Source organism: Ursus americanus, chromosome 24 (genome assembly GCF_024610735.1).
Source record: "Ursus americanus isolate L20-20 chromosome 24, mUrsAme1.1.p, whole genome shotgun sequence".
NCBI classification, from domain to species: domain Eukaryota; kingdom Metazoa; phylum Chordata; class Mammalia; order Carnivora; family Ursidae; genus Ursus; species Ursus americanus.
The window spans coordinates 22843806-23132163 of NC_142150.1; the positions used below are offsets into that span (position 1 = coordinate 22843806).

The 288358-nt window shown below is 39.4% G+C and overlaps 1 protein-coding gene across 1 annotated transcript; it reads right to left on the reverse strand.

Moving 5' to 3' along the window:
• Positions 1-87877: 87877 nt before the first annotated feature.
• LOC148107858 (peptidyl-prolyl cis-trans isomerase A-like) lies at positions 87878-215909 on the reverse strand. Its single transcript, XM_087855266.1, is given in 5 exon segments — positions 87878-88189; positions 88191-88462; positions 91671-91777; positions 92557-92685; positions 215809-215909. Coding segments are annotated over 5 exon segments (921 nt in total).
• Positions 215910-288358: the final 72449 nt, after the last annotated feature.

Below are 288358 nucleotides of genomic sequence, written 5' to 3' on the forward strand. Positions count from 1 at the left end.
GCCTTGTCATGATGTGTGTCCTGCTATATTGTGATTGCTCTCTTACTTATACATGTTCCCTTTTTACCATAAACGTGGTGAGTGCGAAGACTGTAAGATATCTGTGTATATCAGTTCCACAGCTCCAGGGTATCCTGTAGTGGATGCTCAATGAATGAATGAGGAATGAATGAATGAATGGATACATAGTAGTATAAAATAAGAATTAGTATTTGTTGTGATTCGGGTGTGGCATTACAGAATTCAATGGACAGAAACACTCAACTCTATTTCTGTAAAGCAAAGAAAGAAAAATTATTGAAGGAAAAAAATCATTAAGCATTGAAATAAAAAGCCATTTTCCTTGACAGTTGATCAGAAGGTCCAAATATGCTGAACTCTGCATCCCCACCATCCCCCTGCATTTCTGAGTATGTCTGCTAACTACAGTTTGTTTATTTGTTTGTTTTCTGTGAGTAAATATGATTGGGTCTCTGATGTTTACCCCTTCAACCTCAGAGACTTTATCACTGAATTTGAATCTTTGCATGACCTTTCTCCTGTTTATCTAATACAGTTTTCTCCATTTTCACAAGATGAATGGCATGGTAAAAGCCCTTAATATAGAATCTGAGGATTTCAGATGGCATGAGACTCTTTCTTAAAAATACTGAGAAAAATAGTTGAGTACTACAGATTCATGGAGCTGGATGGGAAATCCAGTGCTCTGGCTCCCTCCCCGCCCCTCCTGCTGCTGGACACTTCTGTTTTCACACATTGGCAGAGGTGTAATGGAAAATGCATGGATCTCTGGAATAAAAAGCTATGTGTCTAAATCTTAACTCATCCACGGAAAATTACTTAATCCATTTGATGTTCAGTTTCCTCACTGGTGAAAGTGAGATGATAAAGTTTACTTCAGAGGTTAATTATGAGGATGACCAAGGTCACACAATTAGGAGGTCTTGTCCATGTAGGGGTCTTGATTATAAGTAATAGAAACAACTTCTGGGTGATTAAAGCAACAGGGAATTTATTGGAAGGACATGGGAGGATTCAAAATTGATGAGGGACTTGAGGGGTGAGTTCAGGATGAGCAAGAATTGAAGGATTTCTGGAGAGCAAGAAACAGAACCCTTTATCTAGAATTGACTAGGTAATACATAGCCTCTACTATAACAAATGCTCTGTAAGCATTCCTTTTGCCCTTACAGCACTCTTTCAAGATTCAGAGTCCCAGGAGAGAGTGTCTTATTGTCTGCATTTAAGTAATGTGCCCTTTTTCTGGCCAAGGAAAGATCTACAAGAAGAGACCTAGGCAGTGGAAAGCAGATATCTGGATTTACAAAAAATATAAATGGTGGTGATGGTGGGATAATTCCTTATAAGGAAATTAAAACTCCAGAAAGGGGATGAATGTTGGATAACCACAACACAACAAATACTGAATTAACTCCTTGTCTGTGCTATATCAATTAGGATATTTTCAGTGGAATATACCAGAAAACCTGACTCAAACTGTACTAAACAGTAGAGATGTTCTACGTCCTCATAACTGAAAACTACAAAAGTGTACCTGCTTCAATTGAGATTAGATTCAGTAATTCACTGATTGTCACCAAGGATTTGGTTTCATTAGGTCTTGCTACTCTGACTTCTAAGAGCCATTTCATCCTACAGCAGGCTCCCAGGGCTATTCCAAGGTAGCTTCCAGCAGTGTCTAGAATTTCATGTTTGCTATTTCACACCCGGTAGCAGAGACCCACCTTTGCTGGAACATTTCCCACCATAGTAGATAATAATTGTAATAGACTTGGATCCCATTTCAAGTGATCGATACCAGTGTTATCACTTGTCCTGTTATATATTCTTCTTTTGCCTTTACAATCACCACTGCTATGACCACCACTTACACCATTTCTGGGCTGAGAACTTTATGTGTGTTTTCATATTTAATCATGACCAATGACTGCCTCCAGTAAAAGTCTGATATTACATTGTTAAACACCTGCCGGTACCTTTTTATGTGTCTCTGTCCTCTGCTAAAATTGTCAGCTAGTTGAGGACAGCACTTAGTCTTCCTCCTCTTCATATCCCCAGGCTTCAGTGCAATTTTATTTCCCGGAGCTAAGTCTCCTCAGGTAAAATAAAGAAACAGAGCTGAATGACCTCTAAGGAAAACATTTAGCTTCAGACGTTTTGTATCAATTTCGGGTGAGTCTTACAGTAACTGTCACATTGTCTTTTTGGCATATTGAGAGTTTATACTGATGGAAATTATTGTTGATACTATAATAAGACAACAACATTAGCCTTTATCTTTTTTCATGGCTGTTTCAGCAGCACCCAGAATATAGCTTAGCATATAGTAGGTGCCCTAATAAATATTCATTGATGACAAGAAAGAACTACTTATTACTGAGAACCTTTGGTGTTATCCTGCGTAGGGGCTTTACATACATTACCTCATTAATCCTCACAAGAACTCCAAAAGACAGGCATTATCCTACCCACTTGAGAGATCATGAAACGCGGACTAGTGAGGCTTTAGGAAACTGCCCAAATTTTCACAACCAACAACAGGCAGAACCAAGATTCAGGCTTAGTTTGGACTAGCTCTGAAGCCCGTGTTCTTTCTACAGTAGCTGCCTACTTGTAGCATTTTATCTCCCTGATAATCTCCAAATTGCAGTGTAGCTGACTTCCTCATGGGGTTTCAGATCTGTACCATTTTTGTACCAGAGGTGGGAGTAGGGAGAAGCTTTGGGGAGAAGGAAATAGGAGATAATAACTGTCACCCTAAAGGTCCCATTGTAAAATAAAGAGATTAAAAAAAAAAAGATGGAGATATCCGTAAAGATAACAAAGATTTAATCCAGCTCAACAACTATAAAAATCTCCTCAATGTTACTGTCTTGCAAGAAATAACTCAGATTCTCCCAGAAAAAATGAAGCCCGTATTTCTTCTGCATGTGAGAAGAGACCAAACAGACAGTTGTTGATATTCCTTATGAGCAAGCTAACAGCTTTGATACCCTTTCCTTTTTATCTCCTCTCCCATTATCCACAAGTCCGATCAGAACCAGAGCACTGGGGATATCTTTTTTATTTTTTTTCCCTTTTACGATACTGTTGTTATCACATAGTTTATGGTTCCCCTTGTATCTGCCATGCAAGCTGGCATAATTCAGCTGCTGCATTACTTTTATTCATCTAAGGCGTTTCACATTTGCTGAGAGTTCTCCACAATGGAACAGTTTTGAAAGAAAAGAAATTAATTGAAAAAGTTTTACTTTTTAAAAAAAATGTGGCAACAAGAAAAATTTAAATTACACATGGGGCTACATTATATTTTTGTTGGACATCCCTGGCCTGGACCCTGACTCGGCAGCATTCTTGGACCTACCACCTGCAACAGATCATATATTGTTTCTTAAAGATGCAAAAGCCCCCGGTTTCTCTGCCTCTGTGCCTTTGCTCGTGCTATTCCATTTTGGCTGCCCAGATTGTGCCTCTTACCCACACAAGGAAATCCCGCCCCTCCTTAAGGCCTAGCTCAAATACGATCACCTTTGGAAGTATTTTTTAATCCCCCCTCTTCAGACTTCCCATGGCACTTTATTGATAGCTCCAGTTTGGAACCTTTATTTTAGGGCTAACCACCCCCTGGCATCTACGCTGATGCTGTCGTATTTTTTGTCCATGGCAGACATTGCTAATCTATCATAGCAACTCCTATGGAACCTGATCTTTGTATGAGCATTCTCAGTACAGCACTCTGGGCAGCAGCCACCGAAGGATCAGAGTAGAGACATGGTTTGAAATGCTGAAGCGTGTTAATAGGCTGGATCCCCCAGAGGTATAATATTAATTATATGAAGATATCCTCTTCAAGCAGAATTCTCAGGGAGGGATCCAGTATCATCGCTCTCGAGAGAAAATGGCTGTAAGGGATCATATATTTGCATATTTTTTTCTCTCTTCTGTTATTCTAAGTGACTTTTACAATAAGCTTGCTGTATTCTGCATCTTTCCTTAGGTGTTTCCACAAGCCTGCTGATAATATAAAATTGAGGTAACCTGACTCCCTCTAAGCAGATTGGTTGCTGAGGAGTCTGCGGAGAACTGTTTTGGGATGTCCTGAGCAATGGAGTACCTCCTGATGATGTGGGACTTGGGTAGTACAAACACAGACCTCTCTTTGTCACTTTGTGATGAAAGGTGTCGAGGCAATGGGGAGGGCTAGAGTCCTGAGAAGACTAGAGAAGGGAGAAACGTTTTATGAAAGCTCCTTTTTTCTTTTCTTTTAAAGATTTTATTTACTTATTATATTTTCATTTATTCCTTCATTTATTTATTTAGAGGACACATGACTTGCAGGAGGGACAGAGGGAGAAGGAGAGAGAGAATCCCAAGCAGACTCAGTGCTGAGCGTGGAGCCCAACGTGGGGCTCAATCTCACGACCCTGAGATCATGACCCGAGCTGATACCGAGAGTCAGACACCCAACTGACTGAGCCACCCAGGTGCCCATGAAAGCTCCTTTTTACAACAGTTTTGGGCATTGCTTATTTCTTCCTGTGGAGTATTATGTGGTTAACATAATTTTCCAAGATTTTTTAGCTAACGATCGACTGTTATCCTTCTGGGAGTTTAAGGTACTATAGATGCTGAGTGTCACTACCCAGTAACAGAAGCCTATTTATGACTAATTCTTATTTATGCTAATCACTTTTACAATATAGGAAACTCATGGGGGCAAAGACTATATATGTCAGCAATTACAGGTGTTTTATTTTGTTCTTTCATCTGTGTGTGTGTGAGAGAGAGAGAGAGGGAGAAAAAGAAAAGAGGAGGAAGAAGAAGAAGGAGGAGAAGCAGAAGTTGAAAGAGGAGGAGGGAAAGGTGGAGGAAGAGTGAGATTTTAGATTAGCGACAGATAAAGGCAGAGAAATTCTAGGTGCTTTGGCTGAATACCACCACCAAGACCCTCAATGCAGATGACGACATTACACAATTTGTTTTTTTTTTTTTTTTTTGAGTTTGCCCTTTTTATTTTTATTTTTTTTAATAATTTTTTTTATTATTTTATGTTAGTCACCATACAGTACATCCCTAGTTTTTGATGTAAAGTTCCATGATTCATTACTTGCGTATAACACCCAGTGCACCATGCAATACGTGCCCTCCTTAATACCCTCACCAGCCTATCCCAATCCCGCAACCCCCTCTCCTCTGAAGCCCTCAGTTTGTTTCCCAGAGTCCATAGTCTCTTGTGGTTCATTCCCCCTTCTGTATACCCCCCCTTCCTTCTCCTACCGATCTTCCTACTTCTTATGTTCCATAAATGAGTGAAACCATATGATAATTGTCTTTCTCTGCTTGACTGATTTCGCTTAGCATTATCTCCTCCAGTTCCATCATGTTGCAGCAAATGTTGAGAAATCGTTCTTTTTGATGGCTGAGTAATATTCCATTATGTATGTGGACCACATCTTCTTAATCCAGTCATCTGTTGAAGGGCATCTCAGCTCCTTCCACGATTTAGCTTTTGTGGACAATGCTGCTATGAACATTGGGGTGCATATGGCCCTACTGGGTATTTACCCCAAAGATACAGACGTAGTGAAGACATTACACAATTTGATTTCCAGGAATGTAAAATCTAGTTGGTGCAGTGAGATAAATGCAAGACAGATTACCAAAGAATTACATAACAGGGTGATACAACAACAGAATGGATGCGCTAGCAAACAGTTGTGTTGCCAAACATGTTATGCAGACACTGTGTGTGGTGGTTCATCAAAGAGTTCTCTGAAGCTGGGGCGCCTGGGTGGCGCAGTCGTTAAAGCGTCTGCCTTCGGCTCAGGGCGTGATCCTGGCCATCCGGGATCGAGTCCCACATCAGGCTCTTCCGCTGTGAGCCTGCTTCTTCCTCTCCCACTTCCCCTGCTGTGTTCCCTCTCTCGCTGGCTGTCTCTCTGTCACATAAATAAATAAAATCTTTAAAAAAAAAAAAAAAAAAAAAAGAGTTCTCTGAAGCTTAACCAGTATTTTCCAGGTGGCTGGATGAGAGTGGACAGCACTGAGAAAGTGAAATAGAGAGAGAGAGCTCTATCGTAAGGGAGTCCTGACACTGATTTTCTTAAGACAGAGACATTGGGGTATCTAGCCAGGGAACTTAAGGGTTGGAGGGGTCTGGACACAACTCAGTCACGTTTTCCCAATCACAGGGAGAAACGAAGTTACCAAATACCAGAGTAGCTGATCCTTGGACGGAAGTTCTGACTGGTGGATTTGCTGATCCCAGGCAGCCTCATTGCCATGTTGTGACATACTTTATGTTTTCTTCCCATTGAGGCCGCTGGAGGCTAGCCATGTCTTTCTCCCAGACCCTAGCCCTGCGGTTTTGGAGATGGACACTTGTTCTCCCTGGATCATCTCCAGGCACTCCAGGGCCTACTGGTATTCATTCTGGATGTCTCATGCCCTGGCAAGTAGTCACTTCATCCATCAACAGAAGCAGGGATAGCAGAGCATCCTGAGGGTTCGTCCTTACAGTGTCTGTGTTAGTATTTGCTGGAGTTCACACTGTAGTCTGGCTGTGCACTTTAGTGAGGATGATCCAGACCCAAAGTGGATAGCACTCAAGGGGATGATGATGAATCCCTCCAGCACCGTTTCCACCTCTGCCCCCACCCATGTGTCCTAGTAGCCTTGGAGTCAGAGGGTCTGATTGATTTTTGGCAGCAACCGTGAGGATCCTTGTGTCGATGCAGCTGGCGAATCCAACTTGGCTTCGAGATCTGACAGCCTGATTCCCACCATTATTCTTCTCTATCCTGGACCCAGGAGGTACCTCTTTGTTGACTAAATTCAGGCCAGAGGCAGGGATCAGGTGACATTTCTCTTTCACGGTGGAAAACCCTTTATCTTTGACAAAATACCTGTGTTTGCCAGAGCCTTAGGCATTAAGATGAACCCTAGTTTATTCTCACCAGCCTTGAAAAGGAGGACAGCCTCTCTCATCCTGGAAGTTTCCATGACACCAGCACTTCTGCCAACATTTTTCCTTACATACAATCACTAGTGGTGTTTTATAAAATGGTGATGACTACTAATAAGAGTCTTTTATTCTGACATAACACTTTATACTTTTCAAAGCACTGATACATATATTATCGTATTTGATTCTTATGTTTTTAAATATATAGTTGTTATTCTTTTCTCACCTTCAAAGCCAAAACACTTTCACACATATAGCATATCAATGTCTCAGAATTCTTAAGCTTTCATCACATTCCTTTTGCCTTTTCCATATTCCTCTCATCTGTGTAGTACTCAATCCTTTGGTTGGCTGTTTTTTTTAAATGAATTATACATTTTCTTGTTCCCCAAATGATTTAAGTATCTTAACAACTTCAATGCATGGGAAGCAAGGTAAAAATAAATACAGAAAGTCCAACCCCTGCCCCCCACCCCAAAACCAGTTGAAAAGAACTAGGTAAGGCTATAGTTCCTTAGACTTTGAAAATACTTCTCTTTGGACAGAGTGATTGCCCCAGACTCAGTAGAGAAGGAAAGAGAGCAACCTAAGAAGCAAGATAAGCTGTTAAAAACACAGCTGAGTTTTCCTGAAGGAATAGGGAAATAAAAGAGGAAAGTAGACCAGAGGCTATCCTAATTCTGCGAGTAAAGATGTGACATGTGAAAATATTCCTGCTGTCATTGAAATGGTTATTCATGGTTTAGGCTTTTGAAAAGAATGATGGCAGAGGTTTGGTTCTCACTGAGCCCTTAGGGGTACAGGCTTCTAGAACCATCTGTGATGGCTTTGGTTCAGGAATCTGTTGAAGGGGATTCTCCAGCAGAAAAATAATGTGGAGATGAGGATACAGGTTTCATGGCCTCAAACAATCCCAAAGCCTTTGGGATAGGACAAAAAGCATCTGTTTTCAAGGCTAACTCACTTGACAGAGCTCTCTCTCAATTAGCACAGAGGTGCTTGGGACCTAGGCCTCAAAGAGGAAATATAAATGAAGAGGACTCATATCTACTGAATAAGACAGTGAGCATCTCTGATGGAAAATCTGGTGTTTGGGACTGATACCATTACACATCTTCAGACTTTACACAAAGATATGAATATCTCAAATGTTATTCTCTGAGAGAACATCATCCCCCCTTGTGTGGTCGACCAAAGGATTATAGTCAACATCTTAATGTGTGGTTTCTCATACTTGAGTGTAGGGTCAAATGTAGAAATCAAAATGACAATAGACTACCTGGCATCCCAATGAGGTTGAAACCAAAGGATCATCTCTATCCTTTCTCCTTCCCTGAGACACCCCTGAGACTCTGTTCTGGTCTTTGTCAATGGTAGCATGAGATTAGATTCCTCCAAGTATTGGTTTGGGGAATGTCAGTTTGCAACTGTGCTAGGGGCTGGGGTTGACTTGTGTTCTATTTAATGTGGGAGTATAATTTGGACTCATGAGAATTTGAGATTGAGTAGATTCAATTTCAGAAGTTCTTACGGATACCATTCCATTGGAAGGTATCAGGCAACATTTGTTGAAGGAATTGCAGCTATTTTGAGACACTTCTGGATGAGATTAACAGAAGTTCGGGCTTTAAAGTCTTTGGCCTTTAGAATTACTATGGATTTTAATTTACAAGAAATGAAGATTTTCATTTTTTAATTTAAATTTATTCCTTTAAATTTGGTAATGGACAGAGGTCGTAATTGACCTTTTGTTTGTTGATATTCCTGATATTGGAGGGTCTTTATAGTGCCTCTTGATTTCTCTAGGACATTCAAGGAGCTATTTTGAATAGAGTAACTGCATAATTTGGGATGAGAATTTAATTTAGGGTGAGGCATAGCCTTGTATTTAATTTAATTGTGATATTACTCAGCTATTGCTGTAATAATGTATATCAAACTAAACTCAAGACTCAGTGACTTGCAACAATAAGCATTTATTTCTTTTCTTCGTGGGCCTGCAGGTCTGCTGGGACATTTCTACTTTGGGCTGCTGATTGGGTAGATTTTGTTCCAGGTTGAATTTGGGTCCATTCCACGTGTTGGCGTAGTCTGCCCGAAGGAAGCAACTGCCATAGTCTCATGATCAATGGCAGGTGCTAAAGAGGGAGAACGAAACAATTTGTTAAGGCTTTAGTTCAGAACTAGACACTGCTATCCTGTCCACATTCCTTGGCCAAATCCAGTGTCAGTGGAGTGGAACAATACACATCGCTCACTGTTGGGCTCTGCAAGGTCTAATAACAAGAGGCTGTGAAGAATCGAGAATAATGGTCTAATTTACCACAGTAATATTATTGTTTTGTTGCACTTTTTTCTTTCACTTTTTATCCATTCAGAAGTACGGTCAAGAGAGTACCCAGCTTCCGTCAGAAATCTTCCATGGTATTCATGAGGACTTACCCTAAAGTTACTGAATTAGAATCTCCTTGGATGGACTTCAGGAACTTGTATTTCTTGTGATCTTGGTAGATTCTTTCAACGTACTGCTAGATTTTAGTAATTAATCCCCATAACTCAGGAACTCTGCTTCTATTCAATAATGGGGTTAGTCTACTTAATTTATCAGCTGTTTTTTAAAAGTACTAACTGGCCAAAAAACATTTTTTAATTTTGTGTTTGGGATTAGCTCTACCTACATTAGACCTCTCGTAGTTCTTTAATTTTCTGCCTTGTCCATGTTGTTCCCACTCCAGAAAACCTTTCAACCAAGCATTCCTGCTTAAATTCTGCTCCAGCCCAAACCCTATATATCTCAAGGTTCATGTCAAAGGCTACTTTTTCAATTCACGGTTTCTCACTGTGTCTTCCTGTATTAACTATCAGGTCCTGCTTTTTATTAAAGGTAATTGTATATAGATTTCAACTTCCAGATTAAAAGCATCTTGGTGGCAAGAGCATGCCTCATTTATCTTTGTGTCCTTTTCGAGTTCCTTGTATGTTACCTTTTCTCGTTTTCAAAACTTACCTGTGGTTCCCTTTGACTGCTATCCCCCCTGTGACTGTTTTCCTCACCAGCTCCCCATCCACCTTCTCTCTCTTTGATCTTGCTGATTTTAAGCCCCTGTAGGTGGTGTCTTTAGGGGTGTGAGCCATCCTTCTTCTGTTATCCCTCTGTGCCTACACACCCTCACTGGCTCTTTGATTTTCACTATTCCAGCTCCAATTTTGCCATTTTTGTCTCTTCTGGTTCTTCACTTCACTAAGTATATTGCAGCAGGGGATATAGATTTTTCTCTTTGAAGCCTCTGGCTTTAGTCTTCCCTTGAGAGCTTTCTCTATATTATTTTGAAAAACATGTTGTGCTGTTCTCTACTCTTTGGAAAAGGGGGAGGCCTTCCCGCTTCAGTTTTGATCATTGGTTTTAATCATATTTAAAAGTGTCTTCCTAATGCAACTGGAGAATTTGCTTATTGTATCTACATTTGTGCTAAATTCTCCAGCTCTTGAGCAGTTAATCCTTGCTATTTCCTTGGTGTGACCTGATGGGGGTTCTCTTTCACTTTGCATTTTGCTGCTTCGTTCTTGCACATCAATCTTAGTGATCTGGAAGAGCCTGTTCTTCTTTTGGTAAGTACAGTAGGGACTGTTAGGAATATGTCTTGTCTTCTGTAGTGTGAGCTCTAGATATTTGATTTTCCAAGATCACTTTTGGATCACTTCTGGCTTTGTCACTTTGCACTAAAATAGAGTTTATAATCCCTTCCCCAAACAACAGTTCTTGTTGTCCATGGGGAAAGCATCATTCCTTTAAATATATTTTATTTCTTTCCAGTTTTGCATAAAGATATGTTTAGGTGGGCACAGGTTTCCCCAAATTTGATGTGATTGGTCTTTTGAACAAGACAAATGACGATGTAACACAACTACATTTTTTTAAATGATTTTTTTGTGTCTCCCATAGTCCCTTTGAAATATATTCAGTGTGGGAAAGCTTCCTTGCCTCCTTATGCCTTTGACTTTTACCCCTCTTAGGTAATAGAAGGTTCTCAGCTTGCGTAAGTTTCAAACAAGACTTGAACACAGAAATTAGAATGTCAACTGGAAGATGTTAAATAAGGAAGAGTTTATGTCAAGTTCTCTGCCTCTTTACATTGGGGGCTGCCTCAGGCTGACAGCGGGCAGGGGGTATGGTTGGCATCTTTTCTGTGTTTCCACCTTGTACTTCTTCTTTCTCCTAAGCTTGCTCGCTAGCTGCTGACTCCTCCTAAAGTCAGAGTGGTGAGAGAGAAGCATGGAAAAAGGATAGGAAAGGTGGTCCTTGGACGAGTACCTCTTAAGCTGGTTTCTCACTTATTGGTGTGGTGGCTGCTTTGAGTTGATTCTTTCTGTAGGGCAATAGTGCAGTTCGTTTCAGAGATTCTCATCCTGGGGACCTTGCTCCATGGCTGTTTTGGCTGAGGAGCATACATTTCCCACTCCATATGGGGGTCCTTCTGCAGTCCTTAGAAATCCAGCATTTACTGCCAGCTTTTCAGTGGTTCCTCTGCCCTTCTGGGCAGCCCTCTTGGACGAAAACAAAGGCGACCTCAAACTGGTGTTCTCCTATGAGTGGTGCCATCTGGTCATGCCGGCCAGTCGAGTCCACCACCCATATCACTGCAGGCTGCTTCACTTTCTCAGACCTGAGTCAGGTACAGCCCTCTGCTTCCAACCTCAGAGATCACATCAAGCCCCTAGCTACTGATTGCATGGTCAGTTCAAGTGTGTGATAAAATTTCTCTTTAATCACTGGTTTTCTGAGAACAAGAACACTGATTTGTAAGGATTGTAGATCTCCATGGTGTCCGTACTCTCTCCTGGGCCAATATCAAACTACCAATGTGATAGCATTGAGCAGAGGTAGGAAGAGATGCTAACAGTTGGTTTACGCGAGCCTGTGAGAGCTGACTCCAGCACACCCCTGGCTTAGCAGTCTCAGCAGAGAGAATACACTGTACGAAAGCCCCGCTTCTTCTGTTGTTTTGTAAGGTGGTTTAGTACCAGTTTTGCTCATCTCTCCCTTTGGGAGCAGGCTTTGAGCATTTCCTTTATAAAGTCACAGCAGTCACTGAGGTAGTTCCCTCTCCGTACAAACACCCACAGATGAATAAACAGACAAGAAAACAAACTGGTCTTTTCCTTAAGGTGGCTTCTGCGTCCCCTCCAGAGGTTTAGAGATGGCTTTCGATTTCAAAGTGGCACTCTGTTCTTTTCCTTTTGGGTTCTGTCCCACATGGCATCTTGCATATCTTATCTTCCACTTACCAAATCCTGGCTTGCCATTCATCTCTGCTCCAAACCCTTGACAGTCTGAGCAATGAATGGGTTAGCTTACCCTCAGTCAACTCCATGATGGAAAAAGAAAAAACAAGAGGTCCTGTAGAGATGAGAGCCTTGCAGCTCTCCTCAGGTATGAGGTCAGCGAACACCCTTTATATCCTCCACTGAGTAAAGCTGCTGTTTTTGGATATCTTCTTGAAATAATATTAAACCAAACAAGCAGGTCAGCATACATAGAGAGTCATGGACTTGGCGATATCATCAGAAACATGGGGAATTATAGTGGGTGGTTCTTCAACTATGTAAGACCGACAGTTCTTACTCTCAGGAAAGTATGCTTTTTTTCCACCCCTGAAAGCAGACAGAATGTCAAACACAAGTTGTAATTGGGCTGTATGATTTACATACAGATTAGTCCATTATTAGTCTAAGTGTGAATCTTGACTCGGCAAGGTGATATTTATCATCCAATTGCTTTGCTCGCATAATCCAAGTGACTTTGTAACTTTAATTGTATTGCATGTTCTGAAAATATTGCCCATGATTACACCCTGTTTGAAAAATAATTAGGTGGTAATTAGCATTACAAGTTTCTTTTAAAAATACTATCATTAGAGAGATTTCTAAATGAATTACCTGGCACTGGGGACTAGGTTTTCTTGGCATCAACACCTTTCTCCACAGAAGGGGCAGTGATGTTCAAAGGCATTCTTAGGGAGAGCCTGTATTAGTTTGAAATTGCTACTGTAACAGATAACCACACATTTAGTGGCTTAAAACAACACAGATTTATTACCCACTGTTTCTGTAGGAGAGAAGTCTGGCGGACCTGACTGGATCTCTGTTTAGACTCCAGAGGCCAAAATGAAGGTTAGCAGCCTGTATTCCTTTCTGGACATGCTAAGAGATAAGCCTGTTTACTGGCTCATTCAGGTTGTTGGCAGAATTCAGTTCCTTTCAGTTGTAGGACTGAGCTCCCTGTTTGCTCACTGGCAGTCAGCTGAAGTCCATTCCAAGATTTTTGAGGACTCCCGCATACCTTGCTTCATGCATCCTGCATCTTCTAACTACCAGTGGCAGGTTGAGCCCTTCTAATGCTTTGGATCCCTCTTGCCTTTTCTTCTAGAGCATTCCTTTGACTTCAGCTGCAAAGGTTCCTCCACTTTTAAGTGCTCATGTGATTAGATAGAGCTCACCTAAATAATCCAGGATAAGCTCCCTATTTCAAGTTCTTCAACCATAATGACATTAGTAAAGTCCCTTTTGCCACATAGGGTAATGTACACAGGTTCCGGGGATTCGGACATGGACTTCTTGTGGGAGGGGTGCATTGTCAGCCTCCCACAGAGCCAGAGACGCACAGGTGTTTCATTGAGCCTATTACTGCTTCTCAGAGATGGTAGTAGTATAATAGTAATCTCTCGCTTTTGGGTGAGGGTACCCACCAATACCTTTTGGAGTATTGACTCACTCCATCAGAAAAAGGAGGACAACTGAATGCTTTGATGTCTAGGATATATCAAGATGCTACAATAAACAGAGGAAAGCTAATTTCTATTAAGTAACTTGTTGATATTTTTGGGAGAGGGTGTGTCATAATGAGCTGTTGATTTTTAAAATATTGGCTTATATGTTGATTGCACATTTATTTATTGAAGAAATTATGAAGAAATACGTAATTGCATGTTGTGTATCTCTTGCTGGTCAAACGTTAAGTCCATGAAAACAAAGACAATGCCTGTCTCATTCACAGTCGTATCCATAGAGCCAGGAAGAGGGCCTAGCATGGAGTTGCTCAGTGATCACTTGATACATATTTATTGCTACTGATCTAGCAACCCCCTTGATAGCACTTGGCAGTGCTTGAGAGTTCAGCAGTGAAAAAGACAGACCTGGTCCCTGACTGCCTGATCTTAGACATTAAACAATTAATTATAAATGGGGACAAAACAGAAAATCTTAAAAGTAGGATACATACCCCTTAATCATTCTGTTTTAACTTAAAGGATACAATTGTCCATTAATATTTTGATGTAGGGTCAAGACATTTTCTTTGAATAAAGTTGGCTGAGTGAGTTCTACAGCTTCCTTCTTAACATAAACCATACCCCAAATGCATCTTCTGTAATTTGAGTTTTTTCTTCTCTAAAATGGAGTGAGGACTCAAGATCAGGGGTTGGCAAGCCGTGGCCCAAGCCAAATCCGGCTTACCATCTGTTTTCATGTGGCCTCAAGCTACGAATCTTTTTTAGTTTTTTTTGAATGGTTGAAAAAATTGAAGAATAATGTTTTGTAATATGTAAAAATGATATGGAATGCAAATTTCAGTGTTCATAAATATACTTTTATGGAGCATAGCTACAATCAGTCATGTAGCTATTGCCCATGACTGATTTCGTGCTATAGCGACAGAGTAGAATAGTTGTGACAGAGACCATATATATCGCTTGCAAAGTCTAAAATGTTTTTTTCTGGCTCTTTAGAGGAGAAGTTTGCTGACCACTGCTCAGGATAGGTGAAAAGTAAATTGAGTGCAGAAGATTTTTAGTAGATTCCTCCCCCAATTATTTTCTTGGTGATTTGTGTATATGGAGAGGGCGTGTTCATGGGGGGGCACCAGTAAGATAGGATTTTACCTATCAATAACTTTTTGATGATTTTTCTTTATCAAAGTTTTCCAAACATTCAATTTATTTTTCATAGGAATAGCTTCTTTTTTTATTTAATTAATTTTATCAATATACTCTATTCTTAATTAAATTATGCAATGATGCTAACAGGTACACACTGCCATAAACCAGTTTGGAGGTATATATGTATATCAAAGCGCCATGATGGGCACTTTAAATATCTTAAAATTGTGTATGTCAATTATACCTCAATAAAGCTGAAATTAAAAAAAAACCCCAAACTCTTAGAATTAAAAGAAAATCATTTTGGAGATGAACACAGCTGACTCCTGGTGACTGCTCATCTCTAATGATGGGGCAGCAGCGAGCACTGTCCTGGAGCGGAGTCTGCTAGCTTTCAGTTACAGACGTAGTGAGGTCTTCTGTCTCTACATTTTATGGAGCAATGGAGAGGTCTGCTTAATAAGCAGGCAGGTCAAGTGGAGGTCATCGATGAGGTCTTCTGCCACATGTAAGATTTGGCCCAAATTAAACATAAGTTTGCATATTATAACTAAAACCATGCTTTGTAGATGGCATGTAGGTATTCCTCACTCAAGGTAACTTGCATCTAGAATTTTGAAGTTTTAACATTATTAATGTGTGGAAGTATTTCATGTTACAGAACCTCACATCTTTAAGGGAGTTTCTTGCTAGAGTTCTCAGAACTCTGATTTGACTTTCATAGAAATCCTGTCTTCTAGCCAGTACCAAAGTGAAATACTTTACCCCACTCTGTGCAGAATGCAGTCAATAATCGTAGTTGTTTTCAGTGTTTTCCTCAGAATAGTCCCCCTGTAATCTCCTAATTCATCAGGGAGTAGACATAAAATCTCCTTAGATTTTTTTTAAATATGCTCAGTCATATACTTCTGTGCTTCCTTAAATCAGTATTCTTTCTCCTGAATATTAATTTTAATTTATTGAAATGAGGACAATCACTGCAAAGTGTAACGGAGAATTAAAAGGTAACATTTCAGCCAGAAACAGGTGTTAAAAATAGCATTGCTGTAGATTTGATATCACTTTCAGTTTAGAAACTTTGTCTTTGCATATTTCAATGGCTCCTTTAGCCCTGAAACGTCACCACTTCAATGAACAACTGGCCCATTTTTATGTTTTAAGGCCCTGGGATTCCAGAGGCAAAAGCAACCTCTATCCATCTTTTCTAATTTGCTTCAGTAGGTGCAATATGAAAAAAGCAGAGCATTAAGGAAGGATCTTTTCTTTCTTTTTCCTTTCCCTCTCAGGAGCTGAGTTAAAATGGAATACAGTCATTAAAAGGTTATCTAGTGTAACAAGCTCCCTGCCAAAGGCAGAGCAGAGGCTCTATTCCTCTGTGAGTTGTTTTATGAAGTAGCTCATGGCTGACAATCAGTGAACTAAATCCTTCGACAAGGAGAGATTTACAAGGACTTGTCTACAGAGATGAAGTGTTTCTACGGACTTGAGCAGAGCTGGGACCAGGGATTAGCAACCCTGCACATAAATACAGCTTGTGGCTTCAGGATTCTGCAGCTGGGAGCTTTCGATAGCCACTCTGTAAATATGCCTATGGAATTGAGTTCTAAATACCACTGAGTTCAAAATACTGACCGTGCTGCATACAGGATTCAGGTCTATGGATGGGTTAAAAACATATTCTCCAGACACACATTCCAACACTGGGGTTCATTTTTCTGATCTCTTGGGAAGCTACACTGTTTAAACCTGTACCCCCTGTCACTAAGGAAGGCACTATCCAATTTAAGTTTTCATCCCAATTTCCTTTCTTCTGGCTCCCAACTATATATTGTCCTTTGTAGTAGTTGTCTCTTGGTAAGTAAGTTTGTTAGGTGTTAGGAGTGGTGATAACCCCACATGGTGCAGTGTGCCTATGGACGTTGCCTATGGTCTGAATGTTTGTGTCCCCCCAAGTTCGTATATTGAAGTTCTACCCCCAGTGTCCCGGTGTTAGGGGGTGGGGACTTTGCAAGGTGCTCAAGTCGGGAGAGTGAAGCCCTCATGAATAAAATTAGTGTTCTTCTGAGAGAGCACACAGAGCTCCCTAGCTCTCTGCCACATGAGGATATAGCGAGAAATTGCAGCCAGCAAGAGGGCCCTCACCTGACCATGCTGGCGCCCTGATCTTGAGCTTCTAGCCTCCAGAACTGTGAGGAGTAAATTTCTATTGTTTATAGGCTTCCCAGTCTATGGTGTCTGTTCTAGCAGCCCAGATGAACTAAGACTACTTCAATTACACATTCTTGTCTTGGCTCTGAATATTCAAGGGTTAATTTTGTTAGGTCCGAGGGAGAGAATTGATGATCAGAGATGAATTGTACTGGGGACTTACATGCATATGACAAGACAGCTTGAAGGGGTATTAGGGCCATCTCTGTTGTTTTTTAGATGACAAGACTAAGACCTACAGAGGGTGAATGATTTGCCCATGGCCACAGGAATAGTCTAGTCCAGTATGGGGGCTAGAACCTTCACACTATAATAGACGATACTGCTTATATGGTATCTGGACGTAGTAGGTAGAAGCATATGCTTTGGAATCAGATTTTCTGGGCTTAAATTGCATCTCTGTACTAGCTGTACAATCATGGGGAATGTGTTTAACTTTTCTGTGCCTCAGTGTCCTCAACTGCAAATGGAGACAAAGGGACTACTCCATGGGGCTGGTTTGTTTATTGAATTAGTAAAGTTATGTAAATCGCATGGAAGAACAATGCCTGGGAAATAGTAAACACTCATGAAATGTTAGCTGGTGCTACCATTACTATCACTGCTACCCTACTACTATACTACAGTATGTGACCGACTTCCCCCAACTCAATGCGATCTTAATTTTAAGAAAGACTTAAAGAGAAGAAATATACTCAGTTAAGCAATTGGATCCGAACACTACATACGCATATGTGTATATGTATGCGTATGTGTATTATCTAGATGTTTGAATCTACTGTGTTTATTATTTGTGAAAAACTATTAAATAAGATCATCCAATTTGTCCCTGAACTAAGTAGGAACTGATTCACATCTCATCACTCTCAAGGTGCCGATCTGCATGTATCACTAATCCATTTTGAATTTGCATGTGATCTTGTGGGGTGCACATCATGATATGTATTGCTGGGGCATGGTCTGGGGAAGCCTCTTGTTTTCAGTACATTGAGACACAGAGCAGACCGAGTTTTCATTTTGTCTATGTGTAGTAGGCATGCAACACGAACTTACAAATATTAGTTACTCTCAATGTTTTATCTTGGGAAGAGTATGAAACTGGTTGAATGAATCCGCTACTGTGCTGATTCAGTGTCCGCTGGCATAATGAATTCAAAGATGAGATCCAGTAAAGAGAAGGCCGATGGTTTATCCCAGTCTTCCTTAGTTCTAAAGACCTCATGTTTCTGCAAAAAGTATCTATTGAGAGTAGCTCTGTTAATGATCACAAAAAACTTGAAGCAACCTAATGAGCATTGAGAAAAAAAAATGGAAAAACAAATTGCGTGTATTTATACAGCAAGATATTATGTAGCAGTAAAAATGAATGAACTACAGCAATATGCAACCATTTAAATGTGTCTTGGTAGCATAATGATGAGTAAAACCACAAATTCCAGAAGTCAGGTATGGTGTGCTTTTTTAATGTTTAAAAACAAACCTAAACAATGTATTATTTAAGAATGTGTATATGGTAAAACTCTCCTTATACCTATATGTACATTTATATATTCATTTCTAAGTGATAAATAATTGAATAAATAAAAATAAAAGAAGACCATGCATTGCCCAGTGACAATATTATATCATGATTAACCCAAGGCTATGTACCTGAGGTCCAAGGGAAGAAAAAAAAAATATTTTCAAAAAGAATGATCTCATAGAGCCACTGTTTTGCGAGAAGGAAGACTCTAGGGTGCTGTGTGTGCTGAGCAAAAACCACAGAGTGTGAGCCAGGAGTGGGAAACTGTTATTTAAAAGTCCTTAAATGTTTTTTGTTTTATTTGATAACATCTGTCCTCTGTAGCCTTTTCTGCTCTGTGATTTCCTGCAAAGACATTGCTATTTGTATTTGAGTCCACGGGGTAAGGCTATGAGATAGCCTTTGTAGGACTTTGTTGAAAAGAAAGAAAGCCTGGGCACATGTCCGTTCCTTCCAGTCCTGCTGAAGCCCAGAGTGTGAAAAAAGGGAAAAGATTCTGAGGCTCATCCTTCAGATTCATGGAAAAAAGCCCAGTTAATCCTTTCTTCTACCCCTGGCTCTTCTTTCATGTCTGCTGTTTGTTTCCTTTGCTCTGGTGAGTGAGGAGGGATGGGGCCTAGAGCCTGGGATGGGCCAAGAGAAGAGGCACAACTCAGCCCCCTGAGCCACCTGACAGCAGCAGGACATATTTGAAGCCATGTCTGGGCTTCTCTTCTTCTTAAATGCCTGGCCTTTGTGGACCTGAAGTCTGAATAATAACCAGGAACAAACTTGCATATCATAAAGTGCAAGGGTGAACTTACAGGAAAGAGCTGGAGCTCAGACGTGTTTTCTCTTTGTCCTTATCTCTTCTGATGACAAGAAAGGCATACTTGTGAGATAAGCTTGGCGCTGTGAGCTGCTTCTGATGTTTTGACTTGGAACGTTCCAACTTGCAAAACCTTGTTCTTTGGGTCTGATGTGGAGAAATTTGAACGAATTACCCCTACCTCTGTGCAATGTTGAGTGAAAATACCCTCCCCAGGGCTTAGAGGAAAATGAAGCCAGTGCCCCTCAGACTTTTCTGCCAGAGTCCCTTTAGCAGCAAAGGACAGAGAACTTGTACCTCCAGAGGTCTGGCAGCATAAGCCAAAGGGGTTGTTAGCAGTTCTACAGTTTTGGGAAGCATTATGTTTTATTTTAGCTAATGAAAGCTTGCCTTCCACTTCATTATACACCTTTTTTTTTTTTTTTGGATGAAGTGTAATTGGCACACAGTTTCAGAGGTACAACATAGGGACTGGACAAGTGTATACAGTGTACTCTGCTCAGCACGAGTGTGGCCACCACCTGTCTTCCTACATCACTGTGCCATATCCCTCATCCATATGACTCATTCATTTCCTGTCAGCCTGCGTCGTGCACTCCCCTTCGCCCGTTTTGCCCATCTCCTTAACCCTCTACCTGTGGTTTAATAGAAAAACATTTTTTCCTACCAAATTTTTCAAAGAAAAACAAAGCTGCTTCTTATTCCTCCTTGGGTTATTCTGTGACTGCTGGTGTTTCTGGAATGCATCACTACTATCTCCAGGAGGAGGCATACTTCAGTTTGAAAAGTACACGGAGACTGTATCAGAAAGTGGCGATACGTCTTTCTTTCTTTCTTTCTTTCTTTCTTTCTTTCTTTCTTTCTTTCTTTCTTTCTTTCTCTCTTTCTCTCTTTCTCTCTTTCTCTCTCTCTCTCTCTCTCTCTCTCTCTCTCTCTCTTTTTTTTTCTTCGGATGCCTGGTGGTTTCACAAAGATAATTTTTTAAAGTTAAATTGATTAACTCAATTTAAATTGATTAATTCCTCAATAATTATTTGACTAATCTCAAGATCAAACCATAGATGTGTAACTGGTGGCTAATTATTACTTTGTTGTATGGATGAGATACAAAACAAACTAAATACTATTGTAATGTGTAGAAGTTCTTAGTATATGATACATTTTTGGATGTAGCCTTAAATTCATTTTTTTTTGAATTTAGAGAAGTATAAATAAATAAAACACACATAAGCATGAAAGGAACAATTACAATAATGCTATATGACAAGGATTTATTTGACTGAATTAATAATCTAAGAGCCTTACTAAAATTGATAGTCTGCTTTCCTTCCACATTTCTTCCCATTTTTTTTTCCTCTTCATCATTAGAATTATCTAAAAAAGCAGTTATACCACATTCTATTTGTATGGAGCTCCTAAATTTGTATAACCAGCTGTCACCTCTCTTCTGAGCCCCAGAGTAGCATATTCCATTTAAATATCTTTACGATGTTTAAGAAATGTCTCGAATTTAATATGGTAAATGCAGAACTCTGTTTCCCATTTCAGTAAATGGCACTACAAATTCCCAGGTACCAAAGCCTCAGACCAGATAGGCTTTCTTTCTGGACAATATCCTGGTTTGTACTTTTTGTCTGCCCATCCCTTCTCATTCCCCCAGGAGCCGGAGTAAATTTATGAGTGTAAATCACATTATGTCACAGGCTTGCTCAAAGCCCTCCTGTGGTGTCCATTCCATTGCACTCTGTGATTTCCTTATTATTCAGACAGTTCTGTGGGATCCATTCATGTCCTAGTGAGAAACGTTGACATAATAAGGTTGGAAATGTCATTTTAAAACATTTACTCTTGTCTTTGTCCAGTGGTGTCTTTCTTGGTTCTTTCTACCTAGCCAAGTCCTGCTTATCCTCCATTCAGTAAACAGAAAGCATCTTGAGCACTAGACTTTATCTTGGTGGTGATATTTAATAGAGGTTATCCAGCCACTCTTTGGCTTAACACCATATGAGCTCTAATTCAGGCTCTGTTGCTTGCTAATTTTGTGACCCCAAATCTTCAGATCTCAGTGTTCTTATCGGTTAAATGGATGTAATAACAGTATGTACTTCCAAGGATTGTTAGAAGGATTAAACAATGTAGTGCCTAATAAGCCCCCAGCCTAGAATGTAGCATTTGACGAGTCTTCAAAGCAGCCAGCTATTATTCTTTTCTGTCTTTGTGCTTCTGGTACCTAAGCACAGACCTGGCATCGTAGTCATCTAAAAATGTTGGCTAAATGAATCCAGAGGCCATGTCATCTTCTAGATCTTTAACAGATTTGAAGTAGTTTTATCCCTGTCATCAATTTCCTGAAGAATAAACTGAAATCAAGAATTGTCCCTCTTGCTTCCCCTAACATTTGTCATACATAGCCTAACCAAACCCAGTTTCAGCCCTAGAGCTATTTGGCAGAATTTCCAACATATATGGATTCTTTCAACCTTAAATTATTGCAAACATGAAATGTGTATTGTTGAGAGAACCTCTGCTTTCCGCTTAGATTTTAAATTGTCAAGTTCTTATTTATGGGATAATGATGACACCCTTTCTAAAAGCTGATCTTTTTTGTCTCAGGCCAAATTATCCACTATCAGTCTCTCTCCTGGGCATCTGCCTCTTGATCCTAGCAGTTCTGTTATCTTGTTTGCTGTGTTGATGGAAACATATCATTTTTCAATACTGCCTTTAAGCTGAGACATTCAAAGATTTGCATAGATTTTAGGAGTCAGGAGGATATATGCCATCTGCTGCCTTCTTTTGGATTTGGTGCTGCTGAAGGGGAAGCCCAGCACGTTTTCTGTTTGCCAATTAGAAGGGAAGTAATGGGGGACTCTTCGGAAACAAATGAAGTGATCATTTCATGGGCATATGTTGTTCACACAGAGAATCTCCATCTTTTATGTTATCAGTTTTTAGTATCGGGTTTGAATAAAGCAGAGATACTGATGTGGCACTAATCTGGTCAGAAGGAAGTATGATTTTGTTATCTAAGGTGCTCACCTAAAAAAAGACAAAAAAGCGTAGGGAACTTAAGTGAATCAACAGTGAATCCTCTGTAGTACAGAACCCTGTGTTTTTAACCTTTTTTTTTGTTTATCAGTCCATGTGCTGTTTCCGTATGTGGAGTTCTTTTTCTTTACAGTCACAGGCTCTGTGGGAAGATAGCTTCTTTTTTTAGTTGGATGATGGAAGGAGAGTTTGTCAAGCGTTAGAAGAATGATACTGGGTATCATTTTTTTTTTTTTAAGTGGGGAGGTGCTGAGGGAGAGGGCGAGAGAGAGAATCTTAAGCAGGCTCCACGCCCAGTGCAGAGCCTGACATGGGGCTGGATCTCACAACCCTGAGATCATGACCTGAGCCAAAATCAAGAGGCAGGCACTTAACTGATTGAGCCACCCAAGCGCCCCACTGGGTAACCAAGTTTTTAAAAATGTGAATAGTGACATCAGGTAAACTGGGATATATCCACCCTTGATCTTCCCAGAATCATATCCCAGATTAATGAACTCATTTACCTGTGAGGGTAAGAGGAAGTGAATTCATCAGAAGCCCTCTTAACTGAGTTCTCCTCACTCTGCTCCCCATGTGAATTGAGCTATTTCTCCACGAAACATATCTGACCTACCACATGCTGCTCATTCCTGGGTAGTGGGCCGTTTGCTAGACCCCCTCACACCTACTGCCCCTGGATTGAGTGGTGTGTTTACCAGGACTCAGTTGTGCTTCTTCCACACCTGTATCTGCCATTGTACTTGTGTTGTATTACGAAATTTAAGGTCATGGAAACCAAAAGTATGATTTTTAGGAAAGGGGTTATTGTTTCTGTGGAAAACAAGCTGCATGATTTGAAAACCATTGATAAAATGAGTTGATAAGAAGAAAATTGCTGTTGAATTAAATGTCCGACCACTTTAAAGAATTAGAAACATAATAAAAATTAGGAGAATGTCATGCTTGATTCCTTTGCAAATGTCTTCAATCAGAGCTTTATTTCAAAGAAATCACACTGTAAGTCTTAGATGATCCCTATGATGATGTGTTGTTCAAGAAAGAAGTTCTCTAATCTATGCGTCCATCTATCTAAAGGAGCACATTGACCCTGAATAGAAGATTGGAGAATGAATGTACATCTATATGTTAAAATAAAAAGTCAAAAGTGTGTATGCATATTTTGGGGGTTTATTTTTCCCTACTTTTCCAAATAATTGACTGTCTTTAGGCACCAACCAGCCAGATAAGAGGGTTTTTACTCGTAAACCCCATGGGATTGAAGGTGGAAATGTAACAAAGAGAGATGTGAGTTGTCCAGGGTCTTGTGACTTTCCTTCCCAAGGCCTCAGTTTCCTTCTCTGAAATGAAACTGTTGGACTGAACAAACCTCTAAGTTCTTTCTCCTTCTTATATTTTATGTTTCTTCATTTCAAATTGGCAAAAGTAATGACCTTTGCTATTTTGTTGCCTGTTGGATGGCTCTGCCATTTCCTGTACTTGTATCAGCTATACTTTTTTGAACATTATAGTGACCCTAAACGTTTATTTGATTTTCATCATGATCTCTTGTTAAACATTCCCAGAGATACTTGTCTGGAGGAAAAATGCAGATTTGGTTCAGTTTGGCTTATACCCATATTGGAGCATCTTACTGTCTTGCTTGAGATCCTCCAAGAGGTCACCCATAAATACAGGGCCTTGTCCACGTTCCTTAGCATGCATCTGAATTCATCCATCATCACATGCCTGTAAGTAGTACCCATGCCTGACTCTGCACTTCTGTTACTACTGAATTGACTGTTTTATGCCTCTAAGACTTTGCTCATATTGTTTCCTCTGTCTAGAATGCTTGTCCTCTCTTTTTTAACAGGTGAACTCCTTCATGTCCTTAAAGACTCAGTTCTGGTGCTTCCTCCTTCAGGGAGCCTTTACCTGATTCCCCCAGGCCAGGCAGTTGCTCCTTGGAGATCTAAATCTCCTTCCACCATTTTAATATTCTGTTTCTTCCACTAAGCCGTAAGGTCCTTGAAGAAAAGCACAATGTCTTTTTTATGTTTGGCCCAGCACTTGCAGTTTCTAGCATGAGGAAGTGGGTCAAAAATGTTGGATCAAATGTGTTGTTGAGAACGTGGAAATTTGGAACTGGAGATAAAGAAAATATCCAGACCACCTAGCTCAAGACCTTCATTTTATGCATGAAGAAACTGAGGCCCAGAGCAGTTCACAACTTTGTCTGGTGTCTGTTATCAGCACCGGAAGCTACAATTTGTCCTGCTGTGTCTTGGCATTAGCCTCCCTCCATGGGATTCCCCAAACTCAAGAGCTTCTGGCTCACAAATTTACAGGAAAATTTATTTATTGAACAAGACATTAAAAACTGGCATCATGGAGAGGGTGTTGGAATGTTTTTATCCCAGCTCAGATTTCAAAAATGAATAGAGGTGGAGGCCTAGTCAAATAAGCCTTCCCTCAGTTATCTAAATGGGCATCCTTCTGTCTCCATCTCATAGTAGCTACCACAGCCATTACTGAGAGAGACTTCTTGATGTTGCTCTTCAGGGTCTCACTCTGGAGGCTTGAATCTTGGTGATATATGGCCAGTTATCACTTGAATGCCTTCATCTGGATCAAAACTGCTGATATTGATGACCAGGTAACCTCAAGGTTACATCAAAATCGAGGATTCTAACTTTGACTCTCTAACTATACCCCAATCCTAAATGGAAAGTTGTAAAATGTTTTAGTAGAAGGGAAGGCAGGATGTTACTGAGCAGAGGATTAATCATTAGAAAGGCAGTGCTCAAAAGGAAATTAAAGAGGGAGAAGAATGATGGGCAAGGCAAGTTTTAAAAACCCAGGCCTTAAAGGTATGTGTCACTTAAGCTTAGTGCCCATAAAGTTAGAGAAAATTTATTATCCAGACTGGGACACTTGTGAGAATGGAAAAGAGGACTGTTAGTAGTGACACAAACATAAACCAGACTGCCCTGGTGAAATCAGGATATATGATTACCCTAAATAAAGTTCACCTCCATCTTTCTCTGGTTTCATGGCTTCAAGAACATTCTCCCAGACAAGACAAGCTCAGCAGTTGGGCCGAGGTTGTCAGATGAGCTTCTGATCTACTTTAGGCCTTTTCCCACTTCAGCCCGGTCCTGATGTTCTACTTCTGTAGGTCTCCACTTCCTGGCTGCCCATGGCTTCATTCTTGCACTTGTTCCACGGTTTCTGACCCCAGTGATTTTCAGACTAGTTTTGGGGTAATTCTACATTTTAGGTCTTTTATAAGTGCCTGATTTACATTTAAGTTTTGGAAAATATGTTTTAAACTCATCATTACTTAACCATCACAGCCAAGGAAAGACTGGGAAGAGGAAACATTCAGATTAAAATGGTGCTTTTATTTTTAAAATTTTTTTAAAATTTAAGTTTTAGGTAGTTAACAGGCAGTGCAACATTGGTTTCTGGAGTAGAATTCAGTGACTCATCACTTACATACAATATCCATTGCTCCTCACAAGTGCCCTCCTTCATACCCATCACGCATCTAGCCCATCCCCCACCCACCTCCCTCCATCAACCCTCAGTTTGTTCTCTGTCGTTAAGAGTCTTATGGTTTGTTTCCCTCTCTCCTTTTTTTCCTTTTCCCCCTTCCCTTATGTTCATCTGTTTTCCTTCTTAAATTGTACATACGAGTGAGATCATATGGTATTTGTCTCTCTGACTTTTTTCAGCGTAATATGCTCTAGCTCCATCCATGTCATTGGAAATGACAAGATTTCACTCTTTTTGATGGCTGAGTAATATTCCATTGTGTATTATATATTAAAATGGTGCTGTTTTAAATCACTACATTTTGGAGTAACTTGTGCAGCAACAGATGACTAACATGCTGTCCCCTCCATAAGGCCAATTTCAGTCACAGCCTTGGTCCTTTTTCTTTTAGCTGGGGGTGGTGGACAAGTTACCAAGATTGCATAGTTAAGGGCACTATGACTGAAATTTGGTCTTCTTACTCTTAGATCCAGGTTCACTTCTGTATCTCATTACTTACGGGCAGAACTCTGATAGTTTCAGAGAACCCTTGCTCAAATATTTGAACTAATTCAAAACTACTGATTAGAGACAAAACAAAATAAACTTTGGCTTTTCTCTTCTTGCCATGTACCGCCTATATCTGAGTCAGAGGACAGTTTAAGATTTTTAATTCTTTAGTGAAATACTAGTGATGCTGTCTACATTGAGGAACTTATGCATTTCCTTTCAGTGAGCAGCACAGGGCACCTGCGTGGAAGGACCTCAGTGTGAATGTGACTGTTACACTTTGCTCCACCAGAGTCCTGCTGAGAAAATTGGTATTCCAATATCAGAGACAGTTGAACTGTTTGTTTTGCCAGATTTTCTAGGGTTTATCATGGTATCAAAGCACACCATGAGTTAGCTACCTACTGGAATTTGTTACTCTGATTTTGTGTAGAAATTCCTTGATGAAACTACAATTTGAAATTATTCCCTAAACTTTGAAATGAGGAATGGTCATGAATAGAACTACCTCTATTAACTTTTGTGAAATTGTTGTCAGCGGCGCCATCAGTTTGTTTTTCAGTGTTCTTTCCTTATGATAAATTCTTTTCCGTTCAAAGGCAGGAAATTGATATATTTCCCTAGTGAACTGGGCACATATCCTTTTAATAAACAATAAGAAATTTGTAACATATTTTTGCTTTGCCTGCTAGGAAGCACAGCCATTTTGTGATTGGTTATATAGTAGCTATCTTTTTGTTTGCTGCTATGTTTCTTTTTGGAACTATATTTTATTACTTGGAATTTATTTAATTAATTTTCTTTTAATCTTTTTTTTTTTGGTGGTTGCTTAATTTCTTTCAGTAGTTCTGTGGTTCTGTTGTTTTTATGTTTCTATATTTTAAACTGCGCCATTTTTGGAAGTAAGTGGCAAAATGCTATTTCTTAAGGGTTTGAGAAAAGGTTTTTGCTAAATTAAACGGAATATTTATTTCATTTTTTTTCACCTGTATCGTGAAAACTTAGTTACAGGAGATTGAAATAGTTTCCTTTGATAACTTTAGAATAAAATAGGTAGGTATACCTTATTTGTCTTCATCCATGTTGTTGAATAAAATTTTGCAGCTGGGACCAGGGCCTGGGATCCTGGTTCTGCCAAGCAGAACTGGAGTGGGAAGTGAGCAAAGTAAGACAGGGGCAGCATGAGGGAATCCAGCTTGCGCACGGAGCCCTGGTGGGCATGGTGGTTTCTGGAGGGGAGCAGGATGGGGCCACATGTGCCGCTCTGGGCACTCTTGCTGCTAAGTGGGGTCTGAGTGGTGTTTTTAGTGGAGAAGCCCCGTTCTGTGGTTGGCATTGTTCCTGCTTGAGGAGCTCCTCAGTCTGTGCCTCTTACCCTCTCCCTCTCAGTTATTCTATGAAGTGCCCAGTACCCTTTAACAAATGCTGTTTTATTTCTTACTTAACCTGTCACAACAGATTTTATATTGTGTAGTTAAGAAGTTAAGAAGCTTGACCAACACAGGCTTGTCAACCTCATGTCTCAGGGGCTAGTCAAATAACAAAAGTGACTGACGCGGGTCAGTGTAAGCATCAGGGAGCAGGGGTGCAGGTGGGCAGAGGAAAGTGCATGCCTTCCTATAAAGGCATTCAAGTCCAATTTTTAAAAACATTCTCGTCACCAAAACAAACTTGGTTGCATCTGCTCCCTGCATTTGGCTCATGGGGCTACCAGTGTGTGACCCTCAGATTGAATGGAGTGGAGATTATGTTATTTATATAATTCCTTACTCATCTTCTTTTGAACTTTGTGTTTTTCCACCTCTGTATTTTGCCCTCATAGCAACATGACCTGTGATTCTGTGGATACTCTGGAGTTTCTCAGAGATTAGCTTGCACTGATTTTCCTTGTGGTGAGGTCAGTCATGATCCCAAGTAAGAAGAAAAGAATCATCTCCTATGTTGTTGACCAATGACAGCAACTCTTTTCTCTGGAAAATCCTTGTCTCTATGTCCTAGAGAAGGGGCTCCCTGGAAAACTCTGTGTCCTAAGTGTAATTTAATGTCCCAAATAGTTCCTGACTTGCAACTTCTTTTAAGACACAAAACTGGAAATCGAGCTAACATTTCTAATCCTAAGATACAGCAGAAATGGGGGTTCTGTTGCAAGGATTTGCCTGAAACTGCATCTGAAAGAATGATTACCAGGGGATCATGTGGGCCAGTTTTTGGAGTGACAGGTGTCTGGGATGATGCTCAGGAAAACTGTCATCTGTTTCATCGCTGTCCTCAAGGGCAGGTTAGCTTTCGTCCTTTGAAGAGGAAGATTCAGCACCTAATAGTCTTCTCTGTGTTTCATCCAGAGAGATGCAGTGCTTTAAGCCAACATTTTATTTGTGGTTTGAGAACCGTATTTGGATTGCATTCTGTCTTGTGATTCATATGTACATAGCGTCCTTCCTTCTCATTGGAACGCTGCATCTACCAGCCTCATTATCTCTAATAGACCTTTTAGCTCTCTCAGGGTTATGTGGTTTCAAAGTATTACAAACTCATTCATGTCACTCTAATTTAAACACGCTATTGTTGTTATTACTGCATCTGTTTTATGAACTACCCCTTTGGCTTCCTTTTTTACATATTGTGTGAATGAGAAGTGGAAGATAACATTCCAATCAACTTTGGAGCTAAAAAGTCTGGGTAATTGCATTTGACAAATGTTAAAACCTCAGATCTCAAATACTTGCAACGCTTTCCTTCCTGACACGGAAACATCGTGGTGCTAATGAAAAGTTTCTACCGCAGGCCCTTGAACGTGGTCCAAATAGTCGTCGTCAGGCATAAACCATTCAGATTTCTTGGTATTTCTTTATATTTTAACTCAAGTCAGGCATCCATTTTTTTCGGGATGACAAAGATATATTTGTTCTAGACATAAGTCCTGGAATCTTTGAAAAAAGGCAAAAACAAGGCGGGGGATAGAGGGAGTGTGGGAATAAAATGAGTTGATAATGGTTGTGTGTATAGGAAAGTCAATCTATGTGGTTGATTTTCTTTAGCTCCCACAGACACAAGAGGAAAGCTGACCACCAGGGGTATCATTCTTGAACAGGGAAAGTGTTGCTTTAAAGCTATGGATTCTCAGGGCTGGGAGGAGGTTGGAAATGGTCTCGTCCAGTCTCCTTGATTGGCAGGCGGAGCAATGTGGTTGAGAAAATCACAGCAACCTGCCTGGGAAGGGTGTGGTTGTGAGGTAGGAGAAAGCTGATAGAGATTCTCCATGAGAATAGAACTTGTAGCTTCTTGGAAGAGAATAACAAAGAAGTGAAAGTAAGTACCTTTAGCGGGGGACATTAATCACCAGCGGCAGAAATGTAGTAGAATTATGTTTTTTGAAGTATCTCCTGACTTAATTTTTTTCCGTCCCTCCCTCCCTTCCTTCTATCCTTCCTTCCTTCCCTCCCTCCTCCCTGCTTTCCAGCCTCCCTCCCTCCATTCCTTCCTTCTTTTCCTTCTTTTGTTATTCTTGTGTTTACCCCCTGCAGCACCTTTACCATTAATTATAAGGCATGATTTTCAGCTGGGGTAATTTTTCCCCCAGGGCACATTTGGCAATATCTGAAGATTTTCTGTTGTTACAACTGGGGAGATTGCTATTGGCATCCAGTGGGTAAAGACTAGGGATGCTGCCATGCATAGGACACCCCTGACTCTGCCCAAATGAAAGAATTTCTGATCTAAAATGTCAATAATATTGAGATTGAGAAATCCTATCTAAGCTGATGCTTATTGGAAAAGGTAAGAGGCTAGGGGATCCTTGGAGGGAAGAAGTTATGCTATGAGCACTTATCAGTGTCTCTGATGGAGAGTACGTCACTGCGCAGGACATTCAGCTACATTTCTGAATCCACCAGGGCCCCAGTAGGAGACATATGCAACTCTCAAATGCCATATGAGACAAGTTTAATAAAGGACCTATTTACAAAGCTGGGAGCAGGGTTAACAGAAATAAATAAGGGATGGAAAAGTGTCTTGGAGACCACAGTGATCTGAAGTAGGGAAGAAGAGGGGTGGTTATTGGGACCCACTGATACCTCTAGCTATAGGAAGGGTCTTTAGTAGAGAGAGGAGTCCCTGCCAACCTGTAGCCCTGTAGCGGGGAAACCAGGGATTACACACCCTGATCTTGGTCTCTTCGTGTCCTCTGATCGCTTGCTGATAATTCCTGTTAGCTCAACTGGAAATCAGAAGGCAAGAGAGCTTAGTTAACAGAGTCCATAGAGGTTAGCCTGCTGAAACACAGACGGGGTAGAGACAGAGTCTGTAGGGGGAAATGGAGAATAACCAAAACAGCTATGTTTGTGGATTTTCTTCGGGTTTGATAATATGGAATCTGGGCTTTACTACGCATAATATGTGTGACCTTGAACAGGTTACTTAACTTTTCTGTAAATTAGTTTCCTCTTCCGTATTTTGTTCCACCTTATGTAGTTGTTGTGAGGATGAGGGGTGATAATGCCTGTGAAGTACTCATTATTGTACCAGGCATATAATAAGTGCTCAGCCAATGTTAGTGGTTAATTTTCCTGGTGATTTGTTCTACAGCAGGACAGATAGCAGGGGCTGTGATTTGAGGATGTTGTAAAACAGAATTTATTCTCCATATTCAGGAGTATGCCTTGCTAGGGGAATCCTGAACATGAGTAGGAGAATTGGTTAAACTCTCCATTATTGTACCATTGATTTCACACTTAGTTAATTTTGCATGTAAGCCTGCTACCATCATCTTTAGAGGATGACATTGAGAATTGCCCTCTTAAGAAAAATTAGTCACAATTAAAGCAACACTGGCATTGTCCAGTTGTAAATTAAGTGACTAATTTTAGGCTCTCAAAGCTTTCTAATGTTCAGATTGGATTGGGTGGCTTAAACACATAACCGGGCCCTTTGCTTAATTTAGAAACAAAAACTGGTCTGTATTGTTGTTTGGTGAATGGATGCTTTGGTGTCTTCCTGCATCTCCCCTGCATCCTCTCAGGATGGAGGCACCTATTTCTTTATTTCTTACGAATCTAGAACCTGGAAAATCCATGGTCACGTGCAGCAGATTTGCTGTGTGGTGAGGACTTCCTGGTTCATAGACTCTCCCTTCTTGCGGTGTCCTTACACAGAGGAAAAAGCAAAGGAGCTCTTTGGGGTCTCTTTTATAAGAACACTAATCCCATTAATGAGGCTCCACCCTCATGACCTAATCACTTTCCAGAAGCCCCATCTCCCAATACCATTGCGCTGGACGTTAGGACTGCAACATACAAATTTTGGTGGTGCACAAACATTCAGACTGTGGCGGGTTCCCACCAAAGAACCGCCATTCTAAAGACCAATTTGACGTGGAATTGTTATTATGGACTTACGTATTCCCATTAACCAGTGCGGAGGCAGTAAAGCTCCATTTTGTACACTGCACAGTGAATCCTTGAGTTTGTGCCGGATTTTATAGTGTTAACGTGTGCTTAGAGCCCCTTAGGCAGAAATGTCCACCAGAATGAGGCACAAGATGACAGTAGTGCCCTTGCCTCATGGCCTCGTGTGACTCATTAAGGCTCTTACTCTATGTTAACATTGCTTTAGGAGCGTTGCTTTGGCATATTCTGTTATGATGAAGAGAAAATGTAGCTCCATTAGCAAAGTCTACCTGAAGAAATAGCAGCGCCGTGGTAGCTTGCAGATGTCCGAGGCATTGGGTTGACTTTGCCCAGCCAGGGACACGCTTCAGTTTTGCCAGCTGGTTGCAGCAGGTGTGACAGCAATGGCGTTGCCCACAGCACATGCTTTAGAGTGTGAGCCATGAGCTCTCCTTTTAATGGCACTAACTTGATTGTACTCATGGCTTTTATGAAGATCTGCCAGGCTTTCAGGGCAGGTTCTGTTCATGTGCAAGTAACCCAGTAATGCTTTCTCATATGGCTAAAAGCTGGTCAGACTCTGATTTTTCCACCACGGCACCTGTGCCTCAATTCAAGCTCCTGCATCATAATTAAGTTACATCATCCAGTTTTTAAATTTAAGGCCTACAGCTGCAACTAAGTTAGGAGACATTGTGGGAGACACTGTGGCAAAGTCTTACTGATAGGGATATTTTCCTGGGGGCATACACTTCAAAAGGAAATTCTTCTGTGGAGCCCTACCAGGATAGAGTCTCAGTGGGTTGGCCTAAGATTAAATGAGCAAAGGAATTGAAAACACAAACTAAACCATAAAAGGTTAAGGGTAGTGTTAAAATAAGCCAAGTGCAAATATCCTCATCCAGTGAGTGAAGAGTGAGCCCTGCCCGTTAGGCTGATGTTTCACACCTCTTAGGATAGGAAGCAAATATACCACCTCAATTCTGGATTAAGGCATCCTTAATGAAAAGGAGGGATCAGGGCAGTATTTCTAAAACACTTAGGGCTTTTTTTTTTTCCTTTCCAGTTTTGCTTTCAATTAGTATGTTGGCCTCCTTTAAATTTTTGGTAAGACATGCACAGTCATCCACATTTTAGAGAGGATATATATAAAATGTTTACTTTGAAATGGGCAACTGGTTCTGACTGGCATCATTTTCGAAAGAAATATTTACAAAAAAGTTTGTGATGGGAAAAGAATACAATTGAATTCCAAGTATACAGGACCCAAGCAAACTTGAATTGTCCCCATGGCTCTCAGAGGGAGAGATGCTTTCATACCCATGGAGGGTTTGATGAGTCAATTGAAGTGTATACACTGTGACTAATATGGTCTGTTGGACCAGGGCACAGATGGGTGTTTCAGTCAGTAGAAAAGACACATTCCTATGCAGAGTGAAAAGACTCACAGGAGAACTATATAGTGGTTGAAAAGTTAAATATTCATCTAAATCTGAACGTGATACAACTGGCATAAAAAAGATGAAGAAATGCATCATAGGCATACCTGAAATGAAATGTAAATATTCAGACTCTGAGAGTCACATTTAAGGACTGTCTGGTCATGGTTGACCCAAGGAGACAGGGAGGGGTGTGGTCTGTTATGAGAGCTGATCCTCAGGCAGAATCAGGGCTTGACCTGGACAAGTTTCAGGGGTTTATCTGAAGTTCCATCTGGGGACAAAGTGCCATGTCTAAAGGGAGCACGATAATCATTGTTGGTAGTGTAGGCAAACAGTGAACGGTGAGCAGAAAAAGATAGTAGGGGCTCCAGGGAGATTTAATGAGGCCTTAACAGGAGGGTGGACCCTAGAGATGGTGAATTCAAGGTTGGGTGCTACTTGGAAGTCTAGAAAGACAGTTGCATCGAAAAGGCTGATCAGGACTCCTGTCACAGGGCAAGGCTTCCCAGGCAGACTCCAGTATGTTGGAGAGTACAAGCAAGTGCAAGTTAGAGTCCCAGTTTTGGAAGATATCTTGGAGAACCATGCAAAGTTTAAAAATAGAGACACTACACCAGAATATAAGGCTCGAATCCAGATAGAAAATAAACTGTGATTGGATGGTGGGGACATAATCACTCCCAAGATCATCAGGAGTCTATTTCTCACATACTCAGGCACCCTTTGAGCAAAGTTTCCATAGATATACTTGCTATTGATAGCAGCAGGCTGTCCTAACAACCAGCTGATTCCAGCAGAAAGGCTTATCTAGTGGTTCTTAAGTCACCAACTCGGTAATATAAGCAGATATAATCTGATTTTTACTATATAATTCACTCTTTAATCTTTTCCATTAGTCCTTGGGATGCCTGGAGACTCATTTACTTTGCATCTGTTTTCATTATTCTTGCAAGTAGTGAATCACTTTGCTCCATGAACGGCAGATTCTCTTTCAAAATCAGATCAATATGTCTAACGGGTTTTCAGAATGGTTACTTATGATCCATGCGCATTATTTATCACACATTGCCTGTGTGCACTTTTTTCTTGAAATACTTTTTAAAAGGCAACACTCTAGGTATGCATGTAGATAATATGCATGGCGATCAGAAGATTAGTAATTTAGAAATTAATTATTAAATTGTATTGAAATTAAAAGAAACTCTTCTTCCTTCTCATCCCTTATGATATTCTCTTATTGTTTTAAATGATAATGCTTTAAAATAGATCAGTGATAACAGAAATGAAGATAAGTCTATATACTTCTGTATTATTTAAAGATAGGTAATACTTGTGAGCAGAAATATATACATTTATACATGGCAGAGATCATAGACATGAAAACGGAAGTTAGAGATCATACAGGAAAGGCGAAGGTTAATGACCTTGTGACCTAAATTTGTGCATGAGCTTCCTGGCTGTCAAGTCAAAAAGGGGAAGATATCGCTCTCTGTGATGAAAGCTTGCAGGAAGACTTTTCCTGGCACTGAAATTGAGATTGTATAGTGTGATGGTTAAAATGGTGGGTTTTGGACTCAGTAGAAGTCATTTTGAATTCTAGCTCTCTCACTTATTAGTGTGGATCCCTGAGTTGATGATTTCAACTTCCTGAGCCTTAGAGTCTTCATCAGGAAAGTGGATACAGCAATACCTATTCCTTAAGGTGACTGAGAAACTGGAAATAGGAAATGCATATGAAGGGCCTACGGTAGCACATACCGCATGGTAACTGCTTAATAACTGTTAGTCAAAAGTTCACAACACATGGGAATGATCCAAACCATTAAATTCTCCTTCAGGCAAGATACTAGTTGAGAAAATGGGAAAAGCCACAGTATTTATAAAACAATGTGAAAACTTCATAAACACAAGGAGTATAATTTTTTCTCCCTGAAGTTTTGTAAAGGTAAGATGAATCCAAAGTGGGTGTTCAAGGCTGATGATAATTAGTAACTGTTGCTAGTTTCTCTTTGTATACTTGTTTCAACACTCTATAGAGGTGAAAATATTCGCTATATCCCGCTTATTGACGAAGACTCCTATTCTGAGGTCAACACTTGAGCTTACCCATTACTTACGAAGGCTATACTGACAAATGTTTACAGCTGAGTAGTTTAAAAAAAAATGTTTATCAGCTCCAAGTTAGAAGTTGGAGGCATGCTTAGTGTTTGGGAAGCTCTAAGACTTCCTCTCCTTGCCTTGGATGGACTAAAGCCTCGAACGGTGTGCTTTTTGTGTATGTGGCTATAAATATTGTGTTGTGTTGTTGATGTCATCTCAGCATCACCACTACCCCCTTGTACAGTCTGTGCTGGATTGTAGAGAATCCAGGAACGGCGTTTCCAGACTCCTTTTCCTTCATGGTTCTGCTACTCCTTTGACTTTAATCCCCCTGGCTGAAATTTAAGCTGATGTTATTTAAGGCTGGCCTCTGGTGAGAAAGACTAGCCTTTTGATAAGAACCATCTCCCCACTGATTCTCTTGGGCTCACTTTTGCCTTTTTTGTCCTCTTGGTTGCTGCCCTGTGGATTTTCCTAGTGCTAGGGGAAGAGTCTTGCTAGTGCTCACCAGCCTTACAATCTGCTCTCTGTATAAAAGCTTTCTTTCCTGACTCATTTTCAGTCTCGGACTAACTAGGTGATGAGGGTAGCGGCGATGTGGTGGTGGTGGAGACTTTTCAGCGGAGTTGGCCAAAGCCAGCTAGCCACCCTTTACTTTTACCTATTCCTTGCTAGGGTGTTGTACCTTAAACCTAAAGAGATGCTCTCAAATTATGAGTCAGTCCAGCACCTGAGTGAAGACTTCCATTCATTCAGAAAATATTTATCAGTGTGCGTGTGGTCCGTGAACTCTGCGAGGCCCTGGGGAGAGGGATGGGTTGATTACAAGGTGAAAGAGCCACATCCCCGCCCTTAGGTTGTGTGAAGTCTGGTGGAGGAGATTGGTCAGCAGATCAGTGTGGCAGGTGCTGTGATGGAGGGAAGCAGAGAGGGCTGCGAGGCCCATGCGGGGCGCCCAGCCCCGGGCTAACTTAGCATCAGAATCAGGGAGACTTGCATTTGAAATTGGGTTCTGTCCCTAGTAACAGTGTGATTTTTGAGAACATTTTTGAACCTTATTTTTTTTATCCACAGTAACTAGAAATGTAATTCCTATCTGTGCCATTGTATTGAGCATTACATGAGACAATTTGTACAAAATGTTTACTGTAGTGATTGCTCCCAGTAGTCAATAAATGGTTATTTTGTTATTATTATTTCCTTAGACTGGCCACTTCTGTGGTCTCTGCCTTCTGATTTGATACTCCTCCGCCCCCACTTTCCTTGCTGGTATACATTAACAACTGTGGGCCCAGTATTCACAAGAATAGTGCCAGAGGCTCAATGACACCCAGGACACCACCCCTTTGTGCTGTCACATTTGTTGCCTTGCTTTTCCTATTTTGTTTTATAAAATTATGTCAAGCATTGTTGCTTACATGGCTTCCCTTGCTTGGGATTCTCTTCCCAGTCTTCTCCATCTACTTAAATCCTCTGTGCCTTTAAGTTTTCCTTAGGAAGCCTCTTTTTCTTGCCATAGTCCTCAGCAGCCACCCCCTCCTGGGGCTCCCATGGTAGCCCCTGTCAGCATATTCAGCTGATCCCACCACTTGGCAACCACTTTATCACAATTTCCCACTTTCTTCTAATCCTGTGAAGGGACTTTGCCTTATACATGTTCTGTATTCCCTCCATGCTTTGCAAAGAGTATGTAGTTAATAAATAGTTGTTGCTTGAGGGAGAAAATCCTACATACCTTCTGCCTCATTTTGTCCTGTGTCAGTTGGGAATAATTTTGGCTGCAAGCATCACTCCCTTAACAGTGGATTGACTCAAAGAACACTTGTTTACCAAACAAGAAGCCTGGAGGGAGGCAGTCCTACTGTTCATTCCTTGGCTCCATGATGTCAGGTGTTGAGTTGGCACCTCTCAATTCCTTTGGCTTATCATATTTCTCATGCTTACAAGATTTCTTCTGCGGCCCTAGAAACCTCTTCTGTATGCAGCTGTGTCCAGAGGAAAAAGCAGGAGGGTACCTGCATATCTGTGTGTGTGTTATACACATACATGTACACACACACACACACACACACACACACACAGAAATTGAGATCTCATTGAGGGTCATTCTCCTTTCTTTTATCAGGGATGAAAAAAGCTATCTCAGAAATCCTCTTATGTCTGTTGGCAAGAATGGGCTCCATGGAACATTTAGCAGCAAGAGACACTAGAAATACAAGTGCCTGCCTTTTTCTGTTTCTATGGTAGGAGGAAGGCAAGGGGTAAGGCTGTTGATGGTGGCTTTAGGTGGCTAAATGCTAGTGTCTTCCATGTGCCCTTGGCATAGAGTTGGCATAAATTAGTACCGCTGACATTGTGACACACTGGGGAAGAGCTCAGGGGAAGAAGCACTTGGGAGGAAAACCAGAGAGCTTTTGAGAATAGAACATGCAGCAGACTTCATCCTTCGGGGGGAAGCTTAGAAATGTTAAGACTAAGGGAAATAAGATGGCACGGAGGGAATGCAGGATTGAGGAGAGGGACTAGTTCTGGGAGAATCATGAAGGCAGAGGGTTGGTATGAGTTTGGGAGTGTGGATCATGGTCAGAATCATTTCAAGCCAGATATAGGACAAGGGTAGTTGCTTTGGGAGTGTGGGGCTGGTGTGGGTAAAATGTTCCCATGACTATTCCCTTTGTTTTGTTTTTACAAAAACTGATCCTGAGATAAGGATTTGGGTGCAAATAGTTTCTTTGAGGAGTGATCTCAGGAGACTGGGAAAGTAGTGAGAAGGGAGGGGCAAAACCCATAAAGGGGATATTCATGAGCATATTACCACTGGAGCCAGTGGGGCTCAGTCCCCTGTGGATCCTCTAAGAGACCATGTAGCAAACACCCCAGAATTGTCCCACCTACAAAGTAAGGAAATTGGAAGATTTATCCACAAATTTCCATTCTCGCTCATGGGGGCCAGTGCTGTAGGCATGATCTCCTTCTGGCCTATCTTACCACATAGAGCTGAACATGGTCCCACGGCCAGGGAATTCCTATTGCGGTGAGTCACAGAGGTCATTGGCAGGTATGTGAACTGATCACAGGTGGGATCTGGGATACATTGAAATAATACGAGCACAGGGCACCAATATCTTTGGCCACAAGGAGCATCCTCCTTGAAGGAGGATGGACAAATCCCCAGCTCTGTGGGAGTTTTGCTGATCTGAAAGAATTCAAGAGAGGGGGTTCGACAGCCTCTCTATTGCAGGCACAGAACAGACACTTCAGTACCACCCAAGGGTGGAGGGAAGTACAATCAGTTACTGTCTCCTGAATGGCGTTTTTTTTTTTTTTTTTTAATTTAAATTCAATTTAGTTAACATAGTGTATTATCAGTTTCAGGGGTAGAATTTGATGTGTCATCAGTTGCATGTAACACATCAAGTGCCCTCCTTAATGCCCATCACCTTATCACCCCTTCCCCCCACTCACCTCCCCTCCCCTCCCCTCCCCTCCAGCAACCCTCAGTTTGTTTCCTATAGTTAAGAATGGCACTCTGAATGGATAGTGCAGTCTGTAGACACCTGTGGGTACATCTGGAACAGCTGGGTGGACTTAGAATGGAATGAGTTGCAAAAATCTCCTTGACGTTTGTGCATCCAAACTTGAAGAGTGGTACAGGACATGGATGCATTGCTGGCCTGCCCATAGTCCCCTCTTAGTGAAACGAGCAAGCCCAGAGTCCTGCTTAAGGCATGATTTATGAGACCAGGGTGGGTGAAAACCCATACTTGGGTCAGCCACCCGTGGCATGAGCTAGTATGAAAAAAAGGAGGAACAATCAGATACTCTTCTGAAAATTTAAACTTGAAACTTGGAAAATCTTCTAGTTTAAGCCAGTTTCTGCTAGGATTGAACTGAAGTGGAAAGAGAGACCTAATAATCCATGTATGTTTATTTTCCAGTAAATGAACACCCTTCATTTTTAAGGTATAATCTCCGTGAGTCTCTGTTGCTTGTAACTAAAAGAGTGTAACACAAAACATGTAAGTGTGGATTCATTTTCCATTTAAATAGTTGATTAAGGACGTATTGGCTTCTTTACCTTGAAATATCTTGATACTTTTTTTTTAAACCAGAGGGATAAAAGAGATCAACTGATTTGAGTTAATGGCATTATAAAGTGAAAATAGTTTTTTTTTTCCCCCCTCTTTCTCTCCCCTAAGAATATTCAAGATTCATTTGTTCTCTTCTTGAACTCTTAGAAACAGCTCCATCCACTCACCCCACCTCTGTTTTCAGTCTCTATAAGTATCAAGGCTCTGTGTTTTATGTAAATTCTTTTAGGTTGCTATTTCTTGAGTTTTTCCAGGGCAGTCGTAATTTCAAGTATTTTGTCCTCTTGTTTCCATATACTATCAATGTCCCAGAAATGCCAATATTTTGACATTTAAACTACATCTCTCAGACAGCTTAATTCCCAGAAGTGGAAAAAGTCCTTTGCTAGACTTCGTGTCCTGATTTTTGGTCTGGAAAATAAGGTCATCATAGCCTTATTAAGGTCAGGTCTTGAAATTTGCAAGTTGTCATGACTTCTCCTTGAGCAAGTACCGCCCATACAGCCTTCGTCATCAAAGTGCCATATTATATGGGATAAGATGTGCATTAGAATTTATTTATTATTATTATTTATTATTTTCATTCTCCCTTGGGATACTTATTTCTGGGGGTCAGCACACCCGATGAAATCTTCACTGAAGGAGAAGGTGCAATGTGGACATTAGTCCCATGTAGCCAGTTGCCTCACCCCAGCAAGGACTGGTTGGGAGGAGAAAGCTGACTTAAGAATGATACACCATTTTAAGGACTTGTAAACACAATTTTACTTCTTCCAAAAGCTTTTTGTGTTTGCTTTCTGTGGTTCTTGGAGACAGAATAATTACTCTTATTTAACCAAATGGTCAGAAGAAAAATGTACTTTGTACATTGCTTCCTGTGATTGCTGTGACCCGATGAAATTCACTGTATCTGTCAAAATATCATGTTCTAATTGACTTTCTCCCCCATTGACTCCAAGGTTCATAAAGGCAATGCAGTGCTTGTCTAGTTCATGGTCATCCTGCATGTCTGGATTGGTACTGATTCATGGTGGGTGATAAATATAGATGCAAAATGCATGCATGAATATGTTCTTAGTGTGTTAGCACTCCCAGGAGTGCTCTGGATGAATGTAACTGTTGGATGGTACGTAGGAGACCCTTGGTCTCTTGCTGTTTTTAAAGAGTTTCTGGCAGATGATGGCCAGTTAAACCAAATTTATGGTCACAACTATCTTGCTGCCATAATGATTCTCTTTCAGATTTTCCTATAATCAGGATAAATGTTTTCTTGTGGGCTAAAGTTGGTAGTCTAAAAGAACCATAAGTAAATTAAGTAAATAATTAGAATTATCAGATTTCTTTAGTCATTTGAAACAATGGTTTGTTTGGCCCTTTTCTTACCAATTAGTGTCCCGAATGCTTGTTAAGAGATACTGATGTATATGTGGGTTCCACATTTTATTCATTTTGCTTTGGATTGTGGGATCTAATCTTTAAGAGGGGAATGATGACTCCATTTTCACTCAGTTGGCTAACAGAATGCTGAAATGATAAATTAGAAACTAATCATCCAGAGAGATTCCGTATGATGATGACTATAAAAAATAATGGCTATCTTATTGAGAGATAAATATGTGTCTGACACCATGATAAACTTCGTACTCGTAATAACTAATTTAGCTCTTGCACAACTGCGTTACAGATGAGGAAAAGGAGGCACAGGCTGGTTAAGTAATTTGCCCAAGGTCACATACAGAACTAGTAGATGGAGAAGTAGAGCTTGATGTGCTACAAAATATGGGGATATATTATGAATCAGAAGAATTAGTTGTGTTGCATTCCCAGGTAGGGGGACCCTGACAGGTTCAGGGATGGGGAGTTGTTACTTCAAGAAAATTCACTTACTATAAGATGCAAGTTGTATGAACTTCAAGATGGCAGTACACTTGGCTGTGGGTTTTCTATGATTTGGTTTTTAAATTAGATTGATAATTAAAGGCGGAGTGAACCTTTGGAGAGAAAAAAAGAATCAAGACATCCGTGTAAGCATCAAATTCAGCCCAGTAGGAATATGGGAAAAACCAGGAAGCAATGGCAGTTATAAACCCTTCATCACCTTCTCCTCTACGCAGTTACTTTCCCCCTTGGTTCTGTCACTTTTCTAAAGACATTCCCATGGGACTGTAGCTTACCTAAAAAGGACGGGTGGATTTGTTCCCAAGGTTGAAGCTCCTGGTCAGTGCAGCCTCAGTATTTATGTGAGAATCACACCTCTGCCAGGGAGCCTGCATGGTTTTTTTAATGTGCTTCTACCTTAGCTTTTCTCAAGCTGTGCCTTAGAACATTCGTTACAAGATATGGGAATGGGTGTTAGGTTCCAAAAGGGGTTTCTACGGTCAAATAAATTTGAGAAATTTAGGTCTAACGAAAGTAAACTCATTTTCTGACCCAGGGCTCAGGGTTCTGAAGTAGTTTGTGAACGCCCACAAGGAGCATGAAGTAGGTAGCATCTCTCAAACTTATTGATGGCTTTTTTTCCCCCCTAAAGAATCTTATTGGACTTAGTGGTCCCTAGAACAAACACGCTTTTGGTGATGTTTTTCTTTCTACGTTGCGGAAAGAAATATATTTATAAGCATCAGAATGCGTATAAGAGAGAAGAGAACTCAAATAGTTCCTAAGGCAGCGTGGTCTCGTGGAAAGAGATGGAAGCCCAGAGATGTTAGGGTTTGGTTTTGATTCTGTCGTTAATTAGATGTGCAGTAACGAATGGAAACATGAACATTCTACATCTTAGTTGTCCTGTTTAAAAAATGAAAGATGCAACAGGGTAGTGGTGGGCAAGTAGGGGAGAGGGGTTGGGAAGAGATAGGGGAATGTACTTGGTTCCAAAAGGAAACATAGTATCAAGTGGCTAATGATCATCATTTTGTCCAGTTCATTCACTGGTTCATTCATTCATGTATTGCATGATGATTTTTTTGTGCTTACTGTGCACTGGGGACAGAGGGATGAACAAGCAAGTTTGCTGCCCTCTCCTACCTCTTCATCTGGGCATGGGGAAATGGAAAATAAATAAGGAAACAAACTAATAAACACATGACAACAAGCTGTGAAAAGTAAAAAGAAACGAACTGGGTATAGTGATGGAGGCTAATAGAACTGATTCTGGTTTCCTAGGATGTAAGGATATATTCTCCAAAAACCCAGAGGGGAGCAGGCTTCCTATTGGCCCCTGATGGGGGGGGATGACTGATCTCTCTTACCCTCACATAAACCTTCGCGGGGCTTCCTATTATGGCTTTAAAACAATGAAGCATTTCATTGGTGAGTCATAGAGTAAAAATGCGAAGCTGTGATTGTAATATATTTCTGATAACTTCCTGCCCAGATGTGCTATGAAATATTTCCAATTCCAGCAAATGTCCTGACACTGCATTACTATTCCCATTTAGGTGGAGTGGAGGAGTCCCCGTGCTGGGTGCCAAAGAATTTGTGTCTCAGCTCTGCCACTGACACACTAAGCCATCTGGGCAATTCACTCGACCTTTCTCGGCTCTATGTTTCCTCTTTTGAAAAATGAGGGAATAGGATATCTTGTGTCAGAAGCCGTCTAGCTCTTAAACGTCTAAGTCTTGCTTCACTCTTTGTCTTTGGCATTTTGGATCTGATCCTGAGGCCGTATCCTTTTCTCCCAGACCGTCGTTTGTGATTTACCTCATTCCAGCAAGTTTATAAGCTTCAAGGAACCGGCAACTCTCAGGCTCCTATATCACACAAATAGGAACATTAAGAAGTCATCCCCCATGCCGGCCATTTGAGGGCTGTGAAGGGCTAATTTAATACTGGAAAATTTAGGTAACTTCAGAATTGGAGGTGCCCATTTACTCACTGTCATGGGTCAGGCAGCTCAAGTTAATATCCACACTAATTGAACACATGAATCAGAGAAAATGATGATTGGTCACAAGCATGTGTGTGCTTAAAAAAGTGGGAATAATGAAAAACTAACACAAGACAAATTGAGCTGTAAGAATTTGGTAAATGGAAATTTCTGCCCAGAAAAAGAGTAACAAATATATTGAGGAGCCTTGAAGGTCCCTAGCGAGCTTCTCATTTTTCCCTGGCTGGGCTCTTTTTCTTTCCAGGTGTAATTCAATATCATAAATAAAATTGTCTCTGCTGGAAAGGCTCCGAAGGCCTAGGGAGAAAGGAAAAGCTGCTGGATAGACCTAGTTGGAATGAAAAGATGACACTGCCTCCTAGGAATTCTTTATTTTTAGACCCTGGTGCGCACACATACGTGCACACATACGTGTGTTTGTGTGTGTGCATGCGTACACACGTGTGCGCTGCTGTGCAAATCGCTCTGCCTGGCTCTACACTGCTGGCAGGTCATCTGAGGCCTCCAGCTCAGAGTCCTGGTCTCCTGGTGGGTTGTTACCATGCTTTGTCTTTAATGGGAAAGATGTGGTGGACATGGAGAGGTACTGCCCAGATCCCCTTTCAGCAAAGGACTTAACCTCCTCTGTGTTGGGAGTGTTACCTTCAACATCCTTCAGCTTCAGCACTACTGTGCCTTGCTACGGAGGGGACCCAAGGTCAGTGCCTTCACTCAAGCCCAGTCCCTTTACCCAGGATGGCCCACATCCAGTGAATGTTTGAGGCAGGGAACAATGTCCTGGCTTTCTCCTCTCATCTTGGGGCAGCTCTGAAGGGCATTCTGGCTCCTGGTCACCCTGAGGGTCAGGAATGCATTAGAGGGGTAGCCTGACTTCTCCCTCTGCTCAATCCTGCTTCCACCCTCCCTTTTTTTTTTTTTTTTTTTTTTTTTTACTGGTGTTGATCCCATGGCACTCTTTAATAAACATCTGCAAGCTAATCTCCGATTTAGAGTCCTTTCCTGGGATACCTGACCTGCAACAGAAGACAATATTTATGAAATGCAAATCAGATCATGTTATTTTCTTGCTTAAAGGGTCCCCGGGATGAAGTCCAAACTTGTTAGCAGGGTTTAGAGGTCCTTTATGAACTGGGGTTTATGAGGGGCTCTCCTTCTCAGCTCCATCTCCCATCGCTGCCAGACTTGTACCCTGGATTCCACTTTGTGGTTCCTTGAATGCCCCAGTCTCATGCTGAGACTTTATAAATTATATATATATATATATATATATATATATATATTGGCCTTAATCTTACTTTCCTTGTTTCCTTGGCAAATTTCTGTCTTCTGTCTACAGTGATGATTGTTCACCTTCATTGACCCTCGTCATGTGCGAGGAACTGTGAAAAGTGCTTTTTGTGTATCACCCACCCAATCCCCAGGCATTTGTGGGGTAGGTACCGTCCTCGTTCCAGTTTTACTGATGAGGAAATAGAAGCACAGAGAGTTTAAGAAACCTGACGCAAAGTCATGGCACTGGTAAGTGACGTGGCCAGGACGCAGGCGGAGTGTGCCCTTCTCTCGTGTGCTGGCCCGCCTGGTGCACACCTTGAGGTGAGGGGCTTTCTGTTAGCTATGTCCTGGGGCTGGCGCCTAGTAGACCATCAGAGTGATTGCTGAGCGGATGAACACACGTCAGGATTGCTTCCCCTAGTCTTAGTCACATGGAATGAAGGAGGGGCGCCTCTTTCTTACATGGGTGTCTCTTACTGAGGGACATGGCGGAGAAGGGTGGCCTGCAGTGCAGTTACTGCTTCTGTGCCCATCTTTGGCAGCTTCCCGTTAGTCTGTTTTGGCTAAGGCTTTGGCAGTGACCTTTTCCTCCTCAGACGTCCTTTGCTGCATCTGAGACTGGCACCTGCTCAGAGCTGTCGGCGGAGAGCAGCTTATCAGCGTCTGTGCTGGATCCTCTGTTGTGATTCTAGAGTAGGGAGGTCTGGTTATCCATTCTGCTTTGTTATATTCTGATTCTGGGCTTTTAATCCTCCATTTCTTAATTGCACAACAGAGGCAATCATAATTCACAGGCTTTTTAAGAGAATTAAATGAGTTAGGGTGGGTATCAAAGTTCTAAACACCAACAAGTATTACTTATTGTTAGGATGGTTTGCTTAAGTTCATTTTTCAGTTCCTTCCCAGCCTCATCCCGGGCAAAATCCTCAATCCCACTCTATCCCCCTCACTCTTCCTTTCCATTCGCAAGCCGCTTCTCATGGTGCTCCAGTTTCCTTCTCTCACCAACTACCAGCATAATTCATCCCCAACACATCTGTTCTCTATGGTAAGAGTCAAGGCTCTGATCAGGTGTCTACTCTGGACACTGACTACCTGGATTCTTACATCTTCCAGGAATGAAAAAATATCAGAATTTGAAAATACCAGCCAGATGAAGATATTAGAGTTGTGGAGTATCTTGTTTAAGGTCCCAGAGTAAGCCAAGAGTCCCAAATCCATTTCCATGGCCTCCTAGTCGAGACTCTTCCCTGTTCCTTTGGGTCTTATCCTCAGACTTGATTTGCATTTTATGCATTAAAGGGCCATGGAGGAGCTTACGTATTGCTTCCTCAAGCGGCTTTCCCTGGTTCTGCAGGTGGCTCAGGCGGTCCTTTTACACGTTCCTGAGCATTCCACACCTCCCCTTAGTAGCACTTACATCATTTTAAGGATCTGCTGGATGGCTGTTGTCCTTAATATGCTCTAAGTTCTGTGAGTGCAGGCACTGGCTTTGTCCCGTTTCACTGTGTATCCCATGTGCCTAGTAACTTGCTGTCATATACAAAGTAGTCAGTAATATTTCTGAGAATATGGTAAGTAGCCAATAAGTATTTGTCCAACTGAAGTGTGTGTACTCTATTATAATTTTTCTTGTGTCTCTCTAGCTGCGCCCATCAGGAAGAGCAAGACATGGGGCTATTTATGTCCTCAGGCTCCAACAGTCTTCTTCTCTCCTTCCCTTTGGGGCATGAAGATTCCATTTTCTCAGGTACATTCCCAGTTCAGTCCCTGAACTATTTCCTGCATATCCCCCTTGTCCATTATTATCCGAGCCAGTAAGTGAAGGAAAGGAAGTTGGCCATCAAATGGCTCTGCAGTTTCCTTTCAATCTTGAGCTTTTATGATTCTTGTCATTCATTCATTCTCAACAATTATTTATTGAGAATCTCCCATGTTCCAGGCACCATACTAGGTGCTAGTGATACATTGGTGAACAGAACAAAAACCAACCCGTGCCTCGTGGAGTTTACATTTTATTGGGGGGGGGGATATGACAGTATACATTCACATAAATGACTGTGGTGTGTGCTATGGAGGTAAACAAAGTGTGGCAGAGGATGAGGGTTCTAGGAAAATGGGGTGTTTTAACTTATAACATTGGGTGTCCTAAGTTTTTTATGGAGATCTCAAGTGACCCAGATCTGCCTTAAGCACATCCAAGACCAGGGAAGGATGAAAATCCTACTCACATCTTCCCTGCACCCCCTGCATAACCTTTGCTGTTTGCTCGAAAGGCATTTATTTCCATTTGAGCTGATCTGAGGCTTCAGAATTGGAAAAAACTGAGGATGAGGCATTAATTTCTAGGGAAAACACCGCCAAAGGCTAATCTGGTGTCAGAGTGATTTATATGTTTCACCGACAGGTAAAAGTTCAGGAGTCCCAGGGACTTCAGTCACCTTAATACCATTAGAGCTATAAATACCCTTTAAAGACATAGACTGTTGGTATTGAAATATCAGCCAAATGATCTATAAAGGCTGTGGAAATGTACCACTTCCCTTGAGAAGTGACTCTGCACATAGCCTTCTGAGCCCGTGGAGGCTTCTAGAGCTGTTCCTCTTATTCACACTGCACATTATCTACCAGGATCCTCCACAGTACCCTTGGTCATCTTGGAGGGAGGACAGACACTTCTAAAACCATTATTTAGGAGGACGAGGAGGGCTATGCTTTGGGTACCTTCATTAATTTTCATTATTTGCTTCTGCATTTATTTTTTCCTGTGAAAAAGCCATTAATGTGGTGTCAAGATCCATTTGTTCCAGCCGTTTTCCTTATTGTGTTAATTCTGCATACCATTAGGATCAATTTCTTCTAATAGGTTCCATGGGTCTTTTGACAGGACATAGGCTTTTGTTCAAGGGGAAACTCACAAAAGCAACCAAGCTGGCCAGCATCACGCAACACCCCAGCTCCTGGGCTTGTTACGTCTTTATATGTCCTGTGCTGCACTTTGGGGATTCATAAATCTGAGATGATGGAACACAATCCAGGAACATACATTCTTTAAGGGTAGTGCTGCATTGTTCTAATTTTTGAATCCCTAGTGTCTAGACCTATGCTCAGGGTTTGAAATGAATCATTTAAAATGATATACACATGTGGAAATGCGGTATAACCTATGCTCTGCCTATTTTCAGGGTTAGGCATGCCTGGGAATCAGGGATCTGGGGTGGCAAGGTGAGGGTAAGAGGGTGGAAAATAGGGCAGCTAATGGAGGTCTGTTTGTATGAGGAGCATCTGGGGTGAGAACTTAAAAGAAAGAATACCTGTGCATGATGAACTTGACTCATTTATACAGTTTTGGCCATTAGTGTATATATGTGTGTGGGGGTGTGATTATGAGCCGAATGTGGTGCTGGTCCCTCAGATCTGTGCCCAGAGCAGTCTTATGGACCTGTAGCTCAGCTGGGGGGAGAGAGAAAAACCTGCAAACAATTTACATTAATGCTCTCTCTACTTGATATTATGCTTAATGGGAGGGTTCTGGCAGGACTGATTTTCCTATCTCAGTATGCCACACAGCACTTCTCAGTTTTGGCTGTTCCAGAGTATGAGTGATGACGTCAGCTGGGAGACTAGTACCCGGGAGGAGACAGAAGCAGCAGTAGGGTGGCAGTGTGGCCAGAAAAATCTGCATGGTGCTGACTGGATATGCACGTGTACTTATAAATGGACCCCGAGACATGCTCATGAGGTTTGGTGGTCTTTGCCAGAGGCCAAGGCGCTCTGCATTATCAGATGAGGACAAGGATGGAAACATTTTATTGTTACTGTTAATGTAATGTTGCTTGGACCCACAGTCTGTGGAAGCGTGTGTGTGTGTGTGTGTGTGTGTACATTACACCAACTCAAGCACACTCAATTAGGACTCCAGATATCCTTGGAGATTGGAGGCTCTTTCTCAGCTTCTCTGGTGCATATTTGACATATAGCTGGGGAAGCATGTCTGGGTGACTTTCCAGTTGGTTTCCCAGGGGGAAGAAAACAGCTCAGAGTACTTGTTAGTCCAAAGGTTTGAATGCACTAGAGGCAAGATAATTAAGGATCTCCAGGAGAGCACAGAGAAGAGTAATTGAGAGAAGCCAAGTGAAAAATAATGGGGGGGAAGAAAGGGAAATGAAGGGCCATAACTCACAAAGAGTTTGGCTGGTCGTTGTTTAGATGATAGAAGGGCCGGTTTGAAAGCTAGAAAGGATGGGATGAGTTGTAGGCAAAGGAAGTTGCATTTGAACATTTGTCAGGATGTCTAAACTGAGGGATCCATTAAACTGGGGGCACAAAAAGTGAGGCATCTGACTCCTTAGGAATGAACATTCTCCAGGAGGGTGAGCAGAGATTATCAGGCTGAACATCTGGTTAAGAAAACACCTTTCTGGGGGCGCCTGGGTGGCACAGCGGTTAAGCGTCTGCCTTCGGCTCAGGGCGTGATCCCGGCGTTACGGGATCGAGCCCCACATCAGGCTCCTCTGCTGTGAGCCTGCTTCTTCCTCTCCCACTCCCCCTGCTTGTGTTCCCTCTCTCGCTGGCTGTCTGTATCTCTGTCGAATAAATAAATAAAATCTTTAAAAAAAAAAAAAAAAAAAAGAAAACACCTTTCTGGTCCCCAGTGCTTCTAATCCTGAGTCAGAATGAGGCTAGCTTTGGAAGACAGAATGATCCCTTGAAGCCAAGACTTCCGTCCTGCTGTGCCAGTGCTATCCAGAGATGGGAGCAGTTAAAGACAGAGGTGGAACGGAGCCAGGAGATTGATATTCTTTGGCCAGGCGACGTGGCTGAGGACAGGCAGTCCACAGGGGGTCTCTTTGTTAAGTACTCCACTTCCCTTCTTGTCAGGAGCGGCTTGTAGCTCAGGGGAGTCCAGAAGGTTTCTCCTGCTTGTTCCTTCAACTTGAAGGTGTAGACAGACAGAAAGGAAATGCAATTTACTAGAAACTCAAAACTGCTCCTGGATGAGTGACAGTTCTATATTAGGACAATACCTTTCTGAAGTTGAATCACTGACATTGAGACTTCCCCATTCAGTCCAAGCCGGGCCTGTGTTAGATAATAAAAATGAATCTAAGAGAAACTGCATGATGACTCCTTGTCATTAGAATAGCTGTCATGTGCTACTCAGCACTGTCTGGATGTCCATGAATAGGATTCCTGCCTGTTACCCTTCCTTTGGCATTACGCCACGGGCATTGTGGCCAGCCATCCTGGTTTGTCGGAGACTGAGGGGTTTCCCCGGTTGTGGGCATTCAGTGCTAAAGCCAAAAGAGGCCTTGGCCAATCGGGACGATTAATCACAGTTGCATGGGAGAGCCATGTTAGCGACGCCCTATGCTGAGCTGGTTTATTTCATGCATCTCCTCTACCACCTCCGACACAGACTCTGTTTGCTTTTGCTTCCATTTTATCAGTGAGCGGAGCCAGGCAAAAAGAGGCTAGCTAACTTGCCCAGCAAAACGTTAATGTCAGTTATCTTTGGATAATGAGATTTCAAGTGAACTTTGCTGTTTTTCTCTGTTCTACATAGTGTTTGAATTTATTAAATGAGAACACATTATGTAATAATAATAATAAACTCAATAAGCCTGTTTTCCTTGTGGAAAAGTAACTAATTTACCAAAGTCATGTGTTTAATGAGCTGACTCTGGAACCCTGCTCTAATGGATTCCTAAGCCCCAGCTCTTTACCACCACGCAGGCAGGTCTGGCTTAGAGGAGAGACTCCCTTATATATAAGGTCCTTCTTGTTCTTTCGGAAGTTTCCATCCTCACTCCCTACCGACTTAGAACCATCCTATGCTGAATTCTCTATAATGAAGAATGTTGTAAAGAGTTTTCATTGTTTAAATGCTGCTCAGCTGGGCCGAGGCTTCTCTTTTGTGATGAGCAAATCTTTTCAGCTTTGTGATTGCAGATATGAAAATCTTATTCGTAACATATTTAATTAGCACCCTGGGGCAAATACTGATAAAGGTCTTCCGTTTCTCATGAATATGGGAGAGTAAATTGGAAGCCCAGTGGAGGGCTCTTAAATTTCTCTATTTTGTCACCAGGGCCGTCCGTCCCCTGCTGTCTGGAGCATCTGTCCACTTCGCACTGCTGCCTCAGAGAGGAAGTGTGATGAGGAGGGGTCGGCCAACTGACCCCACCGATGGGGGAGAAGGGGGAGGAGGCTTTGAGCCCAGCCAGACTGCGGGCCTCAAAATTATTTAGAAAAGTACATGCTTTTCTGTACAGTCCAGTCTGCCTTGAATGTTCCAAATTAATGGGATTCATGCTCATTCTAAAGCAAATTTCTTTGTTTGCTGTTTCTCTTCTTTAAGCCTGAAACATGTAAGAAAGGACTGTAAGTTTCCTTGAAGTACTTCTTCCATTTTGTCTTGTACTTATTCATGATTTGGTGGAAGACACTTCATATAGTGATGAGGCTTCGGAATCAGACTTCCTACATTGGAATGACAGCTCGCACCCCCCCCCCCCCCGTTAGCTGTGTGATGTGGGGTAATTCACTTCACCCCTCCAAGTGTGAATGATTTTATCTATAAATGGATAGCAATCATACCTACCTCATCAGATTGTTGGGGAGAGTAAGTAATATATGCATACAGCTTGCTGCAGAGTAAATGCTGACACCTGTATCAGGCAGGATTTAGCCAGGATGGGCTAAGATCAGGGGCAGGTTTGATCCCACAGGCACGGGCTGAAGAGGGGATGCATGGCTCTCAGGAAGGGAGCATGACAAGCAGGCTGGAAGTTCATGGATGTGTGTGTGTGTGTGTGTGTGTGTGTGTGTGTGTGTGTTTAAGATTTTATTTTTTTGAGAGAACGAGCAAGTGAGATAGCACAAACAGGGGGAAGGGCAGAGGGAGAGGGAGAAGCAGGCTCCCCGCTGAGGTGGGAGCCCGACCCAAGGCTTGATCCCAGGACCCTGAGATCATGACCTGTGAGCTGAAGGCAGATGCTTAACCGACTGAGCCACCCAGGCGCCCCTCACAGGTGTGTTCTGAAGCTATTGTCCTACAGGCAGGATTTCTTCTCTCTCTAGGGCAAGTCTAAGTCCTGCTTTCCGTTCTCCTGACTGAGATAGCCAGGCTCACTCAGGATACCCTCCCTTACTTAGTGTCAACTGATCAGGGACTTTAATCACACCTGCAAAATCCCTTCGCAGCAGCACCTCTATGAAGTTTTGGTTGAATAACTGAGGACTGTAGCCTGGTCAAGGAGACACATTATGAGGCTGTCACCAAAATGTTAGCTGCTTTTACCTATATTAGTTTTTCAGGCCTGCTGTCACAAATCACCACAAACGTGGGTGGCTTAAAACAACAGGAATATATTCTTTCCCTGTTGTGGAGACAGTATCATTGGGCTGAAATCAAGGTGTCAGGAGGGCCGTGCTCCCTCTAGAGGCTCCTCACCTTTTCCAGGTTTGGTGACGGCTGGCATTCCTTTGTCTTGTGACAGTATTGGTCCAATCTCTGGCTCCATGGTCACATTTGCTTTTTTTCTCCTCTAAGGGCATCAGATCTCCCTCCGCTTTTCTCTTATAAGAACACTTGTGATTATGTTTAGGGCCCACCCAAATAATACAGGATAATCTCCCCAACTTAAGATACTTTAATTATATCTTCAAAGGAACTGTTTTTCCGTATACGTTAACATCTACTGGTTCCAAGGATTAGGACTTGATATCTTTGTGGATTATTACCCAGTCTATGACACGACACCAACCCCATATTTTTTAGAGGCTCGCTTTGTGCCAGGGACTTGGCCAAACCATGGGGAATACTAAAAGAGAATAGTTACAGTCTGTATTAGAGAAATGGAACCATAAATACATAAAATAAGAAAGCGGCTCATGTGATTATGGATTATGGGTCTGAAAAGTCCCACAACCCGGCATCTGTAAGTTGGAAACCCAGGAAAGCCGGTGTGGTAGTCCCAGTCCAAATGCAAAGGCCCAAGAACTAGGGGGAACTGATGGTGTTAGTTCTGGTTCAGATCTGGGGGCCCGCGAAGACCAGTGTCCCAGCTCAACAGGCAGGCAGAAAGTGAATTCTTCCTTCCTCCACCTTTTTGTTCAATTTGTGCTCCCAGCAGATTGAATGATGCTCACCCACACTGAGAAGGGCGATCAGCTTTTCTGAGTCCACCAATTCAGATGCGACTCTTATCCATATACACCTTTCCGTTCTCAGAAATAATATTTAGCCAAATATCTGGGTATCTGTGGCCCAGTCAAGTTGACACAGAGAATTAACCATCACATCGTCCTGCTTTAAAGAAGCGAGCCAGCTGGTAACAGAGAGTCTTCAGGCATGTGAATGGAGTAGCCATGATACAAAGAGGAGAGTCAGAGTGCCTCAGGATGGTTATCTGAAATGTGTTGCAGGATTTTCGAGGAGGGAAGAGATCACTCTTGATTGTGAAGATCTGAGAGGCTTCATGGAGGAGGGAGCATTTGAATGGGGCCTGAAAGGATACGATTGTCAAGGCAGTCAGTCTCAAACTTGAGCATGAATGAGGATTACTGAAACACAGATCACTGGGCCCCACCTCCAGAGTTTTATATCAGTAGCTCTGGAGTAGGGCCCGAGAATGTGCAGTTTTAGCAAGTTCCCAGGTGATGCTAATGCGGCAGGTCCAGGGACCCTGCTTTGAGAACCACTATTCTAGACGTGTAAAGATGCTGGTGGAAAAGGAGAGTCTTCTTTCCCCCCTCAAATTATTTTTGGTCACAATGTAGATATCATTTCCTGAGAGACACTCCTCCTTTAAGATATGAAGGTATTTTTCATTTTTGCCCTGCTGTTTTCTTTCATATTACTTACTATCACCCTTACAGGTGGTTTTTACCTCTCTTGCTAGAACATAAGATCTGGGGGGTAGAAACTTTGTCTCTTCTGTTCCCAGCACTTAGAACAGTGCTTAGCACATAATAAGTGCTCCATAAATAAATACTTGTTCAGTGAAAGAATGAATGATCTCCCAGGTTCCACAAAGTTGAAAGTTCTTCAACTCCTCTGACTTTGTCTCTACAATACTAAACCAGTTACTTCATCCTGAGAACAATTATTTAAATAGAATTAAATTGGTCAACTTGGCTATTTGAGAGGAGTTTCATTTTTTTCGACAACATATTCTGGTTGACACACATTCTGCAGAACTGAAGATAATTCGGAATTTCCTTAAGCAGTGGAGAAATGCCTATAAAGTAATTAGGATGGTTTAAATTCATTTAATTCTTAATATTTCCATTTTTGAATAAATATTTCATGCATTGCTCTTCTGAGAGTCAAAGAGCCATGAAATCTCAGCAATAATATGTGTATAAAATTTCTTTTTTTCCCTGCAGTAGCACATTTTGAAAGATATCTCAACAGGTTTTGACAAGTAGAACAGGAAAATATTATTTTAATTTCCCTGGGTCAATTATTAGAATTACTGAAAAATATACTTAAATCACACTTTATCAGTGTGATCCACTCTGAGGAGGAGGATAGGTGAGAAAGAATTGGACTGGTTTATCATAATTAAGTTTGTGCCCAAAATGCCAAAACAAATCAAATGCATTGGCTACATCTGTCTTGTGGCTGCTGGATACAGTCCTGGAAACGCGGGGTGGGGGGTCAAAGCTGTGTAAATGTGACTTGCTACTATAAAGCAGGTGGTAAAATCTAAAGAAAATTATCAGCAAAGTGGCATTTTATGAGCTATGCTCCTAAAATTTTCCTTCAGAAACAGATGTCATATAATAAACACTAATGAAAACTTTGTGTGGAAGGACATTTTGAATAATTAGGAATTCATTTTAGTCATGCGGTCTGATGACACTGTAGGGCTCTAACCTAGTTCTCTTCTCTCCCGGCAGAGCTAGAGAGGTAGGAACGGGGGGCAGGTCAGGAGCCAGCACGTTCTAAGTGGAATGGTACAGTGAGTGATGAGCCCATCCTGATTTGCTTGGGACTTTCCCAGTTTTAGCGCTGATGGTCTTGCATTCTGGAAGACCCCTTTGGACTAGGCAAACCTGGACAACTGGTCACCCGAGGAATAGGCTAGCTCCCTTACTTGGTAACGACGCCCAATTACTAGGGGCAATAAACAGGTTGAATGGCCATTTCCCTGCATTGATAAAGAAGTGATTCCTGCATGGGGTGGCTCAATCTCTAATGGGCTTTAGAGGCCAACTGACTGCAATCATCTTATTCCAAAACAAATAAACCCTGACTTAAAGAAGCTAAGTGACAAATTATGTTTCTATGAAATAGTATTTACTTGAGTGATTTCCTATTTTATTTTAACTTTAAAACAAAGATGGGTGAACGCATGCATTTTTCATTCTTTCGGTTGACAGTCTTCATTTTTTAAGATCATCAGTATTTGACAAATAAGTCACCCCTGCCAAAAATGTATAGTTCATTGTTGTTAAAATCTCCTAATCTTGTATCAAGACCTTTTTCCCTTTTTTTTTGGTAAAACAGAGCTATTTTAAGTCTTTGTGTGTGTGTGTGTGTGTGTGTGTGTGTGTGTATGAATGAGAGAAATACTGCTTGATAGTTTTTTTTTCTTTCTCCCAGATTTTACCATTTATTAGCCCTGCTATTGATCCTCATTTGAAGCAAAGGTTAAACACCTTTTGTTCAGGAGGACATTTAACCTGTGGCTTGTTTGTCTGTTCTCCCTAGGGGCTGTGGATGATGTGTGGGCACGGAGGAATCTCAAACCAGCCTCACAGCCACAACCACAGTATTGTGTGGGAGGTTTTCTACGGGGGAAGGAGAGGCAGCCAGCACGGAGGGAGGAATGAGGTTCACTTCCTCTTCTTCCTGCTATCCTTGCTAATGGCAAATAAGCAACCAGATTTTTAGCTTAAATCTTGCATCTGTTCCAGAAAGGATGAAACAGTTCCTTGGACAGTCAATGTGCATACGTGAAGGGAGTGTAAACTGCTTACCTGATATTAATCTTCCCCTCACTCTTTGCTTACAGATTCCTAATTTAGTTTGAAGCAGAAATACGAGTAGTTCAAAACACCCCATTTCGAAGCCTCTCTTACACATTGGCTGGCCCTGCAGTACGGTTCTGACCCAGTGAAGTACAGGCAGAGGAGCCCTTTGCTTTCCTATTACTCCTTCTCCCCACTGAAAAGAGGCTGTAATGCCTGGAGGTGCGGCAGCTGTAGTGTGACCAGGAGATAACACACGTGATGAAAAGGCCAAGGAAGTGTCATAGCATTCGTCCTGGCATTGTTAAGCTGCTGAACGAAGACGTGCTTCCAGAATTTTTGTTAAATGCAATGTTGTGGTTAAGCTTGTTAGCAGCTACTGTGGTAAGGTTTTCTGTTTCTTGCAAGTAATTTCTTCCTAACTGACCCAAGATAGCATGATACGGCAGAGAGAATACTATAGCAGGAAGCCAGAAAAGTGTGTTCAAGGCTGCTTTTTCTGCTTTCCCCCCACCCCTTGGAAACTTTTGTTAAGTTATCCCCTTTAAATCAAGTTCTCAGTCCCCTCTTCTTGTGGCGTGGCACACAGTAGGACCTCTATAGATATAGTCAAATTTGGAAATAGTATAAAGAGTTACCTCACTGTTCTAATGCAGATGGAGGAGCTAGATGATCTCTGAGGTCTGGTGTTTTGTTTTTTAAGATTTTATTTATTTATTTGACAGCGCAAGCAGGCAGAGCAACAGGCAGAGGGAGAAGCAGGCTCCCTGCTGAGCAGAGAGCCTGACGCAGGACTCAATCCCAGGACCCTGGGATCATGACCCGACCTGACCTGAATCACCGAGGTACTCCTCTGAGGTCTGTTTTAGGTCGAAGAGGTTTAATCCAGTTCCAAGTCATTTCTGAAGAGAATTTGCTATTTCAGAGAATTTGCTATGTATATGTGTTGTACGTGTGTGCATGTGTGATGTTTAGAATTAAAAGGTAAAATGCTTACTTTTAAAAAAAAAGATTTATCTATTTTAGAGAGAGAGAGAAAGCGAAAGCGCGCGTGCGCTCCTGAGCAGGGGGAGATGCAGGGAGAGAGGGCGACAAGCAGACTCCCCGCTGAGCAAGGAGCCTGATGGGGGTCTCAAACCCAGGACCGTGAGATCATGACCTGAGCCGAAATCAAGAGTCAGATGCTTGACTGAATCACCCTGGCACCCGTAACTTTAAAAAAATGCATATATGTGTATATTAACACATATACAAGCCTATGACAGACAATAGTAATAGTGAGGGTTTTTTTTTGTTTGTTTGTTTAGAACAGAGCTGATTTTCCTGCTGCTGCTTTTTGCCTTTCTCTGGCAAAGATGCTTGTCTTCTCTGGCTGTTCTGGGTTCCGTTACAGCGGTGCTTTTCTATATTCTGCCTTTCGACCCAAGACTTGTGTTAAAATTGATTAACGCTGTGGAATTGCCTGAGCTTCATGGAGATCTAGGATTATTGCCACTTAAGGAAGGAGGGGCTGTGCTGTGTGACCAAGATAGACAAGTCTATAGCAGAATCTGTTCAATTTTTATCTTGTGATTGGATCCTGGTTCCTCAATCCCTGTGCCCCGGGGCACCATGGGGCTGAAATGCAACGAATTAGAATGCCTGGGCTTCATGTGGGATGTCACAGCTGTTGCCTAGACAGAGATGCAGGCAGGGCTTTGTGACTCCTGAGAGGTCATAAAGCATCCATGCCAGGGATGTCCTTGATGTCTTCGAGGACTCCAGGCCTCTGTTCAGTGTAATTGAATCCAGCCAGTGGAAGTTCTAAAGAAGGACAGCCTCTTCCTCTATATTGATGGGCCGTTAAGGAAAGCAAGCTGCCAATCAAGATAATTATCCATGCACTGCCAATAACTGAGTAGAGCTTTGAAGATATATGTCAGTGTAGTTGCTTGTAATAGATGAGAAAAACCCACGTTGATTGCCGTAGTTGCTCATACTGAGAAACAAACCGACACAGGTTGTTTCAGTCTGGTCATCCCTACCAAACCTGCTCATAAACTGTTCCTTCTCTCACCTCGTCCATCCCTGCCTCACCCTTCACTTCCTATCAGGCCCATTTAATAAATTTTTCAGGCGGCATCGGGGCTACCTCTTCCTTTGCTCCCCCCTCATGGGCTCGCTTCAAAGCTTGTTTATCTCTGAGTTCTTCTTTGGAGTTTCAGGTGGGACTTCTTGCAGTTAGTATCTAAAGGCAATGTCACTGGGGGGCTAGGACAGTTACTCTAGAGTCATCTTTGCCCTCTTGATGAGACTCAATGAAAACAGAGGTGTGCAAAGAATCTGTATAATATTCTCTCCCATTATTGTACCTCTAGTTAGGGCCAGCACAAGAGAACTTAGAATTCAGGTCAGTGCAGCTCAGCCTTTTTCTTTTTTTCTCCAGTGATGCATCTTTGTCTAAATGAGTTTAAATGTCAAGTGTGCACACCTTTAAAACTAAGCGATTATCAAGGTATGATCAATGTGTTACAGCACCAAGCTTTATCAGACTTTTCCATTATTTTTAATGTTTTCTTTGTGTTTTAGGTCGTTCTATTACGCATATTTCAAGAATGCTGGGCCTTAGCCTCTGTGAATCAAGTACATTTTATTATCCTAGAAGGCAATATCAACGAGGAGTTAAAAGCACAGGCTTAAAAAAATTATACATGCCCTACTTCAATGCCTGGTTCTGCCGCTTTCTAGTTGTCTGGTTTAGAGGAAGATACATAGTCCATCTGAAACATAATTTTAAAATGGGGAAAATAAGGGCACCTGGCTGGCTTAGTGGGTAGAGCACGAGACTCTTGATCTCAGGGTTGTGAGTTTGAGCCCCAGGTTGGGTGTAGAGATTACTTAAAAAAAAAAAAAAATCTTTAAAAAAAGAGCAAAATAGTTGCTATCTCCTGGGATAGTTGCTATAAGTTAAAATAAGATAAGTAGGAATGACAGTTTACACAGGCTTTGACATAGAGTAAGAATTTTATAAATGGTGGGTGTGTTGTGTGTGTATGTGTGTGTATGGGCTCCCTGACACCATAGAATCTGGAAATAAATTGGAGTCTAGGTTACATGATCATACATCTACACAGCCTCATTAGCACTTTACAATTATATTTATTTTTAGTTATCTGAAAGTATGTATATATCTGTGTTTATTTTAATGTCAGTGTGACTATGTGTATGGGAACATTATTTCTATTTGGCATCTAGTAGGAAGTTGCTAAGTGGGATCAATTTCCAACTTTTCTTTAAGTTGTCCGTTTTCATCTTTTCTAGTCCGTCTTTTACAACAAACTAGTTTCATTTTTTTCAAAGCATCAGTGTGCTCTATGCTCAAACCTTCATTAACTGCATAGACCCTGCAGAGTAAGCCCTGCCTCCACGGCATGGCACACTTCCAGTTTGGCCCCAACTCATGATTCGAGTCTCAACTCCTTCCATCTAGCTGTCTGCACTAGTTCTGTGCCCTGACTTAGCCCTCTGTAGTCCTCAAACACATCTTACTATTTAATATCTCCATGCCTTTGCAAGAACTGTTTCATCCAGCCTCCGTCTTTTTTTTTTTTATTATTATTTCTTTATTTATATGAGAGAGAGTGTGAGCATGAGTGGGGGGAGGGGCGCAGAGAGAGAGAATCTCAAGCAGACGTCCTGCTGAGAGTGGTGTCCAACAGGCGGCTTGGTCTCATGACCCTGAGATCATGACCTGAGCTGAAACCAAGAGTTAGATGCTCAGCTGACTGAGCCTGTCTCTATCTTGGATTTGGGAAACTTTAATCCTTCTTGAGATGTACCTAAAAATGTCATTCCTTTCCCCTACAACTCACCCCCTCCAGGTTCTTATTTCTGTACCTTTATAATAGTCTCTATTTTGTTGGATTGTAACGATTTGTTACTAGAATTTCTCCTCCTCTAGTTTGAACTTATATATCTCCAACACCTAACACAGATCCAGGAACATGTAAGGATTCCAGAACATACTTCTGCTGAATGTTGGAATGAGTGTGTGTAAGCATAAAACACTGAACATGATGTTTACATTAAAATAAAAACAAGCAACAATTTTTTTTGTATTTAACAGATAATAAATAGGCATAATTCACTTTTACCATATTATTAAATAAATATTTTTACATTTACTTTAAAATGTATCTTGTAGACCTTGGTAGTAGTGTCAGTAGGACTTGATGCAAGATGAAATATCTAGGCTGCCTGATACGGTCCCCATTAGTCACATGTGGCTGAAGCACTTGGAGTGGCCATAGTGGTTGAGGAACTGAATTGTTAATCTTATTTAGTCGTATGTGGTTAATGCATGTCGTATGGGACAGTGAAGGTTTGTAGTATTTAGTGAAAAATTCTCAGAGTTCAAGTATAGGTTCAAGGGTTATTTTAAGGAGTCCGAGATTCAGAAGTAAATTGATATCAACCTGAGGCACCTGAAAGACAAAACGATATTCATTTGAGTTTACTAATTAATCATTTTTATTTATGTGAAATGTTAACTCACTTTTAGAAATTAATCTCTTATGCTAAGCTTCATTAAATACGATATAATAGGGACCAAATTAGGGAAGCAATATTTGCTTTCATTCCAGTAGAATTAACCTCTTTTTCTCCCTCAGGATTGGTTAAAAAATCTTTGGCTTCTAAGCTCATGCTAATAGGTAATTACTTTTAGTTCTACAGAGAGCAACAGCAAACAGGTAAATTCTAGTACCTGAAGGGTACTGTCTAATACTACGGAACTCCAAGGTGCAATTTATTAAAGCTTGGACTCAGTGTAATCTTTTATTCCATTGGGATACCATTTGAGCCCGTGAAGCAATAATTTCCTAAATTGCACCCTTGTGGCCTAAATGTTAATTCAACTTCCAGAGACTTCTAGTCAAGAAATAGGTTTTACACTATGAAATCTGGGTCTGCTAATTTTATTTCCTTTAAACCTCTAGATTAAGAAATCACAGCTTTCAAAATGAAACCACAGATTAATAGATGGAGGAGGAGTCAACCTTGAATCAAAGGACTGAATTGCATACTTGTAAAATTTTTTCAGATGCTAAGAATTGTTTGACTCAGTTTCTAGGAACCTTGAAGCAAAGTTTTGTGGTTAATTTTGGCATTACCTATCTCAGGAGGCTAGTTATATCTACTTCTTTACTCATTTTAATTTCATTGGTCTACTTTTTTATTGCCTTGTTTTACAATTTGCTTGGTTTTGTAAGCTATATCTGTTAGTGGCAAATTTCCCCTCTCCACACTCAGACGTGCTTAGAAAATGCATTTCTTTTCTGACTTTATTGACTAATAATATCCCATATGAGCCCCACATTTTGGGTGGGATAAAGGCAATTTATTTAGTCTAATCCAGAAAATTTAATAGTCTCTTTACATAAAGGTAGATTTGAGGTTTCCTTTACTTTTTTTTTTTTTTTTTTTTTTTAAGTTTTAGCTATGGTCCAGTGTAGACTATCCACTGGGCTTTGGCCAGTGGAAGGACTCTGTTCATCCTGTTGTGTTTCTCAGCCAGATCTCAGGGCCACTAGGAAGTGTCTTTGGCTTTGGGATGGTAAGCATTGACCTTTGTCAGGGGTCAGGACAGGACTGATCTGGAAATATGGGACTTTTCTCCTTTTCCATTCTTCTGTTAACTTCTTTGACTCTCTCTCCCCACCACAACATGCAGATTTTGCTTGTGAATTTTAGGGAACAGACAGCAGCTTTACCAAGATAAATGAACTTTGTTAATGAAGGAAAATAAAACGAAGCCCCTACTGTGTTGGTATCAGCCTCAGCTTGGGTTGAGGAGAAGGAAGCTTGACAAATTATTGCAGATCTGAAGCCCAACAAGAGAAAATGATCATTAAAGAAAGCTTTTATCTGAGATGCTTTACTCCTGGGAATTAGACTGGCATGAAATCAGAACAGGTAGCCTCAGTAATGCCCAAATTTGTGAATGCCACTAAAGCATATACTTCTCATGTTATTCTCACCTGTTAAGTGGGAGTACCTGACAGAATCATTTCTGCTGCTGAATGAGATCGTGTTGTGTAGAAAAATCACATCACATCCGCATGTGTGACTCAAACGTGTGCCTCGGCAGCACCACAGATCACTGCGTAGTATTCGTGAGTACAGGGATTGCAGTGATGCTTGTTAAATCCACGAATGCCAAGAATTGGATGCATTTAAAGGACTTTGTATCATATCCTTTTTTTTTTTTTTTTTTTTAGTACTAGTTTTGGGTGTCCGACATAGTGATCTGGCATTCGTGCATTCTGAAATGATCACCACGGTGGGCCTCGTTACCATCTGTCACCACACAAAGTTACTATAGTGTTATTGACTATATCCTTTTATGCTGTATTTTACCTCCCCATGACTTATCTACTTTATAACTGGAAGTTTGTGCCTCTTCATCCTTTTCATCTATTTTGCTCATCCCCGCAGCCCATCCCCGCGGCAGCCACTGGTTCTCTATATTTAAGTCTTTTTCCTGCAGTATATTCTTTTGTAAAGCAAGCAGTTCTATCATTTAATAGGCAGTTCCTGGACTGTTTTTGTTTGTGGGTTTAGGTAAGCTACTGCATTTCAGTTTTCCTAGAAATTGAGGCCTGTCTTCATTTTGCCTTTCGCAGGTGCAGTGAGTATGGATGGGCTGTATTCTGCAGGGTTTGAGGAAACACTGGTGTTTTCAGAGAAACCTTGCTCTTACCAGGTTTGTTTCAGTAGGAGAGCAAACTCAGTTTAGCATATCTTTGTTGGTTTGGCAATAGATGAAAAAAGTGATTGTGGGAAATGGTCTATCAGATTGGTGCTGGTCTGATGTGTCCTCCCAGCTAGCTTTGCTAAGCAATAATGAGCAGGGTGCAAAAAGAAAGTTATCCTGAGGTGCAGTGTATGGTTACTTTAGAATAATATCATCATCTGCATTCAGTCTCGGGCAAATCAAACCCTAGAGCAAAAATTACATTCTGATTTTCTGAACAGCCCTCCTACGCTTTTCCATGTGTCCTCTTCTCTGTGATTAACTGTAGAGTCTGTTCTGCCCGTCTTCAGGTCATTTCCTGAATTAGTTACACTGATGTGTCTGTTATCTTGACGCACCCACGGGACAGGGTGAGCTCAGCATCCTAGTGCTCTGCCATCTTTTCAGAACTCAGCCCATTCCCTTTTGTTTCAGGGGGGCTTATTTTGTTTATTTGTCTTTCTTTTATATGATAGGGGCAGTGCAGAGACATTTCTTTCTTTCATTTTAAAAATTATTATTTTTTAATTGAAGTATCATTGACAGACAATGTTAATTAGTTTCAGACATAGAGTGATTTCATGACTCTATTTGCAGAGAACATTCTTAAATGGCTTTGTGTTGTGTGATGCTTCACAAATTCATCGAGCAGCAACTGGCTTTCAGGCATAGTTCTAAGCACTAGAAATTTTAAGATGAAAAAACACAGTCCCTTACTTCGGGGTGCTCATGGTGTACTCTGAAAGTGAGCCTGATCCATAATAGGCGGTCAGTAAGTGTTTGTTGAGGAAGAGAAGAAAAAGAGGCAAGAAAGCCATCTATCATCACTGACTTTTTAGAATATGGTCTCTTGGGTTAGACTGAATGGCTTTAAATCTGGCTCTCACACTAGCTGTTTACTGAACTTTGTCTCTGTTTTCTCATTATAAAATAGAATATTAGATTTGAATGACATAGTGTATAAAAGTGCTGTATCCCTTGTCTGGCACGTAGGCTCTCCATAAATAGATGACAATGATTTATTGGGTGGAGGCATGTGCAGAATGCTATGGGAACACAGAAGAGGGTCATTCTACTCAGACCAGTTCATGGGAGGGTGGGAGGGACGGGCCATTTAAGGGTGTGTGAAGGGCCGTCCTCTGGACAGCCTGAGCTACACTGAACTTATAGGGAAATGCATAATAGTGATTGAATAAAAACAGATTTGACCTTTAAGAACTGGAAGATGGTACAAGTGTTCTTAAGCTCAGTTAGAGATGTCATCGGTAATGTGACATTATTCTAAGAATTTCAGGGCAAGTATTACTTTCTGTGACAATAATTGATTGAAATAGTTTACCATGTGCTAGCTCTGGGCTCAGTGTTTTTGGAAGGCATGTCTGATATCTGTAAGTAAGAAGGATAAACAACTAAAAAACCCATTGAGCAATGTATCAATTTTTCATCAGCACCTGTACTTCTAACATGGTATTAAATGCAGAGTCTGTTTGCCTCTATCTATACTGACCTCGGTTTATTGGGGAACAAATACCCTCAGCAGTCAAGTGTTAGGGGGCCAGATGGAGGGAATTCTATTTTCTGTAATCACATGTGGAGTTCTGCTGTGGATTTTACTTTTAGACACTGGGATAGAAATTGTTATTTCTACGTATTTCTGGGCAGAATACTCATATTTCTTGATATCTCATTTGCCAGCTACCAAACAAAGTAGGTTTTTTTTTTTAAAGAATAAATACTTTTATAGTTTTATCTCATAGGTTTTGGTAGTCAAATATGGGTAATTATTATTTTAGCCCAAGCACAGAGTGCTATCTAGCCACATTAGTATATGTCCTACTAGAATTGATACTCAAACTCTTTAACTCAGTGTAGTTTGATTTTGTTTTTATAATATAATATATGCATACATACATCAATATTTGTAATATATGTAGGTATACATATAATCAGAGAAAAATTACCCAAAGGTGTTAACAGTAGATCACCCAAGAGCTGTGGCTAGGTAGATGGGCTTTCATTTTCATGATTTATATGCTTTTTAATTAATCAGAGCAGTCAAGGTAGGCTATCTACTGTAACAAATAGACTGAATAGAGTTGGTGGCTCAAAGAACATAGAAGTTTGTTTTTCCTTTGTGTAACCATCTAAGGCAGCTCTTAGACACCGGGAAGGATAGAAGGGAGCTTTACTTTGCACAGTCATTCAGCTGTCTATTTAACATGAAGCTTACAAGGTTTCCTGGTTCTGATATTCTATCCAATCCTCTGAACATTGACAGCTGAGTGGCAGAAGTGAAATAAATATAGAAGATTATTCATTGGAGGTATGGTGCTGGTATACGTGTGTGATGAGCTAGGCCTGGAACATGGCACTTTTGCTCAGAATTTGCTAGAACTCAGTCCTATGACCACATGTAATTGGAAGGAAGGCTGGGAAAGAGAATCTATCTGTGTTCGCAGATGGAGGAGGAGAACGAAGATTTTGGTGAATAGCTAGAAGTTCCTCCCATAGTCAGGCTCTCTGGTCACCAGATATCCAGGTTCTCCCTTCTATTTACATAGAGAACACACTAATGCTTTTCCTTAAGGGAGATGATTCTGAGTTTCATCTAAATGCTGTAGAAGATTCAAAGGCAAGGGTCCCAGGGTGATGCACCTGGTTCATATTCAGATATGGTTCCTAATGGTCTGGTGGCTTGTGTGTTAGGAAGACAAGTCCTCTTCTCCTTCTTTCAGTAACACACAGACACACACACACACACCATACAATAATGGGGCTGGGACCAGATAACTACAGTAATGACTCCCATTTAAGAAGGAGAAGAATGGGAGTCAGATAGCAATCATTGGTTCAAGGCAGCAATGAAACCTGCTGCGTAAGCATTGTGAAGGCCCCATTTCCAGCAGCAGCGGAAGTTCCTTAAATAAATCCTGATTCTGCCATGTTGGAGGAACTCCCTTGTCTACTGATTGACCCCCAGCCCCTGCCCTGAGTGCATCTTCCTTGTTCATTATCCTCCACGGCCATATGTGAAGTGAGCACAAAGGACGGGCCTTCCTCAGGGGCAGCACAGCATTCTCAGCTGGCTTTCTGCCTGTGCCAAGATGGAGTGTGAGAGTTCTTTTAAGGCTTGAATAGTCAGAAGCTTGCTGTTGTTGTTGTTGTTGTTTAGGGATAGGTTTCTGTGGTGCCATCATTTCCTCAAATAGTTATCTGGCTTCTGATCTATTTGCTTCTGGTCATTTCCATAGGAGAGAATGTCATCCCCAGAATTCTTTCCTGAGCCAAAATACAAAAGGCTTATCTGTTTCTTCACTTCCCTAACCCAGCACTTCTCTCCCTCAACTTAATGGTGGCTCTCTGGCAGCCATTTGAAACTAAAAGCTTAGGTGGATAGGAAACAGCCTTAATATGATTTTCCACACTGCTAAATACCTCTGTTTAACTAATACGGACCCTTTAAGACCTATTATTAGTCTTATTTCCTGTTGCTTGTGGTTTGGAAGCAGTTCTGCAAAGTCTGATTTTCTAGGTTTTCTTCATTCTCTTTGATTTCTGCTTGCAAATCAACCACTTCTTTCTTGAGCTCATCTCTTTCTTGTAAATCCTTTCTAAATACAGCGAATAATAGGCTCTGAAGTCAGTCTGCCTGGGCTGGACTCTTGGCAAGAGGGGATACTTTGGACAGGGATGCCATTATGGAGTTCATTGTATTATACTTGGCATGTTGCTGTATGTCTGGCTCCTAACGGGAGGGGGACTTATTCAATAATCTATTCATCAAATATTGAACACCATTTGTGTGCTAAGAGTGGTCTAGGCATGGGGAGATACAGCAATGAGCAAAATAGACAGAAGTTCCTGTCCCCACAGAGCTTGCATTCTAGGGGGGATCACAGATAATAAACAAAAGAAATAAGCAAATATATAGTATTTAGGTGGTGATTAAAACAACAAAGAAAAAGAAAGCACGGGAAGAGGGTAGGATCAGAGGAGGATGGAGGTAAAGGCCTCAGTAAGTAGAGAGGAGGAAGTAAGAGAGGATGCCATGCCAATATCAGGCAGAACAGCATTCAAGGAAAAGGGAACAGTTAGTGCAAAGACTCTGAGGGGGATGTTCTTGGTGTGTTCTGAAAATCGCAGAAGCCAGTGTGTCTGACACAGAATGAGAACTAGGTAAAGGAGTAAAGGACAAGGTCAGAGATCATGGTAGGGGCCATATGATGTGCAAATGTTGACTTTTACCCTGGGCGAGATGGGGAGTCATTGGAACATATTGAGATGATGGCTGCTGGGTTGAGTATTGAATGAAGGGACATGAGGGCAGACTTGGAGTGACCTGTCAGGAGGCTATAGGCAAAGCTTGATCAACGTGGCATGAAGGAGGTAGTGAGAAATGGTTGAATTCTGGTTATATTTTGAAGGTAGAGTCAGTGATTACTTTCTAATGGAGTAGATGTATAGTTTGAGAGAAGGAGAGGCAGGGTGAGGGACTGGTAGTTTCTGGAAAGATACAACCGGCATAAACTGATAATGGGGAATACAGTGGCTAGTGTGGTTTTTAGGGAGAGGATGAGGAACTCGTTTAGCACTGTGTTGAGTCTGAGCCTGTTAAATTTGAGTGTGTTAGATATTTGGGGGAAAATAAGAAGAAGTTGGATATTGGATAAGTAAGCTTGGATTTCAGAGTCAAGTATGTGCTGGAGATGTAAATTTGGATAGGTAGCTATGTCAGGAAATCTGGGTAGATGCGCAATTGCAGAGTGCATGAGCTTAGGCTCTGAACCAGTCTGCGTGGGCTGGACTTTTGGCAAATAATCTAACATCTTACATAGATAAGGGCCTGGTTCTAGGGAGTGCTAAAAATGTTAGTTATTATTATTGTTATTCCTGTTTTATTATGAATTGCTTTTTGTTGGTATAGTTGTTGATGGCTTTCCTATATTGTTTTACTCAGTTGTCATAAGAAACATGTAAGGTAGATATTATTATTTTCCTTAACAGAAATGAGGAAGGCAAGGCACACAGAGGATAAATCACTTGCCCAAGGAGACCCAGGCCTGTTTGACCCCAAATATTGGGCAGTTAATCATTTTTTTATAAATAGTAAATTCTAGTCTCATCTGTAGGTCAAGATAGGAGATTAGAATCATTAGTTCATATAAATAGCCAAGCTAGAAATTCAGTGACTTTAAACTCAATCCTGTGAACAAAGCAGCAGGACAATTTGAAATATCAATGTGACATTCTGTTCCACAGTAAATTAATAAGATGTGACTGAAGGCCTTTCTTGTCATGGCTGTAACAATCAGAAGCCATACTTCTTTCCCCTCTAATGTCAGGCTACGACAATAGACAATCAGTAGGGACATCCTTCAGATATCAGCTAAGTCTCTTTCATACACAAAGGTGACATATTAGTTTTATCCAAATTTATTCATTTCTGTTGGAGGAAGTGTGGCTTTAAACACTATTGTGGGATGTCATGAGCCATGTAAAAACAGAGTTGGTTTCCTAGGATTAATTTGGTATTGATAGAAAACACTTTAATTCTCTCTACTCTTCTTGTTGCTAAGAGGTCAGCCAGGTGTTTTGAGTGCCTTTGAGGCATGGGCCAAAAGCTGTGATGTCTCAGGAAGTAATTAAGCAATCTGATAAAAATCTATTGGGTCACCTGGTGATTACTCCACATATTTTGGAATCCTTTCATTTTGGCCATTTCTTTAGTAAAGATTCTTGGTTTGCCAGTCTTGACCACGGCTTTGGGCACCTTCTCCATATGATCTCTGTGCCACTTCCTGAATCCCCTCTAGATCATCCTGAGAACTGTGTCCCATGGATAATGGTCAGTTCCCTACTTGCTATATTCTGGAACTTATCTAGTAACTGGTACTTTAATAACTAATACTCCATTTTCCCAAGTTGGCTAAGGAGGGAGAACCTCCCTATGGATGAGACTGGTTAGTCTTGTTGCCATAACTCATATTAAGGGAAATGAGAGGGCTCTCAGCTGAGATTACAGATTTCTAAGCCTGGCAAGTACCCCTAGGATTTAACAGTATGGAGCCTTCTGTACTCAAGCTGAAGGTTTAATATTTTCTTTTCTTGGGAGATGAGATTGAGGGGGACATCTTTAATCCAGGTATGTGTGTGGAGTCAGGTCTTCAAGCACATGGACATTTGAAAGACCAGATCTCAGGTCACCTGGGTGTCTCAGTCAGTTAAGCATCCCAATTCTTGATCTCAGCTCAGGTCATGATCTCAGGGTCGTGAGTTCAAGCCCCATATAGGGCTCTACTCTGGGTGTGGAGCCTACTTAAAAAAAGAAAGAAAGGAAGGAAGAAAGACTAGATCTCACTTAAACATGACATGGAAACTACTCACTGTTCAGGTCAGAAACCTAGACCTCACCCATCTGTATTTCTTTGTTTGCCTCATCACCCACATTCCAACTACCAGCCATTCTTGCTAGGTCTACCTCCAGCATCTATCCATTATCTGTTTACTTTTCACCATCTCCCCTCCTGCCACCCTGGTCTATGTCTCCAGATCTTGCAACCTGCAGTCTTGTGATAGCCTCCAAAGAGGTATACGTAGTTCTTCTCTTGTGCTCCCACAGGTCATTCTTTACAGAGTAGTTAAATAAATTTGTAAATCATAAACCAGGTCATTTGACTCCTCTGCTCTGAAAACACTGGCTTCTCACAAGGCCCCGTATGACCTGGTCCCAGGTCTGTCTAACTGACCTCACCTAGTACCACTCCCTCCTTGGTCGCCATATTGAGCCACAGGACTTTGTTCTGCTTACTGAACAGAACAAGTTTGGTGTAACCTCAGGGCCTTTGTACTTGTTGTTTTGTCTATCAAGGAAGTTTTTTGCGATGATCTTCCTAGGCAGGCTCCTTTTAGTAAAAATCTTTGTTGAAAGATTATTTCCTCAGGGAGTCCTATTTACTCCACCTAAAGTAGCTCTCTCCTGTCCTTCCATTATGTGTGTTCATACAACAAATATTTATTGAAAGTCTCCTATATTTCAAGTGCTGTCTGAGACACTGGCAATAGAGTACTGAACAACACCGATAGAAGTTCCTGCTTTCATGTGTCTTACAGTCAGATGTCCCACCTGGCTACTTGATTTTCTTCATTGCACTTACATCTGTCTGGATTATTTATCGGTTTTCTTGTTTTAGTCTTTCTACCTCAATCCTAGAAATATAGGGAAGAGTAAATTGTTTTTGTCCTTCCAGGATCCCTGAGGTGATCAATCTCAGGAAGGCTAAAATTAGAAAGATTTGGAGACATCAGGGATCGAAGTCGGCACAGTTGGCTGACCTCCCTTGCTGTGGACATTTTTGAACACAGAGTTCAAGAGTGGTACTTGTCAAAGACAGTTCACAGATGGCATCATTAATGCACATTGGAAACAGTAGTGCCTGTATCCCATCATCTGGTGGCGGTAAGTTTTGCTTCATTGCCTAGAAACTGTAGACACCGTCTTTGTCTAGATTTTGGTTTGCATGTAAGAATGACAGAGTCATTCAGAGTTCACTAAAACGCAGTTTGCAGTCATTGAGATTCCTCAGGAATTCAAAATCACTTAGTAATTCAGGAATTATGCTCTAGAGATTTTGATTATTAGAGTTAAGCTGGGACTGCATTTTTAAAAAAGCATTCCAGATGCTGCATTTTGTAAAATACTTTGTAGAGTGTATTCTGATGCTATAGGCCCTGATTTTGGCCTTTAGGGTCTGGGGTGCCAGAGAATCTGCAACTGCAGGATCTTCTGAATTTAGGTGACTCTATATCCAGGTTTTGGATAGTCCTGGTATATACCTGTTTTCCTGTCTCATTATTCATAGTGACACCTTTCACTGTCAAAAGTGTCCCAATTTGGGTGATGTATTATACGGTGACTCTATATGGATGGTATCTCACCCAAGAAACTGCTATACACAGCTTCCTCGTTAGGGATAAAAAGATAGTCTTATATGAAAGGGATGGAGTGGGAATCTACCTCCTGGCCCAGAGCTTCTGCTATGGAAATTTTTAATCATACCTGAAGTATAATAAAGTCATCCCTCAGATTTTAGGAGTTCTTTTTTCTCTTTCCTCCTCATTACCAGTCCTCTGACAGACTTGACATGGAAATGCATTTCTTTGTCTAGACCTGTGCTGTCCAGTATTGCCGACAATGGTAACATGTGGCTATTTAAATTTTAATTCAAATTAATAAAAATCAAATCAAATAAAAAATTCAGTTTTATTGGTCTCACTAGTCACAAATCAATGGCTAGTGGCTGCTATGTTGGCCCATGAATTATAGAACGTTCCATCATTGTAAAAAGTTTCTATTAGACCGTGCTGGTCTAGGTTGTGTTTCCATAGTTTTTGCCTACCTAGACCTGTGTCCAGCACTTTTCCAAGTTATTACTTGAGAACAGTCAGAAAATTAAAAATGATGTTGTTGGAAATTGTTTTAGAGATTGTCTAACCCAATCTCTTCATATAATTGATGCGTGAACAGGTTCAGGGAGATTAGGTGACTGGCCAAGATTACTTGGCTAGATCTTAGACAAAGTTAGCTGGACTGGGTATTCAAACCAGTTACGTAATCTTAACTAATTGCTACCTGTCAAATTGTCCATCTGCGAAATGGGAACCATTACAATAGCCCTTCCTCAGAGTGACAATGAAGTAACCTTGCAGCATATGTAGATGCCAGCTGCAGAGCAAGTACTGTCTTGTGTCATTAAATCATACACTGGCTTTGCCAAGACACTATGAACTATTTAGTGTAATTCACCATGAATATGATAGGGAAATTGATTCAAAAACAAGCTAAATTAAAATAGCTGTCAGTATGATTAGGTCCAAAGATGAATTATGCACACATTCTATTTTGCTGTCAAAATAGGTTCTCCTAATGAGATGTTTCCCACTTCAGATGGTCTTGTAAAATGGTTAGTGCTTTGGAGGCTTTGAAGAGCCCTTAAGTGGTGCTGTTTGTAGCACTTCATACTTATTTGACATCTTCAAAGGAAACCGTTAACCCTGTCCCACTCTGTCCATTTGGCCTGGTTAGACTAACACCCTGGCCCTCTTCAAAACAAAGAGCATCTAGTTCAACACTGCTTCCCTTTGTGGAATAGCCTCTCCGCGCAGTGGTAGCTTCACGGCTCTGGGAGAGTGCTCTGACAAATGCGTATAGTGCCCGAAAGAAGATGCACAGAGCCCTTGTTTGACATGGGGAGGACTTCTTCAGTGGAATGCATGAAGAGGGGTGCTGGAGCAAATGTGTATGGGGAGGGAAGAAAAATGAGTGGGTTCCGGATATGAACTCTAAGCTCTCTCATTATTTAGTCAACAAATGTAGATGGGTATTTTGGGAGACTTGTGAGCATAATTTTTAAAATCTGAAATGTGACAGAACTATCATGGGATAGCCCCCAAAGCATAGCATTTCAAGTCAGAAGTCTTTAGTAAGATTCTCTGGTGACAAATGTGTATGATGGGCAAGTCATTCTTCCTCTCTCAGCCTCAGTCTCTTATCTGGGGAAGAATATTCCTGCTCTTCCTTTGCATAGGATTATTGGAAGGATTTGGTGAGAAATGCATGTGAAAATACCTGTTGATTGCAATGCCATATGTAGAAACAAGTGGAATTTTTTCTGATTATTATTACTATTAATATTAATAGTTGAGACATGGGTGGAACTAGAGTATTATGCTAAACAAAATAAGTCAATCAGAGAAAGACAATTATCATATGATTTCACTCATAATATGGATCATAGGGGAAGGGAAGGAAAAATAAAATAAGATGGAATCAGAGAGGGAGACAAACCATAAGAGACTCTTAACTATGGGAAACAAACCAAAGGTTGCTGAAGGGGAGGTGGGTGGGAGGTTGGGGTAACTGGGTGATGGGCATTAAGGAGGGCACGTGATGTAATGATCACTGTAATAAGACTGATCAATCACTGAACTCTACCTCTGAAACTAATACACTATGTTAATTAATTGAATTTAAATAAAATAAAATTTAAAAAAACCAAATACATCTAATAAAGTATAAAATCATGGACTAGAAAAAAATGTTAATAGTTGAATATACCTTCATTATTTACATCTCAGGTGCCTAGAACCACACTTGAATTTCTTGAGGTTGTAGCATAACCTATTAGAACTAAGCAAGAAAAATGAAATGTCTTAGTATGTTGAGAACCTTGATATCTAGACCTTCTTTATCTTTTTTCTTCTTTTGGTCCTAAATATGGCTTAATTTTTGCACCCTCACGAGGGAAGCAATGATTTAATGCCTCTGAAAAATAAGGCATTACTTATTTTAAGACACTCAAACATGATTGGCTAGGGAATCTGGGAGCTCCTTAGATTGTCAGATGAGAGCTCAGGATTTCTTCATTGGAAAATGACCCAAGTGAAAGCTCACTTTAAATAAGAGCCGGCCTTTCAAAAAAGGCTATAGACATAGGGGTGATTTTTGATAAATTACGTAGGCAAACGCAGGGATCACTCTGTGGGTATAAGAAGCACTTTATTTTTCTAACTTTTTTGAAAGTCCTGGCTTGCCTTTCGCCCTGAGATTTCATAGGGTATTCCACAGTGTAATGGTCTCCAGAATCATGTTGTATGATTGCCCTGTTGGGATCTTGCATGGGGTGAGGTGGCCAGTGGAAACTGAAATCCAAGCTCTTCTCCTGTAGCGCTATGTTCACCTAGAGGGGGATGGCCTTTTTAATTTTACACAAAGGCATCTTATGGCACAGTGGAGCCAGTGGAAGGTCAAATCCTTAACAAAGGAGGAAATGATATAAATTCACTTTTATCAGCCAGAAGTGGGTAAATCACGAAAGCAGGCATAGAAAAGGAATGTAAAAGACCATATTGGGTTAAATATGGAGGTCTGAACACATGTGTTCATACCTACTTTCTCCTTAAACTCCACTTAGAAAATACCTACATCAAAACTATAAATATTATGTAATATAAATATAAATGTAAGTATAGATGTAGATATATTTTCACTCATGTATTGTGTACCTGCTATGCACTGAGCAGCGTACTTGCTTACAGAACCATGTAAGATAATTATTTTTGTGCCTTTATATAGGTGAGGAAACTGAGGCTCAGAGAGATGAAATGAATAGTCTCTGGTTAAATAACAGGGAGGCGGGATTCTCACCTAGTTGTTTGCTTCCAGAGCCCCCCCCCCAACTCTATCTACTGTATTATTCTGCTTTCTTTGTACAGTTTACAAAATGCATTTGGTTTTATTTTCTTATGTGATACTCCCCACATCCTGTTAGGTAGACTGGCAAGTATCAATATCCCTAGCGCTTAGATAGATCCTCTGAATGATGCAGTGACTTGCCCAAGGTCAAACAGCTTGGGTGAATGTCTGAGTCTTATGTATACACTTACCCTGCTACTGAAACTGTCAAACACCAAAATAGATGGGAAGTATTGCTGAAAGCTACCAACATTCTGCCAAAAAAAAAAAAAAAAAAAAAAAAAAACATGATTCCGCATGCAGCAGAGACTCCTGTCCAGCCAGCACTCCTTGCGTGATGAAATACACCATGAAATTTGTCCCGTAGGTTTTGAGGCAGTCTCAGTAGTCTTGTACTGCTGTGTCACAGAATGGCATTTCATGTGGCTTTCTGAAAAACCAGATGAGGGCAAAGGGCAAAAAGCATCTGATGGGGATAAAGAGACCGGAGATTTAAAACACATGCTGAGGTCCCTGAAAAATGCTGGGGTTAGGAATTTCAGGGTGCAGAAGGAATGTCAGAATCGTGGCACAAAATCTCTCAGCTGGCCTGTTGAGAGAAAGTTACTTCTACCCAGCTGTGTAAACAGCCATATGGGAAATGTCAGAAAAAATGAAATTCTTTTTTGGAGGGGGGCCATTAAAAAAGATAATAGTAATAACAAAATTAGAAATGCATTAGCTTTGTTGTACAAGGTCTGTCACAGCATCCCTCCTTGGCACCAGAGCAATCTCTTATGCACATGGGGGTAGAGCATTTGACAGGTTTATGATCTTCCCCATAAAACAGTTATTGCGTCTTGATTCCTGTACCATTTATCACCCAGTTCATAAATTGATCGACAAATCCTGTAATATCAAATGTCGGTTCTGATCAGCCCTTCGGTCTTTTTAATATTTATACGATTTTCTTTGCTAGAGCTCAGTGCAGCTTTTTCCGGGTGTTGGGGGCTGGAGGGGTGTGGGGTGAGGGGGCTCAGAAAAACCTGTGACGATGGACTGGCAGATATAGAGGCCACTGAGCAAAACAACTGGGTTATACCTGACAGATGCACGTAACAAAAGTAACGCTGTTACTGTTTTGGTTCTGACAGCTTCCCTGGAGAAGACACTGAGTGCTATCTGAGCGCCATGCCAAAAGTGTTTCCGTGGTGATGTGTGGATTGAGTGGACTTTGAACTTGTGCTCATTAAGGGCAAAAAAGAAGTTTATAAAAGCTCTTAGCTTGTGTCGACTTCAGGGTAACCAGATTGCCATGTACTTCACATCACGACGCACAAAACCATACAAGGCGTGTGTTAAGAGTCAGGCCAGGGGAAGTTCTCAGGGACATTTGATTTAAAATCGTTTGAAGCCAAAGATTTGAAATTATGTTGCAGATGTTGGTTTTCTGTACCGTGCGTGTGTTCTGTCATTCATTCATTCATTCATTCATCCTTTCATACAGAAACTTTTCCGATACATTTGTAATTCGAGGGAGCCCATAGTATTAGTATTAGTTTGTTGCGACAAATAAACGTCACTTGACAGGCACACACCAGTATGCAATAGTCAGTATCCTCCCTGCTCAGAGTAACAGAAAGTACAGTCTTTCCTCTGACAATGTTCTCATGACGGATACCAGAAGCCTGGGGTGTTAAGTGGTTACAGATGGTGAGCCTTGGCTCTGTCCTTCTCTTCAAAGGCCTGCTCTTCACTGGTACTTCATGAAAGGCTGTCTCCCGCGTGGTCTGGTGCATAAGGATTGAGTGGAAGCTGACTTGTGACATAGCGGAGAAGGAGTTTAGGGGGGGAAAACGGTCCTGCATATCGCTTAGATATAGGTGCCCCATGCCAAACTGACTCAGCGCAACAGTAGTTTCTCCAGCCAGGTTTTTTAATTAGCTCAGCACATTGCCTGAGGGCTCTAAGTGCATATGTTGCTAGACTACACAGTTTGGGATTAGCCTTTTGGCAAATCCAGAAGCAATGTCATCCCTCATACTTATAGTGATTTTTATCTAAGGAATCTCTTTAGAGCTTTCCTGCCAATAGGCCTTGCTCTTGATCGGGGACACCCTATAACTTCCCCCAAATATTTTGATGTTTCAAAACATTGAACCTTGAATAGGATTCAAGGCTGTTTTTTGCTCTTACGCAAATTTCACACCCCTCTCTCCTTTAAAGTATTTAAATACTTTAAATTTCTTTCAGTTTGGATGGGGGAAGGGTAAAAGCTCTATCTATCAGCAGACCTAGAGTCTGTTCTCAAAATAAAGGACAGAGGATAGTAAAATAAATCCTGCTTCACACATAGGCACCTGTCTATGTCTGTTGTGTGCTAGACATTCTATGAGGGCTCAGGGGTTTAAATTAAATAAAGTTTTATTGGAACACAGCCACACCCATTCATTTACTATTACTTATGGCTGCCTTTGCCCTACAGTGACAATGTGGAGTAGTTGAGACAGAGGCCATCTGTTCTACAAAGCCTAAAATATTTACCGTTTGGCCCTTTACAGAAAAAACAAAAAACAAAAAAACAAAAAACTTACGGACCCTTGAGTAAAGATTGGGCATTCAGAAAGAAAAGCATGCTATTTCTGTTCTTGAGGGGAAAACAAAGTCATAAGAGTGAAAAATGGGGCTAAGTACCCTGAGTGCTGGTAGTAGAGAATGGGAATGTTAGCTCTTCTGAGATACCTAAGGATCGTTCCCCACCCAAGGAGGTCATATTTAACCTGGATCTTAAATTGGATTGCTTTCAATATGTGGGAAAAAAGTGAAGGGGAGGGGAGAGAGCATTTCAGGCTGTGGGAATAGCTCCGACAAAGGCATGAATACTCACAGTGTTCTAGGGGAAACTCAGGGCAGCTGGAATGTAGATGGGGAGGGCAACACACCTGGATGGAGGCTGCAGGTGTGTTTTTAGTGCACCTGGTCTGGGTCTAGAAGAGAGCCTTGTAGGCCACCCCTGGGCTCTGGGCCAGTGGAGGAGGGGTGGCAGCAGAGAAGTGACAAGATAGGATATATCCTTCGGAAAGATTGTGACTTCGGCTGGATAGGAAGGGGGCAAGAGCAGAGCTGAGGGGGACATTGAAAGGCTTACTTAAAAAATACACATCCTCTCTTGAGCAGCTACAGCCCAATTTCCTCCTTCAAATAAGTTCTCTGTCTCTATTATACTGACATCATGTCCTGGTTGTAAAGATTCCCATCCCAGTATTGTTTGGGTTGTAAAGACTCCCATACGTAAGCGTTGCTCAAAGCCTGAGCTCTCAAGCACTGTTTTAATGGATCTATTGAAATATCTCAGCAAAAAGATCTTCTCCATGAAACTGTCATCTTTTTTTGCAAGACATGTTGCATGAATTCCCATTTTATATTTATTTAATTTGCTTTGATTATGATTACGTACACCTTTGCCTACCACCATGCCAGGCACAGAGTAGGTGCCCCATTTCTATTGACGCATGGAAGAATGGCGGAGTGCAGCTGAGCATGGTAGACTAGGGAGCCAGAGGGAGTGAGGGAGGACTCAGGAGACATTGGTAAGTGTGTCCCAATAGGTAGCTGGCCCCCTGGGAGAGAGTCAAGAGAGGCGTCCAGGTCACACCTTTCTTAGTTCTCTTCCTTGAGTAACCCCCTCCACCAAAACAGGCACTAAGGAAAGTCAGCTTAACTACGTGGGAATAACTAAAAGTCCCTTTCGGTATGACTGATGGATTCAAATTGGACTCAGTTTCTTTCTCTCTTTATCGTGGAAAATCTGCATCTTGTTTTTTGTGTTATCACCAGATTTCTCACGTTCCCGTGGGTGGACATCTACATGGTAGGCTGTTGTGCTGAGGTTGTGGTCGGACGGATGCAACTGGAAGGTTGTGCAATTGAAGGGTATGGATTTCAAGGAGCAGACTTAGCTTTGGTTATTACATACCATGTGGTCATCCAGTAGGTAGAACACAGAAGCACTTTTATATTAGATGGTAAATAACTGCTGCTTCTCTCATGTGTGCCACCTGGCACCCGGCCTGCCCTTTCTGCTCATCCCTGGAACTTCTTGGGTATTCCTTCATGCTGTCTTCTACAGGGTTAATGCCTGGCAGAGAGGACATCCCTGGATGCTGCGCCGGTGTTCTGTTTGGTTGGTATCAGAGCCACTCTGCACATCCGGTAAAGTTCTCACTCAGAGCGCTCCCATAAAGCCTCTCAGGACCACAGAACTTTACATCTTTTTTCACCCATTACACTGTCTCAGCTCCAGCTCTGGGGTGAGTACTACTGGGGCCTGCCTGGCTCCTGTCCCCTGGTTCCTGTCCCTTGGCTTCTACTGCTGCATTTCCTTTATACTAGATCAAGCTTGGACCTTGGTAGGGGAGGTCGACTCCACACACCACCTGTGCTGGATCCCAGGTGTGGCAGTGGTCCACTGCAGTGACGCGTGCCCTGCCCTGGAGTCACCGCTGTGTTTTTGCTTGCAGGGACTGCGACATCTATGGGATTTTTGGACCTGAGGGACTTGGAGAGACAGGAAGAATGGGGGCAGGGGAGGGTGACAGAAATAGTGGACATTGCAGCAATGGCCAGACACTGCAGGCTTCCTTGCACGTTGGACACCCCCCGAGATAAGAGGGAGGTGGGGATGACTGGAGTCATGGGGGGGATGAATCGCATTTCCATTTAATTACCTAACTCTTTGAAAATCCTTGGAACACCCACCCATCGTGGGTACCAAATACATTCATTTTAATAAATGTGAGAGCTAATGTTCACATGGGGCTTCTCTCCCAGGTATCATGTGCAGTGACTTATTTGAGTCCTGTAATAACCACCACAACCTCATTTTACAGATGAGGAAACTAGAGATATTTATAACAAGTGTAGTCTAGTCAGGATTCAAGCACACAAGCTGGAAGGCTTAGATTTGACCTAATTAACTATGACAAGCCACCAAATGATTTCTGTTGTGACTTAGTTGATTATAGAGTCATTGAGTACAGAAAATATTTAGACATTATTATAAGAACTAGCAAAAAAATTGGAATGTAATTGCTGTTACTTGAGCAGAAGCTGAGAGACGATTCAGCACCATAAATAACACATTGCTATTGGTAAGAGAAGTTCACAATTAAGACTAAAAATGACCCAAAGATTATCAATTTAGAAGAGTTTGCTTATGGGCTTTCTGTCGAATTGTGACTCAGACAGGGGCTCAGGCTAGTGTCAGCTAGTGACAGCTCTGCCTAACAAAGGATAACACCAATAATTTATAATATCGGGGGAAAATACTAATCAGGTGAACAACAGTTGTTACAACTTACTTGACTTGGTAACTGGTTCCATAAATAAATAAATAAATAGTTTAGTTAGAGACAAAATTGGGACAGAGGTTTTCATTTTTGGATTATATATTTATTTCTCTACACAGGTTGTTAGATATGTTAAATGTAACTTGATATTGTAGTTACATAGTGAAATAAATCGAATAGGGAGACTGATGGATGTGAAAAATGCATCATAAACTGTAACATGCCCATAAATTGTAATGGGAAGCATTAATGTATTATTTTACGCGTGTACATATATTTTTAAAAAGCAAGACTGAAAGGGGTTAGAAGTATGCTCTTGATTTAGCGCTGGGGCTGGGAGTCAATACTTCTTCCCTATAAAATAATTGAATATATGTGGTAGCTCAATTGTGTGTAGAAATGCACTTCAATTAAGGTGGTATAACAGCGATAATACGGATGCATTTTGAAGTCATAGAGAACTGGGATTTATTTACCTCAAGTCTAATTTTTGCAAACCTGACAATTTCTGAGCCTGTTTTCATTCTTGTAAAATGTGGGTAAAACTTCTACAACCCTAAGAATTAGGAATATAATACTCCTATCAGTGCCCTCAATATTTTGATAAATACTATGAATTTATTTCTGACATCTTCCATTTCTCCTTTATGCTCTCAAGAATTTGGTCTCTGGTTCTTTGTTTATTTTAAATTATTACCCTAAATGCAGGGAAATTCTGTTTTAAATTAAAACTCATTTTTTAAAAAATTACAAAATCTGCAATCATACAGAAAACTTGGGAGGCACAGAGCGATGAAGAAGAAAATAAGCACTTATTTCTTTCATCCCTAGAGAGAATCATTATTAATTTTCCCAGTCTTTTTATGCATAAATATACCTTCTTAAGAAATATTCCATATTCTGTCTTGTAACCTGCTCTTTGCCCCTGAATTTATAGTGAACATTTTCCTTCTGCCATTAAATACGCTACAACATTTAAATGGCTATATACTGTGTGAATATAAAAGCCAAGGACTTTTTGACTTGCAAACCAAATCTCCAATTACTTTTGGCTTTGTTTTGTTGTGTTTTGGTGCGTGGGTGGGAGAAGGTACGAATTGTTTTTAAGGTATGTTTCTCATATTTGTTTTCCCTAATCATGGTTCACTAGTTTGAAGGATGTGACTCAATCCATACCTTGTGCATGACAATGACAGGATTTAGTAGCATAACCCTCTCAGGGAATTCATTGCCTGCCAACACCTAGAACCACAAGATTTACTGATGCTAGAGAATTTGCTATCCCCAGGAGTCACATGAAAGGCATAGAGTTACTGTCTGTCTTTCAGTTATTCAGTGCAGGAGTGCCTGCCTTCCACTCTGCACCAGCCACTTCTGGTTGCCTGAAATATGCAAACCAGCAAGTGACAAATGCTTTTCGGAAAGGTACAATTGCATTCAAATTGAAAATGGAGGAAGTTGATCAAAGAAGAAAGAAAGAAAGGCATTAAAAATTAATCATCCCAGGGCCATAAAATCAGTTGTAAACCCTTAGCAATAAAAAATTAAATGAAGAAGTTAATGTTTTAAGCAGAGATTTAAATTTTCCAGGGGGGATCTTGACAGCTGCAACCGATCGGGGAGCTGGCAAGATTTACAGGGGAAGCCCAAGCATCTCATCCCACCAGGGGCTCCAGAACGCATAAAACAGCCATCAAATAAAACATCATTTATATTATTTAGTATCATTGTGAAAAACCTTGGCCATAAAAAGAAATGGCACTTTTGACTGACCGAGAATACTGTTCTATTCAGGACAGATTAAAATGGCAAAAAGTGCAGGAATGCTAAAAAAACACATCAGTGCTGCAGAAAACCCAGAGGAAATATTACAGAAATATACTATATTAGGGACTTGTACGACTCCAAGTAATAATGTTTATCTATCTGTCTTTCTAGTTCAAATACCAAAGCCTATGCCTGTACCTGGAATAATCATTTATTGGCGGGTTGTCTTGGGGTGGGTTTAATGAATGGTCAGGTCTTCGGACTCCAAGTGGAGAGTTGAACCAGACTGATTACAGTTTCTGAGCAAAGTTGGCACATATTTTAGGATTTTCCTGTAAAAATTGGGCCCGGACTGATCTAGGTATAAAGACAATATAAGATCGTGGTTAAGAGAACTGCTTTTGGCAGCAAAGAGATCCCTCCTTGAATCTTGGCTGTGCCACTTGCAGCGAAACTTTGGGGAAATTGCTTTTCTTTTTCAAGCTTTACTTTCTCCATCTCTAAAATGGGCACGGAGGGGTGCCCGGGTGGCTCAGTCGTTAAGCGTCTGCCTTCTGCTCGGGGCGTGATCCCGGAGTCCTGGGATTGAGCCCCACATCAGGCTCCTCTGCTGGGAGCCTGCTTCTTCCTCTCCCACTCCCCCTGCCTGTGTTCCCTCTCTCGCTGGCTGTCTCTCTCCCTCTGTCAAATAAATAAATAAAATCTTTAAAAAAATAAAATGAAAAAATAAAATGGGCACGGAAATAATGGTATTCACAGGGTGGTGGTTATGAGAATTTAGTATTAGATATTAAGCATTTAGCATAAGTCTGGACACTTAGTAAATCTTTGGTAAATGGCAGCTTCTTACACTATTTTCTTGCTAGATAATCACTGGGAGGTCAGATAGATGTGTGCGAATGATCGGAAGACAGCCTGGATGGCTTGTCATACCACAGCCTTGGAACTCTGGGTGAGTGCTGTCTTACCACGTGTAGCTATTCTCGTCCCTTCCTGTAGATTCCCAAAGATTTTAGGGGTCTCTTCATGGCATTTTTGGTTCCTTGTTGCCCAGCGTAGAGGGTCTGTCGGTGTGGGGTATGATGTTTGCACCTTCCAGCTTGTCTCCAGGTTCTGGCCAGCTTTAGGGGACAAAGTATTCACCAGGATAATCTGAGAAGGGCCTTCTTCCAGCTCAACTTCCCTGGGTTTACCCGCAGAAATATGTTATTAATGCTTAGCAACTCTAGGAGGGAATGTTCCAGCTGTTGAGAGGAATTAACACTTATTTAGCTATTTTTTTCAAGCTCATTAAAGTTTATGGTGCTCTTGTTTATGCACTTTCTGTGCTGTACTGTCAATCTTTGGTTACAGGAAGCAGTTGGGATGTGGAAGGATGGGGACTTCCTATTACTGGTATGTCAGATGAAAATCATTAAGCAATCTTTTGCAATTATTATAGTCTTTTTATTCCCAGTGTTCTTTCAAATGAATTAAGTCCAATTGCTTTTTCTATAGGAAGCTGGTGCTTGGCACAGGCACAAGATTTGCCCTGGTCTTGCATTCTTCCCTCAGTCTTCTGACTTTAATATCACTCTCGTCCACTCAGTTACTCAAACCAGAACCCCAACTTGGCATTTCATACTCTTCCTGCAAACACGTGGTCAGCGAATGCTCTCAATTCTGATTTCTGAAATACATCTATCTTCCTTTACTGCTACCACTGCCTTAGGTTGCCTGCGTCTCGCGATGCATTTTAACCGCCTCTGTGCTGGTCTCCCTTTGTTCAGTCTTGACTCCCTCTAGCCAGTCATTTCCAAGACAGTCACAATCTTCTTTATAAAGGCAAATGTGATCGTGTCACTTCTTTGCCTAAAAACCATTCAGTGAGTCCAGTTAGGCGCCTGTTCGGTGTACTTCCCCCTGCTTCTGTCTTTCTTGTCACTGGCCTGGGTGAGAATCATACAGAATCCCCTGTGGCTCTCTAATTGGTCAGACTTTTTCATGCCTTCATTTCCTCTACCTGAAATGTGTCCCTTCCCGCTCTCTTCTGTTGAGACCTCATGGAGATAGCTCGTATGATACTTTTTCTAGGACCCATTCAGTGACTTTATCCTCCTGCCTTTCCCCTCATCATCACTCAATCATTCTGTGTTTCCAAAATAATGAATATGTTCTGAGATTACAGCATTTATGGACTGCACTGTGCTGATTACAAGCCTATTTATCCCACTATACTCTGGATTCTTTGAACATAAGCATGGTGTCTCTTTGTGTTTAGTAGTTGCTAAATGATAATCTTTGAATAACTGGCTGGCTGGCTGGCTGGCTAAGTGAATGGGTACCCCTGTTAATCTTCTGACTCCCTGCTGCTCTGTGCTCTCTGGAATCCTCCACTGAAATCTCAAATCTGGGCCTGTTTTCAAAGCCTGCCCCCTTATCATTCATAACTTTTTCCTCCCTCACTAAAATCCCTCCTTTTTCTCTGCACTGATTTTAACAGCTGCTAAGAGAAAAACATTTGAACATAAACCATTTTATTCTAAATTGTGAATGACTCACTATCTCCACATGTTCTGTTTTAAACATTAATTCTTATGCCTACTTTTAGTTTTAAAACGAAGGTATAAATTCCTAGGTGAGATTTCAACAAAGATACTAGGCCAAAGGATATAGCTTTGCTCTTTCAGGTTACCCTTTTACTCTGAGTACATAGGCCAGCCTGGTTTCACAAAAGAAGAGCTTCCCTTTTATAAAATCAAGGGATAATATTGTTATTATAACAACAATAATAATACCGTCTCAGGAGTGCTTGCCCCTTGTCTGCTACGTTAAATCCTTTCTGTACATCTCATTTAGTCCTCAAGGATCGCCCTGAAAGATAGGCGTCATTTTTCCCATATTGTAGTTGAGGAAACAGATACGGACAAGTGGAGAAGTCGAGTGATTTTTTGCCTCAAGTCACACAATCAGCAAGTGGAAAGCTGGGATTTGAACCGAAGCTTTCCAGAGCCACTCAGCCTGTACCTCCCCCAAGCCTCCACGCTGGGCAAATACAGTAACTTCTCAGAGAAACAGATTCCGACAGATTGAAGGGAACAGACTGAGGAAGCGGGGACTCAAGGAAGGGATGGGTACGATCTGTGGATTCTAGAAGGAATGGTAATAATGATCAATAGTGATGAACATTTCTGGCATACCAAGCACTATTAAAAAAAAACTCTTCAAGTAAAACATGAAGAGAAAAAAATGGAACTAGAAAAGTTAAACTCTGAAAGTAACTTGCTCAGGTTGTTCAGTTAATAAATAATGAAGAGGGGATTTAATAAGAGTTCCAACAACGAACACTCTTATTTTATCATTTGATTGAAAAAACCCCTGAGGCTCAGGTAGTGTTCATTTTAATAAGGGCCTTGATATTTATATATTTTGTCTCTGTCATTAGAGCCACCAGGCTAAGCAGTCTGCGGTTTCGAGGGTCTTTTTACTTTGGGCTCTGCGGTCTACATTGCTATTCCCCTGATCTTTCAGAGGTGTTTATATTTCTTTTTAGAAGAGAAATTCTAAGTGCTAATTCAATAGATGGCCTGTAAGTGAGACACTGGGACCTGTTGATGTACATTTGTTCCAGTTCTCTAAACATCCTTTTATTGGTCTTGATAGACGGCTAATTCCTCACCGGCTCCATTACTTCTAACTCATACAAATGCCTTTTCTTTCTTTTCAGGGTTGCGATAGCTTTAAGGAGTGAGGTCAATATTTCAAAGGCAGAATTAATTTAGTATGCCTCCTCTCTCATTAGGAAGCTCATTTTCTCCTGAGCCTCTCTTTCTCAGCATATCTGCAAAGCCTTCTCAGTCTCCCCTAATTCCTTCTGTGAGCACTAGCTTACTTTTCTTCCCTCCCTCCCTCCCTCCCTCCCTCCCTCCCTCCCTCCCTCCTTTCCTTTCCTTTCCTTTCCTTTCCTTTCCTTTCCTTCCTTCCCTCTCGCCCTCCCTCCCTCCCTCCCTCCCTCCTTTCCTTTCCTTTCCTTTCCTTTCCTTTCCTTTCCTTTCCTTTCCTTTCCTTTCCTTTCCTTCCTTCCCTCTCGCCCTCCCTCCCTCCCTCCCTTCTTCTCTCCCTCCCTCCCTTCCGCCCTCCTCCCTTCCTTCTTTAAGCTTGTATTCTCATTCCTTAACATTTTTTAACCTGACAAATGGCATAAATTCTTTCCACAATTTTTATTCTATCTTCAGTGGCGGTTTATTTCTTTGCAGGGAACTGTGGATCAGAACTCCCGTGGTTCCAGCTGCCTGGCCTGGTGGGAATGTCCACAGGGTGAGCTCTAGCCCAAGTTACAGTATGGTGCGACAGCAATGCCTGCTATAAGCACAGGGGAGAAGGGACTAGCTGGCAAGTTGAACAGCTTATTTTTAAAAAACAGAGTTAAAAATTTTAACGATAATAAAATACGCCTGACCTAAGAATTGGCACTGTAACCATTTTTAACTGTGCAGTTCAGCAGTGTTAAGTACATTAACTGCTGTATAAGCAATCTCCAGAACTCTTGTCATCTTGTAAAACCGAAACTCTATACCCATGAAACGACAACTCCCATTACCCCTCCCCCAGTCCCTGGAAACCACCAGTACTTTCAGTCTCTGTGAATTTGACTACTTTAGGTACCTCGTGTAAGTAGAATTCTACAGTATTTGCCTTTTGTGACTGGTTTATTTTTTTTATTTTTTTATTTTTTTTGTAAAGATTTTATTTATTTATTAGACAGAGATAGAGACAGCCAGCGAGAGAGGGAACACAAGCAGGGGAGTGGGAGAGGAAGAAGCAGGCTCATAGCGGAGGAGCCTGACGTGGGGCTCGATCCCAGAACGCCGGGATCACGCCCTGAGCCGAAGGCAGACGCTTAACCGCTGTGCCACCCAGGCGCCCCTTGTGACTGGTTTATTTACCTTATCACAATGTCCTCAAGATTCACCCTTGTAGTATGTGTCAGAATTTCCTTTCTTTTTTAAGACTGAATAATATTTGTGTGTGTGTGTGTGTGTGTATACACTCAGAAGTGTAATTCCTGGATCATATGGTAATTCTATTTTTAATTTTTTGAGGAATTGCCGTACTGTTTTCCACAGTGACTGCACCATTTTACATTCCCACCAATGCACAAGAGTTGTGATTTCTCCACATCCTCACCAACACTTGTCATTTTGTTTTGTTTTGTTTTTGATACTAACCATCCTAATGGGTGTGAGGTTGAATAGCTTGCTTTTAAGAAGGTTGGGAGAAATTGAAGTTGAATCTGTTACAAGAATTTCTCCCTGAGGTGTCAGTCTGAGGGAGGAAAGTTAGTATATAACACCGAACAACAGTTCTTGGCTTCAGGTGGGAAAACTGGTCTGGGATCAAGGGATTCTGTTACAATATACGGAGATGAATTCAGGACTCAATATTGAAGGAAGGGGCTGAGAGAATCCTGTGAAAAGGTTGATCTCACCCAAACACTGTTTAAATTCACAGTGAGATCTCAGTGCCCAGACCCAAAATGCGCATGCAGAAATCTAAGTAAGCAAGTTGGGGCTTCAGTGGGGAGGCTGCCACCAGATGGTTCTGACAGACACTAGGGGTTGTGTTCACTTTCCATTTCAAATTAAGTATTGGAAAACTAAGTTCAGTTACAATAAGCTGGTTTGGTAGGAGCTGAGTTGTGTTTCTTGAACCAAGGACAAGTTTTCCCCTGATGTGGGAAGGAGGATCACTGCAGTGTTGGTTCCACCTGTAAAAGCCAAAATTCAGTGCTCCCCTGGTCTCTGGGTCCAGCTGACCTACAGATTAAATCCTCAGGTGTGAGGGAAGCATGGAATTATGGAAATTTAGTGAGAAAGAACATATCTCAATAAAAAATGAAAGGTTGAGAGGACTGAATGAATGGCACAAGATTGATCCCACTAGGTCAAAGTACATGACTCGAGGTTACACACAATATTCTAGCTTGTTTTGTTTTGTTTTTTTAAGATATATTTATTTATTTATTTGACAGAGAGACAGCCAGAGAGAGAGGGAACACAGCAGGGGAGTGGGAGAGGAAGATGCAGGCTCCCAGCGGAGGAGCCCGATGTGGGACTCGATCCCGGAACGCCGGGATCACGCCCTGAGCCGAAGGCAGACGCTTAACGACTGAGCCACCTAGGCGCCCCATGTTCTAGCTTGTTAAGGGGGATTTGAGAAGAGAAAATAGAGTGTGATGACATAATTTTTCTGATGGGGACGATTTGTAGATCTTTGTAGGTCTTTTATCTTTTCCTCTTGGCACAATTAGCTCCGCAGAGGCAAAAAGCTAATAAATGCCTATTTAAGGTCAGCTAGTCATATTCTAGGTAATATACACGTGTCAGTGCTCTTAATATGATCCTCAGAGCAACTCTAGCAGGACTGTCTGATTATTCCCATTTAGTAGATGAAGAATCAGAGGTTCACAAAAGTTCAATAGATTTTTCAAGAATTCAAAGTTAAATGATGAGACCAGGATGTGATTCAAGGGTTATATTGGCTATCTTATGCCAAAGCCAGGGTCCCTTATAGCAAACCACCACTTCTAAATTATGCTGATTAGAATATGCACTGTAGATGCAATGTGGGTCACATATTATTCTCACTCTGACCTTGACTTATTCTTCTTCTCACCCTGACCTGACTTCACTGTAACATACCTGGTTTTTGCTTCCAACTCCCTTGGCTTTGCTGCAATGCCAGTGTTTTAATGGAATGACCTTCACTCATGTCATAGGAATGGTTTCTGAGTTACTGTCTCTCATGTTGATAATTAAACCCTCCTTCCCCCTCAGTCCTTGGAGAAACAGTCTCATTAAATCCATTCTGAGGAATATGACTTATTAACTCTTACCATGTAGTTACCCATTTTGTTTATTTATTTATTTTGTTATTGCTGTTTAGTTTTTATGTCATAATCGTAAACTTAACTCTGCAATCCAGCTAGACTTGGAGGGGAGTAAGGAATATATGGAACCCACAGAACTGCAGCAAGAGCTCAAAGATTACAGGATATCTCAAGCAATGGGGGTGAAAAGGTGCTCTCCTGAGCTACAGAAGGAATGGGCTGATAGTTAAGATAGAACACAAGTCAAATTTATAGATTTGTCCACAGTTTGTGATGGTGATCTTCTTGCTGGTCTTGCTATTCCTGGACCCAGAGTGCTTCATGGCTTCTGCAGTATTCATGCCCTCTTTGACCTTGCTGAAGACCACATGCTTGGCATCTAACCACTCAGTCACGGCAGTGCAGATGAAAAGCTGGGAACAATTTGTGTTGGGTCCAGCGTTTGCCATGGACAAGATGCCAGGATCCATGTGCTTCAGGATGATATTCTCATCCTCAGATTTCTCCCCATAGATGGGTGGACTTGCCACCAGTGCCATTATGGCATGTGAAGTCACCATCCTGGCACAAAATTCCCTGAATAATCCTGTGAAAGCAGAACCATTTATAACCAAATCCTTTCTCCCCAGTGCTCAGGGCATGAGAGTTTTCTACTGTCTTTGGAACTTTGTAAACAGCTTGAAGGAGACCTTGGCCAAAGGGCTTGTCAGCCACAGTGATGTCAAAGAACACGGTGGGGTTGACCACGGCTGTGTGGCATGGGGCAGCTCTTGGGCAGGTTGCAAGGCCTATAGGTACCCATTTTCATCCTCATAACAACCTACAGGGCCAGGCGCCAATATCCCCATTTTGGGGATGAGGCAGTAGAGATGCAGAGGTTAAGAATCTGCCCAAGGTTGGGGTGCCTGGATTGGTGAGCACCCAGCTCAGTCAGTTCAGTATCCGACTCTTGATTCTGGCTCAGGTCATGATCTCAGAGTCCTAGGATTGAGCCCCACATCAGGCTCCACGCTGAGTGTGCAGCCTGCTTAAGATTCTCTCTCTCCCTCTCCCTTTGCTCCTCCCTGCTCTTCCTCTTTAAAAAAAAAAAAAAAAAGAATTTGCCCAAGGTCACTCTACTAGGTGGTGGAGACAAGAACTGAGGCAGGAATGCCACTCAGTGCCACATGTTTTGAGCCTGGAGTTTCTATTTTTGCACCATGAAGCGCTTCATTACATTTTTTGATTAAAGGGTCAGTTGAGTGGATTTTTATTCAATAACCTCTTTACTTGATCCCCAGTTTATAGATTAAGCAGTTGAGGATAAGAGCAGTCACATGGAAATGGAGAGGTGGAGCTGGGGTTTGTGTCTAGGTTTAATTGTCCTCAATCCCTCATGTTGTGCCAGACAGGGAACCTTGGGTCTGAAGTATCTCCATTCAAGACCTTATTAAAATACATTAATTACTGAATTCTTCCATTTAGCCCGGGAAACCTCTGGGCAGGTCTAAATTCTGGTCTTTGGTTCAGACACTCTCCCTGCTCCCCTCCATGGTAACTCTCGGCTCTGGAGAAGAGGGTACAATTAGTGATAAGAAGGTGTATGGATTTCATATATTGTAACCTGTGGCAGTATCTAGTAGATATGAGCAGGCTTTTGTGTCCAATCTAGGTTTGAAGCCAACTTTCTTGTTCAGCCTCATTTGTTAAACGTCCGTCTCATAGTTGTGCTGAGAGGATTGTGTAAAGTGATGTGTGCAAAGTGCATAGCATGATGTTGGACATGAAGAAAGGGCTCAGTGCACCACAGCGAGAATGAGAACTACTCTTTTCTTGACTTGGGCTGAGAGGTGTGGTTTTCTTGAACAGGAGACACTGCACAGCAGGACTAAGTTGCACTTAATTCACGGCCGTGATGTTTGTCTTCTTTGGCCATAAGTGTTTATAAATCCACAAGGGGGCGATATGAATACTCATGGGTTTATCTGAAACCATCACTGACTCTTCCCAAACGTGTTTCTTTCCCTTGCCCTTTTTGTATTCTCTTTCTTGCCTTTTCCTCTCTGTCTTTCAAAGGATGCACATAATTTTAACGCTCAGCGGAATAAACCAGATGTGGGGAAAGAAGTGGGACAGAAATGCATTTAACTAGCATGTCAGATAAATGGAAGAGAGCAATAAGGAGATATGACTGATTTCCTTCTTTGCTTTTTTGAACAGTGTTTTAAAACATATCTCTATAAAATTTCAAAAACCAAAATCTGGGAATAGACAAAACCCCCCACAAACCATGACCTTACCATCCTAGTGCATTTTATTCAGCCCCTAAAGTCTTTTCCCCTACGCACTTATTTGAAATGCGGTTGTAAGATGGAGGATAAATATCTTTGTACTTTTTCTCTCAACATGTTGCTGCAAAGCAATAGAAGGACATGGATAAAACTTAAATGAATACCTCTAAGTGAAAGAAGCTAATCTGGAAAGGCGACATACTTCATGATTCCAACTCTGTGATGTTCTGGGAAAGACAAAACTATGGAGGCAGTAAAATAATCAGTGGTTACCTGTGGCTTGGGGATAGGGAGAGAGGAATGAGTTGTTGAAGCGCAGAAGGTTTACAGGGCAGAGGAATTACTCTATGTCATATTCTAATGGATACATGACATTATACATTTGTCAAGACCCATAGAACTGTACTATACCAAGAATGAACGCTAATGTATACTATGTCATTTAGTTAATAATAATGTATCAATATTAGGTCATCAGTTGTGTCAAATGCACAACAGGAAGGCAGATGTTGCTAGTAGGGGAAACTGTATGGGGAAGGGTGGTATATGGGAACTTTCTGTACCTTCTGCTCAATATTGCCGTAAACCTAAAACTGCTCTAAAAGCAAAGACTATAAAAAATAGATATAGTAGAATTTAAAATTTTGAACATCTGTTGTGTCCTTCAAAATAGTCTCCTCAGATGTTATGTGTATGTTTTAATGATTCTGTCTTTGCTAAAAAACATATTGTAACTCCTCGTCAAAAACTGTCTACAGAGATTAGGTGGGTGAGCAAGATGGAGATAACATTTTTAAATTACATTTGTGTAATCATCAGAAGATTGGGAGGAAATGTGACCTTTTCTCACCTGACTCACAAATTGGATTTGAAGGTCTCTTCTGTAGAACAAACGCATCCTGGTGGGAGTATGTGTGTAGCCTCCCCAGGGATCTCTTTGAAAGAGAGTAGTGCCTCTTTGGATCATGAGGGTCTTGCAAGAGAGAAAAGAAAATGAAAGCATTGTATTCATGTCTTGATTTTTCTCTTCCATGGGACAGTGGATGTTGGTGACATGTGACTACCAAATCAAAGTGGACCTAGACCTTTAACCGAATCCTAGTTCCACCTTTTGCCAACCGTAGAATCCTGGGCAAGTTTGAACCCTTGTTTGTTTTTCCTTAAAATGGGGACTATTATCTTGGGTAGTTTATGTGGAATTTAATGGAGAATGCACACTCTGTCCCTGGAATGTGCTACTCCATACTGCTCAATCATGGTAAAAATTACTACAAATATTGTTTTTACCAAGAGAGCATCTGAGTTTAATATTCTGTTGTGAGGCTGGTATTAAAAAACTAAAGTTGGGGTGCTTGGGTGGTTCAGTCTGTTGGGTGGCCGACTCTTGATTTCAGTTCAGGTCATGGTCTCAGGGTCCTGGGATCAAGCCCTGCCTAGGGGAGTCGGTTTGAGGATTCTGCCTCTCCTCTCCCTCTGCCCCTCCCCCTGGTCTCTCTCTCTCTCAAATAAATAAATAAACAATAAAAAACTAGAGTTAGATTTATAGAAAGAGAAATACTTCACATCAGGAAATTTGCATGTCAGTAAGTTATCACCTGACATGTTAATAGTATCTGTTATTTTTAAAATCCATTTTCTTTTTTGTAGCAGTTAAGGTACAAAATTTATGACCTACTTTTTAAGAATTTGAGCTTATAAAAGTTTACATAATGTCACTTTTGCTTACCAGCATTCTGATACACTTCACGTGTGAAAGGAGCTTGTATGTTGAAGCTAGTGTGTTGAGAATCGCCATAACCGGCAGCCCACCTTAGCAATGCTGAGATCTGTAACCTGGAGCAGCCACGAAGGTGTTACATGCATGTGATTTGTCAACTGTGTCACAGTGAAGGAGAGACTGAGAATTGCTGCTTTGGCTTAGTCCATGTGCCAGCTTGTTATTCCTATTACCCTTCAAAGTCAGACTCAGCTGCTACTACAATTCCTGGGGGCAGCATCTGGAGTCCAGTTTGTTTTTCCAGAGAGTATAATTTTGACTTAACATATACATTTGCAAGCAAATGTTAATATATTGAAGAGGACTGATGAAGTATTCTGCTAATTGCTGAACCCCTTGGTTGGTATTTTAGGAATAAATAGAAAAAATATCCAAATCAAACTTAGGAAAGGATAGAAATTAATTTTAGTAACAATATAATGCCAGTTCCAAGCCTAGCTCTTACAACTAACCATCAAGTTAATTTAATTCCTCAAACCCCATTGCTCCAGCAAAATGTTGTTTAAATCAATTCTTTCTTTCATTAGGCTGCCTAAGAGCACCGTGGAGTGATGAGAAATTACTGAGATGGCATTCATGTTTCAAAAGCCCCTCAGTTTCACTTCATTTTCCATCCTGACATGGGACTAATGTTCTGCATTTGCATGCTAAAATAGTATTTTTAATTGTAAAAGTGGTGTTGTTAAATTACCTTCAAATGAGTTTATTTTAAACGGTTCATTAAAGTTTTTGAAATCATTCCCTGCATGATTGCATCTCTTCTCCTCTTTGATGTATTACAGCTCTCACCAAAAACACTGGCACTGAGAGAAAAACCTTTTCCTGCAAGGCTCACAGCTCCTGATCTGGCCAGTTTTGAAGTGAGAGCTGCAAAAGCCACATGCTATTGCAGAGTGGCTGAGGGCACCGTCTCAGCGCCTCGGCTGAGAGGCTCGGGGGAGCGGTCAAGGCAGGTGGCTGTGTTCTGCAATAATGAAAGGTCAAAGCCACAGAGGTTTCAAAAGGCTTGTGTCAATTCAGAAGATGAAAAGCAGCTCCCTCTGGATAGCTAGTTTGGTTCTGAGATTTAAATACATCTCATGGATTCTGTGTGTTCTCTCTCATTTTAATGTTTCTCCCCCCCCACAGCACGCACCTCCCCCCCCACCAGCTGCCATTCCACTTTTCCTCTTCATTATTTCTCCTGTCTCTGTGTCTTCTAAGACAGTTGCCCTTTCTTATCTTAAGCCTCAACAATTACTTTCTTGTTTTGCTTCTTTTACAAATAGCATGATTTTCCTGAGATTGTCATTTGTATGTTTATGAGAGTTCCTTTATTATATTATTCACTTATAGTAGATTTAGGGGAATATGAAGTTGCAGTGTGTTGACGGAGTAGATTTGAGTGTGATTTTTTTTTTTTTTTTTTAGTTATTGTTACGAAATCCTAATCTTCCATTCAGAACCACTACTTTCTGTGATGGTAGAAGCACCCATCAGAAATCACTGAGCAGTGGGGCGCGTGGGTGGCTCAGTCAGTTGAGCATCTGACTCTTGATTTTGGCTCAGGTCATGATCCCAGGGTCGTGAGATCGGGCCCTTGCATGGGTCTCTGTGCTCAGTGCCGAGTCCGCTTGAGATTTTTCCTCCCCTCTCCCTCTGCCTCTACCCACTGTTCTCTGTCTCTCTCCCTCTCTTTAAAATAAATAAAATCTTTGTGGCTCAGTCGGTTAAGCAAGTGTCTGCCTTCGGCTGAGGTCATGATCCCAGGGTCCTGGAATGGAGCCCCTGTGTCAGGCTCCCTGCTCAGTGGGTAGTCTGCTTTTCCCTTTGCCTCTGCCTCCTTGTGTTCTCTCTCTTGCTCGCTCACTCAAATAAATAAATAATAAAAAATTAAAAAAATAAAATAAATAAAAGCTTAAAAAAAAAACAACACTGAGCTACAAGGTTACCCCTGAAGTAGATAATGTGGAGAAAAAGTGTTGAGCGGAGAGCCAGCTGTGTTATACGCTATGGTACGTAATGTCAGCACTTTATAACTTACTGATCAGTGGATGGTCTTGAAAGTGTCTCATATCTCATATGAAGGTATCTCATATTACTTGTTAAATAAAATCCAAACTCTTTGTAATGACCCAAACCATCCTAACCTTGAGTAGAAGCAGCATTTACATTTCTATTTGGACAGAATTCCAGTTTTCCCCCTTAACATCTGTTACTGAAAATGCTGTCTTTCCAGTGACGTTTAAAACACCACAGTACTATTACGCATTAACAATTTGTTCTAAAACTTTTCAAATAATGATAATAGCCCAATTATCCAATTATCGATTGCTGGAGCCAATGCCAAGAACAGAACTCCTGTTTCCTCAAGCCGCAATTCCTAGACCTTCCTTGCCCTTTAATCTGGCCTGCATTAACTTTTCCTTGAACTTGCAGCTCTCACAGTGCATCAACATGCATTTATTGAGCACCTACTATGTGTAAGACACTGTAATAGGAACTGTGAAGAAAACAAAATAATAAAAATGGGGAGGAGATGGAAGCTAATCATCATTTTCTCCATGCCAGTTACTGTGCTTATGTATTTTCACTTGTATTATCTCATGACAGCCTTCTAGGATAGGTAAGATCGTCCTCATTTTAAAGACAAGGAGGCTGTAGATTCTAGTTTTAGCACTCAAGAGATTTACAATCTAGTAGCGAAATAGGGTATACACACATGATAAAAAAATATAAAGTAATACATAATGCATATGAAATGAGTATTTCCAATGTAACTACTACAGTTGTTGAAAAGAGAGGTCATAAATTTGGGTTGGGCTAAGTGGGAACATCTTTGATATTCTGGTGGGGAATGCTATAAGCATTTTTGGAGTGCCCCCATAGTACTTTTCAAAGATTTCATAGTCAGTGGGTAGGGACTGATATGTAAACAGGAGCATCAAGGAGGGAGTGACTCTGTGACTTGGTATGGGTTTTAAATGAAAGGGGAAATGTAATGTGTTGGCCATAGCTCTTTGAGACTCCATGACTTATTTGAATAGTTTTTACATTTTTCTTCATTTCTGGTAGTACTTTGTTCACTTCATAAAAGTCATGAAAACATAGAAGAGCTTACATTTTTTATGTTTCTCCTCCTGTAAACTCTTGTTTTTACTCTAACTTTGGATTAAAACAATCTATTTCATTTTCCAGGATTCAGGGTAGTTGGTTTTTACAAATTCCAGTTTGGCCAATGACATCAGTATATTCAGGATTTCAAATTGACTTCCATATTACTTCTCCCAGCTGTTTTTTCATGTGAATATTTTTAGTATTGACAAAAACAGTATAGGCTAAAAATTGATACTTGAGTCTTGACTTAGAAGCTGGTTTGGACAATGAAAACTTGGGATGTTAGTTCAAACTATAGTAGGAAAGGATTCCATTGCTTCATTGGAGTGAAGTCTTTTGTTGAAACTATTCATTGAAATAATACAATAAATCAGCCCCAGGTTCCACACAGTCCAGTATTTTGTTACTGACCAAGGAGTATACTGAAGAAAATCTTATCTGTTTCCTGTGATGTTAAAGGTTAGGATTTTTCTCTGAATATTTCCAATTTCCTCAAAAACTTGTTGATAGTGCTACCAAATAGAACTTTAGCCACATCCCTTAGGAAGCTCTATTTATGTTACATGGCATAAGGAGCTTTGTAGATGTAATTAAGATTACTAGTCATCTGACCTTAATATAGCAATTTATCTTAGATTATCCTGGTGAGCCAAATGAAATCACGTGAGACCTTGGAAAGAGACATATTTCCTAGGAGGCTAGCAGAAGGGGAAGTCAGAGATTTGAAATATAAGGGTTCAGGAAGCTGTTGTTGCCTTGAAGCTGAAGGCGCCCATGTGTCAAGGCACTGAAAGGAACCGAAGTCTGTCCGAGACCTGGATGAGCTTCCTTAGGGCCCAGCTTAGTGGACACCTTGCTTTCAGCCTTGTGAGGTCCTGCGCTGAGGACCCAGCTGAACCACAGTGTCCAGACTTCTGTCCCACAGAACTCTGAGATAATAAATAGATGTTATTTACGTTATTTGTGATTTACCATTAACTTGATGGTAATTAGTTAATGCAGCAGTGGAAAACTAATATATTCAGCAAGGCCTGAAAGGCATGCATAATCTGGCCCTAACCTCCCTCTCCAGCTTCATCTTCCTTTACTTTTCTTACTGCCACACCCACTACTTTTTAGCCACGCTGACTGCAGTGTGTTGAATTGTAGTATCCAAAAGATATCTCCACATCGTAGCCACCAGTACCCATGAATATGACCTGATTTGGGAAAAAGGTCTTTACAGATCTGATTAAGGATCTCAAGATGAGGTCATACCTGGGTAAGCAGGTAGGCCCCAAATCTAACGACAAATGTCCTTATAAGAGACAGAAGAGAAGACTATGTGAAGATAGGAGCAACAATTGGCATTACTTTGTCCCAAGCCAAGGAAACATCTAGAACCTCTAGAAAGAACAATAGGCAAGGATGGTGTCTCCTGTCCAGCCTCCTAAGGGAACATAGTCCTGCCAGCACCTTGATTTATGACTTCTGGCTTCCAGAACTGTGAGAGAATAAGTTTCTGTTGATTTAAGCCACCTGCATTGGGGCAATTTGTTACAGCAGCTTTAAGAAACCAACACACTGACTTTTCAGGTTCCTAAGCGTGTTGCAACCCTTCCTTTCTCTGGGCCTTCTCAGCATTTTTGGGATTCGTGTGTTTCTCCGTGTAGTTCTCTCCCCAGCTCTTTCCATTTGCCTGGCTGACTTCTTCTCATGCTCAGATGAAAGTTCCTTAGAAAGGCTATTCCTGACCACCCTCCTCCACCACTCTGCTAATAGCTTAGGCTTCCCTGTTACATACTCTTTGTAGCAACATATTCTTTCCTGTACTTATTTGCATAATTATTTGTTCCTTTTTTCCCCCTTTCCACTAGACTTAAGAAGACAGTCCTCATTTTTTTTAAACATTTTTTTTTTTTAAGATTTTATTTATTTGAGAGAGACAGCACGAGTGGGATGAGGGGCAGAGGGAGAAGCAGACTCCCTGCTCAGCCTGATGTGGGGCTTGATCTGAGACTCTGGGATCACAGCCTGAGCCAAATGCAAATGCTTAACGGACTGAACCACCCAGGCACTCTGGACAGTCCTCATTTCTGTATTGCTCACCCAAGTACAACACCTGTCACAGAGCGGGTGGGCTATAAATATTTGTTGAATGAATAAATGAATATTCCTTCTGGCTCATTCTCTGGGAATATCAAAGGGATCAGTCCCCTGCAAAGATCAATGGAAAAGAAATTTAAACGTTTCTCTTCCTGACACCAAACTTTAATGCTATTTCCCAAAGTGCCAACCTTCTTTTCATATTCAAGCTAAAGCAATGATAGGAACCTAAAATGGGAACTGTTGAAGAAAAGCAGAGAATAGTTAAGACTCAGAGCTTCTGTTTCTAACCTTCTCTTTAAATACCTTTCTGATTTGTTTCCAAAGAGCAGCAGCCGAGGGGAGGAGTGTGACGCCTGATGCCCACATAATTGTTTATTTCTGAGCAGACAGCCTGTGCTGTAAACGTCAAGGTTTTTTTTTCCTTTTTATTTGTTTCCCCCTTTTGTTTAAGTCAAAGTAATTATGTTTGCATTAGATTAAGCACTGACTTGTTCTTGTGCAAAAACAATGGAGATTTGTTTTTCCTCCCCATCTCGCATTCACTGTGTCATTCTGACAGTAGCGCTGAGGAGTGAAGCCACAGTCATATTGCAGACTTGGAGCTGTGTCCTGAGAGACATTTGCTTGCCCTTTGCAGAAAGGGAAGGGGGCAGGTAGGAAGGGAAATTGAAAAAGATGAGACTGGGGTTATTAGCAAAGTAAAACATATTGTAGGAATGCTTTCAGTTTTGCTTTCATGGGAGGTTTCATGATGAGCTAAGTTCTTTCAAGAGTCACTTAATGCAGCACAAAAGTAATTAAATCCTTTGTGGCTCCAGTCATTCCCTGTCTGCTTATTGTGTCTTTTATGGCCATTGGGCTTCCGGGGTTTTCCCTAGATGCTCTCTTTTTAGTTCCCACCCTCCTTAAATTTTTGGGTAGGCTCTTGGACAGAATTGCTGTGAGATACTCTGTGGTGATTAAAGAAGCCTGGGGAACTTCTGCAGGTGGACCTGGGAGAGGTAAAGACTGGGGAGCCGGTGCTGAACTCCTTGTCTCTTGGAAGCCTCCGAAGAGTGAGAACCTTCTGGATCAGCAGTGATCACGTGGGAGGCAGTTAGCTCTAAAATCAGAATTCTAATGAGAATTGGAATCTCTCCCTCTCACTGTGGGAGGCACGCATCTCGTTTTCCTCATGGGCTCACAGATATTTTTGAGCTTGCTTGGCCTGGTCAGGATGTCTAGGTTTCTTTGAACAGGAAGCTCTCTTTCGGGTCAGGACTGTATTTGAAACTTTCCAAAAATGTTCTTGCTGTTCTCCCATTCCTTGTGTTCTCTGCATCTGGGAGGCTGTGTAGGGACACATGGAGCCTGTGGAGACTCAGAGAAGCTTGGGATAGCATTCAGGCTCCGCCACATATGGGTTGTGGGAACATCGGCACATTACGTATCACACCAGGCTGCGGTTTCTTCTACTATTAAGTGGGTGGGATAGTGTTCACTTCTGGGGCTTGTAAAGAAAAAGGTGAGGTAATGTAAGAAGAACATCAACACAGTTTCTAGTGTGTGATCAGCTTTCAAGACTGGCCAGAAAATCCCCCCAAACTGTGTCTTCGGTGGATTATACCAGTAGCTTAGATGGCACCACTATTTTCATTTACTTAGGACATTACAGTTTAATCTTCTGCTTTACCATAGAACATATTTTATCCCCAGACTTGTTTTTTAAGGTAGGAACATAATTTTTTTCTTTCTTGGGTCACTTAGACTTTTATCTCTATCCCAGTGAGACCTGCCTTATGCCACACTGTCCCCATGATCCCCTGTTTTCACATTTTTTCATTAATACGGATTTTGATAAGAAGAAAAAGAACTTAGAACTGATATTTTTTGAACACCTACTATTGACAGTCTACAAATGAGATTTTCTTCCATCTTCACAATGACCGTGAGGAAAATTTGACTAATATCCCCATTCTGCAGATATGAAAACGAAGGCTGGGAAGGTTTGAGCCAAGGGGTCTAACACAAAAGCACTTGATCTTTTTTTTTTTTTAAATTGAAATATTTTTGACATACAATATCCTACTAGTTTCAGATGTACAATATAGTGACTTGACATTTATGTACATTATGACGTGATTACCAGAGAGAAGTGTAGTTACAATCTGTTAACCGTACAAAGTTATTACAATATTATTGACTATATTCTCTATGCTCTGCTTTAAGGTTCTGCAAAGCACTTGCTCTTTTAAGGAAACCAGTTCTTCCTCTGTTTTGAGGGATAAAAAGGTGAATTCTGAAAGTGGGACAGAATAGGACATGAGCATCCTTCACACTTATGAATACTAGAAAATTACCCCTTTCCATTCAGAAGAGACTTCCTGGAACACTCAAAGAGCTCATCTTCTCTCCCTGAAATAATTAGTCCTTCCCCCTTGAAGAGTGGTTCAAAGGGTCGTACAGAGGACAGCATGTGTGAGGGACTGCGTGGTGAGTGGCACTCTCCGCTGGCTTTGGGTTCTTCATGACAAAGCACACAGCTGTGAGTTGTGAGTATTGTTCCTTGATCTCTGAGAAAAACCTCCAGTTTCTTGTCTTATATAACGTCAGTAGGCTCTTTTTTGGTAAGTTATTGTGTGTCCCTTAGCCACGTGTTACATTCAGAAACAAGAGTTTGGTATGCAGAGTTTGAGTAATGGGCTGAAATGAGACCATTTCTCTTTGCTGACAGCATCCCATTAACCACTAAGACCCATACTCAGCCATCATTCAGGGCATAGTCACACTCCTTCTGAGGGGGTAATTGCAGCACGTTGAGTTATGAAGGGAATCTGGGTTCTCCAAAGCCATAGCAGATCAACATACTTGACAAGTAGTTTCTAAAACTACCTTTTGTTCAGTGTAACTTGACATAATTCAGTTAGGCTTCACGTATTTTCCCTCTCACTGCATAAAAGTGAAATTCAGTGTTGCTTTGTAACATCCTGCTATCATGGTAATAATTTTTTGGATTACTTAGAAAAATTTTCCACTAAGCACCGTGCTGATGCCTCATTGTTTTTGTAACAGTATTTACTCTGAAGCTGACTGAAGGAATGTAGATAAGCACAGTAGCACAGCTCACGGAAGATCTGTGATAGTGTGGGATGGTGTAGGGCACGATACAGAGCTGTGCACAATAGTGTCTGTGTCTTATGCACTTATAATCAGACATCCCTGTGAAAGAAACCTAATGTTATAGGACAGAGCCTGTAAGGCTGCATGAGAGGGACACGTTGAATGATTCACCTTGAATGATATCCCCAGTATGGCACATAATATATAGTAAATATATATGCATTCAATGAATGAATAAATGAATGGTACAGCAGACAAATAAAAGAGATTGCATGGCATAAAAGAAGAATTATAGGCTTTAGAGCAAAGGGGAGAATTCTGGCTTCACTTCTTTATTGTGTGATTTGGGGCTAGCCTCTGATTCTGTTTTCTCATATGTAAAATGGTTATAATAAGCTTTTCCTTCTTTGCTTGTGATGAATTAATGAGGAATTGCTTGAAAAGAACCTAGGATGAGTAAACGTGTATGTGTGTACATGTAAATGTATGTATTTATTTCCTTCTTTGCTCTAAAAAGGATTTGAAGTAACAGGCAGAAACATCCAAGTTACTAGGACTGCTTATAAAAGTAGAGGAGAAAATATTAGTAAAGGGAAATTAAAGATGGAGGAAAACTCAATATAATCAAGGCTGAATGTACATAAATTGCAGGGCATATATGTTTCTATACTATCTAGAAAAGAGCCACAAATTTGACTCTGAGCTTTCTAGTAAATAAAAAAAAGAAGTTAATATGATAACATACATGATTTACATTGTTTGTCAACAACAACAACAACAACAACAACAACAGCACCTTTTCAGAAGACTGGTCCTGAGAGAAAAGAAAGGTTTGCTGTGGACTACATTCTCCATAAACAGACCTCACTGGGCTATTTCTTTTAGTGGATGTCATTATCCAGTACAAATTATGCCTTAAAATGGGAAGGAGGACATGAAAACCTGCAATCTTAAACGCTGATTTCTGATGGTATTACTTAACTACTAGAAGAAATGTAATCAGAAGGGGGAATGAAGCATGAGAGACTATGGACTCTGAGAAACAAACTGAGGGCTTCAGAGGGGAGGAGGGTGGGGGAATGGGATAGGCTGGTGATGGGTAGTAAGGAGGGCACATACTGCATGGTGCACTGGGTGTTATACGCAAGTAATGAATCATCGAACTTTACATCAAAAACCAGGGATGTACTGTATGGTGACTAACAATATAATAAAAAAACATTAAAAAAAAGAAGAAATGTAAATTATCCACTGTTATTTCAAATCAAAAATAAAAGAAGTGGCCAAATGGATAGTCAGTCAGAAAAGCTTGGCTGCAGAATTTATAAATAGGGATATTTTAGAGTCAGATTTTCAGAGAAAAAAAAAAAGCTTGCTTACTTGATTATAATTATCATGATTATGATTTAAAGTTATTTTTAATAATTCATTTTTTGGTATTTTTGTCATATACTTTGCTTCTACATAAATTATAAACTTCACAAAATGTTGGTTTTATCATTGCTTTAAACAGTCAGTAATCTTTCATATTTCCTTATATTTCCCTTTTCATTGTTGTTCATTCTTTGTTAGTTCTCCATGCTTTCATCTGGAATCATTTCCCTTTAGATCAAGGAAATTCTTTTATTTTTTTTACAGTAAAAGTCTGCTCCAGTGAATTCTTTCATAACTATCTGAGAATATCTTCCTTTTGCTTTCATTTTTAAGGGATATTTTTACCAAGAATAGAATTCTAGTGTTGGCAGTTTTTCTTTTAGCACTTTAAAAAAGCCACTACAATTTCCTATGGCAAACATAGTTTCTGTTGAGAAATCAGCTGTCATTTTCCTTGTTGTTTCCCTGAAAAAAAAAAAAAAAAGTTTGCTTGCTCCCCTCTGGATACCATTTAGTCTCCGAACAGTTCTATGAAGTTGGGAGTCACTTCATTTATAAAAGAATGGAGTTGAGTTAAGTGCTTTTATGATTTTTCTTTCTTTTTTCCTTTTGTTTCTTTTGGTTTCTAACCGTTAGACTTATGTGCCTAGGTATAATTTTTCCTTGTATTTATCTTGCTTCGGATTCACTGAGATGCTTCATTGGTGAGTTAATATCTAGATCCGTTAACTCCAAGGTCCAACTGATGAGTCCAGAGAGTGTGATGTCTCCTGATCTTTGGCTGCGGTCAGATCATCTTCCACTTGTGCCTGAAACTATTCAGTGACATCTTTTTAAGTTCTAACTTTGTGTATCTCCAAAGAGGAAATACCTATTGATTCTATTATCTTTCTCTTATTCTCAGCCAGCCATTATCTGCTTCTTTCACTTGGGTGAACCTGAATACACAAGCAGAGTCAGATTTAATAGAAAACCTTTTAGTGACCATTCCTCAGCCAGTTCCCATGGGAACAAAAGCCAGTCCAATAATAGGTTACTTTTTTTGACTTACCTATTTTTTTTTTTCCATTTTTTCCAAAGACTATAGCTGCTGGGGTTTGGTGGATCAGTCAAATACCAGATACCAGTTAACAACAAAAGAAACATTACTTAAATATTACAAACTTGAATATGAAGTGGATTGGACTATCTATACAAACTCTACAAGTTATACAATATGGTGCTGGATTAAAACATTCCATGAAATCTTCGGTAATTTTAAGACACTGCCTACAGAATTATGGCTTGCTTTACATAGAGGTTTGATGATAAATCCCTGTTTTATAAACTAATTCTTGAACGTTTTCCTCATACATTGGCCAAAAAAGGATAATTTGACAATGGAGTCTCTGTCAAAGATTTGGAAATGTATTTTCCATTCACTTGCAATTTCTCAAATGCTGTAATCTAGCCATATTTACAGGGGATTCATACTGCCACATTGTTAATTCCTTCATGGAGGGCATATAGTTCTTAAGCCAGAATCACTATCTTTTGGAATGCTGTGTGGTATAAAGAGCACTGAACTTCAAGTAGAGAAATCTGAGTTCTGGATACCATTTAGAGTCTGAACAGTTGGATGAAATGGGGTAAGTCACTTCATTTGTAAAAGGGTGGAGTTGAGTTAAATGCTTTTAGGTCCCTTCGAGCCCGAATATTTCTAATCATAGGACTCTGTGTTTAAAGCAGGCAAATGTTGTGCCCCATCCGTTTTCAAGAAATGTTCAGAAATTTTATTTTGGTCATTGATGTATAGGTGCTATTGTGAAAAAATTTACAAGCATTGAAATCTTCATGCTGGCGTTTTTTCAGGAGGAAATTAAGTAATATTCCTTTCTGTGCTTTGTAAGTTCAGAAGTAATGAGAGATGAGCTAATTATAGAAGAATAGGGATAAATTAGGAAGGGTATTTGAGTGTCATGGAAATTTTAGGAGGAAATAACTTTAAGAAGGAAGTGATAAACTGCCAAATGCTGTAGAGAGAGGCATTAGATGAAGAGAAAGCAGAAAGCACCATTAGTGACTGTTGAGAGGACAAGGTCAATGTTGGAGTAGAGGCCAGTTTTCAAGGGATAAATAAGGGAGTGGATGATGAATGGGAAGTGGAGTTTGTATTCTTCCTTTGAGAAACCTAGAGTCATAAAAAGAGAGACTGTTATCCTGAGGAAAACACTGTTGAAAAAAACAATGCTTTATGATTAGAGAAAGTTAATTAAATTTGCACATGTGATCGCTGTTACTTTTTCCTGTGCTGTATAATTTTCTTTTGCAGAATTACCTCTCTTTTATACTCTGTCCATGTTGTGTGGCCGTAGATAATTCCCTCTTCTCTCTCCCCTTGTACTCCAAGATCTCCATGTGACTCAGACCTAGTCAATAAGAGCAGTCTATCTTTTGGCCAAAGAAATCTGTTCAGGGACAAACACATGACTCCATCCAGGAGATTAAGAGCTCTCCCTGAGACTTTTCCTGCAGTCAGTAGGAAAAAGGCATCCCCCCCCATTGATTGTACGAAGGACAATGAGAATGTTTGAAAGTGAAAGACCCAGAAGTAAAGAATACAAACACACACGTATAGAGGACAGAGAGAGAGAGGAGGGCTGGGGAGAGAAAGAGACAGGGAGAGAGGCAGAGAGAGAAATGACAGACTAAGATCGACTGTCAAGACTCTTCAAGCTTTTGGATCTAACTCTTAAGTGTTAAGTCTGAATTTTACCAACAGTAATAAAAAGGTATGTGAAGGAAAAATCCAGAGCGAATAATAAAAGACTGGAAGTCTGGCAAGAGAGGGGTCTACTGATGAAATCTAATCTCAGAGGAAGCTCTAGGAGATGAAGTGGAGAGATTTGCCTGAGATACTCCTCAGATGCTGAAGAAAGGGGAAAAGAATAACACTAGAGATACAAAGAAATGTTGATATGGGGAGAAGCAGAGTTGAGGAAATTGGTATTAAATGGCTAAGATCACTTTATACAATAGGAAAAAAGTTACCCATGTGTGTCATTTGACACTTAACTTGTTACATTGATCTTTTTCATAAACTCTTATGAGAAATTGCTTTCAAAGAGCTGTTATGTTACTGATTGAGTTCTATAGGTGATTGACTATAAATAGCATAGGGAGATAGGAAAGACAGAAAATATGGGTAACCCTTGAAATGCATCACACACATACACATATACACACACCCCATGGACACAGGTGCACTGCTTGCTGCAGCATTGTTATTTGTGAATGTAGCTGTGAATAAGCCAAAGCACTAGAAGTGGATCTCTGTCTTGGTGTCCTTAACCAGCCAACCCAAGATGTACTTTGTAAATATGGTCCTGTTTGCTCTCTGTGGTTTTCCTCTTCCTGCCCTTTCCCCGTATTCCTTCCTTGTGAATATTTATAATGTGCTAGCTACAGGGATTACAATTTTGAGTAAGATAGATATAGTCTCTGCCATCACAGTGGTGAAAAAATGATGAAAGGATTAAGAAGGGACCAAATATTTCTCGAGCCTGGAGTGTTGTATCTATTTTACCAACTGCAGAAGTTTTTATAAGAACATTATTTATTGATAAGTTGTCAAAACAGAATCAACCGTGCTTATTTTTACTGAAATTGGAAAGTTGATTATGTCCAACAAACTTGACAATTTATGTGGACGAACCTTTGGAGAGAAGTCAGTTTTTAAAAGATAGTATGCTCAGCTAGGCTGCATCTGGTTTTATTTAATTGAATATCAATAAATATATTTTAGCAAATGCCATTTCTTTTGCTACCTTCGCTCCACTTGATTAGTGTTTATTAAGCAAAAGCCTTATTATAGTTATCGCTGTTGTTGTTATTATTATTATCTTGTGACAGGTAAAGGGAATTAAATTATTTGCAGTGATTTCTTTATCTTCCTGAAAGGTTCTGGCACAGAGGAGCTATTTACTGTGTGAGGGGACTTGGAAGGACATTGGTCCCTGTAGAAGTTATGCAAACTAATGTACTGTACTACGAACTAGCCATGGGAATATAATGGAGAATGTAGAAGGAAAATACTTTCTGTCCATTGCCCCAGTCATGTTGAATCCACTGCTCCCTGTAGAGGTTAAATTTCAACAGTGGCTTGCATGACAGTTTATATACAAGCACTGCCCAATATATTTAATATAACCTGTGCTTGTGTCATGTCTGAAACTGGTACATTCAGAACTTTGGTTCAGTTTAAGGAAAGCCCTTCTGTCTCTTGATAATCCCTGAATCCCAATGATTGATTGGCTTTATCATTTATTTCCTCCCTGGGTGATTTTTCAAGTCACAGTCGTAACTCATGGCCTTTATCTCTTACCTCCACTTGCTTATCATTAATTTCATTTGTTCTAGTTTTAGTAGTTGAAGAAAACACAGTTGGCATGGAGTTTACCTTCTCCCTCCCTGCCATTTTATTTATATTTCTGTCTTAAAAGACAGGGATAAGAAGAAAGAAAAGAACTGGATAAACTATTTTATAAATCATATCAAATCTCTTTGTAAATTCAACAACTGATGCCCATACTCCTGGGCTAATGCCCTTCTCCAAATAGTCACTGACTCTATTCTGTCAATAGAAAACCAACATTGCTCAATAGAAAGTACACTTGAATTGGGGAAAAGAAAGTTGGCTTTGGTTTCACCTATTATAGTTATAATATGCATAGATTTGAGCTTTCATTTAACCTCTCTGAACCTTGTAATTTTATAAAACAGGAACAATAATATGAACATGTCCATACAGATCATCTTTAGAATCAAATGAGATAGATTCTGTGAAAGGGTTTGCAGTTTTTGTACAGTACTGTAAAAATGAAAATCATGACTACAAAGGTAAATTCCCATACTGTTGGTTTTGTGTAGTTGTCATTTTAGATCTCAAGGGAAACATGCCTAGAGTGGTATTTCTCAGTATGGGAATAAGTAAGCATCAGTATTATATTAGAAAGAAGAGTTCTAACCAAGTGCAGCCCATCATCCTGTCTATCAATGAAATGATTATTTTAAGAGTTATGGTGATTTCATGCATTGTACACATTCATATTATAGGTCCATTATTAACCACAGGAAGTACTAAAATTCAAATAGATGCAGAGTGAACTACTCAGAAGAACACATGATTTTATAAACCTTTTTATTTTTTCTTTTCTCAATCAGAAAACTGGTATTTTTCAATAGAGAAAAGTTCTGACTCCATGTTTATCTGACAGTTTTTTAAAAATTTCTTTTCCCAGCTAATTTAGTTACAAATCTCTGTCATAACTTGAATTATTTAGTCAAGAGTGTTTTATGACCCTTTTGATAGTAATTTTTTTTAAAAAAACTTTATTTACTTACACTTTTTTTTTTTTTTTTTTAAGTAAGCTCTGTGCCGAACATGGGGCTTGAACTCAAAACCCCAAGATCAAGATTCACGTGCTCCACTGACTGAGCCAGTCAGGCGCCCTGACTCTTTGATAGTAATTTAATTTTTACTTTCTGGTGTGTAAAACTTAAATGACCTAAGATTTTCAAAAACAGAATCTTGAATATAAATTGTATGAGTATTGAAAAATAAAAAAATAGAGACTCTTAAAATCTTGGGTTGAAATAATGGTGAGTCTGAAAGAACAGAAGTTGTAAGAAAGTTAACATCAGAATAGTCTTCTACAGCTGCTCCAGAGGGAAGTGACTTGGTGACAGATAAGCTTGAAAGACAATATAATCTATCTCTGTGGGGTTCCATTGGGCATTACATGGCCTCAAAACTCTCAAGTTCCCTTGAGATGACTAGACTCTAGTTTTGTTCTATGTTACCATAGTCCTCTAAAGTAGAAGTAGATGGGATTGAATGAGGAATGGAGAGGTAAAAACCTTGCACCTAATAAAAATGCATTGAAATTCCACTTTCAGGATGTAACCCTAACAGTTTTATGCTTTTATAACATGACTATGTTCTTATGTACAAATGGACAAAAAGCGTATGTGGTGGGCTTCACTTTAAGAAATTTTACCAAAAAAGCTAGATTTAAAAAGTCTAATTATATTAAATATTGACAATGAAGTAAAACACATGGCACTTTCATATGCTGTTGGTGAGAGTGTAATTTGCTATAACCACTTTCAAAACTCTTTGCCAGTAACTAAACAAATTTAACATTTATAGCTTCTATAACCAAGCATTTCCTCTTCTAGGGATATACCTAACAAATGCTTATGTATGTGCACCAAAAGATATGTATAAGAATATTCATATTAACATTGTTATTAATAGCACCAAACTAGAGACCCAAATATTCGTTAATGGAAGAATGGATACATAAATAATAATATATTCATCTAATGACATATAATGTATAGTAAGGTATAGTGATGTATGATAATGATGTATAATGTAGTTACATGCATAAAAATTATTTTTATTATTTTCCATTTATATTTCAAAAGCAGACAGAGCTACTTTTCTGTAGTGATCAAAGTCAGAAAGTGATTATTTTGGAGAAGAGGAGAAGGGTTAGTGTTAGGGATGAGCCATAGGGAGCTTCTGGGGTCCTGGTAATATTTTATCTTTTGTTCTATGTGGCAGTCACACAGCATGCTAACTTTGTGATAATTCATTGAACTTTACAGTTATGAGTTGGCCACATTTCTTTTTTTTTAATATTTTTTTATTATATTATGTTAGTCACCATACAGTACATCCCTGGTATTTGATGTAAAGTTCGATGATTCATTAGTTGCATATAACACCCAGTGCACCATGCAATACGTGCCCTCCTTACCACCCATCACCAGCCTATCCCATTCCTTCACCCCCCTCCCCTCTGAAGCCCTCAGTTTGTTTCTCAGAGTCCATAGTCTCTCATGCTTCATTCCCCCTTCTGATTACCCCCCCTTCTTTATCTCTTTTTGCTCCTACCGATCTTCCTAGTTCTTATGTTCCATAGATGAGAGAAACCATATGATAATTGTCTTTCTCTGCTTGACTTATTTCACTTAGCATTATCTCCTCCAGTGCTGTCCACGTTGCAGCAAATGTTGAGAAATCATTCTTTTTGATAGCTGAGTAATATTCCATTGTATATATGGACCACAACTTCTTAATCCAGTCATCTGTTGAAGGACATCTTGGCTCCTTCCACTATTTAGCTATTGTGGACAATGCTGCTATGAACATTGGGGTGCATATGGCCCTTCTCTTCACTACATCTGTATCTTTGGGGTAAATACCCAGTAGTGTAATGGCTGGATCATAGGGTAGCTCAATTTCTAACTTTTTAAGGGAGCTCCACACTGTTTTCCAGAGTGGCTGTACCAACTTCCATTCCCACCAACAATGTAGGAGGGATCCCCTTTCTCCACATCCTCTCCAACAATTGTTGTTTCTTGCCTTGTCAATTTTTGCCATTCTAACCGGCGTAAGGTGGTATCTTAGCGTGGTTTTGATTTGAATTTCCCTGATGGCTAATGATTTTGAACATTTTTTCATGTGTCTGTTAGCCATTTGTATGTCCTCATTGGAAAAGTGTCTGTTCATATCTTCTGCCCATTTTTTGATTTGTTAATTTGTTTCTCGTGTATTGAGTTTGAGAAGTTCTTTGTAGATCTTGGATACCAGTCTTTTATCTGTAGTATCATTTGCAAAAATCTTCTCCCATTCCGTGGGCTGCCTCTTAGTTTTTTTGACTGTTTCCTTGGCTGTGCAGAAGCTTTTTATCTTGATGAAGTCCCACAAGTTCATTTTATCTTTTGTTTCTCTTGCCTTTGGAGATGTGTCATGAAAAAAGTGCTGTGACCGATGTCGTAGAGGTTGCAGCCTATGTTCTTCTCTAGGATTTTGATGGATTCCTGTCTCACATCGAGGTCTTTCATCCATTTGGAGTTTATCTTTGTGTATGGTGTGAGAGAGTGGTCAAGTTTCATTCTTTTGCATGTAGCTGTCCAATTTTCCCGGCACCATTTATTGAAGAGACTGTCTTTTTTCCACCAGATGTTTTTTCCTGCTTTATCAAAGATTAGTTGCCCAAAGAGCCGAGAGTCCATTTCTGGGTTGTCTATTCTGTTCCATTGGTCTATGTGTCTGTTTTTGTGCCAGTACCATGCTGTCTTTGTGATCACAGCTTTGTAGTACAGCTTGAAATCCGGCATTGTGATGCCCCCAGCTTTGTGTTTCCTTTTCAACAATTGCTTGGCGATTCGGGGCCTTTTCTGTTTCCATACAAATTTAAGGGCTATTTGTTCCAGTTCTTTGAAAAATGTCATTGGTATTTTGATCGGGATAGCATTGAAAGTGTAGATTGCTCTGGGTAGCATGGACATTTTAACTATGTTAATTCTTCTGATCCATGAGCATGGAATATTTTTCCATCTTTTTGTGTCTTCTTCAATGTCTTTCAAGAGTGATTTGTAGTTTCTAGAATATAGATCCTTTCCGTCTCTGGTTAAGTTAATTCCAAGGTAACGTATGATTTTTGGTGCTATTGTAAATGGGATGGATTCCCTAATTTCTCTTTCTTCAGTCTCATTATTCTTGTATAGAAATGCAACTGATTTCTTAGCATTGATTTTGTATCCTGCCACATTACTGAATTGCTCTATAACTTCTAGTAGTTTGGGAGTGGATTCTTTTGGGTTTTCCATATAGAGTATCATGTCATCTGCGAAGAGAGAATTTTGACTTCTTCTTTGCCGATTTGGATACCTTTGATCCCTTTTTGTTGTCTGATTCCTGTTGCAAGGACTTCTAGTACTATGTTGAATAACAATGGCAAGAGTGGGCATCCTTGTCGTGTTCCTGATCTTAAGGGAAAGGCTTCCAGCTTTTCCCCATTGAGAATGATATTTGCTGTAGGCTTTTCATAGATGATTTTTATGAGATTGAGGAATGTACCCTCTATCCCTACACTCTGAAGGATTTTAATCAGGAAAGGATGCTGTATTTTGTCAAATGCTTTTTCTGCATCTATTGAGAGAACCATATGATTTTTGGCTTTTTTTTTTTTTGCTGATAAAGTCTATGACACTGATAGATTTGCGAATGTTGAACGACCCTTGCATCCCAGGGATGAATCCCACTTGGTCATGATGGATAATCCTTTTAATGTACTGTTGGATACTACTAGCCAGGATCTTGCTGAGGATTTTGGCGTCAAAATATTCATTTGGGAAATCGGTCTGTAATTCTCCTTTTTGATGGGGTCTTTGCCTGGTTTGGGGATCAAGGCCACATGGCCACATTTCTGTATGTATATTATACTTCCAGAGAAATGTTAAAATAAAAAAGGATGTTGAGGCAAGAATCAACCAAAGCAATAATCAAATGTGAGAGTAGAATAAAGATCCTTTGCAAAAATCACACACAGCATTTTTAAAACTTTACTGAGATATAATTGACATGTAACATTGTGAAAATTTAGGGTGCACAATGTGATGATTTGATACACACATATATTACAAAATGATTACAGTAGGGTTAGTTAACACCTCTATCACCTCACCAAATTACTATTCGTGTGTGTGTGTGTGTGTGTGTGTGTGTGTGTGTTTGTGTGTGTGTGTGTGGTGAGAACACTTAGGACCTATTTTCTTGTAACTTTCAAGTTTATAAGACAGCATTGTTAATTATAGTCACATGCTGTATATTAGATTAGCTCACCACAACTTACTTACCTTATAACTGGAAGTTTATACTCTTTAACCAGCATCTTCCCATTTCTCCCACTCCTGACCCCTGGCAACCACGATTCTACTCTCTGTTTCTGAGAGTTAAAACATAAAAAGAACTTGTAAGTGAGATCATACAGTAGTTGTCTTTCTCCGTTTGACTTATTTCACTTACTCAAGGTTTACCCATGTTGTCACACATGACAGAATATCCTTCTTTCTCATGGCTGAATAATATTCCGTTGCATGTATATACATACACATCGTCTTTGTCCATTCAACTGTGGGGGAACACTTAGATTGTTTCCATGTCTTGGCTGTTGGAAATAGTGCTGCAATATGTGTGGGAGTGCATATATCTCTTTGAAATACTGATTTCATTTCCTTTGGATATATATATATCCAAAAATAAGACTGTTAGATTATATGGTAGTTCTAGTTTTAATTTTTGAGGAACTTCCATGCCGTTTTTCATAGTGACATACCAATTTGCTTTCTTACCAACACACAGTATTTTTAAGGAAACTACTTGTGTTTATATCCTGGAAAATGAAGGTGTAAACCAAGAATTGTGCAGATTTAGGACCTAGGAAGAAGGAATGGTTTGGGGGAATAATAAATGGGAGTTCAGCCTGACAGTCATGCAGCAAGCTTTGAGAATGAGTCCTATGCAGAGCAGGAGGACAGAAAACTCCAGGAGGGTATTTAAAGACTTGATATTATCCCAGAGAAATGGACAAACTTAAGAATTCAATAAAGGCAAAGAATGCATGGAAATAATAAAAACCAAAGGAAAGATCAGGATAAAAGACCATATAAGGAAGAAAACATAACCAGAGGACACTTCTTGGCTCTGCCACAGATAATGTTTACGTAGTCATAATAGTATAAGCCCTGTTTATTATTATCCAAATCTCAAGACTTAAATTTGGTTTAAGACTTCAGATATTAGTAACTTTGAAATGTAAAAATAAGATTACAATGAAAAAATCTTGGAGGCAGAAGTGTATGTGAGGAGTGGAAAGATGGATGGGAACATGGGCACTGCATCTTAAAAAGTATAGTGACGGATGGTGCTGGCTGTGGGCAATTGGTCGGGCCTGAAGTGTTGGAGTGCATAATTTTAAGCCAGAAAATGTAACCAGTTAAAAAACAATCCTAAAAACAGTGATCTGTATTAGGAAGGGAATAAGAAAATGGTCTAAAACGAGCTAAATCTTCATCATATCATGAAGTCAGACAATAATGGTGGACATTAATGAATCAAGAAATAGTAGAGTGAGCAAATCATTAAATGATGCAAAGCTCTCATGGGAAACTAGGAAAAGCAGTCAGCCATTAAAAGTGGTTACTTCTGGGGCACCTGGGTGGCTTGGTTGGTTAAGTGCCTTTGGCTCAGGTTATGATCTGGGGTCCTGGGATGGAGCCCCACTTTAGGCTTCCTGCTCAGTGGGATGTCTGCTTCTCCCTCTCCCTCTGCCCCTTCCCCTGCTTGGGCTCACTCTCTCTCTGTCTCAAATAAATAAATAAAATCTTTTAAAAAATAAAAAAAAAAATTTTTTTTTTTTTTAAAGTGGCTATTTCTGAAAGTGGGACTAGGAGTGGAGGTGGGTATAAGATAGGGGACTACTTCTTTTCCCTACAAGCCCCATTATACTATTTGATTTGTAAAATGAAGTGCAAGTCCTATTCTGAAAAATTTAATTAAGTGAATTTTAATGGTTCCTCCATGTCAGTGTTTCTGTTGATAAAATTTTGTTTATAATTTGTCAAGATTAAATCTATGTCAAAATATGTTTTCTATTATTGGCATAACTAATTACCATAAACTTAGTGGTTTAAAAAAAAAAACCACAGCTTTACTATCTTACAGTTTTGTGCTTCAGAAGTCTAACATTGGTCTCATTGGGCTCATATCAAGGTGGTAGCAGGGCTGTGTTCCTGTCCGAAGGCTCCAAAAGAGAACCCATTTCCTTGACTTTTCCAGCTTTTTGAGACTGGCCACATTTCTTGGTTCATGGTCCCCTTAATTCATCTTCAAAGCCATCAGTATCAGATTTCTCTGACCCTCCTTTCATCGTCGGATCTCTCTCTCAATTTTTTCTCTCTGTGATTGACCACAACAGGGAAAATTCCTTGAGTTTAAGGACTCATGTAATTAAATTGGGTCCATTTGGATAATCCAGGATAATTTTCCTATCTCAAGGTCCATTACCTTAATCAATTTGTAAAATCCTTTTTTGACATATAAGGTAACATACTCATATGTTTTGGGGATTAGGGCATGGACATCTTTCCAACTATTATTCTTTCCACAAAAAAATTAAAAACTCAACTGTACCAAAAGTTATCCACAACTCCACCATATTAGTATATCCTGAAAAAAATATGTAAGCTCCTATTTTTAAAATTAAGATCATGAAAATAAATCCAACCTTGTGATAAAACTCTGCCCATCCTTTCCTCAGAAAAGAGAGATCCATATATGTTTGTCAGGAGCTTTTGCTTTGTTCTATTGAAGATATTTTTGCTGGTGACTCCCAAGGAAAGAAGATGAATGCATATATTTGGTATGAGGAGGCATAAAATGGTCAGATATTATGAAGTGAGATTAAGAGTAGAAATCAAGTTTGAGAAGAGGTTTCTTCCTATGGGATTTATCTGTTCTCACCTGTGTGTAGCACTCCAGATGCTCTGGGCTGCTTTGGATACTGTGCACACTATTCACCATAGAGAGTGCTCTGGAAATCAGTGGTCAGGATCCTGATCGGACTCAAAGGAACTCCGAGGCTGAACCACTGTGAGTATCCTTGAACCAACCAGAGCTGGGTGTCCAGTTAATCCTAGAACTGGCATCCAGCAGTAGGTACAGGCTACAACGGATGGACAGCAAAAATGTTATGTCCTTAGGCTAAGAATGCAGACCCTCTCCTGATTCTCTGTTTTGTGCTCTTAGGATTCTTGTTAAAGCATAGAAACTCCAGATGCATTCATTGGTGGAGGGCTCAGAAGATGCCTCTTCTGACAGAAGCCACTGTTTTAGGGTAGGGAAATGGATTTTGGATGTAATTTTGCATCACTGCTCTAGAACATACTAGATGTGTAACATTGAACAATTTTTAGTTTTCATCTATGACTCTCAAACTTCTCTGTAAAATGAGAATTGCAAATGGTCTAAGGCTGTTGTGATGTTTAATGGGATAGCATATGAGATTCCTTTTCTTATTGCTTTGTTCATGACATGTTTAAATGGTATTGGACCAGTTTTGGCTAACTATAACTCACATTATCTAACACAATGAATACATATGTCCCTATGTGCATGAAGAAAACTAACATATTTTTTCGAATCTATTATATCTCAGGCATTTCGTGAGAAGTGGGTGGAATACAAAATGAATAAGATTCGTAATCTTTTCTTAAATTTTAGTTGAAGATACAGGATATAAATAAGTGAAATTAAATAGCACAATATTTAAATATCAATATGAGACACACCCTAAAAAGGTGACATTCTAGAGAGTCATGTGTACTGTAGACTGTCACCACTGTTCTCAGTAGCACTAATAATAATGACTGTAGGGAAGAAGAAGATGGCCCCAAAGTGGATTTTACAGGATACTGAAGACAATTCTGTTTAAATAATTTAAATTACTAAATCTTCCAAATAATTATCTAAGCCAAGGAAACAACTTTTATTTTAAACCCTTGATCCTTACACAATAAAAGCTTAATCAGTCAAAATATTTAAGCAAGGAGGTTCTAATTGGATTATCTGCCCACTGAGGGTTATGTGAAATAGTCATTTATACTTTGACCCTTGCTGCAATTCCTTTTAAAATGTTCGCCTTCATTTTCCTGCCTGAAACAATAGAAAGTTAACAAAATAATGGCAAGATGTTATATATAGGACATTATGGAGTTGCAAAAAAGGTTGACTATTGAGATGGACAATCATTGCCCTAAAACATTTTAAGAACACTTTTGGGGGGCTGCTAACTTTGCTCATGAGATTTTTTGTTTTGTTTTTGTTTTTTGTTTCATTTTCTTGGGGATATCCTTGTGATTAGCCTTTCTCTGAAAGCAGAGTAAGCAAAATATTCCAATACACTGAAAGCCATGGTTACCTGGATTCCAGTAAATCAGGATATTCCTCCATCTGTTAGGTGAGGTACTGATGGAAAGGGGTTCTGCTGTATTTGACACCAAACTGCCAGCTTGGATTTAGAGATGAAAGTCTGGAAAATGCCATACAGCAGCTCCTGCTTTCAGTGCCAACTGCAGAGATCAGTATCATTTGCACACCACAGTGAGAGCATTTGTTCAGAAATCTCGGTGCCTCTGAGTCCCACGGAGAGAATAAAGCTTCACACTTAGTGTGTTTACATAGCAGATTTTTCCATGGATAGTAGTGAGCCCTTGTGAAGTCCATGTGAGCTGTGTTTTATGTAATGTGTGCTGTGTTTGCAACGTGGGAGTGTGAGGCTGCTTCCTACTCCCTCTCTGAATTTATTGATATTGACTGATTCGCTTTGGAGCTAAGGAGCCCTCTTGGAAAATAATGTATTCGGGGCCAACACCTGGCAGGCAGACTTACACAGGCATGACTGATTGAAGGGCGCCTGAAAAAAGCCACGTTGCAATGGTAGACTGGACGCCTGGTGGGAGAGAATCAACCCTGAGTGAAGATAAGCTAAATTCAGCCGCGGGACCTGAGGGTTGGAGGAAGAGAGCGGGGCTGGGGAAAATATGTTGCCATAACTCTGGCATTTACACCCTCTGTATGTGTTGACTATATGGAAACAAAAATTAATGTACAAATGCTCCTAATCTTATCTTTATGACTCCCTAAGAGTGATGGTGATTGCTTATTCAACTTCTTTCTGCTTTTATCAGATTTGTTCTTAAGATGCGTAGAAAGATGTGAGAACAGGTAGAAATTCGTGGTTGGTTAGAACTTCAGCGAGAATGATAGGTAAGAAGTTGAAGGTTGTGTTTAAGATGGACAGCTTTAAAGAAGAACTAAAGAAAGAACTGGAGGATATGGGTCATGGAAAGGTGATGTTAAGGGCAGGAGGGGGTCCAATTTTTGTGTGGCTGAAAGCTTATACAATTATTGGGATCCTGCTTGAGAGAAAGAGTATGAAATTATAAAAAAAATTAAATTAGGTATGAAAGTTAGTGTTTATTTAGAAAGAGAAAACAAATCACCATAAATTGCAAATTCCTTCCCTCGCTGATCTTTTGCCTAGTTGTCCTATCCACAACTGAAAGTGGGGTTTTGAACTCATCAACTATTCTCCTTTAATTGTCTTCTTGTCTCTTCAATTCTGTCAGTTTTTACTTTGTGCATTCTGGGTCTCTCTTGGTAGGTACATATGTGTTGTTCTATTTTCCTGATGGAATTACCCTTTCATCATTATCATTATAAAATCTCCCTTTTTATCTTTAATAACCTTTTTGTTTTTAAAATCTATTTTATCTGATATTAGGGTAGCCACTCCAGTACAGATCCTTCCCAGGGAAAGTGATAATTGTTGGTTTGATATTGCATAAAATGCAATATCATTTTTATTTATGTATCAAAAATTCATCATGTGGGAGGAGGCAGAAAACACCATTAATATTGGAAAAATAAACATTGTATCAGTAGGAATAGCTAATCTTTATTCTTGGTTCTTATTTGTTTTGGTCAGTGAAGGTATGCTATTTGGATAGCTGCGTGATACAACACTTGTTTGGGTGAAATATAAAAACAGAACTTTAATGTTGTACTTTGGATTTCTGCTTTCTAGTTTAGAGTGAGGGAGGAGGCAATATGGGTTAGTGTTTTTCTTTGTTTGGAGTTCAGTTCCAGTGACATCACGAGAACTTGTTTGTAGATGAGAATAACTTCTCTAAATTTTCATCACCATCTAGACAAACTAGATAAGTCCCAAGCTAGATGTCTTGGACTTATCCATAATTCTTGTTTTCCCATGTCCCACATCAGTACAAATGTGTCTTTAGCTCTGAAATCTTGCCTCATTTATCACTCTTTCCCAGATCCACCTTGCCCTCCTAAAGAAGTCAATACCTTCTATGCCTCCTCTGTATTCTCAGAACAGTTCTTATACTCTTGTTATAGCACTTCTTACATTGTATTGTGATTCTCTTCTTAAATGTCTGACTTCCCAATGACAATAGATGGTGAATTCTAAGAAAAAGGGCTATATATTATTTATCTTTGTGTCTTCCATGCCTGGTATATGATATGCGGTACATGCCTAATAGATGTTTAAACCTCTTAAAACTTGAACATGAGCATCTAATGTATTTAACCAGTTGGTTCTAGAGAGTTTATTTGGAGAGTAAAAAAGAAAAAAATAGAAGTACTTGTGCCAGATGTTTCTGATTATGAATGTCACCTTAAAAGTTAGAGGGAAGTGGGTTATATATTGAATAATTATGTATTTAATATTTAATCATTGAGATAATCTGTATTCATTAAGACAGTAATTGGCATATGTTCCCTTTGGCTTTTGCATACTGCTTGATGAAATTATAGATATTTAACATATACCTAGATTTTATTTTAAATGGCTGTACACCAAATATAGTTTTAAAAACACCTACATTCACATGAACAACAGTGTAAAAGCCCATTAATAACTGCAGGTTTTTAACAAGCTATTTGGTTGAAATTGGCTATATTTAATCTAGGAGAAGAAAGAATCCCTGCAAATTAGGATCTTTTCAATCTCCAGAGTTATTGTGTTTGCCAGGTTTCCAGGAATGTTGATTTGATAGGTCAAAACTGTTGAGTTTAAAAAAATTTTTTTAAAGTTTTTATTTTAATTCCAGTTAACATACAGTGTTATATTAGTTTCAGGTGTACATGATAGTGATTTAACAATTCCATACATCACCCTGTGCTCATCACAAGTATGCTCCTTTTTAAAGATTTATTTATTACTTAGTGAGAGAGGAATGGAGAGAGAGAGAGTGTGAGCAGAAGAGGCAGAGGGAGAGGAAGAGGGAATGTCAGGCAGACTCTTCACTGAGCACAGAGTCTGATGCAGGGCTCGATCTCATGACCTTGAGATTACAACCTGAGCCAAAACCAAGAGTCAGTTGCTTAACTGACTGTGTCACCCAGGTGGCCCTGTTGATATTTTTTAAAAGCTGAATTATTTCTACCAAACTGCTGAGAGTATTCTCAAGCCTGAGACAGACATAAGACCTTAGAGTCTTAAATTTGAAGGGGATATTCTAAATCAACATAGCCTAACTTTCATATTTTACAGATGAAGAAATTGAAGTCCCAGGAATGGAAGTGATTTTTCAAAGGGTAAGAACCTCCATTTCTGAAGTTCTAGTCCAGTGCTCTTTTCCCCATTCACCTTCTTACAAAACATTTAATAAACAGATACAACACAATCCCTACCGTAATCTCAGCTCTCTGTTTTGCAGGCACTGATGTGTTTGCTGATCCTAAAATTCTTATGGAAAAAAAAAAAAGGGACCCAGAATAGCCAAAGCAGTCTTGAAGACAACAAAGAGGACTCACACTTCCCAATCTCAAAACTTAGAACAAAGCTACAGTAATTAATTGACAATGTGGTACTGGCATAAGGTTTGACATAGATAGCAATGGGATAGAACTGAGAATCCAGAAATTAATTCTTGTATTTATGGTCAATTGATTTTAAAGAGTGTCAAGATAATTCAGTCAGGGAAATAATAGTCTTTCTAACAGTTTATGCTGGGACAAGTGCACACCCACATACAAAAGAATAAATTTGAATCTCTACCTCACACTACATACAAAAATGAAGTAAAAATCGATCATAGACCTAAATGTAAGAGCTACAACTATGAAGCTCTTAGAAGAAAACAGGAGTAAATCTTCATGACCTTGGGTTAGACAGTGGTTTTTCAAATGTGACACCCAAAACAGAAGCAACAACAACAACAACAAAAGAGATAAAATGAAAATCATGAAAAAGAAACACTGTGCTTCAAAGGTCACCATCAGAAAAGTGGAAAGACAGTCCACAGAAGGGGAGAAAATATTTGCAAGCCATATATCTGATGTGAGACTTAAGAATATACAAAAAAAATCTTACAACTCAGCAATGAAAAGACAACACAATTTAAAAAAATGAGCAGAGGATTTGAATAAACATTTCTATGAAGAATATATATGAGTGGCTAATAAGCACATGAAAAGATGCTTAACATCATTAGTCTTTAGGGAAATACAAACCAAAACCGTATGCCCCGGAAATTCCATTCACAGGTAAATACTCAAAAGAAGTGAAAATTTATGTCCACATAAAAACTTATACCAAAATGTTATTGTAACATTATTCAGAAACAACCCAAATGTCCATCAACAGATAAATGGACGAACAAAATATAATAATCCATACAATGCAATATTATTTGATAATAAAAAAGAATGAAGTATTTTTTTAAAAAGATTTATGTATTTATTTTCGAGAACGAGCGTGTGCATGCACATGCATGGGGTGGGGGAGGGTAGATGGAGAGGGAGAGAAGCAGATTTGCCACTGAGCACAGAGCCCCACTGGGGCTGGATTTCATGACCCTGAGATCATGACCTGAGCTGAAATCAATAATCTGACACTTAACTGATTGAGCCACCCAGGCATCCTGGAATGAAGTATTGATACATGCTACAACAAAGATGAACCTTGAGAACATTGTGCTAAGTAAAAGAAATTAGTCACAAAACTACATCTTGTATGATTCAATTTATATGAAATATCCTGAATAGGTAAATCCATAAGGATAAAATTAGATTATTAGTTGCCACTGATGACAGACAGGGGAAGGAAAGCAAAGGACTGCTAGTGACTTCTTTCTTTTTGTTGTGATGAAAATGTTCTAGAATTAGATAGTGGTGATGGTTGCATAATCTGTGAATATGCCAAAAACCACTGCATTTGACAATTAAAACGCTAGGTTTTACAGTATATGAATTATAGATCAATAAAGCTGTTATAAGTGAAACTTCTGTGAGGCAAGGACTAATTAGTAAGTCCATTTTATAGATTAGAAAATGTAGGCACTTGGTGAATTTTGGCACTTGCCTAGAAGTTGCACTGAAAATGATTGTTGAGGGGGACCAGGGTTGCTCAGTGAGGTAGGCAGCCAGCTCTTGATTTTGGCTCAGGTCGTGATCTCAGGGTCCTGGGATTGAGCCCCACATGGGCTCAACAGGAAGTCGATTTGAGGATTCTCTCTCTCTCCCTCTCCCTCTGCCCCTCCCCCTCTGCCCCTCCCCCTGTTCATGCACCCGTGCTCTCTCTCCCTTTCTTCCAAATAAATAAATAAATCTTAAAGAAAAAAAAAGAGAAAATGACTGCTGAGGCTGGGATTGGAGTCCAGGTAATCTGATTCTGCTACCTCATTGCTATAATGGAATAGTGGTTCTTTGTGCCACCAGGGTATGTATAGTGAGTGATGCAGTATACCTAACAACTGGGAATCAGCTGGCGTATCCTACGTGGCCTGACTTAGTTGATCTCTCATGCGCTGCTATAGACAAATCAGCTTAGCAAGAAATATACCTAAGTTCACAAAAATAATGCCCATTTAGGTGATTTCATCTTTTTCCCTTAAGCTGGCCTATGTGTACAGACACAGCCTAAAAAGCATTCAGTTACACATTAAACTGCATACATGATTAAATATACTGATCTGAGTCTCTAAGATTTTTTTTTTTTTGCTTTATAGTTGAAGAATGGATTTTGCCGATCTGTGAATGATTTGATATCATTTGCTCATGACTGAATAGAATTGGCCATTTATCTAAATTTGCACTCCTCACAGATTTGCTAGTTGGAGATATTTCTTTATACTCCTTCTATTATTTTTTCTATTTCTTATACTCTTTTCCAAAGAACCACTTCATGCCCCCTTATTGCCCTCTGATATTTCGGATAAAGCCTTGGCCATTAGCTGGGTATGTGGTGCTCTGAGCTCTGCAGCACACAGGCAGGGGCCAGAAAGGGACCAACCAAACATACAAACAAACAACAGAAGTCTTTCAGTGTTTGTGTGTGGCAAAGGACTAAAAGCCCTTTCTAGAGTCTTACTCTTATATAATAACTTTGGTTATCTGGTGTTCTAGTTCACATAAAATCAGAACCAGTGAGTTAGAAATTTTAGGGAGACTGAAGGAGGGACGCACGTTGATACAGCAGGAAGGGACAGCTGATAAAATGCAAGTTCTGGCAGAGGCCCTACATCCTGCCAATGATGTCCTAGTTGCTAAGTGTCTCTATATCCTAAGTCAAATGCAAGGCCACCCAGCAGGACCTTGCTTGGTGACTGTAAAACGGATTCATTGAGCAGCAGCAGCCCCCATCGGGAGAGCATATAAAATGGAGGGGACATGGCCTTGACAGAGAGGATTTCCTGGGAAGGAATACCACTGCCTTGTGTGTTTCCCTACTCAATGGAGGAGGAAAGGGAGAGGCTTCTTCACCTTCGACCAAATGAGAGAGGCTTCAGAGCTTGGTATTTGTCACTTGAGTAGAGACTTTAATCTGCGCGGTGATGGAGATGTTCCTCTGCTGTTACGGTGGCCATTAGCCACATGTGTCTACTGAGGACTTGAAATCTAGCTAGGGAAACTGAGCAACTGTATTTTTAATTCTGTTTAGTTTCTATTGATCTATATTTGATTAAAATAGCCACATATGGCCATGGGATACTTTATTGGATGACACAGTTCTACTGTATTCTTTATGAATATTTTTCATAACTATAGTGAGTTAATGCTTATTGGTAACTTGCTGTGTATGAAATACTGCAGTGAGCTTTCTGGTACCATTCTGATCCTCCCAGCAGTCACTTGATATAGGCAGTATCATGATCTTGATTTTATCCGTGAGAAAACCAAGGCATACAGAGGTTAAGTAAGGGACAGAATTAGGTTAGAACTAGAGGATTTGATTCTAGAGCTTTTGCTTTTAACCACTGCCCTCTGTTTTGTAGACTTGCCCCTTTAATCTTTCCTCTACCATATTCATAGCTTTTATTAATGAGCAACAGTAGCAGGGATCATCTCTGGAGACTTCATTTATACCTTTCGTACTGTATCTTCTTTCAGTTATGAAAACTTCTGATCTTTCTCAACTACTTTTGTATATATACATGTGTATATTTTTATACAGCACCTCTGAGGCAGAATAATTCCATTTGTCTTATTTTGTAATCATCTTTGTTGAATAGTAAGTGGGTTCTTTGAAGATGAAAAGATTTTTATCCTTGAAATATATGTTTAGGAGGTCCCTAAGTGCCCTCATATGTTCGATATTCAGAAGCCTGACAACATATTATCACCTCTACCTCTGAAAAACCTCATTTGGTCCATAATGAGAATGAGGCTTGGGGGCTTTTTGACATGGTTTTCTATGCAGACGGTGCTTTCCTTTTTGATACACGAGCAAGCCATGGGGTTCCATTTGTACTTTTTATTTTCCAAATGGGATAATTATATAAGATGAAAGATTTGTGCTTTAATATTTTTATTCTAGGTGCATGGGAAGACTCTATTGATTCTATATAAGCAGAATATCAAATGACTGCAGAAAGAGGATTCACAGGCAGTCTTTAACAAAATATTATAGGATGGTAGCCATTACCTAGCACAAATGAATTTGCACCATGTGCCAGGCTCTGAATGCACAGTGTGTTCTCAGTACCCTCTACTTAAATATCATTAGTCCATTTACAGGTGAGGATACTGGGGTGTAGAAAAATTCAGTCATTTATCCAGGTTCATTTTGTAGAATCACACGTGTAGAATCAATATCTAAACCTGGATTAATTTTCCAAAACTGTCTGCAGGGGGAGTGTGGGATGTTTGAGCAGTAGATTTCAACTATGGCTGCACATTGGAACTTCTAGAAATCCCAGTGCCCAGGCTGTACACCAGACCACTTAAATCAGAATCTCTGGGTGGTAGGACTCCGGCATTAGCACACTGGAAAGCTCTCCGTGTGATGCCAGCGTGCATCCAAGGTGGAGAGCCATGCTGAAATAGCCATGCACTTGATTCTGTTACGCTTCCTGTCAGGCAACGGGGCAGTGCCCTTTAAGATTCAGTGATGGTTGGATAGAAGACCTGCTGCATTTTCCTAAGGCATTTACACATTATTTGGAAGAAATAATTTGAATAGGGGTTATCAATTTTTCAAACCGGAAAACCAAAGCTAATTTCTATTTTGAGTCCACCTCCATTCTTTTTGGAGGGCTAGGAAGCAGTTGAGTTGCTTCTAGGGAACAAAGTCATGTCAGTCAAATCAGGACTTAAATTTGGTCAATTTAGGACTTCACATAATTCATTTCAGTGTTTTTGCTTACTCTCTTTTTCTCCCCCAGAAAGAGGCTCTTCCAGCATGGGAGACAAAGTTGGAACCATCTGGCCTGTGGCCATCCTCTGTCCCTCATCAGGGCAGGCTATAGTTTAGGTATCTGGTCTTTGGATGTTCGCCTGTAATCCTCTGCATGGTTCTTGTCTTAGGGGCTCCGTACTATATTTGCTGGTGCTCTCCCTCAGCATGGCTGTAGGATCCTATCAGGTCTGCTAGTCCATCCTACCCCTATAATAGGACTCTGAGACATGGAAAATTCACATGCTCTCTCATGCAGGTGGTGTGCTGGAGTCAGCATCTACCAGCTCACAAGGGCTGACTGTGTGACTCTTCCCATCCTTTGTTCAATGACATCACTTTGGTAGCTTGAAATTATACCATTTTAAAGCTCTATGTTTTGGTTTCCTATTGACTATAACAAATAACTGAGAGCATGGTGGCTTAAAACGACGCAAATTTATGCTCTGCTTTGACCTCTCTCTCTTCCTCTCATCTGGATCATCCAGCGTGATCTCAGGTTCCCTGACTGAATCCCATCTGCCAAGTTCCTTTTGCCATCTGAGGTAACATCTTCACAGCTTCTCGGGATTAGGAAATAGACATCTGTGAGGGGTCATTATTCTGTCTACTTTACCCTAAAAAAGAGATTTTTATTTTCAAGAGACCTGGTTATTAAATATTTACTAGACATACTCCCTGTGACCCTCTTATACCTTGGTAGACTTGTGGAGAAGACCCTAGTCCTTCTCATGGCACTGCCATTTTGATTTTAATGCTCTCATACCTTCTGTTATTTAGGGACATCTATAAGGTTTCTGCCTCTGGAAAGTGGGGCGTGGCTACTCTGTAGCCCCCCCCGCACCCCCCCCCCCCCCGGCTTCTCTGGGTCTAGGAAGACCCAGGCTGAGACTGCAGGGTGTAGTAACACCGTCCTGCTGTTCAAACTACCACTTCTCTCCAGTTTTCTCTCCTTTCTCGGCCATTGCATTTTACCTTGTTTGGGATGGAAAAACTTGCCTTTATGTCATTATACATTCATCCTAAAGCTGTGTTTATCAGATAAACTTCATATGTCTCCCGGGCCTTAGTTTTTAATAGCTGAAGGCAAGCTTTTAGAATTTAACAAACCTTTTCTCTCTCAAAATGCTGGTTTCTCACAAATCAGAAGCACCTTTCTTTTAAGATTCCATTTATTTCCAAGTTTCAAAATCCTATTTTGAACCTCAAAGCCAATAAATGCTGTTTTGCTATCCTTCTAAAGCAATGACAGCCGTTGAATAATAAATGGGTAGTGGGTCTCCGGGCAACTCGAATATAATACAGCATTTTAAAAATCTTTTGACGTAGCTAGCGATGTGGTACAACATGTACCAAAATGCCAAGCAGGTGGCACAGGTGGTATAGGCCGTAGAAGTTCAGAGGGTAGAGAGGTTGTTGGGAGATGCAGCGTTGAAGGACCCTTCATGGTATCGGAAGGACTAAGCTAGCCAGTGTGGATGGTTTGGGTTCAAGTAGGAAAAAAGAAGAGGGATGTAATGTCAGGCAGGAGCATGAGTACACGAGGGAGCGAGCAAGCGTCCTTTAGTGTGGCTGATGAGGGCGTCTGTGAGGGCAAGTCCCAAGGACGTGCAAGAGCTGAAGGCTTTGGATGGCAGGCTGAAGAGTTTGGACCATGTTTCTAGTCCCAGGGAAGCGGCTCTGTGGATGTGCTGTGAGCTCGTAGTCGCCAGAGTGGGAGTGTGTGGCTGCAACTATCCTCCTGAACCCAAATCTTATCTGAGCTCCACAGCAGCCCAGGGGAGCCTTCGTAGAGCTTCCCTGGCACATAATTAGACCTTTCCGCATCTATCACAGATACTTCCCAAACCCGCCCTGTGAGGCACCTTCACTGCGTGGGAGAAGAAATGGACCTTCACGTATCTCGGAATTCTCTTATTAACAGTTTACTCTTGGTGTTGATTCTTTAGTTATTAGCTTAGTTTGGGGCTGCATGGGGAATGTAGGTGTGACTGTGTGTGTGGTTCGTATGTGTATGGTGTGTGACGCGTATGGTATGTGGTGGGTATGTGGTATGTGGTGTATATGATGTGGGGTGTGTTTGTGTGTATATATGTGTGGGGATGTACATGTGTGTGGTGTCATACTGTATGCGTGCATGATGTGTGGAATGTGTGGGGTATGTGCGTGTACATGCAAGGTGTGTGTATGTGGCAGGTGGTGAGTGTGTGGGACGTGGGATGGGTGTGAGATTTGTGGCATAGGTGTGCATGGTGAGTGGGGTATGTGTGGTTGGTGTGTGTGTGGGGGGGTGAGAGGTGTGTGTGTGTGGTGTGGTCTTAGTATAAGCATAGATGACGAGGGGTGTGTATGTGGAGAATGGGGTAGGTGTGCACACACACCTGTGAACTTGTGCCATGGCGCTTCAGAGCACTCACTGTGGAGCCAGACTGCCTGAATCCATGACTCGTGCTACCACGTGAGCAAAATCCTTAACTTCTTAGGGTCTGAGTTTCCTCATCTCTGAAAAGAGAGTATTAGGGGTGCCCACATCCAGGGGGCATTGTGCGCTGCTACCCATAAGGCACTCGGACCAATGCCTACCACATAGACGATACTCGGTGAACGGTAGCCACTGTTTGGTCACATCACAGATGCTCAGGTTTTCAGGTGCCGGGTAAAGGTCTCTCTGCCCTTTCTGCTGTTCGATGGCCCTTTGAAGCAGCAGGCAGTGACAGTTTATTATAGAACTGTTAGAGCCAAGCTAACAGAGAAGGTTTTTCTTCTTCATGTCCTCACCGATCTCCAGCAGTTCACTGCTCATCTTTGCATTCACTGTAGATTCTGACAACACACAAAATCCTCAGTTGCTTGTTTTCTTTCGGTAACCTGCCTGGGCTGACGAAGAATAGAGGCAGCACTCCAACCTACTCCGCTAGTAAGACATGAAAGGCACATATTTGACAAGGACAGTAGATGGGTGGCTATATTACCCACAACCACCACCACAATTCATTAATAGTAGCATATGTGCGGTAAGATGCAGATTATTAGCTGATTATGTAAGCCTTGTAGTGTGAACAGAGAAAAATGCCCATGAAAACACCCTGAGCTTCCGTCTAGAATGAGAGGGGATGCCTCTGGCTGCTGGTTCAAAGACTGATATTCATCGTGGGCAGCAAGGAGCCAGGGGTTGAGGAAAACTCATTTTCCCTTATTTTTTCCTGATCCAGGGAGTTTTCTAGGGCACAGGCAATGAGAGCCCACTTGAAGACATTTTATAAATATCAGGACCATCCTGTCCAGGTTATCGGAAAGTAGAAAATTAATGGTAACTTAATAATAAAATCAAGACTGTCAAATTTTTGTACCTGGACAAAAGCAAAGCAGTATTGTATTTTATACAATCAAATATATGTGTATCTCCTATCAAATATAGTCCCCTATTGTCCTCCTCTATCCCTTTATTCTGCTTTATCTTATTAACTTCCTTCCTCTCTAGATTGTAAGGTTGACAAGGACAGAAGTTTTACGTAGCTCATGGTTATAGCCCCAGTCTCTGAAACAGTTCGGGCATATGGCAGGTGCCTGTACTTAGTTGTTGAATAAATAATTAATAATAATTAAAAAAAGAGCAGAAAGAAGAGCACTTAACTGTTTAGTAAGAGGGTTTGGTAAAATACAATACATCACCTTCATACACTGGAAGACAATGGAACCATTAAAAGTTATAAGGCAAATTTAAATCCTTATTTATTAACATGGAAACACATACATTTTGTATTTAATGAAGAAATCAGGTTGCAAAGCAGTGTGTTTATCTTTTGCATGTATGTTTATAGTTATTCATAGGTATGTGTGTATGGTTATACATATATATTTGTGTAGAAAAATCTGTAGCACATATATCAGTCCTTATCTTTGGGTGGGAGGGGTCAATGGGAGATTTTTATTTCTTACTTTTGCCTTTTTGTATTCTCTGAAAAATTTAAACAGAAGTACAAATTGCTTTAAACATTGGGAAAAAAAGATAATTTTCTGTAAAAATAGATTTTCTCTTTGTTTTGTTTTGAGCTTCTAAAACCCTCCTTCGAAGCCTATGTCTCGGCTCTAATTTGTTCCAGCTGCCGAGTGCAATGGAAACTGGGCACTCGAGATTTTGAGAAGTATCCAAAGAATTTCTTCTGCTTGATCAGCATGGGGTTGAACTTTTTGGAGCTTCAGAAAGAAAAGAATTAAAACTCCAGCTCCTGGCATAACATAGGCCCTTAACACGTTTGTTAAGTGGAAGGAGTACAGTTGGAAACTTCCACGTGGCTTGTTGTCTGCTGAAGTAGTCCCTCCTGACTGCAGGGGATCTGTGGTCTGGAGAATCATGAGGGTTCCCCCAAGTTCCAGCTTTTATTTAGCCTATCAAATGTCCGTGTTCAAAATCCTACCCTTCTAGGGTGGGCAAGAATGAGAATGACCTAGGAGGCATTGATTCTTTTGAATGTGGGCACCGGCTGACGTGGTTTATGAGGGAGAGAACTAGACTGAGTTCCAGATGGCGCAGCTTTTGAACATTGAATTACTATCATTGCCACCCACCCTGTCTTCTGAGTTTTAGTAGGGTTTGGAGATTTTTAAAATTTATTAAAAAAATATTTATTAATTTGAGAAAGCGAGAGGGAGAGAGCATGGGAAGGAGAGGCAGAGGGAAATGAAGAGAGAAACTTAAGCAGACTCTGTGCTGAGTGTGGAGCCTGACTTAGGACTCGATCTCACGACCTTGAGATCATGACCTGAGCTGAACCCAAGAGCTGGATGCTTAACTGACTGCCACCCAGGCACCCCCTGGGCTTGGAAATTTTGAAATCTAATAAAGGCCACAATTATTTCAGGCCTCAGCACAGTGGGCCACATTGCTTAACAATGAGGTATTAAAATAAATACTAACATTACTTTTGCTCTTTCTGTGTACCAGGCACTGGGCTAAATTCCTTACTCGCATTTATGTCATTGAATCCTTTCAGCCATGCTCTCTGAAATGGGTGCCATTATTAACCCCATTTTAGAAGATGAGGGACCTGTGATTTAGGGAAGGATGGCACCCTGCTTGAAGTCAGATGTGTGGACATTAAATGGCACACCTGCGACACACAGCCAGCTCTGTGCGACTCTAGACACTCTTAAATCACAATTCTAGACTGTTTTTCTGTGTTTTATAATTTGTCAGTCACACCATTCCTGGTCCCTTCGTGTTGTTGGGTGACCTTATGTGTATTATTCAAGGTGAATTGGCTTGGGATCATTCCAGAAAGGTTTGGAGACTTTGTGGAGGCTTTTGCCAACCGCAAGGGGGTATTTTACATAAAGATTACATTAGGCCTGCTTTGCTTTATTGCCAGTGTCGTTTTGCATCTCTAACTTAGCCTGTCCAAGTTTAAACTGGTACCTCCTTTTAGACTGTACCAGGAAATAGAGAACCTCATCAGGGGTTGTGGGAAATGCTGGCTTCCTTAGCGAACAAATGATCAAATACTGTATTGATTGGAAGAATACCTTCTTTGTTTACCTTACATAACTGTAAAGGGAACAGGCTCATTTTATTTTACTTAATTGATTTCATATTTTAAAGGAAAATAGGAAGTTTGTAGTTACATACACATATCTCAGTAGCTAGAACCTTACACAGCTTCTTCTTGAAGTCACTATTATTTAGGACAGCAAGAGGTTAAGTTGTCTGCAATCACTTCACCATATAATGATGCTGAAATAGAACAATTAATTTTCCAACATAAAATATCAGGGAATGAACACAGGCACCCAAATATAAGAGATTAATCATTTAAGTATTGAAAAAGGGACATGGAGACCAGTTAATTGCCAGGATCTGAAAGTCAGCAGTCTAATCCGATTAAATATGTAAATGGGGCAGTGCTATTCATTTTCAGTGTTCTTTTGGACTAATAATTAAATGATGGATTTAGAAATTAATTTCTAGGTAGTGGGCTGCTTGTCCAGAAAACACTGCCTCCCTTCACCAGCTGTGCCTGGCACTTGGAAGTTCCATGGCCTTACTCTATTTTTTTCTTGGCCATGGAAGAAGCAAGAAGAAATTCACACCATGAACAAATAGCCTCCTTCCTCTGCCTTCTCCTTGACATGACAGTCAAACTGAGAGAATATTTCTCCTTGAGGACAGTGCTATATTGCTGCTTGACTTGTAATAAGCGTCAGGAGAATAGCACTAGCGAGAGAGGAAAGCTAACTCCTAGCAGTGCTGCTTCTCTTCGGGAAGCAGATGTCTAAATAAACGTGAGTCTCTGGTTTGAGATGGAAAAAGTCCTTCCCCATTCACATTAGCCTTCAACAACCTCCATCTCCTCCTCCCCCAGAGGAAACATTGTCTTAACGGTGCACCAAGGACATCTCTTCCGTTGTCATCTGGGCTGATTTGACTTATCACACTCTTCAGCCTGTTTCCCCTAGATGACTGTACGATGTGAGCCAAAACACGGTGTGATAGCGTGTTCTGCTAAAATTCTGGCCGCGTGACTGTCAGTGGTTGTGTGTCGACATGCTGTGGGGTGGGGTCGCCCAGATGCCAGCGGGGTCTGGGGTCCATCACGGGCAGGAAGGCAGGGGAATAGATATGGCTCTAGTAGGTACGGCTCTACCCTCTGTTGTGTAACCTGTAGCACACTGTCTGTAAATCTGTTAGGTGATTTATTTGAATAATCCTTGAATACTACTAAGTTTCTAATTCAGGCCTTTACACATACGAGTGTTCCGAAAGGTCTGTAGAATACAGAATTAAGTGATAAAGTGCATGATGAAGGGAAATAAAAAGTTCTGTTTTCTTGGTAGGGTACTGGACAGAGTAAATTAGAAAGATTTTGTGTTAAAATCAGCAAGATTAACTGACAGATATTCAGATTTGATTCAGATTCAGATTAAGTTAACCATTATTTCCCCCAACTAACTAGTTGGGTTTTTTTGCATTTAAAATTTTTTTTCCAAAGTAGAACATGTATGTAACAACAAACTCAAATAATGAAAACTAATATGCATGTGCTTGTATTTGTAAGGGTCCTAAGATTGATGGAGACATTTTCTTAACCACTTGTCAGGACTACTTTTTTTTTTTTTTAAGTGTAATTTACTTGAAAGTACTTCGTACGTTTCAACATTATAAATGCCACCTCCCTCCTCTTGTTAGCTGATAGCTGTATATTGTGAGGGACTGTAGAAAAGGTCTGGTGTACTTCTGCATTCCTGGTGAGTTGAGCCCAACCCCTTGTATATAACAGGTGTTTAATGTTTGTTAGTTGAACAGAACAGACAAACGCACTGGACCCAAAGGATCTGGAGATTCACTTGCTATTCCTTGGTGAGTTTTTTCAAGTTAAAAGTTAGAAACTGACAATACTCAATGTAAAGAAATGAACCAATATTAATGGAATTTCAGATATAAGTAATGTAGATGTTTGGGGCTGAGTAGAATTCTTTATCATGTCAGTTAAGTAGCTTTGTGCTTAAAGTAAATGTTGCCTCTGACTTCTCTTAAAGCCTAATGTGTGTTTTTCTTCTTTTTATAGAAAGATGAAATTGATAGGGGTAGAGAACACAGGCTTTGAATTCAAACATACCTGGGTTTGAATCCTCACTCTACCATTGACTTGCTGTCACTATTGGACAGCTTTTCTAAGCCTCTAGACTCATGGCAAGAACAAAAACACATGGTTATGGTGGAAATTGGAGATAACGTGACTTATGTGGTATATTGTAGGCACTCAATGACTATTGCTATTTTAATCATTTTTTCTATTTTAGAGAGCCATATACCCATGCAATGTTTTTTAATGTTTGTGAGTATCTAAGGAATTCCAATGAAACCAACATATTTTAGTTTTTTGACATCCCAAATGTTTTCATCTGCTTGGGCTGCCATAACAAATAACCTGAGATTGGGTGTCTTAAACAATAGAAATTTATTTTCTCATAGTTCTAGAGGCTGGAAGTCTGAGATCAGAGTGTCAGCATGATTGGGTTCTGGTGAGAGCTCTCTTCCTCGCTTGCAGATGGGCACCTTCTCACTGTGTCCCCACATGGTGGAGAGAGAGAGCAAGCAAGCTCTCTATTGTCTCTTAAGGACACTGCTACCATCATGAAGGCTCCGCCCTCATGACCTCATCTAAACCTGATTATCTCCCAAAGGCACCGTTTTCAAATACCAAATATTGGGAGTTAGGGCTTCAGCATATGAATTTTGGAGGGATAGAATTCAGTCTATAGTTCGCACAGAGAGGTTGTATCAGAATTGATTGACATAAAAGTTTTTCTATATAATAATGGGTTAATCTGAGTGAGAGCAGTGGGTTAAGGGAAGGTGTTTTACAGCTCAGTGCATTATGATCCAGGTTGATTGCCACCTCTAAGTACATCTGTAGGTTTGTCATTCAAATTTTAAATTTTCTTCCGTTAAAGTGAGAAGAAGACAAGAGTGGCTGATGACAGGGTGCACAAGTTTGGTGAGGTTCTTGGGTTTTCATCAAAGTCAGTGTATTATTATTCTCTTAAATCTTTGATCAGGGGTATGCAGAGTGGAGGGTTGGAAACTAGCTGATATTTAGATGGAGGATGACTACATGTAATATATTAAGATAGAAGGTAAAATGTTGGATAGAAAGTAGGTAAAGGCAGAACACAGAAATTCACATGCCCCTGCCTCTGGCCTTTTGGGGTTTTGTGATGGTTATCTAATTATGGGTACAACTCCTTACAGATCTTGAAAATTATCACTAGGTGACTTAGGTTTGAAGTCTAGCTGCACCCCTTATCTGCTATGTGACCTTGGGAAAGTGACAGAACATTTGAGCCTCCGTTTTCTCATTTCTAATAATGTAGTTTAAGAACCAAATGTCCTTACACATAGTAGGTACTCAATTAAGGTTTATTGACTTTGAAATGAATTGATTTACCTCTTTATCACTGAAGGGCAAGTGCCAGAAAATGTTCATGATTATATAAGCAGCCAGACTGTCACGCTTGACATCACTTTGTAAAAGTAAAATTAAAAGGTATTTCAATAACCCAGATTCTCAATCTTATCTGAAACCAGTGGAGCCAGACCTATTGAGAAATTTAGAAATTTTCAGGTGGTAAAATATACATATTGCATATAACACCCCCAGCGGGGTCTGAAGAAAACACCCCATAATCAAACACATTAATGATTCTTTAGTGAAATGTGTGAATATTTATACTCAGTGAGAGATGCAGAGACTATTAATAGTGTCACATCAGTTCAGGTCAAGTTTTTTCACAAAAGCAGGTCAGTTTAGGTCAGGCTTTGCTACCAGAGAAGTTATGAAAAAAAATTTGATATTTTGAAACCTTTTAGAAAAGTTTTGGAATTGCAGATAAGGGACTGAGAATCTATATTATTAAAATAACTTTTGATATTACTTTTATGAAGTAATATTGACTTTTCAGAGTTGAAGTCATTGCCACATAACTTGGTCATAAGTGTTAGATTATGAAAATAAAATTTGAATGCTGGCTTCCCAGTGAGAAATGCAAATCCTAAGACATTCGGATACCCAGACAATCACAGATTCATGGATTCATGACTAGCAAATGATGAGTATCTAGGCATAAAGCTTTACTGAATGCACAAAGAGCATACTATGTCACAGCCTGTGATCTTATCATGTGTAATTCACTACTATTTAGCTGACAGCTTTCACAACATAGCTTCCTTTGAATAATGCTCATAACAAGGAAGGGCAGTTTGAAAATTAATCACTTAGTTTTCATTTATTCTTTGAGAAATCCTACCCAGGCAGTTGCAAAGGAGGACATTTGACTCAAAGTCCTATGCAAATTCTGTTTACCTGCTTTCTTCAAGATCAGAAATTTGATTGGGGACCTGTACTCTAAGACAGACCAAGCAGTGCTTGTCTGTGATATTCTCAGCAGAAAGGAGAAGCCTTTTTGTTTCTCTGAGCCCTTTTCTGCATCATAGCATTCCCTAGGTTGACCCTCATCTGTAGTTTTTAAATTACCTGCTCATCAAAATCAACAGGAAAAAATAAGTCAGGTTGTCAGTATAGCGTCCTCCGAGATTCAGTAGGGGTGGAGTCTCCAGAATCCTTTTGTTTGTTGATTTTTCTAAAATGCAGCTAAGTTTCGCTATCAGAGTTTCAACCTTCAGCTTGTACCCGTCTTTAGGTCACAAGGCCAGAAATCCATTTTGGGAAGACAAAGCCATGGTGCACAGTATTTACCTACAGATTCACAAGAAGCTCTGCATTTTGAAATTTTTAATGGAATTTTGATAATCGGACACTAAAGATTTATTGGAACCTAGGGCTTATAAAATATCCTTCCAAATGTGCAAGTTGGGAGCCCAGTTGGAGGACATCCATAGAGAAGTCACTGCTGAACTTCATTTGTGTCCTTTGCACTGGCCTCAGGGTGTTAAGTTCATCTATGAGGTTCTTTAGGGAAATATACTAGAGGGGGCTTTACGTGGCCCTACCCCACACACCTCCAGGTTGTTGTACAGCAGGGGCCACAAAGCCCAGAGGCTTATAGGTGCTGAATAGGCAGCTTAAATGTATGAATTATTGGGCCAGATGGGGAATCTGCCATATTCTTCTGAAACTGGGCAAAATCCACTTAATCTCCAGCCAGTGATTGCCAGGTGGAACTGTGGACCCAGTATTCTGGAGTTTTTAAAAATTTTGATGAGAAAATCTGTGTCTTTATGTGAAATCTTCCAAATTTTTTGTAATGGAGAGAAATAATCCAACAACTAAATGAATTAAGTACTAATATTATCTTCATTTGGCAGGTAGTGAAACATATTCAGGGAGCGTCATAATTTGAATGGTGTAGCAGATATTCAGTCTTTACTCTCCAATTAGCGACAGTGCACATTTCCCTGGTTGGCCTTGACTGTTTGATTTACTGTGGCTCAAGCATGTGAGCAGCATGGCTCCTCCACATGCCATTTACGAGCCAAGGCCAGGAGAAGGCCTGGCCTGTGTGCCCTTCTGCCATTCCCACAAGAAGAACATGTGCCTACTGGTCTGCTGGTCCACAGAAGATGAGAGCCGCTGGAGGTGTGATTTCCACTTGTAGCTTGAAGCTGAACCTCGTCCAGTCTGGTCTAGATCAACCAACACCAAAGTAATCCTCAGGTGCATGAGCAAGAATAAGTGATAGTTGTTCATGCATTATTGACTCTAGGTAACTGATAGAGGAAGTTTACAACTTGCATAAATCAGTTACATCATCAGTTATTGGTTTGGTGAGGATTTGAGCCTGGGCCTGCTAAATCTAATGCCATAATTACTAATATTCTTTACTTACTGGTACGTTAGCCCACGGACAAGGTACTATTTGATTATGCTTTTTTAGGTTCATGATTCTAAGATGCTAAGTTGCTTTGAAACTTTTAAAAAAATCTTGCCCTTGGGAAAATTTCATTGTTCTTTTATTTTATTTAACTTCTAATTCTGTTAAACTGGTGATCACCATTTGGTTGTGTAGACAGTTTTTATTGGTAAGAAAGTACTTTGGATTTGCTAGGATGTGTCATGGTCTTCCTTCTTTAAATTACACACACATACACATTACACACACATACACATATTATACACACATACACATATATGATATTCTTTTCTTCTTTCCAATCTAGAGTTTGTATCTAGCATTCCTACAGTTGGACACTTCCCTTCCTAATTTTTTTACCTGACCCAGGATATTTAGGTTCACCTTATCTTATCCCAGTGTATTAGTTTCCCAGGGCTGCCAGAATAAAGTGCCAAAAATGGGTGACTTTAAACAACAGAAATTTATTATCTCCCAGTTCTGGAGGCTGAATGTCAAAATTAAGGTGTTGGCAGGGCCCTCCTCCCTCTGGAACCTACAGGGAAGTCATTCCTTGCCTCTTCCTAGTTTCTGGTGTCTTGCTGATCGTCTTCGGCTTTCCTTGGCTAGCAGCTGTATAACTACAAATGTCTGTCTTCGTTGTCACAAGGCATTCATCCTGTCTTCACAGAGCCTTTTTCTTATAAGGACACAAGTCATATTGGATAGTGACCCATATCCAGGATGATCTCATCTTAACCAATTACATCTGCAATGATCCTCTTTCCAAATAAGGTCACATTCTGAGGCACAGGGGTTAGGACTTCAACGTATCTTTTCTTGGGGGTACAGAGTTCAACCTATAACACCCAGCCTGGGCCTAGAGGTAAGAGGAGATGTCATAGGCATAGAAATTCTGTTCACATAATTCTTAAATGGCCATGCCTGTGTCTCCCAGAGCCCCCAGGGCCCCAGGGCCTCTGAGGCTTTATCCTCTGGGCTTTGCATAGTTCCAGGAGAGAAATTGTCTTCAGTAGTAGGTCCTTTCACAGGGAGCCCTCAATTCATTTTTCTCCAAACAATACATTTTCTGCTCACTGAGTGGATATCTTTGCCCCAGGTGGCCAGGCTTTTTCATTACTTGGAAAATCCCTCAAACTCCAAATCAAAAAGAACCACAAGTTAACCATATTGCTATCTATTTTCCCCACATAAGTGCAAAAAAAGCATTAGGGAATAAAGCTGAAATGTCATGCTGGGCTGACAGTTTTCCATGCTGATTGACTTTAACACTAGTTGATACAGGAAGATAGACTGAGCACCGAGTGCCAGAAACCTGGTTTCCTCTCTTCGCTGTGCTGCTCAGCGTGGTTCTCCTGCCCTGCGTTTGGATGATTCAAGCTTCCTGTCCCATGTGCCTTCCTGTGAGTCGGAAAGAATGGTCCTGGAGAATCGTGGCTGTTTGGAAAGAAAGTGGTGCTATTGCTTCCCTTGTCCACATCCCAAGTACTCTGGTGACAGCAAAGGTTGCTGAGAAATAGGACTTGGAGGAGTCAGGCATGAGCAATAGTGCTATCCAAAATTTGACAGTGGATTTAACCATTTAAAAACATGTTTCTAGATTTAAGCTTATATTCTTAATGAGCTTTTTACTGCATGTTATTGAAGTAAGTTCTAGGGTTGTATGTAAGGATTTTTTTTTTTTTTGCAGTCCCTGCCCCAAGGGGCTCAGATTCTTGTTAGGGCAACAGATGTGCAAAAACTTTAAAGTCACTCAAGGGGTGCCTGGGTGGCTCAGTTGGTTAAGCGTCCAACTCTTGATTTTAGTTCAGGTCATGATCTCAGGGTTGTGAGATCAAGCCCTGCATCAGGCTCTGTGCTGGACATGGAGCCTGCTTAAGATTCTCTCTCTCCCTCTCCCTCTGCCCCTTCCCTCCTGCTCTGTCTCTCTTGAAATAAAGACAAAAAAAAAAAAAAAACCTTTAAGGTCATTCAAAATGTACATCAGTAATTAAAGTTTAATGGCAGATCAAGGGTAATATCGTATGTGATATAGTGGATCCAGACTTCCTCAGTTTAAGTTCTGGCTCCACATTCAGCTCTTGTACCTCAGTTTCCTAATACATAACATGTGGACATGGGTGAAGTCAGGTGTTAAAGGGTCTATGCCCTACACAGCTTTGGAAATCATCTTTAAGAAAAATAATACCATTTTATGAATATAAACTTAGCTGCAAAAATGAATATATATTTGGAATGAGAAAGGAAATCATAACTAACATATTTAAAAAATTTCAAAGCTTGCAATACCATCAGCATCATGAAATTCAAAAATATATAATCTCATTACTATTGATAATATGTACTCACCTAATACATCTCTGTAATATGTTTTTTTCACATATTTTGGCTGCATGTTTTTGATCACTTCTTTGTGTGACAACAATTTTATAATACTTTCCTTAGTGAGAATATAAAAATACCACATTTTTCTTTTATCAGTGATTTATCAATTTAAAAAAATTGATCATTTAGAAACTTTTTTTTTTTAAATTTCACAATTCATTCTTGCCAATATCAAAAGTCTATGCTTTTTTTCTTACGTGGTGCTTCTTGCCCTGTGGCAACTTCTAGTTTGAATCCAACCTTTTGCTCCTTCTAGGGATGGCCTGGAAGGCCCTGTGCGGTATCTGGGAAGTTGGACCAGAAGCAGGTCTCCTTTGCCACTCCTGGTTCCTCCCTGTCTTATAGTCTGTTCGGGCTGCTGTAACAAAGTACTACAGACTGGGTGGCTTATGAAAAACAGAAATGTATTGCTTACAGTGTGGAGTCTGGAAGTCATCAGGGTGCCAACGTGGTTGAGCTCAGGTGAGAGCCGTCTTCCAGCCTGCAGACTGCTGACTTCTCATTGTATCTTTATGTGTTGGAAGGAGAGCTAGCTAGCTCTCTAGTCTCTTATAGGGCACTAATCCCGTTTGTGAGGGCTCCACCCTCATGACCTAAATACTTCCCAAAGGTCCCGCCTCCAGATACCATCACATTGGGGGTTAGGATTTCAACATATGAATTTTGGGTGATACAAATATTCAGGCCATCACGCTCCCTAATCCACATGTTTTGGAATATGGTATGTCTTGGCCATGGACCCTGGGTCCTAGTGGCTCCCAGCAGGAGCACAGAAGTATTTATTTTCAAAGGACTAAAGGCTATGTCTACATTACTACAAAAGAAGAATTTTTTTAGTACAAATTTTTCAAAAAGGAAGCTACCTCCAGTTTTTTCAAGTTTGAAAATTGGTAGGGGTGTTAGAAGCCTAATCAGGGACTTTTTTTTAATATTAAGAAGAAGAAACCCACTCAGATGAGTTAAATTTAAAAGAAGTCTTATTGGGGCGCCTGAGTGGCTCTGTTGGTTGAGCGTCCAACTCTTGATTTTGGCTCAGCTCATGAACTCAGGGTCGTGAGATCAAGGTCCACATCCTACTAAGTGGGGAGCCCACATTTCAGTCTCTCTCCCTCTGCCCTGCCCCCACTTGTGTGTGCGCTCACTCTCTCAAATAAATAAATAAATCCTTAAAAAAGTAAAATAAAAGAAGGCTTATCAAAAAGTAACAATAAATATTCTCACAAAAAGGAAGTTAGGAAATGCAGACACGGAATTTGGGAACGAAGAACAGCTGGGATCTTTGGAGACTAACTTAGAAAGTGAGGCTTCCACCTTCTCTCATGGCCTCTTTGTCTCAGGGATGCTTTCTTTTTATGCACCTGTTCATTTCCTGCCTCTCAGCAGCCTGGCTTTTCCTGCTTTTCTACTTAATAGCTGTTGCGGAAGTGGCCATGAATTTCCATAGCACAGACTCAGCTTTGATCCTCTGTGACTTCTCAGAGCTATGTGTCCACCAGCATCTGAATTTCTTAAAAGATAGTGATCTAATTGGCTTAGCCTGGTTTCCAGATTGATTCTTTCTGTGCCAGAGTTCTGTGTCCTGACCACTCTGCTGTGGTTAGAGGGAGCAAGACGTAGGAAACACAGCTGTTTATGTAGTCCCTTCAGCAGGGGCTGAGCTTCAGCTGAAATTTGAAAAAAGGGAATCTATTATACATTAGACAGTGGTTCAGAGGAAAATGGGCTAAATTCAATAAAAAAGAGGTGTGAGCATGTGCAATGTGTGTTTGTACTTCTCCAGCCGGGGTTTATTGCAGTGTTCAGGGGGAAACTCTGAACCACAGTATGCCGTGTTGCCTTTTTCTGAATCATCAGCTTCAAATATGTATAATTGAAGACATCATGTGAAGGATTAGCATGGAGAGCATAAAATCTAGCTGTTTATGGTCATGATCTCCCAGGTATACATATTTACTCCCCTCTGGTACTTCAGTGGGAATGTTTAAGAAGCGCCGAGTACATATTTGTATACTGCCTTTTTCTAAAAAAAAAAAAAAAAAAAAAAAAAAATTTAAAAATTAAGATGGAAACAAACTTTGTTTTTAACGAGTACATTAGTAAATTTGTGAAATTGATTCATTTTGTCTTTGAAGCATTCTTGTCACTCATCCAGCATTCATTCATTCAGCCATTCCAAAAATATGTATTGAGTGACTACTGTCTGCCTGTAATGACAAGACCACCATATGGTTCTGCTATTATGGAGCTTATGGAGAGATGAGGGAGACTAAAAATAAATATGTCAACATAGAAATAAATTATGCTTGATTAAGTGAGATAAGTTCCATGAAGGCGTCAGAGGATGAGAAATAAAGTAGAGGGAGGCACAAAATCAGAGAGGACTGGCCTTAGAAGTTCTAAGAAGATGACCGGTAAGCTAGACCTGAACAGTGGAAAGGATATAGCCGTGGAAACACCCAAGGAGGAGCTTTCCAGGCAAATGGAACAACGTGAGTTTGGGCCAGGCGTGGGGAAGAGTGTGACATGTGTGAGATGGGTAGTATAATGGAAGATGAATGAGAAATTTTGGTGGGTTTTGAAGACAAAGAGATAGATCTGACTTATGAGCAGTGAGTTTGGCATTTATTCCAAATATAATGGGAAGTTATTGAAAGGTTTTAAATGAGAGAATGATTTCATTTGGATTATATATTTTTTTAAAGATCATGCTGGTGAACTGTAAGAAAGGACGGGAAAGGAGCAATAAGGGAGGCTGCAGGTTCACTTGGTAGGTGTTCATGCAGAACGGGCATGGTAACAAAAGGTAGATGTCCCATAGAATGGGAAAGTGAACTTAGAGATAGAATTCACTTTCTGGATGGCAACGCCAATCAGTCCAGACGCATGCTTTTCTCCAACAGAGGTCCTTCTGCTCAGATGCAGGTATAGAGGTTCTGGATACTGGGGTTCCTCGTGCATGTTTAGGATTTTGTCTGGAAATATGACTGAAGGCAAGGGATGAAAAGACAATGCAGGTCCTTGCAATAGAGTGATTATAATGATAAAGCATGTATTCGAAGGAGGCAAGTCAAAGCAGGAAGAGGCTAATTGGTTATGAGAATGCACCAAGACCACTAAGATTGAGGAATCCTGCAATGTGGGTGTCTGAGCAAGTGAGCTGAGAAGGATAGGGTGTCAGCCCCAGGAAGTGGTGTTTCTGAATCAAGATGTGAGAGATGGTGCAGTTTCTGGTGATGAAAGGCCAGGTCTGACTGTGAGCTGGGGTAGCCGCACGGGTGGAGGGAGGACTCTTTGTAGAAAGGGAAGTGCAGCAATTGAGAGACCAACATTCAAGTCACTGAAGTTGTTTGTGAAGAGCGTGAGTATGAGGAGAGAGAAAGCTTCAGTGACAGAGGGGTGTGATCAGACAGCTGTAGCAAGGTTGAGGTAGAAGAGAGATAACTAGATGGGATGCCTAAAAGGAGCAGGGGATCTTGCAGGTTGGAGAGAAAGCCAGACATAATGATCTAGAAGCAGCAGTGGGGAAGAGGCAGACACAACCCCTCTCTTCCAACCCTGAGGAACAAGGATGCTAGGGAAGCAGTGTTTATGGGGACAGCCAAGTCAAGCAAGGAGATGAAGGGAGCAGAGAATAACCTGTTTGTTGATCATAGATGGGCGATCCCAGAGGGCATAGTAGGTGGGAGGGGAGAGAAGGGGGAGGTTGAGCCTAGTGAGGGGAAGTGCAGGGCAGTAGAGGGGAGGAGAAGCTGGTGATAATAGACACTCTTAGAGTCTTGTGCTTCTGGGAAGCATTGAAATAAACAGAGTACAAGCCCTGACAGGTTGCTTCTGCTGCTCTCCTTGGGAAGGTTTGGTGTCGGGCCTGACTCTGAGAGCCAGGATCCCCTTCATGGTGGTGTGGTGGGTTCTCAGGTGCTGCTTGTGAAGCTATGGATGCAGAGGAGGGGCGGACCATACAAGTGAGGACAGTGAAGGCCAGCAAGCTTGTTCTTTACCGTTACTAATCCTTAGGACAGTGCTGCTAAGTAGATTTATTCTTCCCATTTACAGAAGCCGACACTACAGCTTGGACAAGTTAAAACACTTGGCCAACATCAGACAGCGAGGATAGAGAGAGGATTTCATACCCAGGTTCTTCCAAACCCTCAGTCTGAGTCTTTCCAGGATCACACCATCATGGGCACTGGAATGGAAACGAGGAGGTTGAAGAACCAGAGAGAGATGCCAGAACTTTCTTTGAGTCTGGCTGGGACACATTCCTTCATTGCTTGGCTCTCATTCCCATGAGATTTTGAGCTTCTTGAAGGCAGAGACTGTCAGCTTTGTATCTCTATCTAGCTACTAATACAGTGCCTGACCCAGAGCATGTGCTCAATAACATTTAATGAAAGAGCAAATTAATGAATTACTTTATGCCATTCTTCTCTTTTCCCTTCCTGCATTCCTTCTTTTCCTTTCTTTTCTCCTTTAGTCATGAGTCAGTTAACTCATGGTCTTCATTATGGATCCACAGCTACAATTTCCCAGACTTTGTCTCAAAGTTTTGGGTCAAACTGCTTAATGTAGCTGAGACATCCCTTAACACCAGAAAAGTTGTGCTTTTACTCTTTACACTATGGTCTGGAATACTCAGGATTATTAGAATGTTGATTGCTGAGCCTGAAGGGTGCTGTGTGTGTGTGTGTGTGTGTGTGTGTGAACGCACGCACAGGTTCATCGGTATAAATTATGAATGTGTGGCATATATTTACCGCTTTACCCCAAGACTCCAGAATAGATGAATCATCATTAACAGATGGTTTTCTTTAAGAATTGTTAGTATAAATATCAGCTAGTCTCGTGTGCTTTTGTTCCTGTACTCTAATGCCCCTCCCATGTGCATTTTCTTTGGGCGGTGTTGAATACTCTTTCACACTTGTGTACACATCTTATACCCTTAAGGTGGCAGCAACAATCAAAACAGTATTGAAAGAAAATTAACTGAAAGGGTGGGGAAGTGAGGAAAAGAAAAAACGAATTCTTTCTGAAATGTTCTATAATCCTCCATTTTCTGCTCAGCAGAATTATATTCATAGCTAGATTATTCATTATTAAGAGCTTATTTCTGCCCAGACTGTGTGTGTCAGTAGATTAAGATGTGGAGGAAGATTAGTTTCTCACAGTGGGTGGCTGGAAATAAGTTCCTTATCTGATCATTAAAATCAGTTGTTCATGGTTTTTTTATCATAATTATTAATTCTGTCAGGGGCTTTTGCATGCCAATTAAATCTTGGTGCCTGATATGTACTATTAGGATTCAGCTGCATGGTACCAGTGTCACATTAGCAAGGCAGAAATGAGTTATGTGTGCATGTGTTGGTCTTCAAAATTTTTCAAGTCTCTGCAATGCCCAGTACTTATTTTAGAAAGTATTTAATGATTTTGAGACTTTTGTGCGATAATACTATTATTAATAAATAAAGTGCTAGTAGCTGCTAGTAATTGTCTACTATGTACCTGACACAGTCTCAGGCTGTTTTACCTCTGTTGCCTGTGGTTTTTTTTTTTTAATTAATTAATTTTATTTTTGTAGTAGTTTTTGATTCACAACATAACTGAGCATAAAATACAGAGAGTTCCTATATCCCCCCATTCTCAACGTGCACAACCTCCCCTGCTATCTATCAACATCCTGCACTGCAATGGCATGTTCATTGCAGTCCATGAGCCTACACTGACTCGTTATCACCCAGAGTCCAGTTGGGTTTACATGAGGGTCCGTTCTTATACGTTCTGTGGGTTTCAACAAACGTATAATGACATGTATTCACCATTGTAGGATCAAACAGAATCCATCCACTGCCCTAAAAATCCCGTGCTCTGCCTGTTCATCCTTCTTCCCTAACTCCTGGCAATCACTGTCTCCATAGTTTCACCCAATCCACGTTGTCATAAAGTTGAAATCATACAGTATGTTGATTTTCACATTGGTCTTTTATTTCGTAATATGCATTTTTCAAGACTTTATTTATTCATTTGTCAGAGTGAGAGAGCACAAGCAGGGGGAATGGCAGGCAGAGGGAGAAGTAGGCTCCGTGCTGAGCAGGGAGCCCGACATGGGAATCGATCCCAGAACTGCGGGATTACGACCTGAGCCAAAGGCAGACACTTAACCGACTGAGCCACCCAGACATCCCTAGTAATATGCATTTAAGGTCCCTCCATGTCTTTTCATGGCTTGATAGCTCATTTCTTTTACTCCTGAATAATATTCCATTGTTTGATGTGCCACAGTTTATCCATTCACCTACTGAAGTATATCTTGGTTGCTATCAAATTTTGGCAATTGTGAATAAGGATTCTATAAACATTCATGTGTAGATTTTGTGTGGACATTGTTTTCAGTTCCTTTGGGTAAATACAACAGAGTGTGATTACTGGATTGTATGGCAAGAGTATATTTAGTTTTAAAAGAAATCACCAAACTGTCTTCCAAAATGACTATACTGTTTTGCATTCCCACCAGCAACGAATGAGTTCCTGTGGCTCCGTATCTTTGTCAGCATTTGGTGGTGTCAGTGTTCTGGATTTTGGCCATCCCAATAGGTATGTACTGGTGTCTCATTGTTTTAATTTGCATTTCCCTAATGACATACGATGTAGAGCAACTTTTCATATGCGTATTTCCCATCTGTATATTTTCTTTGGCAAGTTGTCTGTTCAGGTGTTTTGAACCCATTTTTTATTTGAGTTGTTTTTTACTGTGTTTTAAGAGTTCTTTGTATATTTTAAATAATAGTTCTTTGTCAGGTGTATCTTTTGCAAATAAGTTCTCCTAGCCTGATTTATTTTCTCATTCTCTGAACACTGTCTTTCACAGAGCAAAGAATTTTAAATTTAGTGAAGTCCAGCTTATCAATTATTTCTTTCGTGTATCGTGCCTTCAGTATCATATCTAAAAAGTCATTGCCATACCCAAAGATATCTATGATTTCTCCTTTACTATCATCTATGAGTTTCACAGTTTTGCATTTTACATTTAGGTTTATGATCCGTTTTGAGTTAATTTTTGTGAAGAGTTTAAGATGTGTGTGTCTAGATTCTTTTTTTTTTTTTGCATGTGGATGAACAGTTGTTCCAATGCCATTTTTTGAATCTTTTGTCTACTTTTATCTTCTCTTAAACCCATGCCAGAGTTATCACCTTTACCTCCATATTAAAGACAAAAAAAGCAAAGAGCAGGAGGATAAAATAACTTCTTCAAGTTTACAGAGCTAACAAATGGTGAAGTTGGGGTGGAAACCTAGGTATTTCTCATTCCAAACTCCTCCTCTGCTGCCCTTCAAATAATTGTGTGTGTGTGTGTGTGTGTGTGTGTGTGTGTGTGGGCAGGAAGTAGGGTTCCTAAAATAATATATTGCCACAGTTTAACGAAATGACACAGTGATTTTTGAGCCTAGGGGTTAAGAGAAAAATAAAATTTGTAAAATGTGTTAGGTGGTTTTCTCTTATTATCCAGCTATGCATCAGACAACTATTTGAGTATGAAGCAATGTATTAGGTGTTGTGGATACAACATTGAATAAGACACAGTCTGACTTCTAGTAGGACATTTAAGTGTTATCACGGGACTATGCTGACCACAGAAGAAGAAGTGATTTATTTAGCTCTATAGAGGGAGAGGACTCCTGAAATAAGTTGCAGAATTGTTCACAGCTACTCTTTTAAGAGAAACTAATAATAATGTCTTCTCTCAGTTACCATTCCACCCTCATGTATAAAAACATTAAGGATAGCTTTTTGGTAATATGACAAAAGTCGGTGAGGTAAAGCATGAAGTCTTATTCTGTTGGCCTCAGTCTGCAGAAGAATGGCTGTAGATAAATTCTCAAGTATATGATACACATAAAACCTAGGATGGGAGTGGGTGGACAGTGATGGTGGGAAGTGGTGGGGGGAATGGTTGGTTATCATAAAGTTTTAGAAGGTGGGCATTTAGATTCCATAGTAAAACATAATCCCAATCATGAGAATTTTAACTCATGGTCAGTGCATGCTTTCATTCATTCAGTCATGACCTATTGATTACCAATTTTATCCTACTTCTGTAGTTTGCTTTGAAATTAGGGTTATCTGAATGCCTGCGTATTTCAAGAGACTCTCTAAGTTTGAACCTGTAGGAGAGAATCTTGTGGACCTGGTCTTAAGTAAAGATAAGTATGCGAGGGAATGGAATGCCTGGTAAATCACTACATACTCAAGTCATGATACAGAATTGCCATCAAATGTGGGGCCAAGATGATTCTTTATTTAGGAAATTGAAAGGCTCTTATTAGCATAAGACCAATGCAAAGACTGAGAAGAATTGAGGGATTAGGGTAGAGATGCAGGTATTGATCTTCCCCAGCTGGAATGGGATGAGGCACAGTGGCTCCTTGGTTCATGTACTCAATCATTTGCTTACTGAACGCTTCCTATATGCAGAAACTATAGATAATAACTCGCTTATCCTAATAACAATCTCACAAGGTAGGGATTGTTATCAAACCTGTTTTACAGGTTAAGAAAACTGGGCCACAGAGATACTGAACAACATGTCTAAGGTCACATAGCTTCATTCCCTCACAAATCCTTTTTTTTTTTTATTCTTGACAACCAAACTTACACTAAAATAGGAAGTGGTCACCACATTCTAGTTTTATGCAGGCAACTGATTTTTGAATCAACATTCCCAGGAAAGGGAAGACTTTCTGGAGCTAAGCATCTGCTTCCTAGCCCAAGGTTGGCATGGACCAGTTAACACCTTTTTTCCTTTATGGCAGCAGAAAATGCCCCGAGGACACAGACATCTTGTGTTATCAGAGGTCCCAGTGCCGGCGTGGACTATCACCAAACCCACATTGATAGAAGCTTCTGGTCTGTCAGGTCACTAATGCCTTTCACAGCTGTGTGCCCCATACAGCCCTGAGCTTATACCACTGCAGACCTTGCAATAACTCATATACCCCATGCAAGCATTATCTCATAAAAAGGCTCCAGACATGGATATGGAAAATGGCCAATAAAGATATTAAGAGGGAATGGCTCAGAGAAAGCACAGCTCATCACCACCCTGCTGGTTGAGAGTGGGAGGCCAGCAGGGGCCCAGGCCTTTTCTTCTAATTTTAAATCAGGAGTCTGAGCAGTAAACCCCATGTCTCATTCAGTTCACTGCACTGGTCTACAGAGAAGCACATGACGTGGCCCACAGTGGCAGCTGAATGAATTGTTCAGGCTGATTGTCCCTTCCTCTGTCTGTCTCTTCCATCCGGGTAGAGATGGTTTAAAAATACACTGTCATTAAGGCCATTTCAGCTGCAGGCTGGAGTGGTTGGCATAATTGTGAGCTTCCTGAGTCTCGGGGGCTTCCTGAATCTCTGGCTGGTTCTTTCCTGCTCATTGACACTCATGGCCTTCAATAGTTTTGAATGAAATGTCATGTCTAAGTTGTTGATAACTGTTAGCCAGCTCCAGGAGGTAATTGAAATGATCTTATATTTGCATTGGAGATTTTGTATTTATGCAAAAGATTGCTGAATTGCATATCATTGAGGATATATATTTTGAGAAGAGCTTTTCCAGCTGGCTTTGTGGCTCTTGTGTTTTGTTTCCAGTAAAGGATGAACCAGCATAGCAATAAGATAGGTTTTAAAGGGTTTTAGTTACGTGGTGGCACTTTTGTTTTATTTTTTTATTTTTGCAGCGGTCATTTATAATTTTTCAACTTGATCTTCCTGTCAGTTGGTATTTGGGTTTATATATATAGCAAGGCCCTCTGTAGCTTTTTGAGGTTTCAGCAGCCCTGATGTCTGGAGATGAGTAAATAGTTGAGAAAGTATCTGACACAGCCGTTGGGTCCAAGGAGTTATGCTCTTTGTACCAAACCTAGTTTATTTTCCTCTCCATACCTGCTCAGCCCTCTCTGTCCCTTGGGTCCTGTTGTTGTTGGATGGATGTCCTTGCTTATCTCCTAACACCACTAGCTGTCTGATCAGGTGAGAACGAGGCTCCAGCACAGTCTCTTCATGGCGAGATCACATCAGCTTCAGTGCCTTGGACAAACTGACCAGACCCACAGAAGATATGGCGCCTTCCACCACTTTTGGTCTCAGATGAAACGCCAAACACCAGGCCATGAGAACTGGCTTTCCCAAAGACTGCCTGGAGCAGTCAGTTTACACAGCCACAAAATGTGGGGCAAACTTTGCCCAGTGAGAGACAGGAGACAGAAACGAACTGGCAGATAAATTCTGTAGCCTTCATACTCCCTCAGGCTGTTCTCATGCACAGTGTTTCCATACAGCCTCTCCGGAGATGCCCTATGTGGCTGAGAAATGGACTGTTGTTGCCCCGTGGTCAGCTGAGCACTGTGCCACCTTGTAATTGATTTCCTCCTTTTCTGCCCCACTCCGCTTTTCCCTTCATCCCACTGCTCTGGAATTGCTCCTCCTGATAAAGCTCTGAGTGTAGACTATTGTTCTCTAGAGAACCTGGCAAAGACAACGTAATTCAAGAGGGACTCGCTTCTCAGATGATCAGTTATAATGATGGTAAAAAATGAAAGATAAAGGAAAATATAGGGAGTAGCTTAGGGTGAATAGGAAGTATGCTAAAAAGTGAGCAGGAGAAGGTGGCTCTTTTTGAGAAACGTGGGATAGGGTAGGTTTAGAGAACAAAGCTTTGTCACAATATTTTAGAGCAAAAGACGGGAACGGTTTGGTGTAATTAATAATTCCTGATGCAACAGACAAAGTCTCTTTGACTTGACATGATGTAGGTATTTTTCTACTCAGAATCTTATATGGTTCTGGTGGTTCTTCTCCATTTTGTATGCAGTGTGAAATACTTGGCCTCCAAGATTTCTGGAGCTGGAGGTAAAACAAGAATAGGAGGGGGGGAGGGGGAGAGAACAATTGAGCATGAGGAGAGAGGAAACATCACCTTAGCCTGGAAGTCACACATGTCTGTCCCCCTCCCTTCTCCCCCCCCCCCCCCGGTCAGGCCAGAACTAATCATATTGCCACGGCCTAACTGCTAGGGCAGCTGGGAAATGTAGGGGAACACACAGACTTTTGCTGCACACAGACTGTCCCATGACAAGGTCCATCAAGAGAAACTAACAGGGAGAGGGAACCAAATGGGACAAGGCAAGAGATTTATACCAGAAGAATGCAAAGAAGATCTTCAAGAAAAGCCAAAGTGGGCAAGAAGAAGTAGAGGTACAAGACCTGAGATCAAGGTCTCTTTATGAGTAGAGGATACAGAGGGGAAGGGAAAAACTAACGGAGAGTTGGGTCAAGTTTTGGAGCAGAGCTGAGAGAAAAAACGGGTAGCTAGGACAGCGCCTCTGGTGGATATAAGGGTGAAACCACCCACGAAGCCGTTTTGCCACTTCTCAGTGAAATAAGACAGGGAAACCTGGAGAAGACGTCAGGTGAGCTGGCCACATGGTAAGGTGGGACAAGGAGCAATATAATATTCCTTAAAATAAAGAAAACCGACATGCTTACCTCACAGATCCACTTACCATTGTCAGTGTAAAATAGTGGACACATGATGATGTCCAGCTGCTCAAGAAGAACTCACCCACGTTTCTATCAGACCTGTCAAATTTAGCCCTGAAAGGTCAGGAGTGTTAAAACGCATTTATGAGATTCAGGTGCGAGATGTCCGAGGCGATGTGAGTCAAGTGAGGCTCATTCAGACATGCTTCACATCACAAGAAAGGAGGAGCTGGGTGCACATTGAGAAGCAGGCATCCAACGACTGATAGGGCTGTTGTGAGGATTAAATCAAACACCTAGCACATTCTAAATGATTAATACATGTTACTGTTGTTTGGCCAACACTTTGAGGTTTCTGTTTTAGACATTAGGAAACTGAGGCAGAGCAAACGTAAGAGATTTGACCGTGAAATCGTAGCTGGTTAAACTGTTCAGTAGTAGGTGGCCATCACCTGGTCTAGGAGGTCAGGAAGTGGTGGAATTGTCATTAAAGACTTCCCTGATGAAGTGATATTTAAGCATAGGCATGAAGGCTATGGAGTTAGCCAGGCAAGGAAGGTGAGGAGGATAACAGAGGAGAATTCATGTAGAGAGAATAACAGAGAAAAATGTTGATGTCAGGAATGACATCAGAAATGGTAGGAAGAGGGTGTGGTCAGGAGCTTTACGAAAGAAAGGGAGTAGTCCAAGGTGAAACGGGAGAGGAAGATAGGCTTAGGCAGAGTCTCCTACGTGATGCAGCAGACAATGAACCCTACCCTAAGAGTCATGGTGGGCTACCGAAGTGCTTTAAGTAGATTTGTGGCATAACAGATCTGTGCTTTATAAAGATGAAGCCAACTGTTATATGGAGAATGGATTGGGGAGGGGAGTAAGTGAGAATACAGAGAACCAGAAGAAGACTACTATAATAATTTTGGCAAGGAATGATGGAGAATTAATTTGGGATGATAGCAGTTGACACAGAGAAAAGTTGAGGATTTTTATATTTACTCTGAAGATAGAATCTGCAGGATCTAGGAATAAAGAAGTTGAAGTTGTCTTTGGGTCTAGGTTTCTGGCATGAGTACCTATATGAGTAAAGGTACTATTTATTTAGATGTGGGGTATATGCTACATTGTTGGTTGAAGGATATTTTTTAAAAACTCTTATGTAAAAAATTACGTAAAACTCTTATGTAAAGAAAACTTCACCAGCTTGCTCTAATGTTAACATCCTACGTAACCACGGTACATTTTTCAAAACTAAGAAATTAGCATCAGAACAATACTATCAACTAAACCATGAACTTTATTCACGTTTCACCAGCTTTTCCACGAGTATGCTATACCTGGTCAGGATCCAACCCAGGACATATAGTCGCTTTGTGCCCTTGGTTTTCTACAATCCATAACACTTCCTGGTCTTTCCTTGTTTTTCATGAGCTTAACACTGCTGCATCATACTGGTCAAGTATTTTATAGAAATACTATCCACATGGGTTTGTCTGATATTTTTTTATGACTACGCTGGGGTTATGGAATTTGGCAAGAATGCCACAGAAATCATGTACCCTTTTTACCTTATCATATCAAAGGATATGGATGTGATACCAACATGGCTTGGGGTATCTGGGTGGCTCACTGGATTAAGCTTCCAACTCTTGATTTCAGCTCGGGTCATGATCTCAGGGTCATGGGATTGAGCCTCACATCGGGCTCTGTGCACAGGGTGGAGTCTGTTTGTCCCTCTCCCTCTGCTTCTCCCCTGCCCCACTCACGTGCTCTCTCTCTCTCAAATAAATAAATAAATAAAATCTTTAAATAAATGGCTTATTATTGCCACTTGGTTCACATGGTATATGCCAGATTTCTCTAATTTAAAGTTGTTATTTTTCCCTCTCCATACTGTGTTCATTAAAAGCAGTCACAAAGTTCACAATAAATTCACACTCAAAGAAAGGAGAATAAGCTCTTGTGTGTTCGAGAGAATAACAAATAATTGTGGACATATGTTAAAACCACCCCATAATTAATAAGTACTTTTGGGGAGGTACTTTTAAGCCATGCAGCTATCCTATTTATCTTTAAAGTTTCTCATCCATTAGTGGGTTTTGCCCACAGCAATTATCACTGTGGTGTTCTGATACTGATTATCTATTTCCCTAATTCTTCCTACATCTATAATTTGGAATGATGGCACCTAAATGTCACAGATCCATATTTGTTCAGCCAGCTAGTCTCATTGACTTAATTTATTTTACTGGCAAGACTAAGAGGTTTTTTAATGAGGAATGGTGTCTGCAAACTTAACACTAAATATATCCAACTTTTCCACTCATTGGAATTGGTGTTACTAAGAGGGGATGTAATTTTAAAAATATATAGTTCATTTATTTGACTTTATCTTGAGTCTATTTATTGTTTAAAACTAGAATGAATAAAATAAATAGCGTATCCATTTCCAGACAGTAGTTAATAAAACGACATTGTTCTTAATTCTGTATTTATTGTAGAATGAATGCTAAACTGGGGATTTTAGATTGATAAAAAGAATGTGATGTTCTTCCAATTCAGTGCAAAGCATTAAGATTTCCATAGACTACCCTTAATTTAAAAAAATGTGTAAGTAATAGTTGGAAAATTTCAGGAAAATATAAATAAGAAAATCATAAAAATTAATATTTCTACCCTGCAAAGGTAGTTCTTTTAGTATTCTGGCAAATATTCTTCCTCATTTTTTAAATATTTACACACATGGATATGTGAATTTATATTTATATAAATAACTCAAATTTTAAAATTTGTATCTTGATTCTTTTAACATAATATTATGTGTTTTCCATTTCCTTAAATGCTCTCTTAAAAAGGTTTCAAATGGTTGCATAGTAATTCATCATATGGCTCATAATTTGTTTAACTGTTCTATAGATTGCCAATGTAGTTTGTAACCAGTGTTTTACTAGTATAAATAATTCTATGCTATACTTTTGTATATCTTTTATACAATTTGATGATTTTCTTAGCAAAGAGACAGTGGTGTGGTGGTTAAGAGCTTCTTTGGAACTAGATTTCCTGGTTTGTATCCATCTAAGTCACTTGATAATTGTATGATCTTTAGAAAATTACTTAACTTCTCTGTGTCTGCCTCAGTTTCCTGATCTCTAAAACAGAAACTCAAAGGGTTGTCCAAACAACAGTAATAGGTATTAATCATTTAGAATGTGCTAGGTGTTTGATTTAATCCTCACAACAGCCCTATCAGTCGTTGGATGCCTGCTTCTCAATGTGCACCCAGCTCTTCCTTTCTTGTGATGTGAAGCATGTCTGAATGAGCCTCACTTGACCCACATTGCCTCGGACATCTCGCATAAATGCGTTTTAACACTCCTGACCTTTCAGGGCTAAATTTGACAGGTCTGATAGAAACGTGGGTGAGTTCTTCTTGAGCAGCTGGACATCATCATGTGTCCACTATTTTACATATTTAAAATATGCCATGAAATAGACAAGGTCCTTGAAAATATAATTTCAAAAATTGACAAGAAGCACTAGAAAACATAAACAGCCCTGTAACCATTAAAGAAATTAAAACAGCATTTTAAAATAGCATATCCAGGTGGTTTTATAGGGCAATTCTACTACTTACAGAACATATAACACTGATTTTTTTTCTTGTATTCTTTTAACACATAATGCTTGTGAAGTTATGGGTATTTTTCTGAGTACTTTTCATATAGCATTTTCATATAGCCTTCCTATAGGGTAGGTATTGTAATTATCCACTATTCATAGGTGTTTGCTGTGGGCTTGTCATATGTGACTTTTATTATATTGAAGTATGTTCCTTCCTACTCAATTTGTTGAGAGGTTTTATCTTGAAAGTGTGTTGCATTTTGTCAAGCTTTTCCTGCATCTGTTGAGATTATCATATGATTTTTATCTTTCATTCTATTAATATGGTGTATCACAATTATTGATCTACTTATGTTGAACTATCCTTGCATTCCAGGGATGAATTGTACTTGATCATGGTGTACAATTCTTTTAATGTGCTGTTGAATTCATCTTGGTAGTTATTTTGTAGAGAATTTTTACATCTATATCTATATAGTACTTATTAGAGGCAAAACAACAGAAAATGGAAACATATGAAAATAACCTATTATTATTTCTAAAGGTTCACTTTAGTTCCTTTTTTTATATTGTGTGTTCATGTTATAAATTTATAATTTATCCTGGTAAAATTGTTCCTAGTTGTATGATAGAATTAAATCTATTTATTAGTGTTCTGAGTTTTCCCAAGCCTTTGTTTATGGATGGATTGCATAGATATAATAATCTAAAATTCACTGACGTAGGCGCACCTGACTCAGACCAACTGCTCACATGACATCTCCTGTTCAAGTCATGGTTTACATTGTACTCACATCAGTCTGGCAACTATGGTCTCTAGGTGGAATGGGATACTTACTTTTCTTTTCTTGCTGACCCCCAGATTTGATGCTTTCTCGAGGGAGTCCCTTGAGCATGCCTAATGATATATGTGCAATACATCTGCCATTGGTAATGCTGTATTTGTAAAAATACCAGCATCTCTAGGACAGGATTTCTTTTTTTTTTTTTTTTTAAGATTTTATTTATTTATTCGACAGAGATAGAGACAGCCAGCGAGAGAGGGAACACAAGCAGGGGGAGTGGGAGAGGAAGAAGCAGGCTCATAGCAGAGGAGCCTGATGTGGGGCTCGATCCCAGAACGCCGGGATCACGCCCTGAGCCGAAGGCAGACGCTTAACCGCTGTGCCACCCAAGCGCCCCTCTAGGAAAGGATTTCTTTGTTCTAGTGCCCCATATGCCACCAAATGTCAATGTTTTTTGGCACTAAGTGGAGTCATATCTCCTTCTGTATCTCTGTGTCTGCCTTTAAACAACAATTTGTCCCCAAAGTGACACAGAATCCTCCAGGAAAAGATTCCTACAGCTTTTGCTATAGGCTCATAAATGAGTCCACAGACTTGGGTGGCAGCAGGAAAAAAATGCTTTCTTCTGTTTTCCTCTCCATCATCATATCAGCATCTCTTTCACACAGGTCCTTCCTCCCTTAAAATTCCCCTTCTTCTGGATGGGACAGGTACTGTTACTAGTAGTTAAGGCTGTGGGAGCTATGCTGGACTTCCTGGGTTCAAGTTTCTGCTTTACCACTTACTAGCTTTGTGACTTCAGGTGACCTACTTCATCCCTCTGTGCCTCATTTTCCTCTCTACCTTGGGGATTAGATTTCCTAGATTTGTTGAGAGGAACAAATGAATTAGTACATGCAAAATACTTCGAATTATATGTGGCATTATAAAATCTGTGATAAACATCAGTTGTTATCATATGCCCGGACCCGTCTGACATTTCTGATGGCTAAGACCAGGTTGGATCTATGAATTTGTGGAGCTGAGAAAAATAGTTGTAGTGCATTAGAAAAAGTTGGCAGAGAACCAAAATGTAGGTGCCACACATTTTACCAGGATGTATTTTGATACTGATAACACATGACTTTTATCTGTACAATTTCTGGGCCATAGACTTGGATTTCAGAATTTGTCTCAAACTGCTCAGAGAAGAGGCTATTTCTCACTGCCAGACTCACCAGTTGCTGGAAAAGATACCAAGAAGGAAAAGGGATTTAAAACTTAAAGGACAAGGCATAAAACACACATCTAACTGATAAGAACAGAAACAAAAGGGTGCTTAAACTACAGATAAAATGAAATGTTAAGAGTTTTGGGTTTCAGCCACAGGAAGTCACGGGGCTTTAATTCTTGATGGGCAGCCTGACAAGAGAGTAAATGAAGCTCCGGAAATCTGGGCTTTCTGCCAAAAAGGCTGTAGGACTGGAGAGCTCTGATTCACGGTACTGCATTCTTTGGGAGGAGGAACCCTGAAGTCTCTGTGTTTACTTCAAGGGACCCACTGTGAGCTGAGAGAGGCGGGAACTATGGAGGCCATGTAATATGGAGGAAAGTGCTTTTGATTGAGGCCAGCTCTGGGTTTAATGCTTTTCTGAGGTGACACGAGGGAAGATTCCTAAGCTCTCATCAACAAAACAGAGATTTTTATTTTGATGATAAAGATGTAATGCGTAAAAGGGCCAAATCATCCATTAGATACTATAGGTAGAGTGCCTACAACCTATAAGACTTGTAAGGGACTTTTAAGATGTTTGAGATATAAAATATTTTTTTCTTCAAGTTATAAATTTAAAAACTGGAAAATTAAAATTGAAAGGGATTTGAAGACCACAATTATAAAAGTCCTTTCAATTTTTTAAATGCCAAAAATGAAGTGATATGGAATATGGGTGCATTTTAATAATTGGGATATGATAATATGGTACCATGTGGAACATTCTAAATTAATAAGCCTTAGGGAGACCCCTGAGTAAGAGCAGGGTGTTTGGAACATATTAGGTACTGAATTAGTATTCTTTTTCTCTCACATTTCTTTAGTTCTTTAGAAGTCTTTTGAAATATGGGAGGAAGTACAAGGTCACATCATTTAAGTCAGTTTTTATCTGGGTAGTCAATATGATGTTAGGTATAAAGTGATTAACTAAGTTTTACTGTTGTTTGATTTTACTGATGCATACTGTATGCCAGGTAGTCGTCTAGGTCATATGTATTAACACATTAACACATTCAATTCTCATAGTAATCCAATGAAATAGTGATAGCTATTTTTCCAATTTTAATGAAGAGAAGATGAAAAAATAGCAACGCTAGGCAATTTATCAAAGCCACATAGTAGCGGAGCCAGAATTGGAACATAAGCATTTGGCCCAACTTGTGGCCAGTAAGTGGTACGTGGGGTACGTAAGTTAGGTACTAATGCAGTGCTTTGAGGTAGGTCTTTTTCAGTTTTGAATTCAAAGCTAAAGCAAATATTCTGGCCGAAAAAGTTTTAAAAATTTCTTTCGCATTGTCATAAGATGCAGGATGCTGGTTACAGGTAGAATTTGAAATCTTAAGGGGTGCTTGAGTGGCTCAGTCGGTTAAGCACCTGCTTTTGGCTCAGGTCATGATCCCAGAGTCCCAGGATTGAGCCCGGCATTGGGCCCCCTGCTCAGCAGGCAGTCTGTTTCTCCTTCTGCCTGCCGCTCCCCCTGCTTGTGCGCTCTTTCTCTCTCTGTCTCTTTGACAAATAAATAAATACAATCTTTTTTAAAGAAAGAATTTGAAATCTTGCAAACACATAACAAAGGGCTGGAGTTAGAGCAATGGCTTCTCATTTTCAAATATAAGAACACTCACTTTAACTTCCCAAACTTCACATACCCTCCTGGGATAGTGATACTTTCAGTAACTACCATCTCAGAAAATACAAAGCAGAATGGCGCCAAATAGCACATGCATATTATTTATTTAGTTTATCATGGACAATGCTGGGAGCGTAACTTCTTGGACCCTTGTAATCACTCTGTGCACTTGTAGAATGGACTATAGAGAAATAATGAACTATAATACCATACAGATATTTCCATTAATTAGGTAGGGTAGCGTCTAAGATTTTTCTGAGTGTACTGGAAAGAAGCAAAACCTATTTGCTGTTGTTTTCTAAAAGTATCCCAAAAGGATTCAGAGAAAGAAATGAAACAAGTACATATGCAAAAAACTACATGCTTAAAAAAACAGGATTCCTGAAGGAAGAAGAGAGCATTCCTGTGCACATGAATATGAGCTACCTGGAAAATGAAGAAACCCCACTGAACATATTGGAGACTCTTACAGACATTACAAGTCATTATCTTTTTCTTAATGAGGCTGGGCTAAAAAAGTCTGTTCTCAAAGCTGACTCCTTATCCTATATAGTTTCTAAGTTTTAACATATTAAACTGAAAAAGATTCCCATTTCAAATTGTATATGCAGTAATTCCCAGCTAATTTCTTTGCTGACTCATACAGTATGGAGGTAAAGGACTTCAATATGATTTGTTAAAAAGTTTCTTTACCCTTAAAAATGTTTATACTGCTTTCCAGAATTTCTACATATATGACTTTATCCTAAGAAAATAATCAGAGATACGTGCCAATGTATTTGTGTAAGGATAGTTATAGCAGCCCTGATGTATAAGAAGGAATATTTGAAAACATCTGAATGTTTATCAATGGGAAGTTCATTACTAAGTTATAATACCCTAACGATACAATATTCCGCAGGCACTTAGCCTGGGGTCCGTTGAAAAGAGATCCTGAGAGCAGATTAACCTGCTAGTCCTTGTTGGCAGGTGTACTTCCAGGGCAGCATGTGTGAAGCAAAAAAGAGTGAAGCAAAGAAGGGTGAGCAGCAAATGTGAAGTGATGATGGTACAGCACTGGCTGTGACTTGCTTTCAGACTTGAGGGAGAATTTATCCCTTGACCTTAATCAGTCTCTTGTTTACCCCTGGTCAAAGTTCATCCCTCAGGGAGTTAACTCCTCCAAACTTCTGGGATATCCCTGCTCTCTTTTCACTCAGTAGGGAGGCCACACTCTGTATACTCGGTGTGCTTGGTTGGGTTTGGAAATGGTGTGGAGAACCAGAGACTCTAAGTACTTGTGGCTGGTTGGTCTCCATAGACTCACCAGCGCAGTGGCTGAGACTGAACTGGGCGGTAATTGTGAGGAGACGGTTGGGGCTGAAGGAATTTGGGGAGGCACGTGAGATATGGACATTAAAACAGACATAAAAATCAAAGGGAAAACAGATCGATACATTCACAATATAATGGTAAGAAAAAAGAAGCTAGGATGTGTATGTCATTTGATACTGTTTTTATAACTCTATACACATATATGAGAAGAAAGGGAGAGATCGGGAAAGAAAAAAATACTAAAAAGACATCCCACAGAGCCTCATTATACAATCATCTGTAGAAGGTAGATTCACAACTAAACTTCAGAGAATTTTTTTTCCATTGGGATTTTCTGTGCTTTTCATGGCTTCTGTGTGGAACAGGAATTGTTTGCTGTTATGAAAATAAATCATAGATGTGAGTAGAAATTTATCTGTAGGGTAGTTCAATATACAGTTAGCTATAATAATAAGAAAATATAATGCTAGTTAAAATAACAAAATGAAAACTTAGAGATTCAACACTCTTTTATATCCTATCGATGAGAATGCATCCTGATATTTTAATACACTGAAACCTGCATAATTGTTTAAAAATATTCACTGACATGAAAAATTTTAATAATACATTGTTTAAAGAAAAAAAGTAAGTTACAAAACAATATGTTTGATGTAATAATATATTTAAAAATATTTTTGACTCTATAAAAAAGAAATCTTGGGGAGACTCCCAGATAGAGAAAGTAAATATGGTAAAATTGTAAATTATTCTTTAATTACACAATATTTAATGTGATTTCATTCAAAATCTCAATTTTTTTCAAACTGGAAAAAAAAACATTTTAAAGTTCATATGAAAGAATAAATGCACAAAATAGAACATGTTAATTCTTCGCGTAATGTCCTAAAATCAAAATGGTGTGAGAGTGGGATTAGAACAGAAAATAGAGTCTGAGACTAGATCTAAGCATGATGAGGACTTAATACATTACAAGGATGCCTTTTAAATTCTGTGGTAAGATGATGGTTGACATAATAAATGGTGATAATTAGATACCTATCTGGAAGAATAATGTTGGATTTCTACCTCATAGCTTGTTTAAAATACATTCTAGATCAGTTAAACAACAAAGTGCAAAAAGCAAAATAATAAAAACATTAAAAACTTTACAAAAATGTTTATATAACCTTAGAGTGGGAGAGAGATTCTGAATGAGATGGGAAACCCAGAACTACATAGAAAAGGATTGGCAGAGTATGAAATTTTTCCTAGTGGAAAATAACACAATTAACAAAGAACTGAGACAATTTGTAAGCTGGAGAAAGTATTTGCAGTATTTATAACAGAAAAGAAGCTAGTATTTCTAATATCCAGGTAATTCCTACAAATAACTAAGAAAAAAAAGAAGGAAAATAATATGAACACACAATTGGTGAAAAACTCCAAGTAAGCATGTGAAAAGATGTTTAAGCCTGTTGCAAACCAGAACTGAACAATGAGAAGCTACTTTTAAGCTATCAAAACGGCGAAATGCAAAGTTTAGATAGGATTGAGTCCTGCCGTGATGTCGGACACCAGATAGTATTGTACGTTGCCAGTGGTGTTTCCCCACTTCTGGGAATGGCAGCATTGTTTGAAAGGGGGAGAAGAAAAAGAGAAACCAAACCAACCAACCAAACAAACCCTACAAATAACCTGAAATGCGTTAGTAAGAGAATTTAAAAGAAATTAAAATATGGCACATCCATACTATGGAATATTATGAGGCTATCATAAAGAATGAGTTAGGTTTTGATGTGTTTCCCTTGAGCCCATAGGAAAAGTATACATTTCAGAAGACTCAGGGTAAAATGGTCCCTCTGTACCTTGTCTAAGATCCAGAAAAATATTTGTTAATTGATTGACAATATAAAAGAGGACAAGATGCCATGGCTAACTAGAAAAAGGGATGATTAGGTGAGTTGATAATAGATGTATTATATAAGCAAGGATTATAAAAGAAGTAATAACAAAGTGGCAGAGTTAGAATCCACCCTGAAACAGCAAACAGCAGAAGTGATGCTGTAGAAAATTTAGTTATTGACTCACATGACGAAATTGAGAACCACTCCCACAGTGTGGAAATCCTTGAAAGAGAACATAATAGCAGTGGCAGACAGAGACTGGAAATACTGTGTAGCGAATTGGTCTTCCTTATATAGAGGAAAGACCAAAGGAATAGAAAAATATTTGAAGATAAAATAGAAGATATTTGTTTTAATTTTATGTGCATGCAGATATAAAATGCCTCATGATCTTCTAGTCAAAATTGTGAAAAGTAATTGACCTTTAAATACATATTACTAAAAATTTAAATCTGTAATGATGAAGAATATTGCTATTAACAATCTTCCAGAGAAAAGAGTCACCTAGTAAAGGAATAAAAACTAGTTTGGGCATTGGTATATAAAGTTAAGAAACCAGATACAGGATTGACTCTACTAGTCTCTGTAGGGAAGACAGAATTAACTAGACAAACACAACTAAAAGTAATATTTTAACTTATGTGATATTATAGTGCAAAATAATGGGAATTCAACTAGTTAGAAAGTTCACGAAAACATGTGAAGAAGGGATTATTGAAGGAAGTAAAAGAACTCAGTAGGTAAAGGGGAAGCTGGGATAGCCAGTACAAAGACCCAGGACTAAAAGATTATCATTGTGGCCAGAATGGAAAGGTGATAAAATGAATGAGAAAACAAAAATACTCATCATGAAGTATCATCATGGGCTGTCACTTAAACAGTCAGGAAATTAAAAATTTTAAGACTGATTTTCTATATATACCTACTTTAAGACTGATTTTCTATATATACCTACTATATATACCTATATTTGGTAATAAATTTGAAAGCCTGTATACATTTGATGAACTTCTAGGATAACAAAATCTTTCAAGCTTGATTCAAGGAAGGGTCAAAAATCAGAAGAGACTACTAACACTAAAAGTTAGAGGAGGGGATTTAAAAACCTCCCAGAAGATGGCACTCCCAAACAATGTCATAGACAAATTCATTGTCATTATAGGACAAATATTTAAACCATTCCAGAAAATAGACCAATGAGGAAGACCTCAACAATGTATTTCCTGAAAGAAGTCTAACACTTAAAACCTAACACTAACAAAAATAGCAAAGCAAAGAATAATCTTTCTTCAGATGCTGCGGCAGAAGTTCTAAGGAATGGAATTGGCACTAATTACCAATTTTAAAGAAAATGTTTGCTACAAGGAGGAGGAACATTTGCTGTACATTACGATGGAGTAAATCACCTCTGGGAATAAAAAGAAGGTTAATGATGGCATTTAGGAATATAATTGCTTTCATTGCAAGTGTGGAAAATAGTATTTCCTTAATTTCTGTTATTCACTGCCCCTTCATTTCATTCAGCTCATTAATTCATTCATCATATCATTTGATCTTCATTTATTCACTTTATGACATAACACTTTTTTTCTCTTCTTTGGAGTTCCACGTGTCGTATTTGTGCAGGAAGAAAAGGAGGACATGCATGTGGGGAGACAGCGGTTTCTGTCACGGTGCTCATGACGGGCCATGTGATGAAGACGCCACCCCAAGTATAGTGGTGGCACAAAAGGGGGCGGGCCTGGGTCTGCTGAGCCAGAGGGTAAGTGTGTGGTAGGGAAGTGAAGTCTTCACAGGAGAGGGGATGCTTTAGATGTAGCTTTAAAAATGCATGGACCTTGGGACGCCTGGCTGGCTCAGTCAGAAGAGCGTATGACTCTTGATCTTGGGGTCATGAGTCTGAGCCCCACATTGGATGGAGAAATTACTTAAATTTTTTGAAAAAAGGACATTTAGAAAAATGCATGGACCTTGCTGAGAAAGGCATTAGGGGAGAAGGAACCATATGCATGGGCACCAAGGCATAAAATGGCAAGTGTGGCAGTGAAGGGGAGTGAGGAGATGAGAGGTCTTAGTTCAGGGGCCTGGCAAACATGAATCCCTTATGTAGGTTGAGATGTAGGAAGAAGCTGTTAATGGTACTGACCGTGGGGACCCAGGATGACATGGGAGGGCTTGGGAGGCATTTGCTGCACGGGAATTAAGGTTGGCTCTTCTGCTGTAGGAAACTTACCCTAGATGGAGGGCCTTGTAGAGAGGTTGAGGAAGTGCCCATCAGAGATGATTCGTTTTCTTTCCAAACCTTATAAAATACTGGCCACCTTTAAACTTAAGGAAGTAGTGGAATTGCAGTGACTCAGGGCTGTAACTGTGAGTGTCGCTTATCACATCTGGTTAAGAGATTACCAGAGAACAGAGCATTTGTGCTTGCTCCAATAGATCATGCTTTCCTTTCCTAGTGATGGTACTTTAATGAGAAAATTAGTGCACACGTATGTTCTCTGTCTGATGGATCATTAAAATACCCAATATATCAGGTTCATAAAAAAGTGATAAGCAGCAGATAATTCATTTTGAAGGCCATAATCAGTTGCAATCCACAATCTCTCTTTTAAAGGTAGAAGACACTTTGAATAATGCTAATTTGGGGTTTTCCTCTTGCCAGTACTATTTGAACTCTTCTACCCGGAGGAGAAGCATAAGGCTCATTTTTTCCCAGGAGGGCAGCAGTGCTAATGAAACACTAGTGCAGGTAACCCAGGCGCTTGAAGCTGGCAGTCGAATTATTCCCCCAAAGTCTCTCAACACCGACCAACCCTAGATAGACAGGAAATCAAACAGTTTAGTGCTCAAGGGGTAAACACGGGGATTTGTATCTGACTACAGCACTTTAGTTCTGTTCATACTTTATCTGGAATGTTCTTAGCAACCCCCATCTCTTCCGTCTGCCCCTTATCTCCTGGCTCTAGTTATATTCAAGAAGCATCAGCAAGAGGTAAGTTATCAATAAAGGCCTAAAACCATTTGTTACAAGGTTGTATCAGCTTGTGCCCCATGAATTGAGACGGATTAATGTCAGTAAGAACACACTGCATACATAATAAGAATTTTTTAAAGAAGGAACTGATAATCTGCTACTAACTCATTTTTAGGAACTGTTGTATAATTCATGTGGCTTTTGCATATTGTTCACTGAATTACTGAGTAAAGAATACCTGTGCATCAGATAAGATACACACTGAAACCAAAGAGAGAGTAAGAAATGCATTTTTCAGTTTTGTCCCAATACTGGCAGTCAGTCCTATTTGAATGATAAAAGGCGGATAAAATTCACAAAAAAAGACTAAAATAAATATGGTTGGAATTGTAAAACTAGCAGAGATCTTAGTTTGTAGACAAACTGAGCAGAGATGTCAAGCATATGGAGGACAAATCATCTGCTATTTCTTTGAGATGGTAATATTTTCCAATGAGCAAATAGCTACAGTATTTGGTGTCAGCGGAGGGAATTGCTGTTTGACTGCGGTAATGAATCATTTAGGCTGAGAAGGAGTCAGGTATGTGAGTCACATCTGCTGTTGCATGGACTTCATCAGCCTGGCTCAGATGCTTTCTGCTTTCCTGGGGGTTTCAGGAAAAGGCTCTTGGCCAGGGATTCTCTGCTTCTTTCCTCTTGTCACTGAGCACACAGTCCCGTAACAAGTTGTGGGAGAAAGATTCCACCTACAAGTGTGATTTCTCGAAGGGAAGCTTAGGGATTCCTCTCATCCATTGCAAAATAGGAAAATGAATTTTTTCTGGACCGCTCCAGACTGCTGGAGCTAAAGTTCTATCACTGGGCTTGTTGCTGTGGCTTGGGGCTTTGCTTGTGAGTTAAGAGGAGATCTTCAAGAGAGTTTCCGTCTTTTAAACATTGTTGTGCAAATGTTCATTGAATTATATCCCTGAATTAGATGTTAATAGGAGGAAAGAATAGAAGGATTATGGAGGAACTGAATTGGCTGGGGCGAAAGAGACTTTATAGTAAAGGAAGGTAGGGTAAAACAACCACAGTAATAACTTCCATTTATTATTTACCAAACATTGTTCTAGTGGCTGTATATATTATCTCATTGATTCCTCGCCAAATCCCGACTATGAGCAATTCTTACGTCTGTGTTAAAGGCAACAGGGGCTCATATAAGTTAAGCGACATGCCCAAGTTCAGTCAACCAATGAGTGGGGGAATTGAAATCTGAGTTAGTGTTGCCCGTTCCTGAACATGAACATGGACGAGGAAACACTATGCTGTCCAGCAACTCTGACAAGGTCTGTTTCTGATGGGATCTGCCATGCTTTCCTTGACTGTTCTCTGCCTAGTGTCACCAGGATCTCTGCCCAGGTTATCAAGGACCAGGGACAAATTCTACGCACAGTTCTATCACTAACTTAGTGTGTGGCCTTGAGCCATCACTCAGTTCTTTTATCCTGTTCGTTCAATTATAAAATTGCAGTGGGGCAGGATCAGTGGTTCTTAATGTCTGAGAATTGTCCATCTAAATGAACTTCCACACAAAATTTTGCCCACAGTTTATATTCTTATGGACTTCCTGAAATTTCAGTCAGGCTAAGCATGTCAGGATTAGAGAGTCTTTCTGTTATTCTTTGATGAGGCCTGCTGGTTTAGACTTTTCACCTTAGAATTTTGGAGGGATAAGAAGTAGTGGTGGTCATGGGTTAGGTAAAATGTCAAAGAACAAGGAAAATGTGGATCTAATGTAATTAAAGGGAAGCTAACTATCTACATTTCTGTCAGATAGTATTTTATAAACTTTTTTTTTTTTTTTTTTTTGAGCACCTGGGTGGCTTAGTCGGTTAAGCATCTGACTTTGGCTCAGGTCATGATCCTGGGGTCCTGGGATCGAGCCCTGCATCGGGCTTCCTGCTCAGCGGGGGTCTGCTTCTCCCTCTCACTCTATGTGCGTGCTCTCTCTCTCTCAAGTAAATAAGTAAAATCTTAAAAAAATAAAATAAATAAAATTAAAAAAAAAATCAAGGATAGTATTCTCTACCATTGAGGAGTACTTATAAATGGGTAAATTTCATTATCATTTAATACACAGTTTGCTCCAAAACCTCTATTCTTTTGTAATAATGGCTAATAATAACAATAATGGCTATCATATATTGAACACTTATACCTAAGCTTTGTGCTAAAGGTTTTGCATACATTATCCTATCCAATTTTTGCAGAAATCCTGTATGATAGGTAATATTATTACTTTTTTAAAGATGAGAATAGAGGCTCAGAGAATCCTGTATGATAGGTAATATTATTACTTTTTTAAAGATGAGAATAGAGGTTCAGAGAAGTTAGAAATGTGCAGACATATTTTTTTAAAATATATATCTAACTGGGTGATGGACATTAAGGAGGACACGTGATGTAATGAGCACTGGGTGTTATATAAAACTGTTGAATCACTGACCTCTACTTCTAAAACCAATAATACATTATATGTTAATTAATTGAATTAAAATAAAAAGTAAAAAATATAACAAAAACATTTATCTATGTAGATATAGGTATATCTCTCTATTTATAGAATCTGTCTATCTAGATATCTATATCTATATATATCTTCAGTTTCCATTGCAGTTTGGCTTCTCTAAATAATTATGGTTCTAAGTAACCACATCGTCAAACTAAAATTCATTATATTCAAGTGAAAGAGAGATTATATATCACTGAGGATTACATTTGGCTTTTGGTAGCAGTAAACTCAATTTAGAATGGCTTAACCAAGTACGTATTTTGTAAGCCTAGTGTTCCTGAATATACCCTGGAAAGTTCATGAGACTGTCTGCCACCCCCAAAATTAATGTATTTGCTAAGGGGAAAGTGGGTTTGAAAACTCAAGTCAAGTGTTTGCTCTACACTCAAGGTTTTGCACTTGGAAGATTATCAGTTTTGGCTGCATTCTTTCAAATACCCTTTCACAACACAGCAATTCTTCATTTTGAAATTGTCTTTGCCTCTTTGTTGGTATTAAAATGTCCTTTTTCTCCCAACAAACAAAAGTCCAGGACCAGATGGCTTCCCAGGGGAATTCTACCAGACTTATTTTCTTATTTTTATCTTTTTTCCAAATTTGAATTCCAGATAACCAACAAATAATTTTTTACTGTAAGTGTGATGGTTAGTTTCATGTGTCAGCCTGACTGGACCACAGTGCCCAGAGATTTGGTTAAACTTTATTCCATTATTTCTGTGAGGGCATTTTTAAATGAGATCAACACTTAAATAGGTGGACTTTGAGTAAAGTAGATGAAGGCCTGAAGAGAACAAAATATTGACCTCTCACAAGCAAGAAGAAATTCTACAGCACGTGGTGTTCAGACATTTTATTATGGTTTAATAGCTTGAATGGCCTTTGACACAGAAGTACAGTTTCCACCAACAAGGGAGTTTCAAGTGAAGCTTTAGAAAAAGTTCATCACGGTGATTCTAATATGCCTCCTGGTTAAGGCCCCCTGGCTGAGGAGGCAGATCAAAATGCCACAGAAGTACCCTGATTTGGGGAAGAAAGGCAGCTACTGTTTATAATGAAAGAGTACTTCAGCTACCTCCATTTTGACCTCAGTCTGTACTTTCTAATTGATTAGGTTCTTCTTTTCAGTTTTTCTCTTAATTCAGGCAAAAGACCCTGTGGGCAAAGCATCCCCTGATCAGAAAATAAACTACCTGCTCAATCAATAAGGACTGCCATGAGCCAGCAAGACCCCACCTGTGATTGACCCCAGGACAATGACCAGCCTGACCTTTGCTGCCCACCTGCATGTACCCACCAACATTTGTCCCACATTTTCCTTATGTTGTTGAAAACTGACCTCTGTGCTCTGAGGTTTACCAGACATTTAAAGAAGAGTTAATACCTATTCTTCTCAATCTGTTCCAAAAAACAGAAATGGAAAGAAAACTTCCAAACTCATTCTATGAGGCCAGCATTATCTTGATTCCAAAACCAGGTGAAGACCCCACTAAAAAGGAAAATTATGGGCCAGTGTGCCTGATGAATGTGGATGCAAAAATTTTCAACAAGATACTGGCAAATCAAATCCAATAGTACATTAAAAGAATTATTCACCATGATCAAGTGGGATTTATTCCTGAGGGCTGCAGGGGTAGTTCAGTGTGATACACCACATTAATAAATGAAAGGATAAGAACCACATGATCCTCTCAATAGATGCAGAAAAATCATTTGACAAAATACAGCTTCCATTATTGATAAAAACCCTCAGCAAAGTAGGGATAGATGGGACATACCTCAACAACATAAAGGCCAGATACAGAAGACCCACAGCTAATATCATCCTCAATGAGGAAAACCTGAGAGCTTTTCCTCTATGGTCAGGAACAAGACAGGGAGGTCCACTCTCAACATTACTATTTTACATTGGTACTGGAAGTCTTAGCCTCAGCAGTCAGACAACAAAAAGAAATAAAAGGTATCCAAATTGGCAAGGAAGAAGTCAAACTTTCACTATTTGCAGACAACATGATACTCTATATAGAAAACCTGGAAGACTCCACCAAAAAATTGCTAGAACTAATACATGAATTCAGCAAAGTTGCAGGATATAAAAATCAATGTATAGAAATTTGTTGCATTTCTCTACACCAGTAATGAAGCAGCAGAAAAAGAAATCAAGGAATTGATCACATTTACAATTGCACCAAAAACAAGAAGATATCTAGAAATAAACCTAACCACACAGGTAAAAAATCTGTACTCTGAAAACTATAGAACACTTATGAAAGAAATTGAAGAGAACACAGAAATGGATCATGGATTGGAAGAGCAAACATTGTTAAAATGTCTGTACTGCCCAAAGCAAGCTACACATTTAATGCAATCCCCATCAAAATACCACCAGCATTTTTCACAGAACTATTATAAACAATCCTAAAATTTGTCTGGAACCACAAAAGACCCCAAAGAGCCAAAGCAACCCTGAAAAAGCAAAGCAAAGCTGGAGGAATCATGATTGCAACTTAAAGCTGTATTACAAAGCCATAGTCATCAAGACAGTATGGTACTGGCACAAAAACAGACACATAGATCAATGGAACAGAATAGAAAACCCAGAAACGGACCCACAATTATATGGTCAACTAATCTTCAACAGAGCAGGAAAGAATATCCAATGGAAAAAGAGTCTCTTCAACAAATGGTGCTGGGAAAATTGGACAGCCACATGCAGAAGAATGAAACTGAACCACTTTCTTACACCAAAATAGACTCAAAATGGATGAAAGACCTTAATGTGAGACAGGAATCAATCAAAATCCTAGAGGAGAACACAGGCAGTAACTTCCTTGACCTCAGTCATAGCAACTTCTTACTAGATACATCACCAGAGGCCAGGGAAACAAAAGCAAAAATGAACTGCTGCAACTTCATCAAGATAAAAAGCTTCTGCACAGTGAAGGAAGCAATCAGCAAAACTAAAAGGCAACCTATGGAATGGGAGAAGATACTTGCAAATGACATATCCAATAAAGGGTTAGTATTCACGATCTATAAAGAACTTACCAAACTCAACATGCAAAAAACAAATAATCCAGTTAAGAAGTGGGCAGAAGACATGAACAGGCATTTTCTAAAGAAGGCATCCAGATGGCCAACAGACACATGAAAAGATGCTCAACATCACTCATCATCAGGAAAATACAAATCAAAACTACAGTGAGATACCACCTTATACCATTCAGAATGGCTAAAATTAACAACATGAGAAAAAACAGGTGTTGGTGAGGATGTGGAGGGAGGGGGACCCTCCTGTACTGTTGATGGGAATGCAAACTGGTACAGCTACTCTGGAAAACAGAATGGAGGTTCCTCAAAAAGTTTAAAATAGAACAACACTATGATCCAGCAATTGTGCTTCTAGGTATTTACCCAACGGATACAGGAATACAGATTCGAAGGAGTACATGCACCACAATAATGGTGTTTGTGGCAGCATTACCAACAATAGCCAAACTATGGAAAGAGCCTAAATGTCCATCGACTGATGAATGGATAAAGAAATTGTGGTGTATATATCTGTATATCTATCTACCATCTATCTAAAAAGGAATACATATGTTTGTGTGTGTGTGTGTGTGTGTGTGTGTGTGTAATGGAATATTAGTCCGTCATCGAAAGGAATGAAATCTTGCCATTTGCAATGACATGGATGGAAATAGAGTATATTATGCTAAGCGAAATCAAAGAAAGACAAATACCATGATTTCACTCATATGTGGAATTTAAGAAACAAAACAAATGAACATATGGGGGGGAAATAAAATGGCCTTTCTTTTGTAAGTTGAAGATTATGAAGTATGGTAATAAGTTTATTTGTTTTTGTTTTTGTTTTTTTGTTTTTTGTATGTATGTCCTTACTGGAAAAATGGCTTGGTGACACTCTTTTGGCCCCTTCTCTGCTTGTCACATTCAAAATTCTCCTATTTTCGAAGATTTGAAATGTACCACTTAGTTGAATTCAAATGGTGATATCCAAGCTAAGAAGCTGTACAGTTTTTCTCTAATTCTAATGAAGTGATTCTACTGAATAGTACATTCTGTAGTAGTAGTAACTGATTAATCATCCCAATAAGAGAACATAGCTGGTATTTGTTTTATTATGAGAGAGTAAGCTTGAAAAAGGTTTAAATGCCCCTTTGTTTTGACAAGTTATAAACTTAGATCATGCTTAACCTATTGGCATTGTTAGCTGGAAAGCAGTCAGGTTATGCCAGTGCATTAGGATTCTGTAAATGTTTCAACTGATGATGTAATTGACCACGTCATCTCTACCCATGTGATCATCAACAAGTATGTCTATGCCTATGATACTGAGAAATGGAAAGAAAATGCAATTATCTGGCTAATTTAGTATCTCCCACCTCCTACCTTATTGTTGAATTTATCTGAAAAATACACTGCATTTCAGTGTAGGTATAAACAATCCATAATAATTATTACAAAAGTAAAAAAGAGGATGATTAATAACTCCTAGATATTTATCAGTCTTCTAAAACTGAACATTTTAGTGAATAATAAAATACCAGGTGTCCAAATTATAACATGAAATAACTTACTTAACCAGCCATATGTCCCTAAATATCCAAGTGTTACTAATGAATGAATCTTAAAAAGTTGTAAGTGGTTGTGTCCATCAATGAATTTTAAAATAAAAGATTTAAGTTTTCTGAAAATATATTAGAATTCTAAATCATGGAAGAGATGACCACTAAATATTTCCTTTTTGTTTTTCCTTTCTTCTTTCCCTCACTTTTTATTTTTTAACTAGAGACCACAGAAAAGAACTGAAACCTTTGAATCTCTAAAATTTTTCCTTGTGGAATGTGGGATCTTTGAGAATATTGAGCATGTGCTCTGAATAATGACTTTTTTTTTTCCTTTCAATGAGCCTCTGTGTAAGGATGCTCACTGGGATGTGGCAAAGAGAATAGAAAGGAGAAAGGTGAAATCGTGGCCTGTGAACATTGCAAGCCAAATTTTTGGGAAATCAGTGTCTTTGAGAGCAGCTCTCAATCAATGATCAAAGAAATTCAGTGAATAAAGACCTCAGCTTTTTTCAACCTTGTGAAGTAAATCAGTCAGGGATGTGTCCTACATCATCTCCCCGGGGTCACCAGGAAGGTTGAATCCCTGTTGAATAAGTTAACGTGTTCGTTTTCACAGGTCTTGGTTTTCTTCCCTTCACCGTCTTTGCCACTACATGGCTTGTGCTTTTTAGGCATCACTTCCGGGTCAACTTGTGAGGTAACTCACCTGACGCACTTTATGTAGGCTCTAAGTTATGATTTTTACAAATTTTTTAAAAAAGTTTTATCTATTTACTTGAGAGAGAGAGAGAGCAACACACGTGGGTGGGGGAGGGGCAGAGGGCGAGGGAGAAGCAGACTCCCCACTGAGCAGGGAGCTCACTGGGGGCTCCTTCCCAGGACCCTGGGATCATGACCTGAGCTGAAGACAGGGTCTTAACCGACTGAGCCACCCAGGCACCCCTAAGTTATGTTTTTAAGTGCAATCTTATGTTCATCTCTATACAGAAAACATGTAAAAATGGAGCTGCTGTGGTTGAAGAGAGTGATGGAATGGTGTGGCATTGATCAGGGAGTAGAACCCATCCACTCAGCCTCCTTCCCCTCGGCCTCCATCTTATTTCAGTGGGACACAGTGTTTCTTGGAAAAGTTTGAAAACCTTTAGAATAAATGTTTTCTTTGACTTAAAAAAATCATCTCATTCTCTCACTAATTTCTTCTGCCAAATACTGCATGCTAATTTGCCAGATAATTAGCACATACAATACCAGTACATTTATTTACTCTTTCCCTGAATATTATATTTCTAAGAATCCCTCTCTGAGGTGACCCACACAGTTTTCCAAATGCAGTTAAACTCGTTCTTATTCCGTACACTATCCATTCCATAACTAGTTCAATCGTACATTAATGAGAATCAAGTCAGTTAACCTTGATTCCTTGAATTAAGAGATTGTATAAATCCTAGCTGAAGTCAATGCTGACTGAACTTTTTTTTTCCTAGAGTGTGACTTTTCATATAATAAACTTATTTAATGGACACACATAACAGTAACTTATCTTAGAGTTTGACAGGCAAATTTTCTGGGAAAAAAAATCAATTTCCCTCTTTCAATATTTCTTTTAACAAGGTTGAAAATCATATATCTTAACAGAGAATGTTCCCGAGCTCTGTGATTAACATGCAAAGCTGTTTCTTAACAGCACTCTCTCACTTTTAAAATGACATTGAGAGCTTAGAGGCGCTTGTTCTTAATTTTTAAACCTACTGATTTCATTGTGCCTGACACAAAGCAGAACATCTTTGCCATAATTATTGTATAACAGTTATTTTTCACAAAGTTGTAATTTTCCTAAAATTAGCTGGACTGCCTCAATTATGTAAATTGAATCCTGAGTGCATTTGTAGGAGCACGCTAGACTTTTATAGGGAAATATCGGGGGGAAAATCTCCAAAGCATTTTTGCTGCACCAAATGAGACCAGGGAAAAGTAATTCACAGCCGGTGGTCACAGTTTCTTTTGGACATTTGGTTGGCTGGGGCCTCTCTCTGCTTTGTGCAATAAGGAAAATTTACTCCGACTATCTAAGACTAAAATCCTGCAGTTAAAAATGAAGCTTCAAGGGTGAAGGGCTCCACATGACCTTGATGCTACGTTTTGGCAAGGCTAGCCTGCATCTTCCCTTCTTGTTTCCTTCTGACACAGTATCATTTCTCTCCCCACCGTATGACTTGTTCTGCTTACCTGTTGTTGTGTGACAAACTACCCTAAAATTTAGTGGCTTCAACAGGCACTTGTCATTATCTCTTTCAGTTCTGTGGGTTGAATAGACTGAGCGGAACAATTCTTCCTTATCACCTCTCATGGGATTATACTCAAAGAAAAGCTGGATTTGGAATCATCTGCAGGCTTGACAGGGCTGGCTCTTCCAAGATGGCTTCTTCACACACATTTCAGGTACTCAGTGCTCCTTTACATGGCCTCTGCCTTCAGCAGAGTAGTTTGGACTTCTTTCATGGCACCTCAGGTCTCCAAGAGGAAGAAAGGGAAGCTGCCAGTTCTTGCAAAGAATAAGCCCATAAGTGCTGGAGCAGCACTTCCACTATACTTGATTGTTCAAAGTCCTTGCAGGCTAGTCCAGATTCTAGGGAAGGGACATGGACCCGTCTCTTCATGGAGGAGGAATCAAAAACGCTGAGGCATCTTTAATCTGATGCACTTCTCACTGAGTTGTTTGATCTCTGATGAAATGTGCTTCCTTCCTCATTCTCTTCCTTTTTCCTTTCCTTCCTCCTCTCCTGTGTTTATCTTTTTCTCTTCTGTGATGGAGGATAAACTCATTAAGTTGGCTTACTTTGCTGCTTATCACTTTATGTAATCCTAACTCTCAGAGGAGGTTTTTGATCAAACTCCTCCTATCTCATTATCCATATATCTTCTCTGACTGTACTCATTTTTCATTAATTGTGCTCTTTTCTAGCCTACAGACTTCTACCTCGTCTTCCCACCTCCCTCTCTTCCTATGGCCTCCAACTCCAGTACAGTGACTTTTCTCCTTCTGGAAATTGTGATGTTTCAAAATGGCGTGTCTTTAGCATCCATGGTATCTGTATTATGCATATCAACTAAAGAGATGTGTGTCTATTCAATGATTTTAATACAGTATCACCAGCTAATACTTATTAAGTACGCATATATGCTAGAATGTAGCAATTTACATGTATTATCTCACTTCAATCTTTAAAACCACCTTGTGAGGTAGATTGTATTATCCTCCTTTTACAGATTAGAAAAATGAGGCATGGAGAAGTCAAGGGTTAGCATCATTAGATAATGAAAAATAATTTTCATGGTGCTTGTACCAGTTTGTATGTGAGAAAGGTCTCATTGCTCCACAGTCTTCACAGCATTGCTGTTGTTGAACTATTCAATTTTTGCCAATATAGAGTGTATGAAATTACATTTTATTGTGATTTTAATTTGTATTTTCCCAATTGTTAATGAACTGACACATATTTTCATAAAATTTATTGGCCATGCTTTTTTTCTCGTCTAGAAAATGGCTGTTTATGCCTTTTGCCCATTTTCCTATTAACTTGTTTTTCTAATTGATTTATTGGAGTTCTATATACATTTTTGGTACTGATATTTTTAAAAATATGAATATATATATTGCAAATGTTTTCCTTCAGAGTGTAGCTTGTCTTTCCACTGTCTTCTTGGTGTTTTCTGGTGAATGGAAGTTTATTCATATGCGTGTGTTTCTTCTGGAAACAAGACCGATTTGCTTCTTCCTTCTTGATCTTTCCATCTTTATTTCTCCATTTTTCATAATTGCACTATCACCCTTACAAGGGACCTAGAAGATGTGATAGTGGACATTCCTATCTTTTTATGATAATGGAGAATGCTTTATTATGTTTTACCATTAAGTATGTTACTTTTTGTAGAATTCATTCTAGCCCCTTAGGAATTCTTTCCTTTTCATGAGTGGATGATTTTCAGTTCTTATCTAGTAACTTTTCAGTACATATATTTAGAGAATTACACAGGTTTTTTCCCTTCATTGTTTGCTTTGGTAAAGCATATGAAAGTATTTCCAGTGTTATATCAACCTTTCACTTCCAGGATAAAATCAAGCTGGTCATAATGTTTTATCTTTTACTCACATTGCTCTATTTTGCTTGCTAATATTTTAATATTTTTGCGTCTACATTTATGCATAAGATTGACTTAAATTTTTCATTTCTCTGAATGTATTATTAGTTTTAGTGTCAAGATTACATATACGTCTCCTCTTCCGGAAGCGTTTGTATAAAATTAGAATTATCTTTCAACATTTTGTAGAACTGCCTTATAAAAATCTCTGGCCCTGGTGTTTGCTTTGTAGAAATATATATGTATATTTTTATAACTAACTACATTTCTTTCACATTTTTAGGACTATTCAAATATTTTATTTCTTCTTGGCTCAATTTTAGTACATTATATTTTTCCAGGAATTTGTTGTTTGTATATACTTTCAAAATCTTTCCATCAAGTTGTTTAAAGTATTATTTTATTATCTCTTAATATCTGCTGCATGTGTAATTAGGCTCCCTGTTAATTGTCACTATTGCTTAGTTTTCTTGGTCTTTTATTCTGGATTAGTCTTGCCAGTTTGCTTTTCTTCCATACTGTATGATATTTTTCTATTTAAATTTCGCATTTGATTACTCATTTTCTCCATTCCTCAGGTTTTTGTTTTTTCTAACTTTCGATATGGAGATTTAACTCACGAATTAGCTTAGTTTTCCTTCTTTTCTATAATAATTATTTGCGGCTCTGCACTTCCCTTTGTTTGCCACATTATTTGCTTATTAGAATTTATGATACAAAGCATTTTTGTTATTATTCAGTTCTATATGTTGTTTGCCTTCCTTATTTTTTAAATCTATGAGTACAAGAAAGTGTATTTTTAAAAATGTAAATACATTATTCCTCAATTATTCTTTTTTAGCTTTCTCTTTTGTAAAATGAGACAAAGATTCAAAACCATACAAATATGTAGCTTAATAAAATATTATGAGGCAAACACATCTGAAATTACCATCCGTTAAGAATACTGTGTCAGTCATCCCAGAAGTTCTTCCATAAACCCCTCTGCTTCCGGAATAATCATTATCATAAATTTTAAAGTAATTTCTTTGCCTTTCTTTATAGTTTAACCAATCCAATTTGCATTTCTAGACCCTGATCTTACCTATTTAATTATTTTTATTTGCTATGTCTTTTAAGTCTCCTCATCGTAGTTCTTCTTCCTTTCCTTTTTATTATATTTTATCAGTTTCAGGGAATGACTTATTTATCAAAGCCAAGATTTTGCTAATATGTCCTCCTGATACAGTGTGCTAACTGAACATTTGTATTTGTCTGTTTTCTACTTTTCCTGCAAATAGGCAGTTGGATAAGCTGTATCCAAGTAAATATCATCATTTCTGTATTGATAGCTAAATTCCATTTTATCCTATTTCTTGAAATGAAGAATTCAGGATTAGTTATTTATTAGATCTCATTATTCTATGTATTGCTAATTCTGCTTCTTAAATGAAATAAATAGTAACATTACAATGTTATTTTTTCCTCTTGATTGTTAGTTGGTATAATTGGCAGTTGAGGAACTTTAAAGTTCTTTGTATAAAAAGTTTGCATCCATAATAAATGTAGTAAAAGGGCTGCCACCTTTGAGTCATAACATTTTTAGGGAGTAAAGAGCATGTGAGATTATCTCCCAGATGGCTTTAGATCTCCCAGAGAGATCTTGTGATTTTCCCTTGGAAAAATACTTCCCTTCTGCTATTAAAAAGCTGACATTGAACAGAATCTTTCTCTAGCATCTACATAAACTCCATGTGGCAAAGTTCTGTGTTCCTGGACTTTGTAAAGTTAAAGAGTATGCACCGATATTTTTTTCTTTCCCATATTCTCAAAACCTTTGAGATAATGGTTTTACTTTGACTCTCTCACAAATCTATTTTAAAAAGACCCACTAGATCTTTAACTACTTATAACCTTAGTATCTATACATGTGCACTTCTAACTTTCATGGCCAATGGTAGCCAAATGTCTTCAGTAACAAAATAGACAGATGGGAGTGGTAACCCAGAGCATTCACCTGTCCTACATTGGTAGGGCATGACATACTCTTTCTAATTCTGTTATGTCTGGTGAAATTTTTTTATAACCATGCTGGAGCTAATTGAAATTTTAAGAAAACAGGAGTTCAGAGAATCTTTTGATTACCTGGTTCAGCCTCTTCAATTTAGGCAATTAAAATGGCATCTTCAAGTTTAGAGTGCCATTTTTCTTCTCCCTAATGGATTTTGAAAAGAACAGTAAATGAATGGAAAAATACTAAGTAGATGAGAAGCAATTTTTAAAAAACCAATCTGGTGGTTATGGTTCTGCTCAGGAACAATTTAGAAATTAGAAATCAGGCAATAAATACTTCAATTTAATGATAGAAAATCAGCTTTATATTGATGTCTGATGAGACCCTGGAACATTTAATTCTTAGTTGCCAGATTCTTCCATGAATCAGTCATTATTCATAAAGCTGAAAATTATGGGGATTTAGGAATAGAATTTTTATGTTTTTGACACTGTTCTTAAAATTTCCAGAAAAACTAGTAAGTTGAAGTATGATTTCTATTTTCTTGTATGTTTCATATTTTACTCTTTATATGGTTTTACCTTGTAGAAAGTTGGACTTCTAAAGGAAGCTCAATCAGTAACATCTATGAAAGATTAGCAATAGGTGCTATTTTATTTTGCTTCTTCTACTGAAACATGGCAGTTCTCTTGCATCTTAGTTTGCCTGAGAAGTATGCTTGATCATAGAATGCTGCAGAAGAATATTCTGGGACTTCTAAGGCTGGTTCATAAGAACTCTTGCAGCTTCCATCTGGGCTTCTTGGAACACTTGCTCTTGAAACTCAGCCATCATGCTGTGAGGAAGCCCAACGAGCCCCAGGGAGTGGTCCCTGGCCAGCAGCCCCGGATGAACTCCCAGCTGACAACCCCCACCAACTAGCCAGCCATGTAAGTGAGCCATCTTGGAAATGTATCCTCCAGGCCAGTTGGGCTGTTGATGCTTTATGGGATCACATAAGCCCACCCTGCCAAAGTCTGCCCAAATTGTAAATTTGTGAGCCAGAAACATGATTGTTTTTATTTTAAGCCACCAAATTTTGGAGTGATTTGTTATACAGCAATAGATTACAAAACAGCAGGGATCTCCTGGACTGATTTCTGAATCAATAGAAAAATAAGACTAAAGAGTCAGGAGAATGGAAAATCAAAATATTTTCTGATTTTCAGTAGTGGTTAGGTTAGAGAATTTGTCTTAGTTTGAGTACTAGAGTTCGCTTGCTGGAGAACTACCCTGCATTTTTTAATTTGTCTACCTGAAGCAAAGTTGAATTCTGTGGATGTGGGTCATTGCCTCCTACTAGTCCAGGTGAAGAAGGAGGGAGAAAGAGATTAATTCCTTCATGCTCAAGTCGTTTAATAGGTCACATTCACTCATTAGAGAAACATAGATCAATGACTGTCACCACCAGTGAGACAATTCACTCCACATTTGCACAGAGATGTAAGAGTGTTCTAAGTGTTTAGTAGTATTTAAGATAATCCATCCTAATGAAAACTGGAGAACTGTGTTAAAGGCATCAGGTACTTCCATTATAGCCTCTATCTTATCCACTACAAAACTGGTTCTCAATATATATATATGTTTTTGGATTTTATTTATTTATTTGACAGAGAGAGAGCGAGCGAGCACAAGCACAAGCAGGGGGAGTGGCAGATGGAGGGAGAGGGAGAAGCAGGCTCCCTGATAAGCAAGGAGCCTGATGTGGGACTTGATCCCAGGACCCTGGGATCATGACCTGAGCCAAAGGCAGATGCTTAATGGACTGAGCTACCCAGGCACCCCTCAATATTTTCTTGAAGTAATTAGAATATTTTACAATATTCCACTTGTTGCCAAATATGTTATAAAAATTCAGACTTATATTTTTCTGGTTGCTTTAACTAAAATGATGGTGGTTCCACATGGGCATTGAGGACATCAAACATTATTTCCCAAATTCTGTTGTTTATTAGGGATTCGAGTTTTGTGTTTCAGAGGTAAGAAGGTATAGCAGAACCTGAAGAGAAAATGGGAAAGGAAAGTGTTTTGATTCTGAGTTTGCGAGTGATTGGATGCCTGGGTCTGTTAGACTCTATGTATGGGGATCCTTAGGCTATGGGGTGCTAGAGCCAATGGACAAGAGAGGGTAGCTTGGAGAAACATTGTTCCACAGAGCAGACAAGAGGGTCATCCCAGACTGCACATTACAGATGATAACTCTCTCAGAGATGCTACAACTTTGCCTTAACCACAAAAATGTCTTAGAAATAAAGACCACTGATCTCCCAGTCAATTAGATATCCTAGTAGCTGAAGAGATTCAGCCTCCCATTTTCAATCATGGACATTCGTAAACACTCAGGTCTCCCTGGATATCTAACCAAAAAGTGAATAACAATTGATTTAGACTTGCTGCTTTCACTCTTGCATGGATAAAGAATGGAAGTTACCATGGGAATTGGGGGAAAAGGAGTGTGAATGCTTGTCCCTGTTGCATACAGTTTGTACACTATTATTTCTAGAGAAACTGATCCATAAAATATTGTGACTGAAGTTATGTGACAGTGCCAGGTTAGAATAAAAGTCCAGAAATATAATAACCTGGCCCAGATCACTATGCCATAGGTAACACCTGTAGGAGGGAAGGATTGGCAGATAAGTAAATGACACTCTTATTTATACCTCAGACAGATGCATATATTTTTAACATATTGTTAGACTGTATATTATACCAAGTCATCAATAGCATTCAAAATGAAATATAATATAGATTGTATAGATATTGTGAATTCTCTAAGACTTACCTTTCACAGCAGAGAGTCCTCTCATTAACTCATTCTTCACTTATTCAATGGCATTTATTGCATTCTTGCAATGGATTGGACATGGTACTCGGTGCTTTCTTGTATGTAGGCATGAGTGCTGAGATATAGGACTTATAATACTAAAATTTAGTCTTCAAAATTAAAGGTAGTTTAGGAATTTGCTAAATATTCTTTTTATACATATAATTGCCATTATTCTTGATCTTTAAGTGTTATAAAAATAGCAGAATCATTCTGAAGGGTTGGCTGCTGTGTCATGTGCTTCGCTTTTCTAATAATACCCTTGAAATTGATATTTTGAGGCCTCATCAAGTTGACTAATAGTCAAGTTATTGCTAGGAAATACACTCCTCAAAAATCCCCAGGATTCCAAGGGGTCTTACATTTGTAACCTGAGAGTACTCCTAATGCCAACACCAGTTCATGCTTTCCATAAGGGCTAGTTCCACAATGGGCTGGAGGACACGTTGTCCTATGTTTATATTCACAGTCACTGCTATCACTAATATATAACACTTACTGTTGAATGCTTCCAGTGTGCCTGGCCCTACTGTATACATTTTCCACAAATTTATTCATTCTGTTCTCACAAAACTCTATGAAGGTATAGCTATTATTCATATTTCAGTGACGGGGAAAAGAGGCATGGGAAGGCAAAATAGCTTGCCTAGATCCCATATCTTGGAAGAGGCTGAATCAGTTCAAACCTAGACAGTCTGGGACTTGCATTTGGGTTCTTAACCAGCGCACTCTGCAATATGTGACATGGTCCCTGCTGTGACATTTGATGCTGCTGCTTTCTTTCTGCCGAGTTGTCAGTTGATGTTTGCTAATTATGGTTTACAGTCCACACTGTTCCCTTTCTTATCTGACTTGCCCATCTCTGAGTTGCTCAAGGCTTTAGCTCACACTGCTTCTGACATCCTCTTTGCCATAGGGAAAGATCCTTTTGGATCCAGTTTTTTACAATGATATTCCGCAGTGGAGCTTCTTGGTTCCCAGGGATGCAGTAATTTCACTGATATGCTGCATCCTATGGTAGGCGAAGAGAGGAGGATAGGTAGCAGGAAGGGCTGTACAGGAAGAATTGATAAGCACAGTCCTAATTTGAACCTGGAGCACAGCCCTCCACCCTAAAATTCAGCCCTTGTTGCTGAATTGGGTTAACTCCAGCAGACTTCTTAATTACTCGTACTTATTTGTCCCAGCAGATCATACATTGGTCTATTCCCCCATGTGGATACATTTTAAAGCCCTGCCATGGGCTGTGGGACCACTTTAAAATCAGGGATGTAACCAGACCCAGAAGTGTTCTTAGGCATCTTGTGTTATGGAAGACTTTTGGGGGAGGATTGTACAACTTCATATGATTGCCTCTTCAAGGCCTGCCATAAAATAAATTATGTATGGTTACTAAGGAAACCAATGACCAACTATTAAAAACCACATTTATGAAATGGCAATGTATGTGCCTTTTTACAGAGACATTAAATATTAATATCTAGGAGCAAGTCTGATAAGTATAATTTCAAAATCGTTATGAACATAAATGTTTCAAAGTGTACAAAAACTGTAGAAGGATATAAAAGCATCTGATTTCTATGGTAACAAAGTCACAGAAACTACTAGTACTACTGTGGTCTGTTGCCTACATCTATATGTAATTGAAGAAAATGCTCAGCCTCATTTACAGGTTACTGAAGAAAATACTTTTCCACTGAAGTTCAACAAACCCTAAATTCTATCCTAGATCTTCTTAGGTGACCCCCATTGCAAAACTTACATCACCTTTTTGCTAGAGAGTGGAATGTGGCCCTTACCTGGTAACTTGACAGAAGAGAATGTAAGTTCATGGACAGATAGATGCCAGGCCTTGGGGGAAGATTCTTTGAGTCCTGCAAAATTAATTAGGAAAGTCAGTGAAGAGTTTTGATTCTCACTTCAGTTCTTCCACTAACCATCTAGGTGACTTGGACAATGAAATTTGCTTCTTTAGGTCTCAGGTCTCATCAGGAAAATAAGGAAGTTGGACTAGCTGATCTCCTAGGAACTATTCTGATTTCACATTTTATTATTCTAAGAATCTTTTGTTCTACTTGGTTCCATGTCACCTATATTTATTCTTGTATGATATTAAATGAGAACAGGAAAATGTCATATCATTTGCCAAACTATTTCCCCAGGACATCCTTCACTTTAGAATTTGCCTTTCCTTTTCCTTCAGGAATAAGAACATTACCTGAAACAAATGTTCCTTTCCTTGAATAAAGATATTTGTCAGCTAAAGGAGACTTTGCACAAACTTGAGAGAAAACCAAACTTAGATGTAAAATAAGCTATTTTCTTGTCTAGCTGATTTTTGCATTTCCTTCATGGTTACTTTTTTGTTATCTGAATTTTAAGAAATTGCTTTTTCATACCCTGACTTCTCTTTTGAAGAAGATCTCTTGGATCTAATGAAACTATAAATAATAATAATAATAATAATAATAATAATAATAATGTAAAATGGAAGTGAACCAAACGAAATTAGCTTGCTGCCTTAATTCTTATTTTTATGAGAAAGGTGAGAAAATAGTTCTGGGTGATACTCAAGCAATGGATGATCCAAGTTGAGGCATTCAAAGTTAGGGAAATTGGAGGACTTAACCATATTGAAACTTAAGATATCACTCAGGCAGTTGGGTTCTTGGGCTGTCTTTTATCTAAATGTGGCTTTTTATGAAATATAAGTTAAAATGTTGAGTATGTATGTGAAATGCCTAACTCGATGCTTGGCATACACAGAAGATAAGAGAGGGGCATGGAAAACCTTTGAGATTTTTGCTGCTTCTTTGTTTTGTCCTCAAAGAATTTCAGCTTTCTTGGGTTACTCCTGAATGTGCTATTTTAGACCCACTATGACCTGAAATAAGTCCCTATAAGTAAAAGTTGCCTGTAGTCTTATTACTCACTCTGTCTCTAAAGCCAAGTGATTTCTCCAAAAAAGCATGCAAAATCCATAAGAAAACACTTTCAGATTCATTCCTGCACATTGAAATCTTTCTTCTTTGAAGCTACCATCATCTTATACCCATCACATCCCCTTTTCCTTTGGGTCCTCTAACAAGTGAACCGAAAGATAAGTCCAGCTCACTAAGTACTTGTAGATAGTAGGAACTTGATAAACTTCAATGAAAAGATAATTTCTGGTTTCTGGTCCAATGTATAAAGAGCTTAGAAGTTGTTATTCTGTCCTAATGGCAAGTAAAAAACTGAACAAACTGAAAGAAAATTAACAAATTAACAATTCTTCTTAGCTCTTCCAGAGAAGTAAAGTCACAGGACAAGTTACTGCCCCCCAAAATTAGAGAGACAGGTGATACAGAGAATTTTAACTTACCAGAGAAGAAACTCCTGAGCAGAAACCTCCTTAGGAACCAGTACAGGCTAGGAGAAACTTAAACTATAACTGACAAATTGCTGGAGGGTCAGTGTGGACAAGTCTGAGAATTAAGAACTCCTTGGAGGTCAAGGCAGGGGAGAGTCCACACACTTGTGTGAATTTTACCTCTCAAACCCCTACCAGGATTTCACAGTAAATATTGGAGGGAAAGTCTCTCATGCTTCTGGTAGGAGGAGAGGAAAAGGAACCATTTTTGAAATATGCTAGAGCACTCTAGTTCTTAATAAGGCCTGCCCTCAAGAGAAACTATTTTACCAGAAACCTAATCTATTGGGGTTTTATGAGAGCCTAACTGACCTGAAGGAAGGGATTTCCCAGCCTCCTGTGACCATCTTGTCCCATCTAAGGAGGTAGTGGAGTTGAGAAGCACCTGTGAGGTTCACAGCCCAAGGGCACATGCTGACTAAAAGACTGAGCCCTGATTATAGGACTACAACATGCTTTTCCTGTTCCCTACAACTTGCCATCATATCACTAAAGCCCCATTTACTGGAGTTCTTTTTCCCATTCTGTCATATCCTGCTTTCAACAAAAAATTACAAGGCATACTAAAGGCAAAACACACAGTTTGAAGAGACAGAGCAGACATCAGAAGAGACTCAGATATGGCAGAGATTGGGGTTATCAGACAGAATTTAAAATAGCTATGATTAAGGCTAAGGGCTCTAACAGAAAAAGTAGACAATATGCAAGAAGAGATGGATAATGTAAGCAGAGATGGGAATTCTCAGAATGAACTGAAAAGAAATGTTAGAGGTCAAAAACATTGTAACAGAAATGAAAATGGCCTTGATGAGCTCTTAAGTAGACTGGACATGGCTGAGGAAAGAATCTCTGAGCTTGAAGATATGTCAATAGAGATTTTCAAAACTGAAAAGTGAGGAGAAAGATGACTTTAAAAAAATGGAACAGAATATCCAAGAACTATGTGACAATGACAAAAGGTATAACATATGTGTTGTGAGACTACCAGAAAGAGAAAAAAGAGAGAGAGAGAGAGAAAGGAAGAGAAGAAATATTTGAAGCAATAATGACTTAGAGTCTCCCCAAGTTAATGTCAGACATGAATCCACAGATCCAGGAAGCTCAGAGAACACGAAGCAGGATAATGCAAAACAAACAAAAAACAAGCTATGCATAGGTATATCATATTCAAACTGCAGAAGATCAAAGGTAAAGAAAATATCTTGCAAGAAGTTGGAGGGGAGGACACTTTACCTCTTGCTTGCATGAAGAGTGGAGTGAAATATTTAAAACATTATTTATTTTTAGTTAATTAATTTTGATTGAGGTCTAATTGACAAATAACAGTGTGTAAGTTTAAGGTGTATAATATGTTGATTTGATACATTTACATATTGCTATATGATTACCACCATAGCTTTAGAGAACACCTCTATCACATCACATAATTATCAATTTTTTATGTGATGAGAGCATTTACGATATAATCTTTTAGCAATTTTAAAGTATATAATACAGTATTGTTGACTGTAATCACTATACTGTGCATTAGATCTACAGAACTTATTCATCTTCTAGTTGCAAGTTTGTACCCTTTGACCACCATCTTCCTCATCCCCCAGTCCCTGGTGACCACCATTCTACTCTCTGTTTCTATATGTTCAGATTTTTTAGAGTCCACATATGAGTGATACACAATACTTGTCTTTCTCTATCTGGCTTATCTCATTTAGCATAATGCCCTCAAAATCCCTCCATTTGTTGCAAATGGCAGGATTTCCTTCTTTCTCATGCCTGAATATTATTTCATTTCACATGTATGCCACATCTTTTATATAAATGTATTTTCTGAGTGTTTTATTTAAAGGTATGAAACTTGAATTTGCATTGGAGGTAGTTTTGCGTACCTGTAAGGACTCTGGAGTTTGTCAGAATTGGGTTTGTATTTTGCCTTTGCAGCAGGTGATAACAAAATGACCACAATAGTTCTTGCCTTCATAGATCTGTGCCTTTTGCAGTATGATTTTGTGCCCCTTCCCATCTGTTTTCCAGCCCTTGAATTGGAGCTGGCATTATGACTTGCTTTGACTAACATAAAGTGGTAGAAAGCATGATATACCAGTTCCAAGTATAACTTTCAGTAGGTCTTGCATGTATCTGTGTGTTCTCTGGATACTCTCTTATTCCAGTTGAGTCCCAGAGAGAGAGCACAATTAAGGTCAGCAAAGCTGCCTACTTGACCCATAGCTGACCTCAGATGCATGAGGAATCCCAGGAAGAACAGAGAAATTGCCCAGCCCAACCAAATCAATCTGATACCAAAGTATCAATCTGAAAATGGGGGCTAAATAAGCGTGATTGTTTTGAGCTAGCAAATTTTGGTACGGTCTGTCAGGCAGCATGACTGTGGGAGTAGATAATTTGATACAGTCCTTGTCTTTTACCAAGTGTGTCCTTGCATAACATAATTCTTCCTCTTCTGATTGGAGTTAATGTTACTGTTAAGACCGCTCTAATAGGATTAGCACGAGATTGTGTGAGATGATGCATGTACCTGGCGCAAAGGAGGAGCTAAGTGCGAGCCAGTTGTTACTACTGTTTTCTTTTCTACTGTGAATCAACTATTATCTTGTTGGCTTCTATGAGAGGCCTTTTGCTTCTCCTGATTAATGCTTTGGGACCTAGCTCCCTTTTGTGGAATAGATAGGTGGCAGCAAATAAAACCCAAACTTTTGCCTAACCAGAACATGGTATGGGAAGCAGTCAGGGATTCTGAATTCAGATAATCAGTGTTCAAATCCTTGCTCTGCTATTTTCTGACTTTTGTGGACTTGGATAACTTATTTTCTCTGGGCCTCAGCTTTTTCACTTGTAAAATGGGACTAATGATAATACCTGCCTTCTTCAGTTATGAAGATTAACTGATCCATGCCTAAAGTCCTTGGAGCAGTGCCTGGCACACAGTAAACATTCAGAAATACTTCGTAAATGTTATATTATTGTCATTATCATCAACATCATCATTACTGAGACTTAGCATCATCTAGGGATCCGTCGAATCCCAGGTTTGCACCATGTGAAATTCTGGAAGAGCTTCTGCATTAAGCACGGACATATTCAGCCACTGCTCCGTAGTCCACAGGTCAGTAGCCATTCACTAGAGTTCAGCCATCTGCTAGGAAGCTGGCAAATGCTCTAAGTCTTTACACACGGTCACAGTGAACAACTGGTCCAGAAATAACACACCATAAAGATTCTGAAGGGAGCCAGGAAATGGGAAAAGGGAACGACCCATTGCACTGAGCAAATGGCACTGGCTAACATGGATATGGATTTGGGGTTAGCCTCTGAATAAAGAACCGAAAGCCAAAAAAATACAGTTGCTGTGGGACTAGGCTCATTTGGAAGGAGTGGATCAAGAATCCAGCTAAGATAATCTTAAAGGTTTGAACCTTTACGACGGACAGTAATATTGTCTGAAAAATCCACTAATACATCTTTTAAAGGAGACACTTTATACTTAGTGGTAAAAAATGCAAGGAAGGGATTTTGTATGGTGTTAAGAATAAAGGGCTTTTGAATCTAACAGATCTGGATTTGATTTCTGTCTTTCTCATTTAATAGCTGTATCACTTTGGACCAGTTTCTTTATCTCTCTGAGTTTCAGTTCCCTCATTTGTAAAATTAGATAATAATCCCTCTTTCATGGAGCTAATGAAGGGATTAAATCACAGAACTATATAAAAAGCTTAACAGTGTCTGACACCTAATAGTCACTTAATAAATGGTATGTGTTACCATTGTTATTATTATTAAGTAAACACCATCTGCCAAAATTTTTGTATTGCCAGAATCTCCTCCTGTGTTGCCATTTTCAGTTGTCTCATATGCCCTGGCTTATCCTTTCTGTTCTGCTCATTCTCCCGAACTTTGATGTCTGCCCTTCCCATGTCCAACTAATGACTTTGACATCACACAACTCATTGATTATCTTCTGGGCTGGCTTTGACATCGGGCATCTGCATCATTTTTACTTGCATTTTCAAGGTTTTAATTTCGTTATGTCCTATCACTGTGAGTGAACAAGAGATTAGAGAAATCAGATGAGCCCCAAGGAATCATCTAAGTTTGGGAGGCGCTATCAGGAAAGCAAGGAAGCAGGGTCTACCAGGTCAGGAGACAGAAAGTGACGTACTAATTGGTACCTCCATCATATGAGATGAGGACTTTTCTAAAAGAAGTAAGAAACATTTGCTCCAACTGTTTTATACTGTGAACTAGGTTAAGTCAGTCATGGGCTCTTCAATTAGGGGCAGAATTTTGGATAACTTCACATTCAAGGATTTCTCAGATTATTTTCTCTGCTACTTTTTTCAAGTTGCTTATGGAAATTTGAAGAAAAAAAGGCAAGTTAGGATAAGGGATTTCTCATGGGATGACAAACAAAAAATACTGTTTTTCTATACAACTAATTTGGTTTCTGTCCCTGGTGTTCTACTCTGCCACATTTACCTCTTTTGGAACTGGATTGTCAGAGCTTGGATGAGTTAAGCCATTTTTTTTAGGTTCAATTCCATCAGCTTCAGTTTTCTTCTTTTACTCGTAGGTGCCAAGTAGTCTTCTGTGTAATTACTGATAGATCAAGAAAGAGTCCTTTTCACAATTGATGTACCATTGAGATTCACTGTGAGCCAGAAGTGCCAACTTTCTGTGAAATGATAGGATTCCTACAACCAGGTCCACACATTATCATTTTCAGAACACGACTTTGCTCAGTATTAAAGATGATCACTTTAAGGTTTAGAACTGTAATGCACAAACTTAGAAATAATGATGATGCTTCAATACGTAAAAAGAGAAGGACAAAGTATGAAGTATAGTTTTCTTTCCACATGAAGTACAATGCTCCTTCCCTGGTTGTCTAATAGTAGTGCCTCTGCAGCATGGTCTGGGCATTTATGCATTCTTACACTGTGTTTCTCTCTGGTGTTTTTCTCTTGCAAGCTTTGTGGGAATTTTGGAGATGATAAAACATGGTGTCTTATGGTGTAATCCATACGGACCAATGCAATGATCACTAATGACATACCAGTGCTTTATATTAAAATGCATCATTTCTTTGCTTGAAACTGAGGCTTGTTTCTTGTAGGATATGCAAATTCCAAGATAGATCATCGTAATAAAATGATATCAAATGTCATAGCTGAAAGAGTTCCTACAAGATAAATGATGATGGTAACTAGCCCATTGTCATTCAAGCTTGTTCTCTAAGTCTTACTCTTCAACTCCAGTTATGGTGGATGACTTGGGCTGAACAGATCCACATGCCTATGGGATAAGTGACAAAGCCCCTTGGTGTTTCAGTGTCTTTATCTATAAAATGGGGGTATCAGAGTATAATTTTGAAGACAAAAGGAGATAATTCATGTCAAGTAATGAAGTACAAGTAATATTCACCTAATAAATGATGGCTATTATTACTACTACTATTAATTCATTTTGTGGTTGATTAATATATAATCGCACAATGATTTGTTTTGGTTAGAGATGCAATGTGTAGCCTTAAAGCAGATTGGAATTACATAGTTTAACTGGAGGTTGAGTTGTTACTTACCAGTGGGACAAATGAGGGAAACTGCAACCAAAAACAAAATTATTTTTAGAAGGAAATGCTAGGTGGTTCAGGCATTTCTGGGTAATTCATATGGACTGTTCCAATGTAAACATATTATACCACTCTGCTTATAAAAATGGCAGCTTTTATCTTCTTGCACAATTTTAATTCTTGACGCTTAACTTGATAGTAATAGCCAACTGTTAATATTTTCGCACTAATATGATCTGGAGAGTGCCTTTTGGCTTGACTAGATATTTGGGTTGAAAAGGAAACTAGGACACAAATTATTCGATTCACAGTGTTGCTGTGTGTTGTCTCATAGTATCTGCTCATGTAATAATAATCACATTATTACACAACTAGCTTATGCCCAAAGGTCTTAGGCCCATAAAATCCTGTCTCTGCCCTCAAGGAATTTATAGTCTTGTGGATGGACAATGGTACAAATAAAGATTGCCATGTAACATGAGATACACTACAATCAAGTCTTGTACAGATATAAATAGGAAGAAGGAAAAAGAAAAAGCCTTTGAGTTAGATACAGCTGAGTGTTACGCTAGAGGAGGATAGAATGATATATTTTGACCCAGAAAGGATTTTGGAAGATATCAAATCTGATTAGGGCAGGCATCATTTAAAACTATGGCCAAAAGTTTCTTGCTTGTAAACTTAAGATGAGTAAAGACATCTTTATTGTGCCTCTTTGCTCTTCCTAATTGCAGCATAATAAAGGGCTTCTGCTTTCAAGAGGAGAAAGACTATTCTGCTGCCACTGGGGGCCATCGAGAAGCTTTCAGGAGTCAGGGTGGTCAGAATTCACTGATACCGTGGAATACCAGTGGCTCCAGGAGACAGCTGGGTTCCTTTAAAATAAGCCACCGCATGAATGGGGAATAAAACCAACTGCCCTTCCTTTTCTTTCTGTGAATCGTTGTTGGTTTATTACGTTTTTACTCATTGATTTATGGTCTTCAGTTCCCATTTCTGGTTCATCTCCTAGACTTCAGATTTATGTCTCCTTTCTGTAGTGGCTCTTGATTGTTCCTTGTGGAAGCATCATCATCCCAATGAATGATGGAGAGCCCACCGTGTCCATCTCTAATCCTCATAACACTCCATCTGGGGTGGATTTTATCACCAGTTTATAAAAGAAAAAAAAAAAACTAAGCGACCTCCTCAAAGTCTCACCGTAAGTTAGTGGCACAGTAGATATTTGAATCCAGGTGTATGTGCCTCTCAGGTGTCTGGGTTTTCCCCCACTCCTCTCAATTCTTCATCTACAGAAATGACTCTGGGTGCCTCCTCTGCCTGCCCCCGGCTGCTGCGTCGGACACCTGAGCCATTGTACATTCTTGTTGATGACTCGGCATTTCCCAGAGTCCTGTGCCAGAAATTCAGGCAGGAATGCACCATAGGTGCCGACAGGAACCACAAAGAGAGTCAAGTATACAAGGCCCTGCGTAAATGTGAAGGTGACTTGGACAAAAAATCAGAATTCATGTCTTATTTTTGGCCTAACTTGTGATATTATGATTGCGTCAACCTGTTATCTGGAAGTAAAGCAAGCTACATCCCACAAGTCCATTGGGCAGGGGCTCACCTTCCCCTGAGGATTCTCCTAGTCAAGTGCCGGGCGAGGCCGTTTCTGTTTCACTTGCCAAATGAGCAGGGCAGCCTGGGGAAGTGCATTTTCTGCTCCAGCCTCTCCTGGTGCAGTCCCAGGATGTGTTATCATTGATCAGCACCTATGCATAAAGAACAGGTCATAGGATTAGCACAGCATGCTGGCAGCGGTAATTTGAGATTGTTGGGCTTGAGTCAGCTTAGTTTCTGTCTCGTCTGAACATGTAAACTCTCTCTCTCTGTCAGATATGGTGATTTCATTACCAGTGTAGCACTGAATGGTGTGTGCTATGCATCAAGCTAATGAATAAATAAATCCAAACAGTAACTGAATTTTTGCATTAGTGATAAGCATTCCTTGGAAAGAAAAAGAAAGAGCATTCAGCGGGGACAAACTAAGTAGCCCAGGATAAGGTAGCATTCTAGCATGATTTCTATTACCAGAGGGCAACATGGTAGCAATGTAGACGGGAACAGCGGGAGCAAGGACAACGCCCCCAGCATGCTGAGTCCATGGAGAGGCAGAGACTGAGGAGCGCAGATGTTTTCAGAGTAAGATTCCTGTCCCACCTTTTCCATGTAATCTTTCACTTGCCTAGAATCCTCTGTGCCTGGGAGACAATACGTGTGGTCATTGTGAAGACGGGTTCTGGAGACTTAGAGACCCGGGTTTTCTCAGCTTGTCGTTTTCTAGCTATATAGCCTTGGGCAGGTTAGCTCCTTATCATTACAATTGGGGTAATAATATCCTTGTCTGTCTTAAGACCTAAATTGGTTTGTTACTGTTTACTCCTGGCCACCACCCCCTAGTGGGAGTCATGGATGAGGTTACGTCAGGGGATGGAAAGCTGATTTAACCCCCAAGACTCTGAGACGCCAGTCCCTTCCGGTCTTTCTGCACTCCTTCATGCATTATGTACAGAGAGTATAATAACAGAACTTTCCAATTTAGTCTTTCCCCCAGATACGTGTAAGGAGGGATACTCTCGTGGGCCTCATCTCTAGACGAAATTCTCCGATGGGGATGCTGCAATGCCTACCTAGACCCTTCCTCCTACTCAACCCCTATACCAAACTGTGTCCCTCGTCATCCTTGAAACAGTGTTTAAAAGTCACCCTTAAATTCCTCTCGTGTAAAGCTCATGTCACTGTCTTCTTTGTGTCCCCAGCTTCCACTGCTGAACCTACCACATAGCAGATGATCATAAGTGTTTATAGATGGCCTGTAATTCTCTTCCCTCCATCGAGCACTTCTAGATCAGTGGCTCCATGTCTTCTCCCTCCTTTTTATTTTCATAAACTCTGTGCAAAGAAGAGAGTCTCTTTTACTTTCCCTTCTGCTCTGGTGGAAGACTGTATAACTTTTTAATCTCATGGACATTTTGGGGGGATGAAGTGAAACAATGTATACAGAACACTTAGTGTGGCCCTTAGCACACAGAGGGGATAAATAACTAATGACCAATGTTAACAATAGTATTCCATAGTCTCAGCGAAGGTTAGTGTTTGTAAGCCTGTTGTGTTTAGTGAGAGTACTATCCCTGTCTTCACTCTGCTCTCTTGTTGTGGAGAGAACTTTCCACACCATGTTCCGCAGCGAGTGGGCAGGTAATGGCTCCTGGCCCAGGCAGTGGAATGCACAGGCACGCACGCTGAAATGAAGCGTATCATTGTCAGATGATGGGACCCTCAGGCTGTCTGTTGTCTGGCACAAGCATTGGGGAGGCGGCAACAGCTGCTTCTGATGCTTCCGGTAATTATGATAGAGGATGATTCAATTCCATGTAGGATCCAGGACCCGAAGGGAACAATCTGGGCTAAGTCAGCATGTGCCTAATGAAATCGTTTAGCTTGGGCTGCGGCCTTACCTACCACAAGCTGTGATCTACTGTGTTCTAACAAAGCAATCCTGGGAGATGATGCTGCTTAGGAAGGGGAAATGATCAGTAAAACTCACTCCTTGCACCCGGCCTTCCAAATTTGTACTATGACCCAACTGACTTGCAGGTTAGATTGGAAACTAACTTGTTCCCCATGGCCAGAGCAGTCTCTGTAAGTGGAGGGGCATCACCCCTCTAAGGTGCCTTCCCCCAAATCAGTGGGCACTTTTTCCAAGGCTGCGGAGGCTACCTCTTTAATGATTCCCCATCACTCTATATTGCTTTTGGCAGCCACCCACAGAAAATGAATCAGGTTTATTCTCACATGGCTTTCAGTTAGATGCTCCATTTATTAACATGCCACGGTGTGGTTGTCAGTGATGGGACTCTCACACAGTATCCAAGCAACTGGGTCTCAAAGTCTGTTTTTGTATCTCCTGCCACATGACATCCTGCCCCTTCCCTCCAGGCAGGAAGTGGGTTGAGGCAGGTCATCTCTGGACATCAAATGATGGCACAGATGGTTATAAGATCAACTTTATTTAACCTTTTCCTGACCTGAACCAGTAGAGGAAGGCTGGAAGCTCATAGGAATGTGATATGGAGACATTTTGGATTTTTGAACTTAACGTGTCAGAATGAGAGGTGACTGCAGTCACCAACACTTGGTAAATTTAGTGCAGCTTCCTCCACCAAGACTCCGAAGAGCACGTGTCTATTCTGGTGCATTTTGTGTCTCTGTTGGCATTCTGACCCATGCCATGCAGCATTCCCATGCAGACGTCTCATGAGTATGGAATATCACTTAGGTGCTTGATGAAGATGAGTACTGGCACCAACACTGACGGACTAACAGCTTGACTTTATACCTGGATTTTTTTTTTAATTGCTACATGAATTGTATTGGCTTCAGTGGAAAGAAAGAGTGAACACGACTGATTTCCCTGTTGATTTAATAGAATTGATAGTTTAAAAAAAACAATAAAAATAACAAGCAAGCGGATACAAATGGCCTAATTTTTCTTTCAAAATAAATTGTCTGTTTGTTGGACTGAGTTCGATGAAATCATCTGGTGGTTCTGGCATCACGTAGACAGCACACCGTAATCTTACATGTTAAGCTAACGAACATTGAAATGAATCAATGAAACAGCTGTTGCCAGTGAAGTAAACACTAATGTGTCATGTAAATGGCAATTCCTACACAACAGCAGGTGATGGTTGTTTTCCTTGTCCCCAGTGGGGACTGAGGAGGGAGATACAGGAAGTCATCTTTACCTGGGATTGAATGAGACTCTCTGGCAAGTTTCCTCAGTGGAGCCACAGAGTCAGTTTGTTAACCCCATTATATACTACAATGAGCTCATAGCAGCATATATGCCTCTGTTGGAGGGGAAAAGATAAGAAATAAGCTTGTTCGAGCCTGCCTTTGGCAATTCTGGACTCAGGGCAAGGGTGCAAACGGAGACCTACTGGACTTGGGTCTTTCAAAGTTATGAATCAAACTTACAAATGTTTACATAAAATATGCTCCGTCCTCTTCTCTCAATGAATATAACTTCATATTATCCTAGAAAGCCAGGTTCAAATGTAAAATTCTTGGACTTACCGTAATTCTGTGGTGAAACCTAATGGTGTAGGGCCCCCATCCCCTAGTCCAAAGCTTGCCATTTTTGTGTTTGTATCTCCAGGTTCTTTCCATACAAAGGCAGATACCCCAGCTTCCTCCATTTATATCCCTCCTAGGCTGAAGATCATTTGGGTAGGGGAATTCTGGAGTCCTAGTAACCAAAATGGTCTAGAGAGAGAGGGCAGGAACTTCTGACAGTCAGGTCCCCCCTGGAGTGTGGAGTGAGGCATGGCTGGACAAGGGTTTTATGTGTGTTTAGGAGCAGTACTGGAATTTTTCTGAACTATAAAGTTGCTGAATTTATATTTCAGCTTTTTCTCCTTGATATTATTTTATGCTGGGTCTATCCATATTCTGTTGGTCGATTAGCTTTTAGCCACTTGAGACTGTATTCATTATCCCTCAGTTTTCTTACAACTATAGAACATAGCATTTCTCAGATCCTTCTACAATGGGGCAGACAGAGCTTTAAAAGGCAGAGGCTTAGACTCACGCTCTCTTCTTTATAATTATGTGACACCAGGCTGTTTAGTTAACCTCTCAGAATCTGTATAATGGGAATACTAACTCTTAGTTTATAAGGAGAAAGTAAAGATAGAATGAGAAAAGATATAGGGCATGCCATGTAGTAGACACACAATAATGCTTAATCATAGTATTAATTGTTGTTGTTTTGTTGTTATTGTTACTGGTCAAGAATGAGGAAATGTGGAGTAAGATTGCCTGAACTTGAATCCTTCTTTTTGTGAAATTTATTGTGTAACCAAAGACACATTATCGAGCCTACATGTCTTTGTATTTCTTCATTTATAAATTGGAGTTAATAATTGATTTTACTTCATAAGGTTGTTGTATTAGTCCAAGCTCTACAGAGAAATAGAACCAATAGGATATATAGATAGATATAAGAGGAGATTTATTACTGGAATTCTTCACATGGTTTTGGAGGCCAGTAAGTCCCACGATCTGTGCTCTGCCATCCAAAAGCTGCAAAACCAGGAAAGCTGTTGGTGCGATTCAGTCTGAGTCTAAAGGCCTGAGAATTGAGGAGCTGATGGTGTAAGGTCTGGTCTGAGTTCAAAAACCCAAGACCAGGCATGGCATTTTCCAAGGGCGGCAGGAGATTGGTGTCTCAGCTCAAGCAAAGAGGAGAATTTGCTCTTTCTCCACGTTTCTCTTCTATCAAGATTGGATGATGCCCACCTTGGTGAGGACAATCTTCTTTACTCAGTCTTCTGATTCAAATGCTAATCTCTTCTGGGGACACCCTCACAGACACTCCCAGAAATAGTACTTTACCAGCTTTTTGGGCATCCCTTGGACCAATCAAGTTGACATGTAAAATTAACCGTCACAGTTGTTGTTAAGATTAAATGAGTCAATACATGAAAAGTGCTTAGATCTATGAGCACAGTATATCCTCAGTATTAATTATCATGTCATGCCCTGTCAAGCTTTGAAGTGGCCCTTCAGCCTTGAGTTTGGTGGGAGGAATGTGCCTGAGGAGCTTGGCTCTCTTACAGGGTGAGTCAGAACACTTTCAAGCATCTTTCCTACTCAAGCCTTTTTTTTTTTTTTTTTTAATCAAATTTTGCTAACTCAGAAGTTTTTCCCCCTATGCCTGGGAAGAAGCGTAGCTGAGTTTAGAGAAAAGACACAAAACCTAGTGAGGTTTCTGTGGAGCCGGAACAGTTTTATAGCAGCTCCATCAGTTTTGATGAACTTGCTATTACTTCATTTTATTCAAACCTCTATCTGCTTTTATCAGAGAATGAGCTTATTTTTACCTTAGGCATTTAGCAACATATTTAATAAGGATGCAAAAGCAGGTTGGAGAAGAGGGTGTGTGTGTGTGTGTGTGTGTGTGTGTGTGTGTGTGAGAATTCGTATTCTTTATACCTGTATCTGGAATTCTAAATTATGATAAATTCATAGGTTTCCCTTTATTAGAAAATTTTTTACCATAACAGTGGGCACAGATATAAATTGCCTGGTACAGCCCACCACTCTCAGTCAGGCAGTCTGTGGGAGTAAGTGCAGAGTGTTTTTCTTGGCCTTGGGCGATTGGTCTGAATCCCCGAAGAAGGCCCAGCTCTGTAGCCCAGACAGGATGGGAAGCATCTGTGAAAAGTACAGCCTCCTTTATCTGAGACTGTCATCCAACAACCTAAGCCAAATAACAATGAACTAATTTCAAACAGAGTTTCCATTGTTTCTTCTTGACTTTTTTTTAGAGTTCCAAATGTTTTTTCCATATCTTGAATCAATGGAAGAACATGTGAGTTCAGTGAAGGAGTTAAGCACAGCATATTTCTTCACAATGGGGATATAATTGTGGTATTGAGTTCTAAAAAGTAGAGTTTGTTCTGTCTTCTAGTTTGCCCGTAGAATATGGGATCCTATAACTTCATTTAAAAGTAAGGGCTATCTGACGGGGCACCTGGGTGGCTCAGTCGGTTACGCATCTAACTCAAGATCTCAGCTCAGGCCTTGATCTCAGGGTCGTGAGTTCAAGTCCCCAGCTGGACTTCATGATGGGCATGGAGCCTACTTAAAAAATAAAAAATAAAGTAAATAAAGTAAGGGCTATCTGAGACAGTCTCTGCTTTGCCGTCCTGCTTGCTGCTCCCTTGCAGTGTATTCAATAAACTATACTTTAAAAAGAAAGAAAGAAACAAACAAATAAATGAATGTAAAGACTATCTGATAATATTAAGGTGGAGAGGCTGAGTCCTAGGAGGAGGGCATGGTTTGTTCAGAATCACACAATTCACTGATGGTAGAAGAGGAAAGAAAACCAAGGTGCCATGACTTTCATATCTATCCACTGCTTTTTATATTCAGAACCTATTTGCAAGGCATTAGGTTTAATTTGGGTATTCCCAGTGTATGAAGTATCTTGGAAATAAGTGAAGCCTTATTAAATAAACCAATGGGATTGACACTTTTGGTAGTGGCTTCCACCAGGACATTGTGGTTTAGGGATGGGAATAAGCAGACGGACTTCAAAGGCATCATTTAGACTTCATCTCCAATTTCCAAGGAATGGCCTTTTTAAAAATTTTTAAATTTTTTTAGGAATAGTCATTTTGGACTTGAGGAAAGCCAAACTAAATGAGTAACCTTTGAGGCTTAGAAACAATCTGGGGAACTAATATAGGTTTGATCAGTGGAGCTCTCCACTGTCTTTTTAATTTAAAAAATTATCTAATAACTGAAGCATTAAAAAACTCAGTAATGGGGCTACTCAACCATTCAAAAGCCCTCTGGGGCTTAAAATTAATTTTTTAAGAAAAATTCTGGTATGCAGATAATCTTCTAATTACCAGTTTAAAATGGCTCATTTTTAGACCATTCTGAAAAGCCTTCTAACTATGCTCACGATTCAAAGTAACACATGGCCTAGAGGCATCCCTCCACTGTCGTTTCTGTCTGACTTCTCTGGGCTGGGGAAATGCTGGGAAATGTTGAGAAACTTCTCACCTTTTGGAAATAGCTTTTGGATTAGGGTGGTTTCCAAAAGGACTGATTAATTCTCTGCATAAAAGCCAGGGGTATTGCCAAACAGACAAAGATTTTTCTCCATTGGAAGGTCTAAGAACATATTTAACTGAATGTTCTAAAATAATATTGTAATTAGTAGCACAATACGATATTAAATTATAACCAAGACATGCACTTGGTTAGACCACTGTCCAGTGGTGAGTGAGCGGTTTTGTTTTTTCTACAATTCCAGTATATATTCTGAGGCAGAAAAGAAAAAAAACTGTAAAATAGTCTTCACTATTTTGCATAACAGGAAGAGAAGGCAGGTGGGTTTTAATCATAGATTCTGAAAACAATTAAGCATTTTAGATGAACAATACAAAAATTAAATGGTACAATTTAAATTATGGCCACAAATATCTTCAGATTCTTAAAGGAAACAGCTGATCAAATTTGTAGGTAATGAGTGCATGATATTCTGTGTGGCCATGATTCCTGCGTCTGGGTTATAAAACCATGTATCATCGTGACAAGGAATCACAATTAGGGAGACCTTAGAAATGACACCTCTCAACATCTACTTGTTGAATAGAATCTTTACAGATTCTGCTACTGATATTTCCAAGCTTCTGTCAGATTCCTCCAGGGAAGGGAGCTTGTTGCATCACGAGCCTCACTATTCCATTTGTACTCAAATGTTGGTTTTTGGACTTTTTTCTTTCTTAAATTGACCTGAGTACAAGATCTCAAGAGCATTTCTCCTCCCATATGAAAATATAGACTAATGGAGCCATTTTGGTAAGAGGGTATGTAGAATCCTGCTAATTTAATACCTATTTTGGAAATTCCTTTGGAAAAAACACCACTCAAGATTCCAGAGCCATGGTTTTCAATGGAGTTGATAGTGGCCCCCTGCAAACACTTGGCAATGTCTGAATACATTTTTTAATTTCTCAACTGGTTGCCACTAATGGGATAGCTAGGGTAGAGGCTAGGGATGCTGCTGAAAGTCCTATAATGCACAGGACAGCCCTCAACAACTAAAAATTATCCTGCAAGAGCTATCAATAGTGCCAAGGCTGAGAAACCCGTCTGTAGAACATTACAAAATAAGTCTAAGCCCTCTTCTGCCTCAGGCACCTTCTGATGTGTAAAGACAGTTATAATCTCTTAGCCTTTTCTCGTTCAGACTAAACATTTGTAATTTGTTTAAATGTGATAATTAGTTTGTAATTACATTTATAATTAGTTCAACCGTTGTTCTCAAGGTGTAGTCGCCAGAGTCCTTCCTTGGGACTCCCTTTAATTTCTCAAAGTCTAGTTCATAATTACATGTTCAAAACTGCAATTTTCCATTTGTGCTTTACCCAGTTTCACATAAGACCTAGTACATAGCAGTGCTGAGAAAATACTTACTAAAGGGTAAATGGATCAATCATATAGTAAATCAAAGAAAAGAAGAAGAATGGAAAAATAAAGAGCCTTGAAATCCCCTAATGAGGTCCTTTTGTTTATGAAGATTATAAAGAACAATCAAACACTTTTTTTACACACATTGGTTTAAATCATGACAACCACCAAGGAGGCCTTGAAATACTGTGAAGCTCCAGTTGGGGGAGCCCAGTCACTAATTCAAAGACTGGGAAGAACTGTATCTTAAATCTTAACTACAGGTTTTAAATCTCCTTGAGGGAAAATAAAATATTTTCTCTTTTTGATTTGTTTATATGCATGATGCATTGAGGGTGTCTCATAACTCCACTTTGATCTTACGGTCTGAGGAAAACATAAGGTCAGGAATGAGAGTTGTGAGTCCGTTGTACAGCCTGAGAAAATGTATGGTTTCTTTTGTAGGACCGCTCCAATGGAAACAAACCCATCCCACATGAATGGTGGCAGGCACCATTTAATGAGAATGTGCCTAATTAAAGGCAGTTTTTCACTCTCTGTGTTTCCTTTGACTACTAGGACATACAAAGTTAGATTTCAGGAAGGAACAGAGAGAGGTGGTGGGATTATAGGCCACAAAAGTACCTCTTATTCTTTCTGAATTGGTCCCCGGATTTCAGTCCTGTGTGAGGTGGTCACACAATGGGTGCCTTTGCAGATTTATCAGATGTTAGGCAGGATGTGGGCTGTGCTTGAGCCTTCCCAGTCAGCTCCCCACTGTACCTCCCCCAACACAGGCATTCCTCCTAAATCTCTCTGAAGTCACTCGTTAGGCCAGAAAATACAGTTCCTTCAGATTCTCAGAATCATTTCCTATCTTACAGAGCAAGGTCCATTTTATTTTATTTTATTTTATTTTATTATTTTACTTTATTTTTTTAAAGATTTATTCATTTTAGAGAGAGTGAGTGGGGTAAGAGGTAGAGGAGGAGAGGAAACCCTCAAGCAGACTTGCCACTGAGTGCAGAGCCCGATGTGGGGCTGGATCCCAGGACCCTGAGATCGCAGGCATGTCAGACCCTGTCTTTCTAAGGCCCACCCCTAGGTCTGCAGTAGCCTGCTTCAACTCCCCTCTGCAAACCTTTATCATAGTGGGAGGCCTGCCTTGAGATTTTCTCTCCAGCCCTGGTGTACCTGCATGTGATACCTGTTCATGCCTTTCCTATCTGGCTCAGTGAGTTCCTAAGCCACATGCCTGTGGCTCCCTGTCTCTGTTACTAACAGATTGGTGATATTGACCCCTAGATAGGGCTGCCTGTCCTAGTCCTAATCAGAAGCACAGGCTGGCACTGTGATTGGGCTCTCAGTCCCGTAAGACAGAAGCTTACACATGAATTTATTCAGCCTCTGTGAACTCTCATTCTCCAGAGACAGAAGGGACAAACATAGCAATTTTTCTGAAGAAGGTATGACTTAGTAAAAAGAACGTGGGATTCTGAATCAGAGACACCTGGATTTCAGACCTCACTTTCCAACATAGTATTCAACGGGTACTTCTACCCTCTAGATGCTGTATTTTAAAAGTAAATAACTATGGGGCACCTGAGTGGTGCAGTCAGTTAAACATCTTGATGTAGTTTTGGAATATAAGTTGGGTCTGGTGGGGTGAGGTCCGGAGCCGACAGCCAAGAGAGAATTCTGGAGACGTCTTTGGTGCAAAATAGTGGTTTTATTAAAGCATGGGGACAGGACCCATGGGGAGAAAGAGGGGCTGCACCGGGGTTGTGAGGAGTGGCTGATTACATACTTGGGAGTTGGGGGAGGTAAGGAAAAAGGGAGGTGTCCAAAAGGACTTTCATATGCCAAGGAAGACTCTCAGGATACCAGAGGCCTGGCTCTTATAAAGCTGAAGTTGTTTTTCCCTCTAGCAAAGCGTTAACAGTAAGACAGCTGGGAGCTTCCTGGAGGAACGTCATACAAATCCCACTCAGGAGTGTGGTGGGGTGGGGAGGTCGCCCAGTGTCAGCTTGTGCTTTGTCCTTAGCTAGCCTTCCGCTCCCTCATCAATCTGGTTTTTGGTTTTGCCTCAGGCTCTGATCTCAGGGTCTTGAGATCAAGCCCTGCGTCGGGCTCTACGCTAAGCGTGGAGTCTGCTTAAGACTCTTTTTGCCCCTTCGGCTCATGCTCTCTCTCTCTCTCTTAAACAAAATAAATGAATCTTTAAAAATATATGTATATGATATGCCTATATATTTGTGCAGAAAAAATAATGCACATAAAGTCACTTAATAAATTATAAAGTAGCATACACTGATTTATGTTATGCTGCAGGTTGACTATATTTAAGCTATATCAGTTGAATCCTAGTATACCAGTATCAGAAATTAAAGTTGCTAAGTCATTCTAAATAATTTGCTGGAAAACAGCCTAGAGGTTAATTAGAGACAGATGGGATAGTGGAGTAACCTCATGTGGAACCATTATAAAAAGCAAATGGGAATTGGAGTTAAAAGGAAGTTGCTTATGGGAAACCAAAGGAAATGTCACCCCGGAAGGGAAAACAGAGATAGATAGTGTTTTGCAAAAGGAAAGTCTCACTTTAAGCTCAGGAGAACCCAGTACTAGGTTTTCTCTTTAGGTAGCAAATTAGCATTAACAAAGTAAGCAAAGACTAATTCAAGTGTTTATATAGTTGAGGATAAAGCAAGATGCAAAGATATGAAGCAGAGTTTTCAATATCCAGTTCATAAGTGGCAGGGAGGAGTAGATCCTTGAATTTGTCTTGCTTTTTCCACTGAACTAGGAAAATTGATTGACCTCCCCAAAGCTTTAGTTTCATCATTTGTAAAGTGAGGTGGTTGGTGCATGAGATGATCTCTGATAATCTGACCAGTTCTGACTTAAATTCTCTTAAACTATGAGACCTTTTTATTATTTAGAATCCCCCCTCTTTCTTCATTGAACCCAGTCAAAGAAAGACAATTACCGTATGATTTCTCTCATATTTGGAACTTAAGAGCCAAAACAAATGATCAAAGGGTGGGGGGGAGAGAGACAAACCAAGAAACAGACTCTTAACTATAGAGAACAAACGGTTGGTGACCAGAGGGGAGGTGGGGGTGGGGGATGGGTGAAATCGGTGATGTGGATTAAGAGCACACTTATCTTGATGAGCACTGAGTAAATATGGAAGTGTTGAATCACTGTACTGTACACTGGAAACTAATATAGCATAGTATATTGACTACACAGAAATTTAAAAATAAAGTTATTTTTATTGCTCTTATATTAAAAACATGGTAGAATTATAAATCTTCAGAAATTACAGGTCTCTAGACTTGGAAATGTGGTCTGGGTCAGTTTCACCCTGTCCTGGTTTGGAGCAAGGAGGAATCTCAACCTGGTTCTGATGGTTCCTGACCAAGTATATACGGTGGGTACTTTCTTTTTCACACTGCTCTTTCTGAGAAATCAGAGTTCCTATGTCTGTTTTAGAGGGTTAGGATTGCTTGGACCATGGAGAAGGGCATTATAAATATAGGTATTTTGTAGTCTGAACAAAATTTTGCATCATAGTTGTTGGAGGAGTTCATTGAGAGGATGTGACTGCCAGTTAGACCTGAGTGCTGGGCCTGGACAACAGAGGCTCCTCACTTACTGTCCCTGGAAGTAGATTCTGCCCACCATTCCCACATCAGGAGCTGTTTCAAGGACAATGCCTTGAGAAAGTAATGTGTTATTGAGCTCATCTGGACTGTGTACATGACTGAACCTTGTTAAGTCTTCTATATAAACTTTAAAGATTCTGGTGGGCAGGTGCGGAGATCTACTCATCTTGCAGCCACCTAAGAACAGCCTTGTATGTAAGTTCCCTTGCTTATTAAATTTGCTACTTAACAACGTGGAGTGGTCTGCCTCCTTTTTCAGTCTCTTCTTGCCTTCCCTGTATGGGGTTCGGTTTTGAATTTCACCTGGGGAACTCCCAGTTTTGCACACCAGTGGTAGTTGACCTCCACTTCTGCTGGGTGATGTGTTGTGTTGTGCAGTGTTCAGGAAACTCTTGATAAGAGTCCCCTATCCTTGGCAAAGGGAAGGAAAACAAACATTATTGGGGAAAACTAACCCACTGGCACTCACTGGAATGACAAAGGGTGGCCTGTGGACGTTGCCTGGGTTTTCTCAAGGCCCAGGCAAAGGATGGGTAGGAGATCCTACACTTGCCTCTTCATGTAATCCTTCCTCTCCTCCTGGCTGTCCTCCTCATGCCTTCTCTTTGTCTGTCCTCCTAGATAGAGCAACCTTTATTTTCCCATTTGGGCGGGGTCTTTTAGCTTTTCATCCATGTTTCTTTTAATCTGTTTCCTTGTGAGTACATTTTATGCTCTTTTTCTTTAGGGCTGTCCTTTTTGACACAAAATCCTTTTTCAACTTTTTTTTAACCTCTTTAACATTTCAGTTCTCACTTAAACATGGTGGCTTTCAAGAGCACTGTCTTTGAAACAGGCTTCAAGTGACTATTTTGGAAGTCAGATGTCGAATAGTGACACTTCCTTTCTCTCTGCTTTCCACCTCGAACATCCTAATTCTTCCCTAGGCAATGGAGGTTTCTGCTGAATAGCAGATAGTACAAAAAAAGAACAGCACATTGACAGATTTTAAAGCATTAACTCACAACAAGGTGACTCACATAAACATCCAGTTTGCTGATTCTGACAGGTAATTTTTAAAGTCCTACTGTGTTCCGGCATGTAAAAGTCTCTTAAGTGAACGAGACACAGGATCTGCCCTCAAGGAGCTCCATAATGATAATAGTATCCAAGAATCTTAGGGAAGTTGCTGTTTTTCACTTGCTCAGAAAAGGAATCTTCTCCCTGATAACACTTCAGTTCCACTTGCACACCTGTCCACTTGGGACAGTGTTTCTGGAAAGTTGACTCTGAAGCAAATGAAGCATTGTTAAGTGACCTGGGACTACCTCTTATTTAAATGAACCATACAGTAAAGCTTAGAAATGTGACTAGTCAACCTCTAATTTGTTTTGTAAATTAATTTTTGTCTATGCATTAACTTTGCTTAAGGCAAATATATTTGTATATCTGGGTATACATATATATGTATGTATATGATTTATTTCTAAAATAAGTCAGTCACTGTATGACTTGTGCTTACGGTGATGGCAAAACTCTAAAGGTATACATTAGGCATATAATCTTTGAAATCTTATCAAAAATAAGTTTATTCAGTTTGTTTTTAGCTTTCTTTGGAAGTCTCACTACCATCATGAATGCTATATATTTACATGGTTGGATTGATAAATCAACTCAACCTTGAACTTGGGTGTAGTGCCAGAATATAGTCTTTGTTCTTTCCCAAATAATTTAATTATTTAGCAGATTCAGAAATTTTGTTAAGTACCATTAGGTGAACAGATATTTTTGCATATAAAAATAAGTGTGTAAGTATGTGACTATTAAAATATTTCAATCTGTAATTTTCAAATTAAATTGTTATGAATGTAGTGACATTCAGTGTTAGAAATTAACATAACAATATAGGTACACAAAGTAATACATTTAATTATTTAATACATATTGTTGAATCCTAATGCTGTACCATGGGCTATGACGACAGTGGGGACTCGGTGATGAATGAAATGTGATGTAGAATCATTACATCTTATTCCATGTTATCACAAATGGCAAGATTTCCTTCTTTCTCATGACTAAATAATATTTCATTGTGTACACATATGCCACAACGTGATCTAGTCATCAGTCAGTGGGCATGTAGGTTGTTTCCATATCTTGGCTGTTGTGAGTAAAGCTGCAATGAAAATGGGGGTGCAGATATTTCTTAAATATCCTGTTTTCATTTCCTTTGGATATATAACTAGAAGTATGATTGCTGGATCATCTGGTGGTTCTTTTTAAAATTTTTAAAGGAAGCTCCATACTGTTTTCTATATTGCCTGGACCAATTTACATTCCCACCAACAGCAGACAAGGGTTCCTTTCATCCACATCCTCACCGCCATGTGAACTCTTGTCTTTTTGATTTTAGCATCTAACAGTGTGAGGTGATATCTCATTGTGGTTTTGATTTGCATTTCCCTGATGAGTAGCGACATTGATCATCTTTTCATGTACCTATTGGCTGTTTGGATGTCTTGTTTGGAAAAATGTCTGTTTGGTGCCTGTTTTTTAATCAGGCTATTTGTTTTTTTTGTTTTTTGTTTTTTTTTGCTATAGAGTTGTATGAATTCTTTCTCTATTTTGGATATAAACCCCCTGTCACATATACGATTTGCATATATTTTCGTCTGTTCTTACGTTGCCTTTTCATTTTGTTGATGGTTTCCTCTGCTGTGCAGAAGCTTTTTATTTTGAGGTTGTGCCACTTGTTGATTCTTGCTTTTGTGACCTTTGCTTTTGGTGTCAAAGCCCAGAAATCATTGCCAAGACTGATGTCAAAGAGCTTACTCCCTATGTTTTCTTTTAGGAGTTTTTGTTTTTAGGTTTACTTAAGTGTCTGCCTTTAATTCATTTTGAGTTTGTTTTTGTGTGTAGTGTAAGAGAGGGGTTTAGTTTCCTTCTCTTGCATGTAGCTTATCCAGTTTTTCCACCAGAATTTATTGAAGAAAGTATTCTTTCTCTATTGTGTATTCTTCACTCCTTTGTCATAAGTTAGTTGACTATCTATGCCTGGGTTTATTTATGGGCTCCCTGTTCTATGCCATTGATCTGTGTGTCTGTTTTTATGCCAATTCCATACTATTGATTACTATAGTTTTTACTATAGTGTGAAATCAAGAAGTTTGATGTTTCCACCTTAATTTTTCTTTTTTTTTTTTTAAGATTTTATTTATTTATTTGACAGAGAGAGAGACAGCCAGCGAGAGAGGGAACACAAGCAGGGGGAGTGAGAGAAGAAGAAGCAGGCTCATAGCGGAGGAGCCTGATGTGGGGCTCGATCCCGGAACGCCGGGATCACGCCCTGAGCCAAAGGCAGGCGCTTAACCGCTGTGCCACCCAGGCGCCCCATCCACCTTAATTTTTCTTTCTTAAGATTGCTTTGACTATTCAGGGTCTTTCGTGGTTCCATGTAAATTTTAGGATTGTTCTATTTCTTTTAAAATGCCTTTGGAATTTTGATAGGAATTATATCAAGTCGGTAGATTCCTTTTGGTAGTACAGACATTCTAATAAATGAGTTCTTCTAATTCATAAGCACGCAATAACTTTCCATTTGTGTTTTCTTCAAATTTTTTTCATCAGTGCCTTATGGATTTCAGTGGGCAGATCTTTCACCTTCTTGGTTAAATTTATTCTTAGGTGTTTTATTCTCTTTGGTGCAATTGTACATGGAATTGTTTTCTTAATTTCTCTTTCTGATAGTTTGTTGGGAGTATTAGAAACATAACTTGATTTTTATTTACTGATTTTGTATTCTGTGACTTTACTAAATTTGTTCATTAGTTCTAACAATTTTATGGAGAAGTCTTTAGTGTAGAATTTTCTATATGTAAGACTTTGTCCTCTGCAAATAGAGGCAGTAGAATATTTTTAATAGGAATATATTTTCCCCTAGAAATAATAATGCCCATGCCTGCCTTTGAGAATTTAAGGGTTAGTAGGGAAGTAGTGTGCTGCTTGAGCACCATAATAATTTAAATATTTTCTTCATTTTTGAAAGTAAACTTTTTGTTCAGGTATAATATATATACAGGGAAGTTTACGGACTATAAGGATATTTTAATAAGGCTGTTTATCATATATTCTTATTTTTAGTGTGTATAGATCTGAAATAATGACCTCCTTTTCATTCCTGATGTTGGTAATTTATGCTTTTTTTTTTAATTAGTCTTGTTAACAGTTAATCATTTTTGTTAGTTTTTACATGGGACCACATTTGGCTTTGTTTATTTTTTCTGTTATATGTTTACCTTTATTATTATTTTATGTTCTTATATTTATTATGTCATTATTTTGTGCTTTGTTGGAGTTAATTTGCTGTTATCACTTTTTGTAATATATGTATTTAGGTTATTGATTTCTAAACTTTATTCTTATTTATATATTTTAAGATTATAAATTTTCCTATATATACTACTTTAGCTGAATCCGTCAAGATTCGCTTTGTTATATTTTCATTGTCATTAAATTACAAATATTTTTTTTTTATAATTTATCTTTTTATATATAGCTTAGTTTCTTTTCTTTTTTTTTTTTTTTTTAATGATTTTTTATTATATTATGTTAGTCACCATACAGTACATCCCCGGTTTCCGATGTAAGGCTCAATGATTCATTAGTTCTGTATAACACCCAGTGCACCATGCAATACGTGCCCTCTTTACTACCCATCACCGGTCTATCCCATTCCCCCACCCCCCTCCCCTCTGAAGTCCTCAGTTTGTTTCTCATAGTCCATAGTCTTTCATGTTTCATTCCCCCTTCTGATTACCCCCCCTTTCTTTATCCCTTTCCTCCCCTACTGATCATCCTAGTTCTTATGTTCCATAGATGAGAGAAATCATATGATAGTTGTCTTTCTCTGCTTGACTTATTTCACTTAGCATTATCTCCTCCAGTGCCGTCCATGTTGTAGCAAATGTTGAGAACTCATTCTTTCTGATAGCTGAGTAATATTCCATCGTATATATGGACCACAACTTCTTAATCCAGTCATCTGTTGAAGGGCATCTCGGCTCCTTCCACGATTTAGTTATTGTGGACATTGCTGCTATGAACATTGGGGCGCATATGGCCCTTCTCTTCACTACGTCTGTATCTTTGGGGTAAATACCCAGTAGTGCAATGGCTGGATCATAGGGTAGCTCAATTTTTAACTTTTTAAGGGACCTCCACACTGTTTTCCAGAGTGGCTGTACCAACTTGCATTCCCACCAACAATGTAGGAGGGATCCCCTTTCTCCACATCCTCTCCAACAATTGTTGTTTCTTGCCTTGTCTATTTTTGCCATTCTAACTGGCGTAAGGTGGTATCTCAGTGTGGTTTTGATTTGAATTTCCTTGATGTCTAATGATTTTGAACATTTTTTCATGTGTCTGTTAGCCATTTGTATGTCTTCATTGGAAAAGTGTCTGTTCATATCTTCTGCCCATTTTTTGATTTGTTTATTTGTTTCTCGTGTATTGAGTTTGAGAAGTTCTTTGTAGATCTTGGATACCAGTCCTTTATCTGTAGTGTCATTTGCAAATATATTCTCCCATTCCGTGGGCTGCCTCTTAGTTTTTCTGACTGTTTCCTTGGCTGTGCAGAAACTTTTAATCTTGATGAAGTCCCATAAATTCATTTTATCTTTTGTTTCTCTTGCCTTTGGGGATGTGTCATGAAAAAGGTTGCTTTGGCCGATGTCGTAGAGGTTGTTGCCTATGTTCTCCTCTAGAATTTTGATGAATTCCTGTCTCACATCGAGGTCTTTCATCCATTTGGAGTTTATTTTTGTGTATGGTGTGAGAGAGTGGTCAAGTTTCATTCTCTTGCATGTAGCTGTCCAATTTTCCCAGCACCATTTATTGAAGAGACTGTCTTTTTCCCACCGGATGTTTTTTCCTGCTTTATCAAATATTAGTTGCCCAAAGAGCCGAGGGTCCATTTCTGGGCTCTCTATTCTGTTCCATTGGTCTATGTGTCTGTTTTTGTGCCAGTACCATGCTGTCTTTGTGATCACAGCTTTGTAGTACAGCTCGAAATCCGGCATTGTGATGCCCCCAGCTTTGTTTTTCCTTTTCAACAGTTCCTTGGAAATTCGGGGCCTTTTCTGTTTCCATACAAATTTAAGGACTGTTTGTTCCAGTTCTTTGAAAAATGTCTTTGGTATTTTGATTGGGATAGCATTGAAAGTGTAGATTGCTCTGGGTAGCATGGACATTTTAACTATGTTAATTCTTCCGATCCATGAGCATGGAATATCTTTCCATCTTTTTATGTCTTCCTCAATGTCTTTCAAGAGTGATTTATAGTTTCTAGAATATAGGTCCTTTACGTCTCTGGTTAAGTTAATTCCAAGGTAACGTATGGTTTTTGGTGCTATTGTAAATGGGATGGATTCCCTAATTTCTCTTTCTTCGGTCTCGTTATTCGTGTATAGAAATGCAACTGATTTCTGAGCATTTATTTTGTATCCTGCCACGTTACTGAATTGCTCTATAACTTCTAATAGTTTGGGAGTGGCTTCTTTTGGGTTTTCCATATAGAGTATCATGTCATCTGCGAAGAGAGACATTTTGACTTCTTCTTTGCCAATTTGAATACCTTTGATCCCTTTTTGTCGTCTGATTGCTGTTGCAAGGACTTCTAGTACTATGTTGAATAATAGTGGCGAGAGTGGGCATCCTTGTCGTGTTCCTGATCTTAAGGGAAAGGCTTCCAGCTTTTCTCCATTGAGAATAATATTTGCAGTAGGCTTTTCATAGATGGCTTTTATGAGATTGAGAAATGTACCTTCTATTCCTACACTCTGAAGGGTTTTAATCAGGAAAGGATGCTGTATTTTGTCAAATGCTTTTTCGGCATCGATTGAGAGGATCATATGGTTCCTGAGTCTTTTCTTGTTGATATGATGTATCACGCTGATTGATTTGCGAATATTGAACCACGCTTGCATCCCAGGTATGAATCCCACTTGATCGTGATGGATAATCCTTTTAATGTATTGTTGGATTCTATTAGCAAGTATCTTGTTGAGGATTTTGGCGTCCATATTCATTAGGGAAATCGGTCTGTAATTCTCCTTTTTGATGGGGTCTTTGCCTGGTTTGGGGATCAAGGTAATATTGGCCTCATAGAATGAGTTTGGTAGCTTTCCTTCTGTTTCTATTTTTTGAAATAGCTTTAGGAGAATAGGTATTATTTCTTCTTTGAATGTTTGGTAGAATTCCCCAGGAAAACCGTCCGGGCCTGGAGTTTTGTTATTTGGAAGGTTGTTTATCACTGACTCAATTTCTTCATAATTAATTGGCCTGTTTAAGGAATCAATTTCTTCCGGTTTCAATCTTGGTAGTTTATAGGTTTCCAGGAAGGATTCCATCTCTTCCAGATTGCTTAGTTTATTGGCATATAGCTGTTGATAAAAATTTCTAATAATCCTTCCAATTTCAATGGTGCTCGTCGTGACCTCTCCTTTTTCATTCATAATTTTAATAATCTGGGTCCTTTCTCTTTTCTTTTGGATAAGTCTTGCCAGTGGTCTGTCAATTTTATTGATTCTCTCAAAGAACCAGCTTCTAGTCCTGTTGATCTGCTCTACTGTACTTCTGGTTTCTGCTTGATTGATTTCAGCTCTAATTTTGGTCAACTGCTTCCTCGTGCGTGGATTAGGCCTGTCCCTCTGTTGCTGTTCCAGCTTCTTGAGGTGAGAATATAAAAACTGCATTTTAGATTTTTCTATTCTTTTGAGTGAGGCTTGGATGGCTATGTATTTCCCCCTTAGGACTGCCTTTGCAGTATCCCATAGGTTTTGGACTGTTGTATTTTCATTCTCATTGGTCTCCATAAATTGTTTAATTTGATTTTTGATTTCCTGGTTTATCGAGTCATTCCTGAGCAGGATGGTTCTTAGTCTCCAAGTGTTTGAGTTTCTTCCAAATTTTTCCTTGTGGTTGAGTTCCAATTTCAGAGCGTTGTGGTCTGAGAATATGCAGGGGATAATTTCAATCTTTTGGTATCGGTTGAGACCTGTTTTGTGTCCCAGAACATGGTCTATTCTTGAGAATGTTCCATGGGCATTAGAATAGAATGAGTATTCTTAGGTTCTGGGGTGTAGTGTTCTATATATATCTATGAGGTCCAACTCGCCGAGTATGGCATTCAAAGCCTTTGATTCTTTGCTTAGTTTTTGCCAGGGTGTTCTGTCTATTTCTGATAGTGGAGTGTTGAGGTCCCCTACTATTAATGTATTTTTATCTATGTGTCTCTTTATTCTGGTTAAGAGTTGGCTTGTGTATCTTGCTGCTCCCCTGTTGGGGGCATATATATTTATAATTGTCATATCCACTTGTTGAATACTTCCCTTAAGAATAATATAGTGCCCTTCTGCATCTCTAACTATAGTCTGTAGTTTAAAATCCAATTTATCTGATATGAGAATTGCTACCCCAGCTTTCTTTTGAGGTCCATTTGCGTGAAAGATGGTACTCCATCCCCTTACTCTCAGTCTGAATGCATCTTTGGGTTTGAAATGAGTCTCTTGTAGACAGCAAATGGATGGGTCATTTCTTTTTATCCAATCTGCAACCCTGTGGCGTTTATGGGATGGTTCAAACCATTTACATTAAGACTGATTACTGAGAGATATGATTTTAATGTTGCCATGTTGCCAGTAAAGTCTTTGTTTGTATTGGCTGTGACTTTCTGTTCTGTATCACTCTTGGGGCCTTTTTACTTTTATAGAACCCCCCGTAATATCTCCTGTAGGGCTGGTTTCATGGTTACAAAATTGGTTAGTGACTGGCGATTCTGAAATGTCTTTATTTCTCCATCAATTCTGAATGACAGCCTTGCTGGATAAAGGATCCTTGGCTGCATGTTTTTCTCTGAAAGAGCTTTAAATATGCTCCCCCAACCCTTTCTCTCATTCCAGGTCTGTGTAGACAGGTCTGACGTAATTCTGATGCCTTTGCCTTGGTACGTGAGAAATTTCTTTGCCCTGGCCGCTTTCAATACTGTTTCCTTGCATCTCATATTTGCGAATTGCACTATGACGTGACGTGGTGTAGGTCTGTCATGGTTGAGCTTGGGAGGGGTCCTCTCTGCCTCTTGGACACGAATGTTTGTTTCCCTTGCTAGATTAGGGAAGTTTTCAGCTACAATTTGTTCAAATATCTCTTCTAGACCTCTGTTTTTCTCCACCCCCTCGGGGATGCCGATGATTCTAACATTGGATCGTTTCATTGAGTCAGTAATTTCCCGTAACCTACATTCGTGGGCGTGGATTTTTTTAAGACCATCTTCTATTTTCATTTTTTCCTCTATTAACCCATCCTCCAATTCACTAACCCGTTCCTCTGCTTCTGCGACCCTGGCCGTCAGAGCCTCTAGTTTTGCCTGCATTTGGCTCATAGAATTTTTAATTTCTGTCAGGTTCGCTCTCATTTCTGTCCTTAAGGATTCTATATTCTCAGTAACCTTTTCGTTAATAGTTTTTTCAATTCTACTCATCATTTTGACCATCATTACTCTGAATTCCATTTCTGATAATTTGGTTACATCCATATCCATTATTTCTGTGGCAGAGGCCACAGACTCACTGTCTTTTCTTTGCTGGGGGGGGCTTCTCCTTCTTGTCATTCTGATGAAGAGAGGTTGCGGGGTTTCCAGAGCCCAAATTCTTGACTGGGTCCCAGGCCGTGCCCCTTGTTTTATAGGGATCTTAGGGATGTGGGCTTCTTCTTTAAAGATATTATTTATTTATTTATGTGGCAGCCAACCAGCGAGAGAGGGAACAGAAGCAGGGGCGTGGGAGAGGAAGAAGCAGGCTCCCAGCGGAGGAGCCCGATGAGGGACTCCTTTCCGGAACGCTGGGATCACGCCCTAAGCCGGAGACAGGCGCTCAATGACTGCGCCACCCAGGCGCCCGGGTTGTGGGCTTCTTGATTTTTCAGCCTGCCTTCTGGGGGAGGGGCCTGCCGCACCGATACTCAAGCAGCCCTGTTTGGGTAGAGTCTCCGTGTCCCCTGCGAGGGGGGATGGGGAGGGGCACTCCCTGAGCCGGTATTTCCAGGCTTTTGTTCTCTGGCGGCTTTCCCTGGCGGTTTGCTGTGCCTCTTCTGAGAGTCAGAGAAGCAGCGGCCGAATTTCAGCCTCTGTCACAGAACAGAGGGATTGCGGCCCGTTCTCCACTGATGTTCTGGCCACTTTAACTCTGCTACTGTTGGTGCTGCTCAACCCTGCAGCGTCCCGGGATGTGCGCCCCACACCCTGCGTCCCAGCCCTCATTTCCAGGGCCGGCGCGTCTCTGTCCTTTGTGTTTCTAACGCCGCCAGCCGCCAGCCGCCCGGCGCGCTCCCGGATCTCCCGGTCTCAGTCTGGATCCAGTGAGCGCACCGGGATTCCGGTGTTCCGCGAGATGCCTGGTGGCGCGCGCACCCGGCTCACAGTCTCAGTCTGCTGTTGTGCGGGTGCCGACCGTGAGCCCCGCCCGCTCTCCCGTGCAAGTGGCTGCCGCTTCCCGGCGCCAGAACGCGGCGGCTCCCTCCCCCTTCCATTTATCTTCTGATATCTGTGCACGGTTTCATGGCTCCCCGCTTCGTACCTCAATACTCAGCGCTGGAGATGTTCATTTGTAGAGATCCAGATGCGTCTTCCTGCGTCTCAGGCTGGTTCCGTGGTTGTTTAGGCTGGTCTGGTACCTATCCAGCTCGCCTCGGAGGACCGGCTGAAAACGGTATCTCCTACTCCTCCACCATCTTAACTCCCCTGTAAATTACAAATATTTTTAGATTTCTTTTTCCTGTTTGCTACATGGACCATTTAAAAGGTTTTGCATAATTCCTAAGTAATCGTGATTTTTCTAGTTGACTTTGTGTTATAGATTTCTAGCTTGAATTTCAATTTGGTCTGCGAACATATTTCAAATGATATAAATTTTTGAAATTCTTTGAATCTCATTGTACAATTTTACTTTTTAACAAATGTTCTATGCATGCTCGGAAAAAAATGTGTATTCTATCACTGTTCCAATTATGTCAGGTTTATTAACCATATCATTAAGATTTTATATATAGATTTTCTTTTTTTTTAAGATTTATTTTTTTTATTTTAGAGCAAAAGCATGAGTGGTGGAAGGGGCAAAGGGAGAGAGGGAGAGAGAAAGAGAGAAGCAGACTTCCTGCTGAGTGCGGAGCCCAATGCAGGGCTTGATCCCAGGACCTCAGGATCATGACCCAAGCTGAAACCAAGAGTCAGATGCTTAACTGACTGAGCCACCCAGGCCCCTCAAGATTTTATACATATATTCTTACTAATTTTTGTCTGCTTTTTCTAGCAGTTGTTGAAAGAAGTATATAAAAGTCTTCTGCTATGAGTGAAAATAATCTAATTTCTCATTTTATTTCTCTCAATTTTTATTTATGTACTTGGAACCTGTTCTGTTATTTCTTGCATATACTTTTTATTGTTTTATCTTCTTGGCAAATTAGTCCTTTTACCAGTGAATATCCTTTCCCACCCTCTACCCTGCTGCCTTTATTTCTAGAAATGGTTCTTGCCTTAAAAGTCATTTTGTTTGCTATGAGTTTTGCTGTGTGATCTGTCTTGTGGGTAGACATGTCTGGTGCATATCTTCTTCTATGCTAATTCTTACTTTTCTGTGTCTTTATATTTAAGATGTGATTTTTGCAGACCGTTTTTTCTCATATCTAGTCTGTCATCTTTGCCTTTAATTGGAGAATTCTGTTTTCTTACGTGTAATGCAACCATTGACATGTTTGAGGGTTTGTGTTAATGTTTAGTATTTGTCTTTTATTTGTTTCACCTACTTTATTTTTCTTTGCACTTTTGCCTTCTTGTGGATTAATCAGATGTTTTAATTCCATATTTCCCCTTTATTAGCTTAGTAGTTACACATTTTTAAACTTACATTTAGTGGCTATATTACAATATGCATTTTGACTTATTGTTGCCAGTTATGAACGAGTGCTTTCTTTTTCTCAGGCAATGCTGGAACCTCAAGTCAATTTAATTTCATCTACTCCCCCACGCTTTTTGTGTTATTAACTATAATTGAATTTTAAGTAATTGGTGTGCTACGTTACATCTCTCTCACACCATATGTGATAAGTATCGGTGACAAATTAATCCCAAGCACAAAATATGATACTTATTCCTGATAAACTTCATCTTGTTAGACCTCCCTACAGCTGATTCTACTTAGGTTCTTTACTGTTCCCATAGATTTTCATGGTGCCGTAATGGGGTAATAATTTTTAGAACGTCTTTATTTAAATTTGTTAAAATAGTTGTTCCAAACATCTCTCCACTGCATGTATCTGGATAATTCTAACTTCACATTGATGACCAGAAGTGCTGTTTTTAATTTTAAAGAAAACCAACTAGGAAGAGCAGCAATTATTAAAAGTGACTTTATCAGTCTGAGAGGAGTAATAAGCTGTTTTTCTCTTCCTGTCCACTCACTGTGGAAGTTTGGAAATGGTCAAAATACTATGACTAGTAACAGTTACAAAGGCTTTACTATGGGGAATTATAATCTATGACCAAGGTATTTCTTTGTAGAAAATTTAATTAGAAAAAAAAGAGGAAATTCTTATTAATTTATTTAGTTAATTATTGCCTTCTCTAATATACACTGACTTCTTTTGAGAAGTGAAAATAATGCTAATAGGGAAGATATTTGTTGCTATATGATTGTTGTGTCTGTCAATTATCTTTTGTCTCAGTAATGCTCTGTTTTGCATCATCTCTCCAACGATCTGTGGTTTAAAACAATTTAATCATTTTTTATTTTGCTTACAAGTCTGGAGGTTGGCAGTTCAGTCTGAAATTGGCTTGGCAGTTCTTTGAGGTTGGGTTGGGCTCACTTGCCCACCTGGGCATCATCTGGTTATTGGCTGATCTAGGATAGTCTTGGCTGGAATGAATGGAGCAAGCTAGCTCAAGCATGTGTTTGTGGCAATCACAGAGAAGCAACAGAACAAAGTAAAACATGCAAGCACTTTTTCAAGCCTCTACTGGATTCACATTTGCCTGTTGACATGCCTGAGCCAGAGTCAAGGGGTGAAGCAGAATATCCCATCCAGAGTAGAAGAGTACTGCAAAGTTACATGGCAAAGTGTATGAAATCAGGGATGGGGGAAAAATGGGGGCTCTTAATCTACTATAGCTACCAGACTGAGAAATGTTATAGTTAATAGGGAAAGAAAGTTTGGGGTTATAAACTGTGTTTTTTTAGCATACTTGAGTAGAATAGAATATAGCAGATTATCAAGAACTTTATTATTTTGGTTCCCAAAAGTGTTCAGTTTTTAGAAAATTGTGATTTGATTGAGAATGATTTGATTGGCCCGGTTAAAAATTTTCTAAGTTAGAGTTATAGACTATTCATGCTCATTAATTTTCCTTTGCTCTAAAGATTGTGACATTTGTTTTGAATTACAAACCAGTCTTGATTAGGTAAGGGAGTAAGCACAGGATAATCAGCTTAGGTACTGCATACCATAAATATATTTGGTTCATGTATTTTACTAGGGGCATTGGCGGCTTATGTTTAATTATTTATAGTAAGACTTCATAGTAAGTGTCTGGCCATATATCTGCAAGGAGGACTAGCATCCTTCCTTGATTTTAAATCAAAGAACTTTCTGTGACACTACTGGTTTTGTGTGAATGTGGTAAAAACTACTAATTTTACTTTCTAAATTTTAGGGGAGAATTTAGTTCTTAAAAACAGATTCTAAAATTGGTATTTATGTTCCTAGAAAAATGAGAGTTAGTTACCAGTCTTCTAGAGTCTTGGTCCTACTCTTATTTTAGAGGTACCCATGAGTATATGAGAATGGTCATTTATACTCAGCCATTTTCCAATATCTATGTGTATATACATATAGAAAAAATAGTCAGGGTAGGTGAACCAAAATCTTACTGGACTTATCTTTGGACAGTGGAAACAGGAATAACTTTAATTTCCTTTTAGTGATATTTTTTGAACTTTTTAAAAATAAATTTGATTATTCGATCAGATTTTTAAGGTGATTAAAATTCCACTTAAAGATAGCCAATGTTCATTTCAATCTGGTACTCCTAACTTCCATGTTTGGCCTGGTGTTATGTGGCATTAACTTCAAAGTTTGTCATTGTTGAATTATTTATCCTACAACAACATATATTTATGTAGCTTAAAATATGCTATCTATAAAATTACCTACATTTCTGCTAGCCACTCTGTTTCACACACGTAATTTATGCTCCAGCAGAACTGAATTACTTGGGTTTCTCTGAATTTCCCTTTATCCCGGTCTCTCTAGGGCTTCGTTCAGGCTAACTCCCTCTTCCGTCATGCCTTAGTGTAAGTATTGCTTACCTATGCAAACGTTTTCTGACTCCATAGACACATTGCCCTCCCTAGCACTCATCAAAATTGTAATTAAGTAATTTTTTATGTAATTACATAACCACTGGTCTTCCCATCTAGGGTGTAAGCTGCTTAATAGTGAGAGCCAGGTTAACCTTATTCACTTCTGTATCTCTCTGCAACTAGCACGGTGCCTGAAACATACAAGTGCTTGGTTTTCCAGTGCATATAAAAGTTAAATTTATATTATACTATAGTCTATAAAGTGTGCAATAGCATTGTGTCTAAAAAACAATGAACATGCCTTAATTAAAACATACTTTATTAGTAAAAAATGCTGATTGTGATCTGAGCTTTTAGCCAGTTGTAATCTTTGGTGGAGAGTCTCACCTTGATGTTAAGTGCTGCTGACTGATCAGCGTGGTGGTTGCTGAAGTTTGGGGTGATGACGGCAGCTTCTTAAAATAAGACAGCAGTGAAGTTTGCTGCATCGATTGATTTCCTTTGAGGAATGATTTCTCCATAGCATATGATGTTGTTTGATAGTATTTTACCCACAGAACTTCTTTCAAAATTGGAGTCAACCCTCTCAAACACTGCTTCTGCTTCATCAACCAAGTTTATGTAGTATCCTAAATTCTTTGTTGTCTTTTCAATGATCTTCACAACATCTTCCCCAGGAGTAGTTTCCATCTCAAGAAACCACTTTCTTTGCTCATCCATAAGAAACAACTCCTCATCTGTTCAAGTTTTGTCATGAGATTGCAGCAAACCCGTCACATCTTCAGGCTCCACTTTTAATTCTAATTCTTTTCTATTTCTACCACATCCCCAGTTATTTCCTCCACTGAAGTCTTAAACCGCTCAAAGTTGTCCATGAGGATTGGAATCAACTTCTAAATGGAAGAAACTTCCTGTTCATGTTGGTATTTTGACCTCTACCCATGCCTCACAAATGTTCTTAATGGCATCTAGAATACTGAATCCTTTTCAGAATGTTTTCAATTTATTTTGCCCAGATTCATTAGAGGAACCACTGTCTTTGGCAGTTATAGCCTTACAAAATGTATTTCTTAAATAATAATACTTGAAATTCGAAAATAATGCTTGATCCATGGGCTGCAGAATGGATGCTGTGTTAGCCGGCATGAGAACATTAATCTCATTGGACATCTCCATCAGAGCTCTTGGGTGACCAGGTGCATTGTCAATGAGCAGTCATATTTTGAAAGGAATCTTTTAAACTGAGTAGTGTGTCTGAACAGTGGGCTTTAAAGATTCAGTTAACCATGTTGTAAAGAGATGTGCGATCATCCAGGCTTTGTTGTGCCACTTCTAGAGCACAGGTGGAGTAGATTGAGCATAATTCTTAAGAGCCCTAGGATTTGCAGAATGGTAAATGAATGCTGGCCTCAACTGAAAGTCACAGCTGCCTTAGCCTTTAACAAGAGACTCAGCCTGTCCTTCGAAGCTTTGAAGCCAGGCATTTGCTTTTCCTCTCTAGCTGTGAAAGTCCTTAGATGGTGTCTTCTGCCAAGAGAAGGCTGTTTGTCTACATTGAAAATCTGTTATTTCGTGTAGCCACGTTCGTGGATTATCTGCACTACATCTCCTGGAGAACTTGCTGCGGCTTCCGTGTCAGCACTTGCGGCTACATCTTGCAGTTTTATGTCACGGAGATGTCTTCATTCCTTAAATCTCAGAAACCAGGCTCTGCTGGCTTCCAACTTTCTTTGGCAGCTTCCTTATCTCCCTCAGCCTTCATGGAACTGAAGAGAGTTAAGGCTGTGCTCTGGATTAGGCCTTGGTTTAAGGGAATGTTCTGCCTGTTTTGATCTTCTGTCCAGACCACTCAAAACTTTCTCCATGCCAACAATCAAGCTATTTTGCTTTCTTATCATTCATGTGTTCTCTGGAGTAGCATTTTTATTTTCCTTCAAAAACTCTTCCTTTGTATTTACAATTTAGCTAACTACTTGGCACAGAAGGCCTGGTTTTTGACCCATCGTGGCTTTCAACATGCCTTCTTCACCAAGTTCAATCATTTCTAGCTTTCAATTTAAAAGTGAGAGATGTGCAACTCTTCCTTTCACTTGATCACTTAGAGACCATTGTAGGGTGATTAACTGGCCTAACAATTTCAATATTGTTGTGTCTCAGGGAGTAGGGAGGCCTGCGGAGAGGGGAAAAGAGGAGAAAGCTGGTTGAGGAAGCAGAACACACATTTATTGATTAAGTTTGCCATTTGATGTGGGTGTGGTTTGTGGAGCTCCAAGTCAATGACAATGGTAACATCGAAGATCACTGATCACAGATCACCATAACAAATATAATACTAATGAAAAGATGTGAAATGTTGTGAGAATTACCAAAATGGGACAGTGAGATGAAGTGAGCAAATGCTGTTAGAAAAATGGTGCCTTACTTGATGCAGGGTCGTCATAAACTTTCAATCTGTAAAAATTGCGATATCTGCGAAGTACAATAAAGGGAAATACAATTAAATTAGGTGTGCCTATAATACTGTACTCTGTGCTTCAAGATGTTAGCAGAATAGATTTCATGTTATGTGTGTTTTACCACATAAAAAAAGTATTAGATGCAGTAACGTCGGAGTGACTGAGTAGGTGAAGGTGGTGGGTCTTCTGTAGAATGGTAGTCAGAGAAAACGTCTCTGAGAAGAGGACAGCAAGCTGATACCAGAATGCCAAGAAGAAAGTGAAAATAGGTCAGTGTGTTCTAGACCAGAGCTGTCCTATAGAAATATAATGTGAGGTATACAGGTAGTTTCATTTTTTTAATGGCTGCATTACAAACAGGAACAGGTAAAATCAATTTGAATAATGTATTTTGTAGAAGCCAATATTTTTTAAAACATAATCACACAATTCTATGAACAAATTATTGGCGGACTATCTTATTTATATATTTATTTATTTTTGTCTAAAGTCTTCAAAATCTAGTGAATATTTCACCCTTCCAGCACATTTCAGTTAGAGTAAGCCCACTGCAAGGACTCAATAGCCATTGTCGTTATCCCTGTGGGATAACACAGCTATCGGCAGAGAAGACAGCTGGGGCAAATGGCCTAAACTAGAGACAGATTTGGAGAGCCGAGAAAAAAGAAAATAGTCCCAGAGCAGCTGAAGAGGAGGGAAGAATGGTAGGGGATGGGTTGGAGAAAGAGCAGCACTCATCCCGTCATCCTTTGTGTGTGCGTAGCGCCCTCCCCAAAGGGTTATAAGCTCCTCCTTGCACGCAGGAATTTTTTTCTTTGTCCCAGCAGCTTAGGATATAAAATAGGTGACACATAAGTATTTCATGAATAAATGAATTGAAGAGATGAAAAAATACAGGGCAAATGGCTTGTTTAGCAAAAACAGATTTTTTTTTTCATTTGTGCTTACTTCTTAAAAGCCTTTGAACCTGAAACTCTGGTACATGCATAGGTTTCCTTCACCGTATCTATTTATGACAGGTTTTGCAAACTTCTTCTGAATGTATCATCATTGTTAAAGAAATAATTGCCAGTTCGGAGTAAACATTTATTGAACGGCCTTGAATAATTATCCTGTGAGGTGTGTTTCTGAATTATCGGCCATGTTGTGTGCAATGTTTTATGAAATAATTGGTAGCTGGTACAATGCCTCATTGAAATGACTGCCTGGTTAGTGCAATATTTTAACCCAGCAATTGTTTATGCTTTGCAGACCTTTCAGTTGCCGTGAATATTCTTTCGTCTAATATTTCATTAAAGATTTTCTGTTCTGCATAATGGGAAGATGAGCTGCTAGAGCTTTTAATTACTAGGTCCAGCTGCATAGCTCATTGAAAAATGGAAGGGGAAAAAAAAGAATTGTATTCTTAAGCACGCAAGTTGCCCTTGCTTTTATTGCTTGTCTCCAGTTGAAGATGGGCAAATGGAGGCTTGAGGTTATTACTACGGTTTTGTCCTGTTCATTAAATGTTCATTTGGGGATTAGCATTGTCAGGCCAAAAATATAGAAGCGTAGACTCTGTTTTTCTTCTGTGTTGCAGACCAGATTCTCTGGAAACCAGAGAGCTTAGGGTGCCAGATGTTTCTTTGAGATCAATATCGGTGAAAGAAAGGAGGAAAGGACAGGACTGGGTAGAATAAGGACCTGAACTCTGAGGCAGACCAGTAAAATCTTAGCCTAACCTGGTAGGGAGCTCTGGGGTGAGCATTGCTTGTGGAGCTCTCCCACATTAAGCTGAAAGGGAGGGACTTTATAGCCCCACCTTGCAGTTTCCAGATGCAGGCTGCTCCAGGGGAGGCATGACCTTGGCCAGAAGGCTGTCACAGAGGCAGACCTTGAAGAAAGTGACAGCCAGAGCCTGTGGTCCCACAACTGGTCAGCACGTCCTTTCTTGAAGGGCAATCTGGGTGGTACAGTTCATTGTTTGCTCTTGCTATTAAAACCAGCGCTGACGTTCCAGTACCAATTTTTCACTCCAGTTTAAACAAAATTTTACCTTATTTTCAGTTTTACGTTTAATTTACTTAGTCTAATGAGCAAACGCCTAGTTTTACTTTATGTTTGTGTACATCTACGCAATATTGTAATTAATATAATATCGGTCAAGCCTGCAGAACAAGGCAGTGAGAATTTCTCCTAAAAAAGCTGTTTACATTATTCAAGTATGAACAATGCTGATCTATTTGTTAGGCCAAAGTAATACATGTGCTTTGCAAAAACAATTACAGAAAGAGATAAATTGAAGTATGGAAGATTTCCATTGCATTCCTATAACCAGTTCCACTCCCTCAATGAAAGTATTATTAATAGTTTTGGCTTATTATTACATAACTCTCTAGATATGTATAAATATACATATACATGGGTACACATGCCTATAGCTTTTTTTCTCAGTTTAAAATAATAGAAATTCATTGCACAGAGCATTCTTCAACTTTTTCACTTGAAACCTAGAATGCCTTTTCATAGGAGTACATATAAATCTACCTAATTTTAACATTTTAATACATGATGGATATTTGTATTTTTACAGTATTTTATCATTGTTAGCAAAACAGCCAAGAACATTCTGTATAAATACCTTGGCGCATGTACACAAGTACTGTCGTAAGATGAAGTCCTAGAAATGTGACAGGGTTGAAGGGTACACATTTTAAGATTGTATAAAATAATGGGGATGTACTGTATGGTGACTAATATAACAAAATAAAAATTATTTAAAAAAAAAAGGATTGTATAAAATACTATTATGTTGTCCTCCAGAAAGTTTGCACTAATTTGAATGCCACCAGCAGTCCATCAGATACTGTTTTCCAATGTTATTTCCTTCTTTAGACATTAACATGATGAGTTTTTCTCAATCGGAAATATGAAAAATTGCATTCATTTAGTCTTGCCCCTAATTTTTACTTCCTATTTTGTTACAACTAGTTATGTATTTCTTCAGGATTGCCTCAATAACTTTAAGCTACATGATGGTATCTTTTTCTCTCCCAATGGAAGATCATTCTAGGTAATATAAAAAAGTATCAATTTTACTTTGAACAATAAACTACCCAAAAAAGGCAAATTTACTGGGACTGAATTGATCTGTAATATGACTTATGATAGTTAGAATTTTTTGATAGAAAGCAACAGAAATGGACTTTGGATAACTTAAGAAGGAAAGAATTTTATTAGAAGAAAGTTGAGCAGCTCACAGAATAAACAGAGATGGTCATAGACCACGGGTTGGAAGAGGCCAGTGTAATGGGTTGAATTGTATCCTCTCAAAATTCATATGTTGAAGTGCTAAACCCAGCACCTCAGAATGTGACTTTATTTGAAAAGAAGGCCATGCAGTTTAATTACATTAAGATGAGGTCATACTGGAGTAGAGTGAGCTCCTAATCCAATATGACTGGTATCCCTATGAAAGAATGCCACGTGAGGAAACAGACATTCCCAAAGGAAGAATGCTCGATGAACATCAAAACGAAGATTGGGATGTTGGGTCTATAAGCCAAGGAATGCCAAGCATTGCTGACAATACCGGAAGCTAGATCTCAGACTTCTGGCTCCAGAACTACAAGACAGTAAATTCCTGTTGTTTAAGCCACCCAACCTGTAGCATTCATTAAAGCACCCTGGCAAGCTCACATAGCCAGGTACCAGAATGTCTTTTAAAGTTTAGGTAGCAGAAATTGACAATTTTATCATGTAGCTGTCATTGTCATCAATACATCCTAGTCTCTGGGTATTGACATCTTTCTTTTCAGGATTCAGAGTTCTTAGAGAGAGAGGCCATAGACAAGGTTGGAACCACTGATGCTTCAAAGAGAACAGAGCACCTGATACCCAGTCTCACCAAAACTGTACAACATGTGAGTGAGGCATTTCCCCCAAAGAATTGGGTTTGTTACCAAAGAAGCCGAGTTGAATAGGATGCTAGAGAGTGTGTTGGGGGACCCATAATTGGTGTACAGATTAAGAGTATGTGGATTATCACCTGCTGAAAGAAGAGGCACGTGCCATCCATAGGGGGTCTGCAGTAGTTCTAGCTCTCTGGACACCTGAGCTCCCACTTTAGGGAAGTGAAAACCCTGGGGTCCTTTTGATTGAAGGTGTAATTTCAATACACCTACACAAAGGAAGTAAAGTCACAAAATTTATTACTTACTGATCCCAGAAAGAGGGGGAAGGGATGTGACGGAACAGGGCACAGTGAGCTGGGAGCGGGGGAGTCTTCCAACCAGTGTTATGAGCCAGCAGGAGATAGAGAGCAGGGCAGCAAGAACCTGTTCCTTTCAAGGTGGTTGGGCACTAACATTTTGTGGACTCAACTCGAAGTGGTTATTTTAAAAGGTGCCTTGGGAAAAGCAAGGAGGGGATTTTGTGGTGGGAATCCTAAGTTGAGGTCCTTATCTTTATGTCCAGACTTTCAATATGAGCAGAGTTGCATATGTAAAATGCCTAGACATCACTTCAAAATAGCTGTTTTTTCCATCACGGGGAGCCAAGAAATAAAAATCTTCACTACATTAGTCAAGGAGTTATGTATGATTTTAAATAGATATTTGATTTATATGAGACACATATAGCACATTGATGTGGCTTATGTATTCCAGGAAAAATTCTTTACATGAGAAAGCATATAGAAATGATGATGATGATAATGATGATGATAAAGAGGAAGAAGAAGGAGAAGAGAGAGAAGGAAGGAAAGGAGGGAGGGAGGGAAATTATCAGGTATTTGCTCCATTTCAGGCACTGTTCCAAATGTCTTGTGTATGAACATGTTTCCCACTCTCAACAGTCCTGTGAATTATAGGTTATAATTATTGTCCTCACTTTACAGTTGAGGAAACTAAGGTACATATACAGATGTTAAAATATTTTCCCAAAGAAATACAGCTAACAAGTTGCACAGTTGTTTGAAATCCAGGACATTTGCTTTGGAAATCTGCCTGCTGTATATTCTGTGTTCCACTTATGTAGGGAACCTGGCTGATTTGAGATTTAATAAGGAACACTTTATTTTCATCATTACCTAGGATATGTCCCTGGTGCCTTTGAGCTACCTGTAAGGGAATTGCGAAGTGACACCTTATTTCATAATTGTACTGTATTATTAGGCCAACTCCACTAAGAGCCAATGATTCTCTTTTCCTTAATGGCACTTGGTTGCCTTTGTTAGCTGAAGTTGAGTGTTCATGGGGTTTTGATTGCCCAAAGCTAAAACTCCTCTTGTTTGGCAGTATAAAATAGTGTAATGTCCACTCCACAGCTGACTAGTTATTTCTAAGTGCCTAAAATCTTGTTACAAATCGGTAAAGGCTCTGTAAGAAACCTCCAGCGCTAGATCATTTTGTATCATTTACATTTGCAATCCTCTTAACTCCTTTGAGAACTGATGCCTTCCTTGTAAAAATGGGATTAATGCCTTATGTTCTGTTGTCAAACTATGTTGTCGGCTCATGCGTGACAGTGGTTTTAAAGTACTTTGTAAACTGTAAACATTTTAACTAGACAATCTAAAAAATATTTTATCAGCAATAAATGTTCTATGAATGATCTTGCTTTTGCTTCCCTCACTTGTACATAATTAGTATTGTCATTTATTCTTTTGGCCAGCCAGTCATTTCAGTTTTACCATGTATTTAACGAGGACCAGGGACACAAGGAACATGGAATGGAAATCAAGGCCTGTGCCTGGTGTGCAGCTTCACGAAGCCTGCAAATACAATGCAATATGATAAATGCTACGGTGGGTTAAATCGGGACCTCTCAATAGCAGCCCTACTGACATGTGGGACGGATAATTTTTTCTTGTGGGAGTTGTCCTGCAACTATGTTCAGAAGCATCCCTGGCTTCTACCCACTAGGGGCCAGTCTCATCCTTCCCCTAGGTTGTGGCAGTCCAGAATGTCTTTAGACACAGCCAGATGTCTTCTGAGGGGAGAAGTAAATTGTACCCAGTTGAGAACCGTGGGGTTGAATGAAGGGTGTCTTGGCTACCTGCAAGAAGTGATGTCTACACTGAAAGCTGCTTCATGAGCAGGAATTAAGCAATTGAAGAGAATGGGTAAAGAGAAAAGTATATACATGAATCCCAGGAACAATATCCTAAAAGTCAAAACCTTTGAAATTATTTTGTGTTTCTTTTGCATCTGATAGCTAGTGAATCTGAGTGGTCATTAAACTCGTTTTCTTACCCAAAAATGTACCTAGTCTTTTGTGCCATGTAGGAACAATCTTTGTTTTTAGAGGAATAGGTCCATCTGAGTCCAGTGTGGATTGGAATGCTATCAAATACGGTCTTTTCTACTTAGTGTATTTACAAAAGAAGAGTTTAAGGAATTGAGGAGGGCAAAGTAGGTAGAGGGAATTACTTTGATTTCCCAACAATTAAAACAATTGGGATTTCCTCACAAGCTAGCAGAAGTGATGATTTTATAAGCATGAACAAAATGAGTGCCTTTTACAGTGACAGTGTGCAAAATTTTAAAACTTAAAAATTTTTATGAAATAAATTATAAATATTAGAAGCATTCCTTCTCCTTCTGTGCTAAACATAGGGCAGAATTCTCCGGAATGAGGTAGACTAAGGACTTAGGACTCCTCATTTTATGATTATAAGTGTTCTTTTAATGAACTGATAGCTTAGGTGCAGATTTCTGGAAGTAGGTTGTATCCCAGGAGGGATCAGAAGGTGTACTTAGAAGCACAGAGTATTCAAGCTTGCAGGGAAGCCAGAGAGCCTATCGTCCAAAATCCCAAGAGGTGAGACTTTTGTGTAAGTTTAGATAGCTACACAGAGGCAGTGTCTGGACTTCATTTCCACCTGACACCTCAGTGTCTGTTCCATGTTCCAGGAACCCCTGTTTCATTGCACCCAATGAGAACGGCTTGTTTTGCATGGGGCAAATCAAATTCTGGACACAGTGTTTAGGGCATAATCTTCCCCTTCCCTCCCTCCCTCCCTCCCTCCCTCCCTCCCTCCCTCCCTCCCTCCCTCCCTCCCTCCCTTCTTTCTTTCTTTCTTTCTTTCTTTCTTTCTTTCTTTCTTTCTTTCTTTCTTTCTTTCTTTCTTTCTTTCTTTCTTTCTAGATTTATTTATTTATTTGAGAGAGAGAGAGTGTATAAGCGGTGGGGAGGGGCAGAGGGGGAGAGAGAAAATCCTCAAGCAGACTCCCTGCTGGGCTTGGAGCCCATATTGGGACTCATCCCAGGACTCTGAGATCATAACCTGAGCCGAAATCAAGAATTGGACGCTTAACCGAGCCACACAGGTGCCCCTAGTTTCTATTTTCTAACAAAATCCAGTGTGATAACTGCTTTTTAATGTAGATGTTTATTGGCTCTTAAATGTTTTTTAAAATTTATTTATCTTATAAATCTTATTTATTTATTTATATGTCTTATATAATATCTTATTATGCTTATTTATCCTGAGATGGCATGTTTTCTGAGTTCATAGCTCCTTCCCAAATGGCTTTTGAGTCTTGCCACAAAGAAAATAAATGAATAGTCTGCACACTTCCATGTGTTCTTTCATGGTAAAACAAAGATTGGTTTATAGGTTAGTATTCCCTTCTTCAGGAGAAGCTGGACCAGAGGGGAACATTAAAATAGTAGTCTGGACACCTAGGTCCTATCTTTGTCCCCAGGTAGTGTGGCCATGTGGGGGAAAACAAGGGATAGCTTAGAACAGATTGAAGGTCTCAGCTGAAAAATCACCTCCTCAGAGATCTCTAAGTAGTATCCCACATACCATGAAGTTGTTCTCTAACGCTTCCAGCTGCTTGTTTCCTCAATTGTACTTACTCAGCTGTATTTATCTTGTTTGCATCTGTCTCCCTCAGTCAGCAAGGAACACCTGTCTTCTTGATATCCTTCAGCCCAGTGCCTAACACAGTACCTGGGCTATGGTAGTTGTTTAGTTTTTAATATATATATAATTTACAGAAAGGCTATGTGAAAGATTGCGATTAAATTTGAATTTATTCTAGGTATCTATTGCTGAATTAAAAAGAAAAACAAATTTAGTGGGAGAACCAGCCATTTTTCCATGCTCCCAGATTTAGTGGGTCAGAAATTTGGATAGGATACAGTGATGACAGGTTGTCTTTTTTCCATGAAGTCTGAGGGTTCAGCTGGAATGACTCAGAGTCTGGGATCTGGAATCATCTGGAGACTTCGTTATTCATGTGCCTGGCAGGGGTGTAGTTGGTGGCTGGGACCTAAGAGGCAGTTGCAATAGTTTGCTTAGGTTCAAGCTGAGGGGCCGCAAACCCTGCGACTAGATGGGAGTGTCAAAGTTACACTCTAAGAAGAGACTATGGGATGGGAGGTGTTTTGGGAGCCATCTTTGGTAAATACAATCTTTCTCAGATACAAATGTAACTTGATACAGTTGTCCCAGATTCTAATCTTCTATGAGAGTTTAAGAAACACATGTCTGAGTTAAAGAGAGTCCTTATTTCTGTCCCAGCATCCTGTGAACCTCAGACCCATACATATGGATTAGGAAAGTCTTATTTGAAGGAGAATATTTACTTTCCAGTAGAAACATCCCAGAATGGATGGCTCTGTTTTTGCAGGTACCTACATTCCTAAGTAGTTAAAACCATATTAAAACAAGATCAAATGTCTATTTAAATATAAAACCATCTAGGGGGGATGGTTGCATTTCCTTCTGAAAGAAGGCCTTAGACGGCTCCATTCACTTGTACTTGGGCTTTTTGTAGGAGCCACATTGGGTGGACCTGGATGTTTGCTTGGTGAGTTGTATGATCTATTACGTTCCTCTCTTCCTCTATCTTCCTTCCTTCCTTCCTTCCTTCCTTCCTTCCTTCCTTCCTTCCTTCCTCTTTTTCTTTTCTTTTCTTTTTTCTTTTCTTTCCCTTTTCTTAGATTTTATTTACTCATGATAGGCAGCCAGGGAGAGAGGGAACACAAGCAGGGGGAGTGGAGAGGAAGAAGCAGGCTCCCAGCAGAGCAGAGAGCCAGATGTGGGGCTTGATCCTAGGACCCTGGGATCACGCCCTGAGAGGAAAGCAGACGCTTAACGACTGAGCCACCCAGCACCCTCCCCCCCTTTCCTTTCTTAATGCTGTTCAGTCTCAAGTACCTGAATATTGTCTAACTCAAACCCCTAGAGCATGTGCTTGGCTCCAAATGATATCATGGGTTTAGTGGTCATTTGTAGTTTTAAGCACCTGCTCTCCTCTAAATGAGGAAGACTCTGTAAAGTTCCATCTCTTTGCTTTCTGTATATAAAATCATGGAGAATGGTATTTATTCTTCGGAACCTCATCCCCTAATATTCTAATAAAATCCTGACTCAGTCAAAATAAAAAGATTAATCTTCTTTCTGTAGAAATTAGAAAAATAGTACTTATTCAACAAAGGAGTTATTGAGTGTTTCATATATGAATGAAGTTTATAATACTTTTCAAAATGATTGAGAAGAAAGGAGACTATGATTACCCTGAGTGAAACAGTAATCAGAAGATGTTATTATTCAATATCCTCCATTCTCTTAGTCGTCAAATTAATGTTTTTACTGAAATACATCATTCATTAATAGTAGCTGTCAAGTGATGTACGGATCATGTTTCCAAGGCTTTGCAAGTTATGAGATGGACTTGCCGTCAGTTGAGAAAATTCTTGCTTTTCTAGCAGTGGTGATAGATTTGTCCTGTTCCAATCCATCCATGATCTTTCATGACTGGCTTCTTTCTTGGGACAAATATTGAACTTTCCCTTTCTCTCACTTGTCTTTGAGAGTTTCACTAACCCTGAGGGAAAGGAAAAACATGGCCAACCAATTATGTTACCAAACTTTGAAAGGTTAGAGATGTACAGGCTATCTGAGGGAGAGAGTAAAAGCCATTAGCAGCCTGATATCTCATTTGGTGGCTAACAATCCGAGAGGAATACCAAATGGCCTCCCCCCACATTAATCCCTTAGAAGTAAAGTATCTTAACGAGAATGGAATAATGTTATCAATTTCTTCCGTTCTCATTAAATTCCAGAGGGTGTAATCTAGAGTCCTCGGTTTTTATGCCAGCCAGTATGAAAGGAGATACAGCATATAAAAAGGAACAAAGTAGCAAAATTAAACTAAAATAGAGCATGAGGTGGCTTATTCATGTAAATATATGCATTATTTCCAACTTATAAAACCTCAATATACAAAACCTCACTCTAACGTGTCTTCCCTTTGTAGGTCACTCAGATTCCGCAGGTAGAATGCCAACATTTCCATGCTCTGAATACCCTCCAGATTTCTACTTCTCCACCTTTGCTCTTACTTTTTCTCTTCTACCTGAATGCTCTTCCCAGTTCTCTCTCTATATGTGAATGCATACCTACTTTTTAAGACCTTGTTCAAGTTTTATATTCTTTATGATAGTAACTCATAACTACCTTTCCTTCATCTGAAACCTTTCACATCTTACTGACCCTATTACTTATTTAGCATTTAGCATATAGGCAAGTACAACAGATTTAAGACAGTATCCATATATCTCACTGTCACAAAATGTATTCATTTATTCAACCCATTTATCCATCCGTTAATTGAAGAAACATTCTAGGGTACCAATTCCATATCAGGTACTGTGCTAGAAGCTGGAAACATGAGACCGAATGAAATCCTATTTATAATTGAGTTGGGTGTGGGGATAAGCATAGTCAGACATAAATGCTGTCATAGAAATGTAAACGGAGGGGTGCTTGGCTGGCTCAGTTGGTAGAGCATCTGACTCTCGATATTGGGCTTGTGAGTTTAAGCCCCATGTTGGGAGTAGAGATTACTTTAAAACAATGAAATGACTGTTTCACTTATTTGTGGAACATAAGGAATAACAGGGAGGACATTAGGAGAAGGAAGGGAAAAATGAAGGGGGGAAACAGAGGGGGAGACAAACCATGAGAGACTATGGACTCTGGGAAACAAACTGAGGGTTTTAGAGGGGAGGGGTGTGGGGGGATGGGTTAGCCCGGTGATGGGTATTAAAGAGGGCACGTATCGCATAGAGCAGTGGGTGTTATACGCAAACAATGAATCATGGAACACTACATCAAAAACGAATGATGTATTGTGTGGTGACTAACATAACATAATTAAAACAACAACAACAACAATGAAATGAGAAAAAAATACAAAAAAAGAAAAGAAAGAAAGGAAGGAAGGAAGAAAAGAAATGTAAACAGACACATTGGGTATACCTAGGAAGAAAAGATACCTGAAAGGTGAGTCTTCTGTGAGATATAAGATGTTTATTAGGTGGCAGAAAATGGAGAAAAGGAAGGAGGAGGGGTGATGGCAGAGAAAGGAATTCCAGAACAAGGCAACAACATGAGTAAAGACTATGCTATTGACATGTTCATGGAAGAACAGTAGTTTTGAGTAAAGAAAACTATAGATTGTCTGCCTGACATCTGCCCCATTTCACAATCTATAGTTTTTCTGTCTGCCTGACATCTGCCCCATTTCACAGAGAAAAGGTTGGACTTTGGATGGAGAATCATGGAAGGCTAAGTACACTATGGAGAGAAATTTGGACTTACTCTGTGGGCAATGGGAGGCCATGGAGGTTTTCTATATACTGCAGAAATGTGGTCAGATTTTCATTTTCTGAGATCACCCCAGCAGTGACATGGAGAATGGACAGTAAAGAGACATGACTGAAAGCAGAAAGGTTAGGAGGGTCTTATAATTGTCCAGTGAAAAATGGCTAGAATATGAACTGATGGAGGTGGAAATAGAAGAACAGCTATGATAAATTATGAGAAGATACAATATATAGGACTTTTGACTTCTTGGCGGGTGAATACTGCATCTTTTTTCTACACAGCCTTAAGCATTCGCTAAGGTGTATTGCTAATACTTGCTGAATAGAATTGAACTTTATACTGGTGTAAGAAAAGCCTGCAAGAAGGTTGAATAATTTATGGCGTCCCCTAGTAAATTAAAAGCAGATTTTGTCTGTAGCTGTTTTATGAATTTTCCTTGGGAAACTGAGAAATTAGAGAATTTTCATGTGGGCTCCCTGTTCCAGGACTCAAACTGTTTCACTATTAAACTTTCATAACCAAAACTTACTTTAAGTTTTGAGTTGATATATTACAGGGTTATTTTATGTTGAATATGTTGGTGTAAGGTTAATGTTTGACCCAAAATAATCCCAAACCAATGGATTTGTGTTAACTGTTCCTAGAAATTATAAACCAATAACATTCTGCTTCTTCCTGGTCTAGGTGACTAAGTAATTGAATGAGAATGAAACTCCCAGATTAATGGAAAGATTGATCTTCCCACTCCTGGGAAAAATTCTTTGATACTGGTAGAATTTAAAAAGGCCAGAAGCCATTCTGACTCCCTTCCATTCTGCCTTCAGAAAAGGTGATCCTTAAAAGTGATTTTGATACTAACTAGTTGCTCTAGGACTAGCTAGATATCAAGGTGTACCAGAGCAAATACAGCTTTCAGGCAAGAGTATTAAAAAATCCATCACTTAGGGGCACCTGGTGGCTTGGTCAATTGAGCACACCACTCTTGATTTTGGCTCAGGTCTTGATTTTAGGATCATGGGATCGAGCCCTGTGTTGGCTCTGCACTGGGTGTGGAGGCTGCTTTGGATTCTCTCTCCCTCTCCCTCTACCTCTCCCACTCCACTCGTACACACACTCTCTCTCCCTCTCTCAAAAAAATTAAAAAAAAAAATCCATCATCTAAATGTGATTTTGAAATTTATGATTGAGAATATTTTCGGTGTCTTCAAGTGAACCATAGTAGAGTTTTCTCTTTCCATTTGGAAAAAAGTCCAGCCACCGAACTTGTAACTCCAAGCATTGATGGAGCAGTGCAGTAGATTTCATAAATGGCACCATTTCTGTACTGTCTTTAGCAATGTGACTGAACAGGTCCTCTCATCAGAAGGTAGAATCTGTTTGTCCAGCCCTAAAAATTGGCTTGACCTTGTGACTCACTTGGTCAGTAGAATGCAGGTGAAATGATATTGTGCCAGTTCTGAGTCTAGGTCTCATGAGGCTTGTTGAGCTTCTGTTCTCTTTTGGACCTTTAGCTCTGCATGAGGTGAAGCCCAGGCTAGTCTGCTGATGGTTAAAGTCCATCTGGAGGAGAGACAAGTTATCCCAGGTGAGAAACAGATGATACCACCAGGAGGTAAGTGTAGGGCGGAGATGAGATCAATCCATTTATGGGTCAGGGGCTAAGATGTGTATCAGAGTCCTATAACTAAGTAGAAATAGTAAGTCAGTCCCAAAAGAGAGGTGTCTGGTCCACTGATTGAGTCAAAGAGATTCAGATAGAACCAATAAAGCAAGTAGCATATTTCCCTATAGAGAAGAATATGAAGCCATAGTGAAGGAAACTAATGGCCAGGAAAACTGATTTGAGCATCAATTAGAGTTTTAATTTTGCCATTTACTGGCAGTTACAATTGCAGCTAATATTTATCAAGAGTTTTCTATGTGCATAGATAATATTATTTAATTCAATACCCACAAAATTCCTTCTCTGTAGTTAGCATTATTATCGTCCCTTTATCGACAAGGAACTAAGGTGTAGAGAGGTTAGGAAAAATTCCTTATATCATGTAGCTAGTAACTGGGAGAGTCAGGACACAACACTAGGTCTCTGCCTCCAAATTGCCCTTTATTAAGGTCTCTAAGCTTCATTTTACTCATGTATAAAATGGGGATGTCATGCTTACTCTCAAGGTTTGGAGCAAAGATTAAACAAGATAATGCATGGAGGTATTCAATCATTAGTGCTATTATAAGTTTAATTACAGTTTTATCCTCAGAACTCCAGGAGTCTTTGGCAGGCTGCATTCTCTCTCTTGGAAACTATGCAGCTGGCTTAATGCTCACGGGATCTGGAAATCATTCTTTTTATTACAAAGAGCTTTTGGTCATCTTTTTGTTTGCAGGGAGAGTTCCTTTCCATCCTGACCTATAATCTCACAGACTGGCCAGGGGTGATTTTTCTTCTTCCCTGTGCATTCTGTTGGAAGGCCTGGCTTTGAGACACAGATTCTCTGTTAAAAGGAAAATTGGTGTTCTCCTCGGGGGATGAGAATTATCAGGACTTAAAAAGAGGTGTTAAGGAAAAATTAACACATGATAAAATGTGAAGGCAGTTATACTAAAAACAAGTTTTCTCCTGCGTATATCAGAACATATTCCTTTGGCCTTCTTTATTGATGATTATCTCTGCTTTCAGTCTTGTGTGATTAGAGAAGTCATATGTATATTCTTTTAGGACACATTCAATTCAACAGAATGGGGAGTCAAGAATATTCATAATTTAATAACCCGGCATAGTAGACATATATTCATAGGATATTAGGGTCGGAGAGATATTACTGGTAGGTGCACACATATGGGCACATTTCCATTAGGTGATCTTCCACCCACAGATAGAGGAAGGCTATTCTATTCGTGGAAGATTCCAATGAGTCAACATCTCCTTTCCTGTAACTCTCACTCATTGAACTCTGGTTTTCTGGTTTGGGAAATGCACCAGACTAGTTTCTCCATTCTGTTTTCCTGCCTCTTTAAAATGGATATACTTGGGTAATTTAAGCTCTCTCATATTTGTCTGAAAACTACTTGCCCATCTGGTTCCCAAGAGGCGTGGTAGCCATTTATTATAAGACATTACCTGTTGGTCATAATTATAAGACCAGGGCTGGACACCAGATGCCAGGTGGGCTGTCAGAGGATCTTTGGAATTGGGACTTTGTGATGTGTTAGGTTATAGCATACATCCCATAAGATGTTTTAAAAATTCTTTGTCACCATTTAAGTGTCAGGATTTTTTAAAAAAGATTTTATTTATTTATTTGACAGAGATAGAGACAGCCAGCGAGAGAGGGAACACAGCAGGGGGAGTGGGAGAGGAAGAAGCAGGCGCCTAGCGGAGGAGCCTGATGTGGGGCTCGATCCCAGAACGCCAGAATCGCCCTGAGCCGAAGGCAGATGCTTAACGACTGCGCCACCCAGGCGCCCCTAAGTGTCAGGATTTTTGCATTAACACAGACATCCAGAATTTTAGCTGTTCTTGTAAAATGAGAAGCCCTGACAACACAGGACAAGCATTTCCATATCCTCATGATTGGCTGTAGCTGAGTTCATGATGACTGCTCTGCATGGGTCTGGCACTCCCCGGTTTTCGTAGCATCCCCAGACCGCATTTGCTTTCCTCATGAATGTCACCCGCTTGAGCACTTTGGGAACCCAAGTTAGCATGCTTTGAGTGCATTTCTGTACTTGCAAGCAAAAGAGCCTTAAGCAAACTTTACATAATTCAGTGGTTATAACCCGGCTGGATACTAGAATCACCTGGCCAACTTTCGAAAATAGATTCTTGGACCAGTCTCCCTAATTATAAAATGAGAGCCTCTGAATTCTCATTTGCATCTGGAATCTCTGGATTCTCTTATGGCTGGAACATTGTCATCTCAAAAATAAAACCAAACCTCTCTAGATTAGAGCCATGGTTAATAACCCCTGATATAATTGAAGATAGAAAACATGGAATATATCACCCATTTCCTTCTGAGTACAAAATCCGTGCAAGTAGGCCAGCTTTCTCCAAGCTATGCATCTCTGGCCGCCACCTGGAAGTGTTGTAAGATGCTGTCAGGTAAGAGCTGCCAGAGGCTGGATGCTGCTCATTTGGACCTGCTTCTGCTCACTCGGTCTGTAAGCTGAGCACGAGAGGGTAGAAGGACGGGAGTGACAAGTCAGGAGATGTAAGTTGCCAGTAATTCTAAGGTGCATTCTCTTGAGATCCACCTGCGGCGCAGTGATGACGAGAAATCTTAGAACATATTCAAGGATCGGCCAACATTGTGACGGCTTAACTCAACCCGAGAGTCAGATCTAGACAGAAAGCCGCGTCTTGCTGAGCCATCTCCTTCTGACTTCTGGGTTGTAGTTTCAAAGACAGTAATTACACTCTTCTCGCAAAGCTGGCTTTAAGACCTTCTAATTCTGCTAATTAAGAAGCGCCTACCGTGCCAGTTTCAGTAGTAAATCATTTCTGGTCCTGTCTCGTTCTCATGTATCTGTGGTCTGAGAAACTTCTGTTCCTCCTATGAGACCTTCTGTTCCGTTAAGTAATGCTTATTTTCTTGGCATTTGTGCTACTGCCTCGTGCCCCTGCCTTCCCCAGACTCACCGGGTTGCCTGGCTCTCTAATTTGTTCGGCATTTCATTAATCTGAACTCCATCCTCAGCTCTACCTGAGATCTTAAAACAATCCGCCTACAAACCTTGCCGTCATGGTAATACAGAACACTTTCTAAATGCTTACTCTGTGGCAGGCCTTGTTTCCATTCCAGCCTTCCAGAGTCTGTGATGTAGGTGTGATTGGGTGGAGTGGCTGAGTCACAGAGGTGGTCGGGCCTAAAGCCGTCCTGTGATCTCCCATTCAGATCTCCCATTCAAGCCTTTAGGTTAATGTTCCGTATTCTCAACATGGCCATTCAGGCCTCTCACCTGACCCATTCATCCTCCTCCAGTCCTTCATTAATCATTCAAGCTTCCTGGTAGTGGTATTATTTTCTCTTTCCCTCTCTGTTTTAGGTCTTCACATAATTTTCCTGGGCCCGAAACTCCAGGTTCATTCCTCATCCTCACCAGCTTGGCTAAATCGTACTCCCCACTGAAGTCTCAAATGAAAATTACCTTCCTCTGAGAGGAAATCCTGGACCCTACGTTAATGTTTCTGTAAGAGTATTTTTCAGATCACTGATATTGGTACTGGGGGGGGAGGTGTTAAAATTTAGTTTTCAGAGATCTTCTCCGGAACAATTGAATTAGAAGGTGGGGGCCAGGCATCTGCATATAGAGCAAACATTCCTGGTGATTCTTACGAGCTGTAAAGTTGGAGAATCACCCCCATAGACTAAGTGAATTTCCTTGGTGATCTGTTGACAGCACCCATCCCTTCCCATTCAAAATAACTCACACTCAGTATATGTTTAGCATTTATGTTCCCTTTAGATTATAAACTCCAGGCACTTAATGGACCTATATCTGTTTGTATTTGTGTATCTAGCATCTAGTCTGTTGCTTGGCCTATAATTTTCCTTAGTTGAAGAGAAACATTGTATTTTTTTCTTCTTGCAGTAAATTTTATGAAGCACCTACCTACCATTCTCCAACAAATAGTGAATCTTTAGAATTCAAGGTTGAATAGTATATGGTCTCTTGGCTCAAAAAACTCCCAGTCTTATGGGGAAAACAGGCAAGAAGATACTTGATTTTAGTACTGTATTCTAAGAATGAATAGTTCCCCCCACCACTCTCTCTTTTTAGTAGTTAGCAAGCATAATGATGGAAGTAAGAGCTCCATATATATAGGAAAGATGAGACCTAATCCAGCCTGGAAGGCTCAATCTATGAGGGCTTCCTGGAGGAGGTGACATGTGAGTTTATCCTTTAAAAAGTAGACACCTGAGGGGCGCCTGGGTGGTACAGCGGTTAAGCGTCTTGCCTTCGGCTCAGGGCGTGATCCCGGCATTATGGGATCGAGCCCCACATCAGGCTCCTCCGCTGTGAGCCTGCTTCTTCCTCTCCCACTCCCCCTGCTTGTGTTCCCTCTCTCGCTGGCTGTCTCTATCTCTGTCAAATAAATAAATAAAATCTTAAAAAAAAAAAAAAGTAGACACCTGAAAAAGAGGTGTAGAAAGGGTATTTTAAGGAGAGAAACCTGAGACAGCATAGTATGCCTTGGGGACCTGTGAGTAGTTTGGTGCTGTTCAGTGTAGGGTATCAGTCAGGGACTATAAGAACCAGATCATGAAGTCTAAGGACTTTGCATTTTATTGTGAAAGCCACTGGGACATAGTGAAGACCTCTGTCCATAGACATTTGTAATTAAGGTCAGGTTTCTATACAGCATCTTTGTTATTATGAAATAAATTTTTGGTGCTACTGATTAAATTGAGCTAATAAAGGGTGATTGATTTCTATGTGCATACATTTATACATTCATTCAGCACATATTTATTGAACATATACTAGGCATAGTCCCATATTTTATTTATTACTCAAAATGTCCTTGTTAATTAGGTGGCATTTTTTTCCATTTGTCTGTTGGCGCTCAATGAGATTTAATTACTTGCTTAAAACAATAGAAATATTTAGTAACAGAACAAGTGTTCTATTCCTGACCTCTTTCAAGTTTCATTCTACTTTTGTTTGGCTCAGCAATGCTTAGAATTCAATTATTTGGTCACTTAATATTTATCGATACCTCTTATGGGCCAGGTTAATATTCTAGCGGCTAATAAGAGTACAGAATTGGAGAAAAGAAAAAAAATCTGCTCTTTTGACATTTAGATCTTACTGGGTATCTAGAACTTTTACTACGGAACTGATTCCTACTGACCCTGCTATCCCTTCACAAGTGTAGGGCTGAAGGAGTCCTGGGGTAGCAAGTGGCATCAGGGAAGTCCCTTCTCTCTCCCGTACCGAGCCTGGTTTTCCAAGGGCAGTCATGAAAGGTAAATACTAGCCTTGGCAGAAAGGGTTAGAAGGAAGGGTGAGGCTTCCCCCTTGATTTGAAGAGAAGAGAGGGGAGAAGGTTATACAATAATAATAAAATCTGTTAACTACTAAACATTTATTGTTAAAGCAAGGAAGGTGTCCTGATATTTGGTAGAAGAATCATTTAAGAGCCCAAAAGAAAAGTGCCCTGAAACATAAATCTTTGCTAAAGCGCTGCTGGCAGATCACCCATCATTCTGGGGAGAGTTAAGCTTAATTATCTGTAGGAATAGCCGACATTCTGGTTGCAGGTTGTCCGTAGTGAATGTTTAACCCGATTGCTGCTTCTGCTCTGTGAAGAGGGTACCTCTCCAACCTCAGTGATCTCTTTTAGATAATAGGGTAAATCCCGCCCAACATTCCCACCTCCTTGACTTGTTAAGGTCAGTGAAGCTGATGTATATGAAAATGTTTTTAATAGTTGCCTGGTACTTTTGGAGACAGGCGAGGGATAGAAAAGGAGTAACGATTGTTTCGCGTAGATGAAAAGTATGGGGGGAAATTGACTCAAAGCCTGAGAAAGCACTGAAACCAGATTGGATCTGTGACCTTGGTAGTGCGAATCCGGGGGCTTCTTCCTAGATTGTTTCAGTTGCAGTGGCTCAATTGCTAATACCTGCCAGACTCTGGAACTCTCTCTTTTAAATTCTAAATTCAGGGGAGCCAGGTCTGATGAGTGATACTTGAAACCACCCTGGTCCAGTCCACCATGGCCAGAGTCACGGGTGGTGGAGTTCAGCATGGCTGCTAGCAGCCAACACCCTAAATAGAGGGAATCATACGAGAATAGACAAAATCCCAAAGATATCCACTATAACAGGGAACAGAGATTATGAGAGGCTCCAGCAAGGGAGCCACTATGTGAAGACCACCGCTCTCATACCTGATGATGGGAAGTCCTTTAAAGTGTTTGGTTTGCCTGCATAGATTCTTAACATGCAACCTGTGGAATTTCCCGATCAGCTTTTAGATGCGTTTTAAATCAAACTTCTCTCTGTAAACTTCTATTAATAGCGCTTGCCAGGGGTGAGATAAAATGAGGAAGCACGAAGTTGCCTGTTTAGCATAACAGATTATCTCAAATATGCTGAGAAGAATAAGTAGGAAAGGGGAGTTAATGAATCGTCACAGTATAAAAATCATGTTGGTTCTAAAATATAGATTTTGTTTATCTTTGAGATTGCCATTTCCTGGAGGTCTTTCAAAATAACCGACAAGCTGATAGAAAATACCCTGCTCATAATTAGCAGGGAAATGCACTCCCAAGATGGTAGTTAGCAGTGCAGGTCCTGCGATGTTAGAACTGCTCAAGCTTGGGCTCTCTAATGTGTTAAACGTGTGACCTTTGTCAAGTATCTTAATGCTGTAAGACTTGCATTGTCATCTGTGAAATGAGATTGATAAATACTGTGTAGTGGGGTCGTGAGGATGAAATGAAATGACATCATCAGAGTGCTTAGCACGATTTCGGGCATGTAGTAAAGCCTTAATAAATGGCAGCCTTGTTGTGTTGTGATCATTATTACCTTTCTGTTATTTTCTAATCCCATGATTTTTAAGGTACAAAATAATAACTCGCTAAAAAAGTCAAAATTCACTGCAGTTACTTTATGGAATAACACCAACAATTAAAAGAAATGAGCTACATTTGCATGTATAAGCATAGACAGATCTTAAAAACATAAGGTTGAGGGGAAGGACCATTCAGAATATCATCTCAATAACACTACGAACACACAAATGTATAAAATAACTCTTGTGAACACAGTTTGCATTAGACATTGTTATTTGCCTCCCCAATATTTATTTTCTTCTTCCTGGTTACTAAGCTGTTCCACGGCGCTCGTTGTGGTGTGGCCTTTTCTTTACTTTTTTCACAAATCAATCTCTAATATCTTTTTCTGTAGGCGTCTCCTCCTGAAAAATGTGTGAATGTTTCGTTAGGGTAGATTTCTAGCAGTGGAAGTGCTGGCCCACACTGCATCATCTTCAAGTTTATTGGGTATTTCTTGATTACTTTCCAAATTATACTCCCATCAGAGATAGGTGAGTTCTTGCTTTTCATCATCTTTCTCAGCATTGTTAACAGACTTACCAAGTTTTGCCAGTGTGATTGGTGTGAAGCAGTATCATGTTTTAAAAAATATTTAATGTTGGGACACCTGGGTGGCTTAGTTGGTTAAGGGTCTGATTCTTGGTTTTGGCTCAGGTCATAATCTCAGGGCTGTGAGATCGAGCCCCAAGTTGGCCTCTGTGCTCAGTGTGGTCTGCTTGACGATTCTCTCCCACTACCCCTCTCCCAGCTCCTGCGTGTAGGCAGATGCTCGCTCGCTCTCTCCAAAATAAATAAACAAATCTTTAAAAAATATTTAATGTTTTCTTTAAAAATACTAAGCTCAAATCTAGTTACAATTTTAAAGGATTCATTAATATATCTGATAATAACATATTTAGGCATTTAGAACATGTTTCTAGTATTTTATAATGGAATTTATTATCTGTACTTATTAGTTTAGCCCTGGGTTCTTTATCGATTTTTTTTTTTTTTTTGGATGATATTTTTAAGAGCCACTTTCGGTTCACAGGAAAACTGGGACATAGGTCGGTATTTCTCATATATCCCTTTACCTCTACATGCATCACCTCCGTCATTATCAACATCCCCCCCAGGATGGTATGTTACAATTAATGAACCCGCAATGACACATCAGATGTTTTATCACCTAAATTTCATAGTTTACATTAGTGTTCACTCTTGTATATACAGTGGGTTTGGACAAATACATAATGGCATATATCCATCATTATAATGTCAGGCAGAGTGTTTTCACTGCCCTTAAAATCCTCTTTGCTCCTTCTCTTTACCTCAACCCTTGGAAAACACTGATCTTTTCACTGTCTCCATAATTTTGCCTTTTCCCAGGTGCTACCTGTCCATAGTCCCAGCGAGTTGGGAGGCTGAGGCATGATTGCTTGAGTCCATGTTTTGTGGGCTGTAGTGTGCTACGCCGACCAGGAATTTGCACTAAGTTGTGCATCGATATTGTGACCTCTCACGGGTATCGTCTATGAAGGGATGCCTAAGGAGGTTAGGCTGCCTCAGGAGGGATGAACTGGGCCAGGTTGAAATGCAGCAGGTCAAAACTCCTGTGCTGATGGCCACTTTTTTTTTTTTTTAATTTGAGTTTTCTTGGGGCAGCTGGGTGGCTCAGGCAGTTAAGCATCTGACTCCTGGTTTTGGCTTAGGTCATGATCTCAGGGTCGTGGGATTGGGCCCCACATTGGGCTCCATGCTGGGTGTGGAGCCTGCTTGAGATTCTCTCCCCTGCCCTCACACTCACTCTCTCTCTCTCTCAAAATAAATAAATAAATAAATAAATAAATAAATAAAGTTAGTTTAAAAAAATATAACATGGGTTTTCTTGTTTATTAGATTGAACATCTTTTCATACTTGGGCAATTTTAGCTTTTGTTCTTATTAACCTACTGATTCATATCTTTTATCCATCTATTACTTTTCTTTTATACATATATATATATTTTTTAAGGATTTTATTTATTTATTTGACAGAGATAGAGACAGCCAGCGAGAGAGGGAACACAAGCAGGGGGAGTGGGAGAGGAAGAAGCAGGCTCATAGCAGAGGAGCCTGATGTGGGGCTCGATCCCATAACGCTGGGATCACGCCCTGAGCCGAAGGCAGACGCTTAACTGCTGTGCCACCCAGGTGCCCTCTTTTATACATATTTTAACAATTTTTAGCTTATCCAGATGTGCTTATGATTATTAGCATTGTAAATATCTTCTCCCTATCTGCTTGAGTTTTAATGATTTTATGATGTTTTTATACAGATATTTTTAAATTCCAAAATAGTCAAATTTATCCAGTTTTTTTAAAGGATTATAAGTTTTTCTGTATTTATTAAACAGATCCTTTTCTACTCTAGATCTAAATTTTCTTCTAAAAATTAAATAAGTTGCACTTCAACTATAGGTTCTCTACTGATGTGGACTTTATTTTCATACATGATTAAAGGCGGGGAACACAACATTATTTTTGTACATATGAATAATCAGTTGTTCTAGCACCATCTCTTATATGTTCCCTCTTCTGTTCCATTGTTCTGTTAGTCTGTGTCTAGTCCCACAGCACATTGACATCGTTATTATAGCTCCATAGTAACTTCTGACAGCTGAGAAGGCGAGCTACCCACATTGATCTTCTTTAGGAGTGTTTTGGCTGTAATTGATCATGTACTTTTCCACGACAATTTTAGAATCCCTTTGCTATTGTCATAAGGAACTATGCAGGCATTTTGATTGTAATACCTTTGAATTTATAGATTAATTTGTCAAGAATCAATATATCTTTGTGATTTTGCATTTTCCAGTCTCTGTATATATGTCATGTCTCTCTAGTTATTTAGATTTTATTTTGTGTCTTTTAACAAAGTTTATATATATATATATTTTTTATTTTTGCAAAGGTCTTAGCATATCTTTGGCTAGTGCTACATATTTTATAGTTTTCATTGTTACTTTGACATTTTTAAGTTATACATTTCTAATTGTTGATGTGTGGAAATGCTATTGAATTTTGTGTACTGAATTTATATTTAGCCATCTTACTGACTTCTCTTACCAGTTTAATAATTTGTGTATTTGGATTTTCTATGTAGACGATTGTGGCTCAGGATAAATACCAGTTTTGTTGCTCCCTTTCCAAACATATCTTTACTTTATTTTTTCACTTGATGCTTTCTTGGTCAACACCTCAAGTACGGTGCTAACACAGTGGATGTCTTTTTACAGCTCCTCTAGTCAAGACTTCTGAAAATGTCAGTTCTTTGCTAGTCTGCTTTGCTGTACTTCCGACTACCTGTTTCTTTTTCCCTCTTGGTGGACCCGACTTGCCCAGGAAGGGCAAGTTAAACACCAAGCCTCCTAGATTGCTCTGAACCTCTCTACTCAGAGCATCAGGGAAGAACCTCCTTTTGCAGTCCAAGATTGTTGATTTCAGAATTTCTTTTGTAGCAGTAATGCTAAGGAAAACCAGACAAATCAGATGGATAGTGACCGACATGATGCAAAATCCAAATCCACAGAAGCTGGTGGAAAAGAAGCACCCCCAAATTTTTCAGTAATCACAAACTCATGTTATACACACTTACCCTTCTTGGCCTCATTCATTGCTTGTAGCACAAACCGTGATGCTGTAATTGGTGCAGCCTCATTACATCTTCATCCCTAGAGGCCCAGTGGAAGGTTAGCTCCATAGGGGTTGAAATGGGGAGAGACATTGTTTCCCCCAAAACCTCCAGAGAGGTTTGTCCTGAACAGAGGTAAATAGGCAGATAGAAGAGGTCCACTTCAAATGCTATGCTTCCAGCTCCTCTGCCCCTTTCCTAACACATACTCTTGTTAAGGCGGCCATGTTGCTTTTGTCAGAAGACTATACAGAGCCTCCAACCTCAGCCTTCTCGTCTATCCTGTTTTCAGTCTGACATCACTGGCAATATAAAATAACATTTTAGATCTCTGTTGTCTTACATATTCTAGGATTGTAATAGTAGAAATATAAAATCCTCCCTTTTTCTGAAATTTGTTTGACGTTTATACATATCACTTTTCATAGAAGATATCAAATATTTGATTTTTATTTCATACTCCCTCTTCATTTTTTAAAACCTAACAACAATGGAATAAAATTTTCAGGATTTACTTGGTGCCTAATCTAAATTCATACGTGATAACTACAGAAGGATTCAACTCAAGGTTAGCTTTAGGTCATTTGAAATAAAACTCTCTCTGATAAAGCTCCTAATTACTTTGTTTATGTTACTGATTTATTATATCTTTATCAGTTCCACGGGACCATGTGGTAGACCTTTGACTAGTTGGAAGTCAACTAACCAGAACTTTTAAATTACTAAGTTCTACTTTGGAAAATAGGAAGAAAACAAACCGATACAAAAAATTTGGTTTTCAAAGGGTATCTAGAGAAATACCTTAGATAAAACAAAAACCCAATATTCTATGTTCTGTACACCCAAATTTGCATTTCTGGATCATAAAAAGTAAAGATGATATGATGTCTGTCTAAGAATAATTAGGATCATCATCATCATCATCAATATTACATTCTTCTATTAAGGCTGGAAAATAAGCTAATTTTAAAAAGTGCAGTGTTGATTATTAAAAAAGAAACCTCAAACATCTTAGTCAATGAGTTTTACATTAGTGATGGAATTCAATTATCCAGCACCAATGCCCTGATACACGCCAGTTTATAGAAATTTTACTGTATTCTGCTAATCGCTTGCAGGAAAATGTATGAAAGTAAACCAAGGGTGAAGTTGACATTATGTTTACACACTGAAATTTGAATATGTGTCTCTTGGTTGTCGCAGTGATCACTTTATTCTCACAGACATTTTTATAGCTTTATGTGTCAGAACCATTATTATTTTGGAGGAAAATCAAATATTAATATTTTTTAAAGCTCATATTCAGTCTTCAGTGCTAATATGTCCAGCTCCTTTACCATCTTAAACCTCTGTCAGGGGGCGCCTGGGTGGCGCAGCGGCTGGGCGTCTGCCTTCGGCTCAGGACGTGATCCTGGCGTTATGGGATCGAGCCCCACATCAGGCTCTTCCACTATGAGCCTGCTTCTTCCTCTCCCACTCCCCCTGCTTGTGTTCCCTCTCTCACTGGCTGTCTCTATCTCTGTCAAATAAATAAATAAAATCTTTAAAAAAAAAAAAACAAAAAAAAAAACCTCTGTCAGAATGCCGGCTTTGATTGCTTACTCATTTAAATCTTAATCCTTGGGGTTTGATCTGTGCCTTAGAGCACAGAAAGGATTTTTATTTTATTAGCAAAAAAAAAAAAAAAAAAAAAACCAAACCCACAAAAACAAAACAGGATTAAAGCAGTGCTTTGGGTGAGTCTATACAAAATCCTCACCAGTGAGTTTAAATCTTTGAAGGCCTTTTGTTCATCTGATGGACCACTTCTCAAAGGTAGGATATTTCGAGTCTGCCTTTAAGTAACATTTATTAATCAAATCTATCAAATAGAATATTATGGCCCAAAGTCATAGCTCTACATTCTTTAGGCCAGTCTGTATTTTGGATTTAACCACAAGATGTATCTAATAAGCAACATTCTATATTTAAAAGATTTTCTTCTTCCCAATGCATAATTGGTTTTTTTAAAAAAAAAATCTGACATTTCTCATTACTATATTAAATTAAATTATGCCCTAAGTTCCAAAGTTCAGCACTATCAGTGTTATCTTGCCACAAAGCTAGGTTTTTGTTTCCTGTTACTTAGCCAACATTTTATGAAGCAGTCAAAGTTTACCCACTTAGAACCTCTGTGGCCTATGTTTCTAACTCCCCGCTTCCAACCATTCATAGAAACTTCAAATAGCAGAGTTGTTTACAGAGAAGAAAACTAAGGGCTGGAAAGGACATTGCATACATTGGCTGATACTTAGGTCACCTTAACCTGATCACCAGACACAGATAAAATGCAAACTTTAAATTTCTTCCTTTCCGAAGACTACATTCATCCCAGTATGGGAACGAAAGGTAAATTTGAATTTGGGGTTGTTGATTCATACGACATTTAAATCAGGGGACTGTCTTGGACTGCAAAGGCCTCTTCTATATAAAGAATTATTGTTTTTCTCTTTTCACATGTTTCGCACCAAGTTTATCTGGAAGCAATTTTACAGTCAGATAATTACATTCTGTAATATCTCCAGTGTGTCTCTGAACCAATTGCAGTGAGAAGTATGGTGAGAAATGAAAGCCCCCTTGTTTTTCACAGCTCCTTAAAAGCGCTTCAAGGGCCCATGCCAGACCCTTGGACAAATTATTTATGCAAGGAATACATATGTAGATAGATGGTAGATTTTAAGTATAATCCCTTGGAAATAACCAAGTCTGAGCACTGTCAGTGTTTCCTATGTCAGCAAAATGACAGATTAATATAGCCTACCTTGGACTTACTCTGACACTTTGTCTCTCTACCTGCAGGTATCTGAGACTATCTCTCTCTCCCTCTCTGTGTAGATAGAGATATCTACATATTATATATTAACCTATATATAGATGATATAGATTTATATCTATCTCTACAGATAGATATATATCTATATCATATATGCTGTAATCTAGATACTTAAAATGTTAAAAATCTATTCCGAATTTTCATTCCTGCCGAACCTCCCCCACTATGACAACTACAACATATTTTAAGGGTTCCGCATATAATAGTCTGAGTAACTGTTTTAATTATTCAGAATGCCATGTCCATGGAAAGTATGTAACCCCATGACAAACATTATAGTCCAGCAAAATCAATAATCAGTGTAACTGGTGGGAAAATCTCAGAAATATTATTTGTACTCTCCAAAGTTGACTAATTATGCTCTTTAAGGTAGCTGTGGAGGAGATTTAAAACCAGGACCCTTGAGGAAGGGCTGATGAAACTGGAATTATTTTACCTGACAAAGAAGCAGTTGAATATCCTTTAAACCAAACCCTAGTCCACATCCTGCGTCTGCTGTTTATCAGATGTAACACTAACAAAACACCCAAACGGTCTGATCTCAGCTCCCTCACGCTCTGTGCTTTAGAGAGCTAGTAGTATGGAGGTAAAAGAGGATATGTCTGTAAAAGAGCTTGGTTAAGTCTAAACCTGTTATACAAAAATACAGAGTGGCCGCTGTTATTTTATTACTGAAGAATATTTGCATAAAGAGATACAATCTGGGAATCTTTTAATTAGAGGGATTTGAAGTTCCTCAATCCAACTATCCTTCCAAAGCTTGACTCCCCTCTGGGGTTTGGGGGAAGCTACATTGTTTCGAGTTCTAAAAGTGTGCTGGAGGATTTCAATTACACACTTAAAACTGAGAATCTAAAACATAAAACTCAGTAACAAAAAGTACAGTTAAAATATATTTTTTTTCTCTGTTATGGTCAGTTTAAGGAACAAGGAAGAGAGAAGTAACTATACAAGGGAAGGAAAAGTTATGAAGTATTATTAAGAGATACATTTTTTAAAGAGCACAAGAGGATGGAACAAGAGACAGAGTGACATGGAGTTAGAAGCAAAGGTGAGAGCATGTGGCTAGTTCCATGGCCTACATTTGAATAGTTGTTCTGGCATTTCTATCGACGTGATTTGGAGTAGGTTAGATTTTTGGTCTTAATTTTTTGATTTGTAGAATGGGTAAAATACTACCTACCTCACAGGGCTATTAGGAAAATTAAATTGTCTAATTTTTTACTGAGATACAATTGACATATAACATTATATTAGTTTTATATCATTTTAGACAACACAATGATTCAGTATTTGTATATATGTCAAAATGATCACCATGATAAATCTGGTTGACATCCATCACCACAGTTACAATTTTTTTCTTGTGATGAGAACTTTTAAGATCTACTCTCATAGCAACTTTCAAATATACAATACAGTATTATTAGGTATCATCACCATAACTAGAATATATATAATAATATATATAGTCACTTATAACTGAATGTTTGTACCTTTTGAGCTCCTTCACCCATTTTGCCCAGTCCCCCACCTCTCACCTCTGGCAACCATCAGTGCATTCTATCTATGAGTTTGTTTGGCTTTATTCATTTGGTTGTTAGATTCCACATATAAGTAAGATCAAACAGTATTTGTCTTTCTCTTTCAGACTTATTTCACTTAGCATAAAGCCCCCGAGGTCCATCTATGTTGTTGCAAATGGCAAGAGTTCCTTTTTTATGGCTAAGCAGTGTTCCGTTGTCTATATAGGCCACATTGTGTTTAACCATTCATCCATTGATAGACACTTAGGTTGTTTCTGTATTTTGGTTATTATAAATAATGCTGCAGTGAACATGGGGATGCATATATCTTTTCAAGTTACTGTTTTATTTCTATCAGATAAATAGCCAGAAGTAGAATTGCTGGATCATATGGTAATTCTATTTTTAATATTTTGAGGAATCTTCATACTGTTTTCCATAGCAGTTGCACCAATTTACATTCTCACCAACAGTGTACCAAGCTCCCTTTTCCCCACATCCCCACCAACACTTGTTAATACTTGTCTTTTTGATAACAGTCATCCTAGCAGGTTTAAGGAGATATTTCATTGTGCTTTTGGTTTGCATTCCCCTGATGGTTAGTGAGCATTTCTTCCTTGATTTTTGTGTATTTTTTCACATATTTATTGGTTATTTTTGTATCATTTTTGGGAAAATGTCTATTCAGATCTTCTGTGCATTTTTTAATAGGATAGTTTTTTTATTTTGTTTTGTTTTGCTATTGAGTTGTATAAATTACCTAAGTTTAAAGTGCTTATCATGGTAATAGGTACATTGAAAGTATTAAATCCATGAAAGCTATTACTATTATATAGTCAGATAAAAAGGAAAATTAAGATAAGTCACTTGGAAATAGAGCAATACCTTCATTGCCTAATGTCTTCAGTTTTGTAGTTGTTTTGGATATTGTGTCAAAAAGTCTTTAAAGTTGAATTTGCCTTCCTTGCAACTCTAGGCATAACTTAAATTATCAGCTCTTACTAGTTACCCTGAAAGTGAGGATAAAAGATCACTTATGTCTCATTTACAGGAAACAGAACAACTTTTTCCGTGTTTCACTTGTGGATACAATCTGACAGTTTAGTAGTAAAACCAATCTGTATATTTTCAATTTAGTAATTCACAATTTAATGTTATTAGCTAATTTGATCGATTATTTTTGGCAGTGTTCAGGAAAATCTTATATTCAGTTTTTACTACATATTTCTGTAGAAATGTTAAATTAAGCAAAAGCACCACAATACAAGATCTAATGTGCACTTCAAATTGAACTTCCGGTGGCAGCAGTAATAGGATAGAACCCAAGGGTAACAAGAAAAAAAATGCCGCTGAGCTCGCTCCTCCTCTCCTAGGCCTGTGAATGTAACAGCCTCAGGCACTGAGGTGTGTCAGCAGTATTTCTGCAGGAACTTCAGTTAACAGCTACCCCAAGAGTCTGAGTCAGTTATGAATATGACCCATGTGTCAAAAAGTAAAGGTCACAAGTCACTTACTCCTCCTGGCATAGAAAGACCTGGTAGAAGGGGAAAAAAGGCTCTTGGAAGCATATTTTCTTAACATGTAAAGATTGTGCCTTTGCAAACATCCGAGATATTTTTGGATGGAAGATGGAAATTTACTAAAAGAAATGTGGAAATTTTTATTGAAAACAGTCATAGTCTTAGACTAAAACTTTCATTTGTTTGGGAGAAGGGGGCACCTTCTACCCTGGTTCATTTGGTGTCAAATTAAATCCATATTTTCATGCTGTGCAACTGGGATAGTGCCATCTATTAAATTAAGTGGAAAATTCGGCAACTCCCTAGTTCAGCACATCATGGTCACGAAGTTGGCCTAGCTCTGTGGAATAGCTGGAGCGGAGCCCTTTAAACATTCTGTGTAAAAAGAATGGAAATTATCCAAACATTCAACCATAGTAAAGAAGCATTCTTTCACTCACTTGATGAAATACAATGTATCCATTTAAAACAATATTAAACTTCCACATTCATGCTCGTTATAATAAGGCTAAGGGTCAGGGTTCAGAAGTGTGCTGTAAGTACGCACTTAAATAAATAAAAAGTCTTTCGAACAAACATCCAAAATTTGCATGGAAAAAACAATTGGAAGAACAGATACCAAAATGCTGGCCTTTTCGATATTGGGGATATAGGATTTATATCCTTCCTTCTAGTCTTACGAATTTTTGCCAAATTTCTATCATGTACCTATAAAGTTTCTTTAAAAAATATCCTCCTTAAGAAGTTTGATGTGATAAATGCTAATTGCATGTGTATGGGTACTGGCCAGGCCCTGTGCTGAGGTACAGAGAAGAGTGGGACACAGATCCCACCCTGGAGGGGCTAGCACTCTGAAAGACAAGGCAGACAGTATAATGCAGGTGCAGATTGTCCAGAGAAAGGAGTGATCTACTGGAAGGGAAGGGGAGCTCAGGAAGGGGGTGAGAAGTTAGCAGGACAGTATCTGAAGTAAAATGGGTCAGGCACAGGGGGCAGGCAGTGCAAATGCACAGGTAAGAGCATTCTTTATATGATTGAGAAAAGCCAGGCTGGAGCGGGACGAGTGAAGGCAAAAAGTACTAGGGGTAAGTGTTGAGTTAGGACATTGTATGGACTTCTACTCTGAGTGAGATCATGAGCCAATGGAGTGTTTTAATCAAAGAAAAGACCTTTTTGGAGCACTGTTTTAATGGGAATCTTTGGACACCTATGTTGAGAATAGACTCTAGGGACAAAGGTATTAAGTACAAGTTAGGATGCTGGGACAATGATCCAGGTAAGAGATAATGATGATTAAAACAATGAAAATAGCAAGTGGAGGACCTTGGGGTGGTCAGATTCTGTATGTATTTTCCAAGTAAAGCCAAGAGATTTCTGACTCATCCACCAGGATAAACTGAGGCACCAAGAATGATGCTAAGGATTTCTTTAAAGATATTTTATTTATTTATTCGACAGAGATAGAGACAGCCAGCGAGAGAGGGAACACAAGCAGGGGGAGTGGGAGAGGAAGAAGCAGGCTCACAGCGGAAGAGCCTGATGTGGGGCTTGATCCCAGATCACTGGGATCACGCCCTGAGCCGAAGGCAGACGCTTAACCGCTGTGCCACCCAGGCGCCCCGATGCTAAGGATTTCAATTCAAGGTCACCAAGAAAGGGAACATCAATAGAGAAGGGAAGAGGACTAAAGACCAAACCCCAGGGCACTCCGACATCGAGATGGTGAGGACAAGAGGAAAAACAAGAAAAAGAGACTGAGAACAAAAGAAGAGGAGAAATCCAGAAGAGTGTAGACCCATGTTCTAGAAGCAACTGAAGAAAGTACATCAAATAAGAGGGTGTGACCGACTGTGTCAAATGCTGCCAATCCAAGTGGAAACCCCTGGGCATCTTGACAGAGCAGTTTCAGTGCAGTGGCAGGGCGAAAGCTGCGGTAGATAGGTTTAAGAATGGATGGGAGAGTAATAATTGGAAAAGCAAGTATGGACATCTCCTTTGAAGTGTCAAGGAGACATTTCCTTCAAACCTCCCTGAAATGTTGCTGTGACATTGTGCCATACCTTGTGGGAAACAGAACAGCCTAAGACAGGAGAAATTACAGCTTGTTTGGACGTGGTTGGGAGCAATCCAGTAGACTGAAAATTCGATGATAAGGAGAGAACCGGAGAAGTGCTGGAGCGATGTCCTTGGGTGAGTGAGGGTGGGGGGTTACCTAAGTGCAAGCATCTGTTTTAGGTAAGAGCATGGGCGCTTTTCCTGAGCTGTTGTGAGGGAGGACAGACCGTGAGTGCCTGATGCTGGGAGGTAGGTAAATGCAGTGGTGGGAGTATGTGGAATTGTTCTGACTGCTCCTGTTTTTTCAGTCAATGGGAGGCAAGGCCATCAGCTGGAAGTGAGGTTGAAGAGATGTTGAGGGTTTGAAGAGAGAGGTGAATGTATTAAATCAGAGAGAGAATGACTGGACCAGGGGGACATAGTGTAATTAGTAATTAACAACACCACGTGCCCGCTGAGGTTCACTGTCACTAAGTGGGAGTGGAACGAGTCTGTGTGGTGGAGTGCTTCAGCAGCCTCACGTCTGCAGCCTCTTTCAGCTGCCTGGGTGCAGCTGGGGAGTAGCTGGGGGTTACCCTACGTTGTAGCTTTGCCAAGAATTTCTGTTGATAGAAGGTGGGCGAAAGAGTTGAAGGTGCATGCAAGGGGGTGAAGATCATGATTAGTCATGGGATTTAAACTGCAGAAGGAGTGAGCGGACATCAACATGATGCTTCATGCTCCCTCCCAGGCTAGGGCTGCATGCCGGGGCACAGATATTCTCATGTGCACAGCAACAGGAAAGCGAGAAAGCAACAGATTTCTTACTCTATGGTCACTAACCTTACTCACCTTGAAACTGGGTCTCATCTTCTGAGAACAAGTCTTTGGAGATTCTGATGGCATTGCTGGTGCTTCAGATATATCCTCCTATAACATTTCTTTTTTAAAAATATTTTATTTATTTGAGAGAGAGAGAGAGAGAACACAGCGGCAGGCAGAGGCAGTGGGAGAAGCAGGCTTCCCACTGAGCAGGGAGCCCGACGTGGGGCTCAATCCCAGGACCCCGGGAGGATGACCTGAGCCGAAGGCAGATGCTTAACCAACTGAGCCACCCAGGACTCCGTTAAGAAACAATGATAGTTATTGCTCACAGGGCTCAGCTGATAAGCCCATACTGGTCAAAGTAGCGTATAAATTCCCCTGAAGCCCAATAAACATTTTCTGGGACCATCTAATTACTTTTCATAATTGTGTTAAATAGGCACTTTCATTTTGTAAGTTTATTTTCAAAAAAAAATTCTTATAAGGCATTAAGGACTAATGCCTTAGAGAAAATTCAGGACATCTTTTCTCCAAATTATTTCAGGGCCTTTCATAGTTTAAATCATCTGTGCTTATATTAACACCTGCTTCTAAAGAAGAGAAAACAAAAACACAGATAGCATGCAGGTGCGTGTGCGTGCACACACACACACACACACACACACACACACACACTGCCTCTATCTTATACTCCAATTCTGTGCTCCAGGCCCTGGATGTGGGGATTTGTTATCTTGAAACATTGTTTTAAGCTAAGTGATAACAAAGTTCACCAAACACTTCATTTGTGAATAAATACAGAACTTTTCGTGCAGAATTATTTGTTGTTGTTGTTTTTATAAAAAAAGAAAATTATTTCAGAGGCATTCTACAATATCCTTGGTAATTGATGTCTGATGTAGTAGAACCCAAGAATTTCTATGGTTGTTTTAAGATAGATAATTATTATTTATATAATTATTTATATTATTATATTATAGATAATAGATTATTAAAACTAATAGTTCCATTGAATAATTATTAAAACAAATAATTTCAGGTGGATAGAGTTTCCCTATTAGAAATACATATAGGTGATTTAGCACTTCAAAGGATATGAAGTATAAATCACCTTGGCTTTTCTTGGCCTTTATGTGTCCATTGGAGTCCAAAAGGCATCCCCAACCTCTGTGTGTTTTTGATAACCTTATACCACTCTCTGGGCAAAAAAATATAAAGATATGTGAAATATTTGTATCCTATGTGAATGCTCACCGATTGGTGACCTCAGTGAAGGATAATGTTATGAAGCAAGTGGGTAGGATGACTTGTTCTATGAATACCCCTCTCTTTCCTGATTCCTAATATTATTTAATGGGCTCATGAACAAAGTGGCCATAGTGGCTGGCCTAGAGGTTATGCATGGGCTCAGCAACATCGACTTCCACCTGCTCAGATGAGAGGCTACCCCCATTGCTGAGTTCTGTCTTCCAGCAACCGTTACCAACCCAACTCCAAGCCCCCAGTATGGGACCATTCTCTGGGTAGATCATCCAGCTAACTGGTGGTAGATTGATTACGCTGAACCCATCATGGAAGGGGCAGTGCTTTGTTCTTACTGGAACAGACAGGCAGTTAACTCTGGGCATGTATCTGTCTTCCCCACACACTTCTGCCAAGACATGTAGAAATTCATTATATACATTCAAAATAGAATGGACCTTTTGCCCCAAACATGTAATATATGTTAAAGAAGCCATTTTAAAGAATTGCCAGAGATTCAGAAGATGGTAAAAAGTTTATATCAGGATGAGAGTATCCAGGGAGTATTTATAAAGAAGTTTGATTTGGGCTGAGTCTTCAAGTTCAGTTAATTCCATTTGGAATGACAGAGAAGGGGGTTCTAATTATTTCACACCAGTGGCCCAGCATAAATGAAAGTCAGGGTGGAGACTACATTTGGGGAGTGTGGACTAGGATGTGTGGCCCATGTATAAAATGCCTGGAATTGTCTTTAGAGTTTAGATTTTAATCCTGTAAGAAATAGGCAGTTAGTGATAGCTTATGAGCTGAGAACTGACTTAGTTAAAATGAAATTTTAAAGCACATTGTTTACAGGCTAGTTTGGGGAAGAAATCATTTTCAAGTGTAGAGATCAAGTGCTCTGTTGTTATACTAGTTCAGATATAAGAGAAGGAGACCTGAGATAGCAGTGAGAATACAAGACGTAATAAAAGGAATAGATTTAACAGTGGTTCCAGAGGAGGAACCAAAAAGACTTCTGAACGGATTGCATAATATATGTGTTTTGTGGTGTGTGTGTGTGTGTGTGTGTGTGTGTGCGTGCACGTGTATGATAAAAGTAAATTTTGTGTATGTGTGTATAGTTTGTAGAGTTGAGAAGATAAAAGTACAAGAGAAAGCACAGATGACACTATAGTTCTCTTGTTGTCTGAGAGAAGACAATATTTCCAATAATAGGAAAAGTTGGGAGATAAAAAAATATATCCCATTGCAGATGAATACCTAACACTGAGAAGGTATTCTGTATCGGGCACTATTCTAAGCACACATCATGTAGTAACTTATTAAATTTTACATAAAGCTGATGGTACTGTCCTTCCCATTTTATAGATGAAAAGATGAGAAAACTGAGGTACAAAGAAGCTAAGAAACACATGCAATTGAGGAAATGGAAATATGTGAGTGGAGGTAGTTTAAACATAGGATGAGGCTTTTAGAAGGAAGAGAAATGGAAAGTGTACATGTATTCAAGTATGTCTTAAGTTATTTGATTTCTTAAGTCAGTATGCTGGTTTGATGCCCCAGCTATGAAAAAAAAGTCATGGAACGAATCCCATTTTAAGCCTTAGAGTCCAGACCAAGATAAAGACAGTGACATGGCTCTGGCCTTACATCAGCTGATGTTCTGAATTGTAATATTATTGATCGTCTGTAAGAAAGCCCTGGGGCAGAAGCAAAATTAAAATTAATCAACTTGAACATTAAAATCAATGAGCAAAACATGTGAAAACTTGCAGTAATAACTCACAGAAATCACCTTCTCATTGCCTATTTCATTAGACTCACAGTTTAAAAAAGGAACCTTTTGGATATAGGTCCAATTATTTATACATTTCAAACCTACAGTTCATTTTACAAATGTACCATAAAAATATGTGTAAGCAATGCTCAGCTAAGAGCCTTAAATTATTGACCTTCCTGTGAGTGGTTGATCTGGAATTGCAAAGACATTTGAGGTTTTCCCAAGTGTGTTCTGTGAAACCTTATTTAGTGTAAGTGTACCATGTGCCTCCTAACAGTGCTGTGCTCAAATAACTTAGGGAAGTGCTGGCTTAAATAAGCGTAAGCTGCTTTCTTTGTGTAGCAGGTCTCCGAACTATTCAGGTGCTAGTGTGAACTGTGAATCAGTCATTGGAGGTAGAGTGTTTCCATTTCCAAAGCTGATTTCCTCTCCACCAAGCTCTTGTTGTGAGGGTCATCCTAACAGACTTGTGTTAGACAAATAATATGTTAAGAAATACTGATATCGATTTCCTATAAGAGTGTAAAAGTATGTTATAATAAATTATATGTAATATATATCTTGTAATAACATATTTTGTCATGTACAATTGTATATTGTATGATATCCTTTCTATGACATATAATGGTATAATCCTCTCTTCTGGTATGTAATAATAATTAGACATTGTTCATGTGTATAATAATAGTTGCACATGTTTATATGTGTAATTAATGTTATTATGTTATAAATTACAGAAAATACAGAAAATTATAAAGAAGTAGTAAAAAAATCTCAAATCCCCTATCTATAGATAATGACTATTAATTTATTAATTTTTCCATAATTTTGTTCCATTCTTTTTTTGCTCAACATTAGAATGGCTTTCTGATTCCATCAAAATCTATGTTGAATGTATAGATAAATTCTGACATATTCTGATCTCTAGAAGATTGCCAGCAGGTGCAATGGACAGGAAACTTGATGTATTATTAGGAGAACCAAGTTCAATTTCAATCTTTGGTGCTAATTAGCTCCATGACCATGACCTAATCACTTATCATATTTGGGTCATAGTTTTTTCTCATTTTTTCCTTGAGGCAATTGCACCAGATGATTGCTGAGGTCACAACCAGCTGCTAAATACTATTATGCTATGATTTCCCCATATTATATCAGACTACAGGGGTGTCTGAATGACCTGGTAATAGAAATCTATTAGCTTTCTGTATCACTCTTTGCATAGGGCTATGGCTCCATCTTATAACTCATAATCAATTACCCATCAATATTAGTTAGAAGAAAAGCACTATTGCTTATGAACTCTTGTATTCTCCGCCAGAAACTAAAAAAACAGGAAATTTACATTAACTGCAGAATATCAGTTTATGTATTCAACTAAAAGAATCTTAATTCTGAGAATTAAAAGAAGGTTTCTTATTAATATTAACATTTTCTTTTTGCTTTTAGTGTAATGTGCAATTGGTTACACACATAAATTATCCCTAAAAACGTAGGCGAGATATAGATGTATTTGAAGTGATTTAGACCTCACCATTTTCTGCCAAATGTTGAATATATTGCTAAATTCTTGACTGATCCTATTTGACAAACCAAGGTGTTTGTATTTAGGAAAAGTAAAACCCTGCCATCTTTGTCTATGCACTCCTGCCCCCCCCCAAGGGTTTTATTTGTGATAAAGAGGCTGTGTCAACTAGAAGTCATTTTTGTAGTCAAGTGTACTATACATTAGATCATCGTTTTTCTTTAAGTGTCCAAAAAAAGGAAGTTGCTTTTCTCAGTATGCTTTTCTCATATGCTTGTATGATCTTCCTATTATTCAGACTGGATCAGTAGGCCTGTCATTCGTTCAATTAACTGTCCTATGGGACTAATCTTTTTTTTTTTTTTTTAAGTTACTTTCCAAATATTTCCCATCAGTCTGTACATAAACTAAGAAGCTGGATGATAGGAGGATGTAAACCCAGTGAGTCTTTCTTTCACTGACTTTGCAGCAGGCTCCCCTGCCAACCTGTGAAGCTCTCACTTTAAAAAGATTGGCAGCTGGGGTTAGAGGGTGTAGGAAATTGTACCGATTTAAATACAATTTCCATGACCTTGATTTTTAAGCAGAGTTAAGTATTTTGAATTTATGTAATAGTTTTTGAACGTTACTGGAAGGCAAAATGCAAGGTTAAGAGAAAGGTAGTACTGATATCAGTATGCTCTGCTGGGGGCAATGGATGTACCAGCAGCGAAGTGGCCCTTCATGAACAGAGAGAGAAGCCACCTACACTTTTCTTAAACAACACATTTTATTCAAATGAGTATTTCTTAGCTCTTGGGCCATGTTCATAATATTTAATGTTTTCTTGATGTCACTTTTTTCAAAATGTCAACATGATATTGAACAAGGGAGAAGGTTTAAAAAAGAGTGGTTGAAAAATCCATCCTATTCCATTTATTCAGAGAATTTTATTTCCATTGTAAATAAGTCACTATATTTTGGATCATATGCCACATAATATTACCTAAAGCGATTACGTAAAAGTGATACCCTGAAGCAAATTGTATAGATAAATCACTCATATATGAAAGCTTGTACAAAACAAAACACTAATGTCCTAGAAATTACCTCATAGAAAAGTAGGTAAATTACATGAGTAAATATTTCAAAAAGAATGATACCCATATGACCAATATACATGTAAAAATGGTTCACTTTAATAATATTCAAATGCATTCAATTTAAAATAAGAAATCCCATTTTCATTTATCAGTTGATAATCATTTATAAACATTGTTAATGAAGTTGACTCCCCACCTGCTGGGAGTATAATGGTTGTAGCTTTTTTCTGGATTTGGCAATGTGTATTGATTGTCTTAAAAATTTCATACTATTTGACCCTATAATTTCACTTCTAGGAATTTTAGATAAAAGTAAAACAGGAAAAGATGTAAAAGTATCTTCATATTTTTAATAGTAAACTATTGAAAACATCTGAAGTCTCCAACCACAAGGCTATGAAGAAATAAATTATACTACTTCCATCATCTAAAATTGTGTACACTAAAGAATCATTTTCTCCAAGATCACTTAAAAATGGGTAGAAATATAGGATATAATGCTGAATGAGAAATACAAAACTGTGTATTCTCTGTTTTTTCCCCCCTGATTATAAGCCTCCTGGGGCACAGGTCAGGGTGGGTAAGCATGAAATTAGGTGGGAGGTAGGGCAATAACCATGGATTTATGAACTTCCACTTTCTAGATACTAAGCTCCTATGGATACAGTTAGTTCATTTGTGTTATGAGGGTGGGGGCCACAATCAGCTAGATAATTAGCAGGACCCAATGCAAAACTAAAATACAAGGCCCCTTGAAGAACAGCTATTCAGTATTTCAGGAGGGCGGCAGTAGGACGTAAAAACAAGCGTAGGGCCTTTCCTACTGGAGACCACATATTCTCCCTTCTAGTACGACGCAAGGACTTTAAAAGTCGACGCACATTTGGCTAGCTGTCCATGAAACCTATGTCGTTTTTCACTAAGACCAATGTTAAAGTAAGTGTTCTCTACCTGACCTGTATGGTAGATTATTTAGACCTAAGTGCATATTTTCACACGTATCTCTGATAAATGTTTTATGTTAGCTTGAGTCACCACCTGCCTGTCACATTCTTTTAGCTTAAGCAAATTCTGTCATTTAATATTTTCCTTTATCATTACCCTGACATGCTCTTACAGATATTACAATTAGAAAGAAACTCTGGGAACTATCATGGACTCTTGTGCTTAAAGCTTCTATTTGAGTCATTGTAACACATTAAAAAAAAAAAGGCTTCTTCTGGATGTAGTAGGCATCTGAAGGCGTTAGGAAATTCTCATTGACTTTTCTAAATGTCTGAGAGCTGAGGGTTTATCTGAAAGATCATTGGCCTGGTCTTTTCTAGATATGTAAAGCTCTGAAATGGATCCACATGTAGTTATGGTAGAGAGCGGTTCCAGGTGGGCTCACTAAGGTTTGGGGTACCATGTTTGAAAACTCCCAAGTGCACTTGCTTGATTTGATCCATTTGGTAAAGCAAACCTGGGATGTTTCAGTTGCATCAGATCATTAGGTACATTTCAGGGGTGGAGTTTAGAATTAACGCAAGATTATTTTATTGTCCTCGAGATGTCTGTGGGAGCCACCACTCTTTTAGGCAGCACTCTAGAACTGCCTCGTTCTGTGTCTTCTTGCTCTCTGAAACTGAGATCTAGAGAAATATAAAACATATTTTCAACCAATCACTTCCTTTTAGAGATGAGGAATTGTGACCAGGAGAGGCAATTTGAATTTCATAAAATTTTCATGTATCACCAAATGTTATTTTTCTTTTGATTTTTTTTCAACTATAAAAATTTAAAAACCATTCTTGGCTAACAAGCCATATAAAACCAGAGGGTGGGTTGGGGTTGGTCAGTGTACTATGATTTGCTGACCTCTGTCATGAAAGATTCTTTGAATAGCTGAATGATATAATAAGTGAGAAACGGATGGCTAAATTAAAAAAGTGAATGAATTGAATGCAATTAGTATTATGTAACCTGGATAGTAAATGGATCATTATTCAAAAATTAAACTTTAATCATGTCAGACCTAGTTAAGTTTTGTTTAATTCATGTCTTCATTCAAAAACCGATAAGGCTGCAGATAGTATTTCAAGTAAAGTTCATTTTTGCATTATAAAAATAATGTCTAATTATTATAGAACATTAGGAGCATTTAGAAGAGTAGAACAATCAAAACACTAGCTCTATCCTGAGGTAACTGTTATTAATTTTCAGCATATTTGGTAATTTTATATAATTTATACTGTGCATATAATACATCTAAGTTTTAAAATATAACAAACAATTTCCATGTTATAAGATTTTTCTTAAACATCATTTTAAATGATGGCTTTTATTTTAGTAATATTCTATTATAGAATGGCTTCTTTGGGCATCAGTCGTTTCCCTATTTATATTAAGTATGTAATTTTTTAAAAAAATTATAATTTAGCCTAATGTCCAACTTATTAATTGGAGCACAGATATATGTCAAAATCTTTATGGCTCTACATTGCCTCAGGACCTCATTCCCTAGAATCTCCTATTTCCACCTTTTTTCCCCTTTTTGTTCTATTCTTGTGTTCCACCCTCATTCTAGGCTGATTTACTCCCACATGCATGAGATCCAAGAAGCATGAGCCCCCACTCTGATTGCTTAGTGCTGCACTGATATCCTGGCTTATATGGCCCATACCATAGGTTTCAGTGACCCATGTTCCAAAATCACTCCTTTCTATTTTTTGCCTCCAGTCCACTTAAAAATGTGTCTCATTGATAACTTGATTTAAGCTAGTGGACAGGAGAAAGCCATTTGAGCAAACAAGCATTTTCGTGTGTTCCAGGATGCTACAAAGAAACAGGGCTCCCTGCATGATCATGATTCTTCCCTAAGCAGCCAGCACCCAAACTGCAAGGCTGTTCACATGCAAGTCTCACATAAAGGCTCCCCAGCAAGAGCAGATCCCTCTCCCAGAAATGATCCAAGATGTGTCCAGCTGTGCCCACTCAAACAGGATTCTCTATGCCATACTGAGAAAGTGGGGAAACCACCTGTCTCCCACAGCTGCAAAATATCGGTTAGTTTCCATTTGCAGCAAGTGATGTTTTTCCAAGCCCTTCGCTGGATAGTGACAGTCAGCATGCGGCTCCGCTTCTCTTGATCGTTCTTTTGCCCCCATGGTAAGGCTATCTGCTCTTTTAGAAATCTGTCCATGCAAAGTGTCCGCTGACATGTCCTTCCTCCTGCCCAGCCCCACATTTTCAGTCAAAACAGACCAATATTTATACCAATCTGCTTGGCCCTTTTGGGTTCCCGGCTCCCATTTCCCCCTCTAAGCTGAGTATGGCTGATTGCAGTTTTGCTGTGCTGAGACCGAGAGCTCTCTGCAGAGACACACGAACAATGCAAACGACACAGACATTTCATCCACAGGGATCACACCTTGCAGAATGAGGCTCAGAGTCTCTCTTTCCAGAAACCACCAGTGTCTATACTCTCACCAATTTTCTTTTCTTTTTTTCTCCCTCTTCTTCTCTTACTCCAGAAAACCATCTTTTTGGAGTGAGTGGGAAGACTGTAGGCACTTCTTTCGCTACTAATATTTCTCCCAAATTATTTGTCTCTGCCTCCAATCCTGTTTTTCCCCTAAGGAGTTAGACTTTTGGAAACCAACTGTAGGATGGCAACTATTTTCTCTGCTTTCCACATCCACCCCGCGCCCACCCAAGGCACTGCATACGGATAAGAACAGTGGCTTTCATTGGAGCAGTACAGGAGTGGGAAGAAGCAAGCCAACTCTCTGGAGCAAATGACACTCGTTCCTATCTCAAAAATACTAACCTCCTAAATTTGTTTAACATAGACTTTGTTTCCCTAACTTATTACCAGGATCCTCCAACCTATTAAAAATAAAAAATACCTTTAAGTGTCTGCAGAACACATTATACACAGTGCTACCTTCGAGCACCATACTTTTCAAAGCACTCATATTTGTAATCTCATTTCAGGTTTTCTTCTGTGACAGAAACCTAAGAGGTGTCAACTATGTCCTTAATTTCTTCCAGGTGACCTGGGGAAGGTAAATAACAAAAAGTGCAGAAACAACAAAAATTGGAGGTTTTTTAAATCATTGTAGCTTAGGAAGCGTTGACAAAATGGCTATTAATTAACTCAATACGTTTTGATTATTACCATGTATCAGGTACTGTGGTAGATGTATATCCATTTATACCAGATTTCATCGCAGTCAGTAAATCTTGGAAACAATAGATCCTGTTCTCACAAGCCAATCTTTATTCTTCTCGGAGGATTTCTTGATACTACTCATGTTCCATCCTGGATCATAACCATTTTAGAATTGTGCTATCTAATTTAAGTTTCTGTGATAATGGAAATTCTATGCCTGTGCTCTCCAATGTGTTAGCCATCAGTTACATTTGACTATTGAACACTTGAAATGTATCCAGTGCAACCGAGGGCCTGAATTTTTGTTTTTATTTCATTTTAATTGAATTAAATTTAATTGTTTCTACCTTTATTGAGGTATAATTAAAACATAAGCCTCTATCTATTTAAAGTGTATAACATGTTGTTTTGATATACATATGCATTGTAAAATGATGAACCACAATCAAGCTAAATAATATATCCATCACCTCACAGTTGCCATTTGTATATGTGTGCGTGTGGGTGTGTGTGCGTGTGTGTGCGTGTGGGTGTAGGTGATGGATCACTTAAGATCTACTCTTCAGACAAATTTCAGTGCAGTATTATTACTGTACCCCATGCCGTACACTTACTCATCCTGCATACCTGAAACTTGGTACACTTTGATCAGTATTTCTGTTTTCCACACCCCCATCCCTGGCAACCATCACTCTATCTTCTGCTTCTATGAAATTTACATTTTAGATTCCACATGGACGTCACATCATGCAGTTATTTGTCTTTCTATGACTGGCTTATTTCACTTAGCTTAATGTCCTCCAAGTTCATCAATATATCAAGATTTCCTTTTTATAAGCTTGAAAAATATTCCATTATGTGGAATGGAATACCATATTTTATATATGTGTTTTCTACCATGTTTTCTTTATCCATTCATCCACTGATGAACACTCAGGTTGTTTCCATATCTTTGCTATTGTGAATAAGGCTGCAGTAAACATGGGAGTGCAAATATCTCTTGGAGATACTGATTTCATTTCCTCTGATTATGTGCCCAGAAGTGGGATTGCAGGATCATATGGTGGTTCTGTTATCAATTTTTTGAGGAACCTCCATTCTGTTTTCCATTAATGGCAGTAGCAATTTACATTTCTGCTCTCTGTATAGGGTTCTGTTTCTCCCTTTTCTTACTGCTTCTCATCTCTGATCTTTTTAATAATAGCCATCCCAACAGATGTGAGCTGATATCTCATTGAGGTTTTGATTTGCATTTTCCTGATGGTTAGTAGTGTGGAACACTCTTTCATAAACCTACTGGCCATTTCTATGACTTTTTTTGAGAAATGTCTTCAGATTCTTTAACCATTTTAAAATCAGATTATTTGTTTTCTTACTTTTGAATTCTTTGAGTTCCTTATATATGTGGGCTAGTAACCCCTTTGCAGATGTACATTTTGCAAATATTTCTCCCATTCCTTAGGTTGTCTCTCCACTCTTTTGTTTTCCTTGCTTTGCAGTTTTGTTTGTTTGTTTGTTTGATGCATTCTCCCATTCGTCTATTTTTGCTTTAGCTGCTTGTGATTTTGGGGTCATATCCAAAAAAAGTCATCGTTTTCTTCTAGTACGTCACAGTTTAGGTCATATATTAAAGTCTATAGTACTTTTTGAGTTTATTTGTCTTTATTGAGAGGTAATTGATATGTAACAGTGTATTAGTTTAGGTGTACAACATAATTTATATATATATGATTATCATATATATCATACATATTATATATATAATCATATATATATATAATCATATGATTACCAGAATAATTTCAGTTAACATCTACCACCACACATTGTTGCAAATTTTCTTGTGATGAGAACTTTTAAGATGTACTCTCTTAGCAACTTTCAAATCGACGGCATAGTATTATTAACTATTGTCACCATCCTGCACATTACATCCCCAGGTTTTATTTGTCTTATGAATGGAAGTCTGTATCTTTTGATCATCTTCATCCATTTTGCCCACCGTATTCTGTGTTCTTGGCATCTTTGTTGAAAATCGGTTGACCTTGTATGCATGAATTTATTTCTGGGCTCTGTTCTGCTTCTTTGGTCTATATGTCTGTTTTTATGTTGGTCGCATACTATTTTGATTACTGCAGCTCTGTAGTATATTTCGAAAGCAGGCAGCGTGCTGCCTATAGTTTTTTGCCTTTTTGTTTTTCTCCCAAGATTCCTTTGGTCATTAGGTGTCTTGGGCAGTTCTATATGAATTTTGGGATTGTTTTTCTATTTCTGTGAAAAATTCTATAGGGATTTTGATAGATATTGCATTGAATCTGTATAAAGCTTTTCCTCTAATATCAGGAATAAGTTGAGGATACCCCCTCTATTCAACATAACACTGGAAATTCCAACCAGAGCAATTAAGGAAGAAAAATAATCAAAAGGCATCCAAACTAGAAAGGAAGAAGTAGTCTCTGCAGATGACATGATCATATGTGTGTGTGTGTGTGTGTGTGTGTGTGTGTATATATATATGTATATATATATATATATACATATATATATATATAGTCAAAAAACCTGTTAGAATTAATAAATGATTTCTGTAAACTTAAAAGGATATAAAATTAACATACCCAAATCAGTAGCATTTCTATGTGCTAACTATGAGCTATCTGAAAGAAAAATTAAGAAAACAATCCCATTTATAATAGCATCAATAATAGTTATGAATAAATTTAACTGAGGAAGTGAAAGACCACTACACTGAAAATTATAAAATATTAATGACAGAAATTGAAGAAAATACAAATAAAATGGAAAGATATCCCATATTCATGAATTAGAAGAATTAATATTGTAAAGTGTCCATGTTACCCAAAGCAATAAATTTAAATTTAGATAAGAACTACATGTGGTTGGTGACTACTGTACTGGACACATGGTTTTAGAATATTCCCTGGAGACTTACCAAAGTAACTGATAATTCATCTTTTATCAAATTTCTGGTGCTTTTAGAATTTTGGGAGAAGTAGAAACCAACAGTGAATTTAAACAACAAAAAAGAGTGGACTAATGAAATTAGTACATGGCTTGTAAAATGGTGAAAGATCAGAATAATCTCAGAAAGCTGGAGAGTAGTTCCCTCAGCCATGCTTCATAGCTGCACTGATCTGCTTTGGATGACCCATAGGGGTGAATAAATGTCATGCTTCTCTTTTTATTGGTTTATTTGTTTGAAGTTTAAAGTTGCAGGAGAGCATGCATCCTTGGTTACACACATGTTCCTTTCCTTTGAGGTGAGGACAAATATCAGGTTTTTCTCACTTCTAGAAGGAAAGCAAGCACCTGTATTAGGTGCCTGCATTTACTATTCCACTTACTCTGCACAGTGGGCTAGAGAGTTTCTCGTAGGGAAATTTTGGTTTTATTGGAAAGATGAATGAATTTTTGGTACCTCTCAGATTCACAAATTCCTCTAGATCTTGAGAGTTAATAAGATGGTTTCATCAAGATGAATAAAAGTATCTAATTGATAAAATCATTCAATACCACCCCATCTTTGATCATTCTGGGAAATTCTTGAATTATGCTAAATTAATAAATATCACTAATCATGATTCCAAGATCATTGACCTCATTTTAGAGATGAGGAGATTTTAGTTCTTGTACTTACAGTCCAGCAAAATTGTCATTAGTAACTTATGGAAAACTTATAGATTGTTATTCTATAAATAAATGGACATAAAGACTCAGAATCTTAATGAATTCTAGAATAATATAAAGTGTATCTTCCAGACTGGATCACCATTATTACTTGATTTGGTTTAAATATGTGAGTCAATATTTTGAGCTCTGTTAAACTCAAAATAGGGGTGCTGTCTCTCCTAAGGGGGCAACAATTTGTACTTGGGGGAGGGGAGGAAAAAGCCAATTTTTTAAATAAAGCACAGATATAGATTCATTATTTATGCAGTGTATCTGTCCTATTAACATTTCAGAGGAAGGGAGGCATTCAGGGAATAAAAAGTAGAAAAATATTTCTTAAGGGGATGATAATGAAAAAAGGTTGAGAAATGTTATTTTAGAGTTTGGCATTGTTATTTTAGAGTTTGGCATTGAGGTAACTGAAAAATGCAAAATTATGCAGCCAAAGCCAAAGGCCTTCCACCTCCTCATTGTTCTCTAGTCCTTGTCTATGGGGTTAATGTTTCTACAAAAACAATTTGTGACCCTTAAATCGTTTATGTGGATTATTTGTCTCTGGAATTTTCTTTACAGTTAGGGATATCAAGCAGGTAAAGAAATCTTTTCCCTAAATGTATATTTAAGAATTCAGTAGAGTCGTAGGACCTTAGGACTCAAGGGTCCCCTAAATATCTTCCAGTGGATTTCTCTCTTTCTCCTAGGAGGCCTGACCTCCAGTATGAGGAGTAAAAAGAGTCCTACTAATAACTTCCCATATGGAAGTCACTGTGCGAGTAAAAACATCTCTGACCAGAGTTGACAAGACTTATAGCCTCATCTAGCAGTCTGACCTCCCAAGACTGGATTTTACTCTGTGCTCTGTGGTGTTTGCCTCCTGGAATGCTTCTGTTGTTGTTGTTGTTTTGTTTGTTTGTTTTGTTTTTAAGAGGGAGAGAGGCAGGGGGAGGGGCAGAGGGAGAAGGAGAATCTTAAGCAGGCTTCATGCCCTGTGTGGAGCCTGACTCAGTGCTTGATCTCACAACCCTGAGATCATGAAGTGAGTCAAAATCAACAGTCGGATGCTTAACCGACTGAGCTACCCAGGCGCCCCGCCTTCTGTAATGTTAATAGTCACATCCTTGCTTACATTTTTGCTGTTATAGATAAAGAAACTTCTTCAGAAATTACTTATACCTGCTGAGAACCCTTCATTTTGGATAAAGCTTCCTCCACTGTGCATGTAAACTGAGTTATATCAGTTGAAAATAGATGCCAAGAAACCCTTAACATTCACAAAAGAGTATCTCTGTGTGCCAGATCTCAGGGATAAATGGGAACCAAGATCTGAGTGCAGGTGGTGTTAATAATCTGGGAATACATACCGTTTAGACTTAGAAACTAGGATATATCATGATTAACGAAATACATCATGAACATAAATTTTAGCCCACTTTGTGGTTGTGGAAATTGAACAAAATATGAGCTAATAAAATATTTCTGTTAGTTACTTACTATGTTTGAAAATATGATGCTTTCCTGATTCATCCCAAGATGTTCCTAAGAATTGGAGGACAAGCCATAAGCCAAGATGTAATTTACTAGTGAGCTACCTTCATCGGGTTGGGCAGTGTTGAAGGCTCGATCAATCCTCTGCAGGTCAGTGGGTCTCACCCTGAGAAAATCTCAGTAACAAATATCTGACTTCTGTCTTCTCTGTGGTCACCGAGTGAGCTGAGCTTACTAGCAATGCTCAGTGCGTCCGTCTGGTCTGAGTGGAATTAATAGACTCAGGTTCTTGCCACTGACTTGCTCTATGACCCTAGACAAGTCATCTGAACTCACTTGCTCTTTCTTAATTGGGAAAGAAAATGAGGAAATGAATATCAGTTTCCTGCACGCTTCACGGACAAATTATGGGAATGTCAGAGGTACAATAATCCCTTAACAGATTATTTGGGAAGAGGCACTTTGATGCATTCGTTTAAAAAATATCAAACTTGAAAGTGAGAGCTACCTGCTTTTGCAGAATAGCAACAAAGATACAATTACCTAATTCTCTTTTTTGTCCTTGCAAGGGATAATTAAGGTTTACATTTATTTTTATTTTTTTAAAAGATTTTATTTATTTATCCGACAGAGATAGAGACAGCCAGCGAGAGAGGGAACACAAGCAGGGGGAGTGGGAGAGGAAGAAGCAGGCTCATAGTGGAGGAGCCTGATGTGGGGCTCGATCCCATAACGCCGGATCACGCCCTGAGCCGAAGGCAGACGCTTAACCGCTGTGCCACCCAGGCGCCCCTACGGTTTACATTTAACATCAAAGTAATGTTTAGGGTAAGACATAAAACCAAAATTCAGAAGGCACCAAAGTGTAAAACAATGACATTAAGGGAAGTGTCATTCATTATTTTCATAGTTCGAGGATTTTTTTTTTTTTAACTTAAGATCAGTTCTCTCTTCCCAAATGCTAGGGCTCCCCTGCTATTATTCTACAAAGCGTATAGGTCCCAAATCATTTTCTTGGGATGAGAAGTGTGAAGGGAAGTAAGAACAAAATGTGTTGCAAACAGACCTCACTGCTGTGGGAGTATCAACAGGCTAAGTGCTGAGAGCTGATGGAGAGCTGACTGTAACAGGGCTCCAGACCCAGGTGGTTGGGTTTGCCTTGAGTGGAGGTGGGGGTAGGGGCTTGGTGTAGGCAATGACTGAGCATAAGAAATAGTGAAATAATGCTGCTCACAGTGGTCTCTCACTGGGTCCTTTCAGTGGGTTTTCTACCTCTTGGGTCCTTCTCCTGCTAAACTCCCAAAGCTCTCTGTTAGTGGAGAAAATGCCTGCCTATCCCTCCACGTGTCAGAGGTTCTCCATTACTCATCTGAAACTCTGTGTCTCTCTCATTCTTTCACAGAAGACTTCCTTGGGATTGAAAAGTAGAGAAGAGAGAGAGTTTTGGGGGATAATAGGTATCTTCACTCCTTGTGGCTGTGGTGATGCTGGCAAGGCAAAGAGGAAATTTAGGATGTTTGCCTTTAAGAAAGCGTGTTCCTCCCTTTGATAATCTTCAAGAGATTTAGTGAACCAATGGCTACTTTGGAAAGCTGGTTGGTATTATCTACCATAGCAGACACTCAACTGCAGGCTCAGATCCCTAATCTAGACCGAAGGACCTATTCTCTCAGCTGCTGGAAGGGGTGCTAGTGGGCAGCCTTCAACTCCAGAAATTGCCATCGGCATAGAGACTTCACGCAAGGTCTCTTCCTTGGGGGGAAGCCTGAATCTAATGATAGGGTGTATACAATGGCCTGGTCCCACTGCCTCAACTTACAGTAACTGAGGCACTGTCATAGCTTCAGGGATCTCTGTGGAATCGACTATAGCCTCATTTTGCTCAACCTTGCTTCTTTCTCATCTCTCATGAGTGTTCAGTTTGCAAGCAGTCGCCAGTCAGCTTCTTGTGCAGAACCCGCAGTTGCAAAATGGGGAAGCTGATGTGCAGCGTCTGTTGAAGTTGGAGAGAGGTATAGTCATGGTTCAGCAATTCTAATACTAATTCTATTCCTTAGAAAGACTTGGTTTATTTGTATCCAGATGCATGTAGGAGAATGTTCATAGCAGTGCGATTTGTAAGAGCCCCATACTGGAAAAATCTAAATAAATTTAAATATCCATCAGTAGAGGAGTGGATGAATTCATGGTAAAAGCAGACAAATACATACACTAATAAAAGCTAAAATGAATGCACTACAGTTGTATATACCATACCATGGATGAATCGTATATAAATTTGTATATCTGTAGATCAATATATCTGTATCTATGTCTGAGTGAAAATAGCAGGACACTGAAGAGGATATGTGTATATATATCCACCATAGCCAGAGAATAAACTGTGCTGTTTTAGAGATGTATGCATAGGTTTAAAACTATAAAGAAAAGTAACTGATCAGCATAAATTTCAGGATAGTGGTTAGTTTTAGAGGAGAGGGGTTATAATCAACTGAGAACATACGGGGACTTGTGGAGAGCGGAATATTTCTATTCCTATACTGAGGTGATATTAACCTAGATGTTTGCTTTCGACAATCTTTGACTATCAGACCACATATCTAAAATGTGTCTCTCTCCCATAAAGGACTAGGAGACCCAGGTTTAACTGGGTTGCATACCCTTAAAAGATTTTCTGGAACCCATTTATTTTGGTGAGTGTATCCTTGGGAAAATCAACAGATCTTGAGAACTCCCCAAGCATAAACCATCCTGAAACTAATTTTTCTTTAGTTACAGGCTGTCCTTTAAAGAAATAAAGCCCCGATCCTTAAATATAAAGCTGGTTTATGCAATCAAATCTAAGTGGAAATGTTTTGTTGAAAACATTGGTTTATGATCGGCTTTTAACTAAGAGTATTTTAAAGAATGTATGGAGTACTTCTGCCTAGGTGACCCTGCCCCCTAGTGTGTGGCTGTCCTTAAATGTCCCCAGGAAGTTCAGCTTGTTAATGTGGCTCTCCCTGATAGGAGTTAGGACTCATATGCTGGCGTATGGTGGGGGGACAGATGGCTGACTCTCTTGAAAAGCTCAAGGCTGCAGAACACACAGCTGGTGTGCGCTGCTTTGTTTGCACCTGCTGAGACCCACTTACTGAAGTCTTGTTCCTATCAGGTTGGACAAATAAAGACCTTGCAGTCTATTGAAACATTTCAGTCCCGTGACCTCCTTTCTGCACCACCAACAGCCATCAAGCCTTGCCTAGATTCATGAGGGACTATGACTTTGAGCTGTTCTCTTTACAGTCATTCATTCTCTCATTCATTTATTCATTCAGTATGTATCTGTCAAGTTCCTACTTTGTCTCAGGCATTGTTCCTAAAACTAGGGGTACATAGATGAGAGAAAAAGACAAATATTCCTGGCTCAGGGGAGCGCATAATGTAGTAAGGCACCCTTCATGTTATTCCCCACTACACCTTAGGAGTACAGACGGCAGCATTAAAGCTTACCTTCCAAATCTATGAGAAAAGTCTCTCTTGTTTAGAAACAAAAAAAGCAAGCAGGGAGGGGGCTACTTCTGGCTACACACCTGAAACAAGATAATTAGCTCCTAAATGGAAAAATAAATGACTCTCTTGTCTTTTATATGATTTATTTCAATGATAAAGTTTCTGGCAGAAAGGAATATGATCCGGCCACCAAAGCTCACAATGAACAAGATGGTTAAATCACAGTGTCCAGATTTTAAATAGCCTGGGTTTCAAGCCTTTGTCTACTTTTTACATTGGAGTGAGTTTCAATATGTTTTTCAGCTTCTTCATGCATTAGAAATTTGGAATCTTCAATATCCAGGACATAGGATTGCTCTGAGGAATAAGTGAAGTCATGGTTTTAAAATGCATGGTGCCCACAGTGCACGTTGTAGAGAGCATCCCCAGCACCCAGTTCCTGCATTCCCATTCCTCACAAAGCCCCTGTGAATTTCCCAGCCACTGTGTTCTGGTAGATTTGACACCCACGGCCAGGGTCAGAGTTTGGCCCTGGTTAGTTTAATCTACTTGGTGCATCCCATTTTCTGGACACAAATATTGATTTCAAGATGGCACATAACTCAGTTTGGGGCAATGAGACTTAGGGGGACATTGTCTGTGGGCTTCAGGAATGAAGATGTCTTACTCTTCTGCGTGAACTCCCCAAAGAGATACCCCTTATTCCTTCTGAGTGTGAATGTGAAAGCGTAATCACTGCTGGCTGCCATCATGCAAGGAAGATGATGTCCTGAGAAGTAGAGGGAGGGACAGAGGACAATTCAGTCTTTGGGGATGTTATTAAGTTATGGGAGCAAACCTCTACTCTGAATTCGTTCATTGTGTGAACCAATACATTCTCTTCATTGTTTACACCTGTTGATCCAATAAAAAAATGTCTGAGTACCTAAATACATAATAACTGTTCATTAAATGTAACAATTATATTTTGAGTCATATGGCAAAATGTGTTGAACTTAACTGAGAAAATTCCTTAAAATAGCAATGAAATTTTTAAATAGGGGAGACATCCTGGTACCTGGTATTCTAACATATGGCCTATAAAATTTCACTCACTGTTTTAATTTCTCCTCTGGAATGGAATACTAAAAAGAGAAGACCTAGAAGGAAGTACGTGGATTTCCATTCTTTAATTTACCATACAAATTAAAAATTTACATATCTCAGTTTCATCTTAGTACTATTCAACTCCCTTGCCTACATACCTCCCCGCTGCCTTTTATTTCACTACAACCCGCTCTTTCTCGCCCCCAGAAAACGCCTCTAAATCCCTGAACCTGTCAGGTTTCACAAGCATGTAATTTTACTTTAGCTAAATTCTAAACACCAGTAAGAGGTGAATTTGACATGGGAACTGTGAAAGAGTCTTATCTACAGTGACACCACTGCTACCACCCTAATATCTATTAAGTAGCACAGAATTATAGTGTAACAACTCTGAAATTGCTTGTGACACCTGCATGAATACCAAATAGATTCGTTATGTTCAGACTTATTACCAAAAGCACTTTCTGAATTTTAAATGATTAAGACTCTTACAAATTAATAGCTACCAAGTGAGTTTACTTTCTAATGTACATATATTATTTAAAGATCACAATGCCGTTACATGTAGACAACGACGCAAATAATATTGCCACTTACTAGAAACGGTCATTTAGAGCCATATCCCTAATTTGGAAAGCTTTCAAATGGCATTATTTTAAGAAAAGTACACCCCCCCCCCGCTTTAAGTGCTACATGTCATTCTCCCCATCTCCCTGGAGAGGAAGGGGGGAAATAAAAGAAAGACGGGAGAAAGTGATAAATGTCCATATTATGCAGAATTTGCCTTTTTGAAATCCCATTCCCCATTGCACTAGCTGGAATTTTATAGAGATATAAATCACAAAGAAATAAGAAGCCAGTAATGAGATAGAAGTATATTTGAAATATGGATGCAAATTTTTACCACCTGCTGAGCAAAAGTAGTCTGCAGAGACTGTCCTGGAAACCGCGATGCCATCAGCATCTTGTAAGCTCTAAATTTGCAGCAGAAGAATAGAGGAATTATGTCTGTGAAATGCCAAAGGCCGCTCTGATTTATCTCTCAGCAGAGTGTTTCAGCCACATCCACATAAATATTTTAACAGGAATTTAATTTTCATTTTAGTCACACAATAAATCTTTTTATTACACACCATCATTTTGTCCTAAATGAGTTGCCTTTTTCATGCAATTTGTGTTCATTCTTCTTTTGTGTTTGATAAATACAATTTTAATATACAAAGGAGCAATGGTTTTATTTACACAAGAGCCTTGCCATGGGCCATTCAATTTTAGCCATGAATTCTATTTATTTTAATAACAATCTATACTACAGTGGCCAATGGGTTTATATATAACTTTAGCATTTGTTCTTAGGCCTTCGGGACCTTAAGAAATCGGGGCAATGAGGGGATACGAAGTTCAAGTCATGCTCCAAGTGGATGTCCTTACTGGATTTGGGTTTAGGTGCGTTGGCTATAAGGTGTGCACGCGGCTCCGTTCTCCATCTGATTGTCCGTGTGTCTCATCAAGTGGCATGTGAGAACCGTGGGCAGTGCGAGTCTGCTGGAGTCTCGCCTGATTTAAATTTCATGGGTTACCGTGGTTTCTTGACTATGGTGACATGTTATATAAACACTAAAAGTGTTGGTCAGTCCTTTGGAAACCCCCCCAGGAGACAATAAAAAGTATTGCCTTTCATGTATTCGTTGAGAAAACTTAGAGCAGTACGCAGGCCCCGTCTACCCACAGTGGGTATTTATCCTGGAACCAGTCCCTCAAACAAATTCAACAGTTGTGGTCAAGATATTAAATTTGCTACTTACAAATGGGTCCCCCAGCTGGTGTGCTGGACAACCATGACTGTAATCTCTATATTATCTCCCTTTCAGTTTCGTTTAAAAATATTGAGTCGTAACTTTTTATTGTAAAAATTCACAGAAGTGAGAGCTTAATTTTGAGGGTAAGGAAGCCTTAAAAACACAACACAGTTATTAAAGCATCACCAGTCTCTGCCTCTTTACCAAAACCTGCCGAAGTTGAAACTGACTGTGGGTGAGCACTGTGAGAAACATCCGTATACTTTGGAACAGGCAATACTTCAGGAAGAGCTTAAAAATGATTTTTTTCAGGGGTGCCTGGGTGGCTCAGTCGTTAAGCGTCTGCCTTCGGCTCAGGGCGTGATCCTGGCGTTCTGGGATTGAGCCCTGCATTGGGCTCCTCTGCTGGGAGCCTGCTTCTTCCTCTCCCTCTCCCCCTGCTTGTGTTCCCTCTCTTGCTGGCTGTCTCTCTCTCTGTCAAATAAATACATAAAATCTTTAAAAAAAAAGAAGGACTTTTTTCAGCATTCCTATTTCTATACGAGGGAGGTAGATTTACTGCCCCCCCCCCATTTGACCTTTGTATAAAATGGAAAGAGCAGAGCCCAGGTCAACCACAGCCAGAGGTCTAGATTTTGAGGACATCTCTAAGCAAATGATGAAAAATTAAACTTAATTATTTTTTTTTCATCCAAGGTTTCACATGACATTTTCCCAAAATTTGCTTTTTCATTTTTTATTTGTTTTAATAGTTTATTGTATGGTCTGAAATCCAACAAGTACCTTTGTTCTCACCTGTATAATAAACATGAGTGTCTCTGTGGGAAAAAACAAAACAAAACATGGTGGTAATAGAGCAGTAAAAGGTGTCTAATATTTTAATAAATGGACATAGGCTGAGGAAAATTAATTAGCTCAGATTTATTGGTCTACTTACTACTTACAGATGGCCCCCTGGCTTTTTCAATTTCTTGTGTATATCTTTCTGTGTGCTTGAATTTTCTACAGAAGCATGTCTTATTGTCTTTATATGAAAGAAAATTGTTTTCTTTCATTTATACACAATACTTAAACTACGTATTGTTTATACTATTAATTCTCTTCATTAGCTCTGTCTGAATGTTTTCGTCTCTTTTTTTTTGCATGTGAATTCTAGTTATGTGTTGAGGCTGAGTTCATGGGCTGTATTTGATTGTTCACACGTTTATTTATGCGTGTACTCATTCATTCATTGCTTGTTACGGTCCATGCACAGCCTGGATATGGCTCTAAAGGAGGGAGCATCCCTTCCTTCAGCTGCCTGGAAACCTCTCATTCTCTCTCTCTCTCTCTCTCTTTTTAATATCTAATACTATAAGTTCCTTGAGACTTTAATCTGTTATTTGACTTATCTTTCTAAGTTTCCAAGAGAGCACCTTGTGCATACTAAAAACTCAAAAATGTTTGCCAAAAGAGTGAGTAAATTACCTTGCACTCTCTATGAGGTTTGATAAGCACAGATCATCTTAGCTCAAACCTTTTCCTTCTTTGTTCAAACTAATAAAATAAAGATAAATGTGGTTTGATTGCACACAAGCTTTAATCATAATCATACAGTATGGTATGCTGACTAATAGGTATGGTTTCAAGTCCTGAATCCACCACTTATTTGTTCCGTGACAGTGTGCCTCAGTTTCCCCATTGTTAAATTGCAGATAAATGATAGGTCCTAAGTAACCAAGTCAGTTTACTATTGGAATGAAATGGGGTCATGAGCCTAATGAGTCTAGTGCCTCATGTATATTGAAATCTCAGAATTTCTTAGTATTGTTACTATTTTTATTAGTTGCTCTTACAAGTGTTATTAGTATTAATATCAAAGGTTATGAGTTATATTCAAGCTCCTCTCCTTATAACTTTATATATTTAAGTTATTTTAAGGTACCCAGCATCCTGGTTACAACCCAACTTTTCAGGCTTAATATTCACTGCGGTGTTTTGGCTGCCGCACGATTCCACAGCAAGAATAAGGTAAATAGCCTTTTTTTATGATCACACCTCCTATGATGTTCTTTTATACTCAAAAATAATAATAGAAAATATTTCATCTTTCACTTTTGTTAAATCCAAGGAAACTGCCTTTTCTTTCTGATTACCGAATCTCCTATTTGTTCATTTCTTTTCCATAGAGTTGAAAAGGATGTGGCTTTCTAACAAGCAGAAAACTGAATTGGGCTCCAAACATGTCATATTCCTGGAGAAAGATAGCTGAGAAAAGTAGTATCAGTACTGAGATTCCTTACATGAAATGTATGATGGAAGTAGAAAGTTTGGGCCAAACTCTACCCTCAGCTCTCTGACACAGTTCATTGAGATCATAAGCAAACATTTTCCTTCCCCTGCCCTTAATTTAAGGAAAGGTTGGCATGCATAGTTTTACACCCCATGTTTTGGTAATGGTCTAGATTAGGCAAACCAGGGGAGGAAGATAATAAAGTAGAGCGAGATTGATTAAGATCTTTGTTTCCAGAGTGTCCAAGTTTTAGTTTGGGTTACCATTCTTTACTTCACTTTTAAATGTAAAGATAAACGTTTGGTTAGTCGATGTTTGAAAGGGCTGGGTTTGTGAAATATTTTTTGCTGCTCCATTAACTTTGCTTTAACCATGTCCCAGGGCAGGATGCGGAATAACTGATGTCATCGTGTGAAACACAGTTTTTCAACCTTAGCCCTATTGAAATTTGGGGCCAGATGATTCTTTGTTCTGGGCGACCGACTTTTGCATTGTAAGATGCTCACCATCATCTCTTCTCATTACCCACTAGATGATGGTAGCATATCTTCACAACTGTGACAGCCGAAAGCGTCTCCAGACATTGCCAAATGTCCAACTGGGGGACGTGATCATATTACAAACACTGGGCTTAGAGCTTTACATTCAGTTTTTGCAATAACCCTGAGAAGAAGGCATTATTGCTTTCAGTTTTACAAAGAAATGAATATCCAGAGAGCTTAAGTAATTTCCCTGTGTTACACAGATGGCAAATGATCACCTTTTTCTTCTTTACCATTTTGGCCATTCTGATCCTTTTTTTGACATAAAGACAGAACTACTGAATCGTACATATGCATTTGTAAAAATGGGACAATTATGGAAAGAAAAGACATACATAAATTTCAGATATTTCCACTTTTAGAATATAGAAAGAGAAAAGATGTAATGGCCATTTTGAAGTATAAAATGAAAATGAGTATGAAGGCTCTATGATATTGTCACTAATTAATATTTCGCTCTTTTTTGGGCTCTGTGTTAGATAATTATTCCTTTCAAAAGGTCATATTTTCCTTTACTAAGTAGTTCTGGCTTTTTCACTTAGATTGGAAAGACCCAGGAAACTAGAAAACCAAGTGCAATGTGGAATCTTGAGTTGGATCCTGGAGCAGAAAAAGACATTAGTAGAAAGCTGGTGATATATGTTAATTTATTTCATTGTATTGTTCCAATGTTAATTTCCTGGTTTTGATGATTGTATGATGGCTATTCAAAATGCTAGCATTGGGGAAGTCAGGAATGAAGGGTATATGGGAAGTCTCTACTAGTTTTGCAACTTTTCTGTACATATAAAATATCTAAGATTAAAAGTGTCTTAAAATACAACGAATGAAATGTTATTAATAATGAAAACAAATTGTATCAAGAAGCAGAAGAACTGGGTTTCTATTGCTCTTCTACTTTCTACTCTCATAGTTACCTTGGACAGTTAAAATCTGTAAATTTTAGCTGTTTCACTATAAAAACAGGTGATAATAATACTTGAATATCCAACCTATTCAGAGGCATGATTGTAAACCAGATAACCTTGTGAGGTTGCTTTGATAAGTAATTGCCTATCTATCAATCTATCTTTTATCTAATTATCTATGTATATCCATCTAAAATACATGCACACACACTCAACAGAGCTTTCTGTTAAAAAAACATTCAAACCGAGCCTTACTTTCGGTTTTCAACTATAGAGTGTGAAATGAGTATTTGAAAGCAGTGAGAATGAGTTTCATTGGCCAAAAGGATTTACTATTATATTATTCAGCCATCACACTAATGTGGGTTTCTTAGGCAGATGAAAGGTTATACGAGGTTACTAATAATGAGGATGAGACTACGTACCTAATGTTCTAGAACTGCCACTAGGAAATGCAAGTGTGTCACCGCTCAAATTCTGCCAAGATATTTTCCCTTGTAACTTCCCTGTAGGAAACAGAATAAAATGAACTTCATGTGAAAAGTTTAGGATTCCTTCCTCGGCACATCCTTTATCCCAAGACATTCCAGCATCTGCTCCCAACGTTTGCATAAGAGGTGCTGCCATTTAATCAACACTTACTATGGGATCAGTATAACACTAGATGTATTACATAGACTAATGCATTTAATGTCTGAAGGAGGTTTTAATGATAAAAAGACAGGTTTTAGGTATCTGCAGAAAAGTGGATGTTGGTTTTAAATAATAGTGAGACCATCCAGATCTTCCAGCAAAGTTCCTTGGTAATGCTCTCACTAAAAGCTTACCGAGTATTGCATGCCACCATATTACACCAACATTTAAAAGCTGTGTGTTCTGTTTTGGATTGTGTTCTTATTTTAATCTGACCGACTTCAAGGAGATAGCCCAGATACAGACAGAGAATGAACAGGGCTTCTTTTGCAACCGCGGAGAGATAGATTTCCAAGCAAATTGGCAGTTGGTAAAGCCAAGTGCTGTTGTAGCTTTTATATGGTAGGCAGTGAGGACTTTTATATTACATACAAATATTACTTTTGGCTATGGTTCCGGAGATTCCAAGCAGTTTCATATTGATAAGGTGAACTGTTTACTGTCCTACAAGGTAAACCTCAGAAATGGTGTCTATATTGGGATAGTCATATTTTACCCCTTAGTTTACTGTTGGAGTTCCTGAGCTTGTACAGAAGTTATCTCCCTTGGCCCTGGCACTACTTTTCTCCCTTAGCTTTGAAGAGACTTAATTTTTTCTTATAGTCTTTCTGGAAATTTCTCCATAGTATGATTCCAGTGTTGTTCCTTCAATTGAAGTCAGAATTGATATTTTATTTTTTATAAGGAGTCAGAGAAAAAAAAGGATCAAACTCACTTACTTAGTATGACTTTAGGAGAAGAATGCCCCCAAAAAGCTTGTAATTTTTTTAAAGCCAAACGGAATCTATAATCCCCTTCCCCTACCCTAAGCCAAACTCCAAGTCATCTTCTCTTTGAAACATAAGTTCAGAATGGAGAGCCTTCTGTGAATCTTTACAGGAGCCCCTGCCTACTCTCTTTCTGGCTTTCAGTGCTACTATTAGAGTTTCAATTTTCTGAATTAAACTAAAGGCATAACTGAAACTGGCATTTCCCATTCCCATAGTAATGTGATCAAGGTATTCTGTTTTTCCCAAATGGTTGGCTGGGTAAGAGAGGCTTCTTAGAGAACTCACTAAACAGTGTGTTTTAAAACATTTGGAGATGATCCAGAACTAGGGAAGGAATCTTCAAAAAGAAGTAAGGAAAAAGAGTCTCGAAATCATTGATACACTCACTGAACACACAGGAAAATGATATCCTACAGGTTTCTGATGTAATTGTTCTGGTAGAAACCAAGTCTGAGCCATACTGCTGTGTAAGGGGAAGTCTGGCCAGAAATAAGGAGTTATTTCTCATGTTCATCATCTTATGAAGAGGCAAGTCCTAAGATAGAAAATAAGGCTTTGGAAGCTAAGTCTCAAACAGGGGCGAGAAGGAGTACTTTCTTTTCAGAGAGCAATTGTTTCTTGGACTTGAATTTTAAGGATTTATGACATGTTCAAAAATAAACTCTGGTGGTAATGGAAGGATGGTCTCTACCAAGTGGTCGTGTTTGTGAGCCTCATGACAGTGGGCTGAGCTAGGTGGACTTCTGGGAGAAGTACCTACCATCTTGTTGTCAGATGAGCTAAGTATATTTGCCTTTCTGGAATTGCCTCCTTTAGCCTGAATCATAAAGTCTGGTTTAAATGCAAAAGCTTGCCCAACTATGTCATTGATATTTAAGGGAAGGGTCAGATCAGTTCATGCATAGAAAAATGAATGTTAGAGACAACAATCCTGTCCCTAGACAAGAGTAAAGACTATAAGATTTAGCTGCCCCTTGCAATCTGAAGATTTTCTCTTAATTGCCATCCTTGGAGGACAGGGATTTGATTCCAAGGCAGCTATCGGTTTCTTGTAATAACTTCAGGGAGAATTAGAAACTCTTAGTACAAAAAGTGAAGTAGATGAAACACTGGTTTGTGCCATCTGAGTTTCTTTTCAATACACCCTAAGAGGACTCTTTTTTTCCTCTGTAATGAATTAGCTCTCAACTTCATCAGCTCTTCTTAATTATTTATGTTTCATTCTCTCTTCTAGTTCTTTAATTTCTAGTTAGGATAGGTGATGCATTAGGTTCTTGGATCATAGAGATTAGTCTAATTAGGATAATTAAAGTTGTTCTTTTTCAAGTTTTATTCAGGGACTTAATCTGATATCTTGTCTCTGCCTCTCCTTCTGTCTTTGTATTGGAAAACACCTAACCAAAAATAAAATAAGGATACATTTCATAGTTCACTAATTTTTTTCTCATTTTTATTCTTTGTCTTCTGATATCCCAAAAGTGACTGAGACAGACCAGTCTTGGTACCATTAATAATTACATATGGTTAAACGTTTTGCAGTGGTGTGCTGGAACTGGCTGGCCCATAAGGGCTGACTGATAAATGTTCAGGAATTGCATGAGCTGGGTGTTAAACTATTAACAATGTGAAATTAGCCATGGAAAGAGTATTTACATTGTCATAAAAATTGGAAATTGCTGTCAGTCAGAGGTTTTCTACCTCCTTCTCCTTTTTTCCTGAGAGCTAGCTTTCCAATACATCACCAGATTTGGTGTTGGCAACATAAATGTAGCATAAAAATTATTTTATTATAAATGGATTGATTTTCAAAAGTAGGTAACAGAGGAGTATCTCAACTTTTTTAACACAAGGGAGTGATGTTTGTTTTTAATTTTTCCATGGTTTTTGAAATGGATCTCTAGGAGGAAAGGGGTTACTTCCAAGATGATAAAAACACAACAAAAATAGGACATAATAGGGGATAAGTTCCAAAAAAAATTTATATCTTGTTTGTCCTTAAAAACGAATTCCTGCATGATGTTTATTGTATAAGCAGATGTCTTATTCAGGTATTGAAGTTTAAAATTAGCCAGAGGGAATAGCAGAAACAGACCCAACAATACAGAGAACAAACTGGTGGTTGCTGGGGAAGTGAAGGGCAAAATGGGTGAAGAGGCATGGGAGGTACAGGCTTCCAGTTATTGGATGAATAAGTCATGGGGACAAAAGGTACTGCATAGGGAATACAGTCAATTGTATGGTGATAGATGGTAGCTACACTTGTGATGAACATAACATATAGAGCTTTCAAATCACCCTGTTGCACACCTGAAACTAATGTAACATTGTATGTCAACTATACTTCAATTAAAAAAAAAAAAGAAAAGAAAAAAAACTAGCCAGAGGGAATTAGCCTTATAGGATTAGTTAGCTTGCATTTTCCCGAAGGTAACAGGCCAGGGATTTTCTGGCATTAGCTCTGGCTATTCCTATTGATAAGAGTTAGAAAAAGTGTGTTGGAGAAAGCCCAGTCAATTGACTGAGTTCTTCTGTTTTAACAAACTATTTGGTTAAAAAAAACCTTTAAGCTTGCTGGATTACTAGAAGTATTTTTTTAATATTTCTCTTCTGAAGTTTCTATTTATTTTGAACAAAGAAAATAGAAATAGGTAGGAGGTAAGGTGGGCTGGTAGAGAAAGAGCTGGTGATTGACTTGAATTGGTAAGTGGAGTCTTTTATATTTGTAGCTCACCTGTTATCCGCAGTCGGCTTTGCGTTAGTTTCCTATTGCTGCCATGAGAAATTACCACAAACTTCGATCTTTAAAGTAACAAACATTTATTCTCTTAAAGTAACAATCATTCTCCGAAAATTCTGGAAGTTGGAGTACCAAGTCAATTTCATTGGGCCAAAATAAAGGTGTCTGTAAGACTGTGCTCCCTTCAGAGATTCTAGTGGAGAATCCATTTTCTTGACTTTTCCAGCTTCTAGAGCTGCATTTCTTGGCTCATGGGACTTTCCTCTATCTTCAAAGCCATCAGAATAACACTTTGCTTCAGTCATGACATTGCCTTCTCTCTCTATAGTCAGTCACCCACTGCCTCCCTCTTTTAAGGACATTTGTGATTACATGAGAATCCACCCAGATAATAGAGGATGATCTCCCCATCTCAATATTCCTTAATTAATCACATCTATAAAACCTCTTTTCACATATAAAGTGATGTTTGCAGGGGTTACGATCTAGATAACTTTGGGGATCAATACTCAGCCTATCACAGGCCTTTCAATAGAGAGCAGAGAGCTTGATGCCCCCCTTGGGGAACATAGGGGTGGGTAGCAATTATCCATGAAGTTGGCCCATTTGGGAGAGTTTAGCTTACTTTAAATTTTTATCTTTGGTTTCTTCCCACCTCATCTGCCTACCTAACCTTCCTGCAGAGAAGAAGAGCAAGAAAATGTCCTGTATCAAGCTATGTATTAAACCACAGTGAGCCAAGACATACTTTTCCTTCCTTATGTGAAACAACATTGGGACCAGGCAGGGGGGGAAAAAAAATCTTAGTTGCTTCCTGCAGGAAATACTTGCCCCTGAAAGATAAGAATTTTAATGGAGTGGAATTATTTGCTTAACAAAACTCACTCAAGAAATTCACCTGGATGTGTTCATCCAACCAAAGCTACTATGTCCTCAGCTCTACTTAATCCCAAAGTTTTCCTCCTTGAATAACTCATCTAAAATCATCTGCCACATGACCTAAAACCATATATATACCATTTCCTAATTTCTTCATTTTGACTCATTTTTAAGACTGCCCAGTGTTCTCTCGTACAGTAAGTCTGATAAACGTTGCTTGATGAGCAGGTTTCTCTGGTGGTCTTTTGTAGGAATACTCCCAACATCGAACTCTTAAAATGATATCTCTCATTATTACTGTGAACAGTTTCTGTAGACACTGTCTTAATCCTCAAATGTACCTTTCCCTCTGAGGCTTTTGAACACAGTAAGGTTTTTGTTTTTTTTCTATAAACTTTTTTTTTCTTCTTTTTTGCACAGAAGTTATTTCATTCAAAAAGTACGAATTTAGAGGAGACCATGGTTTAGAAAATGGCAGAAGCAGTAGCATGGGGACATATTTTAAAAATACTTTTGTCTACATTTTTGTATTTTATTTTTTGTAAGTAGGCTCCACAGCCAACTTGAACTCAAAACCCTTTGATCAGGAGTCATAGTTCACCAGCTGAGCAACCAGGCACCTCAGCATGGGGACATTTTTTACCCCTTACACCAATAACTAAAACAAAACAAAACAAAACAAAACTTTTTTTTCTAGGTATTTACTATAGATTTAGGTAGTCTCTATCTGTGACTTAACATTTGTTAAAAGAGCACATTTTCAGCATTCTGAAAAGAGGACACTAGGAAGCTGAAAATACTAGCAGCTGAGATATCATTGCCAGACCAATAGGTTAGGCTCATTTATGAGCTACAGAGTTCACTTCAACACATCATTCTCTCAGTTTTCAGTTCAAATACTTGTTGGGTGTTTTATAAATGTCATCTGATTTTATTCTCCTTGCAGCCCTATTGGACAGCTGTTGTAGGTGTGAGGGGCCAATAAATCAAACCACTCCTCTGTATGAGTTCTGAACCTATCAATACCTATACGTTTATCAGATTGAATGACCTTGAAATCTAAATTTTATTGTTGGTAGAACTGAATCAGGCCTCATGACATTGACTTGTGGTCAAGTGAGTTTCCTACCACTTTTATTAAATAATTAGATCTACCAAACCAGGCATGGAAAGAGCAGCTCAGTAGCCTTATATTCAAGGAGCAGTACTCACCAAATGGGGAGGGAGGAGACTGCCGAGACTATAAAAGGTCTTGGTTTGTTTTTCCCAAGCTTAGAAATCAGTAAGTCACTCCTCTTTGATGAGGAGAATAAGGAGTGGAAAGGAAGCCTGGAAGTGTTATATTAATAGTTTCCTTCTGGGAGTGTGAGGTTCCTCTGGAAACAAGAGAGGAAAAGAAAGAGTTCTCTCTAATATAAGTATTATTATCTCTGTTCCACATCATGGTATATTGGACAATTTAAATGTTCATCCCGAAATGCCAGAAATGGCATTGTGAGTCTTGAAATGATCCCTTCCTCTTCCTTCCACTATTATATTCTTATTATAAAATTTTTGTTCATATTATCAAATATGAAATATTTTATAATTGTCAATTAGATCAAATTGATGGTGCTCTTCAGTTCAACTATGCCTTTTCTTATTTTCTGCTTGCTGGATATATTAATTTAAAAACTAGTGGTGTTGAAGTGTCCAGCTATGATAGTGGATTTGTCTATTTCTTCTCATAGTTCTGTTAGTTTTTGCCTCATGTATTTTGATGCTCTGTTGTTAGAGGCATATGTATTAAAGATTGTTAAGTCTTCTGAGAGAATAGACAGCTTTATTATTATGTAATGCCCCTCTTTAACCCTGTTTTGTTTTCTTTTTTTTTTTGTCTCATGTCTACTTGAAATTACAGAGCTCTGCAAACTTTCTTTTGATTAATGTTAGCAAGGTACACCTTTCCCCATCTCTTTTCTTCAATGTGTCTTTTTAAAAATTTAGGTAACATTCATATAACATACACTTAACCACTTTAAAATGAACAATTCAATGGCATTTAGTACATCTGCAGTGTTGTGCAAGCTAGTTCCAAAATGTCTTCATCACCTCAAAGGAAACGCTGTATCTATTAAGTAGTCACCCCTCCACTATCCCTTCTTCTTATCCCCTGGCAATGTCTAATCTGTTTTCTCTCTTCGTACGTTTACCTATTTACCTATTCTGGATGAATGGAATTACACAATCTATGACATTTTTGTCTTTGGCTTCTTTCACGTTGCATAAAGTTTTTGAGGTTCTTCCACACTATGGCATACATATATCAGTACTTCATTCCTTCCTGTGGCTGGACAATATTCCATTGTATGTATAGACCATAGTTTATTCATTCCTCTATTGATGAACATTTGGGTTGTTTCTACCTTTTGGCTATTGCGAATAGTGCTGCTGAGATCATGCATGCACATGAACTTGTTTGACTACCTGTTTTCAACTCTTTGGGGTATATACTCAGGAAGTTGCTACAGATTGAATGTTTATGTCCTCCCAAAACTCATATGTTGAAACCCAATCTCTAATGTGATGGTATTTGGAAGTGAAACCTTTGGGAAACAATTAGATCATGAGGGGATTAGTGCCCTTATAAAAAGAGGCCCCAGAGAGCTCCCCTGTTGCTTGCACCATGTGATGGCACAGCAAAAAGATGGCCATCTATAAACCAGAAAGTGGGCCCTCTCCAGACACTAAATCTGCTGGTACCTTGATCTAGGACTTCCTAACCTCCAGAAATGTGTGAGATAAATTTCTGCTGTTTATAAGCCACCCAGCTTATGGTATTCTGTTATAGCTACCCTAATGCTCCAAGACAGAGTAGAATTGCTAGGTCATACCATGATTCTGTTTTACATTCTGAGTAATTCTCAACCCATCCTTCTGTACTATTAATTTGTGACTATGTATTTAAAGACAGCATAAAATTGAGTCTTTTTTTAAACCCATTCTAACAATCCCTGTCTTTTAATAGGTGTGTTTAGACCATTCACATTTAAAGGGATTGTTGATAGAGGTGCATTAACATGTACCATGTTTGTAATTGTTTTCTGTTTTGCATGTGTTGCATGTGTTGTTTCTTTTTTTGTCTTCCCTGCCCCCTTCTTTTTGTTTTTGTAATCATTGCTTCTTTTTCTGCCATTTCTAGTTTGGTCTGAGCATTTTATAGGATTCCATTTTCTTTCTTTACCCATCACGACAATTACACTTCTTTAAAAAATTGTTTTAGTGATTGTGGTAGAGTCTGCAACATACATTCACGATTAACCTAGGTTCACTTTAATACTACCCTGCTTTAAGCATAGTAAAGGTACCTTATAACAGATCATTTAAAATTTTTTCCTCATGACATAGTTATGTACTCCAAAGAATTAAAAACAGGCTCAAACAAATACATGTACATGTATGTTCATGGCAGCATTATTTACAATAGTCAAAATATAGAAACAACTCAATGCCCAACATTTAATGAATGGATAGACAAATTGTGGTATACACATATAATGGAATATTATTCGACCATCAAAAGGAAACACAGTACAGATACATGCCATTCATTTAACTTACCCATATTCTATAATCACCTGATGCATTGTTACTGTTATTTATTTGATAAAAACAGTTATCTATTAGATCAATTTTTCCCCTTCTGGTAGTCCAAAAAGTATATTAGTTATTCCATTTAAAATTTTCTTTATGGTTCTTTGATGTTCTATTCTGTTTCATTCTTTTTTTGTCATAAGGTCTCAGTTTGGGAAGCTTCTCTTAACATACCTTCAAGCTCACTGATTATTTCTTTGGTACATGTAGGCTACTGATGAGCCCATTAAGGGCATTCTTTATTATGTTGCAGTGTTTTTGATTTTGAGTATTTCTTTTGATTCTTTCTTAGATTTTCCATCTCTTTGTATATATTACCTATCTGTGTTGCATGTTGTCCCCTTTTTCCATTAGAGCCCTTAACATATGAATCACTGTGATTTAAAATTCTCTGTCTGATAATTCCAAAATCTGTATCATATCTGAGACCATTTCTGATGCATGTTTTGTTTCCTCAGACTGTGCTTCTTTGTTTGTTTGTTTTTCTTTTAGCATGCCTTTTAATATTTTTGTTGAAAGCTGGACATGATGCATTAGGGGACAGGTAAATAGGCCTTCAGTATGAAGTTTTATGTTAATATGTCTGGGAGTTGAACTGTGTTTAATGTTTCTTCAGCTGTAGATGCCAAAGGATTCTGTTTCCTCTAGAGTCATTGTTTTATTTTGCGTGTTGGTTTGGGTTTCTCTAATTGCTCCTTCTCAAGTAAAATCTGTGTATTATAGCTCATTCAGCTGTAATCCCCTATTACACTGGAAATCTGTTGGTGTTGTAGTAAGGTGTGGAGGAGGGCAAGAGTTCTATAAACTTATGATTAAACTTCAGCCTTTTAGTGGGCTTGTGTCTCTGGGCTGTGACCATCACAAGTATTTCTCAACTTTTTCTCTCTCTAGGTAAGGCAGGAAGGCCAGAGGGAACTGGAGTTGATCATAGAAGGATCTTGTAAAGTCTCTTCCCTTACAGAGAGGCCTTCATTATGGTGAATGCTCTGGGCGTATTTCCAAATGGTTATTTTTCTCTTTTCTGTGTCATAAACACAAGGGATTTTTTTCTTTAGCCTTTTCTATGAGAAACTGTGAGGTCCCTGGAGGTAAAACTTCTGAATGTATGGGAATTCTGTAGGCCCCTAAGAGTTCTTATTCTCAAGGTAGTGCACATTCCATCTCCAGCAATTTGTCAAAGTTACCATAAACTACCAGTTTATAGGCCTGATTTAAAGTTTAAAAGTACTTAAAGTTTATAGAATGTTGTGATCGTCTGTATTTGTTGGTCTCTCCAGATATTGGGGTGGCAGTTTGCCCTATGAATTTAATTCTCTGATGAGTCCAAGAAAGGTCATTGAATTTCAGTTTGTTCAGTTATTTCTTATCTTAAAGATGAGAGTGACAACTGCCCAATTCTTTACCCCATTAGAGGTGAAATCCCTCATATTTTTATTCTAACAATAGCTTCTGGATGTATACTTAAGTTATTTATAATTTTTCAGGATCAATAGACATCGATAATCCTATTTTATTTCTCTATTCCTTCACTCACCTATTCTCTAGGATGAAAATTTTATATCTTTTCTTGCCTGCTCAGATCTTCAACATTTCATATGACATCCTTATTCTCAGCTGATGGCATTTGCTCTATTTCACTGAGCAAATTGAAGCAATTGGAAGAGAACTTTCATAAGTTTTCATCACCACATTGAACCAACTGCCTGTATTAGAACATATTTTGTTCTTCCTGTTGTCACAGATAAAATTCCCATCCTTTCTTCTATGGCTAACCCATCCTCTTTCATGATAGCAGTTTTACTTTCTTGCTTAGTCAAGAATATCACACAAAAAATTCCCATATCATCTCTCCCGAATCATTAATTTTCACTATCCATCAGTACAGGAGCAGCTGATACCTTTTCCACTATATAAAACAATAAGACACTCCTTTAAATAAAACTGCCACCCTTTCTGCTCCTACCCTTATTCTTTGTTGTCTTTTGAAACACATTTCTAGAAAAAAATTTTCTCCCCACTCTCTCCAATTCCCTCTCCTCCTATTCTTTCTAAAAGACATTCAAATTTGGCTTCTACTTATCCCATTCCACTAAAATAGCTAGTCCCCCTGTAACAGTGATAGGGTGAATTATTTGCCCATGATTCTTTCTTCTTTCCCTTCTCTTTTCATGGTTTAGTACATCCCATTGACATTGGTCTTGGCTAGGCGGATCAGTGGAATGTGGGAGAAGAGTGTTACCACTTTTGAGCCAAGGCAAGTTTCCATTCACCCTTTTGAGCTTCTTACCTGCATCATGAGAAAGGAATACTCTTGGTAGCTGTAGATCATTATATAAATGGCTTATGAGCATGCTTAATCTTTTCCATATCTGCTACAGGAGCAGCATATTCACTCTCCCATACCTATTCATACTTAATAGATTGGGGTTTAACCATCCCCAATGTCTAGTCACAGGGATTTGAATCCTATGATAATTCACTTGGTATCTGTAGATAGCAATAGACTTGTCTGTATCATATGATCATCTAATTTACATATACTAGATTTTCTTAGAACTTATTTGGAGGGGCACCTGGGTGGCTCAGTCATTGGGCATCTGCCTTCGGCTCAGGGTGTGATCCCAGCGTTCTGGGATCGAGCCCCACATCGGGCTCCTCTGCTGGGAGCCTGCTTCTTCCTCTCCCACTCCCCCTGCTTGTGTTCCCTCTCTCACTGGCTCTCTGTCTGTCAAATAAATAAAAAATCTTAAAAAAAAAAAAAGAACTTATTCGGAATCATGTTTTGGAATATGAGGTAAAGATATGCAAAACCTATTTTTACCTTTAGCTTCGAGTTCTCTCTTTCCATATAAGAAAGAAAAACAGCCTTTTGGAATTACATATATTTCTTTTCATATTGGTTTGATAAGAATTATTTGGTTTACCTGACAAATTCCCTGTGATTTTTTAGGAACCAAAACCAATTCATTATTAAGCTGTACAAGTGACAAAACCAGAGACACTGAAGCATCCCTTCAACAGGATAGCAAGTGCTGGGCAAAGCGTTTTGGGTGACAAATAATTGAGTCTTCATTCTTTACTGTCAAACTATGTGACTTTAGGGTGACAATCTCACCTTTCTTTGCCTTGGTTTCCTTAATATAAATAAGAGTGTAACTTGATGAGATTCAGTTAAACCCTGAAGTTTTATCAACAACAAAAAATACTGTCCATTAAAAAAGAGATGGACAAATAATTGAACTGTGCAGAATGGAGAGGTTATTAGGAAGTTTATAGAGTGAACAAAATTGACACTTCACATGGTGAAGAGAGAAAAGAAATGGCATCCAATGAGATAGTTACTGTAAAAGGAGTTCATTGAAACAAGAACATATGGAGGATAATGTCTGCCATGTTCAAATTAGTGCCAGATTTTTGTGGTTTGTTGGATGCTTTTCCATCGACTTTAGAAGGAAAAAGAAAACAGCTGTGGAAACTCCCCTCTTCACCTTGGCTGAGGAACTCTCCAAGAGAGCAGATGGTTCTGAGCTTCAAGCCATGAATCATTGTCAAAGGATCTCCTCAAGCTGCCGCAAGCAAGAAGAGTTGACAAGCCTCAATGGGTAATATTTTTATTACTATTGGTGTCAGTCACGTCTGTGCCCTTGCTGGTGGGATCAGGTTTATTGTTAATAAAGCTACAACTTGGAAACAGAATAGCAAGAGTCATCAAATTATTTCTACTTACTGTGTAATGGGTATTTCAAGACTTTAGTATTCCTCTTTAATGGTCTTCGGAGAAAAAAGTAAGAGAGGAGCCATTTTATTATCTTTGGTTATTTTTATCAATTTCAAAGCAGACTGATGAATAAATATTTTATGTTTATGGTTGTTTTGATACCTTAACTAGTTAATTTTGAAAGCCATTATTATTAATATTATTTTACTGGTTGTACTGTGTCATCTAAATTTATTACTTTCTTATAAGGTAGGTAAAAAAGTGAGAGTAGTCTGACTTTTGACCTGGATTATAATAGATTTAATTTTAATGCTGTGTTTCATGATAGGTATATATGGTATGTAGAGGAACAATGGTGAATTAATTTGACTCTTTTAGAAAATCTTGGATCA